This window comes from Lissotriton vulgaris, chromosome 5 (assembly GCF_964263255.1).
Source record: "Lissotriton vulgaris chromosome 5, aLisVul1.2, whole genome shotgun sequence".
In the NCBI taxonomy this organism is placed as follows: Eukaryota; Metazoa; Chordata; class Amphibia; order Caudata; family Salamandridae; genus Lissotriton; species Lissotriton vulgaris.
In genome coordinates, this window is record NC_141693.1 from 1,053,715,223 (window position 1) to 1,053,999,783 (window position 284,561).

The 284,561-nt window shown below is 46.4% G+C and overlaps 1 protein-coding gene across 2 annotated transcripts; it reads left to right on the forward strand.

Moving 5' to 3' along the window:
* The first annotated feature begins 56,103 nt into the window (after positions 1–56,103).
* WBP1L (WW domain binding protein 1 like) lies at positions 56,104–243,316 on the forward strand. 2 transcript variants are annotated; one of them, XM_086922702.1, is made up of 4 exons: positions 56,104–56,352; positions 110,363–110,465; positions 216,077–216,238; positions 240,747–243,316. In XM_086922702.1, the coding sequence occupies exons 1-4, from the start codon at positions 56,266–56,268 to the stop codon at positions 241,496–241,498; spliced, it is 1,104 nt and encodes a 367-aa protein (XP_086778828.1). In that variant the 5' UTR covers positions 56,104–56,265; the 3' UTR covers positions 241,499–243,316. The 2 variants fall into 2 exon arrangements, with proteins under 2 accessions (XP_086778828.1, XP_086778829.1); XM_086922703.1 differs by lacking the exon at positions 56,104–56,352 and adding an exon at positions 88,963–89,195.
* The last annotated feature ends 41,245 nt before the right edge of the window (positions 243,317–284,561 follow it).

The window sequence follows — 284,561 nt, forward strand, 5'->3', positions numbered from 1 at the left end:
TTTTTTCTATTGTTAATGAGCTCACACAACCAGATCGGGTACTGGCCAAACCGGTCCCCTCACAGACTCTGTGCGACTCATTGAATGGTTTCTTTATTGACAAAATTATTACTATTAAAAACAATATCTCTCTTCCTTATCCGTCTATGGCTCCCATCACCACCTGTAAAAATCCATCGCTGTTAGACCACATTCCTTTGATCTTTAAGGCAGAGTTCTTGACCCTCTTGAACAGAGTAAGCTCAGGCTCCCCGAATGATTGCTGCCCTCCCCATATCTTAAAAGAAGCTTTTCGGGCCTGTCCCGATCCTCCACTCTCATTTCTCAACAACTCTTTAATTACAGGCATTGTCCCTGATACCTTTAAATGCGCCGCAGTGGTACCCACACTGAAAAAAACCCAATGCCAATCCCCTGGTGTTGAGTAATTTCCGCCCCATTTCCTTGCTCCCGTTCCTCAGTAAAATTTTGGAGGCTCATGTGACTAACTGTCTCAGTTCATTCATTGAGTCGTCCCAATTCTTTGACCCCCAGCAGGCCGGTTTCAGGCCGGCGCATTCCACTGAGGCTGTTATTGTCGCTGTGATGGACGAGCTCAGGAGGGGAGCCGATAATAATATCGCCCAGGCACTTGTGCTTTTGGATTTATCGGCTGCTTTTGACACGGTCGATCATGATCTTCTGATCGACCGTGTCAACAGCGCCGGCATCCAAGGCGTGGCTCTTGAGAGGATCAGATCCTTCTTACATCATGGTTCCCAGGCTGTCCATTTATCCACCTTCTCAGCCACCCCCAGGAAACTGACCTGCGGGGTTCCCCAAGGATCTGCCTTATCGCCACTCTTATTTAATTTGTATATGCAACCCTTGATCCGTTCTTTATGCAATAGCCCAGCCACTATCCTCAATTATGCTGATGATATTCAAATGGTTTTTAATCTTGACTCTTCTCCTACATCCATCGCAAATTTCCAGTCCATCATGATTTTTATTGGCAAATGGATGTGTCAAAGCCAATTGAAACTTAACCCTGACAAAACGGAGCTTGTTTTAACTGGAGGGTCTCTCAATCCCTGAAACCCCAGCTTCTGACCATCTTCCTAGGGCTCCCCTCCCTCCCCTGCAGACTCCGTGAAGAGTTTAGGGGTTATCATCAACAAGGATCTTTCCTTAAAATCTAATGGAGCGTTGTATTTTCTCCCTATCAGTGTTCACTTCCTCTTGGAACTCATCTGTCTCCTTACTCAGGTGCGTCAACTTCTTGCGAACCTCCTTGTTGGTTTCCTCTTCTGCACTCTGCCCTAAATCCTTCATAAGATAAAAAGTGGAAGTTTGGGCTAGTGTTTCAAAAGCATGTGGCATGTTCCCTCCAACTGACAGGTGCCCATTCAGGACTGATGTTTTAAAAATGCCTTCTCTGGGGCTAGTTGGCATGTCAGATACCCTAGTTAAATCACCTTTCAGAGATGTATGGAAATAAGGGACACGTGATAAGCCTGGTTTTAGAGTCAGTGCCTGCTTATGTGTTATTTATTTCACAGTGTATGTAGGGGCTTGAAAATGATTGGTAAATTGAAGTTGCTAGAGGAGGGGATGAGAAATGAGGTGCATGTAGAACAGGCCCTGCAAAATGGATGCTTTGTCTTATTGTCGGGTGACTTTTATCATTGCTGTCTCTATCTGTGATCGGGATTACATTTGTTATTTGCATCCACTCTGTATTTTCCTTTCTTCCTCAGTAAACAGCAAAATATACTCCTCAGTCAACACACTACTAGTTATTTTCTCTGCTCCTTCCCCCAGTGACATAAAGGCCTTGAGGCGATAAACAGTTTCTTTAACCTAATGATGTCAATATTCACTTGGCGGTGTGTCCAAATGCACAGCAGAGCAGCAGCCCTTCTAGAAGTAGTGGCATTTGGTATTGCTTTAACACGGTTGATTGACGACCAATGTACTGTAACTGGAGTCAATTTTCCTCTGATCTTCTGTATGATTATAAAGCCTCGAGAAAGCCCTGGTCTACTTAACCATCTGGGTTGAAACACGTGTCGACTGTTGCACCTCCAGAATACCAAAAATATGACTTCTGGATTTATAAGGATGTCAATGATAATAAAGCAATTTTTTTTAAAACAATACAAGACAACTGCATCTCCTTTATACATCAGAATCGGACCAAGGAAATCACCTGTATGACTGAAACTATCCATATTATCTAAGGAGGCGCATTTGCTCAAACCCCCACTGCACAATTACAAATGCGAGGCTGGAAAGGCCCAGTGCCTCGAGCCAAGCTTCTCCCTTGATCATTAACAGATACAGGCAACCAGTGCTTGGTTATTCCCACTTCCCCAGCTCCTCCCACTTCATCCAGTGGCTCCACCCACTTCCTTTATTGGCCTCACACACATCCACAAGCGTCAACAAATCAGAGCCATCTCCTCATTTCTTGAGTTCAGCAAGAAGCTGAAGGCCTGGCTATTCACATAAGCACCTCAGGCCCCTCACACCTGCCAAGCCCCTGGATACCCTCCCGGGTGATTAGTGCGCTATTCAAATCAATATAACATAACATACCATGTAGGAAGCCTGTGACAACAACTTAAAAGTGAACTCAAATTAGAGAATGTGTGTAAATCTCAAAATGCAGCTTTAGAAAAGGTCATTTGAGGACTTGAGGCAGCTTTGCAAATGAAAGAAAATGTGCTTGTACTGTGCTGTTTAAAAGAAAGGAAAGGATGAAGGAAGGAATACATTAACCCCTTCGATGCTGATGACGGAGCGGTTCCGTCATCAGCATCGGTTGGGCTGTGCTGATGACGGAACTGCTCCGTAATTGGCACAGCCCTCGGGGGGAGCGCTGGCGCTCCCCCCCCGTGGCATGGATTTTTGTTTCAGATGCAGGGGTGGCAGTGGAAGACTTTCCGCTGCCACCCCCGGGCCCCCCCACGCTTCCTGGTGACGTCAGCGCGCTCAGCGCCCGCCGACGTCATCAGGAAGTGCTGGACACGCTGGAAGCCATTTCTTTCCTGAGCGTCCAGCGAGCAGGTGAGGTTTCTGCTCTCCGGTGGGGTGGGGGGGCCGTTTCTCAGTGCCTTGTGGCATCGGGGAGGTGGAAACACTGTTTCCTCTCCCCTGATGTCCCAATGCAGGGCATTCCTGGTTCAGGATCGCGCACAGCGTCGCGATCCTGCACCAGGAATGCCCCCACTAGACACCAGGGATGTTTGTTTGTGAAAAAGAAAGCGACCCCTTGGGCAAGGGTCGCTTCCAAGGGCATGAAATTAGTATTCAGACTTTTCTGCCCCCCCCCCCCCTGTGGGCAGATCGCGAGTTTTTTCGCCGAATCTGGCCCCAGGGGGGCAGAAAAGCCCACTAGACACCAGGGATTATTTTTTTTTGTGAGAAGAAAGCAAGGGTCGTTTCCAGGGGGCAAAAATATTTTTTTAGACTTTTCTGCCCCCCCCTGGGGGCAGATCGCCCGTTTTTGTGGCTGAATCTGGACCCGGGGGGGGTAGAAAAGCCCACTAGACACCAGGGATTGTCTTTTCTTTAGCAAAGGAAGCGACCCCTTGGACAAGGGTCACTTCCTGGGGGCAAAATAATTGTTTTAGACTTTTCTGACCCCCTGGGGGCAGATTGGGTGTTTTTTAACCGAATTTGGACCCAGGGAGAGCATAAAAGCCCACTAGACAACTGGAATTGATTTTTCTTGAAAAGGAAGCAACCCCTTGGGCAAGGGTTGTTTTCTGGGGGCAATACAATTAATTTAGATTTTTCTGCCACCCCTGGGGACAGATTGGCCCCTTTTTTGCCGAATCTGGACCGGGGGGGGGGGTTAGAAAAGCCCACTAGACACTAGGGATTGTTTATTGAGTTTGCAAAGGAAGCAACCCCTTGGGCCAGGGTCTCTTCCCTTGGCCCATAGTTTTTTTTAAATATATTCTGCCTCATAATTTTGCCTTTCTACCCTCATTGAGGGAGCCATAAACCCTACTAGACACCATGGAATGTTTTTTGTTTTAAAATGGAAGCGACCCCTTGGGCAAGGGTTGCTTCCAGGGGGTTCAAATTTTAAAAAGTGTTATATTCTGTCCCCCATTCGGACAGACACCCCATTTGTGACATAACCTGTCACATAGCCTGTTGTAATGTGTATTTTTTGTTTTCTAAAGTGTAATGTTTTCTTTTCTCTTTAGACTGTTGCAGTGTGTGGTTTCATTACTGGTGGTCCTGCTGTTTGTGTAGTTGCATGTGTTTGGAAAGAGACCTTTTTTTGTACTATTTTAATGCAAATGTTTTTTTTTAAAGTCTGTAGTAATACGAGTATGTTTGGTTTCTGTTTTTTGTGATTGTGAAACATGTTTTGCATTTGTGCTTGATGTGTATTTTGCTTTTTGTAGATTTAAGTTTTTTTTCTTCTTTCTAGTGGGATATCGTTGACTATTTGCTGTGTCTTTGCAGAGTAGGTGCTGGTGAGTGTGGCTGTATTTTGTAAGTGAATTGTATAGTTATTCAGTTTATAGATCTTTGTGATAAAGGCTTACATTTTTTTACCTACTTTGCACAGTGTTGGTTGTTGAGTTGTTTGTGCAGTCTCTTTTCTTAGTGAGCATAATGGCTAGCCGCCGGAGTAACGCTCAGCAAGTTGTTGGAATGCTTTTTGATTCTTCCTCTGACCATGGTGCTGAGAGTGACTGATTCTGAGGCAGAGGTGGGAGGTGAAGATTCTGGTAGTGATTGTTCTCTGCGCATGGCATCGTCTGATGATGAAGATACCCTGAGTGCTGATGAAGCTATTTTTGGTGTGGATGAAGTGCCGTGTTAGAGGAGGACATTGCTGTGCCGATAGTGCGGCAAGAGGCATCTGGGGTGCAGCCTGGTGCTGCTAGACTTCACGTTGGTATAGTGCGGCGAGAGGCAGCTGGGCAGTAGCCTGGGGCTGCTAGACTTTCAGTTGGTGTAGTGAGACAAGAGGCAGCTGGGCGGCAGCCTGAGGCTGCAAGACTTGTCGATGAAAGTTCTGACCTCTGGGTTGCCCCAGGCATGGTGCAGCCGGCATTGCCTGAATTTACTGGTGTTCCAGGGTGTAGGGTGAACACTGAAAATTTTTTGCCAATTGATTTTTTCAAGTTGTTTATGGATGATGTATTTTTGGCAGAGATTGTAGAGCAGACTAATTTGTATGCAGAACAGTTTTTGAGGGAGAACAGTGCCAGCCTTAAGCCCCATGCTAGAGCTACCCGGTGGACTCCCACAAATTTGGAGGAGATGAAAAGGTTTTTGGGTTTAACTTTTTTGATGGGCTTGCTTAGGAAACCATCAATGGCTTCATATTGGTCTACTAGTCCCTTGATGGCAACAGCTATATATCCAGCAGTCATGAGTCGTGATAAGTATTTGCTTCTGCTTCGGATGATGCATTTTGTTGACAATGGTTTAGCTTTGCCACAAGATCACCCTGATTGTGACCGTCTTTTCAAGATTCGGCCTGTCATTGATCATTTTGTTGATCGATTTCCTGAGATCTTTGCTCCTGGGAAAGAAATTGCAGGGGATGAGTCTTTGGTGTTGTTCAAGGGCCGCTTGGTATTTAGGCAATACATTCCTAGTAAGAGGGCACTCTATGGAATTAAGCTTTATATGCTGTGTGACAGTCGGACTGGATATGTCTCTAATTTCAGGGTGTACACCGGTAAGGAATCCCAGATTAACACCCTGGTTGTCCGTCGACTTTTGGAGTGACTGAGAAAATTGTGTGGGAACTTGGTAGAGGATTTTTTAACAAAGGCCATCATTTATATGTAGATAACTTCTACACTGGTGTGCTGTTGTTCAGGGAATTGGCCAAAGTGGATACTGTTACTTGTGGCACAATCCGCTCTAACCGTAAAGGTTTCCCAAAAGAACTTGTTTGTCAAAATCTTGCTCGGGTACAGTGCAGTACATTGTGTTATGAGGAGCTTTTAGCTGTGAAGTTTTCAGACAGGAGAGATGTCTACATGTTGACTTCCATACAAGATGAAAGCACTGAAGCGGTGACGGTTTGGGGTCAGGTTGCAGAAGCGCGCAAACCTGTGTGCATTATAGACTATAATAGGCACATGGGTGGTGTTGACAGAGTAGATCAGAGGTTGAAACAGTATGCTGCTCTTCGTAAGTCTTACATTTGGTACAAGAAGTTGGCTATCCATCTTTTCTACTTGGCAACCTTTAATGCTTTTGTTGTGTTCCAGCAATCTTGTCCTCAGTCAAAGATGACTTTTGTAAAGTTTCAGGAGTCTGTAATAGGCAGCCTTGTTTTAGTGGAACAGGCAAGTGTTCCTAGAGTTGGAGTGGTGGAAGATGTTGCCAGATTGAAAGATCGCCACTTTCCTGATCAAATTCCTCCTACAACCTCAAAAGACTTTCCCAGTCGGAGATGTAGAGTCTGTTGGTGAAGAGGTTTGCGGAAGGAGGGCCGTATGTACTGCCCCGACTGTCCTTCTAACCCTGGGCTGTGTGTGCCTGCTTGTTTTAGAATGTACCACACACAAAATAATTTTTGGGAGCATCCATGAGTGGTAAAGTGAACAGGCTGGTCTCTGTTCTTTAAAACTTATTGTTCAGTTTCAAAGTTGGCATTTGTGTAGTGTATTTAGATTTAGTTGTTGTGTTAGTAGATTTGTATCAATTTGCAATTTGTTTTTGTTTTTTATCTGTATTGAAAAAAAAATAAAGTATGATATTGGTTTGCGTGTACTGTCCATTGTCTGACGGTGTGCATGGTTTGGCGCTTGGCTGGCGGTGTCTGTGGACTGGTGCTTGGCTGGCGGCGTCTGTGAACTGGTGCTTGACTGGCGGTGTGCGTGGGCTGGAGCTTGGCTGGCGGTGTGTGTGGAGTGGTGCTTGCCTGGTGGTGTGTGTGGACTGGTGTTTGGCTGGTGGTGTGTGTGGTCTTGTGTTTGGTTGGCGGTGTGCGTGGTCTTGCGCTTGCCTGGTGGTGTGTTTGGATTGGTGCTTGGCTGGTGGTGTGCCTGGACTGGTGCTTGGCTGGCGGTGTGTGTGCAGTGGGGCTGTCCTGGCGGTGTGTGTGGACTGGTACTTGCCTGGCGGTGTGCGTGGTCTGGTGTTTGGTTGGGGGTGTGTGTGGTCCTGCGCTTGCCTGGTGTTGTGTTTGGATTGGTGCTTGGCTGGTGGTGTGCCTGGACTGGTGCTTGGCTGGCGGTGTCTGTGGACTGGTGCTTTCCTGGCGGTGTGTGTGTGGACTGGTGCTTGGCTGGCGGTGTGCGTGGTCTGGTGCTTGGCTGGCGGTGTGTGTGGTCTGGTGCTTGGCTGGTGGTGTGCGTGGACTGGTGCTTGGCTGGCGGTATGTGGGAAGTGACTTAATGCTGGTTACTACACACAGTGCTAGCTGAGCGCCACTCCATGTAATCCATGACTTTCCATAGTTGCTGTGTCAGGAATGTGTGTGTGTGAAAGTGATGGGCCCTTGATTGGCGTTGTCTGCTGGTGGAAGTGTAGTAATGTGATGGGTCCGCGGCTGGCAGTGTGAATGTTTTGTATGTGTCACATGAAAGGTGTATGAATGGCCTGTAAAGAGGTTGGTGCCTTGTCATGGCTTTACAGCTCACGAGCTGTGAGTCAATGGTTCTGTTTCTTGTCCTTTCCATTATTAACAGTGTATTTCATTTTTTGTGAAATCACTTGCTAATACAATGGTATATACTGAACCATCACTCACCCTCATGCCAAATCCAACCAGTATGTATGTGTGTGTGTGTTTGAAAACTTGATGTCTGTGTATTTTTTTTGGTAAATGTTGTGATGTGTAGATTTTGTGCCTCGTGGTGTGAATGGTCTTCTGTGTGTCTGGTATGAAAGGTGTGTGAATGGCCTATAAAGCGGTTGGTGCCTTGAAGTGGCTTTACAGCTCACGAGCTGCGAGTCATTGGTTCAGTTTTTTTGTCCATGTAATTGACAGTGCATTTCATTTTTGTGAAATCTCTTGTTAATTAAATTATATATACTGAACCATCACTCGCCCTCGTGCCAAATCCAACCAGTATGGGTGTGTGTTTAAGGAATAGATGGCTGTGCAGGGATCTTTTTTATTTTTAGTCTCTCTGCCAAGGTGTACATTCCGCCTACGAATAACCTGCCAAATGTAGATATTGTTAAACCCATGGGACTACATTGTGATGTCTCTCTGGTGAAATCTAACAATTAATTTTATCCACAATATCCTGCAAAACTCACAATGTCCGTCATATTTTCCTTGCAATATTGCGCCCAAATTGACATGCTGCTCAAGTAAAGAACTAATTTTGTCAAAACTAATTGGTTTAGCTAGGGGGGGTCACATCGGTTTTTCACTCCTTCCTCGGTTGCCATCTAGGGAAACCTAGCAAACCCACACATTTTTGGAAAGTAGACACCCGGGGGCTTTCAAGGGGGTATGGCTTGCGTGGATCCTCCAAATGTTCCTTTTCTCAGAATCCCTAGCAAACTTTAAATGTAGCTGAAATCTTTTTTTTTTAAACAATTTTGTGTGTTAAAGTGTGGCATCACTGGGCTCACACAAATTTCCACCCACCCAGCGTTCCTCTAGGTTTCCTGAAAAAAATGGTACCTCACTTGCCTGGGTCTGCCTAGTGCCTGCAACAGGAAACAGCGCAAAACGCAACGTGGTCGCACATCAATTTCGCATTGAAAACTGGCCTTTATTTGGCAAAGTGCCTACCTTTCGTTTTTGAACCCTAGCTCTGCCGGCACCTAGGGAAACTTGGCAAACCTATACATTTTTGAAAACTAGACACCCTGGGGAATTCAGGATGGGGTGACTCGACTGCCTCCCACCAGGTTCTGCTACCCAGAATCCCTTGCTAAGCTAAACAATTGACAAAACAATCACATTTTCCTCACATTTCTGTTGTGGAAAGTTCACAAATCTGCGTGGATCAACAAATTTCCACCCACCCACCGTTCCCCCAGGTCTCCTGAAAAAAATGGTACCTCACTTGTGTGGGTAGGCATAGGTGCTGCAACAGGAAAAGGCCCAAATCGTAAGGTGGAGACTTAAAAATAACCAATTGCAAAAGTACCTTACTTTAGGGGGCGGGAGCACCAGCGTTTTTGGCCCGGGGCTCGGCGTCAAACTTTGGAAACTACCAAACCCAAATAGTTCTGAAAACTAGACACCCGGGGGAGTCCAGGGAGGTATGGCATGTGTGGGTCCCCCAACATTTTCCAACCCAGAATTCCCTGCAAACCTTAAAATTAGGTTAAAAAAACACTTTTCCATACATTTTTGCATGGGATCTTTGTGCCGGCACAAATGTCCCACCACCCAGCGTTCCCCTTGTTCTCCCGAATAAAATGATACCTCACTTGTGTGGGTGGGCCAAAGGCCTATGACTAGGATGACCCCAAAACAGTAGAATTCTTTGTGCTTTATTTGTCAGCCCGAACGCTACAATTTCTTAAAAATACATTTGTGGCCTGATCTGCTTTGGCCCACCCACACAAGTGAGGTATCATTTTAGCTTTGCAAGGGAATCTAGGTAACTGAACCTGGTGGGAGGTAGTCGAGTCACCCCATCCTGAATTTGCCTGGGTGTCTAATTTTCTAAAATGTACAGGTTTGCTAGGTTTACCTAGGTGCCGGCAGAGCTAGAGTTAAAAACGAAACGTAGGCTCTTTGCCAAAAAAGGGCCCGTTTTCACTACGAAATTGAGGTGCGACCATGTTGCGTTTTGCGTGGTTTCCTGTCATAGGCACTAGGCAGACCCAGGCAAGTGAGGTACCATTTTTTTTGGGAGACCTGGGGAAACGTTGGGTGGGTGGAAATTCATTGATCCACGCAGATTCCAGAACTTTCCACCACAGAACTGTGAGGAAAATGTGTTTTGTTGGTGAATTTTTTAGCTTTGCAAGGGATTCTGAGTAACAGAACCTGGTGGGAGGCAGTCGTGTCACCCCATCCTGAATTTCCCTGGGTATCTAGTTTTCAAAAATGTATAGGTTTGCTAGGTTTCCCTAGGTGCCGGCAGAGCTAGGGATCAAAAACAAAAGGTAGCCTCTTTGCCAAAAAGCGCCCGTTTTCACTGCGAAAATGAGGTGCGACCACGTTGCATTATGCACTGTTTCCTGTCGCAGGCAATAGGCAGACCCAGGCAAGTGAGGTACCATTTTTTCGGGAGATCTGGGGGAACGCTGGGTGGGTGAAGATTTGTTGATCCACGCAGATTCCACCACAGAAATGTGAGGAAAATGCATTTTGTTTGTCAAATTTTTAGCTTTGCAAGGGATTCTGGGTAACAGAACCTGGTTGGAGGCAGTCGAGTCATCCCATCCTGAATTCCCCTGGGTGTCTAGTTTTTAAAAATGTAGAGGTTTGCTAGGTTTCCCTAGGTGCCGGCAGAGCTAGGGTTCAAAAACTAAAGGTATGCTCTTTGCCAAAAAAGGGCTCATTTTCACTGAGAAATTGAGGTGCGACCAAGTTGCGTTTTGCGCGGTTTCCTGTCGCAGGCACTAGGCAGACCCAGGGAAGTGAGGTACCATTTTTTTCAGGAGACCTGGGGAAACGTTGGGTGGGTGGAAAGTTGTTGATCCACGCAGATTCCAGAACTTTCCACCACAGAAATGTGAGGAAAATTTGTTTTTTTGGTGAATGTTTTAGCTTTGCAAGGGATTCTGGGTAACAGAACCTGGTGGGAGGCAGTCGAGTCACCCCATCCTGAATTTCCCTGGGTGTCTAGTTTTCAAAAATGTGTAGGTTTGCTAGGTTTGCTTAGATGCCTGCAGAGCTAGGGTTCAAAAACTAAGGGTAGGCTCTTTGCCAAAAAAGGGCCCGTTTTCACTGCGAAATTGAGGTGCGATCAAGTTGCGTTTTGCGCTGTTTCCTGTCGCAGGCACTAGGCAGACCCAGGCAAGTGAGGTACCATTTTTGAGAGACCTGGGGGAACGCTGGGTGGGTGGAAATTTGGTGATCCACGCAGATCCCAGGACTTTCCACCACAGAAATGTGAGGAAAATGCGTTTTTTTTGTCAAACATTTAGTTTTGCAAGGGATTCTGGGTAACAGAACCTGGAGGGAGGCAGTCGAGTCACCCCATTCTAAATTCCCCTGGGTATCTAGTTTTCAAAAATGTATAGGTTTGCTAGGTTTCCCTAGGTGCCGGCAGAGCTAGGGTTAAAAAACGAAAGGTAGGCTCTTTGCCAAAAAAGAGCCCATTTTCACTGCGAAATTGAGGTGCGACCACATTGCGTTTTGCGCTGTTTCCAGTCGCAGGCACTAGGCAGACCTAGGCAAGTGAAGTACCATTCTTTTTCAGAAAACCTGGGGGAGCATTGGGTGGGTGGAAATTTGTTGATCCACGCACATTCCAGAACTTTCCACCGCAGAAATGTGAGGAAAATCCATTTTGTTTGTCAATTTTTTAGCTTTGCGAGGGATTCTGGGTAACAGAACCTGGTGGTAGGCAGTCGAGTCACCGAATCCTGAATTCCCCTGGGTGTCTAGTTTTCAAAAATGTATAGGTTTGCTACGTTTCCCTAGGTGCCGGCAGAGCTAGGGTTCAAAAACGAAAGGTAGGCTCTTTGCCAAAAAAGGGCCCGTTTTCACTGCAAAATTGAGGTGCGACCACGTTGCGTTTAGCGCTGTTTCCTGCCGCAAGCACTAGGTACACCCAGACAAGTGAGGTACCATTTATTTTGGGAGACCTGGGGGAACGCTGGGTGGGTGGATATTTGTTGATCCACGCAGATTCCAGAACTTTCCTCCACAGAAATGTGAGGAAAATGCGTTTTGTTTGTGAATTTTTTAGCTTTGCAAGGAATTCTGGGTAACAGAACTTGGTGAGAGGCAGTCCAGTCACCTCATCCTGAATTCCCCTGGGTGTCTAGTTTTCAAAAATGTATAGGTTTGCTAGGTTTCACTAGAGGCCGCAGAGCTACGGTTCGAAAATGAAAGGTAGGCTCTTTGCAAAAAAGGGCCCGTTTTCACTGCAAAATTGATGTGCAACCACGTTGCGCTTTGCGCTGTTTCCTGCCGCAGGCACTAGGCAGACCCAGGCAAGTGAGGTACCATTTTTTGGTGGAGACCTTGGGGAACATTGGGTGGGTAGAAATTTGTTGATCCACGCAGATTCCATAACTTTCCACCACAGAAATGTTAGGAAAATGCGTTTTTTTGTGAATTGTTTAGCTTTGCAAGGGATTCTGGATAACAGAACCTGGTGGGAGGCAGTCGAGCCACCCCATCCTGAATTCCCCTGGGTGTCTAGTTTATAAAAATGTATAGGTTTGCTAGTTTTCCCTAGGTGCCGGCAGAGCTAGGGTTCACAAACGAAAGGTAGGCTCTTTGCCAAAAAGAGCCTGTTTTCACTGCGAAATTGAGGTGCGGCCATGTTGCACTTTGCTCTGTTTCCTGTCGCAGGCACTAGGCAGACCCAGGCAAGTGAGGTACCATTTTTTTTGGGAGAACTTGAGAAACGCTGGGTGCGTGGAAATTTGTTGATCCACGCAGATTCCAGAACTTTCCACCACAGAAATGTGAGGAAAGTGCGTTTTTTTGGTGAATTGTTTAGCTTTGCAAGGGATTCTGGGTAACAGAACCTGGTGGGAGAAAGTCGAGTCACCCCATCCTAAATTCCCCTGCGTGTCTAGTTTTCAAAAATGTATAGGTTTGCAAGGTTTCCCTAGGTGCCGGCAGAGCTTGGGGTTCAAAAACGAAAGGTAGGCTCTTTGCCAAAAAAGGGCTCGTTTTCACTGCGAAATTGAGGTGCGACCAAGTTGCGTTTTGCGCGGTTTCCTGTCGCAGGCACTAGGCAGACCCAGGGAAGTGAGGTACCATTTTTTTCAGGAGACCTGGGGAAACGTTGGGTGGGTGGAAAGTTGTTGATCCACGCAGATTCCAGAACTTTCCACCACAGAAATGTGAGGAAAATTTGTTTTTTTGGTGAATGTTTTAGCTTTGCAAGGGATTCTGGGTAACAGAACCTGGTGGGAGGCAGTCGAGTCACCCCATCCTGAATTTCCCTGGGTGTCTAGTTTTCAAAAATGTGTAGGTTTGCTAGGTTTGCTTAGATGCCTGCAGAGCTAGGGTTCAAAAACTAAAGGTAGGCTCTTTGCCAAAAAAGGGCCCGTTTTCACTGCGAAATTGAGGTGCGATCAAGTTGCGTTTTGCGCTGTTTCCTGTCGCAGGCACTAGGCAGACCCAGGCAAGTGAGGTACCATTTTTGAGAGACCTGGGGGAACGCTGGGTGGGTGGAAATTTGGTGATCCACGCAGATCCCAGGACTTTCCACCACAGAAATGTGAGGAAAATGCGTTTTTTTGTCAAACATTTAGTTTTGCAAGGGATTCTGGGTAACAGAACCTGGAGGGAGGCAGTCGAGTCACCCCATTCTAAATTCCCCTGGGTATCTAGTTTTCAAAAATGTATAGGTTTGCTAGGTTTCCCTAGGTGCCGGCAGAGCTAGGGTTAAAAAACGAAAGGTGGGCTCTTTGCCAAAAAAGAGCCCATTTTCACTGCGAAATTGAGGTGCGACCACATTGCGTTTTGCACTGTTTCCAGTCGCAGGCACTAGGCAGACCTAGGCAAGTGAAGTACCATTCTTTTTCAGAAAACCTGGGGGAACATTGGGTGGGTGGAAATTTGTTGATCCACGCACATTCCAGAACTTTCCACCGCAGAAATGTGAGGAAAATCCATTTTGTTTGTCAATTTTTTAGCTTTGCGAGGGATTCTGGGTAACAGAACCTGGTGGTAGGCAGTCGAGTCACCGAATCCTGAATTCCCCTGGGTGTCTAGTTTTCAAAAATGTATAGGTTTGCTACGTTTCCCTAGGTGCCGGCAGAGCTAGGGTTCAAAAACGAAAGGTAGGCTCTTTGCCAAAAAAGGGCCCGTTTTCACTGCAAAATTGAGGTGCGACCACGTTGCGTTTAGCGCTGTTTCCTGCCGCAAGCACTAGGCACACCCAGACAAGTGAGGTACCATTTATTTTGGGAGACCTGTGGGAACGCTGGGTGGGTGGATATTTGTTGATCCACGCAGATTCCAGAACTTTCCTCCACAGAAATGTGAGGAAAATGCGTTTTGTTTGTGAATTTTTTAGCTTAGCAAGGAATTCTGGGTAACAGAACTTGGTGAGAGGCAGTCCAGTCACCCCATCCTGAATTCCCCTGGGTGTCTAGTTTTCAAAAATGTATAGGTTTGCTAGGTTTCACTAGAGGCCGCAGAGCTACGGTTCGAAAATGAAAGGTAGGCTCTTTGCAAAAAAGGGCCCGTTTTCACTGCAAAATTGATGTGCAACCACGTTGCGCTTTGCGCTGTTTCCTGCCGCAGGCACTAGGCAGACCCAGGCAAGTGAGGTACCATTTTTTGGTGGAGACCTTGGGGAACATTGGGTGGGTAGAAATTTGTTGATCCACGCAGATTCCATAACTTTCCACCACAGAAATGTTAGGAAAATGCGTTTTTTTGTGAATTGTTTAGCTTTGCAAGGGATTCTGGATAACAGAACCTGGTGGGAGGCAGTCGAGCCACCCCATCCTGAATTCCCCTGGGTGTCTAGTTTATAAAAATGTATAGGTTTGCTAGTTTTCCCTAGGTGCCGGCAGAGCTAGGGTTCACAAACGAAAGGTAGGCTCTTTGCCAAAAAGAGCCTGTTTTCACTGCGAAATTGAGGTGCGGCCATGTTGCACTTTGCTCTGTTTCCTGTCGCAGGCACTAGGCAGACCCAGGCAAGTGAGGTACCATTTTTTTTGGGAGAACTTGAGAAACGCTGGGTGCGTGGAAATTTGTTGATCCACGCAGATTCCAGAACTTTCCACCACAGAAATGTGAGGAAAGTGCGTTTTTTTGGTGAATTGTTTAGCTTTGCAAGGGATTCTGGGTAACAGAACCTGGTGGGAGAAAGTCGAGTCACCCCATCCTAAATTCCCCTGCGTGTCTAGTTTTCAAAAATGTATAGGTTTGCAAGGTTTCCCTAGGTGCCGGCAGAGCTTGGGGTTCAAAAACGAAAGGTAGGCTCTTTGCCAAAAAAGGGCTCGTTTTCACTGCGAAATTGAGGTGCGACCACTTTGCGTTTTGCGCTGTTTCCAGTCGCAGGCACTAGGCAGACCTAGGCAAGTGAGGTACCATTTTTTTGGGAAACCTAGGGAAACACTGGGTGGGTGGAAATTCTTTGATCCACACATATTCCAGAACTTTCCACCACAGAAATGTGAGGAAAATGCATTTTTTTGTCATTTTTTAGCTTTGCAAAGGATTCTGGGTAACAGAACCTAGTGGGAGGCAGTCGAGTCACCCCATCCTGAATTTCCCTGGGTGTCTAGTTTTCAAAAATGTATAGGTTTGCTAGGTTTCCCTAGGTGCCGGCAGAGCTAGGGTTCAAAAACAAAAGGTAGGCTCTTTGCCAAAAAAGGGCCCGTTTTCACTGAGAAATTGAGGTGCGACCACGTTGCGTTTTGCGCTGTTTCCAGTCGCAGGCACTAGGCAGACCTAGGCAAGTGAGGTATCATTTTTTTTGGGAAAACCTGGGGGAACACTGGGTGCGTAGAAATTTGTTGATCCAAACAAATTCCAGAACTTTCCACCACAGAAATGTGAGGAAAATGCATTTTTTTGTCAGTTTTTGAGCTTTGCGAGGGATTCTGGGTAACAGAACCTGGTGGAAGGCAGTCGAGTCACCGCATCCTGAATTCCCCTGGGTGTCTAGTTTTCAAAAATGTATAGGTTTGTTACGTTTCCCTAGGTGCCGGCAGAGCTAGGGTACAAAAACAAAAGGTAGGCACTTTGCCAAAAAAGGGCCCGTTTTCACTGCAAAATTGAGGTGCAACCACGTTGCATTTTGCGCTGTTTCCTGTCGCAGGCACTAGGCAGAACCAGGCAAGTGAGGTACCATTTATTTTGGGAGACCTGCAGGAACGCTGGGTGGGTGGATATTTGTTGATCCATGCAGATTCCAAAACTTTCCTCCACAGAAATGTGAGGAAAATGCGTTTTTTTGGTCAATTGTATAGCTTTGCAAGGGATTCTGGGTAACAGAACCTAGTGGGAGGCAGTCGAGTCACCCCATCCTGAATTTCCCTGGGTGTCTAGTTTTCAAAAATGTATAGGTTTGCTAGGTTTCCCTAGGTGCCGGCAGAGCTAGGGTTCAAAAACAAAAGGTAGGCTCTTTGCCAAAAAAGGGCCCGTTTTCATTGAGAAATTGAGGTGCGACCACGTAGCGTTTTCACTGTTTCCAGTCACAGGCACTAGGCAGACCTAGGCAAGTGAGGTATCATTTTTTTGGGAAAACCTGGAGGAACACTGGGTGCGTAGAAATTTGTTGATCCAAACAAATTCCAGAACTTTCCACCACAGAAATGTGAGGAAAATGCATTTTTTTGTCAGTTTTTGAGCTTTGCGAGGGATTCTGGGTAACAGAACCTGGTGGAAGGCAATCGAGTCACCCCATCCTGAATTTGCCTGGGTGTCTACTTTTCAAAAATGTATAGGTTTACTAGGTTTCCGTAGGTGCCCGCAGAGCTAGGGTTCAAAAACGAAGGGTAGGCTCTTTGCCAAAAAAGGGCCCGTTTTCACTGCGAAATTGAGGTGCGGCCATGTTGAGTTTTGCGCTGTTTCCTGCCGCAGACACTAGGCAGACCCAGGCAAGTGAGGTACCATTTTTTTGGGGAGACCTGGGGGAACATTGGGTGGTTGGAAATGTGTTGATCCACGCAAATTCCATAACTTTCCACCACAGAAATGTTAGGAAAATGCATATTTTTTGTCATATTTTTAGCTTTGCAAGGGATTCTGGGTAACAGAACCTGGTGGGAGGCAGTCGAATCACCCCATCCTAAATTCCCCTGCGTGTCTAGTTTTCAAAAATGTATAGGTTTGCAAGGTTTCCCTAGGTGCCGGCAGAGCTAGGGTTCAAAAACGAAAGGTAGACTCTTTGCCAAAAAAGGGCTCGTTTTCACTGCGAAATTGAGGTGCGACCACTTTGCGTTTTGCGCTGTTTCCAGTCGCAGGCACTAGGCAGACCTAGGCAAGTGAGGTATCATTTTTTTGGGAAAACCTGGGGGAACACTGGGTGCATAGAAATTTGTTGATCCAAACAAATTCCAGAACTTTCCACCACAGAAATGTGAGTAAAATGCATTTTGTTTGTCAATTTTTTAGCTTTGCGAGGGATTCTGGGTAACAGAACCTGGTGGGAGGCAGTCGAGTCACCGCATCCTGAATTCCCCTGGGTGTCTAGTTTTCAAAAATGTATAGGTTTGTTACGTTTCCCTAGGTGCCGGCAGAGCTAGGGTACAAAAACAAAAGGTAGGCACTTTGCCAAAAAAGGGCCCGTTTTCACTGCAAAATTGAGGTGCAACCACGTTGCATTTTGCGCTGTTTCCTGTCGCAGGCACTAGGCAGAACCAGGCAAGTGAGGTACCATTTATTTTGGGAGACCTGCGGGAACGCTGGGTGGGTGGATATTTGTTGATCCATGCAGATTCCAAAACTTTCCTCCACAGAAATGTGAGGAAAATGCGTTTTTTTGGTCAATTGTTTAGCTTTGCAAGGGATTCTGGGTAACAGAACCTAGTGGGAGGCAGTCGAGTCACCCCATCCTGAATTTCCCTGGGTGTCTAGTTTTCAAAAATGTATAGGTTTGCTAGGTTTCCCTAGGTGCCGGCAGAGCTAGGGTTCAAAAACAAAAGGTAGGCTCTATGCCAAAAAAGGGCCCATTTTCACTGAGAAATTGAGGTGCGACCACGTTGCGTTTTGCGCTGTTTCCAGTCACAGGCACTAGGCAGACCTAGGCAAGTGAGGTATCATTTTTTTGGGAAAACCTGGGGGAACACTGGGTGCGTAGAAATTTGTTGATCCAAACAAATTCCAGAACTTTTCCACCACAGAAATGTGAGGAAAATGCATTTTTTTGTCAGTTTTTGAGCTTTGCGAGGGATTCTGGGTAACAGAACCTGGTGGAAGGCAATCGAGTCACCCCATCCTGAATTTGCCTGGGTGTCTACTTTTCAAAAATGTATAGGTTTACTAGGTTTCCGTAGGTGCCCGCAGAGCTAGGGTTCAAAAACGAAAGGTAGGCTCTTTGCCAAAAAAGGGCCCGTTTTCACTGCGAAATTGAGGTGCGGCCATGTTGCGTTTTGCGCTGTTTCCTGCCGCAGACACTAGGCAGACCCAGGCAAGTGAGGTACCATTTTTTTGGGGAGACCTGGGGGAACATTGGGTGGTTGGAAATGTGTTGATCCACGCAAGTTCCATAACTTTCCACCACAGAAATGTTAGGAAAATGCATATTTTTTGTCAAATTTTTAGCTTTGCAAGGGATTCTGGGTAACAGAACCTGGTGGGAGGCAGTCGAATCACCCCATCCTAAATTCCCCTGCGTGTCTAGTTTTCAAAAATGTATAGGTTTGCAAGGTTTCCCTAGGTGCCGGCAGAGCTAGGGTTCAAAAATGAAAGGTAGGCTCTTTGCCAAAAAATGGGCTCGTTTTCACTGCGAAATTGAGGTGCGACCACTTTGCGTTTTGTGCTGTTTCCAGTCGCAGGCACTAGGCAGACCTCGGCAAGTGAGGTACCATTTTTTTGGGGAAACCTAGGGAAACACTGGGTGGGTGGAAATTCGTTGATCCACACATATTCCAGAACTTTCCACCACAGAAATGTGAGGAAAATGCATTTTTTTGTCATTTTTTTAGCTTTGTAAAGGATTCTGGGTAACAGAACCTAGTGGGAGGCAGTCGAGTCACCCCATCCTGAATTTCCCTGGGTGTCTAGTTTTCAAAAATGTATAGGTTTGCTAGGTTTCCCTAGGTGCCGGCAGAGCTAGGGTTCAAAAACAAAAGGTAGGCTCTTTGCCAAAAAAGGGCCCGTTTTCACTGAGAAATTGAGGTGCGACAACGTTGCGTTTTGCGCTGTTTCCAGTCGCAGGCACTAGGCAGACCTAGGCAAGTGAGGTATCATTTTTTTGGGAAAACCTGGGGGAACACTGGGTGCGTAGAAATTTGTTGATCCAAACAAATTCCAGAACTTTCCACCACAGAAATGTGAGGAAAATGCATTTTTTTGTCAGTTTTTGAGCTTTGCGAGGGATTCTCGGTAACAGAACCTGGTGTAAGGCAATCGAGTCACCCCATCCTGAATTTGCCTGGGTGTCTACTTTTCAAAAATGTATAGGTTTACTAGGTTTCCGTAGGTGCCCGCAGAGCTAGGGTTCAAAAACGAAAGGTAGGCTATTTGCCAAAAAAGGGCCCGTTTTCACTGCGAAATTGAGGTGCGGCCATGTTGCGTTTTGCGCTGCTTCCTGCCGCAGACACTAGGCAGACCCAGGCAAGTGAGGTACCATTTTTTTGGGGAGACCTGGGGGAACATTGGGTGGTTGGAAATGTGTTGATCCACGCAAATTCCATAACTTTCCACCACAGAAATATTAGGAAAATGCATATTTTTTGTCAAATTTTTAGCTTTGCAAGGGATTCTGGGTAACAGAACCTGGTGGGAGGCAGTCGAATCACCCCATCCTAAATTCCCCTGCGTGTCTAGTTTTCAAAAATGTATAGGTTTGCAAGGTTTCCCTAGGTGCCGGCAGAGCTAGGGTTCAAAAACGAAAGGTAGGCTCTTTGCCAAAAAAGGGCTCGTATTCACTGCGAAATTGAGGTGCGACCACTTTGCGTTTTGCGCTGTTTCCAGTCGCAGGCACTAGGCAGACCTAGGCAAGTGAGGTACCATTTTTTTGGGAAACCTAGGGAAACACTGGGTGGGTGGAAATTCGTTGATCCACACATATTCCAGAAGTTTCCACCACAGAAATGTGAGGAAAATACATTTTTTTGTCATTGTTTTAGCTTTGTAAAGGATTCTGGGTAACAGAACCTAGTGGGAGGCAGTCGAGTCACCCCATCCTGAATTTCCCTGGGTGTCTAGTTTTCAAAAATGTATAGGTTTGCTAGGTTTCCCTAGGTGCCGGCAGAGCTATGGTTCAAAAACAAAAGGTAGGCTCTTTGCCAAAAAAGGGCCCGTTTTCACTGAGAAATTGAGGTGCGACAACGTGGCGTTTTGCGCTGTTTCCAGTCGCAGGCACTAGGCAGACCTAGGCAAGTGAGGTATCATTTTTTTGGGAAAACCTGGGGGAACACTGGGTGCGTAGAAATTTGTTGATCCAAACAAATTCCAGAACTTTCCACCACAGAAATGTGAGGAAAATGCATTTATTTGTCAGTTTTTGAGTTTTGCGAGGGATTCTGGGTAACAGAACCTGGTGGAAGGCACTCGAGTCACCCCATCCTGAATTTGCCTGGGTGTCTATTTTTCAAAAATGCATAGGTTTACTAGGTTTCCCTAGGTGCCCGCAGAGCTAGGGTTCAAAAACGAAAGGTAGGCTCTTTGCCAAAAAAGGGCCCGTTTTCACTGCGAAATTGAGGTGCGGCCATGTTGCGTTTTTGCGCTGTTTCCTGCCGCAGGCACTAGGCAGACCCAGGCAAGTGAGGTACCATTTTTTTGGGGAGACCTGGGGGAACCTTGGGTGGTTGGAAATGTATTGATCCACGCAAATTCCAGAACTTTCCACCACAGAAATGTTAGGAAAATGCATATTTTTTGTCAAGTTTTTAGCTTTGCAAGGGATTCTGGGTAACAGAACCTGGTGGGAGGTTGTCGAGTCACCCTATCCTAAATTCCCCTGCATGTCTAGTTTTCTAAAATGTATAGGTTTGCTAGGTTTCCCTAGGTGCCGGCAGAGCTAGGGTTCAAAAACGAAAGGTAGGCTCTTGGCCAAAAAAAGGCTAGTTTTCACTGCGAAATTGAGGTGCGACCACGTTGCGTTTTGCGCTGTTTCCAGTCGCAGGCACTAGACAGACCTAGGCAAGTGAGGTACCATTTTTTGGGGAAAACCTGGGGAAACACTGGGTGGGTGGAAATTTGTTGATCCACACACATTCCAGAACTTTCCACCACAGAAATGTGGGGAAAATGCATTTTTTTATCAGTTTTTTAGCTTTGCGAGGGATTCTGGGTAACAGAGCCTAGTGGGAGGCAGTCGAGTCACCCCATCCTGAATTTCCCTGGGTGTCTAGTTTTCAAAAATGTATAGGTTTGCTAGGTTTCCCTAGGTGCCGGCAGAGCTAGGGTTCAAAAACAAAAGGTAGGCTCTTTGCCAAAAAAGGGCCAGTTTTCACTGCGAAATTGAGGTGCGACCACGTTGCGTTTTGCGCTGTTTCCAGTCGCAGGCAGTAAGCAGACCTAGGCAATTGAGGTACCATTTGTTTGGGAAAACCTGGGGGAACACAGGGTGCGTGGAAATTTGTAGATCCACACACATTCCAGAACTTTCCACCACAGAAATGTGAGGAAAATGCATTTTGTTTGTCAATTTTTTAGCTTTGCGAGGGATTCTGGGTAACAGAACCTGGTGGGAGGCAGTTGAGTCACCGCATCCTGAATTCCCCTGGGTGTCTAGTTTTTAAAAATGTATAGGTGCCGGCAGAGCTAGGGTTCAAAAACGAAAGGTAGGCACTTTGCCAAAAAAGGGCCTGTTTTCACTGCAAAATTGAGGTGCCACCACGTTGCATTTTGCGCTGTTTCCTGTCGCAGGCACTAGGCAGAACCAGGCAAGTGAGGTACCATTTATTTTGGGAAACTTGGGGGAACACTGGGTGGGTGGATATTTGTTGATCCATGCAGATCCCAGAACTTTCCTCCACAGAAATGTGAGGAAAATGCGTTTTTTTGGTCAAATTTTTTAGCTTTGCAAGGGATTCTGGGTAATAGAACCTAGTGGGAGGCAGTCAAGTCACCCCATCCTGAATTTCCCTGGGTGTCTAGTTTACAAAAATGTATAGGTTTGTTAGGTTTCCCAAGGTGCCGGCAGAGCTAGGGTTCAAAAACAAAAGGTAGGCTCTTTGCCAAAAAAGGGGCCCGTTTTCACTGAGAAATTGAGGTGCGACCACGTTGCGTTTTGCTCTGTTTCCAGTCGCAGGCACTAGGCAGACCTAGGCAAGTGAGGTATCATTTTTTTGGGAAAACCTGGGGGAACACTGGGTGCGTAGAAATTTGTTGATCCAAACAAATTCCAGAACTTTTCCACCACAGAAATGTGAGGAAAATGCATTTTTTTGTCAGTTTTTGAGCTTTGCGAGGGATTCTGGGTAACAGAACCTGGTGGAAGGCAATCGAGTCACCCCATCCTGAATTTGCCTGGGTGTCTACTTTTCAAAAATGTATAGGTTTACTAGGTTTCCGTAGGTGCCCGCAGAGCTAGGGTTCAAAAACGAAAGGTAGGCTCTTTGCCAAAAAAGGGCCCGTTTTCACTGCGAAATTGAGGTGCGGCCATGTTGCGTTTTGCGCTGTTTCCTGCCGCAGACACTAGGCAGACCCAGGCAAGTGAGGTACCATTGTTTTGGGGAGACCTGGGGGAACATTGGGTGGTTGGAAATGTGTTGATCCACGCAAGTTCCATAACTTTCCACCACAGAAATGTTAGGAAAATGCATATTTTTTGTCAAATTTTTAGCTTTGCAAGGGATTCTGGGTAACAGAACCTGGTGGGAGGCAGTCGAATCACCCCATCCTAAATTCCCCTGCGTGTCTAGTTTTCAAAAATGTATAGGTTTGCAAGGTTTCCCTAGGTGCCGGCAGAGCTAGGGTTCAAAAATGAAAGGTAGGCTCTTTGCCAAAAAATGGGCTCGTTTTCACTGCGAAATTGAGGTGCGACCACTTTGCGTTTTGTGCTGTTTCCAGTCGCAGGCACTAGGCAGACCTCGGCAAGTGAGGTACCATTTTTTTGGGGAAACCTAGGGAAACACTGGGTGGGTGGAAATTCGTTGATCCACACATATTCCAGAACTTTCCACCACAGAAATGTGAGGAAAATGCATTTTTTTGTCATTTTTTTAGCTTTGTAAAGGATTCTGGGTAACAGAACCTAGTGGGAGGCAGTCGAGTCACCCCATCCTGAATTTCCCTGGGTGTCTAGTTTTCAAAAATGTATAGGTTTGCTAGGTTTCCCTAGGTGCCGGCAGAGCTAGGGTTCAAAAACAAAAGGTAGGCTCTTTGCCAAAAAAGGGCCCGTTTTCACTGAGAAATTGAGGTGCGACAACGTTGCGTTTTGCGCTGTTTCCAGTCGCAGGCACTAGGCAGACCTAGGCAAGTGAGGTATCATTTTTTTGGGAAAACCTGGGGGAACACTGGGTGCGTAGAAATTTGTTGATCCAAACAAATTCCAGAACTTTCCACCACAGAAATGTGAGGAAAATGCATTTTTTTGTCAGTTTTTGAGCTTTGCGAGGGATTCTCGGTAACAGAACCTGGTGTAAGGCAATCGAGTCACCCCATCCTGAATTTGCCTGGGTGTCTACTTTTCAAAAATGTATAGGTTTACTAGGTTTCCGTAGGTGCCCGCAGAGCTAGGGTTCAAAAACGAAAGGTAGGCTATTTGCCAAAAAAGGGCCCGTTTTCACTGCGAAATTGAGGTGCGGCCATGTTGCGTTTTGCGCTGCTTCCTGCCGCAGACACTAGGCAGACCCAGGCAAGTGAGGTACCATTTTTTTGGGGAGACCTGGGGGAACATTGGGTGGTTGGAAATGTGTTGATCCACGCAAATTCCATAACTTTCCACCACAGAAATATTAGGAAAATGCATATTTTTTGTCAAATTTTTAGCTTTGCAAGGGATTCTGGGTAACAGAACCTGGTGGGAGGCAGTCGAATCACCCCATCCTAAATTCCCCTGCGTGTCTAGTTTTCAAAAATGTATAGGTTTGCAAGGTTTCCCTAGGTGCCGGCAGAGCTAGGGTTCAAAAACGAAAGGTAGGCTCTTTGCCAAAAAAGGGCTCGTATTCACTGCGAAATTGAGGTGCGACCACTTTGCGTTTTGCGCTGTTTCCAGTCGCAGGCACTAGGCAGACCTAGGCAAGTGAGGTACCATTTTTTTGGGAAACCTAGGGAAACACTGGGTGGGTGGAAATTCGTTGATCCACACATATTCCAGAAGTTTCCACCACAGAAATGTGAGGAAAATACATTTTTTTGTCATTGTTTTAGCTTTGTAAAGGATTCTGGGTAACAGAACCTAGTGGGAGGCAGTCGAGTCACCCCATCCTGAATTTCCCTGGGTGTCTAGTTTTCAAAAATGTATAGGTTTGCTAGGTTTCCCTAGGTGCCGGCAGAGCTATGGTTCAAAAACAAAAGGTAGGCTCTTTGCCAAAAAAGGGCCCGTTTTCACTGAGAAATTGAGGTGCGACAACGTGGCGTTTTGCGCTGTTTCCAGTCGCAGGCACTAGGCAGACCTAGGCAAGTGAGGTATCATTTTTTTGGGAAAACCTGGGGGAACACTGGGTGCGTAGAAATTTGTTGATCCAAACAAATTCCAGAACTTTCCACCACAGAAATGTGAGGAAAATGCATTTATTTGTCAGTTTTTGAGTTTTGCGAGGGATTCTGGGTAACAGAACCTGGTGGAAGGCACTCGAGTCACCCCATCCTGAATTTGCCTGGGTGTCTATTTTTCAAAAATGCATAGGTTTACTAGGTTTCCCTAGGTGCCCGCAGAGCTAGGGTTCAAAAACGAAAGGTAGGCTCTTTGCCAAAAAAGGGCCCGTTTTCACTGCGAAATTGAGGTGCGGCCATGTTGCGTTTTTGCGCTGTTTCCTGCCGCAGGCACTAGGCAGACCCAGGCAAGTGAGGTACCATTTTTTTGGGGAGACCTGGGGGAACCTTGGGTGGTTGGAAATGTATTGATCCACGCAAATTCCAGAACTTTCCACCACAGAAATGTTAGGAAAATGCATATTTTTTGTCAAGTTTTTAGCTTTGCAAGGGATTCTGGGTAACAGAACCTGGTGGGAGGTTGTCGAGTCACCCTATCCTAAATTCCCCTGCATGTCTAGTTTTCTAAAATGTATAGGTTTGCTAGGTTTCCCTAGGTGCCGGCAGAGCTAGGGTTCAAAAACGAAAGGTAGGCTCTTGGCCAAAAAAAGGCTAGTTTTCACTGCGAAATTGAGGTGCGACCACGTTGCGTTTTGCGCTGTTTCCAGTCGCAGGCACTAGACAGACCTAGGCAAGTGAGGTACCATTTTTTGGGGAAAATCTGGGGAAACACTGGGTGGGTGGAAATTTGTTGATCCACACACATTCCAGAACTTTCCACCACAGAAATGTGGGGAAAATGCATTTTTTTATCAGTTTTTTAGCTTTGCGAGGGATTCTGGGTAACAGAGCCTAGTGGGAGGCAGTCGAGTCACCCCATCCTGAATTTCCCTGGGTGTCTAGTTTTCAAAAATGTATAGGTTTGCTAGGTTTCCCTAGGTGCCGGCAGAGCTAGGGTTCAAAAACGAAAGGTAGGCTCTTTGCCAAAAAAGGGCCAGTTTTCACTGCGAAATTGAGGTGCGACCACGTTGCGTTTTGCGCTGTTTCCAGTCGCAGGCAGTAAGCAGACCTAGGCAATTGAGGTACCATTTGTTTGGGAAAACCTGGGGGAACACAGGGTGCGTGGAAATTTGTAGATCCACACACATTCCAGAACTTTCCACCACAGAAATGTGAGGAAAATGCATTTTGTTTGTCAATTTTTTAGCTTTGCGAGGGATTCTGGGTAACAGAACCTGGTGGGAGGCAGTTGAGTCACCGCATCCTGAATTCCCCTGGGTGTCTAGTTTTTAAAAATGTATAGGTGCCGGCAGAGCTAGGGTTCAAAAACGAAAGGTAGGCACTTTGCCAAAAAAGGGCCTGTTTTCACTGCAAAATTGAGGTGCCACCACGTTGCATTTTGCGCTGTTTCCTGTCGCAGGCACTAGGCAGAACCAGGCAAGTGAGGTACCATTTATTTTGGGAAACTTGGGGGAACACTGGGTGGGTGGATATTTGTTGATCCATGCAGATCCCAGAACTTTCCTCCACAGAAATGTGAGGAAAATGCGTTTTTTTGGTCAAATTTTTTAGCTTTGCAAGGGATTCTGGGTAATAGAACCTAGTGGGAGGCAGTCAAGTCACCCCATCCTGAATTTCCCTGGGTGTCTAGTTTACAAAAATGTATAGGTTTGTTAGGTTTCCCAAGGTGCCGGCAGAGCTAGGGTTCAAAAACAAAAGGTAGGCTCTTTGCCAAAAAAGGGGCCCGTTTTCACTGAGAAATTGAGGTGCGACCACGTTGCGTTTTGCTCTGTTTCCAGTCGCAGGCACTAGGCAGACCTAGGCAAGTGAGGTATCATTTTTTGGGGAAAACGTAGGGGAACACTGGGTGCGTAGAAATTTGGTGATCCAAACAAATTCCAGAACTTTCCACCACAGAAATGTGAGGAAAATGCATTTTTTTGTCAGTTGTTGAGCGTTGCGAGGGATTCTGGGTAACAGAACCTGGTGGAAGGCAGTCGAGTCACCCCATACTGAATTTGCCTGGGTGTCTACTTTTCAAAAATGTATAGGTTTACTAGGTTTCCCCAGGTGCCCGCAGAGCTAGGGTTCAAAAACGAAAGGTAGGCTCTTTGCCAAAAAAGGGCCCGTTTTCACTGCGAAATTGAGGTGCGACCACTTTGCCTTTTGCGCTGTTTCCAGTCGCAGGCACTAGGCAGACCCAGGCAAGTGAGGTACCATTTTTTTGGGGAGACCTGGGGGAACATTGGGTGGTTGGAAATGTGTTGATCCACGCAAATTCCATAACTTTCCACCACAGAAATGTTAGGAAAATGCATATTTTTTGTCAAATTTTTAGCTTTGCAAGGGATTCTGGGTAACAGAACCTGGTGGGAGGCAGTCGGGTCACCCCATCCTAAATTTCCCTGCGTGTCTAGTTTTAAAAAATGTATAGGTTTGCAAGGTTTCCCTAGGTGCCGGCAGAGCTAGGGTTCAAAAACGAAAGGTAGGCTCTTTGCCAAAAAAGGGCTCGTTTTCACTGCGAAATTGAGGTGCGACCACTTTGCGTTTTGCGCTGTTTCCAGTCGCAGGCACTAGGCAGACCTAGGCAAGTGAGGTACCATTTTTTTTGGGAAACCTAGGGAAACACTGGGTGGGTGGAAATTTGTTGATCCACACATATTCTAGAATTTCCACCACAGAAATGTGAGGAAAATGCATTTATTTGTCATTTTTTAGCTTTGCAAAGGATTCTGGGAACAGAACCTAGTGGGAGGCAGTCGAGTCACCCCATCCTGAATTTCCCTGGGTGTCTAGTTTTCAAAAATGTATAGGTTTGCTAGGTTTCCCTAGGTGCCGGCAGAGCTAGGGTTCAAAAACAAAAGGTAGGCTCTTTGCCAAAAAAGCGCCCGTTTTCACTGAGAAATTGAGGTGCGACCACGTTGCGTTTTGCGCTGTTTCCAGTCGCAGGCACTAGGCAGACCTAGGCAAGTGAGGTATCATTTTTTTGGGAAAACCTGGGGGAACACTGGGTGCATAGAAATTTGTTGATCCAAACAAATTCCAGAACTTTCCACCACAGAAATGTGAGGAAAATGCATTTTTTTGTCAGTTTGTGAGCTTTGCGAGGGATTCTGGGTAACAGAACCTGGTGGAAGGCAGTCGAATCACCCCATCCTAAATTCCCCTGCGTGTCTAGTTTTCAAAAATGTATAGGTTTGCAAGGTTTCCCTAGGTGCCGGCAGAGCTAGGGTACAAAAATGAAAGGTAGGCTCTTTGCCAAAAAAGGGCTCATTTTCACTGCGAAATTGAGGTGCGGCCATGTTGCGTTTTGCACTGTTTCCTGCCGCAGGCACTAGGCAGACCCAGGCAAGTGAGGTACCATTTTTTTGGGGAGACCTGGGGGAACATTGGGTGGTTGGAAATGTGTTGATCCACGCAAATTCCATAACTTTCCACCACAGAAATGTTAGGAAAATGCATATTTTTTGTCAGATGTTTAGCTTTGCAAGGGATTCTGGGTAACAGAACCTGGTGGAAGGCAGTCGAATCACCCCATCCTGAATTTGCCTGGGTGTCTACTTTTCAAAAATGTATAGGTTTACTAGGTTTCCCTAGGTGCCGGCAGAGCTAGGGTTCAAAAACGAAAGGTAGGCTCTTTGCCAAAAAAGGGCCCGTTTTCACTGCGAAATTGAGGTGCGGCCATGTTGCGTTTTGCACTGTTTCCTGCTGCAGGCACTAGGCAGACCCAGGCAAGTGAGGTACCATTTTTTTGGGGAGACCTGGGGGAACATTGGGTGGTTGGAAATGTGTTGATCCACGCAAATTCCATAACTTTCCACCACAGAAATGTTAGGAAAATGCATATTTTTTGTCAGATGTTTAGCTTTGCAAGGGATTCTGGGTACCAGAACCTGGTGGGAGGCAGTCGAATCACCCCATCCTAAATTCCCCTGCGTGTCTAGTTTTCAAAAATGTATAGGTTTGCAAGGTTTCCCTAGGTGCCGGCAGAGCTAGGGTTCAAAAATGAAAGGTAGGCTCTTTGCCAAAAAAGGGCTCATTTTCACTGCGAAATTGAGGTGCGACCACTTTGCGTTTTGCGCTGTTTCCAGTCGCAGGCACTAGGCAGACCTAGGCAAGTGAGGTACCATTTTTTTTGGGAAACCTAGGGAAACACTGGGTGGGTGGAAATTCGTTGATCCACACATATTCCAGAACTTTCCACCACAGAAATGTGAGGAAAATGCATTTTTTGTCATTTTATTAGCTTTGTAAAGGATTCTGGGTAACAGAACCTAGTGGGAGGCAGTCGAGTCACCCCATCCTGAATTTTCATGGGTGTCTTGTTTTCAAAAATGTATAGGTTTGCTAGGTTTCCCTAGGTGCCGGCAGAGCTAGGGTTCAAAAACGAAAGGTAGGCTCTTTGCCAAAAAAGGGCCCGTTTTCCCTGCGAAATTGAGGTGCGACCACGTTGCGTTTTGCGCTGTTTCCAGTCGCAGGCACTAAGCAGACCTAGGCAAGTGAGGTACCATTTGTTTGGGAAAACCTGGGGGAACACTGGGTGCATGGAAATTTGTTGATCCACACACATTCCAGAACTTTCCACCACAGAAATGTGAGGAAAATGCATTTTGTTTGTCAATTTTTTAGCTTTGCGAGGGATTCTGGGTAACAGAACCTGGTGGGAGGCAGTCGAGTCACCGCATCCTGAATTCCCCTGGGTGTCTAGTTTTCAAAAATGTATAGGTTTGCTACGTTTCCCTAGGTGCCGGCAGAGCTAGGGTTCAAAAACGAAAGGTAGGCACTTTGCCAAAAAAGGGCCCGTTTTCACTGCAAAATTGAGGTGCAACCACGTTGCATTTTGCGCTGTTTCCTGTCGCAGGCACTAGGCAGAATCAGGCAAGTGAGGTACCATTTATTTTGGGAGACCTGGGGGAACGCTGGGTGGGTGGATATTTGTTGATCCATGCAGATTCCAGAACTTTCCTCCACAGAAATGTTAGGAAAATGCGTGTTTTTGGTCAATTTTTTAGCTTTGCAAGGGATTCTGGGTAACAGAACCTGGTGGGAGGCAGTCGAGTCACCCCATCCTGAATTCCCCTAGCTGTCTCGTTTTTAAAAATGTATAGGTTTGCTACGTTTCCCTGGGTGCCGGCAGAGCTAGGGTGCAAAAACTACAGCTAGGCACTTTGTCATAAAAGGGTCAATTTTTAACTGCAAACTTGAGGTATGACCACGTTGCATTTTACGCCGTTTCCTGTCGCAGGCACAAGTGAGGTATCGTTTTTATCGGGAGACTTAGGGTAATTCGGATTTGTAAATCAACTATGATTACCTATTGAGTTTTCATGCATTTCACCCTTCCCAATGAAAGACATTGTGTAAAAAAAAAATCATTTTTGAAAAATGACCAATAATTCTCAAGCGAGTATGAGTATTCCCAATTTTGAAAATGTGCAAATATATACTCTTTCTAAACTCTATAATTTGTATCCAATTCAGAAATACATAGGTGTCTTTAGTACCGATTTTTCCATGTATACATTTTCCAAGAATAAGTGCTCTATACCCGGTAAATAATAAAATACCATTGCAAATTGCTGCTCAGTTTGTGGCTCTGGGTTCGTCGGGTTCTCGGTGAAACTACAAGTCCTAGATATCCCCACAAGCAGGAAGATCGAACGGTATATTGCTTTCAAAGAGCTGTCACAATTACAAGAAGTTACAGGTGAAAACGGTGAGGAAATAGGCAGTTTTTTTCAACTAAATTTCTATTATTCCAATATTTAACTGATAGTTTCTATAAAGAAACCTTCATGGATTTAGACAAATGACCCAATTCTGATTTCAGAATTTTGTCTACTTTTCGAAAATGTATAGCTTTCCAGGATCCATTATTGCTTTCAAACACATTTCTACCATTAACTGGAAGGAGGTTGAAAGCTCTAAAAATAGCAAAAAAAGGCTATGTCCCAGAAAAATGCCAAAACTGTGTGAAAAATGTTGGTTCTCTGACAAAAGACTGTCATTCCCTAATAGCTGAGAAAATCGAGATTTCAGCCCCACAAACCCTTTTTTGATAACATTTGCAGGGAAAAACCCAGAGGCTTTCATTTGCAGCCCGTTTTTCCCATTTTTCTGAAAAAAACTCAAATTTCACTGTATTTTGCTTAATTTCTGGGACCCCTCCAAGGGACTCCAAAAACCTTGGGCACATTTAGAATCCACATGATGTTGGAAGAAAAGGACGCAAGTTTGGGTGGATACCTTATTTTTTTTATTTTTATTTTTTTTAAATAATTTTTATTGTAGACATACCTGTACAGGCCAATATACGTATAGCAGTAGCATCATAAGTGTCAGCAGATATATAATACATTTCTCCAATCAATACACAGCCTTCCGGCCCACAACCCGGGGGTTGGGCGGCGTTGAAGTCTCTGCACATCCATGCCTGACGTTCCGTAGAGAGGAGTGGTTAGTGTCCGGATTAAGTGTATGTCTACTTTTACAGTCCTACAAAACTACGCGCTAGACCCCAACTCCCCTTCCCCGCGCTAGCCCCTAAACACCCCCCCCCCCATCCCACCCCATCTCGCACACCATCACCCGCCTAAGGCTACGTTATGACCACCCCTGGGTTGCTAGCCTCATGCTCCCCGTATTCCTGCTGATCCTGGGGCCTCAACTCGCTTCCTCTGTGCCCTCCCCTCCGGGAGTCTCCTCCTGTGCGTCAGCCTCGCTATCCCTGAGCGCCTGCACCATTATTTCCCATGCGGTCGCAGTGTCAGCCGCTGTCTGGTTAGGGGTCCTGCGCGCTATTTGGTATCTATGTGTGCTGTCAGCCGAGGCCCATTTCAGAAACTCCTGCCGCCACCTCCGTGGAGTAGGCCCCAGCCTCGCTTTCCAATTCCTGGTAATCTCTCTCTTAGCTATCATCAGCCCCATGTCGATAAACTTACTCGTAAGCTTATTTTTGGGGGTGTGGGGAAACCAGTGCAAAAGGCATTCGGCCGGTCCGTACTCTATCGATCGTTCAGTCACCTCATTCAGTACCTCCCCTACTTCGTGCCAAAAGTCCTGCAGGACCGGGCACGCCCATAGCATGTGTACTAGCTCAGCTCCCTCTTCCGGGCACCGGGGGCAGGCTGCTGTGTCATCGCCAAAATACCGCCGTATTCTACCTGGGGTCATATACGCCCTATGTAACACATAGTAGTGGATCAGCTGGAACCTGGCGTTCCTTGTGCTGTTACGAGCTCTGCGGACAAGTTGTGCCCAGGTCATGTCCGGAATGTCCCTGTGCAGATCCGCCTCCCATTTGGCTTTCAGGGATGTGAGAGGAGGGATATTCTCCCTAACCATTCGATTATACAGGCATGTAACTGCCTTAACCGTGCCCGCTGCCATCATGGTGTATTGGCACGCCGCTGCCGTCTCGGGCTCCCCAAGCCCCGTGCCCCAGTGGGCGTGCATCGCCCTGGTCACTGCTGCGTGCAGCAGGAATCCCCCTATCGGGATACCGAAGCGGTCTGTTAACTCCCGGAACGGGAGCAGTGCCCCACCCTCAAAGAGGTCCCCAACCACCTGTATTCCCGCTTCCTCCCATTCCTGCAGGCTCGACCAATCGCCGCCATGTGGTAGTGCCGTCAGCATGGCCAGTGGTATCTCAGGCGCGTAAGGGCGCTGGGTACCCGCTCTCTTCTGGGTCCGGTTCCAGCATTGTCGGTACGTGCGCTGTTCCAGCGATAAGTCCCGACTGTCCAACCGCTGCTGGAGGGTTATGTACGCCAGGACGTGCCTGGGCGTTCCCCGCAAGCTTTCATCCTCCGGGCCCCGAAATACCCTCGCTACTTCCTGCGTGAATATCTGTAATTGGGCCGCCAGGTAATAGAGCTCAAAATCCGGCACCGCCAGCCCCCCCTCATCCTTCGGGCGAGAGAGCGTGGCCAGCGCTACTCTGCACCGTCCCGCTCCCCAAATGAACGATGTGATCTGAGATTTGAGGAGCTTAAAGAAGGAGCTAGGTATCCAGATTGGGAGCGTCCGGAAATAGTACAGTAATCTCGGCAGGGCTACCATCTTTAGTAGGGAAATCCGGCCCGCCACTGATAGCGGTAATGTGGACCAGAAGGACATACAGCCCTTCAGTCCACGCACACATCGTCCCAGGTTGCCCTCAAGTAAGTCTTCCGGCTTATGGTAGATGTGAACCCCCAGGTATTTCATGCAGGTAGGGTTCCAAGTCGCCTCCGACCGATGTTGCGGTTGGGCAGTGCCCTCCAGCAGCGGGTACAAGCCTGTCTTGGGCCAGTTGACCCGTAGGCCTGATATCTCTCCGAAGCTCTCGAGTAGAGCTTCCGCCCTCCTCAGGTCCTCACCACCGTCGCGGAGGAATAGTAATAAGTCGTCGGCATACAGTGAAATGAAATGATGACCGTCACGGGTCCGCACTCCGCGGGTGTGCCGCCCCGTTCGGGCCGCAGCCGCCAGCGGCTCAATAGCCAGTGCAAAAAGGAGCGGTGATAGGGAGCAGCCCTGTCGAGTGCCCCGCTCCACCGGGTATCGGAGGGACACCGCCGGTCCTACCCTTACTCTCGCAATCGCTTCCGCGTAAAGGACCTTAGTCCAGTGGATATAGCCAGCTCCCAGGCCGAAGCGCTCCATGACAGCATAGAGGTAGTCCCACTCGAGGCTGTCAAAGGCCTTTTCAATATCAACCGACAGGACCAGCTCCGTCCCTGTCCTCTCGGTAAGCCCGTCCATGATGCGGATGAGCCGTCTGATATTAGTCGTGGTGTTGCGGTTCGGTATAAAACCGTTTTGGTCGTCATGTACCAGCCCCGCCATGTGTGGCAGGAGCCTCGCCGCTAAAATGGAGCTCAGGATTTTATAGTCTGCGGTGAGCATAGATAGCGGCCTATATGACGCGGGGTCATCACTCTCCCTGCCGGGCTTCAGCAGTGGGACCACTAATGCCTCCCTCATCGATTGCGGTAGTCGACCCGTCGCCTTGGCCTCCTTATAAACAATCTGGAGACGCGGGGCCAGTATGTCCAGATATCTGTTATAAAACTCTTGGGTGGATACCTTATGTGGTCAAAAAGTTACAGGGGCCTAAGCGCTCACTCCCCCAAATCGCCCAAAAAAGGCTTAGCACAGGAGGGGAAAAGGCCTAGCAACGAAGGGGTTAAAGAAGGCAGCAACAAATGCAGGCAGGAAAATGAGCACTAGACTAAGGAAATAAGTAATGGATAAAAGAAGGGGGAAATAGTAAAAGCATGGGAAAGGAAGAAATGAAGGGATAGAGGGAGAAACACACCATATATGTTTGTAAAGCACTTATTCTCTAGAGGGGGACTTGACGAAAAATTTTGTTATCCAGCTCAATTGCACTAATTTTATCTAAAGATGAAAGATTGAGTGGCCACACTAAGGTTTCAATGTATGACCCTGGGATAGAACACAGATACCTGGAGTGGATATAAACATATGTGCGAGAAGGAAAAAATTAAAAGGGAGAGTGAGGGAGGAGAATAGGTCCGAAGGCAAAGATAGATACGGTAGACAAAGAATGTGAAGAGAAATGTGGAAAAAAGAGATTGGGATTGCAAGATTGAGGGGGAACGTGATGAGAAGGAAAAGTGAAAAGAGGAGAAAGGCAAGGGAAGAAGAGTGGACAGCGGGGAGTGTGTAAGAGTAGAGTGGAAGGGAAAGATGGAAAGGTGAACAAGCATTTAATGAGGGGAAGTGGCGATTAAGAAAAAATGCAGATGTAGGTCAATCAATCAATCAATCAAAGACATTTATAGAGCGCACTACTTACCCGTAGGGTCTCAAGGCGCTTGGGGGGGGGGGGTGCCGTTACTGCTCGAACAGCCAGGTCTTCAGCTTCTTCCTGAAGGAGAGGTGGTCTTGGGTCAGGCGCAGGTCGGTCGGGAGGGAGTTCCAGGTCTTGGCGGCCAGGTAGGAGAAGGACCTTCCTCCTGTTGTCGCTCTTCGGATGCGGGGGACGGCGGCGAGGGCGTGGCTGGCTGATCGGAGGAGCCGTCTTGGAGCGTAGAAGTTGATTCGGTTGTTGAGGTAGCTCGGGCCTTGATCGTGTAGGGCTTTGTGTGCGTGGGTGAGGAGACGGAAGGTGATTCTTTTGTTGACGGGGAGCCAGTGCAGGTCTCTCAGATGTCCGGAGATGTGGCTGTTGCGTGGGATGTCGAGGATGAGTCTGGCAGAGGCGTTCTGGATCCGCTGGAGTCTCTTCTGGAGCTTGGCGGTGGTACCGGCGTAGAGGGCGTTGCCGTAGTCCAGTCGGCTGGTGACGAGGGCCTGGGTGACGGTCTTCCTGGTCTCGGTGGGGATCCACCAGAAGATCTTCCGTAGCATGCGCAGGATGTTGAAGCACGACGAGGAGACGGCGTTGACTTGTCTGGTCATGGAGAGGGAGGAGTCCAGGATGAAGCCCAGGTTGCGTGCGTGGTCTGTCGGTTTGGGTGCGGTGCCCAGGGCGGGGGGCCACCAGGAGTCGTCCCAGGCGAAGGGCGAGGAGCCCAGGATGAGGACCTCCGTCTTGTCTGAGTTCAGTTTCAGGCGGCTGGTCGTCATCCACTCGGCTACATCTTTCATCCCTTCGTGCAGATTGGCTCTGGCGGCGGCGGCGGCAGAAAGTAAAGGAAGATTGGAGAGAAGGGAAGGAGTGAGGTGAGAAGGGGAGGAAGAAAAGCAGATACTGAGGGAGAGCAAGAAAAGAGTACACCTCTGCTTTATTAAATATACATTAATTAATTATGTAAAGTTGAGGGGTTACAGGAGTGTATCATTCTTGGTCTGTCTCATCAATGCAAAGCCACACAATAGCGATTCTTTAACTGTGTTAAGGTTATGCCATCAAAAGGTGTTTTGTGCCATCACAATAGGTATTCCTGATAAAACATAATAAAGTGTCAGTTATACCATTGGGATTACGCTTTGATGGAGAGCCACGCTCCCATTCTTCAAACCAATAGTTCTATTACATGATCAAGTTATAAGTCGCAAAATCCCACTGCCACCTATTTTCAAACGAAGTCAGACATTCAACTCCATTCAGAGAGACTTCCACACACACTTTCTAACTAATAAAACACACATTTGAACTGAATCTGCCGCCTGTGCTATATTAGGATTGTAATTTATGATCAGCGAGTAACAAAAGTACGTCTGTTACAAAAAACAGAAACCCACTTAGCTATCCACATAAATACAGTTGCGTCATCTGCATGGTACATGTTCTACATTACCCCTCTACACTACAGTCAAAACTACAATTAGACAAAACTCTGATCTCTCTGCAACAGAGACATAAGGCTGTGAGTATTCAGCAGGGGTTTACAGTACATGGGTCTTTGGAGGTGAAGAGACAATGTGGGTCAATAGATCTCAGCCGGCTTGTGGAGGTGGGGGAGAGGTACAGAGCACCCAACACAGTCTAGCCCCTCTGATAGCATGTTTAGAATCAATGATATTTTTCTCCAGGTCGAAACTGATAAATTCCCTGTGTATCCTCTCTCTGGTTGGGGGGAATTGGGAAAGCCTCCTGATTTGAGTGGCCAAGACTGAGAAGGGCTTCGTGGTCTCATGTGCAAACTCTTAAAGTATGGATGCTCAGGGCCCAGTGCAAGCTTTAATCAAAGCGATGGTGGGGAGGGATGGCTGTGACAGCGAGGGCTGGAGTCAAGATGCATTGTAACAGGAATGAACGAGTGCTGTGGCAGGGAGGGGCAGTGTGATAAGGAGGTGTAGAGGACTGTAAGCAGAGGGGCACTGAGATACAGGTGAGAAAGGCACTGTGGAGAGAGGAGCACTGTGATAGCGGGAGGGACACTGTACGAAGTAGCAGTGGGGGACAGTCACAGTGGTAGGGATGGGAGGTATTTATCAAGGCACTTGTGGCTGCAGTGGTGCCTATTACAGAAGGGATAGGATGGGTGTGATAGGGACGAGATGGTACTGGGACAGGTAGGAGCAAGTATGAGCATTTATTGATGGTGTCCCGGGGCCAAGGAGCACTATTCTGTCTCACTGTTACCTGTAGAATAACAGTTGACTGTAAAATAACGCACACACAACTCACCCAACCTTGCAGCCTCGGCTACACTGGAAAGCGCAGACCGCTGGCTGGCGCCCCTGAAATGTGCTTCTAGTTGATCATGCGTGCAGTTTATACTGCGCATGACATAACACACCTGCCTATCCCCCACCATTGAGACCAGCTAGCACACTGGCAGCATGAACCATATTTGAATGTGCACAAGCCTCTCTCCGGGGCTGGGGCATTTTAATGGCCTGTGCACAGTGCTGGCTGTGCTTCGGAGAAAAATTCAATTGACCCGGCCCTGAGAAATAGGTGCCGGTGCTTAGCATCTGAAAGCACCGGCACAAATTAAGCACTGCTTCCAGGAATAGGATCCCTGGACCTTCTCTGTACCTTTGATAGGTAGCTCAATGGGTCGGAGATTGGGCAATCATTTCCCATTCTCCCTCGCACTATCTGGGTGAGGCATACATATGGATAAGTATTTTTCCCCACACCAACTGCCGGAGAGTGTGAGGGTTAAGGGTGGGAAGGCCAGGCCTGCAAAGGGCCATATTTAGCAACCCTATGAGTAACTGCAGAGTGACCAAAAGTGATTCAAAGTGGCGTAAAGTCTTGATTTGGGATTAACTTTTCAGTACAAAGTTTATTTTGCACTGGAAAGTTGTCTAAATGTAACTCAAAATAACACCATGTGTTGTTTTGAGTTCCTTTGTTTCAAGGCGGCGCACCATTGCTGGTGCTTAGGCGTTCCCAAGGTATCACCGATTTTTTTTTAGATTTTTTTTTATGTATGCATAGTCCTATCTATTAACATTTTCCGACAGGACTTTCCACCAATAAAATTTGCCTCCTGGGGGCAGACAAAAAGTAATAGAAAGTGTTTTTATTTCTCCTAGTTTGCATGTGCAGTTGTCCTGCTCTCTTTCATGTAACACAACACAGCAACTTTGTCATGTGTTGCCTGAAATTATAGTAAATGTACTCCTTTGTTTTTGCGAAGCATGGTTGGCTGTCAAATTAGAGAAATAATTGTGTTTTTTAGCAGTTATTATGGCAGGAATATTTACTGTGCCACTCACTTTACGGGTATAGAGGGGTATGGGAGGCTGAAATATGGAGACCCTTGTCAGTTGCCCACTTTACCCATGCCTTAAAATCTCTCTGATACTACTGAAGTGTCACAGGATCCCCAGTCATTACTGGCAAATAAAGGGATGGGCTGCTAATATTCAGTGAGACAGTTTTATTTGCTAAGCTAATTCTAGCCTTGCCAAGACTAACACATTTGCCTGACCATATTCAAGGCTTGCCGGAACACAGGTAATGTGTGATGCGTTACTATAAAATGAGATGTGTGACTTTTGACAGGGCTGCACAATTACTAGGGTGGTACGCAAGCGGAGGATGTGGAGTAACGGCCAGAGGTGCCGACTCTGAAACTGGGGAACTATGTTTATTTATTTAATAATGCGTTTTTATATAGCACAGACTTTTCCCTGAAGGTGTCAGAGCGCTTCACAATAGGAACAGAACTAATACATGAGAACATTACAAGTGAACAAATTACAAAAGCAAACGTTACATTACATGAGGCAAAAGTGACAATCGTGAGCAAACAAAATACAAGAGGTAGCAAACGGTGCATTACAGGAGGAAAAAGTGACATGTGTGCAGGTTACAAAAGTGTACAAAGTACAAGTAGAGGTATAATACTGCAATAAATGGAGGACACTCAAACACAAGAACAAACGTTACATATGCAATGGTGGCACTTGTGCAAGTATCAAAAGCAAACAAAATGTAAGAGGTAGCAAACAGTGTGTTACAGAGAAAAGTGATGTGTGCAGGTTACAAAAGAGTACCAAACACAGGTAAAAGGGTAATACTGCAAAAAATGGCAGACTCTCAAACCACAAGAGCACACTGGGAAGGCACTTCCATGGTCATGGAGAATAGAACTTTCATATACTAAAAGGTCTTCCTTCAGATAAGAGAGAGGGCATGAATTAACTTTGGAGGTGTCTTTGAAGGAGGAGAACTTTGAGGTCAATTTTGAAGGCTTCGGAGGAGGTGGTGGTCCGGAGCTGAGGTGGAAGTGAGTTCCAGATTCTCACTGCGTTGCCTGAAAAGGATTGGGCCATCGATCTTTCCTTTTTGAAAGTGGGAGGTTCAAGAAGTAGATTTTCTGCATTTCGTGAAGGTCTAGAGCATCCATAGAGTTTCAGTTTATTCACCAGGTAGCGAGGAAAGGAGGAGTGCAAGGCTTTGTGGGTAATGCAGGCAGTCTTGTAGATAGATCTTGCCTCAATGGGAAGCCAGCGGAGGGTGGATAACATGGGTGTGATGTGGTCGCTTCTTTTGGCCCCATGAATGAAACTAGCTGCTGAATGGAGAACAGACTTAAGGGGGACAGTTGGGATTTGGGGAGCCAGTAAGAAGAGAATTGCAGTAGTCCAGTCTGGAGAGGACCAGCGATTGGACCAGGGTTTTAAGGTCATGCTCCGGGAAGAAGCAACAAATCCCCCAAAGAAGGCGCAGTTGGTATCGAGCAGACTTTGCAGTTGAATTAATGTGGGAGAGTAGATTGAGTTTTGTGTCGAGTATGACACCTTGGGATTTTGTGCTGTCGACAATGATGGGTTTATTGTTCAGTAGATTCATCTGGTCCATCCATGATTGAACCGGGGGAGGAGAAAGTGAGGAGGAGAGGAGGAGGAATTCAGTTTTGGATGGATTCAGAATCAGTTGATGTGTTGACATCCAGCTTTGAATGGAGTCCAGAGTAGAGCTTATGACGGAAGATCGCGAGTGGAGGCAACCTTGAGGTAGATTTGGGTGCCGTCTGCGTAGAGATGATAGTGGACCCCGGATTTACTCAGGAGATTTCCCAGTGGTTCCAAATAGAGATTGAACAATGTGGGTGCAAGAATAGAGCCTTGAGGAACACCTTGACCGACCGCCAAAGGAGAGGAAAGACTGTCATTTGGGATCTATCAGAGAGGAATGAAGCAAACCATTTGAGCACAGTGCCCTCCAAGCCCATTCTCTGTTGAAGAGTGTTGAGGAGGGTGTTGTGATTGACAGTGTCAAAGGCTGCAGAAAAGTCAAGGAGAATTAAAAGCAAGACCCCCCCCCCAAATCGAGTATCCGCAGCGCGTCATCAATCACTTGCAGCAGGGCTGTTTCAGTGCTTCAGTTTTGGATGAAGCCGGACTGAAAATTGTCAAGAAGATCATTGTCCTTGATATGATGAGAGAGTTGTTTCGCAACACATCTTTCTGTGATCTTCGCAAGAAAGGGTAGGTTAGTGATGGGGCGGAAGTTATTGAGGTCATTCGCACCAGCGGTGGGTTTTTTAAGCAGAGGGGTGACCTGCCCTGTTTTGAAGGGAACAGGAAGGGAGCCTTGACAGAGGGAGAGGTTGAGCAGAGTGGTCCAATAGGGAAGAGAATGGGTATAAAAGTCAATGGCACTAGGGATGGGGTCAAGAGAGTGGTTGGAGGGCTTTGTTTCGAGGATGCAGTTGAGGAGGACATCTTCAGAGATGGGGTTGAAGTTCTGCCGTATGGCTAGTGATCTGCTTTCCTCTGGAGGGGTAGGATGAGCGACCTGATCCACCAGTGATTTCACTTTTTCGTCAAAGAGTACAGCAAAATCCGCAGCTTTCTTTGTAGAATCCTCCAACTTGGAGGTTGGGGGAGAGCAGTTAGTATTCTTGATGAGATCAAATAGTTTTTTGGGTCTATTTTTGGCTGAGTCAAGGAGGGTTCTGAAGTTTGATGCTTTCCCAAGGAAGATATGCTTGTGGTACTTGGATCTTGCTGAATGAAGCGTGGTCAAATTATCGGGGGAGGGCGCTTGCCTCCATTGTTTCTCCAGGCATCTTAGGTGTTTCCTTTCTTCATAGAGGGATTTGTTGAACCAAGGTGCTGAGGGAATGGTCTTCAACAAAAAGAGAGGGGCTCGGTATAACCCAAGGGGAAATAGAGCACCAATATATTGTCAAGTAAAACAAGGTTTTTTTCCCGTTGGGAGGACAAATAATCACAAAGTTCATGCACTCGCCTCACTCTATCAAAGTCACTTTCTCACTTATGACCAGTCCACTTAATACTTAACAAGGAAAAAACTTACATTATGTTAAAAGGTATATAGTTTATTTTTAAATAAAAAAACATATGAATCCATATACAATATCATTAAAAACACAAGAACAATTCACAATAAAACCACCTAATGTGGAAAATGGAGAAATGTAAAAAAAACAAGCTTTCTCTTAATGTATGGTTAATTCAGACCCTTTGTTGACAACACTGGGGAGGCTTTCCCTTCCTATACCCAATTAATAGTTGACAACTTCGAATGTAACCCTTTTTTAATGCGTCAATGCGTTTCGGAAGCCTTAGATGATTATGACCTCCTTCTTCAGGACAGTATTGTCACTTTGCGAGTATTGGTCGCTGATGAAGTCAGTGAGTTCCTCCATAAACGAAGGGCCGCTGCCAGTTGGGCGGTAAATGACATGGAATCTGAGGGGTGAGCGGTGGTGTAGTTGAAGCTCAAGAGATTGACATTCAAAAGTGAGGAAGGCGCTGATGCGAGAAGCCTTAAGTTGAAGGGAGTTTCTAAAGATGACTGCAACTCCTCCCCCAACTTTGATATGTCTGTCATTCCTAAAAAAATAGAATAGCCTTTGGGTAATAGAATATCATACATAGAGTGAGAGGTATCGTTGAACCAGGTCTCTGTTAGGAAGAACATGTCAGTATTGTGAAGGGTGATGGTATCAGAGATTTCAAGTTTGTGTTTTATTGCAGATCTGCAGTTGTGGAGCAGACAGTGCAGCTCTGTCGAGACTGTTTTGGTGATGGGGGCACTTGGGCTAAGAAGGGTGATAGGGATATTGTACTTATACAGGGGTGCACGGGAGGGTTTAGGTGGATGCTTGGTTCTGACAGAAGAGATGGTCGGAATAGTGTAGATAGTTGGGTTACTCGGAGATGCAAGTTGAAGAGGGGTAGCATTCAAGGGCTTGTATGAGTGAACGATGTTTGCAGACGACAGGTTATGCTTGGCTATGATGGGGTGGGGGGGCGAGGTGCATCTCGTGGGAAGGTGAGAGTTTTCCAAAGGAGTTGAGGTGAATGGGCAAGTGGAAATCTTGGAGCTTAAAAGTGAAATGGAAGCTACACGCTGGGAGATGGAGATGATAAGAGAGCTTAGCTTATTTTCAAGAGAGAGTAGGGCAGAGCATAGAAGGTTGGGTGTCTTGATGGCAAAGGGAGGGGGTGAAATTGGTGGTGGAAGGCAGGGAGAGGTGGGGGGACAGGAGGAGAGTTTGGGTATAGGGTTCATAGGTGGGCAAAGGTGGAGGTTGAGAGCGGGGGTTGGTGTATCAGAGGTGAAGGGAGAGGTGTCTTTGTTGGCGTTGCACGAAGGAAAAGAATTAAGGACATATTTAGGGAGAGATGGGTGTGGATCAAGGCAGTGGGATAGAAGGAGAGGGAGAGGGGAGAACTGTGAGGTGTCATAGGAGTGTGGGAGGTTTGGGAGGAAAAGAGGGGAGGTGGTTGGACAGGTCCTGTTGGCTAGGAGAGGTGGCTGTGAGGGAACGGGCAACTGGCAGAATGAGGGGGTTGGGAGAAGGGGAAGTTGAAGAAAGGAAAAGGTTCTGCTGGGCCCGATCGAGGGTGATGGAGAGGGTTACCAAGGGGGGAAAGGGGGTAGCACAGCATTGCTGGCGCAGTGGGGGGAAGGAGAGAGATGCAATGGGATTGTGGAGAAATCAGGGTAAGGAGCGAGGGGAGGAGGGGGTAGAGAAGATTGGTAGAGGGAGGAATGAGCGGAGCATAAGGAAAGTTAGCTGGGGGAGGAGGATGGAGGAGGGGTGGACTAAAAAAAGGGAGTAGCAGATAGGAATAGGGGGGAGGAGATGAGACTGGAGTACTGGGACGGTCAGATTGGACGAGGAGCGTATTGGCTAGTGGTGAGGCTGACGTGATGAAGGGGGGCATACTGTGAAGTGGGAGGAAAGGGAGAGGAGGGCACAAGGGAGGGGGAAGGAAGAGGGCCGACCTGTGCCTCCTGAGGGTGCAGCCTATTGGAGTGTAGGGGGGTCAGAGGAGGAGAAAGAGATTAGTGGGTGGCGCTAGATGAAGAGTCAGGGGAAAACCCGGTCGCAGAGGTGGGGAGTATGGAGGGGAAGAGGTGGTCAAAGAGAGAGAGACAGGTGTCTTTGCCTTGGATCATGACAGTAACGTTGTTATAGATTGAGATGGTGAGGTAGCCGTTGAAATACGCAGAGGGGGAAATCTTAAGTTGTTTCCCATGAAGGGTTGGAGGAGGAGGTGACGTTAACGGAATTATATAAGCTGGAGGACCAAGAGAAGGTGTTGTGAGTGAAGAAAATGAAATCTTTTTTGCGCCTCCCAAAACGACCATTGTAAAATTGATCAACAAAAAGGGAATCAGGGAAACGTTCAATAGTGTTATGCTTCAATCGTTTTATTGAAGCTTTACTAAAGGATTTTGTAGCAGTTAATTCCAGACTTAACTCGAGTGGTGGCCATGTTGGAAAAAAGAGGAGAAGGAGTGCAGGGGGATATGAGAAGGGTGTTACTAGGAAAGCGGTGGTGAGGAGAGGTACAGGGACTAAAAGGGGGCACATATTCCAGACGTCGGGTGGGGAAATCTGAACTAATGTGCCATCCGGGAAGAGAGGTGGGTATTTGTTTGGCCCTTCATCTAGGTATACATGAAGGCAACTGGCACAAGATAATATTTACAAGGGAAATGTTTACATAAGATAGGACCAACTGGACCACTGTCAAAACCATCATAAAGCACAATTAGTCAAAGTAAAACAGATAACAAATGAACACCCAGTGACTACTGGTGATCACTGTACTTCGCATCAGCCTGTAACAGAAGCACATTCGGCACCAACTGCATTGTACGTCCATAATCTCAACAGACTACTATTGGACCCTAATCTCCTGAGAATCACTAACATTAGGGGCAAAGAGCATAGGGTGGAACAAAATCTGACTAGCAAAATCAAAATATGCACAACAGCCTCGTCATCATAAGGCCACCTTTAGAGGTGCTCAGAACAGGGTTTGTAAATCATACAACATGAAAAGCATTTCCTAGCACCACATATACTTCAAAAGGGCCTGGCTCTGTACAAACCTCACAATCTCCCTTATCCAAATGTGGTAAATAAATTATTTACACTATCATAATTTCTACAGATACCAAAAGGGTCAAGTATAAATGAGGAGCAGAGTCCGTGGTGTTAGAGTCAATGGGGCTTTATTGCATTAACTCGAGTTAAGGGAGAGCTCCTTCACCAAGCGGGTTCAGGAGTGTTCTGAACTTTATTCACAGAGTACAATATTTATACATTCTTTGCATACATAGGGAGGAGCCCTCCAAGTAGAGTAAAAAAAGATATGAGCATGTAGGCGTTCACTTTAATGAGTCATAGGTGGGTGGGTGCATGCAAGAGGTTGGACTGTGTGGTCAGCTAAAACTTGCGCTGCCTGTTTGCGCAACGTATCTGAACTTTCCAGGAGGGCTGCATTCTTCCTATCTGTTAGGGTGGGCCTTGGGTGTCAGGGTGACCAGTATGTCTGGTTTTATCTCTAGCCTGGGGCATGATCCAGATGGCTCCTATCTGTCGGAGAATGGTTGCTTCATACCAGTGGACTAGCGGGGCGGGGCGGTTAGGCCCTTCCTGTTCGTCCTTTGTGTAGCTGCCTTGGAGATTTCCCTTGCCGTGAGCTCTGCTTATCTCTAAGTGGTGGCAGGAAGGCTGGGCACTATCTCTGCAGATGCATTCTGTGGGCCTCCTGCTCGAGGCCCAAATGTAGTTTGTTAGGTTAGCAGATAGCTCTTTTGCACACTGCTATCTTGTCACCCAGGGCTGGGCCTCTTCTTAGAATCGGCTCAACCACAAATATGCGAGGTCAGAGGAATGCAACTGCAGCCCCCAGGGTATCTGAAGGAGTGAAACTTACAGCAGAGGCTGGGCACAAAAATGGAGGAACGGGTTTACACAAAATGGCGAGGGTACATGCAGGGGACACGAAGGCCTTAGCCACTGTTAGATATTTCGTTTTCCTCATTCTCTCCTTGTCCCCTAGTGTACCCTCTAAGTCAAATCCATTCTCATGAGGCCATCGATGTGATCTTACGCCATAATTTTCTCATTTTCTCTACTCTGAATATGTGGGCGTGGAACGCAAACAGTTGCACACAAGCCACAGATGGCCGGGCCACACTGAAGACATAAGCAGCAACTGAAGATGATAAGCAATATCAACCCTAGGGCGGTCAATATTTTCCATCCCCATGCTGATACCAATCCCCAGAACCAGCTGGACTAGGTCCAAGTGCCAGGATCTTGGTGCAAATTTTCGGCAATCTTATGGAGCTTAGTTATGGCTGCATATACGGAGGGAGAATTATCCGGAATGAAAACGCAGCAACTAGAGCCAATCACTCTACAGGCCCCGCCTCTATCAGCCAGGATGAAGTCAAGGACAAGGCGATTCTGAAGGGCAACCAGCCTTATGGCAGCCTGTTCCTGGGTTAAGTTCCCCAGGGCAGATGCCGTCTGATTCACCACTGCCTCCAGAGTCCTTGTCAACCTGCGTATGAGCTTACTGTTCTGGACGGGGCCTATGAAGAAGAAAAATCCTTTGTTGAAGTCTGTGTATTGTTCCTAGGTAGTCTCAGTCTGATAAACCCCGGAGGTGTCGATCCCCCTCTTATGCCTGACATGAGTTACTTGTAGATCTCGATGATAGGTGGATGGGGCCAAGAAGACAGGTGGTAACAGGAACGCTATATAACATCTTCCCCCCTGTGGAGTGGGGGTTAGGGCGGGCCGGAATAATAGGCGTGGAGGCCGTATGAAGTGCGCTATGATTAGCGAGAACTTTATTGATTATACAGAAAGGTAGGGTTGTCCGGGTGGAAGTCCAGGTAAGGGTGTAGGGATGAGGTTCCGAGGAAGCGTCGTCGGTAGGATGTCCGCTGCTGGGCTGAGGTCGTCTTTCCGTCGTGTAGGTAACGGTGTCCTCTTTCCGTGGTGTAGGTAACGGTGTGCCCCTCGGAGGTAAATAGAAAAAGACACAGGGCGGTTAGTCCGGAGGACAACGAACCTCGTAATACTGTCACCTGCACCGGGAAGTGAAAGGGTTGTGAAACGGTTGTGAGGGAGAGCGGTAGGGTAGGTAGAGGGAGAGAAAAGACGGTAGCGGGTAGAGAGAGTGGTTGGGAGGGAGAAACAGTGCCCAGTTCTATACAGTGTCGGTGTACGTTTTCACAGTGATTATGGTTCGGGAGACTATTTACGCTATGTACACTACTACAAAGGGGTAACACGGAGAAAGGTAACGGTACTCACGTGCCCCGCCGTAACTCTCCTCCGAGTTACGGCCACTCTCCAGCCACCTCCTGAGGACGCCACCAGTCCTCACACCAAACGTCTTCTTCTTCTTCTTCCTTTCGGCTCCTCCTTTCTCCTCCGCTTTCCGCTGCTGGCTCTTCGCGTGCTGCTAACTCCTGCCACAAGTTCGCTGCTGGGAACCCTGAGTCCTCCGAGTCGTTGGCTTTTCTACCATCCGGTCGGAATCCAGTAGAATGACTTCCGGGGTCAGGTGTGGTCGCTTCCGGTCCTTCAGTATCCGCTACACTTCCGGGGTCGCGGAAGGTCTCTTCTGGTTCGCCATGTACCGGTGTTACCGTCGGCGCCTGTGGGGAGATAGAGAGAGGAGTAGCCTGGGTTGTCTGAGTTGCGGTATGGGTTGTTCCGAAGGTATGGGAGTCCACGTTGGTCCGCCGCCCCCTGGAGGTAAGGGTCGGCCCTTCACACCCCCCAATTAAAAGGTAGACGCACATAGGCCATCTTTCCGCAAATAAAATAGGTATGGCGAGATGCTTGGAAAGAGGATTTTCCTTTATCCTTAAAATCCACTACATCGTGACATTCGCAGTGCCCCACTTGGACTGTGCCTTTTATTCCGACACACAAGTTACACTTCACCGGTAGGACCGAGATAGAAGTTGGACCCACATTTTTCTTGGGCTTGACATTCAGTATTGCATAATGGAGGGACGCATTTCCTTGTTGGTACTCTTCACTTTCAAGTGTTGTCCCTCTCCCTTGTGGGTCTCCTTCATCATCTGGGTAACAAGCCTCATTCAGGACCTTATTCATGTTTCCCCCACGGCCACTCCTCTTTACACAATGTATTATCTTCGGGACAGACTGTGGACGTGAAATTAAAGAGTGCTGCACTTCTTAGGGCAGTCCAAGCTTCACATGTCCCATTATAAGAGAATGGGAGGGGGAAAAGGGGCATACCTCCCTTCACCTTTTGATAAGGTGGGATTCGGCCACATATCCAGCAATTTGTCGCATTGCTAGTTTGGTGGGAATGATGCAGCATCTGCATGAAGGAATTGTTGCGCAGGGCCAGCCGATATATCAGTTCATGAGGTGGAAAATCACTATGAGTGTGCTCTCGGGTACCATTAAGTGAGGAATACACCAGCGGGGCAGCAGGGGGAAAAACAATATGCAGTATCCAGCCGACGCACATTATCATAACACATATTAGGGACAGGAAAATCAAGAATACAATGTATCTGCCATGTAATAATTTGCAATATTTTTGCTTCATCTTACTCCTTTTGCTCTTACTGTTCATGATCTTATGCAAGTCAGAAATCATGTTTGACCGCTTCACCACCGGGTGGACTTAATTGATCAAACGTCAGCTGACCTTCTAGATCTCAGTTTGGAAGTGTACTCTTGCTGAGGAGTTATTTCGAGTAAAGGGGGCTCACAGTCTATACTGTCTTTATTTCTGGCAACTGTTCTGGTATCTCCAAAGTATTTCTTGCAATGGCTGGCATGGAGCCAATCTTTTCTTCCCTCGACTTTAACGGCCGTCCTTGTGGTCAGCAGGATCAGGTTTGGCTCCTTCCACCGGGGTTCCAGGGGGCTTGTCCTGTCAAAGTTCCTTACTAGCACCCAGTCCACTGGGGCTATGGCATGGTCCTCGACCTGGGTGTTGTCAGGGAAAGCAGCGGCAACCTGGGAACGGCAAGAGAGTAGTGCAGACATCAAGGAAGCCAGATAATCTGTAAGCATAGTACTGTCAACATCAGTTATTTTTTTAGGCATCGGTGTACCCCACATATTTGGCAGTCTGCAAAAAACCACCTCATATGGGGATAGGCCAGTTCTAGAATGAGCTACCATACGCGTGTAGAAGAGGGCAACCATCCAATCCACACTCTTCTCTGCACAGACTTTGGCTAGTTTTGTCTTGAGTGTTTGATTATGTCTTTCTACTAAACCTGCTGCTTGGGGATGTCTTACACGGTGGAACTTCCAGGTATATCCCAGCAGGAGCGACGCCTGTTTCATGAGTTCAGAGGAGAAAAGCTGTCCGTTGTCTGAGTAAATGACACGGGGTAGCCCGTATCTAGGAAAGTATTCCCTTACCAACTGTTTGGCTGTTGTTACTGCAGTGTAGTCTGGGACAGGATAAGCTTCTGTCCACCTGGACAGGGCGCACACTACTACCAGGACATACTTGTAACCTCTGCACCTATCCATTTGGATATAGTCCATTTGGAGAACCTCGAAAGGGTGGTCAGGGGGGTAGAATCCACCTTGATCCACTGGGGTACCTTTTCCTGGATTGAACTGACAGCATATCATACATGTCTTTACTTTTTGTTTTGCTGCAGCTCGTAAGTTTTTGTTGAACCAAGTATTCTGCAGGCTGTCCAGCATTTCCTTCTCCCCTAAGTGTGCTGGGCTATGTGCTGTATCAATCATCACCTGTACCATTGAATCAGGGAGGAACCATGTCTTTTTGTTATTAGTCATCCAACCCTGGTCAGTCTGGACCCCTCCTTGTTCAGTCCATTTCTTTATCTCATCTGGAGTGGCATGGGTCTGTATATCATGTACATCTTTGGAAGGATCCCTGACTGCCGTAGTGGTGGTCGGTAATGATGTCTGTGAGTGTGTTGTGTCTGTTGGAGTCTGAGCTGTCTGTTTCGCAGTTCGGTCTGCCAGGTCATTGCCTTGGGAAATGACATCAGTGGCTTTGGTGTGTGCTTTGCATTTCAGGATAGCTATGGCTGCTGGTAGATGTATTGCTTCTAACAGGGCCTGTATGAGAGGGCCATGCTGTATCTTGGCCCCGTGTGAGGTCAAGAAACCTCTTTCCCTCCATAACACTCCAAAGTCGTGAACTACACCAAATGCATATTGTGAATCGGTGTAAATGTTAACCCTTAACTGTTTCGCTCGTTTACAGGCTTGTGTCAAAGCAATGAGCTCTGCTGCTTGCGCTGACAGGGTATCTATTCTTTGTGTCTCTATGATCTCATGGTCAGTAGTTACGGCATATGCTGCCACTAATTCTCCCGCCCCTGTTCTCATGCATGATCCATCTACATAAAACGTTTTGTCAGGGTCTGGGAGTGCAACATCTGTCAAGTCTTGTCTTGGCTTCGTCACTATATTTATTACTTCCACACAATCATGGGGTGTGGTGTCATCTGTGTGTGAGGGTAAAAGAGTGGCAGGATTGAGTATGTTGCATCTTCTAATTTCTATGTGGGGTTGAAATAGTGTTAGCTCGTATCCTGTCAATCTTGCCACAGTCAGGTATTGCGCCTGTGTCCTATTCAGGAGAACTTCCACTGCGTGTGGTACTTGTACTGTCAGAGGGTGTCCCAGCACTATCGAGTCACTTTGTCTTATGGCCAAGGCTGTGGCTGCAACAGATTTCAGACATGCGGGCAAAGCCTGTGCTACCGGATTCAGTATACTAGAAAAATAAGCACATGGCTTGTGCTTCTCTGCTTGGTCTTGTGTGAGAACAGATAGTGCTGTTCCATCCCGCTCAGTCACGAACAGGGTGAAGTGTTTATTGTAATCAGGAGTGGCTAAAACTGGCGCTTGACACAAGGCCCGTTTTAATTCTTCAAATGCTAGGGTATGCTCTGATGTCCAAGGGAGGACAGTAGGAGTAGCTGCCTCCAATGTAGTTAACTGTGTAAGTGGCTTGACTATGTGAGCGTACTGAGGGATCCATTGTCTGCAATAGGAGGTGAGGCCAATGAATGCGCGTACTTCCTTTTGTGTCTTGGGCTGTGAAAGGTTGGAAATCAATTGAATTCGTTCTTGTGTCAGCTGCCTACCCTCCTTGGACAGCAAGTGCCCTAAGTAAGCCATTTGCTGTTCACAGAACTGTAACTTTGAAGGGGACACTTTGTGCCCCTTGTCTGCCAGAAAGTGTAAGACTGTGAGGGATGCCTTTTCGCAGTCAGTTTCTGATCTTGCTGTGATGAGAATGTCATCCACGTACTGTATTAATGCTGTATAGGTAGGCATACTAATACTGTCAACTTGTCTCTTCAATGCCTGACTGTAAACACTTGGGCTTTCTGTATAGCCTTGGGGTGCTCTTGTGAATCTAAAACTTCGACCTTTTAAACTGAATCCAAAAAGATATTGACTGTCAGGATGTATAGGGATACTGAAGAATGCATTCTTCAGGTCAATGACCGTAAAGAATGTTGCCTCAGCATCAATAGTAGTCAACAGTGAAGAAATGTCCGGGACCACTGGGTATTGTGGGACCACGCATTTGTTCAGCTCTCGAAGGTCAACTACTAGTCTGTGAACTGGGGGTGCTTGAGGGTCTGTGCGTTTAAGGACAGGAAGGACCGGTGAGTTACATATATTCGAGTCTGTCTCCACCACCAGCCCCTGTTCAATGAGTTCTTGGATAATTTTTACTAAGGCTGTTTCGGCCTCAGGTGGGATCCTGTACTGTTGTATTCGGGGTAGGACTACTCCTGCTTTGAGTGTGACCTCGTGTGGTGTGATGTTCCTGTAACCTACGTCAGTCGAACCTTGTGCCCATAGATGCTGTGGGACGTTCTGAAGCCTGGGATCAAAACCTTTTACTGCAAAGTGTCCTTTAAAATCACGTTGAAACAATCTTACTCCTTCTGGTGAGCAACAGATAACTGCTCCCAGTTCCTTTAGTGTCTATATACCGAGTATATTTTCTGGACATGTTTTAGTCAGTAGTAGGTCTGTGGTGCGTTTCAGTGGACCCACCCCAATTGATACTGGCTCTGACACTTTGTTAATAATCGGCTTTCCAGAAAATCCCAGGGATATATTCTGTGAGCCCGAGAGAGGTGCCCCTGGGACCTCGTCATGACGGATGGTAGTCCTGCTCGCCCCTGTGTCAATCAGAAACTTTCTGTCCTGTCCCAATAAATGAGCATGTACATAGGGACCCTCTTGGTCCACAGGAACTGGGATAAGGGGCAAGCCATCTTCCCTCTCAAGGCTGTTTCATGAAAAGGGTGGGTATTCTGGGTAGTCTGACTGTGTGTACTGATACATTTGTTGTACAGTGGCAGCGGGCGCTTGGACCCTTTGTGGCGTGGAGTCTTGTGTCTGTTGCAAGTTACTTTGTCTGGGTGTGTAGGGCCTCTCCTTTGTTTTACCTGTAGCTATATTGTGCTTTAGGACGGGGCATTCCCTTACAAAGTGGCCCAGTTGTTTACAGTAATTGCATGTCCCTTTATTAGGTGCAGTGCTATTCTTTGTAGTATTCACAGGTGCTGATTGGGCAACCAATACTTTCAATTTGGTGTCTTTTAGTCTTCTTTTTTCTTGCTCTTGCTCTTCTCTTATTCTGTTATGGTGGTACTGTAGCATTTACAGCATTTGCAAGGGACTGTTAGCCTGCCAGGTACTTTCAACCTTCAGCACTCTGTTCCTGATCTGAGGGAGGGGGTTCTCTACCAACTTGGACACAAACAGATGGGGATATGCCTCGCTACTGGTAGTTAAACCACTGTTTATAGTGAAGCATTTTTCTAACCTAGTGTAATAATCGCCCGTAGCCTCCTCTGGTTTTTGTTTGCATGCTGATATTGCATCCCAGTCTTCCTTTTTAGTTGTCAATAGTCTTGGTAAAATTTGTATGAGGAGGTCGGGGAGTTCCTTCGCGCGGTCACCAAGACCAGCCCCATGGCCTCTACCTGCCTCTTCCGTTTCCAAATCTGTCCACTTCAACTTTTTATCTCCCACCTACCAATCTTTCTCTTTAAGTTTATCATAAATGCTTGCAGGTAACAAGACCTTCAGTAATTTTATAATGTCTGGGTACGTATAGTCTCCTATGCGGAGAAAATCCTTGAGTTCTCGGTGGAACCCTCCTGGATCTTTATCATGGGAGGGTAGTAACTTCTTCATTTCTAGTATTTCCTGTTTTGTCAAAGGTGTATAGACATATACCCGCTGGAAGGCACTGTTTGCGTCTTTTGTGGGGTGGACCTCTCGCAGGGGGTACTGCCCTCTGGGGCGAGGGTCTGGTAGCGTTGAAGTGGACAGGAATTGTTCGTAACGATGACGCAGGTCCAAAATGATGTTAATTAATTCCGGGCCCTGTGTCATCCATCTGTCTAGTATCACATCTTCCAAGAGTTTGTATAATTTACTAGGGTGGTGATAATGACTCTCATACATAGTGATAAGGTCTTGGACTATGTGAATACTGGCCAGGCGTTGTTCTGAAAGGGTGAGATTCAGAAACATTTGGGACAGTATGTCAGGATTATATACATATGGTTGAGACATCCACTGGGTAGCGGACCGGGCCAACTCCTTCTCAAGTGACGTGAGGGGTGGCTCGTCATCTATCCAATTGTCTAGTGCCTTTTCGGTTCTTTGGAACAGGTCCTCGGGGGATAGACCCTGTTCCATGACTAATGTCTTTTTCTGAGGACGGTGGCACTTTGCACCACTACCATGCAGTGCCAGGCCCTGGAAACCCGGTGTGCCTTCCTGTACTGTCTTTGTCCCCCCCCGGGCGAGTCCTTTTGACCTCCTCCTCGGATTTGCGTATTGCTAATATTCTTTTCCTTATTTTGGTCACCATATTGTCTGTCTGCCCTACCTTGTCATGTTTACCGGCATCTATGTTATCGCTCCACTCTATTAAACTAGCTTCTAAATCCCCGTTGCCCTCGAGTTCCCGGATCAAGCAGTTGATAATAAAACGGAGAATGTTGTTCTTAACCTTTATTTTTCTACCTTCCATAGCCTGAGCTATAGATTCAGGATTTCGACCAGTTCTGATGAAGTCGTATATATTGTCTAAGAAACCTCTTATGTTAGGTATGTCGTCTAATTCTGTGACAGTTTGTTGTAACCTCCTCGATATGATGAGCATTGTCCCTGTACCCTCTTCGGGGTCGTATCTACACTTAGGGAGTACAATATTGTCTTTGTATTCGCTAACCGCCCCCCCTCCCTCTGCCCCTCCTTCCGCACTCCGGGAAGCCTGTTGGTCTGGAATCTGTTGGTCCTGATCCACTGGTGGTGGTGGCGGAAATGGTGCATCTATGTAAGCTGGGGGGGCTCTACCAGGTAGGCTGAAAGGAACGCCTCTGGCGCCGTTCGCTTAATCTAAGGGGTACATTTTGGGGAACTTCCTCCGCAATCTCCTCTGAGAGTACAGGGTAGATACCGGCAACAAGAGCATTCCTTTCCCTATTCATTTGTTCCGCTCGAACCTGTTCACCCTCTTCTAGTAACTCTTTTTCTTTTGCCTGTTCTGACATTTGCCTGCTTTTCTCAGCTTTGTTAAGTTCTTTCAGGGCCCTCCTATTAGCCTCTTTGCGCCATAATTCAATGGCCTCTTTTTGCGAGGGCCTCGACTTCCTTTTCCATAATTGTTCCTCTACTCTCATAATACATTCCGAATCCCATGTGCCGGTAGCAGGCCATCTATGCATCGCCTCTAGATGCTTTGTGTAATCTACCCAGAGATCTAAATAAAGATTGGCGCTTAGGCCATGCTTGTTATACATAAAATGTCCGGGGGTGTCTCTTGGCGGGACATTAACTGCCTCTTCTAACATTCCCTTTTTAGTGCCTATCTTACGCAACTTTGAAAACAGCGGCATGCTGAAACCTAATTAAAACAATTTCAAACTCAAAACATAAATAACATATCCTTATGCACTGGAATACAGTACAACCATACCGGTCTTGTGAAGGAGACACGTCTTTACCGTGTTCATTAAACCCAGCAGTACTCACCGGGAAGCAGAGCTTGAGGACCTGGTCATCGGACACTTGACGCTTGTGCAGGAATGGCGGATCTCTGAAAACCTCGGACTCGGCGCTCTCACTGGTTGGGCTCTGGGTCGGGACGCTCCGCAATCTTCCTCACAGCCTCGTGTGGATGTCTGGTCGCAGTCCGCCTCCTCCGTGGGCCTGAGGGAGTAGGCGGGAAATCCCGCTGGCGTGTACACTTGAAGTCCATCGAGGCTGTAGAAGGGGGCAGGGGCCGGACCTACATCACCGGCGCGTGGGGAAGGGGATGCGTTCCTGTTCGGGCGCCATAAATGTGGTAAATAAATTATTTACACTATCATAATTTCTATAGATACCAAAAGAGTCAAGTATAAATGAGGAGCAGAGTCTGTGGTGTTAGAGTCAATGGGGCTTTATTGCATTAACTCGAGTTAAGGGAGAGCTCCTTCACCAAGCGGGTTCAGGAGTGTTCTGAACTTTATTCACAGAGTACAATATTTATACATTCTTTGCATACATAGGGAGGAGCCCTCCAAGTAGAGTAAAAAAAGATATGAGCATGTAGGCGTTCACTTTAATGAGTCATAGGTGGGTGGGTGCATGCAAGAGTTTGGACTGTGTGGTCAGCTAAAACTTGCGCTGCCTGTTTGCGCAACTTATCTGAACTTTCCAGGAGGAATGCATTCATCCTATCTGTTAGGGAAGGCCTTGGGTGTCAGGGTAACCAGTATGTCTGGTTTTATCTCTAGCCTGGGGCATGATCCAGATGGCTCCTATCTGTCGGAGAATGGTTGCTTCATACCAGTGGACTAGCGGGCGGGTCGGTTAGGCCCTTCCTGTTCATCCTTTGTGTAGCTGCCTTGGAGGTTTCCCTTGCCGTGTGCTCTGCTTATCTCTAAGTGGTGGCAGGAAGGCTGGTCACTATCTCTGCAGATGCATTCTGTGGGCCTCCTGCTCGAGGCCCAAATGTAGTTTGTTAGGTTAGCAGATAGCTCTTTTGCACACTGCTATCTTGTCACCCAGGGCTGGGCCTTTTCTTAGAATCGGCTCAACCACAAATATGCGAGGTCAGAGGAATGCAACTGCAGCCCGCAGGGTATCTGAAGGAGTGAAACTTACAGCAAAGGCTGGGCACTAAAATGGAGGAACGGGTTTACACAAAATGGCGAGGGTACATGCAGGGGACACGAAGGCCTTAGCGCCATTAGATATTTCGTTTTCCTCACAACTGGCCATCTCAGAGTGGGACTTAAATGCCCTGAAACCATAATGTCAAGGTTGCTGCCAATGCAGCGAGAGTCCTAACTCCATCAGAAATGTCCCCACGGATAAAGTGTCCTAAAAGGTGCAGCTGGCACTACTTGCAGCACAGCTGTAAAAGGCATAAATGAAGCAGCTGGCACTACTTGCTGCGCAGTTGTAAAAGGCCTAAACGGTGCAGCTGGCCCTACTTGCTGCGCAGCTGTAAAAAAGGCTTAAACGTTGCAGCTGGTACTACTTGCTGCGCAGCTGTAAAAGGCCTATACGGTGCAGCTGGCACTACTTGCTGCACGGCTGTAAAAGGCCTAAACAGTGTAGCTGGCACTACATGCTGCACAGTTGTAGAAGGCCTGAACGATGTAGCTCGCACTACTTGCTGCGCAGCTGTAAAAATGCCTAAAATATGCAGCTGGCACTACCTGTTGCACAGCTGTCAATGGCCTGAACAGTGCAGCTGGCTCAACATCTTGTGATTATGAGAAAATCATGTAATCCTGTGCCTACCGTGGCCTATAAAGCTGCAAAACAAAACCGACCAGAGAAAGTGAAGCCGACAAGCGCCAGAGAGAAGGAAATGAGGGTAGAGCATACGAACAAAATGCAAGGGAAAGTATTCACGGGGAGGGGGGGAGCTCCTACCATCGTTTTAATAAATATATACTCTTTTCATGTCACCCTTCTCGTATTGAATACTATTCAAAGAATGTCGCTTTTGCTAATCCAAGATGTTTGCTTCTGCAATCCACTTTGTCTTGCACCTGTTTTTATAAGGCTCCTTGCACTAAAGTTTTAAATGTACGGGCGTTTCCAATGCCTGCACTAACCCAGCTCTAAAGGACCACCCTATTTGCAATGCTACTGTTTATTTTACCCAGAAAAGTATATGGCCTTGGTAAATATCTAAGAAACGTTTTTACCTGTTTAAAATACGATTTACGGAAGGACTCAACAGTATCATAAAAATACAGATAAATAGATGTTTACGGTGAAGTGCTTACCCTGAGCTTTCAACAAGTTTTTTTTATTAATTAATTTACACACCGCTCCAACCTGGCATGTCACTTTATTACTCCAGCAGTGATACTGAAACTGTCATGTCAAAGAAAACATGTGTACGTTTAAACTGAAGTTGGTAAAACTGGTATTTAAAAATGGCCGTCTTTTCCCTGAATTAGGATGCGGGTTCGCCTCACACTTTGGGCGTTCCGCTTTCGATTTGACAACGATGCTGACGTCATACAATGTCTTCTCTTCCCCCCGCCCAGGTCTAGTTCCAGCCAATGAAGTATGGAGCCTAATGTTAGCTTTCGAAAGCAGTAGCCGCCAATCAGCGAGACGGGGGCTGGCTTTGAGGGTTGAGGGGCGTTGCTAGGCCGATGGTGTCCGCCTGTTCCTGGTTAGGGTCAGAAAGGCTCGCAGTGTATAGACGCCGGGGTCATGGTGAAGCCGCATTTTATGGGACTGGACATGTTGGTGTCCCAAGCGGGTACTGGCAGCCCTTCGGACACTGCGGATTTACCTCAGGTGAGTGAAACTCACAGGCTTCCTGTGTAAAAACAAGGTGTCTTAATAAAGTCACCCGACTGGCCGGCTTGTATCACATGGTAGTGCACCAACGAAACCCGGTGTAATGCATTTTTGTACTAGCCTTAACATTCAAGTGACTATCGCATGCTTGCTTTCTGTGTTACGGCATCTTCTTTTAACTGCTAAGTAGAATTGCGTTTTGCTTATTTGACACTGCAGCAACAATGAAACAAAACTTACAACGAACTTTTTCTTGTGCACATTAGGAGCCAATAAGTTTATACAGAATATTAGGCATGTTCTAAAATAGTGAAAATGTACATTTTGAAAATTCATGAAAATCTTTGCAATAGTTACACGTGTTATATTTTCTCTGCCCGTATTACTGACCGTTATGTCTTTCTGTCATTGACGCACATGGAGTGTAATGGCTGGTTGAGGACTGTTCTTTTTTTCCCTATGTACTTTCACGTACATTCACTTGCAATTGACAGCGAGCAAGTTGCTTTTAATTTTCCCTAGTATTTTAGCATTTGATAGCAGAGGCGAGTGGGGATTAGCTGTTTGGGACACCTCAGTTAAAACTCGAGGACTGACATCTTGACATCAGACCAGTTGTTATTGGTCATTAGGGCTATAGTGAATCAAGTGGTTGTGTTTCCCCTAGTCCACAACAATGTCATATTTCATTCATACATTCATTTCTGTCTTTATTTCGATCACTTGGATCATAAAAGATGTACATCAAAGATTAAACAAGCATTTACAATGCAACGGTTTCGCCTTTGTAAAAGTTAGAGCTATTAGCATTGTAAATGACATTTTTTATTTATGTGTTGGTTTTCAAAACCGATAAATAAATGGCATTGTAATTTACAATGCCAATAGCTTAATCTCTCGCAAATGCGAGACCTATTGCATTTACACCCAGCCGCACGCACACAGAGCCACCCACACACACACACACACAGAGCCACCCACACACACAGAGCAACCCACACATAGAGCCACCTACAAAAAAATCTAGCCACACACAACACACAGAGCCCCAACACACACAGAACAGAAAATAAGTTGAGGACTGTGCACCAACGCTCTGTAATGAGTACACATTTACAGGCAGCTGCACACTGTAAAGAATGCATGCTTATTTTGTACATATATATTCAACATAGCTCGTTCACATATTGTAAGCACTCTGCTATGTCACCTATACTGAGCAAACCTATGTCACCAAAATACACTGCAAGCACCCAGCTATGTAGCCTATGATTTGCAGTTCAACTACCATACCCTATACATGAAGCTTTATACCAAAACACACTGCATGCCCAGGCCCGTCACCCACGATATACTGTGCAAAATCAACACCACCAGCTGGAAAACAGAAACCTAGCTGCCAACCACAATACTTTTCTGAGCCCGTCATACTGAGCACTCCGCTTACAGCCACAGGGCATTACGCACATCAACCTAGAGTACAAAACAGAATGCAATCACATACAGTAAACTGCTCACTATCTGTCGCTAACTGACCAAATCCAATTGTCCTACATGATAATCTAGGTGTGACTTACAGCAAACTACAGCTGGCTCTTGCTAACTTTTCTACGCGGTGCACAACCAGTTGTTACTATTTTTGCACAGGAACCTGCTATGCACTGTACAATGCAAGCAGTTGTTACCTTACTTTATGTACATCCATGTGTCACCCATATCATAGTATGCACAGCTGGATGACAACCACTGTGCAGACAGATGTCACTAATGGTGCACAATCAGCTGTCACTCCTAGTACACCGCATAGCCAGCTGTCACCTGTAAAATGTACGACTAGGAGTTGCCTACAGTAACTGTTCCCAACCAGCTTCCAACAGTGCACAATCAATCGTCATAAGCAGCACACTTACCCGCCGTCCACAGTACTACTGTCACCTATAGTCCAATTACACAGCCAGCTGTCGCCCACCATGCACAGTCATCACTACAGTACACTGGGCCAGGCAAGTGCTGTGAACTGCACATCCAGGAGACACGGGGGCAGGAACGGGCACACGGACAGCGGGAGGGGGGCGGGAACGGGCACACTGACAGCGGGGGGGGCGGGAACGGGCACAATCAGAAGGCAAGAAAAAACAAGCAGGCAACAGAGGCACGAAAACCGGGTCACAAGCAGGCAGCAGAGGCGCACACACAAAACAGTAGCACAAGCAGGCAACAGAGGCACAAGCAGGCAACAGAGGCACAAGCAGGCAACAGAGGCACACACAAAACCGGAGCACAAGCAGGCAACAGAGGCACACAAAACCGGAGCACAAGCAGGCAACAGAAGCACGGAAACCGGGTCACAAGCAGGGAACAGAGGCACAAGCAGGGAACAAGCAAGGGTGGGGGGGGGGGGGGGGGGTCGGCGGCATTCATGACAGTGGCACGACACAAACGAAACGAGCATTGGCTTTAGGATCAAAAAAATGCCTGGCGGGTCGAGTTTGGTAACTTTATTTCATGGGTGCAATTATTGTGAAAGGTCTTTACCTAAAACATATGATCACTCCACAAACTATTTACGGTTTTCCCATTTGAGGATTGGCTCCTATTTCACACAAGACAGAATGTCTTTTGGGGTCTATTTCGAGTAAATTATTAAAGAATCAATGACTTTTAACGTGAATGCATGTTTTTTTCAAAGATATTTACGGTAATCCTGGTTGCCAGCAATGTTAAATAGCAATATTTACATGCATTTTTTTTTTTTTACTAAGTGTGCCTATTTTGAGGAAAACCCTTCCCACTCTAGGTCAAGTAGTCGAAGATTCACTCACGCTGTCAACATTCTTTACGATTTTGAAATAATTCTGTGCAGCCAAAATACACAATCTACCGTACACAAGTCTTTTTTATAAAACCTCTCTAACGATTCCAATAAACAAATAGTTCCTAACTGTGAACCAAGCAACGCGCCTAGTGCTTCACAGGGGGCTGTTTGACAATCACGTTCAAGCTTTAGGACAGCAGCAGCATAATAGAACATTTCTTTTAAGCACAGTCACGACCTATCCTCCTGACAGTTCTTTTCATGGTCGCACTTCAAGATTCTTTCTTTAGAAAAGCCGATTATGTTTAAAAGCAGCAGAGAACAAATATATTTTGCTTTTACGCTACACGTAAACTTGGCTTTGCGCAGCCCCCAACCCATACCTTACTAGGGAAGTGACTTCACATCCTTTGACATCAAGCATAGCTCCAAGACGGGGGAGGGGATAGGAAAACAGAAATCGACAGAACCTGCTTCAAATCTGAGCAATTCTCAACATCTGCCAAATGCCGAAGAAAAACACAAAGGTGCAACACAATCCTAGCGGCCAAAAACAGTATAAGGCTTACTCTGTCATAGAATCTTCCTGCATGTTATGTACAGCTCTCACAATGGCCATGTAGGCACCACACATTCCCTGAACACTGCCTCGTGTGACAGGGCCACGGGCTGGAAGGGCCCATTGGACCCGGCGGCATCGACCACCATTCTTCTGCCGGCCTTGTTACATGTCAACATTGAGATCCCAGCGGGAGAAGCGGTGCGATAATCCTCAGGGCGAGGAACCGGCCTCCATTTTAGTTTTAAAAAAAGGACTGAAACCGAAGCTCTCTGCAGCTGGAGGGAACTGGCTAGTTAGTGATGTCAGCAAGCAACGGAAGGCGGGATTGGCTGACGACTCAAAATGACACTAAAAACTACAAATAGAAAAATATTCCTGATTGGCTGGGTAGGGCGCCCCCGTGTATGCTTGCAAAGGGGTTATGTTTCAATCACCATTCACTTTAACTTTTAATCCGAGGCTTTTACGCTTTTTCAGGAAGTGGGGCGTTAATTTTAAAACGGCCGTGTAAACAAGGAATACCTTGGCATATTGACTTGGACTGTCTATAATGCTCATATATCCAATTTTGGAAAGTGGTTCTTTCTGTTTTGATAACATAGTGTACACACATGCCCGTTCTTTAAACGGGCGGTACGCTGCTGAGTGAGTTACCATGCCTGCTGGTAGTGAGAACCTCGGGTGGTCAGCAGGTTACTTATTCGAAAGCAACTCAACTTTTCGCCCTTTATGTATTCTTGATTTATGTTTTTTTCATTACACAGAGGCTGGCTTAATGTTTTAACTTGTCTGTGGGCCTGCAGGGAGGGAGAGAGAAGTATGGTAGCCAAGGACGGCAGTAAGCAGAAGAGACGCAAAGACAACAAGCCGCTCTGACCGAACGCTCTGCTTTCACACCAACAATGGTGGCCGCAAACATTCTGAAAAGAAAAAAAAGGAAACGCCCACCACCGCATGATGTTTTAAAAGGGGCGGAGAGGGAAAAAATCGCTGGAACGCCAACGAATCGCCTCGGACAATAACGGACGCCTCTCTTCCAATGGCTAGCCTCCCTTTATGGAGCTAGCCAATAGAAGACAGAGGCAGGACAAAGCCACATACTGTTCTCAAAAGATTTCGCCTGCGCGAACGCTGCTGCGCAGCGGACGCCAGGCGAAACCTAAAAACACTAGTGAGTAATACATATTCATAAAACAAGAATTAAAAAAGTCATTACGATTATCATCTTATTTTACAGATTCAAAGTGCTGGTGCAGGAAAGGAATCGGACTGTTGATTACTATTAAAAATCGCATTTGTTATAATTAGTAAAATCAATTGCAGTCCCTTCCAATTTAAAATTATCTATGCATTGAATTTTTATAGTGCCTGTACCAAATCCGTATCAGAGTTCAGGATATGACGAGTGCGCTTATGCCAAAACGCTGTTAGGAATTTAGCTATCGCAAACACAGTCGGAGGTGATAAGTCCATCTTAAGTATTCTGTAAGCTGGAATGCAATGCCTAAAACCTAAGTTTTTGAGAAGAGGAACAAGCCAATACTTTCTAGATTTTTGGTAGGCATTGCAGAAGAATAAAACATGTAATTCATTTTCCAACTGGTATGAACATGCGGGGCATTGCTGGGTGGAGGAGGGCTGAGACGAAGTACTTGTAAATGCTCTGAGAGGAAGGGTGCCATACCTCCACTGTAGAAGTAACTTCCTGGTCAAGACAGGGCAAATTCCATCGAGGACCTGTTCCAAGTGGTAGGAGTCTTTAGATTGGATAAATGAATTTGTTAAAGTCCCCAACCGCGTATTCCCTAGTAAAGTGTTTAATTTTAAATCATAGTAATCCTTTGATAAACGTTTGCGTGAGACCTTACTGCAAGCGTTTTCAGGGTCTAGCCATAGTTCTGGCCTTCCCAAACTTTCACATGTCTTTTTTTTAATGTATTTTAACCAGGGAGTATTCGTCATGTTTGGTAAGCTTAAAATCTCTTTCAGCTCCATCCTGTAAGTCTGGAGCTCTGGAGTAGTCCAGAGTCGTCGCCAGAATGTTAGTGGTTTTAAACCCAGTTCTTCTTCTATCGATCTAAGGCCCAAGTCAAGTCTAAGAGGAAGAAGCGGGGTGCTTGAAGGTAGAGCTGCCAATTGCTTGATGAACTTGTTTTCTGTAGTCGTCAAGTTTTGGCCGGATGTGTGCCCCCACAATTTCCCGCCATGTGTGACTGCCCCCCTCGCATGCATTTTGTAAATTTCGAGCAATGGACCGAGGGGTTTAAAAGTCGATCTATTTATTATCCTGGAGATGCCGCCTGTTAACTGCACCAATTTGAGATTGACCTTTGTTCGATGTGTATCCCAGGTCATATTTTGGTTGATAGTCACCCCTAGATACTTGAATGTATGGACCCTCTCTAGCCTTGTTGTGCTTATGGTTGGGTTGGGGCGAGTTGTGGGTGGGGGGCTGAAAATCATGTGTTTAGTTTTCAGTACATTAATCTCCAGCCCCCTCTCCCCACAGAATGTCACAAAACCATCCAGGACACGTTGTATCCCCATCGGGGATATTGACAGCAGCAGGGTGTAATCCGCGAACATGTTTGCGGGCACCCTGCTGCCGTTGAGCCTTGGGGCATCTATATCATTGATCCTAGTCAGATGGGCGATTACCCCGTTGACAAAGAAGCAGAACAGGTTCGGTGCAAGCATACAACCCTGTTTCACCCCCCTGTCAACTGGGAATCCTGCTGAAAGCATCCCGTTCCTGCCGCACCTGAACCGTGCAAAGTTTTCTTGATGGAGTCTCATCAATTTATTCAAAATATCAGGTGGCATGCCCAACTCCACTAGCACGGACCACAGTTTAGGTCTTGGCACCAAATCGAAGGCGGCACGCAAGTCTACAAAGACAGTGTATAGGCTGCCGCCCTCGATTGTTACAGTTTTCCAAAATAGCAGGTTAAGACGGAAAATCTGATCCGTTGTTGAGGTTTTCTTTCTGAATCCTGCCTGGTAGGGGCTCAGAATGGAAAACTCTTCAATCCAATCTTGGAGGCGATCTAGTATCAGTCTCCCGGATAGCTTTTGTGACACATGGATGAGGCTGATGGGCCTGTAGTTGGCTGGTAGCAGAGGTGAACCCTTCTTAAATATAGGGACAATCTCTGCGCCCAGCCAAGTGCAGGGCACCTCCATGCCCCTCAGGACGGCGTTGAACATCATCAGCAGGTAAGGAGCCCATACGTCTGGCTCTTGTTTAAAGAGGTCACCCGGGAGCCCATCCAGGCCAGGAGCTTTACCAGATGGCAACCTAGAGATTGCAGCTCGCACCTCTTCCTCAGTGAAAAGATCCCCCTCTAGCTGTGGGCCAATAGTTGGCAATGGGTCAGCTGAGGCCCCATCTGTGTCTAAATTAGTTCCAGTGTAAAGAGCTTGAAAGTGTTCTTCCCAGACCTTGGCTAGATATTAGTTTCAACGGCCGAAAGCGGCTCATCGGACCCCGTATTTACAATTCGCCAGAATTTACGGGAATCCCTATCTGCTAGTGTGATGGTGAGATTCTCCCATTTCTCCTGATCCCATTCTGCCTTAGCATGGGTGATCAACCGCTTGTAGTCCCTTCTCCTTGCCTGTATTACAGATCTATTATTACCTTGCTTTAGGGAAATTAGTAGATCTGATTTAGCCTTTCGGCAGGCAGCGTTGTACCACGAAGGACGGTGACTCGTGCTACCCCCAAGCTTTCCTGGAGAGAAAAGAACTTCAGCCATGATCTTAATAAGGTCCTCATGAGCGGACCAGAGTTTTTTATGCATGTCATGGGCGTTGGGTTGCTCCACTAGTGCGCTCACTTTTTTTCGAGTGTGGGAATAACACAGCCATACAACTCTGAAACCTTTTCTGGATTAGTGGTAAGTTTTTCCCACCTCACTCTGCGTCTATTGTTCGCCAGGGTCAACCCTGTGGCGGGCACGTCTACACCAGCCCGGTTTTCATTATCTATACCAGGGAGAAAATATTCTAATTCTAGCGCATTATGGTCGCTATCGTCCCTGACTATCACCCTGAAGTCCTTAATTTTAGACCATGAGGACAATTGGACTAAAATATAGTCTAGTCTTGACTCCCTCCCCACTTTATTAAATGTGCATTTAGGGGGAATGTCAGAATTTGTGCGCCCATTACAGGCCGTAATTGCGTGTTTGAGAGTTAAAGCAGTGATCTGTACTGCTAAAGGTGTCCAGGCTCTAGGGGGAGGGGCTACCGTAGGAGGTACTGACCACTTTGCGTCCTCCTCCATTCATGTTCCATCTAGTAGTCCTGTTAGTGGCTCAAAGTGGCAGTTCAGATCCCCTCCAACCACGAAGGGTGTACCCTTGGCAATATCATTTATGAAGATGGAAAGTTCCTCAATGGTACTCGATTCCTGGGTTATATTCACCGGCCTGGAGTAAACATTTACCACTGCCAATTTGATGGAATTGGGCCATTCCATGAGGACGCATTGAACGTCCTCGGATGCTGTGAAGTGGGATGTAGCCTTGCAACCCAAGTGAGTTGCCACCCAAATAGCAAGGCCACCAGAGGGATGCCTCTTGCGCCCCCCCCCCCCCCCATCTGCAGGAATAGAAAATACAGCAAATCCTGTGCGAGTGTGTTTCTCTCTTGCCCAAGTTTCTTGGAACATACAAACATCTTTAGAGTCTATGAATGTGCTTCAGTCTGGGCAATTATCCAGTGTTTCCAGCTCCATAGGGTCAAGTCCATTCTCAGGAGTTCTGGCATGCGCTATAGTGCCCATGGAAGACCTTTTTACCCATGCAATTTCCTGGGATATGCGCCTCTCCAATGTGGTAATTTCGTCAATTAGAAGGGAGCCAGCTTTAACAAAGTAATTGTCCAAAGTACCTGTTGGGTGTCCTCCAGCCAGCATAGTTTTGCTCCTCGTTTCTCTAGCGGCCATAGTCCTTTAAACGAGGTCGGATTGGTGGATAGGAGTGGGAGCGGAAAGCCAAGGGGGTGGCCCGGTCTGGTCGCGCCCGTCCCGGGATAATATGGCCGAATTTAACCTTCCTGGCGAGGGGCGTGTACACCGGGGGAAGAGGCAGCTGTGAGGGAGTGTAGCCTGCTGGTCCTCGCAGTCCCCCAGTGATTCCCTCCAACCAGCGGCAGTCAGCAGTCTCCCAGGCGTCACCCGTGGAGCGGGGGCCGAGAATGCGGGCAAAGTTTAGAGCAGAGTTCAGGGGAAGAAAAAACACCACAAGTCCCAAATCGCCTCCAATCAGACACGGGACCTCAGGCAGAAAAGAACGCTGTTAGCGGCACATATTTGAAAACCTCGTGTGAGTGTACGCTGTTGTCGGAGTTACAAAAAGTTAAGCGTGCAAGCCGGTGCTTCTGTTAGGTAGCAGCGCAGGATGGTACAAAACGCGTAAGGTGCTTTAATAGCATGTGAATAAGCAATATGCTGACAGGATTCGTGATGTATTAGCCTTAGGAATGGTTGTATAGCTAATGAAGTTGTGGGTACAAAAATTCATCAGTCTAGTTTTTTGTAATTTTGTTTTTTTTTATTACACGGCCTATAACTCTAAAACCATTTATGCGCTGGTGACTCTTTCTTTGGACAGTAATTTACTTACTATAGTTCGCATATATCAGTAGTGTTTTTATGAACTGTTTGTTAGCAATTGGGAGGCATTTATTTATTCCCGCTAGGAGTGCCCAGTCTAATATTACGTGTTTTAACAACAAAAATGCACTCTTCTGACATGAAATGGGTACCTTTGATTGTTCTGTTCTCTATGTGTTATTCACACTAAGGCAAACTATGCACACCACACCTCCTGACCATTACAGTCTCTATGTTTTGGAGAAGTTGAGTTTTGTATGTGTTAATGAAACTTAAATATCTTCCTATGAAGTTTCACTGACAACTGCTGGTAGATTTTGATTATACTTTTGCCATTAGCGAACCTTTAATAAAATGTATTAGTTTTAATGTTCTTCATGGCCTTGAGGGCAATTCAAAAGCACATTTTCATAAACTTAAGGTTTGCAACGACAATAAGGTTTTACAAAAACCATGACAAAACATGTGACTCATTGACATAACCAGAAGGCTGGCCGACAATTTTAGACCTACTGGCTTTATCAATGCTTATTTATTTGTGTTTCCCATAATCTTATTAAAACTGGTTACCCTGATTTTCCATTATGAATATTTTTGGGAAATACTCAACTAAATGATGCTGCAAAGAAATGGTACTTAAAACTGTACAGTAGTTTAGCGAAATGTTTCTGCATTTTTTTGTGAGCATTTTATTTTGAAAGCAAAGCATCATCAATCTTGCTTTCAAGCTTCTGCAAATACTTGCGTCTAATCGGAGAGCATTCTGGGAGCATTATACATAGCCTCATATTGCTAAACACTGAAAACGTATGCACACATTTTTATACTGGAACCACTGTCAGTAGTGCATTCTGAACTTATAATATTTACTTAGAGTGCTCACCCAAATAATAAAGGCTTTACATTAATGAATACAAGTAACACAATAGATCGAGAAACAGTAATGTTCCCAACACAGGTTATTGCTTATGGGCCCAGACAATAATGGAAGGATGATGCCTTTAATTCGGTCTGCTATAATACAAACTAGGGGTGGGTGCCAGGGTTAAAGACCATTTTTGTAATAACTATCCATCCAAGTTTGTGGAACCTTAAGGCTTATTTGTATAACCTTTTGTTAATATTCATGCAAGTTTGCTTTCTTTAGGCATGTTTTTTAGCCACATGATTTGAACACCTTAAAGATTCTAGGGTAGTTGTGAAGCTAGCTTTGTTTTTTCTTTGCATTTCGCTGTAGATGCTTAATCCTTGTTTGAACAAAATGGTGTGTTTTTATATTGACTTCAGAAACCTCTATAGAAATTTTAAATGCTGTTTTCTAAAATTGATTTAACTTTTTATGATGTGTAATCAGTTTTTTTGTAACATTGTAGAAGTTCTGTGCACAGTGTAAATCAATAATTAATATAAACGTTAATCTCAGAAGTTACCAGCGAATGCAGCTTTCTAGAGGTCACTATTTGTTATGACAGATATCTTTCTGTACTGTACTTTATTTCACCCGATGGCCATAAAAGTAGTAACATTAGAATAATTTATAAAAAGACAGTACATAAAAAAGCTGAAAAGTAAACCAGTACCTAGCATTAAATATTATTGGAAGTATCCACTCTTAGGCCAGAATGCACAAAACAAATATACAATCACTTGACCATAGACAAGCCTATTGTGGTCCTTCATGTGGTAAGGTACAGTTTACATATATCTTACTGTAGTAAAAATGTTAGTAAAAACTTCAAGCCAGAATATTTACCTTTAAAAACTAGAAGTGCATTGCTTAACATACACATAATACATTTGACATCTAATGAACAGCAATTTATCCATTGTGGGACCTTAATAGTCTGGATACAAGGATAGCTGGGGTTACATACACTACCCTATCCCTAGGGATACCCAAGCTGAATAAAGTACGAGCTATCTCTCTAGTTTAAGTGAGAATTAAAAAACACTGGTTCGAAAATCAGTGACACCGTGGTGTAAAGTGAGGGGAATTTGCATAAGTCGGAAGGCACAATGGGAGTAAGAGCCAGGTTTTTGCTGAATTGACCATATGCTCTCTCAAAATTTTACAAAGTAGAAGACTGTGACATGACTATTCTACATAATCTTATCACTACCTTGTATTGGGCAACGCCTACAAAGTGACACAGATCAATCCAGTGCCTACACCTCTTGTAACACTTTGGGCAAAAAAAGAGTAGATGGTTATCGGTTTTCCACATTGTTGACTATTTCATTTAGCAGTAAAGGTGCCAAGCAGTTTTGCACCTAACCTGAACCTAATATATAGAGCCTTTGTGAATGGAGGATCAATATAGTTAATATAGTTTTCAAAATAAGAGGTAGGCTTGAATTTTTTTATGAAAAAATCAGTCATTTGGTCCAAGCCTTCCTGTTTAGAGAATTTAACCTCCTTAAGCTCCCAATAGATGGCCTTCAGTCTCCTCCTTTTTTGCGGAAAGGTGGAATAGTTTCAGGGGAGAACCAATACTTGTGTAGATTCAAAGAATATAAAGATTGTTTTAGGTACTCTAACCAGGGTAGCAGTAAACCTCGCTGAGATTTATCTAGGACATCTCTTAATCTCGCTCTATATTCTGCCAGCCCAAGCGTAGACCAAATCCGTTACAAGAACAGAAAGGGTTTCAGGTGTATATGGGGAGCAATGGACTGTAAACCTAGGTCATGTTTAAAAATCAATGGCGTGCTTTGAGGCTGGTTAAGGGCTTCTCTTATGAAAGATGTTCTCTGCCACCTCAAAGACTTTTAAACTACCATATCCCAAAAGTTGTGCTCCGAATTTTTGCAGCACCTGCAGCTTTAGTCCAACAAACCTCTTGAAAGGTGAGATTGGTGTAAACAAGTTCTTTTTTGCGAATTGTAAAATGGCTGCTGCCCTGTGCTTTTGTATGTGAGTGCTCTTAGCAACCTGGTTACCCCAGGTATTTGCTCTAGAGTGACGAATGCCTAGGCAATCAAAATCTAACACTTTCTCCAGCTCCTCCCCATACATCTTTATTGATCCTTTAAAGCCTCTACAAGGGTAGAAGGCCATAAATGTGGTCTTATTTGTGTTTGCCGCAAATCCATGATCTAACCAAAATGTTTTAAACCTACTCAAAAGGATCTCTAGGCCCTTGGGGATTTTTTTTTTTTTGAAAACCTTTATTGTGCATCAAATCAGAACAAATACGGGCCTACAACCTTCCGGCCGGCCACGATAACAGTTGAGCATCAATGCAACTTTACGGCGACACAATAATATCTTCTTTAAAGGCAAGCATTAAATGGGTTACACTGTAATTACCATATTACCATGTCTCAGGACCGGTGAAGGTTAATTTTAAGGTTTTCATCGCGACAATTAAGATCAGGTCGTACTATTCCGCACTAATACAAGCAAGAAAAAGAGAACTAGGTCCATGTAGGTGGGACTCGACAACAAACACCCGTATCAATCAGTACGGCTCGCAACATGCAAGTTCCAGCCAGAGGATGGCCACACAGTATGCATACCCCTAGAGAGGACGCAACATCCCAACTAACACCGCGCCACCACCCATCCCCCAGTCTGCCTAACACGGGCCTAGGAAAGAAAAAAACATATAATAACAAAAGGCACCATAGAAATTAACACCAACTAAAATGTACCCCCCCACCCTACACACATGCAGAGGCTACGGCCTACCCCCCCCCCCCCTAGCAGAGTGTTTCATCACCCCAAAAAACCCGAAATGTAGTAAGAGAAGAGAAATTGAGAAGAAGAAAGAAAAGAGAAAGGGAAGAGAATTAGGAAAGAAAAAGAAAAAAAAATGTAAATCACATAAGACCGGGGGAGGGCCGTAAGAACATGTCAAAAAATATCAAAGTACGTTAATCCGGCCACCCTTACCCCGACCCCACCACCAATACAGTACCAACATATGAAATCCACCGGCAGTCCATCAGTGTCCCAGCAGTACAAGGAAGACAGTTCCGAAGGGAAGGGGGACACCCTCAACCTTGCCCCTTACGATAAGATGCAGCGACGCAGTCCAACTGGAGTGAAAACGACGCAGATGAAATAAGGGGATGAGGAGACCTCGTCAGGATAGGAAAATGGTCACAAACGTTCATCCAGCCCGTTGCCGAGAAAACATTAATGATGCAGAAAGCGTCGCAAGGTGACGGATCACCCCGTGCAGCCAGTCCCAACGTTCGCCACTGCTCCAAGAAGGGGAAGTGCATTCCGCTAGCCGCCATCGAGGGAGCCCCAAAAAATGGCGCCCGATGCCGTCTCTCCATCCGTAAAACAGTCCCAGACATTCCTGTGCTGCCCAGGGGCGTTCCCACTAGTTCACATGCAGGATTGGAGTCCCACGCCGTCTCCACCTCAGCGGCGACCGGGGCAGAGGGGCCAACAGGATGCATCACCGGATGTGGCGTAGCGGCCAGATGCAGCGGATTTTCACGGACAGATAGGGGGGCCGCGGGCAGCATCGCGTCCATCCGACCCCCCAATTCCCCAGCGACGGTACGCAGGTCGGCCCTCAAGACAGACAGGGCGCTCAGGATATCACGTAGTCGCAATGGCTCCGAGGGGAGAAAGGGCGCAGCATTGTCATGCAGTTGGAGCAGATGTGCATAATGTCGCTCCGCCGGTCGATAGCCTTCTTTTCCAGCGTCCCCCAATAACTCCAGCTGGCCCATAGCGAAGCAAGCCCGGGCGGGGGGCGCAGGGGCAACAGTCTCCTATCACCCACGCAGCAATGCTTACCCAGACCCAGTCTCGGGTGGTCACCTCCGAAGGACAAAGGCAGGCGATAAGATGGCGTCCGTCCCTGCCCTGCAATGAGACAAAGTAGCGGCGGAACCGATTCAGGTCCGAGGGCTTGCTACAGTGTTGCTTCTGGAGCGTCGGCGTGCAGGTCAGGGAGAGCGGCAGGCCGGGTTCCAGGATCGAGGATCTGCGTCGGTAACACGGCAACCAGCCCCGTCCAGCAGTCCCAGGCGATCGTCGGTGCACACGGGGCCGGGCTCAAACTGAGAACAAAGACCCCGAGCCAGCCTCGCCGAGTCCGGAGGAGGTGAGGACGTCGCGGCACTTCCACTGCCGGGAGCCGGCTTCAAAGCACAGCGGCAGGATCAGGCTCCCTTCCCGGTTCCGCCAGCGCCATGGAATCCGAGGAGTGCGTGCAGGATGTCGCGGAAACCGGGAAAGTAGTTTGGAGGCGAGCGGAGCCGAGGAGTCAGGCGGCCATCATGGTTGCTGGCCAGGCTCCTCCCCCCCCCTTGGGGATTTTTGATACTGAAAAAAGAATCATCTGAAAATAATAGGGCAGGTATTTTTGCTCCCTCTAGAACCAGAGAATCGTTAGCGCAACCCAAGAGGTAGGCGATACAGCCATTTATAAATAGCAGGAACAACGTGGGGGCAAGTACGCATCTATGCCTGACTCCTTTTCAAACTTATAGGAATCTGTGTTTTCCCCTATGGGACCCCATCTAAATTGTACAAAACTATCATGGAGAAGCCTGGCAAATAAATTGAGGAGGGGCAGGAAATACTTAGGTCTTCTAGCGTATGTCATAACTTATCCCTAGGGACCATATCAAATGCTGATATACAGGCTACCCTTTTTTATGTCTTTATGTCTACTCCTTTACGCCTTATTCATTGAAACCTAAAAACCTGGTTGATTGTACTAATATGAGGACGGAATCCAGCCTGAAATGGTTTGAATTATTTTATTTTCTTCAACCCAGGTGTGGAGCTGGTCTAATAAAGGTTTGCAAAAGATTTTTTGCGAAGAATTGGTAAAGGTGATTGGGCGGTAGTTGGCTGGATCAGACTTGGAGGAGGGGGGGGGGCTTTGTGTATAGGAGCAAGTTCCTGTTTCCATGAGGTTTGGATGTCGACACCCACTAGAATGGTATTAAAACATCCAAAAGGTAGGGTGCCCAAATTACCGATCTAGCACAGTCCTTTCCAGCCTTTGGGATATGATAGCCGCGGTCACTGAGAAAGCCCAACCATCTTTAGCATTTCTAATGTGGATGTAGTCTTGCAGAATGTGAGGGACACAATAAAATCGTGAGAATCCAGGATTACAAGGGTTGAAGGGGAATTGCATATAAAGATTTGAAATGGTTCACCCAGTCTTGTGAAGAATGTGTGCTTCTGGCTTTGTCCTATTTGTCTTAGCGCCATGTGCTATTATATGCCAGAAAGCTATCTGATCCCCTGAGCCTGTTGCAGACAAAATGTCATTCCAAATTACTGAGAGCCGTGTAGATTTTAGATGTTTCAGGACTAATTAGTAGTCTCTAGCTGACTTTGTCCTGCTAAACCCTCTATTAAGGGCACTATGGAGATGACTCTTAGCTGCCCTACGAGCTCTATCGCACCAAGAAGGATCAACTTTGTCGGGGGGATTCTTATACTGTGCAGGTTTTGGCGAGGCAGAGAGGGAAGCGGTTACTCTCCTATATAGACAGGAAAAAATATTCTATAATCCTGATCGGTATTTCTATTTTATAATTGGGGCTCCCAAGTTTCAGTTTTTACAGATTTTTACAGATAAATACAGACCGAAAACCTTTTTCCTGCATGTGTTATTTTGAAAAAAAATGCATAAAATTGACCTTCTTTGGATGATTTTTTCTTCCGTCAATCATGAGTGCCAGGTCAGTAGGCGTACTCATTGAAAGGTAGGGGAGATGAAATACGACAATATATTACCTAATTAGGCTTCATTAAGTGTAGATCTACAATTACTGATTCTATGCTACAACGGAAGTGTTTTCAGATAAAGCTATTGCACTTTATACCTCCTGAAACCTTTAGGATACTTTTATTGGTTAAATAAATGTGGAAAATATCCAATGCAGCTTCATTTATACAGAAAACACAAAATAAAAATAGATAAATACAGAAACAATGAGCACAAAATAAATATGGATAAATACAGACGGAGAGGTTGAAAAAATTAACCCCTTCGCCGCAGCGCGAATTCGGCCGCGGCACAGGGTGGAGGGGGGTGCGAGCGCGGCGCTCCCGTATTCATGACGCCGCCAGAGTCATGGGCGGCATGTGCTCATGATGGCTTGAAGCTGTCATGAACCCGCCCACTCACTAATTCGCCCGTACAGGCGTTGAATTAGTGCTGCGTCGGTGGATCGGCATTTGGATGACGGCTCCACGCCATCATGAGCACACGCCGCCCGTTTCTCATGACAGCGTGGAGCTGTCATGAGCATATAAGCAGTTAATACCATAAAACTGGGAGCCCTGTTTATAATTAGGGCGCAACTCCCAATATGATTTGGTTCTACTGTTGCATGCTCTCAAACAGCAACTCGTACAAAGATCCAATATTTGTATGGCAGCCATTCTAATTGGATCCCCTTATCCACTCTTTTGCTCTGTGTGTCTGGTACCCTATCGCTCCGGTCAGATCACTTCTCCTAACAAGAGTGCGGGCCCCTTGTCCTGACATTCCACATTTCAGCGATTTCCGTATCTCGGGTTGAGTTTTTACACCAAGTGACCTATTATCTCTGAGGCCCCACCGATTTAGCTCTTCTGTTTTGAGTAATACTGGAATGCAGAGACTACGGTGAAAACCTGGATGGGGAGCAGGCAATGAGATGTCAGTCGGAGAGGCAAAGATTGGAAAAAAGATTTACCCCAGAGTTTGTTTGATTTTGTACTTTATTGCTTCATCCTGATTTAATGCTGCAAAGGCAAAGCTGGCACAGCTGTTTTCCCCACTGGGCCCCTTGAAACTCTGGGGCAAGCCCTGTTAATGACAACAATTTGAGCCTCAAAAGTTAGAAAGAAAATGATCCGCAGGATTCCCAGATCCTCATCAGTGAAGCTCTCCCTTCTGGGAAGTGAGCGTGATCCCTTTTAATTTAAGGGGAATTTGCTTGTTTGAGGTAGCATTGTCGTAGGGCTCTTTTTGTTTTAGGGACCAATCCAAGGATTGATAAACGTGTGCTGTTGCCAAGGTCATATTCGAGAACGAGACTGCATTTGGATTTACACTTGTTGTAACTAGGGAGTTGCCTATAATAATGGTGGGCCCTGGGCTAACCGCAGGCATTGACTCTTGCATTTGCTCCTGCAGAATGTACAGGAGAGTCTGTTGTCTGATCAGGGATTGAGCCCCATGATCTTAAACTGGGACATGGCTGTGTTCTGTAATTGATAAGCCGGCCTGCACAGGCAGCTTTTTTACTTGTTTTTTTTTTTTTGCAGTTGCTTGGGGCAAACTAGGTAGACTGCTGATGGAACACCCTGAGTTATTCGGGCAAGTATTCGTGGATGCCGTATCGAATACCTTTTTGTTCCTTTGGAACTATTTTGATTGCCATATAGAAATCTTGTTTGAGTGCACCTAAGATAGAGACCCGGCAATGGCCTTCGTGCTAGTCTGCCATTGTCCCTATTCTGGGACCAGTGGAGGTGATTTGATCTGAGGACAAAAGTGGGGGTGACCGTTCACCTGTTAATTCATTCACCAGTGTCTTTTTACGCAATGTATGCTTCCATCTCACCATATCCAATAAGTTTGCGCTATGGTCAAAACATAAGGATTTCACAGCTGAAGAAGTCCACGTGTATGTGGACAAAATGCATTGGCTGATTTACTTGATACATGATGATACAACAATAAAAGGATAAATGTCAACTACCTCTGGAAAATTGTGGATATAATTGAGACAGTGGAAGTGGTGCACCGCTGTTTACTTTCCTTAGATTCAGGATCAGGTTTGGATAGGTTGTCTGAATAATCCCAGCCATACCGCCTCACTTGCTGGATTAGTGAGTGTGCAGGGGCATGAGGGCACAGCTAGGGGTCTTTGTAGTAAATGGGCAGGTGAATGCTAGAGTAGGATCTGGCCTGGCAGATTGAACAACAGATCCTATGCCCTGCACTTTGATCCAACCGGGCTCCCGCAAAGGTCTCCAGACCACCGGTGCTGCTGCTTCTTATTTCTCATGCACCTCTTGCCAAGATGGTTGAGCACAATCGATACGCCAGTGGGGCTATGTCAACATCTTCTCCACAAGGGTAAGTGCGCAGTGACAAACTTAATAAGTAGGGGGTTGAATGTACGGCTAACAGAAGGCCAATTGGCTAAGTCATAGACTGATGTCAAATTACACTGCTGAGGATGAAGGCAGAGGAATGCAGGTATAACTGTAGGGGCACGTAGGCAAGCATCGGGCGTGCAGGCCCCTCCACAAGATGCATGCAGAATCGACCTACTGCCCACTACCGAAGCTGAGAAAGCTGCTGCCCTAATGCCTGCCCACTTGCTGGCTTACTGCCCTCTGGTTGGCTTACTGCCCTCTTGCTGTCCCAGGGCAGGAATCTGATTGTCCCTTTATTGTTCCCAGAATGCTTATTTATTGCTTGCTTGTGACTTACTTGTAGCTTCTCCTTTCTCCACTCTCCTTGGGACGACCTTTGAACCCCCTTAAAATGGTGACAAAAAAGCAGCAGCACAGCAAACTAGGCAGGCAGACTAAACTTACAGGGAGGCACATGGTCGCAAGCTGCACTGTATTCTTGCACGTCCGCTTCAGCAGCTCCCACTGCCTCTTACTTATGCTGACATCTAATGGCACCTGGAGGGCCTAGAAACGTGAGAGCTGGCTGAGATGTCGGTAGACCGTTAGGCCAAAAGCAGGGCTCTCTGCTCGCCAAACACGTCTCCCCTGTCGCTTCGCTGCTTCGTTCTCGTTTAAATGGTGCTGCCAGAAGCAGCAAGGATCAGCGGAAAGGAGAGGGGTCCACGGATGCTCAACTGATTGTGGGCGGGCAGCAGGCAGGCCAGCTAAAGTTTGTAAGTGTGGTTCTCCTACCACCGGAGGTCCGCACTAGGTTAGTGCAGCACTTCACCTTCATTTGCAGCTACAATCTTGGTTGGTTCAGTACTACCAGAACACCCTGGGCTAGTCATTGCCACTTAGCTGCAAATCCCTTGCAACTTGCGCCTCTGGATCACAGCAGCTCGTGCCATGGGAAGCCCCACCCTCTAGTTATGATTCTGCCAGTTATCAGTCCAGTGTGAAGAGTATCCACCTAGTACCCTAGGATGAATGGGCAGGAGAAAAAACTTCCTACAATCTTCCCCTTCTATAATAGGGACTGTGTTCTCTGTGAACGAACGTGCAGCGTGATTAGTAGAAGGCTGTATTCACTAGTTGCTGTTAGATTAGTTTGGAGTCCATTTCCGACACAACTGTATGCATACCACTTTTCACTCCATTATTTATAAAATATAGTACCTTTTTTATTGCTCCTTTAAAAACAGCCACACCATAATTTGAAGGTCTTTATGATCGGGCTTTTGCACCGTTTATGACCTATCATTGGAACCGATACCATGTATGGTTTCACTTGCCAGGACGTCAGACAAAAAAATTCTTCGAAAGTTGTGGAGTGTCTTTTATTTTGTTGACTTTTGCCTTGGATTTCTCAAAATGCAGAACACCCTAGTCTGAAATCGGATAGGATTTTGCTTTCGCGAAAGCTCCAATATTACCTGGTGTTGCCTCACCAACATGGCTTCATCCAAGGGAGGGACACCACCGCACATGTAAATATGGCTGTTACTGCTTTCGATGTGGCAAATGTAGGGTCAACCCCACTCGGTATGATTCTGTTAGATGCTGAAAAAGCGTTTGACTAAGTGGGGTGGGACTTTTTGTGCACTACATTAACAGCCTTTGGTATTTATGGGCAATTTAAGATATCAATCAATCAATGGTTTGTAAAGCACGCTACTCGCCCCCGAGGGTTCTCAAGGCACTGGATAGCGCCTTGCGATACAAACCTTATATGACAAACCGTGTGCTAAAATAATGTATGCCGGATTGCAGCCCACCATCTTTCTGATTCTTCGAGGTACAGCCCACCATCTTTCCGATTCTTCGAGGTACACGTCAAGGGTACACCTTATCACCACTCTTATTTAATCTCTATATAGAGCCATTTGTCTCGGCTTTGCAAAACCACCAGCTAATTTGCCCCTTTACATTAGGGGAAAATTCTCTCAAAGTCATCACATACGCTGATGTCATTGCAGTGTTCTCAACGGATCCGGGGGGTGCACTGCAAGCAATAACAAAAGAGCATGTAACTTTGGGGCGATCTCAGGGTACAAAGTAAACATCAACAAAACCCAAGTCCTCCTTTATCCTAAATCTACGATCCCAATGCAGGGGGTCTGTTCGGCTGTTACGTATCTGGGAGTTAAGGTGGTAGCACAGATAGATTGGATAGTTCCTTTAAACTATGATACCATGTAGAAAGAGACAGCCAAGTCACTTAAGAATTGGCACAAGCTACCTAAAGGTATTATTGGGTGAATAAATATTATATAAACGAAGGTTTTTGCCTAAGTTTCTCTATCTGTTTAGGTCTATCCCATTGCGGGTGAATACTTCCTTCTTAAATCGGCTTGAGGGGATTTTAAGTAGCTTCATATGGGGCTACAAGAAAGCACGAAAAGCTATAGATTTGCTAAAACTTCCCTGTAATCAAGGCGTCTTGATTTTCCTGATTTTAAAATGTATTTCTGGTCAGCATTCTTTGGCCGTCTTCGCAGCTTTATCAATCCTGAGAGTGGTACTTTCTTTTATAAATTTATACTGGGGTTTCTGTTTAGAACTAATGATCCAAACTACTACAAAAGGGTCAAATTCAAGACTGCTCGAGATAGTATATTCATATGGCGCGTTATCTCACTTAAGTACGATGTGTCACTTTTATACAATATATTTCCCCTTTGGTATAATCCAGGCCTGCCGGAGATATTTCATGATCCTCTGGGTCAGTTATGGGGTAGTATGCTTAAGCGATCTCTAAGATTATAAAGGCTTCATTTCTTTTGGGAAAATGCAGATACTCTATTAATTACCTGATAATATGCATTTTAAATATCTGCAGATTCACAACTATTTTATAAAGCACTTAAATCTGCTAAACATATCAGATTCCGATATGGAACGGTTTACATGCCACTAAGAGAAATCTTTGATCAGCAGAGCGTATACAAGTATTTACACTCACAGATTGGATGATTGTCTGAGAATAGCTGATCGCTGGAGTAGAGTCATGGGAACACCAGTCTTGGCTAACAATATATCACACGCTCTTAGCACAATGGTTAAATCAGTACATTCTTCCAATCTGCGAATGCAACAGTATCGCACAATTCTGTTTAATCTATACTACTATTATAAAGAGAGAACACAAACCTTTTGGCAAGGTAAACTCTGGAACCACAGTGCCAATCCACACACCCAATACATTGTTGTAATCCTCAAGGTGTGCAGATGGACATAGGCTATAGAAAATAGAAAACAAACGTAAATTTAAAAATATAACTTAAAAAAAAGCAGTGCCCTGAAAGTAGCGCCGGCTGCGACGTAGCGCTGGCCGCAACGTACGTGATGACGAGAAGGAGCGGCGGTGAAGTGAGGAGCGCGGGGAGGAGCGGCAGCTCAGGTGCGTCATGGCGAGGAGGAGCGGCGGTGAAGTGAGGAGCGCGGGGAGGAGCGGCGGCTCAGGTAAGGCTCTGGGACACGGGAAATGTCGGGGCGGGAGGGAGCCAGTGCGGGAGGTTGGCCCTGAACAAATACGGCTGAGGTAAGACTCAGGCTCTGTGGGCAGCATTTCAGACTTGCGTGCACTCCCGCCCGGCCCCCGCCCGCCACGACATTGTCCGGGACACAGACAATGTCATGGCAGGCCGGGGCGGGATTGCACGCAAGCCTGAAATGCTGCCCCCAGCCCCCTTCTGCCCCAGGCAACGCTGGGGCGGGGGGCTAGTATATTATACGCCGGATCGGATTGCAAAACGGTCACCTAACAATCAGGCTAGCGACCGAACAAAATGTCCAAGATGTGATCTATATGTGGCAGACATAAAACACATGTTCGTCACATGCCCAGAACTCTCTATATTCTGGCAGACGACTGCCCAAATTTGATCTCAAAAGTTGGGGATTGAAGTACCTTTAACAACTATGGAAATAATGATTGGAAGAAGTAACTCTGGATCTAATATTGAAGATCTATTAACCTTCTTGCTGGTCTCTCCAAGATTGACAATAGCCCAGGTCTGGATCTCACCAAAATCTCCTACGGTAATGTATTGGTGGACATTAGTCAGACAAATATGATATGGAACATGCGCTAGCGAAATCAAAGGGAGCTCGCTCTATACATACATTTAATACAATATGGGGAACATTATTTTAAACTCTAAGTAATGATATATTAAATTTATTCGATTCACTCATGCTTTTATATCTTTAAAGTAATTATTTAGTATTGTAACTACAACTCAGATGTTTATGTTTTGATTATGATGATAGTTTATTCTGTTTCTCCTTTGTGTTGAAAAATAAAAATTAAAAAAAAAAGGATTTCGCTTTCATTTTGAGAAGTATACGACCTCGAAGTTTAGTAAGTAGTGTGTCTTCTGGCTGTTCTTGACATTGCACCTCCCTTGTGCTTGCAGTGTTCACACCTTTGTAGAAACTCTTCCTTCTCCATCATACACAAACGATTTTGAATACACGTTGAGTTTGTTTTTGCGATCTTGTGACCTCATCGAGTTGCAGTGCTGACTGTAGAGCCAAGATAGAGCAGCAAGAGGCCATCACCCTTGACATGACCTAAAATAACTGTACGTTTTCATGTTGAACATGTTTCAAAATGCCTGTTTATGATTCACAGCGATAGCAAACATGGGCTTTGCCTCTTGTACATAATGCTTCTCATAAGGCTGCTCTATATGCAAGTGCCAGGATTTTACAACATCGGGTAAACACAAGCATTAACCCTTAATGGGAAGTAAAAGTACATTTTCTGTCTTCTTGGCAAGCATTCAATTCAAATAAGTAGTCGGCAGATTATCCTGAATTGCACCCAAAATTAAGTCAGTAAGGTATTTACATCCACAAAAGGCTGCAGAACTCATTATTCCTTTTCGAATAAGATGTGATTTGTCTTCAGGTGAATTAGTGTTCACTTTTACTGCTTGATTTAGCAAGTTTCAATTTTAATATGCCACATGCGCTTAATGTTTCAGCCACCAATACTGAGGTGGAGCTTTACTCCCCCAAGGATCCATTTATAACTTTATTTGTTCCTCTACCTGGTGCTTATTCCCCTCCAAATACATTTCCGTTACCGCTACCGGAATACATATATTCTTTACTATAGATGAAACTCTGGATGCAATTGTAACCACACAGTTGGGGAAAGCCCCTGGTTTAGATCTGATCCGGGGGAATTTAAGTATTGGATTGTAAATATTTGGTTTGTTTCACCCGTTTAGATTCTTCATCATACTCTTCTATCCTTCCCTGACACAAGAATTATTTGTCATTATTTAATGTATTCTTCATATGATCAATAATTCGATTTGGTCGCCTTCTATGGTTGCCTTTTAATTTCCTGAAGCTGTACCAAAGCAAACCAGAGATCCACTAGATGAACTATCCTCTACCATCTGCAACTGTTGCTTTTGATCGGAAGGCATTTTTTTGAAAACATATTTTATTAGTTTTGTATCGTCATACAATCTGAATTGTTCTTCACATCATCCATAACCATCAAATGTCTCAGTATTTTACTCCCAACTCACCCCTTAGATTTCCCCCCCCCCCACCCCTTCTCTCATCGGTGTGGGCACATTTCAGAGTAACATAGTACATCACAATACCAGCTATATAGACAGTTAGTCACAACATTAGTTACCGATTGACTATCACATGCACGAATATTCTTCATGAATCCACTTCTTCCGTTTGCGAGTCCCGCAAAGCTTGGACCAATGCTTCCCACGCTCTTGCCATCTCGAGATCATTTTCATTAGTTCCTCGTTTAGCTTGCTGAAACCTAACGACACTCTCGCTGCTAGCCCACTTACTGAGCTCTGTTCTCCATCGCTTACTTGATGGTCCCTCCCTTGATTTCCAGTGCCAAGTTATCTCTTGTTTAGCTAACAATAATCCCAGATCGATAAACTTGCTAGTTATTTTGGTTTTAGCCGTATCCGGAAAACAGTGCAACAAGCAAGTGGCCATATCGTATTCTAATTGTCTGTCGGTGATAAGTCAGGAGTTCCCCCACTTCTGTCCAGTATTGCCCCATATTCGGGCAGTTCCACAGCATATGTTCCAGTTCCACATCTCGCTCCGAACATCTAGGACACGCTGCGTCTTGGACCTGGAAATATTTCCTAATCTTCCCTGTGGTCAGGTAGGCTTGGTGTAGTATAAAGAATTGTACCTGTTGGAACCATGCATTCCTGCTTCCTTTCCATGCTCTCTTGAGAATGTGGGCCCATGTTGCATCTGGTATGGTACGACCTATGCTCACCTCCCATTTTAATTTCAGGCCTTCCAACGATCGCAGCCCTTCTCGCAACATCCGTGAGTGAAGGCATGTGATTGCCTTAATAGTGCCCGCGGCCATTATGACGTATTGGCAGGCCATTCCGGTCTCTGGCTCCATCAGCCCACTTTTCCAATGCTTCTGAATGGCGACCGTTACTGCCGCGTGAATCAGAAAGCCACCATCGGGGAGACCGTACCGGTCTTGTATTGCCTGAAAGGGCATCAATCCCCCGTCCATGTACAAGTCCCCTACCATTTGAAGCCCTAGTTGTTCCCATTCCAGGAGGGGGGGGGGGGTCCAGTCCCCACCATGCGGTAGGGCTGTCGGCATACCTAGTGGAATCTCCGGTGCATATGGGTGGGTAAACCCTGCTCTACGCTGACTCCTATTCCAACAGAGCCTCAGTGTTCTTTCTTCCATCGTTAGGTCTCGCAAACCAAGTTTTTGCTGTAAGATTATAGAAGAGAGGACATGTCGTTGTATCCCCTTTCCTCGTATAGCGTCCGGGCCCCGAAATTCCGCTGCCATACCTTGCGTTAAAACCTGCAGCTGCGCTGCTAGGTAGTAAAGCTCAAAATCAGGTACGGCCATTCCACCGTCTGTTTTAGGTCTCATCAAAGTAGCCAACGCCACTCTCCTCCGGCCATTGCCCCACAGAAAGCATATAGTCAAAGACCTTAGTTCTTTAAACATACGCGGTGGTACCCAAATCGGCAAGGTACGAAAATAGTAAAGTAGTCTAGGTAAGGCTATCATTTTAAGTAATCAGTACATGATCAATATTTCCACATTTATTAAGGGGTATGTCTCTCAGATCAACCCTAACTACAGTATATACCAAGATACAGGCTGTATGCCATTCCTTGGAGACGGAAGAAATTGATCCCGCATCGTGTAACGAACTACACCAAGTAGTATCTTGGTATATACTATTGAGTAAACGAATGCCCCGTGATTCAAATCACGCTTATTAGCTTGAATGGCAGATCAAGTGACAAGCTGAAGGGTCACTTTATATATATTTGAGATTTGAAAACGCAGAGACTGAAGCCTGCTTTAATATGAGAAACAATGATTCAATCTACACACTGTGGATAAGGAGTTAATGTTAACTTTGGGACATCGAGTGAAGAGACGCCACTTGGTCCTTCTCCTTCCCCCATTGTAGGGGCCAACACTACTCCTTGGTTGCCCATTGCGCTAGTCCTGATGAAGACTCGCATGGCCCAGGTCCAACTCGCCTATAGGCCCTAAGACGAGTCGCAACGTCAACGCTCCTTCTTTTAAACCTGGATTCTGTGACACTTTTTCTTGTGCAAATAATTTTTGGAAGTTATGTTCTCCCTTTATTGAAAAATGTGTATAAAACGTATACTCGAGGCCAGGTTATTGTAGGACGGTGAACTGTGTAAACGATCCTGTGTATAAACAAATTTGTGAATAATTTTATGTCCCTGTCTGAACTTTCCCTTCTAATCACCTGATACTTTTCCTATTCCTTGCACGCTCTCTTTGGGCAACCTCAAAAGCTTCTAATTAAGAGATAGTTGTTTGAAAATACAATGAATTAAAATTGTCACTGATTTTGTAATTATTGCTGTTGCACTTTGTTCTTGTGTGAATTTGGTACATTTATTAATTAGGGTTGATCTGAGAGACATACCCCTAATAATGTGGAAATATTGATCATGTACTGATTCATTCAGTTTATTGAAAGAAAGGGTCAAAGACCACTGTTTTTCAATATCTTATTATACCCAGGTCTATGACTTTCTTGGGCTACCCCATTTTGTTAATGGTTATCATTTTAAGTAAGGCCACCCTTCCCATCACTGAGAGGGGGAGCGTTGACCAGAACGCCATACACCCCTTCAGCGCTCTTATACAGCGCCCCACGTTCCCTTCCAGCAAATCCGTGTTATTTCGGCTCCCACGTTATCTCCCTAGCTAACGTCGGTGGCTCCATGCCTGGGCGGACCGGAAAAAGGCACGTCTTACGCCAGTTCACCTTGAGGCCGGAAAGTTCTCCATACCGCGAGAGTAAAGAAATTGCTCCCTGCAATGCTTCTCCTGTGTTCTCCAGGAAAAAGAGCAAGTCATCCGCGTACAATGATATGTACTGTGGTGTGCTCTTGAACCTCAAAACCCGATAGATGCGCCCTGATCGTGCTCTAATCGCGAGGGGCTCTATTGCTAGAGCAAATAGCAAAGGAGATAACGAGCACCCCTGCAGAGTCCCCCTCAGGACTGGATATTGGGTGGATATCACGTCCCCCAATCACACTGTGGCCCTCGCCGAGGAATACAATACTCTCGTCCAAGTTCCAAATTGTGCGCCCAACCCAAACCGATCCAGTACCCTGTTGAGAAACGCCAAGTCCAGGCTGTCAAAAGCTTTTTCTATGTCCACAGAAAGGACCACGGGGAACTGCAGATCATGGTGGTCCTCACCTAGAACTCGCAACAACCTTTTGTATGTTCGAAGCAGTATTCCTAGTGGGGATGAATACCGCTTGGTTCGCATGGACCAACGTGGTCATATGCGGCAGCAGTCGGATCGCCAGTATCCTGCTCAGAATCTTAGTCTACCTTCAGCATGGACAATGGCCTGTAAGAGGTCACATCTGCGTCCTCTCGTCCCGGTTTTAATAGGGGGATAACCAGCGCCTCTCGCATTGACCTAGGTAATTGGCCTAATTCCCTGGCTTCTGTAAAGACCTCTAGCAAGCGGGCGCCAAAATGTCTATGTATTGGGCATAAAATTCTATGGGCAATCCGTCCACACTTCGCGTTTTGTTCCGGGCCATGTGTTTTTATGGCACTCCGGATCTCAGCCAATGTAATTCCTTGCCCCAGGAGTTTTGCTTGTTCCTCATCCAGTTGCGGGACAGGGACCTCTGCCAGATACTCTTGTATGTCCACTCCCTCAACTCCTAGGTTGCTCTTATACAGAGACTCATAATAGTTTAGAAATCGGGAAAGCACCTCCTCTTGAGAGTAGACCATGTGTCCTGCGTCTGTTTCTATCCTCATTATTGGACCTCCCCTCTGTATAGGGTTCACCAGCCTTGCTAGTAACGTTCCTACCTTATCCCCTTCTGCATGAACCCTTGCTGTGTAACCCTTGTGATCAAAGCATCGCAACCGCTCAACTTCGACCGCTACCATTTCCTTAGCCTCCAGAAGTTCTGCTTGCAATGTCTGTTCTGGCCGTTGCTTTTTTTTTTTGGATTTCAGTTTGTAATCTGCTTTTGCCACCTCATTGAGCACTACCTTCCTAGTTTCTGCGTACTTACTGATACATAACCCCCTAATTACCACTTTAAAAGTGTCCCATTCAACAGTTCTAGTAGAGGCCGCCCCCTGATTATCTGCAAAATAACATTCTATGCCCTCTCCTATTTCTGAACAAAAAACTTGGTCCTCCAGTGTTTCTGGGCGAAGCCGCCATGTAGGGATCGTGGACCTAGCTCGCATCCATGTCAGTGACTGCAACTGTGGGTTGTGATCAGATATTGTTCTTGCTAGATACTCAGAGTGTGCTGCCGTATGGGCCACCGAGTGAGAGCATCAAATTGTGTCTATCCTGACATGAAGTTCATGTATGGCCGAGAAAAAGGAATAATCCCTATCTTGAGGGTGGTGTCTGCTCCAAGTGTCAACCAATCCCCATCTGTCCTGCCAGTCTGTTCTGCTCTTGGCCAACCTACAATCTGGAGAGTCGACCAGTGGAGGATGGGACCTATCCAGATCTATGTCTGTTACTGAGTTAAAATCCCCTCCCAGTAATGCGCAAGTGTCCCCGAAATTCGATCCAGAAATCGTGCCTGATCTACATTTGGGGCATAAAGACTGCAGAGCACGATATCCCTACCGTATAGCCTTCCTTTCACCGCCACATATCGCCCCTCTGGGTCCAGAATGTGTGTCGTGGCCTGGAAAGGGACACCCGCTCTTATCCAGATTAGCACTCCCCTGGCGAAGGCCGAGTACGACGTATTGAAGACCTGTCCTCTCCACCTACGCTGCAGCGCCTGACCCTCTGTTCTAGTAAGATGGGTTTCTTGTAGCAGGGCTATTTGAACACCCCTCCTCACAAGATACGCGTGAACCTTGTAGCGCCTCGTCATTGTATTCAGACCCCTTACGTTCCATGTGATACATCGTAAGTCGGGTAATGTGCCCATTGTGTCTATCCTTCAGCCTTCTGTTTTGCCTTTTACGTGTGCCCACACCGCCTAAAATGGCTCCCAGTGGAATAGCTGGCCAGCTTCAGAACTACCTGCTTGACACACAAAGCCTAGCACACAGGGAAACCGGAATATCTAGCTTCTAATCTCTAGAAAGCCAGCCAATCTTGAAGTCTCAGGAGTTCCAACTCCCTCCTTCTCATCCCCCTGAAAACACGCAAAAAAACCCAGCAGATCGCTCTTTTGCAGGCAATGCTCCAAAAATCTGGAACGCTATCCCCGTGGACATCTGAACGACCCCCTCCTTTCTAAAGTTCAAAAGCCGCCTAAAAGTCCTCTACCGTGCCGTCCCAAACTCAATTACGTGACTCACAAACTCTAACCTGACAGTCACCAGACTTCACGCACCCTCAACCTACCTCATCACTTCTCCCCATCCTATCGCATGGGGTCACCACAACTAGGGGAAATTCTCAGGATAAAACTTTGGCGCGTCAACAAGAATACACCATGACGGTTCTACCTCAATGACTACCTTCGATCCCTTGATCCCTATACCTCAACGTCGCACATCAGCCGCTCAACTCATGTGTACTCTCAGAACACTTATGTTTGCTTGTATTTTGCTCTTTACTCTGTTTTTGACTTCTCCACATCCTGCTGTAAAGCCCTCCGATACCCTCTGGTCTGGCCAACGCTATAGAAAATCCTAAAAACAAAATACGTATGACCCAACTCTGAGTTGGATACAGGGCCTGGCCTGAGGCCAACCCCATGAGCCCATGCCCCCCACTGGGCGCGCACATCTATGTATAACAATAAAAATGTGTTATTTGTAAGGCAAATACACTGCTTTTGTCAAGTCACCAATAACTTCAATCAAATGTATATTTCATAAATTCATACATTCTAATAATTAAAGTGATTGTCCTAAAATATATATATATATACTAGCAGCCCGTCCCAACGTTGTCCGGGCATGAATTGCTGCCGGCCAGTAGGATATTGTTTTGTAGGACTTCGTTTAGATAGCATTTCTTATCTGTGACAGGCCTGTGAAACGCTGCGATTCACAGTGCACTGCTGATGCACTAAAGAGTGCGCGTTCAGTAGTGTGTGAACTAGAGTTTCCCTACTTTATTTTTCCTTGCAATATTATATTGTGCGAAATCGACAACATGGCATGAGCACAATTTACATTACAGAAGAGCACTTTCATTTGTGGTAGGCACGGGGAGACAAAGCGATTTGCCTGGAATCCCAGGATGTTGAGCTGATGCCGAGATTCGAACGTAGCTCCCCAGCTCTAAAGTGCGCAATTCTAGAACTTGTGGCGGGAGGTGTGTCTAAAAGTGTATGTCGGTGCTGGCCATCAATGAGAGAGACCTGTGCATTTTTCAAATGGGTGGTGAAAAAATAGGAGTATGTTGCTGGAGATATGGGCCGCCGTGCCACCAATGTACTTACCGGGGGCGGGTAAACACCCATTATTCCGCAACTTTCTTTCCGCATATCATCACTCTGCATACTTTCATTACGAAAGTACGATGTCTCCGCAATGCCATTAAAGCGCATGGCATTACATTTTATATGCTTTTATCACGCATACATTTTCAACTAAATTCGTTGTAAATGCATGAATGGTAAAAGCATGTTATTTGTACTGTTTGGATAAGGTAAGAATGGGTATAGGGGTATATGTTTTGGGGTGTTTGGGTATTTTAAGGGTTCAGATATAGTTTTGGGTTAGGGGGTACAGGGGTAGTTTTAGGGTTTAGGGATAGGTATGGGTTTTGGGATATAGGGGTATTTTTAGGGTTCCGGGGTAGGCTTGGGTTTTGGGTACAGGGGTATTTTTAGGGTTCAGGGCTAGGTTTGGGGGTACAGGGTTATTTTTAGGGTTCAGGTCTAGGTTTGGGTTTTGGGGTACAGGGGTATTTTAGGGTTCAGGGATAGGTTTGGGTTGTGGGGTACAGTGGTATTTTTAGGGTTCAGGGCTAGGTTTGGGTTTTGGGGTACAGTGGTATTTTTAGGGTTCAGGGGTACAGTGGTATTTTTAGGGTTCAGGAGTACAGTGGTATTTTTAGGGTTCAGGGCTACGTTTGGGTTTTGGGGTACAGGGTTATTGGGTTAAGGGCTAGGTTTGGGTTTTGAGGTACAGGGTTATTTATAGGGTTATGGGCTAGGTTTGGGTTTTGGGGTACAGGGTACATTTATAGGGTTAAGATGGGTTAGTGTTTAAGGGTGTTGGGATATTTTAAGGAGTAAGGGTGGGTTATGATTATGGGGTGCATGGGTATTTAAAGGGAGCAGGGTGGGATTAGCACACAATATGAGACATGGCATGAAGGGCGGAACGTACCACACGCCCCAGCGTTTGTCACGCCCCAGCACACGCCCACAGCACAACGCAGACACACCCACAAGGGACTACTTTGCTGGCACGGTTCTCTAACCTTTTAAATGTAGATGGTGGGCGTCTGCATAGCCTATGTCCTTCTGCTGCAACTGCCCTTTCCAACGCTGTATTGGGTGTTGTGATTGGTGCTGTGGTTCCTGAGATTACCCGCCTCAAAGGTTTGGGCTCTCTCTTTATTATATTAGTATGGATATATATTTTTTTTAACTCTACATATCTGAGTATTTCTTATAACCGTTTCAAGGCACGAAGTTCCTAGAACCAACCACTAGATATCTTAACACTGCAGCTAAACCGCATACAGCTCAATTTCGGAGTGCTTTTAAAAAATATGGTAAGATCACCTGGGGTCATGCATTTATTGAGCAGTAGACTTACTGATTTTTTTTTTTTTTGTTTGCGTTTTTTAAATAATGTTGCTCTGGCGCTGCTTTACATCCTGCAGCCCCACATCCTTAACAAACATGCTTGGTGGGTCACCTTGCCTCTTCTAGGGACACTATCAGTAAGAAAATATGCACTTGTAAAAAAAGCCCTAGAAGCAGTAAATAGATGATCAGCTCTTGCCGCTCATTAATTATTTATTTTCGTTCCTTTTAATTCATATTGTGGGTTTCCCGGGTCCACCTGGGACTCCCACCACATTTTATTTTCCTTGTTGGTGAGTTATAGGGCTCCCAAGGCACCATTGGCTACCCTGCCATATTTATACTTGAGTGAAGGAGGGTAAGCGGTTCCCCTATCCGAGCCAACCCTGACCCTGGTTCATCCATCACCTGGGCCATATTTCCTTTTAAGGGGGGTGGGAGCGTGCAGTCCCCCTCCCTGAGCCAATATTCGAACTGGGAACCCCATCCCCCCCAGAGCCTAAGATGGGAACCTCCCTGTTCACCCACAACACACAAAGTTGGGAACTGTGAGGGGAGCCCCTGTGGGCCCCACCTTCTTCAAAAAGATTCTGCAAACGGCACCAAAGTTATCAGCAAACCAAAACTCGAAACGTGGTCCTAGCTTTAAAAACACAGTGGTGTCGATTTTTTTTGTGGCTAAAAAGGTAGCATCCTTTTCCCGAACCTCACTGTTTTATTTTAGTTTGCCATCACCTATTCGCGTGACTTCTAGAAGTGGAAACCATTTAATGTAGCACGGTTGGGTTCCTTCTCCCGCTGATTTGGTCCTATTCTCCTATTTTCATTTATATTCTTCCTTATCCCAGCCCTCCTTGGCGCCCCAGGACATTGTCCTGAAAACCGAGAAATTAGGGGTGTTTTATTTGTCTGTTGTCTACGCATGGACCCGAGCACACACAAATGTTGTTTACATAGCGGAGAGGTAGCAATTTCTGGGCTGGAGTTTACCCCTCCAACGGCTGTAAGGGTGCCAACTTCCATACAAGCAGCGACCAGAATAATGTTTACAGGTCCGTGCTCGGCCTCGAGTTGTTAAGGGCCATGCTCAGCAGCTCCTTCTAGTTATTAATCAGCAGCTGCCTGCTTGGAACCTGCCGTGCTGGGTGATGTAATTTCCCCCTCGGCGAGCAGAGCATGTTACTGTGGGTGAGATTGGGCGTGGGTGGGTAGGGGGGAGGGAGGCGACAAGGGCGCTGGGCACAGAGCTAGCAGGGAGATGCACGCGGTGACTCTAACCTTGTTTACTGAACGTTCTCTGCCAAGGCTCAGGGGCTTGGATTAAATTGCACCGCGGACAGCTAGTCCAGACCAGATGGGTGGAGATATTGTTGGAAGGACTTTATTTAATTTTTAGAGCGTGTATCGCGTGGCGTGAGAATGCAGGATGCCGTTCTTACTGGGCTTGAGACAGGTAATTTCCTCTTACCTTGGGTGGAATTGCAGGGGGGTCCGTTTGAGTTATTGGCTTATTTTCTACCAGACTTGAAGCTTTTCTTAAAGACTGACAACAGAGTACATCGTGTCCGTTTAGTCCACATTTTATGTGTTCGTGTTTTTGTCCAAAACGTTGACAATTCCGTTTTACGGCTGGAAGTATACGCACGTTCTCCTCACTGTGAATGTCCGTCTCGGAGTTGGAACAGTGAGCTGCGATTTAAATCAAACTTCGCAATTGTTTACTGACTTGGGTTACGGTTCTTGCCCTCACCAAATATGGCCGTGTAACTATTTCGTCTGAAAATGTTACTTAAACGTGACCCCCTGTTCGCAAATTAAGAAAGATTAATTAGTGACTTATTGTCTTGTTTGCTGTCTCTTATTTAAACAAGCAAGCTAATAATTACAAGTCAGGTCGCCCGAGAATAGAGAGTAGCAGCAACTGCTCCCGACAGGGAATGGAAACTTTGCCAACTGTTTGTTATTGAGCTCCTGTTACGGACGTTTGCGGGAATGTGCAACCAAAAACTTCCACAGTCCCTTGCCGTAAAATGCGCCCATGCGCTGCTCGAATCCTGGCTTACTACAAAACTATGTCGAGAAGTATACCTTATAAACATACCAATTTTTTACGGGTTCTCTCGTTTCCGTGTACATCATGACTTTTGTGACATTTTGTCGCAAAATATAACATTGCAAAGGAAAAAATATCTGTATGAATTTGCAAAGTAAAAATGTAGGAAAAATGCCTGCTTACATTAACATGTTCCACATTGAACTGGTTGATTAGATTGAAAAGCATCTTGCAATATGATGAAAACGATCCCACACAGAGTACAGATAATATTGTCATGAGCGTAGAGAAAATTAAACAGCGCAAAAAAAAATAATTTAGCAAAACTTAAACCGTCTTTAAAAATTAAATGCAAACGCCCACCTCGCAGCTGCTGTTTCAGCCACCCAGCCTTTGTAAATAGGCCACCACAAAGGTGCAGTTTTGGAGTGGACTTTATATTTCTGCCCTTTTTTTGTTACATAATATTGTCCCACTCCCGTTAAATTGTTAACTGCAGGCAGGAGACCACACATTGACAATAGAAAGAAAGCCAGACAGTATTTGTAGTTCTGAAGGCTCATCAGGCATGCCATTCCTCCATCACACTTTCATGATCCTAAAGCCTTAATCCACTTTTTTATTTGGTTATTTTTGGTAAAGTTTTTTTTAAAAGTTGTGTAGCCTGAAAAGAACTAATAAAATGTTAGCTTGCATTCTTCCCCCTATAATGTTAAGAGTTACAGCTTGGATTTTGAGATGAACTTATTTTGTTTTCAAGGAATTCAGAATATCCAGTCAGTTTGGAAACACAGGCAAGGAGAAAATGCATAGAATCAAACATAAATAAAACCCATGATTTCGGTGCATTAAACCTTTAGCTCTCGCCCCCCCCCTATCACACATATCCGTTGTTTTTAGGAAGTATTGCAAGGAATCCTAATAAAAAAACAGTGCTGTTGTCTTATAAAAATACATCACTCTTCTAATCAATTTACATGGATAATTGCATTAGCTTTATAGGGATAATCTTCAAAATTCCAAAATAGCTTGGTCACCCAAGTTATCTGCATTCGGTGGATAGGTAGGACCGAATATGACCAGTGAGTTTCAAAGTCCTTCCATCTTCGTTCTAGTCGCATAATCAGTTTTTCCCATTCCTAGAGGTTCCGAAGGTGGTAAATCAAGTCCTTCTGGTCCAGGGTTGCAGCTTTATCCCACAGTTCAGTTACAGTTTGTCTAACAGTAGATCTCCCTAAGGGAGTTCAGGAGACGGATCTACTTATTTGGAAAGCCAAGCAGTCGTGTGGGCTGGAAACCTGGGGATCTTGGTTTGGAGCATTTTGTGTAGTATCGAAATAGGTGCTCTGGGCAGTTCAATGAAATTTGTTAATGTGCCCCTTCTCAACAGCTCATTCTACACCAGTGTGAAATGACACCCACCAGTATAATCTGACCGGTGTGTAATACCAATATAGTTAGTTTTGCCAAGGCTTCCCTTACTACTGAACATTTATTTACGGAGTGAAATCACTGTGATAGATCAAAGCTGTTGTCCCATTCTCGTCCTGTAAAGACACATCCTATAGAATTCCCTACTTTTTTCCCCCGGGGATTAAGACGGCAGGCTGCTTCATACTAGCTTTTTAAAAATCTATTTCAGAACTGAATTTCTTCTCATCTGTTTGTGAGTTGACTTCTCTCAAATATTGTGACCGGTCATGAGAGAAGTCTGATGTATGTTTAGTACAAAACTAATTTGAACCTGTTTACAGAGGTTCCTCTTGCTACTTCTTTGTAATGTTGAATGTGGACCAAGGTTCAGTGATCCATTGAATCGAAATGGGATGAGCAGTCCAACTGATAAACATTTCTAGAGCCCCTTTGCACACATCCTGGAAAAAAATGCATCAATGATATCCACTAAAATGTTCTCCAGCCTCAATTTTTGCAGTCTTCTGCAATGTTTACCTCCCTGATGCAGACCGAGGCAGTAGATTTTTTTCTGTAGCTACCAGACTTCAGTATTATCGATCAACTCAAAAGTAGATGATTTTGAAAGAAGTGCACTTACTGCCCTCTTCTGCTCTGTGAGCCTTTGCTGTACGCGAATAACATCCTATCCCACTTGTATGAGAACTAATTCTGTGATTTCATTTGGGTGCAATTAGGTCAAGCTTTGCAGCGTAGCTGTTGCTTCATCTACCACAGCATGCCACTTGATTGAGCAGAAGTCGTGCACCTCTCTGGAAAGTGTGTTTGTAATATAGTTAATGTCTTTTTGGAAAGCCTATGCTCCATACAGTAAGCCTGAATTGGTTCTGGGGACAAGCCAATCATGCAATTTATCAAATGTTATAAATCTAATGTTATTATGAAAAGTTTCAATAAAGGCAGTAGGCCTGACTGGTTACCCATCTCTGACAAACAGTGGGGTAGAGTATTTTAATTTTTTATTCAGCATGTTCATTATATACCATTGAAAAAGTAGCAGGTGGCAGTTGCAGGGATGGTCACATGACCTACATCAATCATTAACTTTTCATCGTCCACGATAATAGAGATGGGTCTTTCGGAATCTTAACAGTAAGATAAACATTAAAAGCACACCTCATTAACATTGCTCTATCTCAACTAGTGGATTTAGCATTCGTTGTCAAGTTGTCCTCCTTCCAGGGACAGTCCTCGATCTGTTAGCCATGGGTACCACCACCCCAAACCCCCCCCCCCATTTTTGGGTGCATTCTCTATTACAATATATCACTTTGTCTGTCCTCTAACACCAGTCCAGGTCTTTCACCCAATCAGTTAGAGGTAGATTATTTTCAGTGTGATAATCTTTGTTGGGGATGTTTTCAGGATGGTCGGTATCATTTTTGCCAGGTGTCATTTTTACTTATTTATAGTTTCCTGACTGTATGTTTGTTTTGTGCTAAAGCGGAGGCTCCATATAGTACGACCTGAGTTTTTCCTGATGACACTCCAATGATAAAGACAATATGCCGGATTGTTTCATTCACAAACGTTGCCACCTGTTTGATGAATTTATTTTGAAATGGTACAACAAAGGCAGTATGCCTGACTTATTTCTCGTGAGAATCATATGTTAAAGCTAGTTGGCCTTTATCCTATTAGATGTTGAAGCTATCCCCTCCCCCTCCCCACCCTCCTCCATCATTTTATATGTGTTGGAAAAATTGCCTTTCTGTGTGGTCACCCTGTTTTTTTCACCTTTTTTGCTGAACCCTACATTTGTTTGCTGGACCCTACATTTGTTTGCTGGTGTTGGAACTGTGCTCATTGGTTTCGCTCCCCAGTGGTGAGTGCATGTTCTTCCCCTTTGAACAGGGTCAAACTGGCATATTCCTAATTGGTATATTTAACTTGCCTATAAACCCTAGTATGTGTTATAAAGTGTACCCGGAGTCTGGAAGTTATATGTCATTAGTGGACTGTAGCACCTATTGTGCCATCCACTACAATGGCAGTGTAAAGCTTGGCTGCAGGCCTACCAGTGCAGCCTGGCTGTAGCAGTGTAAAAATACAATTTAATCTGTAGGACCCATATGACATGTCAACACCTTCCTTTTAAATATTAACAAGTTACTGCTATTTAGGACTTGTCGCTCACAATGTAGAGTGCACGGTATTTGAAAGTAGCTCATGTAGAAATTTAATGTTAACCTGTCCTTAAAATGAAAAATCACTTTTGGGAGCTAGTCACTGTGACTTGAGTTGCTATCCTATGTAGAAAACTACTGTATATAAACAAAATCCTAATATATCTCAAGAATGGCGTTGCATCTGAGGTCTTTAAAGTGGGTCAAGCCCCCGCTAAGTACTAGATAATGAAGATGGCTTGGAAGCGTGACTTTATTTCTCATGTTTCCAGGCTGTCTTCATTTACATGAAGTCGTTGCAGTGCTTTCAATAGTATGGCAACTGTGATCCTGAGCTCTGTGAAGGCAGGGACAAAGACCTGACTAAAAACAAAGTATTTTGTTGTTTTTAGACCTTCACAGCAGTTGCACATAAAGTAATGCACACATTAAATGAAAAACTAAATGGAAATTTAACTAACTGGTGGTAAATGTAGTCTTTTACATCATGAAATGCGGGTTCGCTAATGTGCATCACAGAATTTTTGTGAAAGACTGTAAATTACCTGGGGAATTAGCACCATAGCCAGAGGATTGTTTTCTCCTCTTTCCACAATCCCAAGGTGCTCGGCAGGGCTGGTGAAGCCCCGGGTCCCGGATTACGTGGCGGCCATCTTTGGTTGGGCTGTTGTTGCCTGCATAAAAACGGTCGGCTATGTCTCCGCGCAGCGGACGCGATCAGCGGACGCGCCGGACCTGCGCCGGAGTCGTGCCAGAGTCCTGCCCGTCTGCGCCCGTCCGCGCACGGAAGGGCGCAGGGGCAGGGCCCCTCACCAAACGGCTTACTTACTCTGGCGAGGAAATTCGCCATCTAAATGGGGCCATGACATCTTTAGACCTGCCTACACTTATTTGCATCGAGGAACTATCTATTCAGGCACCGCTGATAGGTATGTCCCAAGCCCCCTCGCATATTTTAAAGCTTGTCAGCCTTAATACTAGGTCGTTATGCTGTCACAGCCTCGAGATTTGCACTCTATTACAGGGCGAAAATATTGACATCCTGACCCTATCTGAGACCTGGTTGGGGGATAACTCCCTACCTGACATTATAGCCGCTGTCCCTGAAAATTATGACATCCACTGGCATAATCGCACAGGGAACACCCGAGGGGGAGGGGTGGCAATAATTTTTAAAAAACACCTAGCAGTGACTAAAATATTGGCGGAGTCAGCGGATCTAGCCGACCTGCTGGCGATAAAAATTATGTTCGATCATATGTGTGTTATAGTTCTCACAGTTTATCGCCCCCCCTAACGCAACCCCAGGTTTTAATGACTCCTTTATGACCTACGTATCTGATATGTGTTCTAGATATAGAAACGTCATAGTTACAGGAGACTTTAATTTTCACTGGGATAAAGATAGGAAACAGCCTGCAGCCAACACCCTAGAGACAACCATGTCTTCTCTAGGATTCAGGCAGCTTGTGAATGCCCCTACCCATACTAAAGGCCACACCCTGGATTTGATATGGACTACATACCCCAGGGTGGTACTAGTTGGAATCTCTCCCTGTATATGGTCAGACCACCATCTGATCTACTGTGACATCTCTTTGGACACTATACCCTCACGTTCAGTACCTAAAACTAGACTGACTCGTCAGTGGAAAAACGTAGACCAAGATACGCTGACTACATCACTTAGAGGAATTGCCCAGCCAATAATGCTCAATCAAGATGTAGACCAGGATTGTAAAAACATGATGGACTATCTGGTAAAGGCCATTGATCAGATAGCCCCTGAGAAACTCCAGACAAAGAATAGTGGGAAAAAGGCAGCCCCTTGGTTTACACCTGCTCTGAGGGACCAAAGGAAGGCCCTGCGTAATATAGAGAGAAACTGGAGGAGGAATAAGAATACAGCCACCTGCGAACAATACAAAACGGCGTTCCGTAGTTACAAAAAATCTATCCAGACAACTAAAGCTGTTTTCTACGAGGCTCGTATAAATAAGGCGAATAATGTTCAAAAGGAAACATTCAACATTCTGAAAGAACTAACAAAAAGAGCCCAAGATGCAGAAAGCAGCATAGACTGTGACACTTTCCAGAAATATTTTCTGGATAAAGTTGACATTATCAGGCGTGAAATAAAAAGCACGGGGTGCAGTTTAATTGAGCAGCACACCGATTTAATGCCAATGGTTAGCGGCTTATTATCATTTCCCCCCATGGATCCACTAACCCTTGAGTCATTGATGAGAAAGACGAAATATGGCTCCCCAGCAGACCCATGCCCCCCAAGCATTTTTTGCTTGGCAGGACCAATCCTAGAGAACCATATTCTAGCCATACTTAATAAATCCCTGAGTACTGGCAGGCTCCCAACTGGCTTCAAGGAAGCTCGTGTAAGACCGCTGCTAAAAAAAGTGGGGGGAGATCCCAATGTTTTAAAAAACTATCGACCTATATCTCAGCTGCCCTTCCTGTCTAAAGTACTCGAACAGCATGTACTCAAATCTTTGTCAAGCTATCTGGAGTCTAACCATCTACTCCATGAGAGGCAGGCAGGCTTTCGTGCACACCACAGCACCGAGCTGGTCATGCTCTCGGTGCTGGATGAGCTCAGAAGGATGGCTGACAGTAAAAGACCGAGCGCCCTGATTTTGTTAGACCTATCGGCGGCGTTCGATACTGTCAGCCATCCCATCCTGCTGAACAGGCTGGCTGGGTTTGGGATCCAGGGTCTAGCCCTTCGGTGGCTGGAATCATTTTTATCTGGGAGAACGCAGAGAATCCAGATGGGAGACAGTGTATCAGGAGTGGGAAGTCTGACCTGTGGTGTCCCCCAGGGCTCAGCACTATCCCCACTCCTGTTTAATATATATCTACAGCCCCTGATTAACACACTAGCGGGAATGGGCTGTCGAGTATTTAACTATGCTGACGACACGCAGCTGCTGCTGGGCATAGATGATACAACACATGCCCAGTTGCATGCGCAAGATATACTCCGATACACGGTCCACTGGATGTCCATCAACCAGCTCAAAATCAACCCGGAAAAGACAGAGGTGCTGATAATACCATCCAAGTGCACCTCCTGGAGTGACTTGTACTGGCCCCAGGAGCTGGGCCCAACCCCACAGCCGGCAGCCACGGTCAAAAGTCTGGGTATCAAACTGGACAGTGGCCTCTCAATGACCAACCAGGTTTCCACCGTGGTGGGCATCTGTACAGGTCTTTTAAGACAGCTGCGTAAACTGGCCCCTCTTCTTTCCCAATCGATGTTACGCACAGTGGTCTCGGCCACTATAGTGTCAAGACTCGATTACGGCAATGCGCTATACCTAGGCCTGCCAAAAACATTAACAAACAGACTTCAGGTAGTCTTAAATGACGCCGCCAGACTTATCTTCAATCTCCCGCGGAGAACCCATGCCTCTCCATTGTTAAAAGACCTACACTGGTTACCAATTGGACAGAGGTCTGTTTTCAAAAGCCTCTGCATAGCCCACAAAGCCATTTACGGGAAGGCCCCGACCTACATCAAGGAACGGATCGAGATATACAGACCGGAAAGAAATCTTAGGTCCTCTGATGCCAAACTCCTTGTATGTCCTCGCTTTAAGCTGGCCACAATGGGAGGCAGATCTTTTTCGGTTTTATTACCGAAGCTTTGGAATGCCCTGTCTGAAACACTCCGAAAGGAGGAGAATCTACTCCGCTTCAGGAAAGCCCTGAAGACCAGCTTGTTCCGAACATCGTTTAGCCCAGCCTAGGCATTCCACCTTCTCTCTCTCCTGGATGTTATGTTCTGTGGTCAAAGTGCCCTGAGACCTGTAGGTGACCCGGCGCTATATAAACCCATAATAACAATAACAATAACAATAGAATCCTGGTTGGCGCAGTGCAAAATAGTGACATGTGTATTTATAGTAATATGCGGTCCCATTTAACAGAAAGCACTCTGAATATGTAATTCATTATTTTAAAATTGTATTTCACACAGTATAAGCTAGGCTGCTTGTGGTATCTGACCGTCACCTATGTCACTTGCTCTGTAGAAGATGCCAGAACATTGTATAAGAGACCAGGGCAGCGAGACTTGCGGTCACAAAGTTCTAGAATGTAGAGTGAGGAGCCTGCGTGCTCCTGAACTGGGATTTGGTATGCTGTGGCTGAGGTGTATGGAATAACCCTGATGCTTCTCTTCACTCTCTGATTTGCTTATTGTGCAATCCTTTTATCTTGCATTGGACACTTGAGACAACGACTGGATCCATCCAGGTACACCTCAGCACACGTGATGCAGCAGGAAGACAGTGTGGCCACTCTCAGGGACTGAAGGGTATTCAGGAAGGTACCCTGGTTACTCAACTGAGTCCAGGATTGTTATGTCAAACTGACTCTGGTACTCATTTTGTACTTTAGTGGATGGTTGCTTACACTGAGCCTTAGCTCATTGTCTACTGGCGTCATTCACTGTGGTGACTTAGTGGTTATCCCGACATGACCCCAGTTGACTTCTGGAGTTTTTGACTTGGGAAAGAAATTGTGTGCTAGAGGGATGTAGTGATTTCAACCTCAGTCGCACACGTAACCACTAGATAGAGGGATGACCATCTGCTGCCGCTTTCCGCTTTCGTCGCTAGCGTGAACGATGTGTGGCTTTCCGACTAGGATGTCCACTGTACATTAGGAATCCCTTTCTTTAGTACCGCCAAACTTAAGCAGCTACAAACTGATGGGAGCATGTTTGACGCCACGTATACCAGCAGCACTGTTGTGAGTGCGAGGGGTGCGTGCTGAGCATGACAATTCACCGCCGTAGGGGTTCCTTGCTTGCTGAGGGTGCACAGTGAGCATTAGAATTCGTCACATAAGTAGCTATAAACTCATGTGTGTACAAGGGGTGCGTACTGAGCACAATAATTCACTGCTGTAGGCTTTCCTTGCTCGCTGATGGTGTACGCTGAGCTTGAGAATTGACACATAAGTGGCTACGAACTGATGTGAGTGTGATTGATGTGATGCAGCACACAAGCAGCCAAGAACTGTTGCGAGTGGTGCGTGCTGAGCACAAAAACTCACCACTGGCGACACACCTTGCTCGCAGCAAAATGAGGAGAATTGGCCGTCCAAGAATCAGAATTTAGATCTCACTCTAGTAGAACTGCTCACCTTCCTTAAGTCAGCCTTCCTGGTTGCCAGCTGCACCCTTGTCCCTGTGGGATTCTGGAGGAGCCCAGAGCTAGGAGGATTTATGAGGAGTCTTGGGAAAACTTTGTGTAGTATGCCACCTACTGTCCGGCGTTCACCACATTTTGTCCCAAGTCTGCAAGGTGTAGTCGTCTCATTGATTCTGCGCTTCAGAGTCCTTTCTTGTCTAAACGGAGCAAGCACCACATGAAGGCAGTTGAGGAAAACCACACGTGTTGGCAGTGATAAAAAAAAAGAACAAACTGTGTGTGTGACTACATTTTACTTTGCCATATATTGCGACCTAAGCCAAAGAACAAATGAGCGTGCTGAATGTTGCTCCTCTCCCATTCTTTTAAACATCCCTTGAGGGAACCATCATTGAAGTGGAACACATGGAAAAGTCTTTAACAATCATTCCTTAGTTCGTGTGCCCAATTCGGCCTAGAGAGTAAGATGACACTACTTCAGCATTGTTTTAAGAGCAGAGGACCAATAAGCAGAGAAGAAATTCCCTGGAGATAGTCACATACTCTGACACCCTTTACTCACATTCAAATCTCACTGTACTACCCCTTTCACCGTATCTGCTGTTACTCATCCATAATACCCCGCTAAGTGGCATAAAAATTAAACCCCAAACTGAACTTCAACCCCAAACTGAGACAAAGAATATGCAAACATAGATCTGCGATTGATACCAACAAAGAAATTGATTGATTGAGGTACCTTTTGCTCATTTTTATAAATTAAAATTGTGCAAACACTACATTTCAGTTTTGGGTTTAATTTATGCATGCATACATACATATTTGTTTAGTTAAGATTGGCCAATCGTGTGTTCAAGTCTAAGGCTCCTGGGGGGGCAGCAGAGGGCAGGTGGTCAATTACACAATCCGGGGAGATCTTGTTCCAGTTTCTACCAACCTCCTTGGCCAGTATCCTTGGTCCATCTAGTTGATGCATGATGACCGAAAAAGGAATAAAATAATGATCAGACCAGATCACCGAGCTAGGCTCACTGATTGTAATATCTGAAAGGTTGGAGCAAATAAGGTCCAACGTGTATCCAGCCTTATGTGTGGGGAGGTTGATCAGCTGATTTAATCCACAATCAGTCAGGGTCGATATGAAGTTATTGCTAGACAAATCAGATGTATCCTCCACGTGGAGATTAAAATCTCCGAGCAGGGTGAAATTTGCATAGCGGGAACTGGCTTGAAGCACGAAGTCTAGGAGGCGGGGTAGGTATGACGTACTGGATTTAGGTGGCCGATATACCAGCAGGCCAGAGCACGAGATATTGGGAGTTAGTTTTATACAAAAGGGCAGTGCTTCAATGGATTCAATTTGATCATAGGGGAAGGACGAAATTGTCCAATGAGATTTATAAATGATGGTGACTCCTCCACCGTGTTTGTCACTTTGCCGGTTGGCGCATAGGATATTATAGCCTGTTGGAATGGCTAAACAGTGCTGGGTTGGTTTCGTCTCCTAACCAAGTTTCCGTTAAAAAGAGTAGGTCCCATTTTGTTATCATTAAGGGTCTGAAAGATGTCCAAGGGGTGTTTCACAAGGGAACGACAGTTAATAAGTCCCGCCTGAAGGGTTAGGGTCTTTTGGTTAATCTGTGGCAAGGAAGGGAACTTTAAAAGTGGGCATTGATGCGCTGGGGTGCTTCGCTTCGGTCTAGGGCCACATGCTTTGCAAGGGTAAGACTTGGCAGGTAGATCAGGGGGAATGGAGAGAAGGTAGGGGCACTCCTTTGGTCTGAGGGAAAGCAGTTTCTGCTTGTTATACGAAATGGTGTCTAAGGGGCCAAAACCTGCAGCATCTCTGGCCCTGGCCGCGGAAAGGTCTCGGACGGGCGCAGACAGGCTTGCATTTGGAGCGCCTTCGGCGCGCCCGCTGCGCGGCCGGATGGACATGGCCATTTAACCCTTTCGATGCTGATGACGAGCTCAGCTCGTCATCACCCAAAGGTGTCGTGTGCTGATGACGAGCTGAGCTCGTCATGGTGCCACTAAAATGGCATTTTCCAGCACAGGGGGGAAAACGCCCAGCAGCCATGTGGTTACAGCGGATGAGGGTGGGAGGGAACAGGTTGCTGCACCGCTACCCGTCGAATTCCCCCAAGATGGCGGCTATTATGAAGTCAATACCCGTGGCAGCACCTAAATCGGCTGCGGGGGGGCCAGCAATGAGGTAGACACACCAGCTCTTCAGCGAGTGCAGTGAGTGAGGTAAAGTGCAGGTTTAAAATAAAGCAAAGTTCCGAATAAATCAAAGTTCCACAATTACAAAGTTTTAAAAACGTTCTCTTCACTTCCTGGCTTTCCGCCTCAGGAAGGAAGTATCAAGCAGAGAAGAGACTAAAACAGTGGAACCTTGCAATCATGTTGTTCCAGAATATAGAGTGAAGAGCCTGCATGCTCTAGAACTGATGGTTGGTATGCTCTGGCTGTTTGTAAAATACCTGATTCTTCTCTTCAGTCTCTGGTCTGCTTATTGCATAATCCTTTTATCTTGCATTGGACACTGCTACACAATGATTTAGTGTATATGATTAATAGCAAGTACTTTCAAAGAATACATATTCGTTTTAGCTGATCAGACTGTACTAAGTGCAGACATGTCCATAAGTCCATTAAAAGGAAACTTCCAAAACTCCATATCATTACATTACCTCTCAAAAATAATAAGTTACTTCAAGTGACTCCATAATTAAGACTTTAGGCCCACACCCTTTCAGTCTTACTCAGAGGTGTCTTCAAATTCGCATTAATAATTCAGGGGTGTTTTTTTTTTTTTTAAACAAAAAGCATATAAACTGTTCTTGTAAAAATAAAAAAAACACATAGGCACCTTGGTCCTCATACACCTGGCCACTGGGGTAATGGTGAGGAGGGCTTTACACCTCAATTATGGATTTGTTAGTAGCGCAAAGTGAGAGTGGAGAGACGTTTTCCTTGTTGGCTTTGGGGCTCAGACCACCCTTGCTGCACAGGGAACAGGTCCCATGCAACAAAAGGGCGAGATGTTGGTATTTGTTCTCTTTTGTGACACAAAGGGCAGACTGTCTGCTTTCGGCCTCAGGCATAGAAATAATGGCCCAGTGGAGTGGCAGGGAAGTAGCTAATGTGGTGCTGCAGCTGCATTGGCATTAGAGCCCAGGGGTGTGAGGGACCCACTAAACCCCCATTATGGATTTCGTACTATAATTCCTTGCTTGTATTAGGGCTCAGTGGTGCTTTCGGCATCGGGACTAGAGGCCCAAGAAAGGGGAAAATTGAAGCAGAGGAAACACTTTAGTTTGGGCCTCATAGAGGTGACCTAAAGGAAGATTGGGGGTGGTAGAGCTTACAAGAGGCTGAGGAGACTGCCGCTCTGTGACGTAGTATTTCTCATTAGTAAGGCAGGTGAGAGGCACTGGTACCCAGGAGTGTGAAGGGCCTACTGCATCACAATTATTACTGTGTTACTTTACAGTTGAAGCATGAGAAGAACATGGAGGCTGAGGTTGAAAACCTATAGGAGCTATTTTTTTCTGAAAGAAACAGTGTTTCAAGATTGGAGTATTGGCCAGGCTTGGTGTCGAAGGGGTGTAAGAGGGGATATTCTGCTACTCAGGGCTGCAGCTATCATTAGTGTTGAAAGTACAGTTGCCTTGCGGCCCAGGAGTGTGAGGGGCTCACAAAACACAGTGAGAGTATTTTTCTGTTGTCTATTTCAGTTTTTAATGTGTTTGCTCCTTTAAAAGTGTCACATTTAGTGGGGTTATGAGTTACTTAAAAAGTCCCTTTGAAATTATCTTCTAAACCTCACCCTATGCGCTTATCCCTGCCCCGCTTTCTATACCAAGTTTTTCCATAAAGCTTCCGAGGGGGCCTCACTTCAAAACATTTTGGTTAGAGGGGCTCTGAGCAAAAAAGTTTGAAGAGCTCCGGACTAAGTAGAATAATAGTGAGGCTCCAATCACTGTGGGCCTCATTTTGAATTTGCAGTGTCTAATCCAGCAAGACTGTCTAGTCCCGCTAAACAGGTCTGCTGGGGTTTACATAGAATACTGGGGCCATACTTGGAAGCTACCGTACGTGATTCCAAACTGCTCATGTGTATCCACTCTCTGGTTGTGGAAAATCCTGCTTCGTTCTACCAGACTTCTATGTCTATTGGTGGACTTCCCCAAACTTGATTTTCATGGATGATGTGAGAGTACAACAGGATTACCATAATGCACTCCTCCACAGACACCCCCAGCCTCCGTGCCCAAGTTTCATGTAGCCGAAGACTTTTGACATCTTGAAAATGCCTAAACTGGGTATCGTTGGCACTGGGAAGTTTCACCCCATTGGTTAGGGAGTGTTCAGGAGTCCTTGCCACCTTCTAGCTTGTGCCAGGCATAAAAGTGGCACTTCAGAGCACTCCTGGACCTGATGAAGTTTCAAGAGGACCAAACAAGTTGACTTGCATGTAAAGATGTCTGAAAGGTCTGGACCTGCTCTCCTATACATAGGACAAAGAAGTGAACTCCAAGGGTCCTAACGCTTCAACTCCTGTTAAAGCTACTGGGACTTGACGTTGTTGGCCTCTGTCTTGACACCCTCTGAGTCTCTTAAGTTCCTGCCGCTGAGGTCCTTGGAGAGGACCTTTAGTGTACTCTTGTGTTGAATTCGGACTTAAAGGACTTAGATCTGAAGGTAAATTCTTTGACCAGGACATGCCTGGATTGTGTGTCCGATCTGTGGTCCATCACAGCCAGTGCCAAATTGCGCCTAAGTCCTGGCCTACCTCGAACAGTGACTATCTTCGGCACTTTATGATTCCTGTTGTTCGTACTTAAAACTTGTAAAATTCGGGTCTCTAGTTCCCATTATTGGACTGTTGCCATTTCGGGTTCATTTGTTTATTGCACTTTATTATTTCTCTTTCGGTTAAGAATTTTTGTTTTGAATTACGGTTCTATTACTGTTTTGGTACTGCATAAATACTTTTCCACATTGCCCTAAGGTAAGCCTGTCTGCTCTGTGCCATAGCTACCAAGGGTTGAGCTCAGGTTAATTTAGTCATTTCAAGAGTTCACCCTGATGAGAGTTGATTTGTTCCTTGAGGTTGGCAGGTACTCATCCCAATTAATAATACAGTTTCTTACAGTATTGCTTTATTTGATGTTTAATTAAAGGGCAACCTTCTTGCCAGTCGTGTAATGTATGTGATGTGATTCATAGGCTAGGTGGGGTGGAGGTTGTATCCAAAAATGCCACAATTAAATTGAGGGACCATAAAAACACATTTTCATAGTTCTGCATTATACTAACTGTTGGAAATTGCCCTTTCTAGGGTGCTTTCTCTCGACTTTTTGCTTTTCTCCTTTCCAGTTTTCTGCGGATCTAAATGCTAGCTTTAGGACTTTGAGCATCTTTCACACTGATATTCAGTGCCAAAGCACTGTGCTTGTCTCATACATGATTAGCTGATTTTGTGTTCGCTGCAAGTCCTTTGGGTAAGACATATACCCAGGGCATGTATCTAAAATGTTCCTCCGTGGGCCTGCTGCACTGGTTGTGCCATCCACGGAGGTAGCTCATCAATTGTCACAGGTTTGCCCTGGTGGGGACTGTGTGCACAGGTTACTGTTACTCAGCTTGGCATTTAAAAAGCTACGTGCCAGGGTTCTGCATGGATGTTGCTATATCGGATTTCTCCCTGGTGACAGGATGCAGTGTTGAGAAGAGGTAGGGCATGTGTGTTACATGCAAGGGTTGTGAATGGCATTCAGTGGTGTTCGGTATGGCCGGGCCTGCTTCTTGCATTGCATTAGCATGGGGAAATGTAAGGAAAGTATTTTGAACAGCATTTCCTAAGGTCAGAATAGTAGCAATATAGTGTTTGGTATCGGCGAGTTTGTAATGGCGAATCCTCTGTATTAGTGAGAGTGGATCCAACATTATGTAAGTGGAAATGTCACTTTGGGAAAGTGGGCATTTCGATGCTCATGGCTCTGTGTCTGACAGCCTATCTACACTCCAGATCTGGGTGCTGGGGGGACAGCTACATCTGTGTATTCCTGATAGGCCATAACTAGGGGCTCAAGGGAAACTGCCGACCTCTGACTCTGAGGGGCCTTTCTGGGACGGTTACGTAGAGTTTGCACATACATTCCAAGGGGCAGGGTCTTGGCCTCACTAAAGATAGTGATCAAACCTCCCATTATAGGATGGCAGACAGGGCACAATTTAGAGAGGGTGTGGGCTTTTCAAAGGTAGCCTTTTGAACTGATTGGATCTTCAAAGACCAATGTGGGTATAACTAACTGGGCTATGGCCTCCGAAAGAAGAAACGCTTTTGGATTTGGAACCATACTGCACTGGTTCAACGCTGGGACATTGGCAAGATGGAATCATTAGAGCAGGAGGGACTGCGACTGGATTATCAGCGGACTTGGTGTGGCCTGGAACTTGTTGTGCTCTAGAAAGGGAATATCACTTGGTGGATCTTTCCTAGGCATTGCTGGTCTGCAGCTAAGTGCCAACTATCGTGGAGGGCGTTAGTGTGCCCACTGCAAAATGGCCGCCACGTAGTAAGTCTCGGCAGGCTGGGCTGCTAATCCGTTATTTATCTGGCAGTCAGGGCGCCTATTGTGGCCTGAGAACGGGAGCAGTTGCTCCCGGATAGCTGCTGCCGCCACAGGCTGGGATATTGCCGGGCTCGGACTGCATTCAGAGCTCAATTGGCACGGAGGCACGGGGGTGGCCTGTGGAGAAAAGATGGCAGCCCGGCCTGAGTTGTAGTGCAGAAGACGCTGCCGCGGTCGGCGTGACCATTGCCAGGGCCACACGGAGGCTCAACTGAAGGGCGGAGGTGCTATTGTGCTGCTTGGAATCGCTGCCGGGGCAGCTGGAGACCAGAGTGTGCTGGCAGCCAAGAGGAGCCCTTGACGACGAGCCCTGTGGGAGTTTGTTACTTGGTTAGTGCCGGACCCCGCCTGGACCTGCTGATGCTGAGCTGAGGCGTGCCTAGGCGGGGACTCATCGACCGGGACGCCGCGCGGTGACGACTAGCTGAGGCAGTGGGATGCTGGCCTGCCCAGCATTGGTGACCGGGACAGCAGCGGGACTGCGACTGGGCCAGAGCGGCCCCTCTATGCTAGAGGACTGAGATCGGCTCACAGGGCAATGCCACTGAGGCTTGCCGAGTCGCGAGGGTACAGCGGCCGCTGCAGGCTGGGGAATGTTGGTCCTGTGCTGCGTGACTCGTGGCGCCCAGCACTGGTGCCGGGGGTGGTCGAAACCCTGAGATTTGTGCCTGCATTGGTGTGGAGCTGCCCCCTTATCAACCAACTGACGTGCCCCACTGCTTGTTGTGCATCAGTGGGCCCTCCTGATCGGCCTGAAGCCTCAGTGGCCTTGACTGGGCAGGACTACTGCGAAGGAGAGCAACCCCGGCCGCACGTACTAGCATCACACCATGGGCAAGTCTGACACTAGGCAGCCCAAAATATTGGTCGATTTGTGCAGGAACCTGAAGGGAATCACTCCCCCAGTGGAGGAGCAAGCTGAAGCAAGCATGTAGTCTACATCGAACCCTGAGCCAAATATCCGGGAAGTGTTTGCAGATTTGAAGCGCTTCTTTCAGCAATTGACTTGAAGACCGACTGGACCGGTCCACGCAGAGGTTGCACCTGACTGATGCTTATGGCCTGTACCTGCCTGCGAACATGCTGGGTGGACAGTAGGCTGCGGACTGCTCTGAGTCAGTGACGAGGCCCTCACACTCAGTGGCTGCCCCACCACAGTGTGCGCGCATCACAGTGACTCAAGGTGGTTGGTTCCTCTGCCCCCCACCCGGCGTGCATGGATCCATGATTGTACAAGGATGACTGCGATTGTTGAGATTTGCGCGATTTTAAAGCCGTAACCTGCAATGTGTGGGGTCTGAACGATGGAATAAAGATGCAATTAGTAGCGGCGTTTCTCAATCGCTATGGGGCAGATATCTGCTTCTTACAGGAGCTACATCTTATGGGAACCTCCTGTTTGCGCTTACAGGAAGGATGGATGGGCGAAAAGTTTATAGCGGGTCATTCCAATTACGCCAGGGGCACAGCCATCATCCTTAGAAAGGGCCTCCATTGGCACACGCGCACTGCGATATGTGATCCCCAGGACAGATGTGTGAAAGTGGCAGGAATCCTCAGTGGAATCCAGTGCAACTTTTTTCAGTATATGGCCCCAACACTGATGACCCCCGTTTTTTTCAGTGATGTGTGGCAGTTGGCTGACACTCTTGGCCTCGGGGCGGATGCTATGGGGCGGTGATTTTAACGTGGTTCTCGACTCCGACCACGACAGATGAAGCACCTCTCGCAGACCCCAGCCCAGTGCTGCGGCGCAAATGCAAGCCCTTAAGGAGAATCAGGATCTGATCGATACTTGGCGTACGAGGAGACCTGTATTTCTTCCTCTGGCCCCTCGTGGTCCAGAATTGATTACTGCTAGAATTGATAACTGGCTTATACCCCGAGACGTGGACTTGTGGTCTCGCCAGTGTGCCCATCGAACCTTGTCGGACCATGCTCTGGTGCTCTTGGAGTGCGTTCTGCCGGATGCACCAACCAGAGCCTTCAGCTGGAGACACCCCGCTGGGGCCCTCCGCGACCAGGTGTTCTTGGAGTGCGTTCTGCCGGATGCACCAACCAGAGCCTTCAGCTGGAGACACCCCGCTGGGGCCCTCTGCGACCAGGTGTTCCGTGAGGAGATATGGGCTTCTATCAGCGACTACTTTGACACCAATGCTGGCTCCGTAGACTCCTTGTCCACACTCTGGGTCCACACTCTGGGTGGCTTTCAAGACTGTCATCCGGGGGCAGTGTATCACCAAGCACTGCGGGGCGATCTGCGACGGCTGGAGACTAAGTTTCATTCTCTCGAATCTGACTTCTTTGTATCCGGCCGGCTCTCGATTCTCAGACTGATTAAAGCTAAAATAGCAGAATTTGAAGAGGCCGCGCATAGAGAGGTGCACTTCCTAGGTGGGGAGGCGTGCGCTCGCCAATTTGGTGAAGGTGCCTGGGCTAGCAAAACTCTAGCGGGTCTCCTTAAAAAGATGTGGGTCTATGACTATGTTTGCGAACTGCGCACAGGCGAGGACCTGGTCGTGGCTGGACAGGAAGCCGTTCAGGCCGAAATGACTCCATACTATGCCTCACTGTATGCAGCACGACAGCAGGAGGCCCTTCCTGACATGCTCCCTTTTTTCAACTCCATTGAACTGGTGTGGCTCAATAATGCGCACCGAAGATACCTGGACAAGCCCTACTTGGTGTAGGAAGTGGTCAGAGTGATTCGAGCCATGCCTGGGGATAAAGCGCGGGGCTGGATGGCCTCACCCCGCCTTCTACAAGGAGTACGCTTCGCTTCTTGCTCCCCACCTCCTCAACATGTGTGAGAATTCCCTGAGCGAGGCGTTCTCCCTCCCTCCCTGCGTGGAACACCCCTCGTAAGGACCCTTAAGCCGGATAACGACCCACTACTGTGTGAGTCGTATCGACAGTTGTCGATGATCAATGTAGACTATAAAATTCTTGCTAAAATGCTGGCTGCGAGTTTGCTTCAACTGCTCCTTACCATACTCCGGCCTGATCAGTGTGGCTTTCTACCAGGCAGGGGCACTGCCCACAATCTCCGCACTCTCTTTGCAGTAATGCAGGAGATAGACCCCTCCATGCCTGCAGCTGCTGTTTTTCTGGATGCAACTAAAGCGTTGGATACGCCGGAGTGGCCATACTTGTTCTCGCTCCTTGCCCGCATCGATCTAAGCCCGCCCTTCCTCCCAAAAAATAACGCTCCTCTACACCTCGCCGACAGCCAGACTATGAATAAATTGGGTAATCCATCACCCCCCCCCCCCCCCCCCCGAGTTATCGTGGCATGAGGCAGGGGTGCCTGCTCTCACCCCTCCCCTCCTCTTCGCTATTGCCATGGAGCTACTGGCGGCTAGGTTGCGACAACACCCCACCCGCAGGGGACTGGACTTCACGCCAAGGATTATTTTTGAATCCTTGTGCGCAGATGATGTGACCCTGTTTGTTAACAACCCAGCCACCAACCTTGACCCCTCATTGGGGAAATCGCCAGATTCGGTAACCTTTCCGAGATAAATGTTAACTGGGGGAAATCCGTGATTTTTCCGGTCACTGCCACTACGGCTATGTTTCAATCAGAATTTCCCCGTGAAGTACCTTGGTATATGGATTAGGCAATCTCATATCAAAAGCAGGTATTGCAAGTTGGATAGTTAAGTGCATCCAAATATGCTACATTAAAGCTAAACGGACATTAACAATTCCCCCTAGGGCATACTCTACACGCAAACTAGGGGCATCTATGGCATTCTTACGGAACATACCCCTAGATTACATCTGCAAGGCTCAACATGGTCTACACCCCACACATTCACAAAGCAATATTGTGTATGTGTGTTAGCAAAACAAGAAGGTAGTGAGGGTCAGGCCGTTTTAAGAACACAATTTTAAAGCACTGCAACAGATACAGGTCAGCCACTGCTTGGGAGATAACTGCTGTGTAGTGTGTATTAAAGCATATGATCTACAGCTCATATGCCTCGAACGGAAAATGCTACTTACCCAGTACGCACCTTTTCTTGGCATATAGTGGTGTAGAGTCCAATGCGCCCACCGCCTCCCCGGGTACCTTTATCTGTTTCAGTATCCTCTTCCTTAGATACAATATATATGGACATCTCTTTCTACTCCGTCATCACCCTTACGGCAAAACAATCTGCTGATGGAGTTGATGCCCATGCGCACTATCACCAAAAGGAGGAGTCACCTCCAAACAAAAACAAAGTACAAACATCCAGACCCAACACCAGATGGCGATCTATGCTAAAGCACATGACTCTACAGCCCTAAATGCCAAGAGCAGATGCATACTGGGTCAGTAGCATTTTCCTTATTGCAAACAACATCTGGAACCATAAAGCTGCTATGTGTTTTTGTACGCTGTGGAATCTCCAGCTGTTTGTTTTGGTGTTGTATCATTTATTTATAAATCAATACGAAATAGAATAGAAAGTCTTAAGGTTGCGTGGAGTGTTCATTTTAATAAGCAGTCTCCTGATATATTGTATTTTAATTTTTATTTGTAAAGCAGTCTGTAGGAAAAGAATGTTTTAAGATTACCGGATCTGTATTGTTAATTTTTAATGTGCTTGAAGTGTTTATTTAAATAGCTAACGGTCTCTTGAAGTATTGCTTTCTATTGTTCACATGTGAAAACACATGCTGCTAAAATGTTAGGCACATTCTCTTTACATTGTTTCTAGACCAGCATTAGACTTGGCTTTTACAGTGTTCTAGGTACTCTAATACATGTAATATTATCTTAGCCCTCGGCTGAATCCCACCAATTAATGGAAAACGACCCTCCAAGCTTGCAGTCTTGTGTTGATGCCAGTTGAACTGCCTTATCCACCGATCTTCATTTAACTGCAAACCAATCAGCCTTCGACTGATTTCAGTCTTCTTCAGATGGTTCCTGCTTGCCCTTCCTCTTTCCCATATCCTTCAACACTTTGCCATGTATCTGTCACTATTATGTTTCCTGTGCCATGTTAATTCCGAGACTTATATTCCTCTCCCCTTCAATCCTCCTCCTATGTCATTTGTCTTGGCAAACATGTAGTATCACTAAAAATAATCATATTCAGAAGTTTGAGGCGATATGTTACTAACAGACTCTATATTCTGTTTCCTTTTAGGACAAGGAAATCTGCCTTGGTGTCAATAATCAGAGTTACATTTGTGAAACTGGGCATTGCTGTGGGCAGTCACAGTGTTGTAATTACTACTATGAACTTTGGTGTAAGTATTTGTCATCTTTGGTCCCCTTTCTCTTTTTTGTTGGACGGTTTTGTTTGTCTTGGAGTTTTGCGTAATCTAGAAGCATGTATTTTGAATAACTGGTTCTTTTAAGGTTGTGATTAAACTTGAAATGGGTGAAATGCTTGCAAACGTTTCAGCCACTGGAAATCACCTGGGGACCCATTTGAGTCCCAGTATTTTTGGTCCCTAAGCCACATATATAAACCAGGCTTGGTCCTGATCAAATAGGAACATTTCAACTGAATTGCCAGGTCACGTCCTTTGTGGACAGGAACACAAGCAACCCCTTATGGTTTTTGACTTTATAGGGTAATGGGTGGAACGCATGCAAGTTCCCAGCACTTATATTTAGTGCAACTTTTATCATCTTGACGTTGATTCTCATGGGAAATGGTGTTGCAGTTACTTGGCAAGTCTCTAGTCTCAATACCCTCTCCTGCTGAAGCAGATAGCTTTCCATTTCAATAGAGGCCCATCCACTCCACAAACAGCATACACTTTCGATTCACATCATAGAAAATAAAGTGCTGTTGTCTGGCATTCACCACTGTTTGCGAGATCCCAGGCCCAGAATCCCTGGCAAGTAATCATCTGACATATGACACCTGTATGTAGTTGGGACTGATCCATCCCATATTTGAATCCAAGGGAAAGGCTTCTTTGGTCCTCTGGAGACTTACATGACCTGTAGATGGGCTTTTCTGTAGTAGGGGATCACTGTGTATAGTCATAATCTAGTGAATAGTCCCGCCCATGTGCGTGGACCCCGGAGCAATCAAAAATAATCTCTTAAGGTGTCTCTTAAGGTGTCTCAAAATGCAGAACTGCACAGACACTTAAGAGAGAATTAAAGACCGATAATGCAGCCTATATAAACGGGCTACACTGGCCAGTACTTCAACTAGAAATTCCACCAAAAATCCACAAACAGCAAAGTCTGTCTAGATTTCCCTTGCTTCAGCAGCAAAAACCCTCTGGAATGATAGAGAGGAAGACATGGACAGACAAGCCCCATAGGCTGCCAGTATGTGGCTCAGAACAGGATACTGTGCCTTTAAGAGAACGTTCCAGAACTTCACAGTATCCCAGAATGCACTGCAGGTCCCTTTTACTTTCAGTTCTTTTTTCCAGCTCCTGCAAGCAGGACCCTGGAGCATTGAGCTCTCCCTTTTCAAGGGTTTATTGGTGATTTTTCACTTTTGTTCAAGTTTTGAGTGCTTTTCTAAAGTACTTTTGTACCTTTCTTCTTGTTAATCCTTTAGTGCACTTTTATTGTCAATATGCCTGCATTATTTGACAAATGTCCAGAGTGCTCCAGGAAGAAGGCTAAATCGGATCCTCATTAGGTATGTATCCTCTGCCTTCCCTCTTCCCATGAGCCAGAGGAGTGTGTCATTTGTCAAGGCTTCTCTGGCAGGACCCTGAAGGATAGAAAGAAGATCAGGCTTCAGAGCCTTGAGGAAAGAAGGCTGTAGGCGCAAGGTGGGTCTGGAGGGGGTTCCTCTGCCCGTGCTGAGGCCTCTGGGGGGGGCTCCCCAGGGGCAGGAAGACCAGCAAGTGTCCCCATTCTCCGTCTGGGTCGATTGCACCGACTACGGCGTCGAGAGGGATGACTACAGTATGTTCCCCGTCTCCCCAGGGCTCTGGGTCGAAGCGACGTTGACGCTTTACGTCGAAGGAACTGAACAGACCGCCGTCGAGGTCTCCTGTGACGATTTCATCTGAGTCGTCGTCGAGTGATCGAAGTCGAAAGGCCCGGCGTCTCCACTTCGCCATCGGCGGAAAGAAGAAGATCGCCGTTGAGGCGAAGGAGGTCGCCGTCGAGGCGAAGGAGGTCGCACTCGAGGGAGAGACGGTCGACGTCGAGGAAAAGACGCTCGCCGTCGAGGGGCCGACGCTCGCAGTTCTTCGACGCCGAAGAGACGTGGAAGGAGGTCTGGCGCCATGGGAGGTTCGCCAACATCCCAGGCTGGAAAGGAAGGCGGATCACCGGGTTCGGTGTACTCCATGGTGTATACCCCGACACAGAGGCCGGTTACACCCCCGCCTCCATTGCCGAGGGGCTCCCTCCGCGGGCCCCTACTCCTCAGCCGCTACCACCACTTCCTCAATCTCTGCCTCAACCTCAGCTGCCAGCAGACAAGCCGGCTCCGGTCTCTCTGAGGTCTGTCTCACTGCCCAGATTTCCGACTCCTCCCAAGGGGACCCCTCAGCCGAGGGCCCCGGCCAGACCAAAGTCGCCCACCCCGGTGGAACCGGCGGATCGGCCAAAGCCAAGGACGTCACGATCCCGCTCCGGACGGAGGGTAAGATCGAGGAGTCTGCATAGATCCTCCACCAGGTCAAGACTGCGCCATAGGATGCGCGGATCGCGGTCCTGCACGGATTCCTCAAGGTCCAGGAACAGGACCTATTCACTGACCTTGTCGGAATCCCCCGGGGACAAGGGTGTCTCTGGTGGACGACATCTGCACGTTCCAGGATGTTCTCATGAGGGGGGCAGCGAAATTGGGAATCACGGTGACCGCTCCAACACCCACGACGTCTGTGATCTTTGAGACGTCAAGAGACACAAGAAGCATTTCTCTCGCCCTTTGCTACCACTGGTGCCTGGGTTGGTAGAGCCCGCGGAGGAGCTGTTCCTCACGCCAGCAGTGGCGAAAGCCGCTCCCTCCCGACTTCTGAAGAAGTACAGGGCCCCGGATTTTCTACAAATGGACGCGGTTCCGGACTCTGTTATATTGACGGCTGCCAGGAAAGCCAATGGATCGACTCAGCTGGCAGGAAGGCTTGTGGGACGGCATCCACGGCCATGAAGGCCTCCAGCGATGCGGCTTTGCTAGGGCGGTATGACCGTGCCCTGTGGGAATCCCTTCAACAGTTCACGGAACTCCTGCCAAGAGATAAATGGGAGGACTTCCAGGAGATCCTCAAGGAGGGGGATGCTGGTTTCGAACCTTGTCATCAGCACGGCTGCGGATGTCTCTCTTTTGGCTGCCCATGGGTACTGTCATGGGATCAACCAGCGGCGCAATGCTTGGCTCAGGCTCACATCACTCAAGCCGGAGGCCCAGCAGCGGGTGGCCAATCTGCCATTCTCAGGGGAAACATTATTCGGCAAGCATGGCGACTATGAGATGGCCCGCATGAAGGCGGAGGCAGAGACCCTGACGGCTGTGGGCTTGGAGAAACCCAAAGTAAAGAAGGCCTACCGACCGTTCCAGAGACGGTTCGGTGCACAGGGCAGAGGTAGAGGACAGACTTCGGGACAGCAGCAGCAACAACAGCAGCAGTTCCCGAGACCCTTCTAAAAGCGACAGAAGGGTAGAGGGGCCCAGCAGTCCTCCACAGCAAACAAGGGCCTGGCTGGGTCTCGACCCTGAGAAGTTACTTCCCCTACTTCCCCCTACATCCGTTACCCGCTCCGGTGGGGGGAAAGCGTTCAATTTTTTCTGGCTGAGTGGAGAAAAATTACTCTGGACAAGTGGGTGCTGAATATTGTTTGCAATAGATACAGTCTTCGGTTAACTAGCCCGCCTCCATCAATTCCTCTGGTCAGCTTGCGGTTTCAACTGCGCGAGCTCCAGGCGGAGGCTGATATTCTGTTAAGGAAAAGGGCGATAGAAGACGTACCTCTGTCTCAAAGAGGAAGAGTTCTGTACTCCCGGTTCTTCCTGGTTCGCAAGAAGGACAAGAACGAGTTCAGGCCCATTTTGGATTTGCGACAGGCAAGCAAGTGGATTCGCAGAGAAAAGTTTTGCATTCTGTCGTTGCATCAGATTTATCCTCCGTTGCAACAGGGGGACTGGCTATGTGCTATAGACCTACAGGATGCCTACTTCCATGTGCCCATTGCGCACAAACACAGGAAGTTCCTGCGATTCCAAATCGGCGCCAATCATTATCAGTACACAGTACTGCCATTCGGACTGAAGTCTGCGCCCAGAACATTCTCGGAGTGCATGGCAGTGGTAGCAGCGCACCTAAGGAAGAACAAGGTGTTTGTCTAACCGTACCTGGACGATTGGTTGATCAAGGCCTCCTCCTTCTCTGAAGCTCAAGCACACTTCCAGAAGACGTGCGTTCTCTTGAACAAGCAGGGGTTGCACATCAACATGTCCAAGTCTGTCCCGACTCTGGTCCAGTGCATTCAGTACCTGGGAGCCACCATCAATACGCTGTCAGCAAGCGTGTCTCCTTCGGACGAGTGGCGATTATCACTCCTTCATAAAGCTCAGGCTCTTATGTCCACTCCATCTACAACAGTGAGGACGGTGTCTTCTCTACTGGGTTCGATGGCCTCTTGCATCTTCCTAACACCACACGCACGACTGCACATAAGACCGTTGCAGGAGTGCTTGGAGGATCAGTGGGATCTGAGGAAAGGGTCTTGGGACGACAAGATAGGACTGTCTCTGCATGCTCTTCAGTCTCTGAGGAGATTCTCCGCTGAACACCACCACGTCAGAGGGGTTCCTTTCCACAAGGACATTCCCACTCAGACTCTCATGACGGATGCTTCTCTCCACGGCTGGGGAGCGCATTCCGGAGACCTACAGATTCAAGCAACGTGGTCTCCGACGTGGTCCACGTATCACATAAATTTGCTGGAACTCAGAGCTGTTCACTTGGCACTGAAGGCCTTTCTTCCGTCCTTCCAGACCAACTCTCTGCTTGTACAGACGGACAATACGACCACGATGTATTACCTCAACGAGCAGGGGGACTCGAGATCACGCACTCTGTCGCAGGAGGTGCAGGCGATCTGGCGATGGCTTTTGGCCAGAGGACTGACGATAACGGCAACCCATCTACCAGGTGTGCAGAATGATCAGGCAGACGCACTGAGCAGACTGATTCAGGAAAACCACGAATGGGTCATAAACGACTAAGTACTAGGAGAACTCTTCGCAAGGTGGGGGACTCCAGACCTAGATCTGTTCGCCACCGCCGAAAACTGCAAATGCAGAGACTTCGCCTCCAGGTACTACCAGCAGGGGACGCTGGGGAATGCCCTATGGATCAACTGGTCGAACAGCTTTCTGTATGCTTTTCCACCCATTCACCTGATCCGGCGGTACTCATCAAGCTGTCCCAGTCCAGGGCACGGATGATCCTGATTGCCCCGGAATGGCCCAGGCAGTGGTGGTTCACGGATCTGCTTCACCGGTCTCTCCTTCCTCACATACGGCTGCCGTGCAGTCCGAACCTTCTCACGAAGTTCGGGGGGCAGATGTTGCACCCCAACCTCTCGTCTTTGAGTTTGGCGGCATGGCTCCTGAGATAGTGCAATATGGCCATTTGAATCTGCCCGAAGATTGCATGGAAATACTGAAGGAGGCTAAACGACCTTCCACTCGGACTTCCTACGCTTACAAGTGGAAGAGGTTCTGCATCTGGTGCAAGTCAAAGGATTATGACCCGACGACGTGTAAGGAAGATGTCATCCTTCCTTATCTTCTACATTTGGCACAGTCTGGCCTTAATGTTCATTCCATTAAGGTTCATCTCGCTGCATTGACTGCCTACAGGAAATGCCCTTCACATACTTCCTTTTTCCAGATTTCTGTGGTCAAAGATTTTTTGGAAGCCTTGAAGAAAGTATTCCCTCCTGTCCGGCTTCCATCGCCTTCATGGGAATTAAATGTGGTGCTGTCCAGATTGATGAAGGAGCCTTTTGAACCTATTCATAAGGCTTTGTTGCAGCACCTGTCCTGGAAGGCGGCGTTCCTCGTGGCCATTACATCGGCCTGCAGGGTGAGTGAAATTCAGGCGTTGTTGCCAAGAACCTTCTACTGTATTTCATGCTGCTAAGGTTGTTATGCGTACTCACCCTACATTTCTTCCCAAGGTTATTTCTGATTTTCATCTCAACCAGACTATAACTGCCTACGTTTTTCAGAATCCTTCATCTCCAGCGGAAAGGTCTTTACATTCCCTGGATGTTAGGAGTTTGTTGAAATTTTATCTGGATAAGACCAAAGATATTCGTAGGTCAGACCAATTGTTCATCAATTATGGATCAGTCAGGACGTGTCTTGCTACCTCTTAGCAGCCCATCTCTAGGTGGATTGTGTCCTGCATACAACTGTGTTACCAAAAGGCTAATAAGACCTTAGGGGGTAAACCTAAGGTGCATTCCACCAGGGGCAAAGCTGCCACAACGGCTTTGCTCCGTAATGTCCCAATTGCAGAAATCTGCAAGGCCGCCACTTGGAAGTCGGTCCATACCTTTGCTAAGCATTACTGTCTGGACACCGATGCCAGGGCAGACGCTCAGGTTGGGCAGGCTTCGCTGCGGAATCTGTTCGCACAATAGTGGTGTTACTTCTCGTTTCTCCACCGCCGCTTTGGTGAGGGGATGGGCTTGCAATTCTAGTCACTAGATTATGACTATACACAGAGTAGTTTCTGTCCTGTAACTCCAGTTCTGTAGTAGGGGTATCTCTGTTATAGTCATAAGCGCCCGCCTGCCTCCCCGGTGGGGAGAGAGATTCATGTAAAGAATGCTACAGGTCTTGCTTGTTACGCCTTCAAAAAGAACTGAAAGTAAAAGGGACCTGCAGTGCATTCTGGGATAATGTGAAGTTCTGGAAAGTTCTCTTAAAGGCACAGTATCCTGTTCTGAGCCACATACTGGCAGCCTATGGGGCTTGTCTGTCCATGTCTTCATCTCTTTCATTCCAGAGGGCTTTTGCTGCTGAAGCAAGGGAAATCTGGACAGACTTTGCTGTTTGTGGATTTTTGGTGGAATTTCTAGTTGAAGTACTGAACAGTGTAGCCTGTTTATATAGGCTGCATTATCTGTCTTTAATTCTCTCAAGTGTCTGTGCAGTTCTGCATTTTTCGACACCTTAAGAGATTATTTTTGATTGCACTGGGGTCCACGCACATGGGCGGGACTATTCACTAGATTATGACTATAACAGAGATACCCCTACTACAGAACTGGAGTTACAGGACAAACTACTCCATCTGCTTAACTTAGATTTTGGTCAAATTGCTGCTGTGTTTTTAACAAGAGCGCGGTGCTATTCCATATTGGCGCCATCATCATCTTCTGCACCACCATCCACTGTAAAGGATTTTGCTATATCGTCCATGTGTCATTTTTTGGTAGAAGAAATGGATTAGTCTTGTTTATAGAAGCAGTCATGCAAATCTTATTCTTTCACCAATATGTTGATAATTTGACCTCTTGATTAGAAGCTAAAATTCTCATCTATTTTTATTTGGAGTGGGTCAGAGCTTTCTACGGAATCACAAACGTTTCTATTAAGAAGAAGTCTTTTGTTCTTCTCTACCTAGAAAACTTAAGGTGAATAGCCACTCTCCCGATTCAGACAATGAACATGAAACTTTACATTCTATGAAACATTCCCATTCAGTCATGTCAGAAGCAACAGTTGGCCGGGGGTAAGGAAACGTATCCGGCGTTCTGCTTTGTATTTAACTTAGCATTGCTATGTCGGTTATGCTGTTAATAGCTAGATGCTGAAGAACAAATAGTCTTATGGTTGGCACCGAGAAAAGAATCAGGTCTATAGCAGTAACAGCCTTCAAGACACAACAGCAAAGCCTTTTCTCTATCCAGAGACATGCATGGGTTTTACTATCTTCCCTTCATTTTAGCTCATGAAACACATAATGCATTTTCTGTGAGAGAATTAGGCCCTGTTTTTAGTGACTTAAGTACTAGGGAAGCTCAAAAAGAATACAATGACAGCTAAGTCTTAGAGTTTAATTATTTTGGCACTGTCAAAACCAGGGTTTTTTGCAGACTTATCAAAATGTTACCTTCTTTTCAGACCTTGAAAACTTAGCAGTTCGCTGCTTTCTTTTTAACAACATGCACACGTTTTGATCTAGATAGAAGACATCAGCTGCTTCTTGCAGCAACCACAGAATTGTCCAGTTAGACCGACCGGCCCTCAGTATTGTTCTCTGATAATCATCTTATAGCTTAAGTCACTGATTGCAGAAAGGCTATTCATTTTACAGCCTGTGGGTTGCTGTCACTTGGTGTAAGTGAGTTCTGAACATCATCAAGGAGAGGTATGCAGTGAACCTTCTTCCAATTGCCCCTTAGTGTCCTCCAAGATCTCAGAATTTCTCGCCAGATGTACTATAAGGATTTAAAATTGTCATACCTGCGTAGTAATCAAGATAAGCAGGCTCAGAATTGTACCCCAGTTAATTAATTTTACCCAAGACCTGACTGAGGATTGCAGGCTGAAAGTAGAACTTTTCAACCTGAATAAGGTACTTGCGTTTGAGTTTCTCTACATGGTTACCGTAGCTCGGACCTTAGAGGTTTTGCTAATCCAGACTGGGGGACATATATTGATCGACAAGATACATGCTTGCATACTCCAAACAAGGACGACCCTTGCCCGTTCCTAAGATACTTTTGTGGGTATCACTACTACCGGCTCACTTCTTGTCACTGACCTTCACTTGAAAGACATTCACAAAAGTTCTTCGTGATGATGACACATCCCCTACAAGGGCGCTCTTTATGCTTACTTGGACGTTTTGCTGGTTTGCAACACTGTCTGCGTCTAGCATGTCCATTTATAGAGAATAAACTCTGTTTAAGACAGGCACTTGAACACTATTCCAACCATCTTGTATCTGTGTTGCGGTGTTTCAGAGGCCCTTGCGTTCAAATGGATTCCTAGCCACATCTTCAAGTTTGAATTCGCCATCACCAGCATGGTGTCAGTCTTTTGCAATACATTGCAAAAGGTTGCAATTTCCATCCCAGTGCTGAATTGTCTCCGTGTTTGACGCCAGAATCCAGTCTTCGAAATAAAGCCAACATCCAGGGGCCACAAATAATTATCGTCCAATCTCCCTCCTCCCTCTTCAAGCAAAACTAATTGAAAATGTGATGAATACACAACTTATTGCGCATATTGAGGAAAACAGATGTCTGGATTTTACACAATTTGGTTTCAGTGCTGAACACAGCACCAAAACCGCTCTTATTAAAGCCTCCGAAGAAATTCGGATGACTCTTAATCAAGGAGGAAAGCTGCCTTTTGTACTGCTCGATCTATCGGCAGCTTTTGACACTTTTAATCATGAGCTGCTGATGGATTGACTGAGCAGGATAGAGGTATCTGGAATAGCTTGGGAACTTTTGAGCTCCTTTCTTAATAATCTGGAGCAAACCGTAAACCTGGGTGGTTTTACCTCCCCTACCTTCTCTCTTCTCTGTGGAAGGGAAGGGATCTTCATAGTCCAACATTATTCAATGTTTGTTACTCCTTTGGCAGAACTTATCAGGTCTTCTGGTTTCTCTCTCAGATCATATGTGGACGATACACAAATCATTGTCTCTCAAACTGGGTGCAGAGGCTTGTGACCAAAGGTTCACCGAATGCATGCAAGCAGTTGGCATCTGGATGGCAAAACATTGCCTTTAACTCAACTCTGGAATAACCGAGATATTGATCTTTTGGGCAAAACCATCCTTCTGTTCTCCAGCTTGGTGGCCGTCCGAGCTAGACTCTTCTCCTGTCCCTGTGAGGACAGCAAGGAATCTCAGAGTGGTTTTGAATGATAAACTAATTTTCACAGTTCACGAAAATGAAGTCACGTCAGCAGCTTTCTATACGCTGAGGTTGCTAAAATAAAGTTCTTCCATTCATTCCTGTACAATTGCGTAAACTTGCCATCTCTACCTTAGTGATGGCAAAGATTTACTTCTGCAATGGCCTATATCTTAATGCGCATCAATCCATACTTCCATACTAAAGAGAGAGCCCAAACCTTTGAGGCGGGTAATCTCAGGAACCACAGCACCAATCACAACACCCAATACAGCGTTTGAAAGGGCAGTTGCAGCAGAAGGACATAGGCTATGCAGATACCCACCATATACATTTAAAAGGTAAAAGAACCGCGCAGCAAAGTAGTCCCTTGTGGGCGTGTCTGCGTTGTGCTGGGGGCGTGACAAACGCTAGGTGCGTGACAAACGCTGGGGGCGTGTGGTACGTTCCGCCCCCCGTGCCATGTCTCATATTGTGTGCTAATCCCACCCTGCTCTCTTTAAATACCCCTGCACCCCATAATCATAACTCACCCTTACTCCTTAAAATACCCCAACACCCTTAAACACTAGCCCATCTTAACCCTATAAATATACCCTGTACCCCAAAACCTAAACCTACCCCTGGATCCTAAAATACCCCTATACCCCAAAACCCAAACCTAGCCCGAACCCTAAAAATACCCCTGTACCCCAAAACCCATACCTATCCTAAACCCTAAAACTACCCATGTACCCCAAAACCCATACCTATCCCTAAACCCTAAAACTACCCCTGTACCCCATAACCCAAAACTATATCTGAACCCTTAAAATACCTAAACACCCCAAAACATATACCTCAGTACCCCAAAACATATACCCCTATACCCATACTTACCTTATCCAAACATTAAAAAAAACATGCATTTACCATTCATGCATTTACAACGAATTTTGTTGTAAATGTATGCGTAGTAAAAGCATATAAAATGAAATGCCATTCGTTATAATTGCATTGCAGAGTCATGGTACTTTCGTAATGAAAGTATGCAGATTGATGGTATGCGGAAAGAAAGTTGCAGAATAATGGGTGTTTACCCTCCCCCGGTAAGTACATTGGTGGCACGGCGGCCCACATCTCCAGCAACATACTCATATTTTTTCACCACCCATTTGAAAAATGCACAGGTCTCGCTCATTGATGGCCATCACCGACATACACTTTTAGACACACCTCCATCACAAGTTCTAGAATTGCGAACTTTAGAGCTGGGGAGCTACGTTCGAATCTGGGCATCAGTTCAACATCCTGTGATTCCAGGCAAATCGCTTTGTCTCCCCGTGCCTACCACAAATGAATGTGTTCTTCTGTAATGTAAATTGTGCTCATGCCATGTTGTCAAGTCCGCGCTATATAATAGTGCAAGGAAAAATAAAGTAGGGAAATTCGTTCACACACTACTGAACGCACACTCTTAAGTGCATCAGCAGTGCACTGTGAATCGGAGCGTTTCACAGGCCTGTCTGATCAGAAATGCTATCTAAACGAAATCCTACAAAACAATATACTACTGGCCGGCAGCAATTCATACCCGGACAACGTCGGGACGGGCTGCTAGTCAGTTATAAAAAAGTTGCAGATACTGCAGAATGCAATGGTCAGGCTTCTAAGTATCAGAGGGAGTTACATTGGCTTCCTGTCAGTCATGTTTTGAAAGCACTCTATCACGTACAAAGCACTGCATGGCCAAGGACACGTCTTTCTGAGAAAACGTTTTACCTGGTTTAGGCCAGGTAGGGCACTCCGCTCAGTAACAGCTAATTTCGTGACAGTTTGTAGATTCCAGCGTATGTCCTGGGAAAGCAGGAGCTTTGTGATTAGAGCATCTAAAGCTTGGAATGCACTTCCTCTTTAGGTAATAACGGTGCCAAATTTTCTAGCCTTCAGAAAGGCTTTGAAAACCCGGCTCTTTTCAACATAATTTCAGATCGCAAGGAAGGAATAAACATACGGTTAGTTTCATCTCAGATCACACTTAGGGAATACATTTACATCAGCTTCCAGTTAGCACTTTATAAAATAGAACATAACATTTGCCTCCCCTTATGCTGCATCCGGACTGCCAGAGATATTGTTGGTCATGGAAAGGGGTCTGTCCAATCTAGCTTAATCCTTGGTTTACTTTAAATACTCTGGCCCCTCAAGCCTGGAACAGTTGGACACCCAAAATGTTTTGGGTTTTCCCTCTTGGTTTTGGAGAATCCTGAAAAATGGGAAAAGGGTCAAATGATAACCTATTGCCCAACTCATGCTAGTGGATCATCATGGCAGTTCTAGGAACCACTGGCCAAGGTGGCAACTTAATGTGTTGACATATGATTGTTTATTTGATTTCATAGGGGCTGGAAAAGCTGCAATTAAGTGTGGATAATTTGTTCTCTTGGAAAGTTAATTTATTTGTCAAGAGTCAAAACTGTTCTTAATGGAGGTGACACTAAAATTAGGATGCTATCTTTGGTAGAAATTCCAACAGTGGGATGTTTTTAATTTTGCAAATCTAGAAAATGCGGATGTTTTTCCGAAAAGTAATTGGAAATTTTGAGGACATGGGTAGTCCATGGTGGAGGGTGAGTTGAGATTCATGCAGCATACCATAACTGGCCAATTTGGGTTGGTTGGATTAGGGTTTCCAGTGGATCTCTAGTATCTTTTTAATTGAGTGATTTTATTTTTTTATTTTTTTTTTTGCAATGCGTACAATATATATTTTTTTGCAGTGTGTATACTTTTTTTGTGGGGAAAGTATTTGCTCTGCATGAAACAAAAGTAATTTTTAACTGTTTTAAGCAATTTTTTTATTTAATTTCAAAGACTGTTTCTAAAGATCACTTTTAGAAGTTATTTCTAAAGATTTACCTGCTTATTGAAAGGTATAGCATTGACATGGCATTTATTATGGAAACCTGGGGAGACGCCGCAGCTGATCCTGACTTAGCGCTGGCTGTTTCTTCAGGGTTTACCTACATAGGCAAGACAGAGTGGGCAAAAGGGGAGGAGGGCTGGCCGTACAATTTCCCAGTATTTGGAAAGGGGTTTTCACCCCCCAACATAATGGTCCCTCCTTGGAATCTTTACTTTTTAAATTAATGATAGGCAATCACCACTTCTTCAATGGCTCGTTATGCTATCTGCCACCAGGCCCTCGGGCCAACTCTCTGGAGGATATTGGTACTTCCTGGACGTTATATCCCAGTCACCTGATTTCACGCAACTAGGTGACTTTAATGTTCACTTGGAGGATTTGTTGGATAGTGATGCTGCTCATCTTATCGATATTGCTTATAGTATGAGCCTCACTCCAGTAATAACAGTCTACAATGCCTTCTACCAATGCCAGTCATTTGGTCAGACCGTAAAGCCATTTTGTTTTCATTTCCGGTGCAAAACCCCCAGACAGGGAATTTGATAAACAGGCAGAGGAAAATGGTGCGGCCTTGGAATAAGTTGGAAGTGGGCGTATTTCAATCTGTACTAGCCCAAAATCCTCCACCATCCTCAGAAGACCCAAATGAAGCTGTGGCTACATTTGAAGACTAGCTGCGAAAGTCAATAGACCAAGACCTACCAGCCAAGTGCATCTCTTGTCATAGGCCTAGACCTACCAAACCCTGTTATACTGAGCAGTTTAGGACACAAAATCTAAAAATTCGCCGTCTGGAAAGGAGGTGGAGATTATCACTCGACCCGGAAAATAAAGCGAAGTATAAATCTGCCTTACTTGAGTATTAAAAAACTCTCTTTTAAAAAAAAAAAAAAAAAAATCACCTTTCACTATGGCCATACTGACTGCAAAAAATACATCAAAAACTTTTTTTCGACAGTAAAACGATTAGCCAAAGGCACCGAGGCTGCTGAATCACCAAAAACTCAGGTATTTTGTGACAAGGTGGCTTTGTTCTTTCAAGGTAAAGTTAAGACTGTCTACGACTGTTTCACCAAAACTATTGATCAAGAAATAGCTGTTGTTCCAGAGGTTTTAGTTAAACCTCGGTTTGCCGGAACAACCTTCAGGACTGACATTGAATTTAGGGATTCACCTGAATGATCTACTTTTCCGATTCTTACAATGGATGCAACAATTAACCTGTTAAGATCCGTTAAATCAGGGTCTCCTCTGGATTTATGGCCTCCAAAAATGTTTTATCTTTTTTCTGAGACTTTTGCATCTCACTTGCTGCCTATTCTTAATCACATATTTTCTACTGACACTTTCCCCACCAGCTGGAAGTTGGCCTCTGTGCACCCCGTTTTAAAGAAACCAAATCTGGACGATACTGATCCCAATAATTACCGTCCAATCTCCAGACTGCCGTTATCAGCGAAAATGGCTGAGAAAGCAAAGAATAGTGTCCTATCTGAATACATTGAAAAGAATGATTTGTTAGATGATACTCAGTTTGGGTTTCGAAAGTACCACAGCACCGAATTAGCATTGATCATAACATTGGAAATGATCAGGCAAATGGTTGACGCGGGGAGCAGTGCAGCACTTGTGCTGCTTGACCTCTCGGCCGCGTTTGACACGTGAACCAGCAGATGCTCTTGGAACCTCTAAGGAGTATTGGTATTAAAGGGAATGCATTTACCCTACTTAACTCCTTTCTGTCAGACGGGGAACAATTTGTGGCGTTAGATAATCTTAGATCGCCCAATTTTACATTGCCATGTGGGGTGCCACAGGGCTCTTCTCTGAGCCCGACTCTTTTTAACATTTATGTTGCTCCATTGGCAAAGTTGTTCAGGTCCTTGGGCTTTCCGGCTGTCTCTTATGCAGATCATACGCAGATTATCGTCTCTGTATCAAGATCCCCCACTGACACTTCAAAACAATTCCACGCTTGTCTTCGTCAGGTTGGGGAATGGATGACCTCTAATTGTTTAAAACTTAAATCTAGCAAGACAGAGGTCTTACTCTTCGGAGCACATATTAACTTCTGGTCACCTGACATTTGGCCCCTGGAATTTGGGCCATTACCGACGCCAGTGACCAAGGTTAAGAACCTGGGAGTCATTTTTGACTCCAAACTTTCATTCGAAAATGTCAACCAGGTTACCGCCCTCTTTTTATACGTTAAAACTCCTACGAAAAATACTCCCTTTGATCCCGGTTGAGCTTCGTAAATTAGTGGTCTCGACGCTTGTCCTTTCCAGGGCCAACTACTGCAATGGGCTTTTTACCAACCTCCAGAAAAAGTGCCAAACGAAACTGCAGGTTGTGCAGAATGCAGCTGCTAGGCTCTTGCTGAATATCCCAAGACTCAAATCTGTGTCAAAGACACTCAAGGACTTACATTGGCTGCCAATAAACAAACGTATTGAGTTTAAGGCTCTATGTATTGTCTTTAAGACAACACAGGGTATAGGACCATGTTTTTTTAAAAACTGAACTTGATACCCTATATCCTAGTACACAATCTTCGTTCATCCTCTGCACATGATCCTATTGTTCCCAGGGTGAAACAATGTTCCTGGGGGGGAAGAAGCTTTGTATTGGGCGTGACTAAATTGGGGAATTCTCTACCTATACAATTGAAACAGGAGACAGACCTGTTAGCCTTCAGAAAAGTGTTAACAACCTGTTTATTTATTCATTAAAGCGTCTGCAAATTCTTCAGTCAAAATTTGGTCTCAATGAGTAAGTGCCTTGACACCCTAGGGTGAATGTTTTGTGCTCTATAAATTTCCATTTCATTTCGTTATGTGAATATGAGCTTCAGTGCTTACAGGGTATGGTGGTGAATAATTCTTCTTTATGATTCAGTTTACCTGGCTGCAGCAAGGGTTGACTGCAGTCAATCCTGAGCAAACCCACCATGCTGGTGCATGTAGCTCTATAGCTCCACAGCAAGTAGCTTCCACAGGCAACCAACCGATCATGCTGTCTGTTCTAATATCTCAGCTTTCTTGCAATTCCTTCTAATATAGCCAAAGTTATTAGCAATTTATCACCAATTCTTTTCACCTTCCCTTTGTCATATCTACACGAAACCTGGAATTTCTGCACACGGTTTAACTTGACATCCTAACAGAAAACTGAACATGTAAATTCCTGCCTAACTTTGTGCAGATTTGTCAAAGGGCACCAAAGTTATTATGTCTTGCTTACCAGGCAGCCTTTTGCTTTTGCTGTTTTACCTCTAATGGACCATGCTAAAAACTTTTGGTGGACTTAGTGCTCACCCATGGCTTACCACGTTTTTGCTTGACTGTCACTCTAGCATGTTTGCTTCTTGTTCAGTGATTGTCCTTCCCCCGTGGGCTTTTCCCTTCCTTTGTACCTAGCCTCTTTACCATCCTTTTGATTGGCCGACCTGTACCCTTCCATTATGTGCATTTTGGCAACAACTTTTGTTTCTCTTTTAGCACTACGAGTGTGTTTCCTAGCTCTTTTGTTCTGCTTCACCCCCTACCAGCATCTACCAACTGTGCATGCTCCGCATTGCTCCCCCATCCTCTTTAAACCTCCCCTTCCGCAAAGCTCATCCATTGCTTCCCTCCTGCTTTTTGTTTTAATCTATTTTTTCTGTACATTTTCTTTATCACGTTGCCCTCAGTTGCCTTCATTACTCTGCTACTGTTTCCCCCTCTAAAGCTTGACCAATCGTTCAGATTACCCACTCCTCCTTTGCTCCTCAATCCTTCTCTCTCCCTTAACAAAAAAAAAAATGTTTTTCTTTGAGGGCCGAGCAGCTGTCATATGCATGTGTAAATGCGCTTTCGCACAAGTAATTTTTTTTCTTTTTTTATGTTGAATGCATTTTTATTGATTTTAACATTGTTTTCCCAGTCAGAATGAACAACCGTGTCCAATCTGCCCCCCTTGGAACCCTCCGGCCCTAACAGAACACCCTTCTCCCTCCCACAGTCTATCGATTTCAGCCGCGTTGTCTCGGACAGCCATTTCACCGCATCTCCTCTCTTCACACTGAGTCTTTCGGTTCAAGTGTTCACCCAGTCGATTTGGCAGATCTATAATAATCAGCAGTTTTTTAATAATCCAAGATTCGTATGGTTTGTAGCCTTTTCAGACATGTAAGTTCCTTATAGTCTGCTTAGAAGTACTGTAATAGGGTGCCCCCCCCCCCCCCAATTATTTAGCAAAGTCTTTAATTTCTCATCTTGTCCCTTTAGAGTGCTTTTCCATCCCCACTAGCCACCACAATCGCTCAATCCATTTTGCCTATGAGGATATTGCACTTTGTGCTCATAGGGCCAGTACTGTTGGTTCAGGTGTCTCCAACCAGTCGATCATGAGCTACTGGTTGTTCGCCAACCCCCTTGGAGTAGCTCATGGCCTTCTGATGTATTTTTGCATTTATATTTTATCGGGAATGCCATTCCTATGCAAGTCAGCTTTTGCCCGTCCTCACCTATACCAGTTGCTGCAAGCTCAGCTGAGTGAGGGCCGGGTACACATTTCAAAATCCTGTCGTCCCGCAGTACCTACCACTTACCTTGCGCCGCATGGAATCCAGCTCTGGGACACTGCCTGCAACCTTCAAGCTCCAGTTGGGCTCTGACTTGCCCATATGACTGAGTGGCACCAGCACCAGCAGCAGCACAGTACAGGAGCCTTGGAAGAGGCCCGGGACTGTGGCTTTTGGCGGCACTTGCACAGAACCCTCGCTTCAAGCTGAAGCAGCACCCAGCAGAGGTGGGCAACATGCCTCTGAGGAGGCCTGACACCGGGGCTCCACAAGCTGACGCAGGGCAGGGGCTCCGATATCTGGAGGATCAGCTTCACAGAGGTAATTTAAAAGAGTAATTGGGAAGAATGCAAGTGTGTTATGTTGTGAATATGTAATACACCTTTAACTTTGCACATTCCAAATTCTATGGAGCTTTGTGTACTGTGTTCCATTTATGTCTTATGCTCTGCCTTGATTCAGTTAACGCTGACTGACTACCGGTCAGGTTGTGTACCTGCTTGCTTATGGATTAAACTTATTTTAACCTACATGTTGGACAGGCCACGTGAGGGGCTTGCCTCCTCCCCACATGACAGGACCCGGGCCCCGGTCCTCCAGATGTTACCCACAAAGGCAACCCGCACCCCGTCCCATGCGGGACTCCTGCCGCGGACATCTCTGTATCATGGGGCCGAATTCCTTCCCGCTCCCTCGGCCGGCCCGGCCGCCATCTTGGACACTGCACCACGAGGCCGCGTGGCCTCAGATCGACCCTAACCCTGGGCCTGGCCAGGCCCCGACATCCCGGCACCACCATCCACCCAGGAGGTGAACGGCCCACTTGGCAGGTTGATGGGAGAAAGAAGTATCGATGGCTCTCCCCCGCCAGGTGCCGATCGCACCCAGCTCCCCCAGGCGCTGGCTCCACCCCCCTGCTGGGTGTCTGGACTCCCTCATCCCGGACCTCCCGACCTCCAAGTGCGAGGGTCCGGACATCAAAGGGCACCAGACCTATAACTGGGGCAGCTCCAGAGCAGGAAGGCAGTTGTATCCTGGAGTCGAGAGACGCAGTGAAGAACTCATCCTTGACGGACTACTGGCGCTGCCGTAGTCCTACCTTGCGAACTATTGTCCTGCCTGCTGGCGCTGCCGCAACCTTCTGAAACCTTCATCGTCGTCGGGACCTGCTGGCGTGGCCGCGGACCGTTTGTAACCACCACCTTCATCGGGACCTGCTGGCTCTGCCGCGGACCGTCGCTACCTTCAACCATCCCGGTACCTGCTGGCTCCGCCGCGGCCCGATCATCTAGAACGCCGAGCTCGAGGATTGTGAGCTATTTCATCTACCAGATTGGTAACAAGACTGTCCCGCTACCCTTTTCCCAATCGAGAGACTAGCACCGAGGGGACCCCTGAGTCCAGACCTCCTTGTACCATTTCACCGTACTTAAAGAATTGCTTATAAAGAACGTTAAACCTTATCCGTGTGTGGTGTACATCTGTGGGGGGGAAGTTACTCGTCTGTACGATCGCTGGAGACGGCTCTCCCCGGAGACCTCTCCCCTTATTCTCGGCCGACCCTCCCGGTCCGTCTAACATTGGTGGCCAGCGGCGCGATCCGAATCAACGCGTAATCGTACAGAGAGTAGCTCACCCCACGACAAAACCACGATGACAACCAAAGAGAACGGATCCACCGAGAAATTCCAGATGGAGAAATTGGAAGAGTACAGCCATCGTGAGTTGAAGCAATTCTGCATTGAACTAGGTATCGCTACCACCGGTCTGAGTACTAAGGACGATTTCAAGCACGCCATTGAGTCATGGGCAGAAACCGGGGCCGACAGAACCCCGGACCAAAATATCACAGCAGCCGAGAAAAACGCCACGGCTCCCGAGGAGCGAAGAACGGGTCTTTCGCAAAACGAAATCCAAGAACGAGAGAAAAGCAGACTACATGAACTAGAAATGGCCCGGCTCAAAATGGAGGGCAAACTCAAATTAGCCGAACAAAAACTGAACCTAGAACATCTACGGCTCCGAGAAGAAAGGGAAGAAAAACAGAGACAAAGAGAGCTCGAAGAGAAGAGACTGGCGTATGAACACGAACGCAACCTAGCAGAGATCGAATTACGTAAGCAGAACAAAGAATTAGGAGTGGCCGAGCAACCGCGCACCCCGGGAGCAACAGAAAAGAAAGTACACATCCCCAAGGATGTCGTGCGAGAATATTTCCGAGATGACGACATACAGCAGTGGTTCAAGGCCTACGAGATCGCTATGACCTCCCACCGGATCGACCGAAGCGACTGGGGAGCCGGCCTATGGGGGAGGTTCGTCAATGAGGGCCGCGATGCCCTGTTACAGCTCCCCGACCATCTAATGACCTCCTATGACCACATGAAAGCTACCCTCCTCACCCGCTATGGGCTCACACCCGAAATGTACCGCCAGAGGTTCCGAGACTGCACCCGGATCCCGGGTACAACTTGGGTGGAGTACGTGAACTATTTCAGTCGAGCCTTCGAGGGTTGGATCAAGGGAAGCAATGTAACGACCTACGAGCAACTCTTCAATCTCATGGTGTGGGAGCACCTATCTAACAACTGCTTCGTCGAGCTCAGGCAGCACCTCCTCGACAGTAAATTGACTGATCCACGGCAGCTCGCCGCCGAGGCTGACCGGTGGGAAATCACCCGAGTGGGCCGGAATGGGCCACATGAACAGAACCGGAACAACCACGGTCAGCACCGTCCCCGAGGAGGAGGAGGGGGCCAGGGACGAGGAAGAGACAACGCCCCGGCCGCTCCCGCTGCCAACACTCCACCCCCGGCCAACCGGGGCAACACCCCGGCGCGCCCGGGGTACAGAGCCAATGTCACGTGTCACCGATGCCAGCGAGTCGGCCACTACGCCAATGACCCGAACTGTCCACAGAACCAGAGCCCGAGACCCCGCCAGATGGCTGCCGCCGCCCTGGGGGAAGAACAAATCTCCGAAGAACACGAGGAACATGAGCAAGAACACCCAGAATGGGAACCGGCCGCCATGGTTCTAGCATGCCTAGGGGGAAAAGACATGGTCCCGCGGGCCCCCCTACCCGCCAACACCCGGAAGTACAGTCAGTGGGTGAGCATTAATGGGCGCCGGGCCGAAGCCCTACGTGACACCGGGGCCAGTGTGACAGCCGTCCGCTGTCACCTGGTGACCCCAGAACAGATCCTGCCGAACGTTCTCTGCCCTGTCCGCTCAGCCGACAACTCAGAGAGTCTCTGTCGGATGGCCTGCGTCCCCTTCGAGTGGGGAGGAGTATCCGGCATGTTGAAGGTGACGGTCCGAGATGATGCCCCCGTAGACTGCCTCCTGGGAAATGATCTGGAGAGTTCCCCGTGGGCCGCCGTAGAGAGAAGAGAGCACCTGGGGATGTTGGGTCTCCCGGACTGGGCGTGCGTAACCACCCGGTCCATGGCCGCCCGTGCCATCCCCAGACCCGAAGAACCCGAATGGCCGGCACCTCCTCCCCCGGTCGCTCCAGTCGAAGACACCGTCCGTGCCGACCTTCCCGAGCAAACCCCCGAAGGGCTCGCCCAGCTCCAGGACCTTCCCGACCTGGCTCAGTGGCGTCAGGAAGGGGGGCCCACCCAAGAACAGTTTCGTCAAGAGCAGAAGACCTGTCCCTCCCTCAAGGGACTCCGCCAACAAGCCCTCGCCCAAAGCGCCGGGGATACCGTCGGAACCCATTGGATCTATTGGGACAATGACCTGCTGTACAGTGAACAGAGAATCGCGGAGTTAGGGGCCAGTCGAGTGCTAGTGGTGCCCCTCCGCTTTAGAGACTTTTTGCTAAACCTGGCCCACGATGTCCCCCTGGCTGGTCACCTGGGTCAGGACAAAACCTACAGTCGCCTGGTGACCCATTTTTTTTGGTCAAAGATGAGGAATGACGTACTCCAGCACTGCCGGTCTTGCCCCACGTGCCAGGCCAGCGGGAAGAGCGGCCGCAAGCTGAAAGCCCCTCTGCAACCTTTTCCAGTGGTCACCACCCCGTTCGAGAGGGTGGGAATAGACATTGTGGGGCCCCTGGACCCCCGTACAGCACAAGGACATCGGTTCATCCTGGTACTGGTGGACCACGCCACCCGCTACCCCGAGGCTGTTCCCCTGCGAACTGTGACAGCCTCGGTGGTTGGCCGGGCCTTGATGGGAATCTTCTCCCGGGTGGGCTTCCCCCGAGAAGTCGTCAGCGACAGAGGCACGAACTTTATCTCAAAATACATGAAATCCCTCTGGCAACAGTGTGGGGTCACCTACCGATTCACGACCCCCTATCACCCTCAAGGAAACGGCCTAGTTGAGCGGTTCAACCGCACGCTCAAAGGGATGATTGGGGGGTTGGAAGAGCCCCTCCGTCGCCAGTGGGATGTGCTACTGCCGTGCCTCCTCTTTGCCTATCGAGAAGTTCCCCAGAAGTCCCTCGGCTTCAGCCCGTTCGAACTCTTATATGGACACCCGGTGCGGGGGCCGCTCAGCCTAGTCAAAGAAGGTTGGGAAATGCCCCCTCTGAAGAACCCTCCAGATGTTTTCAAGTACCTCCTGACCCTACGCAACCAGACCAGAAGGTTCAGAGAAATGGCTAAAGCGAACTTGGAGGCCAGCCAGGAAGACATGAAAAGGTGGTACGATCAAAATGCCTCCTCCATCGAATTTGAACCCGGCCAACAGGTATGGGTGATGTCTCCCACCGAACCATGCGCCCTGCAAGACAAATGGACAGGGCCCTTCAAAGTGGTCGAGCGCAAGAGCCCTGTCACCTATCTCATCGATATGGAATCTTCACGGAACTCCCTCCGGGTCCTCCACGCCAATAGACTAAAACCCCACTTTGTGCGCTCGGAGCTCAGCCTCCTGATGGCAACAGACAGCGGAACCGAAGAGGATTCCGAGCCACTCCCTGATCTCCTACGGACTCGAGAGAAGGACGGCTCCGTGGATGGGGTCCGACTCTCGGAGGCCCTCACCCAGGAGCAACGTCAAGGCTGCCGAGACCTCCTACTGCAGTTTGCCGCTCTGTTCTCCCTCACCCCAGGGGTCACCCCCTGGTGCTCCCACGATGTAGACACGGGAGACAGTCCCCCTGTCCGACATCGGGCCTACCGCGTACCAGATCGGGTACGGGCCTGCATCCAAGAGGAGGTGTCCAAGATGCTCACGCTCGGGGTCATCGAGCCCTCAGACAGCCCTTGGGCCAGCCCAGTGGTACTGGTCCCCAAAGCCGCCGCCCCCGGCACCACTCCGGAGCTCCGGTTCTGCGTTGACTACCGGGGCCTCAATGCGGTCACCAGAACCGACGCACATCCCATTCCCCGAGCAGATGAATTCATCGACCGTATGGGAGCTGCCCGCTACCTCAGCATCTTCGACCTGACAGCGGGCTACTGGCAGATCGGTCTCACACCCCGAGCCCAAGAACGATCTGCCTTCTCCACCCCTGATGGCCACTACCACTTCAAGGTCATGCCATTCGGCATGAAGAATGCTCCAGCAACATTCCAGCGGCTAGTAAATCGGGTCCTGGCGGGACTCGAAGAATTCAGCGCCGCCTATCTGGACGATATCGCTGTGTACAGCCGCCACTGGTCCGACCACCTCAACCACCTCCGAGAGGTCCTGCAGGCCCTCCAACGCGCCGGCCTCACGATCAAGGCCAGCAAGTGTCAGATTGGCCAAGGGTTCGTGACCTACCTCGGGCACCAGGTGGGAAGCGGTCTGGTGGCCCCGCTGCAACTTCAAATCGCTGCCATCCAGTCTTGGCAGCCCCCCATCACCCAGACCGAGGTCCGCGCCTTCTTGGGGCTCACAGGCTACTACAGGCGGTTCGTGAGGGACTATGGCAGCATTGTGGGGCCCCTCACGGAGCTCACCTCCAAAAACCACCCAAAGAAGGTCAACTGGACCCCAGACTGTCAAGCGGCCTTCGAGAAACTGAAGGCCGCCATGTGCACTGCCCCTGTGCTCCAGGCCCCCGACTACAGTCGGGAATTCATCGTCCAAACGGATGCCTCCGACCATGGCATTGGGGCAGTCCTCTCCCAGTTGAACCCCGAAGGACTTGACCAACCAGTGGCCTTCATCAGCAGACGTCTCCTGGCCCGAGAACAACGCTGGAGCACCATCGAGAGGGAGGCCTTCGCAGTGGTGTGGGCTCTCAAAAAGCTCCGACCCTATCTCTTCGGCACCCACTTCCGGGTGCAAACAGATCATCGGCCCCTGCAGTGGCTAATGCAGATGCGGGGGGAAAACCCAAAACTGTTGCGTTGGTCCATCTCCCTGCAGGGGATGGACTTTACCGTGGAACATCGACCCGGCCAAGACCACGCCAACGCAGATGGCCTGTCAAGATTTTTCCGCCTCGACGAGGAGAGTCCCCAAGAGGATGGGTGACTCTCCCCGCCTTCAGCTGGGGGGGACGCATGTTGGACAGGCCACGTGAGGGGCTTGCCTCCTCCCCACATGACAGGACCCGGGCCCCGGTCCTCCAGATGTTACCCACAAAGGCAACCCGCACCCCGTCCCATGCGGGACTCCTGCCGCGGACATCTCTGTATCATGGGGCCGAATTCCTTCCCGCTCCCTCGGCCGGCCCGGCCGCCATCTTGGACACTGCACCACGAGGCCGCGTGGCCTCAGATCGACCCTAACCCTGGGCCTGGCCAGGCCCCGACATCCCGGCACCACCATCCACCCAGGAGGTGAACGGCCCACTTGGCAGGTTGATGGGAGAAAGAAGTATCGATGGCTCTCCCCCGCCAGGTGCCGATCGCACCCAGCTCCCCCAGGCGCTGGCTCCACCCCCCTGCTGGGTGTCTGGACTCCCTCATCCCGGACCTCCCGACCTCCAAGTGCGAGGGTCCGGACATCAAAGGGCACCAGACCTATAACTGGGGCAGCTCCAGAGCAGGAAGGCAGTTGTATCCTGGAGTCGAGAGACGCAGTGAAGAACTCATCCTTGACGGACTACTGGCGCTGCCGTAGTCCTACCTTGCGAACTATTGTCCTGCCTGCTGGCGCTGCCGCAACCTTCTGAAACCTTCATCGTCGTCGGGACCTGCTGGCGTGGCCGCGGACCGTTTGTAACCACCACCTTCATCGGGACCTGCTGGCTCCGCCGCGGACCGTCGCTACCTTCAACCATCCCGGGACCTGCTGGCTCCGCCGCGGCCCGATCATCTAGAACGCCGAGCTCGAGGATTGTGAGCTATTTCATCTACCAGATTGGTAACAAGACTGTCCCGCTACCCTTTTCCCAATCGAGAGACTAGAACCGAGGGGACCCCTGAGTCCAGACCTCCTTGTACCATTTCACCGTACTTAAAGAATTGCTTATAAAGAACGTTAAACCTTATCCGTGTGTGGTGTACATCTGTGGGGGGGAAGTTACTCGTCTGTACGATCGCTGGAGACGGCTCTCCCCGGAGACCTCTCCCCTTATTCTCGGCCGACCCTTCCGGTCCGTCTAACACTACATCGAAGTGTTCATCTTCAATTCAACAAGTGGCGACGATCGGGATCCCTAAGTTTTCAGTTTTCCACATTTTTATTTTATTTTTTTTCAAATTTGTACTGTGTGGATCTGCGAGCAGAGACGACATCAAGGAGTGTCTGGAGGCGCTTTAAGAGATACTAACTCATTGGGCGGTGAGCACGTTCCGTTTCTTATTGGGCATCTATATCTTTTTTTGGAACTTATACCTTTTAGCAATCGCGCCTTGCAACTTGGAGCCCTTACCGTTACCTTTTGAACGATGCAAATTGGAGCCCTTGCGCGTGACTGCTTTTAACGCTGTTCTTTCAAAGCTCTGCGCGCTCACAAGTTCTGTGCTTATTGCGTAGCGTCTCTGGCTATCTCCTATGTCAAACGTTCAACGTGAACGTGTGCGTCATACGCGGCGGCCATTTTGGATTGGGCTAGCCTACTTGTTGTCAGAAAGCTGTTCAACCAACACGAGTTAATTCAGCTGATTCAGTCACACATGAAGGTGACTAATTAAAAGCGTTTTAAGGTATTTACCTATAACAGTGGTTCCCAAACTGTGCGCCGCAGCACCCCAGTGCGCCGTTGGGAGTAGCCAGGGGCGCCGCGCACGATGTGTGAAAGATAGCCTATGGATGTGCTAAGGAAGCTTCTATTGTAATTGTGAATGCATTTGTAACACCCCCTGCGCTGCAGGCGGCTGGGTGTGAAATAAGATTCACTTGCTGCCGAAGCTGCAAGTGAATCTTATTTCACACCCAGCCGCCTGCAGCGCAAGGGGTGTTACAAATGCAACCTGTGTAATCTGTAATCACTTTGGCACAAGAGCGCAACAACGCGTTTACGACGTGCTTTCAAGTAGCCTCCATTTATGCACAGCAGACTGTCCAGCATTATTGCTGCCCGCGTTTTGCTGTGCCTCTGAGGACCCTGCACAAACTACACAGGTTGGTTGCAAATGTGAATAATAGTAAAAAAAAAAAAGGGGACATGAAAAACTTGTGACCGGCCAAGCCCCTGTAATTATGCTGGCTGCTGTTACCACTCTTTGTTCGTGTCCGCACCAGAATTTAAAATACGGAGATTCCAGTGGGCAAACTCGCTTCAGCTGTGGAAATTAGCCGCTTTGCAACCTGGATTAGTTTTCCGGCCCCAGTCTGAACCTCAGCCAAGGCCAGGCATGAAGCATGTCATTATTATTATTGTAATCAATAATGTAACCCATTTTCCTTCTTAGCCTCAGTGAAAGCAGTTCCCCCTTCTTCCCTCCGTATATTTCTCCCTGTTAGTAACAAGAGTTAGGCCTCCCAAATAAAATTACCATTTTCAAACCTTATCTCCCATCTCACACTGAGGCGCTGTCAGGAAGAGTATAATTTTGTTACAACAAATACCTAGATGGGCCCTTATTTAGAGGAAAAAAGTATATATGGGATATGCCTTATTTAGAAGTCTTTCTTCGATTTATATTCACGCTTAAAGACTGATGATACTTTTAATAATGGCTGTCACTTCGGATTTTTAGCTATTAATTAGCCCTGCATAGCAGAAGGAAATGCTAAAGAATTTTGTAAAATTGAAATGATGAGGAACAGACTGCTCCTAAAAAGCGCAGTGAAAAACATTTCCTTAATGAGGATCAGAGATTGATTTTAGATGCTCAACTCAAACTTTTCCTTGAGCAAGGGGGATTTCAGTGTTGCTAGAGTCACCGATAGTGAGCGAGGGTGGGGTTAACAGTAGGAGCATGTCTCCCACAAAACAGAATATACTAATTTAAGAAAAGATGTAAGTGGCTGTTTGACTTGGAAGGAGTCCTGGCAAGCAGTGATTTTCATTTCACCTGAATACTCTTCTCCTCCTGTTACCCAGTATTTTGAAACACAAAAGAAATAAAAAAAAGTACTTTACACAGAACATGGGAATGCCCTCAAACTTCAGGATAGACTCGAGTCAGAAGCTATTTAGGTGGCAAATAGAGGGATATGCATCAAAGCCACCTATAGAGCCAGGAAAATATCAATGCTATAAGTTGCAGATTGAAGATGAAATGCAAAATGTTGGTAAAGTATACAGCTTGAGGTATTTACTAGAGAGGACCCGTTTTTTACACTACAGACAGAGCATATGACCAGAGTGCAAGATGAAGGGGGACATACCTGGTAGAAAATACATATCTTAAAAAAATCTTGGTGTTTCCTAAACCTCTTTCCTTATCAAAGCACTCCTACTGTGTGATTAGGTGGCACTACACTAAACAAGATTGAGAACATTTCTTGATCAACTTGTGATACACGTGACAGAGACCATAGTCTGCAGGTCCTGACTGCTCTAATTCAGTGACCGGAGTCTGAAGTTTCTGACTGCTCTAGTTCTGGATTCAGAGTCTGCATTCCCTAACTATTCTAGTTCAGTGACCAGAGGCTGCAGTCACCTGACTGATCCAGTTTCTGGATGCACAGAGTCTGCAGTCCCTGACTGCTCTAGTTCTGTGACCAGAGTCTACACTCACATGACTGATCCAGCTCTTATGTCTGGACTCTTCATTATGTGTGGTTAAAAAAGGTTGTCAACTCATGGAAACATATTTGGCAAATTAATATTGTATCATTTCTCATTTAACCAATTAAAGTTTTTATTGAACGACTTATCTTTTTATTTTGTTACAAATGATTGTAATACCTTCATCAGCTTCATCCCACTTAATTTCAGGGAGAGAACTGGAAGTACTACCAAGGTCGGGATTGTATCCTACCACCGGTAAAAAAAAAAGAGAAGTGACATGTGGGGAGCCACGACCAACTGCCAATTAGGTCAAGGGAGCCACAGGTCGAAGAGGTTTGGGAACCACTGACCTATAGTAATACTACACTTTGGCATTTTCTCTTGTTTTCATTGAACTTTGACATTTCCTGGATTTATTTTTCACTGGTGGTGAAGAAAGGACAGTGAAGGAAGGACTATAATCATTTCTCTTGTTTTTCAAGGAAATAATTTCTCACTGAACAATTCCACCAAAATCATTACATCTTTATTTAATCTGATTTCAAAATGAGTCTGCAAACCTTTTTAGGTCTGGCACCTGCGAACCGATCGCGAAGCGATCGTCCCTGCGAGACTCTATTGTAATCATTTCCCCTTACAAGGAGCCAAGGTAGACAGGAGACAAGTGATGTGCACGCGCAACTTGCGGAATCTGATCAGGTTGCGCGCGCATTCACAATCTCCTTTCTCTCTTGGCTCCTTGTAAGCAGACACGCACACACCCACACACATAGAGAACCTCCCCCGCGCTCACACGCATGCACACATACATACACACACACATGCACACATACACACACACACATGCGCACACGCACACACACGCATGCACACACACACGCATGCACACACACACACGCACACACACACGCACACACACACGCACACGCACACACACACACATGCACACACGCATGCACACACACATGCACACGCACACACACGCATGCACACCACACACGCACATACATGCACACACATGCACACACGCACACACATGCACACACACACACACACACACATACAGAACACCCCCTCCCCCTCATTCGGTAACGACACAATCAACTACCGGCTTCGTCTGCAACTCCTACCGGGTTCGTCTGCAACTCCAACTCCAATTCCGGAACACTTGCATGCATAAGAGACCGGCTAGATGCTGCCGATAGGTCTATTGTGGGGTGGGCTGCTCGTTGATTAGCTGAGATCAGCTGCCTGGTTGGGTCGTGCAGGCTCTCGTGACACAGTCCCCAGGCACAAACTTGCTTTTCCACATATCCCGTAACCTGCACCCACCAGTCAGACAAGGCAAAAGGGCACGCCCGGGCCACGCGCCTGGCGGCTAGTGTGTCGTCACCGAGCGCGCGCGGCCCTGAAAGAATTGGAACGGATGGCTTTGGGTGAGGTGCGCTCTCGCAACGACGTGTTACGTCAGGGGGGTGGGCTGGAGTCATGTCTGGACTCTGCGTTGGAGGTTGACGGGGGCAAGCGTGCGGGCTGATGCACGTGGCCGAGGCGGGAAAGCTATCAACAGTCAGCTGTGTTAAGAAGCACGAGGGGTCGATCCCCACTAAAACCACTGATCCTGGCCGACCAGTGTTCACGCAGTGTCGTCGCTCCTACCACAGTCCCTTTTCTTAGGGCCTGGCCCCCCACCCACACTGGAGGTCAATGAACAACCGGCATTGCACGGTGAGCACCGCCGGTAGAAGGAGTGAATTGTCCTGGAGTGAAGGGTTAGGCGGTGGCAGTTTGACATGTGTGAGGGTAGTGCTTGTGTGAATGTCTCTGGGATTTGAGTGTAAGCGTGGTGGTAGAAGTGTAAGAATCTGTGGACGTGGTAAGTGTGACGTTCTTTGGTGACTGGCAATGTTAGATGAAACATGTTAAGCCCGTGACTCTCGCACCACCACAGCACCACTCAGTGCCACCCAGCACCACTCAGTGCCACCCAGCACCACTCAGTGCCACCCAGCACCACTCAGTGCCACCCAGCACCACTCAGTGCCACCCAGCACCACTCAGTGCCACCCAGCATCACTCAGTGCCACCCAGCATCACTCCGTGCCACCCAGCATCACTCCGTGCCACCCCAGCATCACTCACACCACCACAGCACCACTCACACCACCACAGCACCACTGACGCCACCACAGCACCACTCACGCCACCACAGCACCACTCACGCCACCACAGCACCACTCACGCCACCCCAGCACCACTCACGCCACCCCAGCACCACTCACGCCACCCCAGCACCACTCACGCCACCCCAGCACCACTCACGCCACCCCAGCACCACTCACGCCACCCCAGCACCACTCACGCCACACCAGCACCACTCGCGCCACACCAGCACCACTCGCGCCACCCCAGCACCACTCGCGCCACCCCAGCACCACTCACCGCCACCCCAGCACCACTCAGCGCCACCCCAGCACCACTCAGCGCCACCCCAGCACCACTCAGCGCCACCCCAGCACCACTCAGCGCCACCCCAGCACCACTCAGCGCCACCCCAGCATCACTCAGCGCCACCCCAGCATCACTCAGTGCCACCCCAGCACCACTCAGTGCCACCCCAGCACCACTCAGTGCCACCCCAGCACCACTCAGTGCCACCCCAGCACCACTCAGTGCCACCCCAGCACCACTCAGTGCCACCCCAGCACCACTCAGTGCCACCCCAGCACCACTCAGTGCCACCCCAGCACCACTCAGTGCCACCCCAGCACCACTCAGTGCCACCCCAGCACCACTCAGTGCCACCCCAGCACCACTCAGTGCCACCCCAGCACCACTCAGTGCCACCCCAGCACCACTCAGTGCCACCCGAGCACCACTCGTCTCCACCACATCACCACTCGTCTCCACCACATCACCACTCGTCTCCACCACATCACCACTCGTCTCCACCACATCACCACTCGTCTCCACCACATCACCACTCGTCTCCACCACATCACCACTCGTCTCCACCACATCACCACTCGTCTCCACCATCACCACTCGTCTCCACCACATCACCACTCGTCTCCACCACATCACCACTCGTCTCCACCACATCACCACTCGTCTCCACCACATCACCACTCGTCTCCACCACATCACCACTCGTCTCCACCACATCCCCAATCTGCGCAACCATTCAACTGGTTCTAATATGTTCTCTCACTGTTTCAAGCTTTATTACAAATGTCACAAAAAGATGTTAATATTTCACTTCTGTTCTTGCATTGTCGTCACAATAAAATACACTGAACATAATCTTCACAAAAGTTATTTACAAAAGTTTAAGCTATTGCCATTATAAATTATAATCACTTTTATTTAAGTATTAATTAAAAAAAATTAAAAGCCATTGTTTTTTGTAATATCAATACATGTAAGTCACGTAAATGCAAAACTTGTTGCATTACAAATGCTATAGGTGTCACATTTGCGAAAGTAATAACTATTGGCATTGTAAATGACCAAGCTATTAATGTAGCTATTTTCAAAACCAACACATAAATAAAAAAATTGTCATTTACAAGGCCAATAGCTCAAACTTTCCTAATGCGAGACCTATTGCATTGCAAATGCTTGTCTTTAAGTAATCCGCAAGACTTTTGGTCGAAAGGTTCTTCGCCAGACTTAAAATGATTGGAGTGGAAGGACTATATTTTTAATTACATCGAGACTGTAGACTCTGATGGTAAAATGTCTGCTGAACAAAAGAAACACATTCTTTTGCACTCTTTGGGTCCACAAGGTCTTAAATGCTATAATCAAATGAACAAACCTATTGTTGGGGCTGGGGACAGTAATGTGTTTACTATAGCTTTGTCCAATTTAGACAAGTATTTTGCCCCCAAGGTTTGTATTAGTATTACGCGGTACAAATTCTTTCAGAGGAAGCAATCTAAAAATGAAAGTGTTGATGACTATGTTGGTGAATTGAAAAAGATGGGGAATGATTGTGCGTTTGGTGTGTTACTGGATGATTTGATTCGCGATCAGGTTGTCGTGCATGCAAACAATCCTGCTATTCAGGAACGTTTATGGATGAATGGCGACGCTTGTCTTGATGACATCTTAGCTCTAGTCCGTAAAGCTGAAACTTCTAGCAGGTGTGCAAGTGCCTTGAAATCTGATAGCACTGGCAAAGATGTTGTTGCTAAAGTTAGTTCCAATTTTAAAAAGAATAACCATTTCAAACAAAAGAATGAGACCTGGGCAAAACCTAAAATGAGTGGTGAGACTCCTAAATGTTACAGGTGTGGGAGTTCTGAGCATTTGGCTTTTGCTAAGTCATGTCCGGCCAAGAAGAGTAAATGTGGTGCTTGTGGTCTGTATGGCCATTATACCAAAGCATGTAGAAGGACGTCTAGGACTGTCAAATGTATTCAAGAGGATATTGATTCTGATAATAACTCCTCCAGTGGTGATGATCAAGCCTCTGAATGTGCAGTGGTCCTGAAAAAGAAACTCATTCTCAACATTCGGGATGGATGTTTATTGGTTGATAATGAGCCTGAATGTTGGATGCACATAGGTGGTGTGCGTGTCAAAGTTTACGCGGACTCCGGCTCGCCTTACACTATTGTCAATGAGGACGTTTGGCGCACCACTTTTGTTGACAGAATTGTCTCAAAATTGTCTTCTCCTGATATTGACCCTGAGGGTTATAATGGTGGAAAGATTGATATTATTGGTTTTCGTTGGCTGAAATTCGAGTTTAAGAATCGCAAATCTTTTGGCAAGTTGTACATTTCTAAAAAAGGACCATCAGTATTGGGATGGAAAGATCAATGTGATTTACATATAATCCTCGATCCCAATTCAGTTGAAAAGGTTTTGGTTCTGGATGAAGGGACCAAGACCGGTGGAGAACTGCTAAGGAAATTTCCTTCTGTATTTCAGGAGAAAATTGGCAAATTAAAGGATTTTGAGCATAAGTTAATCTTAAAGGACGGTGCAGTTCCCAAAATTCATAAGGTCAGAAGCATCCCTATTGCTTTAAGACAAGATGTTGCTTCTGAGCTCGATAGATTGGTCTCCTCTGACATAATTGAGCCAATTGAGGCATCTGCTTGGGTTTCTCCCTTGGTTGTGGTGAAACGTGCAAACGGAAAATTGAGACTGTGTGTGGATTTGTGCCATTTGAATGATATTGTGGTGGATCAATTTCCCTTGCCAAAAATAAATGAGATGCTAGCTTTGCTTGATGGTGCTAAGTCGTTCACCACAATTTACTTATCTGCAGCATACCACCAGATTCCTTTGTTTAAAGACAGTAAGCAATACACAGCTTTTATAACTCCTCAAGGTTGTTTTCAATTCAAAAGAATGCCTTTCGGTTTTTTCATCACCTGCTGCTGTTTTTCAGCGCTTAATGCACAGGTTGTTCTCCACTGTTAAAAACACCAAATTTTTCCTGGATGATATTCTCATTATTGGGAAACACAGGGAGATGAGAGTGATAAAACTCTCGAAAAAGTGTTGAGTATTTTGGAGGAAAAGGATCTGACAATTGAGTTTTCAAAGTGCACATTTACCAGTGATCATGTTACCTACTTAGGTCATGTTATTGACTGTGATGGGATCAGACCCAAGTCTAACCTCATTGATGCTATCCAGAGCGCTCCCTCTCCTAAAGGGAAGGATGATGTTACATCTTTTATTGGTTTAGCTGAATTTTGTTCTAAATACATTCCTAATTTTGCAACCAGAACATATAATATTAGACAACTTTTAAAAAACAAAACTAAGTTTGTATGGTCTGTGGAGTGTGAACAAGATTTTGAGGACATAAAAAGCTGCATATTGCTTTGTTAAAGTTTTAATCCTGAGGCACAAACCATTATCACTACTGATGCTAGCATTAAGGGATTAGGTTCAGTTTTGTCCCAAGTTGGTGTGAATGGAAAAGAACAAATTGTGGCTTATGCATCTAGGTCAATATCGCCTACTGAGGAGAAGTATTCGACCATCGAAAAAGAAACTCTAGCATGTGTGTGGGCGGTGAATCATTTCAGAGCTTTTGTTTGGGGTACAACATTTATTGTACGCTGTGATCACAAGCCGTTACTCAGAGTTCTAACCACTGAAGGAACCATAAATACTTCTGCAAGAGTGGCCAGACTTGCTATCAAGTTGCAAGATTTTTGTTATAAAATGGAATATGTACCAGGGAAAGAGAATTGCATAGCTGATTTTTTGTCTAGAATGCCCAAACAGCTTGAATTTGAAGATTATATGTGGAATTCTTTTCAAGTTGCGTATGTGCAAGATCTGGAAGGTACTGGTATTATGAAAGAGAAGTGGGACGAAGAATATCTTAATGATCATGAGTTAGCATCAGTGAAATCACATCTACCTGGGTCCTGGCCGAGGAAAGTGGATAGTAAACATCCTTTGAAGTCTTTTTGGGAGGTCAGATTTGATTTAAGTGTCAGGGAAGGTAATATCTGGTTTGGTGAAGGGGTCATTCCTCCTAAAACGTTGCGTTTGTCTATCATGGCTTTATGCCATGAAGGACATTTTGGCATTGTCCGATCCAAACGCACTGTTAAAACTTCATTTTGGTGGCCTGGAATGGATGCAGTTATAGATAAATTTGTGAGGAATTGTAAATCATGTCAAGCTGCTGATAAATCTTTGGTGACGTGTAAGCTCCCTATGGGCACTATGATGGAACCTAATTCACAGTGGGAGCACAAAGCGATTGACATTATGGGTCCCATTGGAAATGACCAGAAGTATATTTTGGTGTTGATGGATTTGTTTTCAAGGTGGCCTTTTGTAAAGATTGTAAATAGAGCAGATACTGATACTGTTTTACGATTTTTAGATAATTCTTTCACTTGGGAGGGCATTCCTTCTGTTTTATTAAGTGACAATGGCGTTCAGTTTATGTCCAGTAAGGCAAAAGAGTACTTTGATAGATTAGGTATCAAATACAACACCACTGCTTTGTACAATCCAAACAGCAACGGCATGGTTGAGCGCTTTAACAGAGTCACCAAAAACACCATTCAGATGTCTGCAAGTAACAAGGATTGGGAAACTCTGGTGTTAAAAATGGTTTGGTCTTATAGAACTTCTATTTGTGAAACCACGGGTTATCCTCCTTTTTGTTCTCATGCATGGTAGAAATCCACAAACAAAATGTACTCCTGGGTGGTTGTGCAAATCTAATGTAGTTAACTGGTCTTTCTTTTACAAAATTTTCAGAAGTCGGGCCTCACATCTCAAAAGTAAAGTTTGGTATGATTCAAAGCATAATGTTAAAGATGTCGATATTGTTGTTGGACAGTGGGTAAAAGTTAAGAAACCTAACAAATCTCCAAAGGAGGAAAGTCGTTTTTATGAGCCTATGCAAGTTGTGGAAATTATTAATTCTCTTCGCCTTACTGATGGACGGGTTTGGAATCTTAAAAGGATAGCTAAGTGTTCTGATCTTTGTATTCTCTTAACAAATCTTCTGATTTGTTTGATTCTACTTCTTTGCATTCTTTTAGCAAATCCTCTAATTTGTTTGACTTGGAAGACTTGATGTGCTCAACTTCTTCTGAGTCATCTAATGTGAATGTCACCAATGAAGATGTTGTTAGCTCTAATTTAGCTGTTCCAAGTGTGTCTGGTTTAGCTAATCAAGATGTTTTGACACGTTTGACTGTTCCCAGTGTTCTAGGTTCAGGCTGTGCCAGTCAGGAAGTATCCAATACCAACAGGAATTCTAGACGTGAAAAAAGGCCTCCAGTTTGGTTCGCTGATTATATTTCTGAAAGTTTTCCACTGTAAAGAAGGATTTATATATATTTTCATTCATTTTTTTTTTGTTTTAAGAAAGGGGATGATGCTGGTTATAAATTATTTCATTGTTTTTGTATTGTGTTCCGAAGGGGATGTGTTATGTTGTGAATATGTAATACACCTTTAACTTTGCACATTCCACATTCTATGGAACTTTGTGTACTGTGTTCCATTTATGTCTTATATGTTCTGCCTTGATTCAGTTGACGCTGACTGACTACCTGTCAGGTTGTGTACCTGCTTGCTTATGGATTAAACTTATTTTAACCTACATTGAAGTGTTCATCTTCAATTCAACATGTGTTCAATATATGTGGTGGCCGAGAACCCCAAAGGATTTCAGCCTGTGTGGCTTTTGTAAGCTCACTCGCTATTATCGTATTGTTATTCATAACAATAAGTGCCACACCAGAAGACCTCCGCATTCAGGAATGTTACCATGCTATGTTTTAAGCTTTTCCCGTTTTACCTTGGACAATTATGCTCATAGGAATAAAAATATATCTTTTAGAAAAAAATACACATGTACAATTTTATGGAAAAGTAACTGCCACGAAATTGAAAGTACACAACTGTAGTGGGTTCATCTGAGCGGTAGAAGGACGTGCCAACAGCTGGAGGTAATCCTTTATTTAAGACGGCACAACAAGAGCTCTCCGCTCCCCAGCTCACAACTCCTGAGGTCTCAGTCGCAACTGTCAAACCTCAGAATTCCTACACACGGAACCCCACAGGGATTCCAACCATAACATTCTACATACCATGGACAATTAAGAACACAACAACATGAAGTGCAGTCTAGCCAGACACTTGATAGAGCATAACCACCAAGTCCTAAAAATTAGATCCAGGATAAAATATTAAAGAAAGACTAATTAAAGTACAACTTTGAAACAATATAGAAAAGACAAGCGGCTTTACTTTTTAAGACCTAAAACCACAGCTCTTCTTGAAAGGGCACTTTTCTGATTTGTGCTCTTGCAGTGATTGATGCGGTAGGAATGCCTCATTACCTTTGACTTAACATCAGACATATTAACAGAGTGAGTGCACTGGAAAAAGGGGTATGGTTTGTGAGAACTTATGTGGTGAAGGAAGCCAGTGACTCAGCAATTCTCAAACATTTATTTACTCAGTCTGAAGAAACGTGATCCTCATCTCGCCAGCCACAGAGCAACTGACCAGAGAGGAATCACAAGACAATACAGTGTTCCAAAGAACACACATGAATATAGATTCTGACCGTTATTAAAGTAGAATGTTAACCACATTATTACACACCCCCTTCCCTTTTATTCTTAAACATAAAGGAGAAAGAAACATTAAAGAAAAAATAAATACATTTACCATGAATAAGAAAAACTTGAACACTATAAAATAATTTTTCCAGACAACCCTCCCCATACACACCCCCTCAACCATAACCCCCCCCCCCCCCACCCGAAAAAGAAGGCAAAGGCATCACTTTGAGGAGCTTAAGAACACTCCAAGCTGCATCCCAAATCCTCAAATCCTGGACATAAGCCTCCAAGTAACAAGGGGGTCTGCAAATCTTGGAATGATGGTCTTCCCTGGCCACCAAAGTGCTGACCCCTCGCCTCTAATTCATTTCACCCTTCACCACCCATATCAGATCTCTTCGTAACTCTCCCAGAAAACATTTTCCTCATCATTTCTCCATCCCCGGAACGACTCATACCACTGAATAACTCTTCATCATTGGCCGACAACTGATTCCTCCCCGTCCCTGTTCATCCCTGATTAAAGGACTGTCACCCTTCTGGTATAGCACATCTTTGTGAATATTCAATTTGTTGCTGTTCTCTAGCACCATGTAACTCATGTACCTCCCTAACTTTGAATGGCCCCCAAAACATAGATAGACCCTTACACTCCAGTGTTTTATCTTCACCCACTCACCAGCTCTCACCAAAGCCTTACTCTTCTTTTTCACAAGAGACTCGGTCTCTTTTCTTACCCACTCCTTTGCTGCCTCACCACTCTTATCAGCCAGCAAAGCAGGTGTCACATTTGTACCAGCCTTTCTCCCCCTCATTTTCTCAAAAGGGGATATACCGGTTACACTATTAACCGTTGTGCGATGTGCCCACTTCATAATATTTACCATTTCTTCTACAACTCTGCCACACTGGTTAGCCATCAAAATCGCCCCGCTAACCAAACGGTTTGCCCGTTCCACCATTAAGTTGGATTGAGGGTTATAAAGTGCAGTGAGATGGTGCTTTCTTCCACAACTTTCCAAAATTGTGTAATCTCTTGAGGTAGGTTGTCCGTAATCAAGAGACTGGGGTAGTAGCCTTCCTCTAACGAAACTTTTTGCAGTGTTCCGATAGTGTTTTTGGTTGCCACTATGATTCCAAACTTAACTATCAGCCACTTGGAGTGCTCATCCGCCAAAACCAGGGCATCTTTTATTCTCTCCTCTGAACACACATTGGCTCTATAAATTAGAGACAAACTGTGCTCCAGGATTTCCCCGGATCAACATTGTGAACCTGAACCCCTGTCTTAAGCCTTTTCGTTCTCTCTCGCTGCAAATCTCACACCGTTCAACCCAAGTCGTGACCTGATCTTCCATTCCTGGCCACCTCTGTAATGCGTTCAAGGGACAACAGTCGCTCTATTTTCACAAGCAGATCACCCTCTTGTGCACGGCAGGCTGCACACCTTCAATGCTATAGATCACCTGCTGGAACATCCAGCAATCTAACTCTGTTGCGAGAACTTGACCGGAGCAGTTCCCGCACATCTGCACTGCATAGGGTCAACAGGCAGCTGAGCCTGATCACTCTTCAGACCCTAGACTTCACTGTGACTGGCACTTGTCGCCAGAAAATGTGGTGAAGGAAGCTAGTGACTGCAATTCTCATGAACATTTATTTGCTCTGAGTCTGAAGTAACATGATCCTACTCCTCACCTGCCACAGAGTAACTGACCAGAGAGGAATCACAAGACAATACAATGTTCCAAAGAACATACCTGAATAAAGATTCCGACAGATATTAAAGGAGCATGTAAACCACATCACTACAACTTACACTAGGTTTTTTAAAGTGGGAAAGGAGTGAGTTTTCACCATCCTCCTCAGTGGCAAATACATTGGACAGTGGCATAGTACCGTAAGTGATTGCTCATAGTGAGTGCTTAATCACAACTTTAGAAAGCTGAAAGGGTGGAATTTTGGATAGTATTAAGAGGAGATGAAGTAAAGTAGCACAAAATCCTATTTGAGGAAAAAAGGGCACAATTATATAAGTTACGAGTTGTACATCCATGTATAGACAGCCCCTCCTAAAGTGGTACAGGTTGGAGGACTGCAAGTGATCACCCCATGCTTTTTTCAGTACCTGTTTTTTCCACCTTATTTCCTATTATCATTCCAGTGCTGAGGAAAACTGGCACCCCTGGTGTGTTCTGTAATGCTCAGTGGCCTGTAGTACCGAGATGTTGCCAAATCTATACTGTGGGGATACACAACTGCTGGCATCTGTAAGTGGCAGTGTGCTAAGCAGTAGCCCAGTCACTGTGTCTTGGGCTATGTGCAAGGAAGAAAATAACCACCTCCTCTACTCTCGTCTGTATTAAATAATAAAGCAATATTCAGGGTTCAGTGGGCCCGTCGGGCATCGAGCCCTAGTACCACAGATCTGCTGCACCAACAGAAGCTGTGCCCTTTATGCTGAGGGACAAGGTAGCAGGTGAACTATGGGGAAGTCTGTAGGGTGACAGTGTTTTCCACCAGAAACCCCCACCGGTCTAAATCCCATTACCAAACACAGCGTAGCAAATGGCTTTAAAACGGTTTTTCAAGTGCCCAGAAGCCCTCTCCATCCCCATGTATGGCACCTATGAATGAGTGAGATAATGCGTGAGTTGCTTGTCTTTAGCAGCGCACAGTGATTATCACAGATCAGAAATAGCTCTCACTACAGAAAGTTTGGAGACTGCTGGTTTTAGCCACTAGCTGTAGTAAGGATATATGCAGTTTCCTTCTACCCCAGGGTAACTTTCATCATCTGGGCGGCCAACCGTGTAACCTCCAGACATCGACCCTACTCTGAACACGAAATCTGGTGTATCGCCAACAGAAGCTCGTCACAGAATGGCTGGATCCTTAAGCAGGACCAGTGGATGAGTTAGCGAGCACCCTCCGCTTCACTCTTAATTCATCTTGGTTAATCACAGTGGTGTATAGTGTCATCTATATAGGAGTTTGAGTGTTTTTTCCCGGCTGTGTGTGAGGTCACTTTAGTCACACGCTGCAGTATCTCCTCCAATTGATCCGCGTCCAGGGTGATGTGTAGTTCTCTCTCCCATGTGCTCTGTATTTTTTTTAGTTATCCATCCAGGTGGTTTCTGCAGTCTTGGATCGGTAAATGGAGACAAAAAAAATGCTGCCTATGACTCTTAATGCATGCATATGTTTGCTAAAATGCACCTTTTTGTCATTTTCCCCCCAAATGCATTCTCAAAAGGCATTGGTAAAGCCAAAAGGTCACAAAGGCAAGACCTGTTGGCTTTGCCAATGTTGGTTAGTTACGAATACTCTCAATGGCTATTTCTAACTCCAGATTCCTTACCTTTAGGAATATTACCTATGGGCTGAACTGAATCGTGAAACTCTTCTTAGCAGCGCTCCTGGGCACCAGTGTCAGTTTTAACGCCTTTCCAAGGTCCTGCTCGAAGTACAGTGGGACCTGTTCCAATGTTGATCCAGCAACAGATCTTTTTCACATTCAATGTCATATGCTAAGTTTAAATCAAAGAAGAAACATAAGAAGCAGGCAACAACCCCACCCTGCCACTGTCCATCTAAAGAGAAGTCTTGAAAGCATCAGGGTGCCACTCTCTCTCTCCTCCCAATTCCTGAAAGAGTAGCAGATACCGCAATTAATCCAGTGTGCCCAGACTTTCTCGGGCCATCCGCGGATAGCAGGTCGAGACCTTTAAAGATTCTAACCTACATTTCTTTTGCCACTCTCCTGGCATACTCTGGTGCTCCTTTTGGCCCTAGGGATAGACAGGGGCCTCCAGTTGGGTAACCACTGGCGGATCTGTCCTCTGCGTCTTCTGAGCCACTGGAACCCCTTTGGTTCTGCACCTGTTCTGGTGCCAACTTCCATTACTTCTCAAAGACCAGTGCTAGTCCTTCTTTCATGAACGCTGCTGGCACCAGAGGGACATCCAATGCTGACTCCGATGTCCAAACCTTCGCCGATTCTGCCTTGGCCCGACCGAAGTCACGCCTTCTCTCCACTTCAGTGCACCGGGTTCCCAAACAGTCTGATTCTTGCAATATGCCACCACTTTCTCCGAGCTGTCCTTAAAGAATCCATCTTTTTGGTTACAATTCTGACCAGAGTTTACCTCTGCCTGGAGAGGACAATGGAGAGGCTAGGGATGATTTCCCCCACATAATGATGACAGTTCCCCGGACACACTGGTTAATTCCCCCCTTGGGCCCCCATTGGAAGATAGTGCCTTCTTTGCTGTGGTAATGCAATGGGCTGCTGATGTCCTCCGCCTTCTGTAAGGATATTTATCATAACGTCAATAGAAGCCCTGCAACCTGGTCCTTCCTTATCTGAGCTCTTACTTCCATTGCTCGCAGTGGTCAGGCTGACCACTTTGCCAGGGAAAGTGGTCAGCCTGACAGACCGACCCTGATTTTCCTACACAGCATGCTACCTCTAAGAGTGTGGTGGTCCAAGCTTCCACTCCCAATAGTTAAGTCTCAACATTCACCCTGCACCCTTGAGAGAGTAAAAAAGAATAGAGGCTTTTAGAAGACAAATGCTCGCTTCGGACAGCATAGACTTTGAGTCAGTGAATACTGCCTATTAAGCTGATATAGGCAAGTCATCTAGGACTTGGCCAACAAGATCTTGCCAGTAGTCTCAGAAGAATTTAGGGTCTCTCTGGCTCAAAGCATTCAGGATGGTCAGAATGCATTAATTCATGCTGTCCTGAATACTACTGATTGAGGCAAGCAGTTTGCAATAGTGTGGTGCTCTTGCCACACATGGCTGCGATCCACCAGTTTTTTCAGGAGATGTGCCAGCATCCATTCTGGTTATGCCTTGTGATGGATCCTGGCTATGGGGCGAAAAAGCACACTGCCATAGAAAGCTTTAAGGAAAGTCGGGCCACGGCGTGTATTTTGGACCTTTTGAAACCTGCCAGACAATTTCCCCACCTAGCTTCGACCCTTCTGAGGCTACTCCTGAGGGTTGGCATATAGTCAACACCAGAGTTAGCCACTCCCATTGCAATCATCGCAGAATGTTTTCGGCTGGGGCAGTGATCCAGCAGGCAGCGAGCGCGCAAATCACCAGGAGCACAGTTTGTAACAGTCCTCCGCTCCTGCGGCAACAGCATCCAAGCCACTTTAGCTCCCTTTTAGTGGTGCACAGCCACGCTGTTGGATACGGAATCGAACACTTTCTCCCTGGGTGGCAATAAATCCTATCCACCAAATGGGTCCTTCGTATCATTATGCACGTGTTTGCCCTTTTGTTCCTTTCCGAACAGCGGCAATTGACTCAAATCAGAGTGGCTCTCTGAGGGGCACCTACCCATCTCACTCAAAGATGTGCCAGCTCGCCATTGCAAAGGGTCCATCTAAAGGGTTCCATAATTTGAAAGAGTGACCGGTTGTTACTCCGTCTATTTGTTCATGCTGAAAAATATGGAGGCCTTTGTTCTATTTTAGATCTTTGCCCTCTGAATGCCTTCCTGTTGAAGGACATTCAAAATGCTTGCACTGGCCCATTTTCTGTATACCTTGGATTCCTGCAACTGATTGGTAGCCTTGGAACTGCAGGACACATACTTAATGTGCCACTCTTGCAGTCTCATAGACCATACCTGCGACTCAAGGTTGGCCAAGAGCATTTTCACTTTGCCATGCTCCACAAATTGATTTAGGTCTATGGAAACTGAACAATATTTTCCTTACTTTTGCTTGTAAGTAAGTTATTGCTTGATTAATTAAAATCTTAGCAGTACACACATCAGTAAAAAATGTATAAAAGGATACATATATGTGACATAATTTCATATTGTCTTAAAAAAAAAAAACAACGTGATGGATATGCATTAAAATCGACCAATTTTCTGGTTAAAATGACATACAGTTTGTTTGTGATGAAGGTATAAAATTTGTAATTTACAACTCATTCAGTATCTGATCAGACACGTTGCGTACATGTTTGCACCCTTTATCGACTGCAGTGCTGGATGTCCTGTTGTCATGTCCACCTAATCCTAATTCCCTAAACCCACAGTTTATATTCATCACCTTTCCAGCTTCTGCCGCATAGGGCCTCATTACTCGTCTGGTTGAAGAGTATCCACATGGTATACTGCTCACCCACACTATGAGTTTCTCTGCATTCTGGAATCATTGGGTGCAGAATCACTTTTTTCAGTTTTTCAGGCTCCACCCATGCCCTCCTGACACACTGTGGCCCCTGCTAACATTATCACCTGCCCAAGGAAGATGGATAAGGCCAACACATTTGTTGACAGAATTCGAAAAGCTTTGGTAAATGAACAGTATTTCTGGATTTGCACTTTTATTCCCTAATCTGAGGGCAAATACTAATAGTTGAATTTTAATGAGTAAATTCCTGTCTGGATCATTATTCCAGACCTGGTATCTTGCCATCATAAATCCACTATATTCATAATGAGGTTGTTGTTCCCTGGACTGTGCCTCCCTGCTAATTCTCTCACCTTGCAGTACTCCAGGTGATGGGGTAAGGTGGAATTTAGAAAAAGATGGAAGGGATATTTAGTATCCCTGCCTAATGATGCATTGCTTTCAGTAATCAGTGAGAGATTGCTCTCTGCCTCAGAAACCGAGGTAATAGCCAGAGATCACTGACATCTGTGTCAACATATTACACAAAAACTGTTTGTCCCCTTCTTCTCAGACTTGTTAGCTAGATATTGCTGGAAATGAGGTATGACAATGGATGTGGCAGCAGTGATATACTCTCATGTACTGCCTTTTTGTACTTTTCACATATAGTTGCTGAAGTTGTGGGGAGCCTGGAGGACAGGGGCGTCCATTTTCTCTCTACATTTGAGAGGATCTTGCACTGCTACTGAAAATACTGTACCTGTTTTGTGCATTTTGAAAATAAACTACTGCCTGTAACTTGTGTGTGCTGAGTGTTGGCGAAGCTTGAAAATTAAACAGACTGCTTGAGACTACAGGCGCTAGACCGACCGGTTGAGCCGCTTTCACGGGTGTTGCAAGATAAATAATAGTAAAAGGTTGGAGCAGTACACGTGACATGCTATGGATATCTGTTCATAGAGACAGTGCACTTACACCATAGAGCCTTCTCAAGGAGCTAGAGCTTATTGGTTAATCAGATTTGGGTAAGTCATTTCAACCTGTGAGGACAGTCTTGAGGCATTTAGGCCGAGATAATGTGTGGGGAATAATCTAGGCCAGATGAGCTGACCACAGAAAGTCTCTGTAATTCAACTAAAAGCAAAGGGGGAAAGATCCAAGACCACTCCTATTTAGGATAAACAGAAGTATAGGTGTTAAATAATTATTTACCACCACTATTTGATGTTGCATGAAACAATATAGGTGAGGAGACCTATTTGTAGCCCTGAAGAAGGTGGTTAAGTGTCCACCAAAACACGTTGATGGATCAGTAAAGGAGGATCTGCAGAGCACAGGGGGCATTATATATGGATATTCCATTTATTAATGGAAACCCTTTGACATGATGAGCAAGTATGCTATTTTATGAAGACTAATTATTGTGTCTCAGATGTTCTCCCTTTTGTCATTGTAGTGTCATGAAATTCTTTTGATGTGTACATAAACTATCCATTAAATGTTACTTGATATCAATTTTAACCCTTTCGATGCTGATGACGAGCTCAGCTCGTCATCACCCACGGGTGTCGTGTGCTGATGACGAGCTGAGCTCGTCATGAATAAATGGCATCAGTGATTTTCCAGCACACAGCGGGAAAACGCCTAGCAGCCAAGAGGTTAATAGGATATTTTAGAAAACTGGATTAAAGCCATATATATTTTTCTCAACGTCTGTGGTATTTTTCTGTATTATATTTTACTGTATATAGGGTGAATGTAGAGTGGAGTCTGAGTGCTTTATGTAAAGTTTTTACCTCGGGGAATCTTGTTGACTTTCCTGATTTTAACAGACAATTCACACCTTTTGGACTCATCATGCTCTTTAAGCTTACAGTTCAACCCCCAAAAATGCAACTTCGCTGCTTTTTGCTTTTGGATGCATGCTGATAATTTTAAAATCTTATTGAGCAGATAACAATTTATCACTTTATATTTAGTTCTGAGTTGGCTCAATGACATCGTTCACTTTGTGAAACTTTAACCAACTTTCAAAACCTGAGCCTCCTGCCACCCATTGAAAAACAATCCTGTTTACAGGAACCTCTCCCCTGGCCTTCAGACAGATTAGGTTGTAGAAGACTTATCTAAACCAGGATTCGAATTTGCTTTCCATTACAAACGTTTTTTTTAGAGGTTGAATTAGAAGAGTTGCTAAAAACATGAGGACCTGTTTCTGACTAGTTGTTGGCTTTTGAGCGCAATGTATGTAATATACTGTGATAGTGAAACTTAAACAATAATACAGAAACTGCTGTACAGAATTACACAGATTTGGAAAATGGGTAGATCTTTACCCAGAAAGTACGCTTTTTGTGATTTGGTGCAAATGCATTCAGTAGTTTCGGACAAATTAAGGTTAAAAAAATACAGATATCTTGACTGGTGGTCACTCGGGAGCCCAGCGTAACTCGTAATAAAAAAAATGAAGCATTATGATTGGCCATGCAGTCTCTTTGCCCCCACTGTTAATTTGTCCCCTAAATTCAGAGATCAGTCCTACAGGAGAGAGCTCTCCCATTGGCGGGCCACAGCATAAGAAACATTGCTGTAGCCATTGCATGGCACTGGGACCTCCAATGTCCATGTTCTGAAAATGTTCAAAGAATATCATGAAAGGGGGCAGGATAGGGGTACACTTACCCCCCCTGGTGGGGGGTGTCCCAATTAAAATATGTTGGGGTGCCCGACTGTGGGGGGTGTTGCTGTCCACAGGAGGTTGGGTCCAGGCCTAGCCGCACTGAAATAACCAAAGGTTAAAGTGATGTTATATTTAGGTCTGGTAATAAGATCTAACTTTACATTAAAAAAATAAAAGAAACCATACTGAAATTCACTGACACAGCCAAGGTTAGGGTGATGGTGTGGATAGGAGAAATTGACTGTTAAAAGGTACGATATATGAAAGAGCCACGTTAGTGATAGATTCCTTACTTTAGAATATTCCCCAGGCGTCAGACTTGATCCAGAAAGTTTTGCTTAGCAGTACCCCTGCACGTCGGTAGGTGGAGTCGTGCAGCTCCGCGTCTGTCACTGGCGTTGTGAGCGGCAAGATGACGTCACGGAGACTACTTGGGCACCACCCATGCGCCCTGACGTCAGTTCTTTCTTTTTCTGCGCCGAAAGCGCAGAGCCGGATTGAGCACGTACCTCAGTCATTTTTGACTACTTTTTGAGACTTTTTGTCTCCCCCTCTTGTCTCCTCGTGCACGTAGGGATGTCTGGATTTAAGTCTTGTGGGTCATGCCGCCGTAACATGTTGGTGCGGACCCCCACGATGTGTGGCTCTACTGCCTGGAGACCGATCATGACTCCAGAGACTGTCGAGCCATGGCCCTGAAGGCCTTGTGGGAGTGGTGCCGGAAGTTGCTGGAGGTCCGGCACTCCTCTCACCGCCGCTCCGGGTCTATGGGCCGTTCGCGGGCCCACTCACGGGACCGGAGCAGCCGCTCCTCAGGCTCTAAGTCTTCGCCTTCAGATTCCGGTAAGCTACGCCATAATAAGAAGTCTAAGAAGCGTGTTCGCTCTCTGACGTCCCCCCGTCGCTCCTTGGGGGTGGACAAGGGGGACAGGGGCTCCGCCCCTGCAGTTCCTCTGGAGCCGGGGAGTCCCACGGCCTACCCGCTATACCCGGATCCGTCGGTGACTCCGAACAGATGCAAGAGTTTCTTGCTGCCATGGACCGCCTCTTAAGGTCCGGGGCTCCTGCCGGCGTGCCTTTGGGCCCGCGGTCCCTTGTCCAGATCCTGTTGGCCCGGCGGCTCTGCCACCGGCGCCAGCTCCGGTGCCACAGGATCCTTCACCACCGGTTCTGGCGCCACGAGGTGCAGCGCCGCTGGCTCCGGCCCCGGACCTGCCCTTGCCTCCAGGGATTGGGTGGAGGACCTTTAAGATGCGGACGAGCTTGATGTGTCTTCTGACCCGGGGTTTGCCTCTCCTCCGCCTACTATGGAGGAGTCTCTTCGTATACCGTGGTGCTGCGTCGGGCTGCGGAGGTTCTCCATCTCGACCTCCCTACAGTGGCCCTTAAGACCAACCTCCTAACTGAGGTGCTTCAGCCGGCGTCTACGTAGTCTGATCCACTGCTCCCTTTCAATGAGGCTCTCACCAAAGTCCTCTTGGGCACTTGGTTGCGACCAGCCTCGGGGGTGCCGGTGGATAAAAACATCACCAGGCGTCATCGCCCGGCGCCTGGTGACCCTGCCTTCTGGACCACTCACCCCACTCCTGAGAGCCTTGTCATTCAGGCCTTGACGTCGCAGAGTGCCTTTCCCACGGCTCTGCCGGATAAGGACTCTAAAAGGCTTGACCAATTTGGCAAGAGGTTGTTCTCCTCAGCCAGCTTGCGGTCGGTTTACACCGCCTGCTTATTGGGCCGTTACTCCCACGGGGTGTGGGGTTTGGTAGCTGAGGTCTTGCCTCAGTGTTCTGAGGAGGTCCAGGCTGTCCTCTCTCAAGCGATTGCGGAAGGCAAGGATGCGGGGAAGTTTGCCATCAGGTGTGGTTTGGACACCGCTGATAAATTGGGCAGGGCAATTTCCATGACTGTGGCGTTGCGGTGCCACGCCTGGTTGCGTTCCACTGGGTTCTCACCCGATGTCCAGAGCTTGCTCATGGACTTGCCCTTTGACTCCCGCCTCTTTGGTGATAAGGTCGAAAATGCCCTCGAGCACTTTAAAGACTCTCGTGACACGGCAAAGTCTTTGGGTCTTTCCATGAAGAACCCTGCCATGCCTTGGTTTAGTTCCTTTTGTGGCCAGGACAGGGGCACCCAGGCATGCTCATCCAACAAGCCTGTGCAAGTCCAGCCTCACCGTGGCCCTGGATTCATCAGGGGCTGGTCTGGTAAACAACGCGCGGGTCAGGCCACTTCCACTCCCGCTGCTTCTGCCTCCAAGCCTTCCTAATCCAAGCTTCAGGGAGCACCCCACGCCGGTGGTTGGCAGGATCCGCCATCACCTCTACCACTGGCGCGGCATTACATCAGACAAGTGGGTGCTGCAGATAATAACCAAAGGTTACGTACTCCCCTTTCTGTCCTCCCCTCCTGTCCTCCCCTCCTGTCCTCCCCTCCGGCCATGCCACCTCTGTACCACCGCATGTCGGGGGATCATTTGACTCTTCTCCGTCAGGAAGTCTCAGCCCTCCTGGCCAAGGGGGCCATTGAGCACGTTTCTGTTAAGGAAGTAGGGAGTGGTTGTTGTTCCCACTACTTTCTGGTCCCCAAGAAGGATAAGGGGGGCCTGCGCCCCATCTTGGACCTCCGGGACGTCAATCGCTTCCTCCGGAAGGAGAAGTTCAAGATGCTGACTCTGGCTCAGGTCCTGGTTGCCCTGGAGACTGGATGGTGGCGTTGGACTTGCAGGACGCATATTTTCACACCCCTGTCCTGCCGGCCCACCGGCGCTACCTGCGGTTCACGGTAGGCCAGGAGCATTTTCAGTTTGCCGTGCTCCCCTTTGGCCTTACCAGTGCCCCTTGGGTGTTCACGAAGGTGATGGCGGTAGTCGCAGCTCATCTGTGCAGGCCAGGGGTATCAGTCTTCCCCTACCTCGACGACTGGCTGTTAAAGGCGGGCTCGCCCCAGGAGCGGCTCCACTGTCTGGACCCAAAACATGCGCTCTCATTTTATCTGCAGCGTCTGCAGCGTACACCGCAGTTCTGGATGGATGATCAGCTTTTTGTTGGCTACATGGGTGCCAAAAAAGGTCAGGACGCGCGCAAACAGACCATCTCCCGGTAGGTCGTTCTGTACATCAAAGCATGTTACTCCTTGGCCAAGAAGGAGCCTCCTGTGGGACTGCGTGCCCATTCAACCAGGGCAACTGCAGCCACTACTGCCTTGGGACGCGGCGTTCCCATGCAGGACATTTGTCAGGCAGCTACGTGGGCCTCGCTGCACTTGACAGTCTGGTCCGGAGAGACTGCTTATTTGGCCGTCCTGTGCTCTGTGACTTTCTGCTGTAAACTTGTTCGCAGACCCACCACCGAGGTTGGTGTTGCTGGGGTATCTATTCTAAGGTAAGGTATCTGTCACAAACGTCTATTTCAGATGCACAAGTTACTACATGTGTAACGATATATCTGTAAGAGACATTAGTTTGTGATAGAATCCTTACCGCCCCACCCATACCCCCTGTTCTGCGAACTGGTTAATGGGGTTAAGGTCATCCCCTTTCAGGGCCCTAGTTGTATACACCGATGTTCAGTATCTTGCATGGCTCTGCGTTTCGGCGCGGAAAGTCGGTGACGCCTAAGTAGTCGACGTGACGTCATCTCGGCGCTCACAAAGCCATGACTGACGCAGAGCCGCACAACGCCACCTACCGATGCGCAGGTGTACTGCTAAGCAAAACTTTCCGGATCCAGTCTGATGCATGGGGAATATTCTTAGGTAAGGAATCTATCACTAACTAATGTCTCTTACATATATATCGTTAAACAAGTAGTAACTTGTGCTTTCAATTCAGAAAACCACTGAAGTTCACTAGTTAGTTTGCGGAGACCTCGCCAGCATGGCTCCGCAGTCTGCATCAATCATGACATGTTAAACTAAATCATTGATGGGATCACTGAGCATCTCAAATGACCTAATTTGCTTATAAATGGAACCCATGTATAACTGTCCCAACCATTGAACAAACCGAGATGAAATTCTAAAGTCTTTTACATGTTTTGTGTTCTGTTGGTATGTTCAGTACATTGCACAGGGAGGAAAACTAAAGGGAGATAAAACAACTTCATTTTTAGCTTTTTAATGAATCTGCATGAAATATGGCACGCTGTTAGTAAGGTAAGCCGGCAGCAAGAACCTCAGGCATGATGCAGATCCGGGTGCCTTAGCAGTCTTGTCACTTCCAAATTGCGAGTTATAAACAGGGGAAACCCAATACACCCTTGTAGGCTTGGGCACTGGACGTTTGAGGTCAATGTATGCTACAAGGGACTTAATTTAATGAAAAATGGATCTCAGTTAGGAGTTGTACAAATGTATCACACTCCAGTGTATCAACAAGATATCACACTTTGAGAATTGCTAGAACACATCAAGCAAAAGGAAGGATAGAGAACACGGAGGAAGTAAATCGTATTCAAAAAGGTTATTTTGTATTGAATGACAAAGCATCATAATAAAACTGGGGAGGCAGATACACAGAAATCAAATTAAGCAAAACAGTTATGAACAGAGGTATAAATAACCAACTCATCAGTTCATAACTAAACATCAACTCCTAGTAAATATCACAGACAACCAAATTCATAAATAAACTATGGTTGTGTGTTGGTCGCAACGCTTCTGGAGATGATGTAAGTATCGACGTTTCGGTCTATTATGCAGTCGTCAAGAAGACCATCATCAGGACAAAATAATTTGTTGCTGGGACAACCCCCTGAAATTTCCACAAGGGCTTGCTTCTCTTATCAATACACGGCAAGAGATGTGGGACTAAAGATCCATTTTTCATTGAATTAAGTCCCTTGTAGCATTCATTGACCTCAAATTTCCAAATTGCAACACCCAACTGAAAGAAATATGTTACATCGTCCAAAATGAATTTACCCCATGCACTGTTCCTTTATGATGACTGCAGTTTCCATCTTGAGGCATGCACTGTACTGGCCTTACAGCCTCAGTTCTTTCATTCTGGCTCTTGTTGAGAGGGTCTCATTACATTTACTGGGGTTCATCAATTTCTTTAGGGTCGATTTTTCACTTTAATTAAAAAAAAAAAAACAGTTATTATTTTCGTTCAAAGCATCGGCAAGACAATCAGTATGTATACATTCATAGGTTTCAGTAAGCTGAGATGACTCATGACACCAATCCTCGTCGTGTCACTTTCTTTTTTAATATCAGAGAACATTTTCCCTTAATTTTACCATCCATTAAGGGATTCGCCTCAGAGGAAAACTGGAAGATCTCAGGGGGACAGGAGGAGATTTAAAAAAAGAGGGAGTAAGCCAGAGAGGGGGCTCCCTTTGCTGTGTCTGTGCACTTCATGGAAGAGGCTCACAGAGAGGGGCATCTAGAGAAAGGAGGTGAGAAACTGTGTTGCCATAATTCAATTTACTCTCACCAAGCCAAGGAGTTTCGATTTACATGGAGGCAGTTATCGGTATTAACCAGTTTGCCATTGAGAAGTTCAGCTGCACCACCAATGTAGACGCCAAGACCACTGGTACCAAGTTCTTTACCTCTGACATCAACCCAACCAGCGTCAGCCCAAGCAGCGCTAAGAACTGTGCTGTGCTATCCAGGTCACACACCTGGATAGGTACTAAAGGATGGATTTTTGATTGATGTTCAGCAATCACTCATGGACATGTCCTTTGATGACAACATAGGAGACCTAGAGAACGTCAAAGAGAGCAAGGCAACAGCAGGCTCTCTTGTCCCAGCACCGCACACAAAGCAGTTTCCCCTGCACCCCTTTCACAACTTCGTAAGAAGCCTGCAGCAGAGGCCATGTCAGACCTTGCCTCTGCATCAATAGACCTCTCAAACGATTTGGCGGTAGAGGTTGGGGATCTGTCCCACATAGTCTAAGCCTCCAAAGGCAGTTACCTACGAATCCCCCCTACCTCCCCTATCGCCTTCCACAACCATCTACCCTCTTCTTCCTGCAATCCCCTTCACCCCGCCCCCCCCCCCAACTTTCTAAACACCCACCCTCTACTGGCACTGCAAAACCCCTTTAGCTATCCCTTAGTAGCGGATGGGTGGCCATATCATTCAACTTGGCTACCTTTCCTTTCCTCCCTACCCTTCGTGTCAACTCCTTCCAACATGCCACCTACTCCACAGCGACTTCCAGAGGACCACATGTCAATTCTCCAAAAACAAGTTCAGGCTTCATTGGAGAAGAAAACTATAGAGGGTGGCAGCAACAGAAGGTGGGACGAGTTGCTACTTCTGTTAGTTTCAGGGGCCAAAAGAGGGAAGACTTTATCCTATTCTAGATCTCCGCCCGCTGAACTTCTTCCCCCAGAAGGGCAAGTCCAAGATGCTCACTCTGGCCCATGTTCTGTCTATTTTGAATCCAGGCGAATGGATGGTGGCATTGAACATTGAGGAAATCTATTTTCACATCCTTGTCCAGCGCTTACCAGCAGTTCCTAGTTGGGCACAAGCACTTTGTTGTTGGAGCTCCTTTTTGACGTTACCAGCCACACTCTGGTGCTCACAAAAGTGATGGGGGTGGTCGCTGCCCATCATCCGAGCTTGGAAATACAAGACTTCCCCTACCTCAGTGACTGATGAAGTCTGGATCGCCACAAGCAGTTGTGCACTACCTCCAGATGACGGCCAGTCTCTTGACATTTACCGAAGTCTCCATCAATGTGCCAAAATCTCACATAACTCTTTTCATAGAGGCTTAATTTCATTAGTACCATCTTGGACACTGCTATTTCGAGCCTTCTATCCTCCTCAATGAGTCCGGTACACTCTGGCTATAATCCCTATGTATTGGGGTTCATGGCCTAGTGTATCCTCCTATTACCAAATGCACTTCTGCACATGAAGCCTAGAGGATCAGGGTTCCGAATGGAATGATGACTAGGAAGGTGTATTTAATACTGCCATATAGGTCAAGAAATCTCTCAAATTGTGTTGCAACAGACACAACCTCTTAAAGGGAATTTACTTTCACCAAGATGTGCCAAGCCAAACCATTTGGACTGATACGTTTCCGACAGGATGGGAAGCCCATCTACAAACTCTCACCATGCAAGGACTATGGTTACAGAAACCGATTTACCACACATTTTACAATTTGTTTAGCATTGAAAGCTTATGCACCAGCCATCAAACAATATGAAAAAGAATCTTGATACAAACAGACAAAATGAGCTCAATGCTTTATCTCAACATGCAGGGAGGCACTAGGTCAAAGATCTTGTCACTGGATTCTCAAGCACTTTGGCATTGTTTACTGGCAAGAAACTTGTCACAATTTAGGTAGGTCACCTACCAGGTCTTTCAAATTATCAAGCAGATAATCTAAGCAGATACTATGTAGACAATCAAGAATGGAAGTTATACTATGGAGCTTTCCTAGAAAGTTTCAAGGCTGGCCCTTTGCCAAAATAGACTTCTTCCCAGACAGTCCAAACATAAAATGACCACTATATTCATCCAGAATATGGGAAATAAAGTCATTGAGCAATGTCCATTTGATGAATTGGTTGAAAAAAATGTCTTTGCACCAGTTCCCTCTGTTTTGATCAAACTCAAACTATCCAATGCAGAGATGATTTTAATAGCACCATCATGGTTGAGACCGTGGTAGTTTCCGTAATGATTTCACCTTGCTTTGAGGCCTCACAAGAAATTGTTGAGCAAACAGAACCTATTTTTGAGAATAAAAGGCCTCATTCTTTACACCCCCTCCCCCACATACAATCATTAAATTTGGTAGCAGCGCTCCTGAAATAATTCAATACAGATACCTAAATCTCCCACTAGACTGTAGGAGATTATTAGGGAGGCAAAACGCACCTCTACCAGAGCCTCTTAAGAATTTAACTGGAAATAATTTGTAATGTGCTTGAAGAACCATGACCCTATTGCCTGTCAAGAGAAGGAGATCATTATCTGCTCCACCTAGCTCAACCAAATCTTCGATACTCTTTCATTAATGCCCATCTTGCTGCCATTACAGCTTCAAAAAAGGACCCTCTCAGAAATCTTTCATTATAATTCTGTGATATGACGTTCTGGAAAGATTGAAGACTTTTCCAACATTTAGGCATCCTCATCTATGAGAATTGATCTAGCTTTGTCCAAATAAATGGGTCCCTTATTTGAAACCATTCAGACGGCCTCATTCCAGTTCCTTTAATGGATAGTAACTTTTCTGGTGGGACTTTGGCAATGAGTCTGAACTTTAAGCCCATTTTTACACTATTAATGTGTAGTTGCAAGAACACATACATTTTTCTTCCTAAAATCGTTACTTAAATCTGATGCAGATCACTCACTACTTGTTTTTTCATTATTCCCTCTTTGCCAGCAGAAGAATCACTTCATTCTGTAGATCAGGAGACTCCTTAGATTTTATTTGGACACAACTGAAGACATTCATAAGATAGATCAACTATTTGTTAATTATGGCATATTCAGGACTATGCATTGCATGATGTTATCAATTTTCTATCAAACCTCTCCTTGTTAAACATTGAGTTCACTCTAGACATTGTAGGGCATCATTTGCTGCCTGGGAAAATTGAGTTCCTCTTAACTGAATTGTTTGTAGAACAGCCACCTGGAGGATAGTATACATTTTTCGCTAGGCACTACTCCATAAATGATTCCAGAGCTGACACTTTAGTAGGTCAGGCCGGATTAAATAATTTGGTTAAGCATTTTCGAGGTGCTTCTTTTCATGCGCTTAGACTTTTTAGATCGTATTTTGTTGTGTTGACAACCGCGGAATTGGGATATTCTTTCTACTCTATTACACATTTATCACCATTAATGACCATCATACGATGCAGAAGGAAATGTTCCTTATTTGTAATCCTACTGTTCGATGGTATGTGTGGTTGTAGATGCACATGTTCTGCATACTCCTACAATTCCGAACCCAACACCAGATGGCAGAAGTTGCACATGTTCTGCATACGCCTGCCATCTGGTGTTGGGTTCGGAATTGTAGAAGTTGTTTTTCTTTGAAGAATTATTTTGAGTCATGAGTTTGACTCCTCTCTGTGATGCTGTGCATGGGCATCAATTCTTTTGTTAGCTTGTTTTCTCTCTTCCGTTGGATTCAGACGTGCGTGCCTCTCCTCCTTTTTTAACTATTGTTCAGTACAACTTGTCTATGTTATCCTGTTTTTGATGGTATAGTTCTTTACATTGTTCTTTTCCATTACAGCACCACTTCAGATTAGTCAGTTCAGGCACCGATCGATTGCCACTTGGGGGGGCTGCCGGTCTCTGACCTACTCTCCCCGTGCACCCGTTGGCACTGAATGTTTTCCTTATGGAACAGACACTTTTAAAATGTTGCCACCAGTGTCATGCCTGATCATCATTAGGTTGATTGTGATGCCTGCAAGCCTTAACGATCGAAGCAGACTCTCCAGTATCAGAGAGCATGTCATGTGGACATGTGTCGTTGCTCCAATGTCCATACTCCTGAATTTTTCAGAGAGTAGCAGGCCCAGGAAGAGCAGGCTGCCATGAAGGAAGAAGCCTTATCTATCGAGGAGATTTCCGGCTCAAGTAGATGACGAATTGGAGTACAACCTGCCACTCAGGAAGCTGTGAGAACTATCGACCCTGACCCCTCCACTGAAAAAGACCTCCAAATCTTCCCATTTTCCATTATTGGAGGTCGCCGGACCGCCATTGCCTTCTGGCCGTGGTCTGATCCGATAAGACACTTCGGATTCCTCACCCTCGGGTCCGGCACCGAAAGCTTCCACCAAGGTTAAATACCTGGTATCAGCTTCCTCAGATTGGGTACATCTGTCAGTATCCTCCCACTCTTTGGATCTGACCCAGCAAGCGACTGCTTCTTCCTCTGTGCCAGCCAAAAATCATCTCCACGCTTCGAAAGCTTCGGCCCGAAACCAGTTCAATCTAAATCCTCAAAGTATTTTTAGGTTCCGAAATCAGCAGAGACAAAAACTTTGCAACATTCCACAATTTCTATGTCTCCTGTTGAGCCTATCCTCGGAACCATGGATATTCGACAAAGAAAAATCCAGATTCTACACGGAACTGGCCTCTCCTCCAGATTGAGGCGGTTTCGGATCTCCTATGCCACAAACAAAGAGGACCAAGAACTCCTCCTGCTCCACCTCCAACACCATCACCACCATCTCCTCTTTCCTGTCATGCATCTCCACATCATGATCCTGTAGATGCTACACCTCCAGGTTCTTCTAGATCAAGAACTGGAGGTCTGGAAGACACATTAGTAGACCCAGATCCGTGGAACATATGATACTTATCCCATCGCATCTAATGTCCTGGCTCTATATCCAGCGATACCCACCCCCTCCTGAGGATGCTAGTGCCCAACCAGTCATTGCTAGGGCAGCTACCTACCATGGTGTTGAGTTACATGAGGACTCATTAGAACAAGATATCCTTTTTGACACTCTTCTACACACCGGGACAATCTGTATTTATCTATGGTATGTGTGGCATGCTGATTATATTTTCAAGAAGTCTATCCGTGCCAGGGTTATTTACCCCACAGGTAGATACAAAATATTAACGAGCCTTATCAGACCCTCTGTTTATATGAAGTGACGTACCACCAGACTCTAGATGCCACCACTGCTGGCAAAAGAGCTAATAGTCAAGCAACTGGAGATACGTCCTGCCCAAAGAAGAACGCAAGTGTATTGATGCAGCGGGGAAACTGGTAGCTGCCCAAGTAGTTAACCACTGGCGGATTGCCAATTTTCAGGACCTTCTAGCACGCTACGTTAGGGCTCACTGTGATGAGATGGAAAAGTTATTACAACATCTCCCTGAGGAGTATCGTAAAAAGGGGAATCAATTTGTCACAGAATTGTCGCACAGGGTCAGCCCATCACTAATAACTTTATCAGATGTGCCTTAGATGCAGCAGATACAGCTACAAGAGGAATAAACACCAGTGTCCTTCTCAGGAGACGTGATTGGCTCTGGTGCTCTGGCTTTAAGCCAGAATTGCAACAATATGTTCTTAACATGCCATTTGACTAGAAACACCTTTTTGGGCCTCAGGTGGACTCCACCCTGGACAAAATAAAAACAGGGTACAGACACTGCTAAATCCATGGGTGCCCTACAAACTAATCCATCTAGAGGCTCCTTTCATCGCTCAGGTTATAGGGGCAGATATAAATCCTCAAACGGTCACACCGCCACTTCTCAACTGAAGCAGGGCCAATCCACCTACTTCAAAGGGTTTTTCAAGGTCTCCTTTACAGGTGATAACAATAGAGGCAGGGGTAATTCCACCTGCGGAGCATCCTTAACTACAAAACAGTGACTGCCCAACTCCTCCCTCCAACCACACAACACCAGTCAGGGGAAGACTTCAGTTTTTCCCTCCAGTCTGAGAATCCATGACCACAGACCAATGGGTACTAGCCATTATCCAACATGGTTATTGTCTGGAGCTCGTTACCATGCCACTCGACATCCCACTTCGCACTCACAGGTTATAAGTAAGAAGTGCATTCACTTCTCCTCAAAGGGGCCATAGAACCAGTTCCTCTTCCACAACAGGGAACAGGAGTTCTTCACTATACTTTCTCATTCCAAAAAAGGACAAGTCTTTAAGACTAACTTGAATCTCAGACCCCTCAATTACTACATCCTTTCAGAACATTTTCACATGGTCACTCACAATATGTCATTCGCCTTCTACAATAGGGCAACTTTATAGCCACACTGCACCTAAACTTACTGTCACATATCCATACACCATTCTCATCACGAATACCTCTGGTTTGTCATAGCAGGAAACCACTACCAGTTCAAAGTTCCTTCATATGGAGTCACTACCACGTCTCGCTTTTTCACAAAATGCTTGGCATTAGTAGCAGCACACTTAATACTACAAAATGTTCATATATTACCATACCTAGACAACTGGCTCCTCAAAACCAGCGCCTATCAACAATGTCAACAGCCCATTCAGTTGATGGTAGATCTGCTCCACAGTTTAGGGCTCGCCATCACTGTACCCAAATCTCAATTTCAACCTCATCAGATTCAACTATACAGGGTTGCAACACTCAACTAACAGTTGGGGTTAGCTTATCTCAATTCAGGTCGGAAACAGAATTTTCAAAGAATTCGATCTCCGTTCCAGCTAAACAGCACTCACACAGTTTGGACTGTCTGGCAACTACTGTGAATAATGGCGTATTGCATTGCCATAATTCCACATGCAAGACTGCACATGTGACCGCTGAAACAGTCTCTCTCGCCAGTGGTCTCAAGCACAGGGTCAGCTTCAGGATCTGGTGTTAATAGACTTCCACACTCCCAGTTCTCTGCAATAGTGGAATCCCAATAATCTGTTAAAAAGGCCGATTTCTTGGATCATATCATTCTAACCACAGACATATCAGAAACAGGATGGGGTGCGCACCTACAGGCCTGACAATACAAGGTCTGTGGGACGCCAAACAACAATCCCTTCACATCAACTACTTGGAACTTCAGGTAGTCCTCCAAGCACTAAATGCTTTCCTTCCTCTAATACCACACAATGTTGTCCTAGTCCGGACGGACGATATCACAGCCATGTACTACTTACAAAAATGAACTGGAACTTAAATATTCTACTTACTAAGCTTTGCACTGATGCCCTCTTCAATTTCTGTCATGGAAAATGGCATTTTTGAGTTGGTATTACCTCACTCGGGAGTGTTGGAGAGCTCCATGCCTTAACCCTAGAAGAACCTTTATTTCAAATACATAAAGACAAACTTGATTCTTCGGATTAATCCTACATTCCTACCCAATGTAGTCTCCCAGTTTAATCAAAATCAGGCTTAGCTATGTAGATAGTCAAAGGCTTTCACATTTGTTACATAAAAGCTAAAAGCACATTCCACTCCTGAAAGGAGCAAGTATGGCCTTTTTAGGACGTATCCCAATAGCTGATATTTGTAAAGCAGCTACATTATCTACCCCACATACGTTTACTGAACACTACTGTCTTGATGTTTTTGCACGGCAACTAGCTAATGTAGGTAAGACAATGTTATATACCCTTTTTCAAACTACTGCAACTCCCACTCGCTAGCCACTGCTTCTAAGGAGGGTACTGCTTTATCTTTAGCTTGCGTTACAAGAGACTTGTGGGTCCTCAATCCATCAGGTGGACAGCTACTTCAAGCCTAGCAACCGGCCGAGATGTGCTCCTCTACACTCATGACTTACACCATCCTCTGTCTGGCTCCTCCAGTTTCAGAGCATTGAAACGTTCTAGAGCCACTTCCTGCCTTTGCCAAAGGATCTGGAGTGTTGGCTGTCATTTATATGGTGGGAGCTGTCGCATAGAAATCAAATGAGCTCTGTAGCTGATTGCGCACCTCATTCCTGAAAAATAACAGGGGCATTGGAAGATGAAAAATGATTAGCACCGCATGCGGTTACGCATCCTGTCAAGCAAGTTAAAGTGGGGGATTGGTCAATCTCATAGGGATTCTTTGGAATGTTTAGATGCAGAACATGTTCCCTGTTATTCCCGCAGTTATCCTCAGATGTGGAGTGCCCTATGTTTTTATTCAGTGATGCATTTCTGCTTCCGTTCCGTTCTTTTGCCCGAGACCTAAAACAGTAGTTAAGACTATGTATACATGCCTGATTTCACGTAACTCTGGAGTCAAAAGACCATACAGTGCATGCCCTATATGCCAGGATTCTGTTGGTCGAAGATGCTGGTTAGGCTAAATTCCTCCACCCAACAAATCAGACAATTAGTACTTGAGTGTGACTACGCATCCATGGGAGCCTCAAGGTGCGGGGGGGGGGGGGGCGGGGGGGGAGGGGGGGGGGGGGGAATACGTCTAATTGGGAGCTGAGGTCCAGAAAAAGAGCCAGTTAAATTAATAAAATCCAGTCCAGTTTTCGTAATTGCCAACAGATAAGCAAAACAATCGCTTTTGAAATGGATTTGTCTATTACTGTACCACTTGTGTTTTCTTGTGTACTGTGGGAGAAAAGAGTCATCAAAGACTGCTTTGCACTATTTCTTATTCGTAAACACTACTGTGTTTCAGGCACCGCTTCCCCCCCCGAATGCAGCTCTCCTTTCTTGACACAAAATGGCCACCTCTTCAGCTATATCCATTCTTTTAAAGCATGCACAGAAAACAGAAACAGCTTTGCCTTTTAAAGTCCATGCCAGGTGCCTAGAGCAGAGTTGGGGAGCAGCTGACTGCAGGCCCAGCCCTAGGAATTTTCATCTGGATGGGCCAAGCATGCAGTCCGTGGGCCACTGCCAAGTCAACTGGAAGTAGTCTACAAGCCCTAGATTACATCATGTCTACTCCCAAACAGGCACCACGATACAAACTCTTATATAGAGGAGAGTAGTGATAAATTGAGCTACGGTTCATTTTAGGGTTTGGGGATGGGTAGTGCTGCAGGTATGTAAGCAGTTTGTGTGTTGTAGTCTTAGTTTGCTTCGATCAAATTAGACAAACACTAAATATCAATGATTTGCGAGTTTGAAGTGTATGACTGGAAACAATGTGTCGTAACATGGAGGTAACGGTCATCCTACACCACAGCCGAATGCTTCTCGTACCTCCAGACAGCTTCCTAGATGCCTAGACAGAACTGCTGGATTTGGGACAGAATTCAGCAACTCTCCAGGCTGCAATCCTCATGTCCTTTACACTGGAGTTTGGGAACACCATATCACGTTGAACTGTTATAACCGCAGTTCTACCATCCAAGACAACTGAGTAAGTGGAGTAAGTAAGATAAGCACAAGTAGGTCAACATAACTGCAATCTACAAGAACTGGTGGCAAAGCAGAGGCTCAAAAGTGAAAATGCGCAGAACAAAATCCTCAAGATCAAACTTTGGGGGTCCAAAAGAAGTGAGTGAACCTAGAGTAACAGCAACTTACCTCCAAAGAGCCCCTATTCCATGAGGGTCAGGATTCCATTTAATCATAATTTCAAGATGAGGCCCTTCAACAAGATGCCACCTTTCATCCCAGACAGAATGGAAGCTGGTTGCCGGCAGCATAGCACACAGCCATCTGATGCATGGTAGCTCTCTCTGGGTTAATCTCTCCTTAAGTCTATTAGTGCAACTATGTGAAACACTTTGCAGTGATGCTGGCTGTGGAGTAGGCCAACAGCAACTCCTCAACACAGGTACCAGGCCTCCAACTGGCTTGCATGTCAGCCTACATCAACTTTAAGGTGTTTGCCACTTTAACTAGAGAAGGTTGCCTCTTAATACAGGAGCTCAAACCCTATGCCCCTAAGCAGGAGCTAGGCTTCTTCTTCCAGAATCACCTTTCGTCTTCCAAAATGATCTGTGCATTTCTACTAATCAAAGTTAAAAAAAAATAGCTGATTAAAACTTGCCCTACTTATGACGGTATGTTACACTTTACGTTGATAAACCACAATTTGTAATTTACATTTGAGAGCTGTGACCCAGAGCACCTTACTTTCATATTTCCACTCTGATTATAGCTTAGAATAGAATGCTCCGGGGTGTAACCAGGCCTCTGCAGCCTTTCGGTGCAGCCCCCCCCCCCCCCCCCCCAACCAAACCCTCTCAAACTTTCAGAGGACCCCAGTCATTCCAAGGCCAATGAGTATTTGTGACAGATGGGCAGCTCAGGGGCCCCATCTCACATTCTGCAAGGGGCCCCATCATTATAGGTTACGCCATTGGTAATGATCTGTCTCCATCAAGGTGCAGGGAATCACACTTCACCAATCTGCCGACCCACTGTGATCTTAAGGTGTACTGTGATATCACACCACAAGACCTCCAATAGTTAAGGAAGAAGTTACAGTATTCAGCTATAATATTAGAATCAAAACATAAACGTAAAAAGCCTCACTCCCCCAAGAGCCTTCATCTCTGGCTGCTGTCCGTGGCGTAGCCAGTGTGTCATGGGCCCTAGTGCAAGAAACAAAATGGGTCTCCTGTTTGCACTATGAAATACAGCAATAATCCTGTTTCAGTAGCCCTCTCTGGCCTCTGGGCCCTGGTGCCACTGCACCTGCTGTACCTGGTATCTTTTTTTGTTCTGCTGGGTCATGGTGAATGTGTGAGGGACTGCAGCGTGAGTGGTGCGAGTGTAAGGTGGAAACGGTGCAGTTGTGAGTGTCGAGTGAGCTGCATGAATGCAATATGGGTGGGAGAACCAAAAGAAGTCTTTATCTGAGGAGGGATTTTAACTGCTCTATATGTCAAAGCGGAGAAAAAGGTACTTGTGGTATAATGCTGGACAATGAGATCTGTTTAAGCCATTTTGAGCACACCACATGTGGGGACTATCTAAACGAAATTATTTTAACTTGCAACATGGGTTTTGCGAATAGAACTGGTTGAATAGATGTCCCTTTTTGCCCCACCTTCAATGGCAGAGGTGCCTACTCAATGATTGATTTTTTATTGATGTCGGCTAGATATGGGGGAGAGGTTCGAGTGTTTAAAACCTTGGATAATCCATTAAGTGACCACTTTCCCTTAAGTCTGGAAATTTTAAATCCATTCAATGATCATGTTAGAAATTGTATGCCAAGACATCACGTAGAAAATATTGTCCGAATAGGCAGAACAGTTACTCCTTAAAGTGGACCAAAGTGGTCCCTGAGGATTTTCTTTATAATTTAATAAAGAAATGCGATTTTAGTATTGACGCTTGTTTGGACGAAAATGCAGGTGATCTTGTAGTTATCAAAAAAAATGTTAGTGATTGCCTCACATATTAAAACAAGCATTTGCAATGCAATGGTCTCGGCATCATTAAAGGTAGAGCTATTGGCATTGCTCATGACATTTTTTTTCTTTAAATCAAAAATAAATGGGCATTGTCATTAACATTGCCAATACACAGCACTCTGCACTCAACAGCACACAATGCTCTGCACACTCACTACTCTGCACACTCACTACTCTGCACACTCACTACTCTGCACACTCACTACTCTGCACACTCACTACTCTGCACACTCACTACTCTGCACACTCACTACTCTGCACACTCACTACTCTGCCCTCACCACTCTGCCCTCACCACTCTGCCCTCACCACTCTGCCCTCACCACTCTGCCCTCACCACTCTGCCCTCACCACTCTGCCCTCACCACTCTGCCCTCACCACTCTGCACTCACCACTCTGCACTCACCACTCTGCACTCACCACTCTGCTGTGGGACCAGGGGACTGGATCAGCGATGAGCTGCAGAGCCACATAGGCGGTTCACGTTGGGGGCGTAATGCTCCGGGCAGCAACAGTTTATTGGCCGAGGTTGTGCGAGCCTAGAATCCTGCTGTCTTCATACGGTCCGGACGGGGGTATCAGAGTTGGATTTTCCTTTCATTGCTACTCTGAAAATGTGACTGGTCTGGCCTGGTATGACCTACCTTAAACTCCTCATCCCTGTCCACATGGAAATACGCATCAAAAGTAGAACCTCTAAGTGGGAAATATGCAGTCTCTTAGTATCGCGGCCGCCCCGGAAGTCAGGCACGGTCGCCTGTGACGGGGGCGGGGCCGCGTTCAGAGCGGAAGAGGAGGCAGGCGGAGTCGTTGCGTCTCGCGGCCCGGGGCTCCTGTGAGCGGTGTAGAGCCCCGGGGCCGCGCCAGCAGGAGGTTGGGCGCCGCGTGCTGAGGTAAGGTAAGTTCCAAAAGGCTGGGGCGTGATTGGTGCACGCGTGTGTGTGTATGCTCGTGTGTGTGTGTGTGTGTGTGTGTGTGTGTGTGTATGTATGTGTGCGACGGTGACGGCGGGGGAGGGGGGGCCTCGGTGCACTTGTGTGTGCGCGCGCGTGTGTGTGTGTCAGGGGGGGTGTCTCTGTATGTATGTATGTGCGTGCGTGCATGCATGGGTGCTTGTGTGTGTGTATGCGCATGCGTGTGTGGTGTTGCTGCTTCCCAGGAGACAGCAGCAGAGCGTGTTCGCGAGCGCGTGGCCAGCGGAAATCACCTCCTTGAAGAGGGAATGCGCGTGGCCGAGGCTGTCTCCTGGGAAGCACAGTCCCTGACAAAAGATCTCGGCGGAGACGCGCTTCCGCGCGTCTTTAGCCGAGACATAAAAATAGCCTTTGGGTGGAAACAAAAACTTTTAACGAGAACGCATCAAGCTGGTTCGATACAGCTTGTACCATGGCTTATTCCAATCTCAAACATGCCTTAAAAACCCCTGTTAAAGATTGTATCTTAATTAAGGAGTTAAGAAAGTACTATAAGAAGACTCTGAAAAAGAGAAAGGATACTCTCAAAAAGGAAGATTGGGATACATTGTGCGTGGCATCTTTGAGCAGAGACTCCGCATCTTTTTGGCAAGCAGTAAATGCCCCTTTTTTAAACGATAAAACAAACGCCAGGGTAGAAATAGCCATTTCGAGAATGAGTGGGCACGATGCATAATTATATAGTGTCGTGAGTCCAAGGGATCACCCCTCAATTTAGAATATTATAACGGAGGATACTGTACATTTTAGTACCAAATTTGGATTTTGGTATTTCCCTGAGAGAAGTAAATGCAAGCATAAAAGCAAGTTCAGGAGGAAAAGCCCCAGGCCCGATGGGGTCCCGGTTGACTTATATAAGAATAATATGGACCTATGGGGTCCGCTTCTTACCCAACTTTTTAATGCATCTTGTTGTAATGGCCTGCTACCCTCTTTGTGTGAGTCGATAATTGTACCTATATTCAAAAAGGGGGATTGATCAAGTTGCCTTTGCTATCGCCCTATATCGTTATTGGACTCCACCAGTAAGATCTTCGGCCGTGTGATTTTAAACAGATTACAAATATGGGCTGACGAACACTCAATAATTATTGACTTAGAATATGGTTTTAGAAAAGGCCTGAGCATCATTGACCAGTGCCTGAATTTGCACGTTCTTTTAGAAAAATACACCAAAGCTAAGGGTGGTTGCATGTTTTTAATTTTCCTTGACTTAACGTCCGCTTTTGATTGCGTCACCCATAGTAAACTTTGGCTGATCCTTGAGAAACTAGGGGTAGAGAAATCTATTTGTTTTCTCAGGGAACTCTATTCGGGGGCTTCCGCCAGAGTTGGGTATGGGAAGAATGGAGAGTGCATCGAATCATTCATCATTGCAAGAGGAGTGCGGCAAGGCTGCGTCCTAGCTCCTTTTCGTTTTAAAATTTACATCAACAACGTAGAGAGAATATTGTTACAGGATTGTAGGGACATGCCGATGGTTGGCAAAAGATCTGTCCCAGCGTTATTATACGCTGATGACGCGATCCTGATGGCCAGGACGCCGCTGGCCATGCAAAAGATGGTTTCTTCTTTCTCAGAATGTATGACCAACCTGGATTTGAGGATCAATTGTACGAAGACTTTTTGTATGACCTGTGGCTCCTTTGGCAGATAGAAAGAAAAAAGTAATGTGCATTGATTCTGAAACGGTGGATATTACCTCAACCTTCCCATATTTAGGTGTATTATTTGATCAATCTGGTCTATGGAACAGTGCAATTAAGACTAGAAGGCTATTGTTTTGTGAATCGATAATGGCCTTGAAATCTTTTAGTAAAAAGATGGGCAAAAAAACAATTGGGGAGCTTTTAATTGTGTACAGAGCGACCTGTGTAGCAATCGCCACATATGGTGTGGGAATATGGGGATATGCAAACGTGAAATCACTGCAGGTGGTGGAAAACATCTTTATGAAATATGTCTTAGTAGTCCCGGATAGCGTCTCCCCATAAGTTTGTCATGCCAAACTTGGTGAACCATATTTAGAAGACATTATTAAGGTTGCACCGGTTCTCCTGTGGCATAGGGTCTGGACCACGAGGAGTGTGTATTTAACCGCTCCATTTTGAACAATGTGATGAGGCTAGAGAACGGTGGTAAGGTAGGATGGCTAAGTTGCGTAAAGATGTTTTTTTATAAACATAGGTTATGCAGATTACTATGATGACCATGCATTGTTGCGTGACGTCCCCAGAAAAGTCTTGAGGGATATATGCATGAGGTATTTGGGAGAGCGCAGAACCGCCGTAGAAATGACAAAAAAAACTGTGGTCGCGCATCAATTAATAATGACCCCAAGCAAAATGCAACCATATGTGAAGTTAAAAATGCGCGATTACGAAAGGTTTTTATTAACGCGCTTTAGGTTAAATTTGTAATTCAGAACTCTTAGTTTCCCCAATATGAATAACTGGTCAAAACAACTCAATAAGTGCCCATGCGATGATTTGTCTGAACAGTCAGACATTCATATCCTCTTCTGTTGCAAATTTATTCAATTCCTAGGAGAAGATGGATGGTGCCCCTATTGAAGATCATGGAAGTTAATCAGTGTCGTCCTGCTTTTTTAGCTATTCAAAGATTAGACAATATATTAGCTGTGCATCTGTCTCTGTGTTTCTTAAAAATGTTTTTAGATCTCGGAAATCAATTATATATTGAAGTGTGATGAGTAAATTTTATTGTGTTTTTAGAGAAATTGTTTTTATATATATTCTAAATGGTGATTTATTAATTGTACTTTTATGGTTGTTTTTCTCCAATAACCGAATAAAGTTAAAAATGAATAAATGCAATACGAGAGGAGGGCCCATATGAGTGTCGGGTAAGAAGAGTGCATGCAGTAAGAGGAGTGAGTGCAAGGTGGTTTGATCAATGTAAATGCAGGGTGAGCGATGTGCCTGTGAGTGCAGGGGAGCGGCAAGAGTGAAGGGTGAGCTGTGAAAGTGACTAGTGAGTGCATGGTGAGAGAGGTTAGTGCAGGGTGAGTGGTGTGTCTCTAGGAGTTCTGGCAGACTATTGTGCCTGTGTGCAGGCAGGGTGAACAGAGTGCCTGTATGAGTGCAGGCTGAGAGGTGTGTCAGTGTGAGTGCAGGGTGAGAAGACTGAATGCAGAGTGAGTGGTGTGACACCAAGGTGAGTTATGTGCTTGTTTGCATGCAGGTTGAATGGTGTGCCCAATACGGTGACTGGTTAGCTGTGGGAGTGCTTATGTGAGTGCATGGTGAGCAATGCGTAAGTGTGAGAGTAGAGGGTGAGAGAAGTGTGCAGGTAGAGTGATGTAAACTTATGAGTTTGAGGCTGAAAGTGCAGAGTGGGAGTAATGAAACAATGGTGGGTGATGTGCCCAATCTTCATTCTGGACCCCGTCCTGCTGGCCACAGGATATGAGCTCCCTACCTGCACCTGTAAGAAAGGCATGCAATCTCAGATTCCCTATTGATGACAAACTGCTTCACTGACCAATTCAATGTGGTGACATCTTCCATCTTTCTCGTGCTAAGAACGCTAAGAAAGACACTTCCATATATTCCTGTTCATCTACAGAAAGTTCTGATCTTGTCATTAGTGATGGCAAAACTAGATTACTTTAATAGCCTTTTCCTCGATGCTCACCAACACATCCTAAATAAATTGCAAATTCTGCAGAATGCCACAGCTAGACTCCTCTTAAAGATCCGAAAATGTCACTCAGTTTCCAAGTCTAACAGGACATTACATTAGCTTCCAGTTAGGCAGAGGATCTTCAAGTCACTTTGTATTCTTTACAAAGTTCTTCAGAGCTCCGGCCCTGAATTTTTACAACACAGATGGTACACCCCAGGCAGGACTTTACGCTCCACACATGCAAAACTCCTAGTTGTTCCTAGACTCAAGTGGGCAGCTTGGGGCGGCAGGAGCTTCTTGCGAGCTTGGAAATGCTGGAATGCAGTTCCGCTGCACATTAAAAATCCCCCCACATACTTACCTTTCGTAAACTGCTGAAGACCCGGCTTTTTATCTCTCCTTAGCCTTCCAGGTTTCATCCCTCTGTGTCATCCAATGCCTTGTTAGCGAGCGCCAAGACACCTCCAGGTATTCATTTTGCTCTAGAAGTTCTAATAACGTAACATAACATGCGCTGGTTTGAATGAGATTGCACGGTGAGCCGTGAAAATGGCAAGTGAGTGAAGTGCCACATGATTTTGGGTGATTGGTGTGCTTTTTGGACTGTAGTGTGAGTGCAAGGTAAACAGTGTGAGTTCATGGCGAGTGACGTGAGTGCAGTGTGGTCGCTCTGAGTGCAGGGTGACCAGTATGCTTGTGTGAGTGCAGGGTAGGAGGAGGATGGACAAAGAGGAGTGCAGGGTAACATCATGAGTGCATAGTAAGCAGTGGGATCACTGAATGCACGGTGAGCAGTGAGAATGCGGAGTGAGTTGTCTGAATGCTGGATGTAGACACTTGGGGTAACTCAGCATGTGATTGACAATTGGCGAGTAGAGTTTCAGATATAAGTTAAACTATTGATATTATGGCATCAATCAGGGAGGGAGGGTAGAGAAAATGAATAATTTGGTGATCCTGCAACAAACAAAATCTTGTGATTAGGGTTGCCAACTGAACGGATTTCTGCCCGCATCACCGGTATTTTGATTCCCGGCCAGTATAAAAAGCCCCTAAAGCCAGTATTTTTAGCCTGTATTTGTGTATAGTTCAATCGGCACATATAAATCGAAAGTACTTGTAAATGTGTTATAGAGCTGCATTAATGATCCATGACTAAATAGTTAAAGGAAACGGAGAGAAAAGTCAAGTTACAACTGAATATATGCGATTTTATTTAGTAACCTATTTAGTATCACAGCCAGGACTTTACAGACTCTTTAAACAACAATTGTCCAGTATTTGTTTCTTGGAAAGGTGGCAACCCTACTCGCAAAATGCATTCTCCCTCTCTGGCAGAAAAAGTAAAATACAAATGTAAGGAACGGGCAGAGTAGGGACCCAGGGACTAATGGACCTGAGAAAAACTGGGGTGTGGCTGAGATAGGACACCAGACACTGCCCAGCCAGGGCAGCTTAAGAACACCACAGCGTTTGGGCCGATGATACAGAGAAAGGGAAATTTACCATGTACAGCTTGCAATTCGATTTGTGCCGTGACTGGGAGGACCAGTGGTGGTGATTGGGTGGGGCCTGGCCCACCCTCTAGAACCGGGCCGGGCTGACTGACATCATTACGTTCCATTAAGGTGGACACGTTGGCACGTGAAAATAGTCACAGACGATACCAAGAGTTGCAAAGAGAAGGATTAAACTACGAAACTAAACCTAACAGAGTAGGGCGCACCTCCATCATTTATGAACCATAAATAGAAATGTAAAATGAAGAATATAATTCACAAAAAAGAGGAGCAGTTAAGAAGTGGTTACCAGAAACGTAGGTTAGAGGTGTTGCTCTTTAGTTATGCTTCTTTCTGTATTGATGCAGTGTTTCCAGCAAACCTGTTTCCATGTTCTTTTCTTAATTGTAATCTGTGCTCTTGCAAGTGGAGGACTGAATGTTTGAACACGTGACACGTCATTTGAGCGGGATTTAAGAGTGTGTGCCCCGGGAAACCACCCTGTTTAATCGCCGAAGGGGATGGCCATAGAGTACTTTCCCGTTTACCTTTCCGAGATCGAAAGTGTGCGTTTTACTCTGTTTCCAAGCTCGAATGTAGATCAGTCTGACATAATCTTGGCATTCTGCAGTGGCGCAAAAGCAGTCCTTCGTAAGACTTTAAGGACATTTCCATGTTTAAAAGGGATGACAAGTTAGGACCTACAGTACACGCTCAATGACTGCACAACTGTTCTATTGTTTCCAACATCTAGACACAATTTAAAACCTGTGGTTCCATTTTAACTAAACCACACTCGCCTCATCCACATTTCTTGGCTTAACAAGTCTTCAGTGCGACTGCTAAGCAATATATTAACTGTGCTTTCACTTTCATTTACCCCTCCAGAGGCTGACACCTGGGTGTTTTATGATGTGTGTGTAGGCTTTTAGGCAAAACATGTAGTAAGTATTGCAAGTCAAGAACTACATCCTTTACCAGAGCTAACTTGTATTGAGGCGTGTGATTTGCAGATGTGGAGTAGTTTAGTTAGGATTTACGCTGAGGCCTTGCTGGTAGCTCTGTGCCATAAAATCTTACTCCACATGCACTTGCCCTACCCACATCAGGAATTCAGTCCGGCATCAAATGATGACTCGTGGATAAAACTGAGCTATTTGTGTACTAGCCACAATCTAATAATTCGACTTGGATATCATTACCAGAATGCATAGAGCTGTTTTCTAAACAACAATGCTGATATTGCAATGGGCTCCAGTATGAAAGATCAGCAGAGAATCAAAGAGGACAATATTTGTCATGAGAGCCTTGCACAGTACAAGGGGTTACCGAATGGTCATGAGTAGGTAAGAGGTGCTGTGTTTCTGTAGCTGGTAGAAACCCCATCACCTCTGAGTTTAGTAGAGTGAATTACGTTGGAGAGACAGAAGATAAAAAGAGACCGATCTAAGATTATGATCAGAAATTTGAGGCCAGTATTCATAAGTGTTTCATGACAAACGCATAGAGATTTAAGTAGCATACATTAGTGCGTCAGCAACCAGTGTGGCATTTATAAGTGCTCTCTTCAAGCTAGTGCCAGAAAGGCGTGCTGCCATATTCTGCATTACTTGGTTTTGATGAATCCCCCATCACAGGTGGCTTAGATACGCAGCATTGCCGTAATGAAGGTAGACCGCATTAAAGTCTGTTTGTTGATCTTTTGACATATTTGTGGCATTTCTTTGACCAGCTGGGATTTTAAGTAAAGATATTTTTAAAAATCCCTAGATTCCGGGCTTCTGCAGTGGGCTCTGAAGTAGTCCCCATAAAAGAAGGTCACCAGGTGCTCTATCAAAGCGAACCTACAAAGTAATAAATGAGCTTATCATTTTCGTCAGTGTTTACTTCGACATGGTTATTTTTCATCCAGTTACTATATTTCACATGTGACCCCTGTGTGCAATCTTTATTTGCACCTGTTTGCAAGCGTAATGCACTTTGGTATTACAGAAGGGGCTACAGACTGTTACACTGCTGCATCTCTAATATTGATGGCGCTAGCACAGAATGTTAGCTAGCATAATTCTAAAGGAGTGTTTCCAAATTTGCATGGGAGCACGGCCCCAAGCAGAAGGCTGCCTAAAAAAAAAAATTCTGAGCTACTGCTGCTTCTCCACATTTAAGAAAGTACACTTCATCTTACTGCATTGTCTGTTGTCCTCTGTCTTTGATAAACGTAATGGAAGGAAGGAATAAGAGAAGTCAAGGAGGATCTACGCTGCAGGCATTCCCTGATCAAGAACAGTTCAGGTATCATCCAAGGAAGATTCTTTCCCAACATAAGAACAAAAGTAGGCATGGGCGGTTTCAGATTGAGAATATTGGTCTGAATAGGCTGAACGTTGTGAATTCTCAGCCAATATAACTACTTTTGAAGAGAAGAGAAATGAAGGAAGAGAAATGGGTCTATAATTTGAATGGACAAAAGGTGTCTGATTCCTTTTGAGAAAAGGAGAAACAATAGTGTATTTCTAAAATGACTGGAATGTAGTAGAGGAGTTAAATTTGACTAGAGTTGAGACAGTGGAGCTAGCACCTAGTCCTCATTTTCACAGTAGTAAGTTCCATGGTGAGCGTGAAGAAACAAAAAAAGTTTGGATTGCTTGAATTTAGCAGAGAAAAATCTGGAAGAGAATGCTCACTAGTACTGAGAGTCTAGGAATGAGTGGGAAAAAAGTGGATGAATAAGACTAACATGAGCTGGAAAGATTAGAAAAGTTGATCAGTTAGTTCTCTGAAGAAATTAATTGCACTGGATCCTCACAAAGACGTTGGGACAGAAATGCGAATTGCATCAGTAAGTCTTGCCGGATAGACTAGGCAAAATGCCCACCCTGATGGACCCAGATGTCCAAGCAGGAGTGCTTTGTGAACGTGTGGAGGGACGCCCATGTGGCAGATGTCCAGGACAGGTACTCCGTGTGCTAATGCAGTAGTAGAGGCCTCTATATGGATGGAATGGGCCCGCCAGCTCTCAAGAGGCTGCTGCCTAGCTACGGCGTAGTAGATTTTAATGCAGTGTACAATCCATTGAGAGAATAAATGGCTGATCATCCACCCAGTGTTCTTTGGTGTGATCAGTGTAAAAAGAGTGGGCTGTTTTTGGGTCCAATCAATGGAGTCTTTCCTCTTCCTTAGAAGGATGAGAGGGAGCAAAAAATGTATTAAGCGTTATGCTTTGGGCGACATGGAAAGTGTCACCACTTTCCGCAGAAAGGAAGCATGAGGAGATTACTATAAGCCACACTCCTTATAAATGTTCTGGCCATGGCAGTCTAGCAGTTGGGCAGTAGTTGCTCAAATTCTCTGTTTTATAAGTGGTGTTACTGTGGCTTTCTTAAATATTTCTGGGACAGTGCTCGAGGTTAGTGAGATATTGTCGGACTATAGGAACAGTGATCTTAGCATGGCTCTTAGCCACAAGGAAGAGGACCTTCATGATTGCAGACTTAAGAGAGGAAAGCAAGTCCAAACAGATGACGAGAGTTTAGCAATGTAGAACATGAACCCAACAATTTGTCTCAAGATTGTGGTTTAAACAAATTTTGCTTTTAACCGGTATTTCACAATCTGTTATTATTGTGTTTGATTTGAGTCCCTCGATCCAAAGGGTTAATTCCTGCTTATTTTCCTTACAAATAGTACACCATGTTGAGGAAAAGGAAAACTACATGCCAAACCTTTACAAGAAAAATGTCACACACCCAGAACCATTAATGCAGACATATGTTAAGTTACATTACACATAAGGAGGCGAAAGGTTGCCAATCATCAATCACCCTGACAGTTGTAACTCAGTTGTAACTGTTTCACATTTAAAGATTGTTGACGAAAACACAATGTTTGAGGCATGTGTGGCTGTAGATACACAGGCTTTGCATACTCCTGCCACCTAGCGTTTGGTTCAGATATGTACAAGTTGTTTTTCTTCGAAGAAATTTTTAGAGTCACAAGGTTGAGTGACTCCTCCTCTTTGGCATCCCATGGGCATCGACTCTATTATTTGATTGGTTTCTTTCCACCATCTTGTTCGGACATGTGTGTCTGCACTCCTGGTCGATACCACTACAGTGCTTTGTTTGGTTTGTGCTCACCCTAGTCTGTATTGTCTTTGATCACGTATTCCATCTTGCGTATTTTGAAAAATAGAAAACGTTTTCGCTCGTCGAATCGACGGTGCTTCCACCATGGCCCTCAAGGTCCTCACCAATTTGGGGTCTCCATTTTCAATATACATCCGGTTTACCAGAGGATGCCCTGCTGGTGATGGAATGGATGTAATTTCTTAACTGCCACGCAAAATACCCATGGACCTCCATCAGGTATTTGACCTGTGTTTGTCAAAGGAACACATGGAGGAGGGTTGTGAAACCTGTCTATCTTTCCACTTGAAAAAGACTCTTACATACATTCAGTCACATTGATTTGAGATGCTGCGCAGCAGTATGGAAGACACTTCCGACATCTTTGGAGATCAAGATCTTGAGGAAGAACTTTTCAGACCATCCGTGGCGGAGGAAGAGGCGTTCTCCATTGAGGACAGTTCTGGTTCCGACCTCGAAATGGATATGCAGGTCATTTCACCAGCTCAACAATCTGTGAGTACGGTAGCTCCTGTTTCTCAGCCCCATCTCGAAAAACTTAAGAGATATTCAGTCACTACCGAACAAAAGGCCCTTGAACCACCACTGCCTTTGGGTCATGGTCTGCACCGAAAGACTGATTCTGAAGGCCCACCCTCTGGCACAGTACTGAAACAGCATTCAAAGCCATTGACATTGTCCACCTCTGTGCCGAGTCTACATTCAGTACCGAGTCAACCAGCCCCTTTATGGGCGCTAAAACAGAAACACTTCTCGGCTCTGAAACAGACTCTGAAACCTGATCCTGGCAAGCCCGTGGAACCTATTCTCCACAAGTTACAAGAAAAACTGGATACTCGTCAAAAGCAAATACACATCCATTCCCACACAGGGCATGTTCTTGCCAAACGTTTGATTCCAGCTCCACAGCCATCGAAGAGACAACTCTCCTTGAAAGAGGCTATCAATATACTGGTCCTGGCCAAACAGAAGAAGGCAGACAAGGCCACTAGTCCTTTGCCGCCACTTTCACCCTCCCTTCTCCACCTCCACACCTCCTTCCTCGCCACCTCCAGACCTCCCACCTCGTCCATCTTTTTCTGATTACTCCACTTTTAAAAGGAGATCATTGGTGGAGCCGCTACTTTTCATGAGGTTGAGCTACACAAGGAACCTCTGAAGAGGACTTCCTTTTCGAAACACTCTCTTCCACACATAGGGCCACTCAATAGTTCCCTTTGCTTAATGGTATGTTGCTTCATTCAGATGTCATCTTTAAAGACCCTGATACAGTGAAAATCATCGCACACAGGGTGGATAAAAAATAAAAAGCTTTGCCATCTCACCCTATTTGCATCCGGGGTTAGACTCCTCCTGACTCTCTTGTTACCAACCAAGCTGCCAGTGATGCACTACGCCCTGACAAGGAAACTAAACTCATTAAAATCTCTGGTAAAATGGTTGCAACTCAATCCGCTAACCATTGACGTATTGTCAATTCAGTTTGTTGCTTGCAAGGTATGACCATGTCAACTGTGATGAAACTCATCCAGTAGCTTCCAGAGGAGCACACGAAAAGAGTCAGGCACTTGTATCAAGAGGAAAGCTCAACTCCAACTCATCTATCTGCTGTGCATTAGCTTCAGCAGATACCACTGCTAGGGGGATTAATACCAGTATCTTGCTGTGGCGCCATGCCTGGCTCCGCAAATCTGGCTTTAATCCAGAAGTCCAGCAAAGTCTATTAAATGTCCCTTTCGATAAATAACATCTTTTCGGTACCCATGTTGACGTGGCCCTAGAAAAAATATAAAAGGATACAGAGACTTCCAAATCTATGGGTGCACAACACCTAGGGGTCCATTACGATGGCGGGCGGTCAGTCCACCCGCCACCGGTAAATTAGAATGCGCCCACCACAGGCAAACATCTCCCATACTCATATTGGTGGCTCCTACAAGGGCCCTGAAACCCCTGGTTCACAACACTACTCAAACTATCAGTAATCCCCCCCCCCCCCCCCCCCCCCACCCGCAAAACTTCACCTCAACCCGAACCTTCCCACTCTGAACCATGGAGAAATCAGTCACCCAAATCCGACGGAACTCAACCTAGGAATTTGGCTTCTGATGTCATAGAATTTAGTTATCTGAATCTCCCACCTGAATGTATAACCATTCTCAAAGAAGCTCATAAGCCTGCCACTAGAGCATACGATCCAGCTAAATTGAAAATTTGTGTCTGTTACCGTCTTAATAAAAATATCAATCCATTTAATGCTGCATGCTCCCAGGATGCACCGAAACTGCTTGCGAGCATATTCCAAGAAAACCCACAAGCTAAAAACACTCTGCATTTGGTATTTGCACTCCAACAACAGCATGTACACCTTCTCAGCCTCTCCACCGATGAAGAGCAAAAGAGCATTGTAATAACATGAACTGCAACATGACGTACTACTTATAAAATGGATGAACAGTCGTTCACAAAATATATCTACTTCCACAAGTGTTTTCCCAAATTGGAAGACCTTGTTAGTCAAGGGTAATTGTGTGGTAAGTCCATGATAAAAGACAGTGGGGTTCTATTAAATTCCATTCTGTGCGATTGGAGATATTCTCTGCCACCCTTAATATTTCTTTTTGGGGAATGTTAGTATATAGCAATTCTGTATTCAAACCAACCAACATTCCCTCATTCGGGTTAAACAGAAAGTCTTTTATGAGGTTCAGAATCCTTCAAATACAGTGCAGTTTCTTGTACCAAAGGTTTCAAGAAAAGTCCCAAAATTGTCTCTGGTATTGGAACCGCTGTCGGTCTGTCACCCAGGAGGAGGCCTTGTTGTTTTATGGATTTGGGGTAAGCATGAGCGGAAAATCCGTTTCGCTCGCGGATTTTGCGGATTTTCGGTAAATTCGCAATCCGCGAGATTCTCGAATCTCCCGCAAAATCCGCGAGCAGCGGATTTTATGGCTTGCTCGCACTGTTCGCGTGAGTTCGCGGCTTCCCAGTACAACTTCGCGCCCCGCGAATAAGCGCTAAATTGCAGAAATACGATCTTAGCAAAACTGAAACTACTTACCAGGTTCAAAAGTTCAGGCTCATCATTAGTAGCCATTTCCTGTAGTGCTTCCTGAGGGGCCCCTCCAGAGTTCAGTTGCCAGTTGCAACTATTATGTGACCCTGCTCTGAACCTCAGAATAGTTACACATATGCCACAAAGGTCCTGAATTACAGCTAAGGGAGACAAGCAGGAGCCAGGCTGGAAGTTCAAATCCATTAATCAGCCCCTAATTCATTATTGTCAGTTGGGGCAGGGCAGGTGTTGTAACTAATTTTGCAACAATGAAAGCACTTAGCAAGTGCAAAAGATCACTAATCAGGAAGCACTAAGGAAGCAGGTGCCAGCTAAAAAAATGTTCTGTGACACATTAATCAGCCCCAAATTAATTCAGGTCACTTGAGGCAGGGAAGGTGTGCTTTGCTTTGCCACAATAATGTACACTGACTGGACAACCAGAGGGTGCTGTGATGAAACAGAGGGTGGCATGGGTGGGCCAGAGGGTGGCATGAGTAGTCAGAGAGTGGCAGTGGTGACAGAGAGTGGCAAACACAAAAAAAAAATCCGCAAATTCGCGAGAATTCGCGGATTTTGCGGATTGCGAGTTCGCAAATCCGCAAAATTCGCGAACGCGAGATTCGCAAAATTCGCCCATGCTTAATTTTGGGGAGCATGTAAAATTATGGCATCACAGGTTAGTACTTACATAAAAAAGGCTCAATTTTTGGAGCTTCACCCAAGACTCATAGTTCCTTCTATCCGACTAAAGTCAAAGACAATCTGCATCATCATAACCCTCTTAAGTCTGCAGAACAATGATGCCACCCTTATCAAAAGATTTTATAACTAATGAATAGTTATTCCAAAAGTCCTCCAAGGCTTCCCTTACCATTCTTGTTAAGTTTTAATAGGTATTAGAACTCTGTTCCTCCATCTTCTGAATCTCATGGGTCCCGGCTTCTTCAAAAGCTGCAACCCAGGTGGTAATTGTATGATTGATGGTAAATAGGTAGGTTTTAGGTTGCATACCTGTGTCTCACACACCCCTGTTCCCCAATGTCACTCACATCGGGGAATGTCTTGAAAACAAAACTCTGAACCTGATTCTTGAGAAGAATTCCACTACTTCACTTCTCCGCTTGTCTGACATAGCTTCCAAACAAATGAGATTGTCATAGAAGGTAAAAATTGTGTTTTCATCATTGATCTTCACGTGTGGAACAATATGTTAATTAAGCACAACTCTTTTCAATATATGTATGTGCAGCATCAGTTTGTTTATTACACCCATTGTTCGCCACTCCTTCTCAGTAATTCCTTAGTCCATGACCTGGTCCAATTTGCATAGTCAATCATTTTCTTCTTTCAGCTTGGGAGGGTATTTCTCAGTTTAGACCCTGTTTGGTGACATCACACACCCTCACTACACAAACACACAAACACCCCACTGCATTCCGCCTGAGCCTGCACCTCTACCTGTCCCCAACCCCCCACACCACCCATCCCATTCTGTGAACTGGTGCTAGTGCAGAACAAAAGTGATCATTTCCATAGGAGGCATTCAAGTTCATAACTAGAAAGGTATCTGATGGAGATATCTGGCAGCAGACTCCTTAATTTAGAATATCTCCACAGGCGTCAGACTGGATCCGGAAAATCTTTTTTCCCCAGCACTACCTCCGCATGCCGGGGGAGGGGGGTGTCGCCCGGCTCCGTCCTGACGTAGCCCACGAAAATGACGTCAATGGAGCCATATAAGCCCCTCCTGGCGTGCTGACGTCAGTTTTCTTCTTTCCCGCTTCCTAACGTAGATCCGGGAAAGTAATACCGCGGGCCTGTTTTTGTTACTTACAGGCCTTTTCAACGCTTACAGGCCTTTTCAACGTCTTTCGCATCCAGGAGCAGTGTGTTCGATGCCCCTTGCGGGCTTCTAACAGTGTCGGTCCTGCTCACGACTGAGGTCAGCGATGGACCCTCAGGACATCTGTATGTGGTGCTTGGGAGAGCACCATGACTCCGTGGAGTGTGCCGCTTGCTGCCAGCTGCGTCCGAAATCCCTGCCGCAACGCCGCTTGAAGCTCCTGTCTGCCCGGATGTCCCAAACGGACCCCTTGCGACGCAGGTCTGCTTCTTCAGCGGAGTCATCCACGCGGTGCCAGTCCTCCCGGGAGGACGTTCTTGTTCAGGGCAGGTCCCGGGACGGTCAGTCATTCGCCTACCTCAGGTAAGCATTTGCCCCACCCTCCCTGACCCGCCTCCCGGCCCCTCAGGGGGTAGGAACTCTGGTTGGGACACCACCAGAGTCTCTCCAATGTTGGGACACGGGCCGGAGGGGTATTCCACGACGTCTAGCCCTTCCATAGTGCTGTTGCAAGGCTCCCTGCGGCATCGGTGGAGGCGGTTGCGGCGCGGTGCACGGCGCCGCTTCGGTGTACTCTCTCCCGCAGGTTTCCACCTCTGGGAATGTTGAGTCGACGCTGGTCCGACTCCGAGCGGTTGGGGCCTTTTTGGAGGTCGCCAGCTCCGCTCATAGACTGGTGGTTGTTTTAGAGGTCACCGGCTTGACTCGGAGTTGAGGCCTTTTCGAAAGTCCGCGCTGGCTCGATTTGAAGGGTCGAGGCCTTTTCAGAGGTCGCCGGCTCAAGGAGTTGAGGCCTCTTTTGAGGTCGCCGATGCTGGCTCCACTCAAGACCTTTTCGGAAGTCGCCGGCTCAACTCCGGCGGTCGTGGCCTTCTCAAAGGTCTCCGACACTGGCTCGACGTCGCCTCGACTCAGATCGACCCCGGCAGTCTCCAGCTTTATTGGTGGAGGATGTGATTCAGGGGGTGGTTCACCACCCCATGAATCATTTCACTGCTCTCCAGCGCAGGCCCCAGTGGAGCATTGGCCTACTCATCCTGCTGCTGAGCCTCTATTAAGGGGCCGGTTTAGCCGCGGGGCCACGGGAGCTAGTGGGATGTTAGTCAGGCCTGTTTGCAGGGCTGCAGACATTTTAAGGATGGAGCTGCCCTCAGTCTCTAGTCCTTCTGAGCCTTTGCTGGATATTCTTCACCAGGGCGTGGGAAACACGGAACTATTGTTACCTCTTGCGGAGTCATTGTTTGATATCCTTCTCGGAACGTGGGCCCGGCCCTACTTGAAGGACCTTGTGGATCGTGCTGTGACACATCGGCCGGCTACAGCCTGTTTGTCACTCCATCCTGGAACTGGAGGACTTGCGCTTCAGGCAGCTCTCTCTGTGACTCCTGTTCCGTTGCATACTCCCAATCTGGAGTCTCGGTGGTTGGAGTCATATGGCCGCGGTGTGTTTGTATCCGCCAGCTTGGGACTCCAGCCCTCTCAACACGTTGTGTGTATTTGCTCAGGCTCAATTTGCCCTTTGGGAGGCTGTTGAATGGTTCCTCCCCTCCTTACCGGAGAACTCCCGTGCTGATGTGGCTCGCTAATCCATGATGGCCATGATATGGCGCACTTTTCAATTCGGTCTGCCATGGACACCACGGACTCTTTGGGTCGTACTATGGCCAGGCCGGTTGCCTTACGTGGCCACGCATGGTTGTGTGCAAGTGTTTCCCAGAGCATGTTCAGGAGCGGGTTAGAGATATACCATTTGAGGGGGTCACTCTTTTGGACGCCCATGCTGATTCAGCGGTCAGGCGCCTCCTGTCTATGTATCTTCCTCGGTTCTAATCTTTGTGGAGGATTTTGGTTTCTTTTGAGCCTCTGCCTGCGAGCTTGTCTCAAGAGGGGACCCTTCTTTTGTAGGGTTGTTCCATACCCTATGTGAGGAATTTTTGGCAATCCTATTGCTAGTCTAACTTGCCAGGAACTTTTGACGCAAGCTGACTCTTCCTACTGTTGTAGGATGATCTCCTCTGGTGAGATCCATAGGATTGATTTCTCTCCCAGGGTTACCATTAGTTGTCTATGGTTGGTCCATAATACATCCCCTCCTCCGTAGGTGGTTTTGTCACCCTGGCGTGTTCCTACAACCTCGCTGTGCACGTCTTGCCTGTCTATCAGTGGACATGCGCCCCTCGGGGGAGCAGGTCTTCCCTGGCACAGTCTACGGTTCCTTGCTTCTTGTGTGACATGGGGTGCGGTTTGTCCCTTCCTGTCCTGTGCATATTCCTAGTTCTCAAGGAGTGGCTCTGGTCTATGCCTTTCTGCTACTGAATCTGTGCTCCACCCCTGATGTTTTTCTGGGTGTGCATTCTTACTCCTATTCTGGCACAGGTACTTCTTTAGGTAGCATTTACTGTGTGTGTATTTTTCTCGACGTTCTCTATTTTGGGTGATGTGTCGGTCTTTGGTGGTATAGGATTTTTGGCGCCAGGCTTCTGTCTGTTCCTTATTTCTATCCTTTATGGGCAGTCTTGTGGTCCATGTTTCTGCTGTCTCTTGGGAGACCAGAATTCTCCCCCTCGGGGGACTATGTTATTTTTTTCTGCATTCTTAACTGTTATGCAGCACACCGGTGCCGGGGTACCGCTTGCATGACTTCTCCTATTTAGGGTGAGTCACTCCACGTATGTCTGTTGACATTCCTATCTCTTTGTGGGTGTATCTTGGATTCTACATGCCACTAAGGTGTTTGCATGCAAAGTCTTTTTGTCTTAGTGTCAGGCATTCTTGCTTACTCTTTCCTTCAGGATAGTGTCCTCTGTGTTCATAGCCTTGCAGGTTATCCACTCAGTGAAGCCTTTTAATTTGTTTGGCTGCATGCCTATCTCCTGAGCTTTTGCTCAATGGTGGCTCCTCTGTCTGTTGGCACTAGGCTCTGGGCTCGGCCCTGCCACTGTTGTCACATGTCCTAAGCAGTACACATTAATGTGGTTTTTCTTACACCCACAGGCCTCATGCTGCGGTTCCTGTTCTAGGGTGGACAGTCTTCCCACTGTCCCCTGTTTCTTGTGGCTTCCACTGTGGTGTGTTCAGGCAGTATGCTCTACCGATGTCATGTTGTTTTGACCCTTGGAACTTCGTTCCTCTTGGATTATATGGACCTTTGCTTGGATCCTTCTTGAAGGTCTCCCTGCATTGTTTCTTACGTTGGTGCGGAACTTCTAGTTCTGTTTTCCTTTCGTCTGTGTTTGGGCGAGAGAGTCTCACACCGTCCCTCGTTGGATTTGGTGTCTTTCCATTCCCTTGTTTATACTCCTTAAGGTGGGTCATAGGTCTGATGCCCGTTGTCTTGGCATAGCGGTTTCCCCCATTTTTCATCAGCAGTTGACGAATATGTTCTTCTGGAACTTGGTGGTTGCTTCGTAGACCCTCCTCCTATGGGGTAGGGCTTTGGTATCTATTCTAAGATAAGGAATCTACGGCTAGATGGCTCTATCAGATGGAAGAGTTACTTACCTTCGGTAATGATATATCTGGTAGAGACACAGTCTAGCCGCAGATTCCTTAACGCCAGCCCATCCTCCCCGCTCTGCGTAGGACTTTTCATTTGGTGTTTTTTCCACCTAGTCCCACTTTCTGGTGGCCTTGGTCTTCGAAGGTGTGCTCTCGCACCTCACTCTGGGGTAGGGTGTGTTCTGCGTGGGGGCCCTTTGGCTCCCCACTCAGTCCATGTTTTAAGGTGGTTCAGGTCTATACTTTTTCTTACCTTCTCATGTTGTTCCACCTGCGCTCCTCAAACGTGGCTTTATTCTGTTTTTAATTCCCTCCCACTGCCCACATGTATGCCTGGTTTGGGTTCTCTTTGGTGCTACAGCCCTTAAACCTCTGGAGGGTGTGTGTAGTGAACTTTCTAGTGATTGTTCACTTCTAGTCACTTGTTTTGCATCATGTTTCAATATTGTGGTCCTTTTATTTCCCTCCTGTGTTGACAAGCTGTCCCTGGCTTGTCATATCTTTTGTGCTGCAGTTGTTGCCCCCTCGAGATGGGGCACGGCTTGGCATTTTGTTGGGCCCTTGCTTGCAGCACGTACTCTGTGAGCTCCTTTCAAACGATTTTGTTTTGTCAACACACTGTTCCTATGCTATCAAAGATTCTTTTTGCACAGCTCCATGTTGTGGCACGGAAAAGTTTCCTACATAAAACTGACGTCCGCACGCCGGGAGGGGCATTATTCGCTCCATTGACGTCACTTCCATGGACATAGTCAGGACGGATCCGGGCGATGCCCCCTCCCGGCGTGCAGAGGTATTGCTGAGGAAAAAAGATTTTCCGGATCCAGTCTGACGCCTGGAGAGATACTATAAGTTCAGGAATCTGCGGCTTAGACTGTGTCCTTACCAGATATATCGTTACCGAAGGCAAGTAACTCTTCCGTTAAGAAGTGAGTATAGGGCCTTGAAAACATATTAATTTTCATTCTGTGATCGGAGCAGTCTTTCCTGGACACCACAATTACACACCTAGTGGTCACTGGCAATACCCCTGTTATAGGGTCCCAGAGCAAGCAGGAGCTATTGGGTCCAACCTTGGGGGTTGAGTCCTTTTACTTCGATATCCTGGGCCCAACTTACCATGGGCTCTGAGCAAATGGCCCAAGTACAACACCTTCAGCTCTTGACTCTCAGGGGTAGCGCAGGTCAAGCAGCTCCAAGACTTCTCATGGGGGGTTGAGGAGGGGTAGGGAGAGCTGAGTTGTTTGGAGGTATGTGCACGTTTTACACTGGCATATAACTCATCCAGCAACCCCAATAAATTAACGTCCAGCCAGATACTTGCTTTTGTGACCAAAGTAGTATTTATATACATACACAAAGTGTTAGGCCTCACACACAAACAATACCCAGTCTTCCTAAGATCGGCACTCGAGTTTTCTGAGTAAGACCGCGAGTCCCACTTCCCTGTCTGTAGGCAGCGGTTATTCCTCATTTACGCGAGGCAAAACTCTGGTTAGGCCATGCTAGAGATTACTAGTCTTAGAAGTTCAAAAATCCGAGTGTCCCAGCGATGTAGCGCCTCGAGTCTGTAAAAGTTCCCCAGTGTCTGTGGCCTGTTGATCAGTCTTACCCGTTTCTTCTGGTGTTGCGATACAGAAGACCTGGTAGTGTTCAACCATCAGTAATCAGGGTAGACTGGAGCAGATGCATGCAATGAGTGGTAGTCTTGTCGCTGAATGCTGGGCATCTACAGAGCTCTGCTGGTGGTACAGTATGTTTCTCGGATTCTGCCAGCAGGTCTTGAGCAGCTACCTGGTTTCCGATGCTCAGGTAGGTGCTCTGATTGCACAGACCAAAACCCAATATGATTCAAAGTGGTACGCTGTAGCAAGATGACAGCCCTCCTTCTGTGTGGCCCCCACCTGACATACTGGGGTCACGAGCAGTTGCACACCGGGCAACAGCCGCGTTCCTGTTACTACTGCACAAAACTATTTCAATGTCCTTTACTCTGAGTCGTCCACTGAGGTTATATTCCTTATTCTTCATGGTGGGCCTCCTCTGACATACAGGGCTGCCAAATTGGCTGGCATACAAGTGTACTGCCTGATTGCTGTGCAAGTTCTTATCTTTGTGGCTGCCTCCTTGGGCATATGTGATTTCTGACTTTGACAGAAATGCAATGGCCCGATCGGTGCCAGAGTACTTAGTTTTCACGCCAGCCCCCTAAGGCATACAGGCTCGCTGACTTTGGGTTGCGAATGGGAAATTGACTGATTAGTGCAGCAGTCCTTCTCTGCATGCAGCCCTCTCTGGAATACAGGGTTGCCAACTTTGACCGCAACACGGGTAACGACCCGATCAGTGCAGCAGTTCTAACTGGACTGTAAATCTCACACTTCCCTTCAAAGGTCAACCTAACCGCATCCCCCACTGAACCTCACTCCTTATAGGACCTCTGGTCTTAGTCAACAGTTCGAATCATATGCTCCAGACTTCAGGGCAAGTGATTGGGATTTTCCTAGGTGATATTCCCTCACCGAGCAAGGAGACTAGCAGATTTTGGACCCCAGTGCGAGTCACCATATGCAGAAGTATTGTTGAGCTTCTCTACATTGATGTATACCAAGGCTTTGACTGCTTGAAGCTTTAGAATTGTAGTGTAGTTCCTATATTCCCAATAGGCTCTGCGCATTGGAATAACATAAACGGCAGTTTAGACGTAGGACTGAGGTCGACTAGGTCTCTACTGAATATGTTAGACTTAATTAGGTATGCTAGCTAGCTCAGAGGTCACTAGAAACTTTCTCGAATGAACAGGGAAGAGTTAACTTCCCTGATTAGACAAGAAGGGATTAGTTTCTGACAACCGCATAAACATGACAACTTTGCTCCCTCCAGAATAAGGAGTATATCTCCTGAGTCGTGTGAAAACAATAGATAGCTATTTCACTCAGTCAATCGTGCATGCTTAGTTTCACCAGAGTGCAGAGAAATAGAGAGACGGGCAAAAGGGTTATTTATTGAGCAGTCTTCTTTCTCATGAAAGAGAAATGAATTGCCACAATTGCAATACTTATCATAAAGTAAAGTGCGTACAGAAAAAGGAGTATTATGAAATAATACTGTAAAAGCATTGATATGGTTTCTGAGCCATATGATACTTAAAACGGATAAAATATATACAATACATACAAAGATAAAAGTTTGACTAAACGCACTCAACTGGTGCTTCTAAATTACACCTAACCCAGTGTACCTAACCTAAGCCTAGTACGTGGAAAGGAGTAAGGGAGTTGCAGTTTAAGTTTAAGTTAGTTTTGCCAAGAATCTGAATCAAGAATTCTCTAAGGGTCTAATCAGCTCCGTACCTTGGTTTAAGAATGAAGGAGGTCTTGTATCTCGTTCGCAGGACTCGATCTCCCAGTAACCCGCAAGGTTGACTGGAAACACCGGAGCTGGATTTTCTCGGCAGGAGAAAAGACAGCGTCTTTCTCAGTGCGTCAAATGGGAGGGACGGCTTCCTTCGGCACTCTCATCAGCTGGGCTTTGGGTAAGTAGATAGCCGCTCTGCTCCAAACCACTGTGTGTTGCTTAAGGCAAATGCTGGTATATTTATACCTGGAAGGTGCCGACGTAAGGTTGGACATAAGACGTCACTAAGAACTGTCACTAAGAACTGGCAGTTCTTTCAGAACTCACAGGAGTTCTAGGACAAATCAAAACAAAAGCAGGGGGAATTCCCGGGTTGCTGGAGGTTTGGTTTGTTTAAAGAACGCGTTGTACTTTCTAGGAGTCTAAGGAGGTAGCCTTGCCGTTTTTGGACTGCATTGGCTATGACTAAATATGGATATGATTTCTATGCCTTTTATAAGGACATGATTTGTTATAACCACATAAGAGCATAAATCAGGAATATTTAATTGGGGTCCTAGATACGTTTACAACAGAATTTGGGAGCTCCCATTTTTTACAATCTATTTCCAGACACAGATGTGATTTAGTGTCTCCGTCTTTGAAATTTGTGTGGTAGATGGTGCCTCTCCTGAAGTGCTTACTCCTCTGTTCTCCATTATGCAGGAAGCAGTCTGTCACAGTAGGAATGACTCCAAGTATGATAGCTCCACAACATCATACCAGCAAACTGAGCTGCAACATCAACCTCCCTGCAGTAGCAGTTTCCCACAAACCTTTCTTGGTAGAGCCAGAGCAAGGGGCCAAGCCCAAACAGGGACAGCTTCTTCCAGCAAATAACTTCCTATAAGGACAGCCTCCCCACACAACACCAATGAGGGGCAGAATAGGGTATTTCCTCCAGGAGTCAAGAGCCTGCACCTCTGACAAATGGATACTGACCATTATCCAACAAGGCTACTGCATTGAGCTCTTGAAAGTGCCGCACAATGGAAAGCAAAGACAAAGGGTGCATACGAAAGAGTACTACTTCTTGAACTGGAGTTGGAGAGCACAAAAAAGCAATGGAAAAGGTATTGAAGTCAGACCAGTTGTTAATCTACTTGATATATTTCATGGTCCCAAAATTGGAACTGAGACTTATCCTGAACCTTGCAGGTTTCCATTCCCAGTGCTGCTGCCCCTTCCCCCTACTGGTTCCTGCTACTGCATCCCAGCTACGCTTCCCTATCCCCTTCCCTATTTAATGGAGGGCGCGCAAGCAAGCCCTCTGACCTCCTGGTCTGAGACCTGCTCTCTCCCCAGCGGCTCCTCTGTCTGTGCCACTGCTGCTGACCCCATTTACCTCTGCCTAGTAGGTGTTTGAGACCGCAGTTGTCAGTTTGCCTCCCTCCCCAACTACGTTGGTGGTCTAACCATTTACCATTCCGAAAACTCCTAAAAACCAGTAAGTTGCCTTCCTCTGTTCGTTGCCGTAGATGGCGCTGGGATGCCTCAGGGTAGTTATGCGCTCTATAAGTGCTTTTTCATTCATTAATTCTGTGTTTGTGCCATTTTTATCTGTCTTTGTCAGTGCCCCTGTAATTGTGCCTCATAGCTTGTCATTGTGCTCTGTTATGCTTTTTCTATCTCCCTGTTGTTTTTGGCCTGTTTGTGTCCCCGTGCCCGTTTCCTTTCCTGCCGCTGCTGCCTCCGTGGCCCCCTCCCCCGTGGCCTCTCCCCCCCCCCCCCTCCTTTGCCGGTTCCCGCACCTGCCTCCCAGCTGGGCTTCACTCCCACTTACCTATTTAATGGCAGCCGCGCCGCTGGCTCACCAAAGGCAGTCCAGCCCGTCTGCACCTATCCGCAACCAGCACCACAGACCCTGGATCTCCGAACACACTCCACTACAACTCAGCTGCCCTCCTCACACTCAATCCTGGGATGCCCTCCTTGCACTCAACCCTGGGAGTAACAACTGCTAGCTGTTCATGCCGAACACCACCCACGGCCAGTTCTCCTGCCGCCAGACCTTCACCACACCCCCACGGTCTCCGTGCCCGCGTCACACGCCAACACCACCGAAGCCCTGACATGCATCCTCCTCTATGTGCTCTCCCTGCACAGACACACCATAGAGATGTGGGACCTCTTCGACACCGTCTTGCCGGACATCGCCTTCTTCACAGTAACCTGGTCCACCACCACCACCACCTTCTCTGACGGATATAAGAGCTAGAAGAAGGTCTGCCCCAACTGCCCAGGAGGAGGACTCTCCATCGCACACAAGAGCTCCCTCTGACTTTCTACCTCCACCACGAGCGACTCCTACACCATCGAACACCTTCACTTCCAGATCCAGACCAGCCCTACAACCACACTTTAAGGCACCCTTGCCTACAGACTCCCCCGGACCTTGCGCTTCATTTGCCACTGCCATCGCTGACCTCCATAGCACCCCGCGCCTTTGCTTCCAAGGACTACATACTCATCGGAGACCTGAACTTCCACCTCGACAACCCTAGCGACCCCAACTCTGCCACCCTCCTGGACAACCTCGCCAACATCGCACTGAAACAGCTAATCACCCCTACCCACAAGGCAGGACACACCCTCGACCCCCATCTTTGCAGGTGGGAACAACATCCGCTGCAGCCACACCACGCAACCCCCATGGATTTACCACCACTGCGTACACTTCCTCGTCAACAAACCTACGCCTACCAAACCTGCACCCCGCCTTCCACGAAGAAACTAGAGCCAGGACACAGAGGAGCAGCTCAACTCCACCCTCAACCGCGATGCCCCCATCACCTCGACCGACTTAAACCTCGCAGCCAAACAACTCCACAGATGGATCACCAACTGTGCAGACGAGCTCGCACCCATACGAAACCCCAACAGACAGTGCCACAGAAAGGCCACCTAGTTCACCACCGACCTCCAAGAAGCCAGATGCACCTGCAAACGTCTTGAGAAGAACTGGAGAAGCTGCAAATCCTCGGAAGACCGCACCACCTACAAGAAAGCCATAAATGATTACCACCAACACATCAGATCCACCAAAAGGACTTTCATCCAGAACAAGATCCTCTCCAACTCCAGCAACTCTGAGGAACTCTTCAGCATCATCCAGGAATTACTCGCAAATGTATCTATTAATGACATATGCATGGCAGCCACTTGGTCAAGTATAAACACATTCACAAAACATTGTGTGGACATTCAGGTGAACAAATAAGCACAAGTACATCAAAGTACTGAAGCATCTTTTTACAAACGCAACTTCTTTCAAACCACCCTCCTAAACTAAAGAAGAATATAGATATAAAATCAGTGCACAACATGTGAATATATAAAAGATTAATGCTGCAAAAGAAAATGGTTACTAACCGATAGGTATAGTTTTGGAGCTTGAAGCATTTTTCTGGATTCACATGCAAATCATCCTGAGAAATTAAGTGTATTTCAAATGAACTATGGGGGGAAAAAGTACCTCTGCACTTTAAAAGTGCAGGAAACTCAAAGAAACAAAAGGAAAGGTTGCAAAAAGGGTGGAAAAAGAATCTGAAGATGGTGACCATGCAAAAGGGCTACTTGGAAGCACAAGCGGACAGATATGCCACCAAATGGTGACCAATAATGCCCAAAAATACCTTTTTTGAAAGAGAGGACTAAAACAAAGACATTCCAGACCCAACCACTAGATAATGGAATAGTGCACAACCTGTAAATCCAGAGAACATTTTAAGATACAAAACTACCCCTACAGTTAAATAACTATTTTGTTGTTCACTGACTTTAGGCTTATTCAGTACAAGTGGTCTGTTCCTGGACTTATTCATTTCTCCAGTGGCTGTTTCCAGTTTTGGAAGAATGAAACCTATTGCACATGCAACTGACCTTTCCTGCCACTTGAATCCGTGATAGCGAACCATTAACTTGAACTTAAGTATTATGTTTCCAGCTAAGCTGGGTCATGGGTTTGTTAGTACACAATCATGCCCCCTAGGGGAGGGGGTGACTTCTAGCCAGCCAGTGATTGACTTCCAGACTTCTGTTATCTGTGACACTTTTCACCACAAGACTTTTGTAGCCATCTCCTCTTCCTTGGTCACCCATTCTGATAAATAGTTTGTATTCTAGCCATCAGAGGCAAATAATTCCCCTTTGCTTCCGCAGTTCCATGTTTGCCCAGATTTACACCCCCCCAACTCCACCACACCAGTTTATGTACCATTGCAGTGTGGGGAGGACTTTTCCCTGAGTTAGTCATCACTCTGCCCAAATCACCAGTAACACTTGGGTCTTTATTCATGCTACATTTATTTTTGCCACCTCTTTTAAAGGAGCCACTGCCTCAGTCATCATCTTAGTAATTTCCTTGATGATGCCTGGCTTCTCTTGTTAAAAATAATATTATCAGCCCTACCTTCAAAAGAATTAAAATTCTATTTTCCTGTAAATGGTCCTTGATTATCATGGATTTGTACAATCTTAACCAGTTCCTCTGCAGAAGTTAAAATGCTGATTCTTGCCTAGGGCACCACAGCACTCATGAATGACCACTCAGTGCTATGTAGACCTGCAGAACATTTAGTCTAAGGTGCCTGTCCTGCACGACCACTGGAGTACCTTTTCTCCAGTGTTCGACGCCAAGCCTTTCCAGAGAAGACGTCTATGATGCCTGGAGCTTTGGCGATAATTGCTAAACCTGAGCTTCAGCTGTCATCTGTGTTTGGAAACCAAGAACCCACAGGAACTTTTCCTTGATGCCTTTATCTGGGAGGGCCGTGTTTAAGATGAAGGTAACAGACACTAATGCACATCCTCATCCACCAAAAAATCTCCAGGTTGAGGAGTGAGGGAACTCCAGCCTACAGTTAATTGATGGCAGGAAATGGAGAAAGGTAGGAGAAGAGAAACACACTAGAGTTTTTTTACTTGTCTCACAGCGGTTTAGGTTGGTGTACACCTCTCTCCCCTCTCTTGAATATGTTAAAAGGAGTGCACATGCCACTGGTACAACTGGTCTAATGCGAACCACTGCACCATGTACTAAATATGAATGTACCACAACCAAACAGAATTACCATTCCTATGTAGCTCACATGATGCTCCATAGGAGACGTGGTCAACAAACCCCCGAAGTACCGAAGAACTCCACTGTGCTCAGTAGCACCAAGAATTCTGAAGTGGCTATAGCCTCAAGTGGAATTCAAGAGATGAAGGTCCAGTGTGGAACCAAAAGTCTTCTAGAAGGTGAAGAAGAAAGCACAAGGAATATGAGGAAACAAAGCAAATGTGCAAGGAACTCAATATGGTGATCATGCGTGAACATAAAGGAACGAAACCACCAGCGGTTGTGAGGCAGCTTGCTCCCACTGCCTGGCTGTTTAAGTTGTCTTAGATGTTTTGATTAGTTGCCAATTTCTGTCAAACTTGGAAGATCCTCCTCTCTGTATCTCTGTGGCTGTCCAAGCTACCACAGTCTCCATACTTTTGTTCTCAGTCTTTCCTTGTCAGTAAAGGTTTCCTCCCCAGGTTTATTTCAATCCGCACAAGACGTTCTTGCATTCCCCTTGAAGGCAGCCTGTTCTGTGGCCTACCACCACCACCCCAGAAACATTCAGCGCAGCACTAAACTCTTCCTTGACTACAGCTGTTATGTCCATGCAGTGCAACTGTTGAAGCGCAAATATGTGTTCTGTATGACCCATGATCTGTATTCAGATTCAGCTCATTTGGGCAGCGTTGTGGCTTATTTGGGCAGTATTACAGGCCACAGTGGCAATAAAGCACATTCGAGTGGAGCAGTAGCACGTCTCATGTGGGCACATTCGACCCACTCAGCAATATATTCTGTCCTAGTCAGCATTGCGGTAGCTTATGTGTATAATTATCTGGCAGTAAAATATATAGTTTTAATTGCAAAACATGTCCAGCAGCAGGGCTTGGTACCTCCAGCCACTTGTGATTCTTTTCTCAGTAGACTAACCATTGATATTTATTTCATAGATACATTTGTAGCAACACAGATTTAAACAGCACTTTGCTACGCCACTGAACCCAGCCTAATCTTCTTCTTGATATCCCTCGCCGCAAATCTACCACCTCTGCTATTCGCCAGCTGCACTGGCTGAGAGTTGAGAGCCGTGTCAAATTTAAGGCTCTCTGTATTGCCTATAAGGCCATACATGGCACAGGACCCAGATTCCTGATCGAAGCCTTTCAGCTCTATACCCCCAGAAGGCACCTTAGATCGGCCAATTCCAGTCTTCTGCCGGTGCCACGTACAAGGTCAGTTACCTGGGGTGATAGGCGCTTTCTTGTGGCCACTCCAAAACTTTGGAACCTTCTGCCAACTGCCATAAAAGCCGCTCCAAATCTGATTAGCTTCCGTAAGCTTCTGAAAACATGGTTGTTTAACCAGTGAAGAGGACGGTAGGATGATGAACTCTTGTTGCTCCACAGCGCCGAGACACCTTCGGGTATTTGTTGCGCTATAAAAGTTGCGTAAATAAATAAAATACATTTTCATAGCTGCAACGTCATACCTTTTTTAAGATGCTTGAAGTGTCTACATTTGGTGTGTTCTTTACCCGAGACACTAATCTAATTTTTTTCACAAAAGTTTTACAAATTGCGATTTTCACTGTGTGAAGGATGTTGCCCCTGAAGATGGGAGGATTTAAACTGTTTTTTTTTTGTGTGCAAAAAACTGAAATCTGGCAAACTGAAATCTGGCATGGACCTACATGACATCTGTTTCATTTGCCTTCGTACCAAACGTGACTCCAAGTCATGCTACAAATGCTCGAGGATGCATCCAAAGATCTCTGGGAGCAAGAGCCCAAGCTTTATGTTGCAGAACACAAGTGAGGCCTGGCTTGGTCAAGGCCACCCTTGTCAAGTAGTTGAACTACCCCCACCCTGGCCCCTGCATCAGCAAGCGGTCACAGTTTGCATACTACTGACTGGATAAATCTGGAGCTGATGGGTCCAAAGTTCTCTATACCATAGTCTTCTCTGCAGCAAACTGATGCCTTCCAATAGATCACTCTACCCATATTCAGAATGTGTACTGAAACCTTTGGCATGCCTTCCAGTCTACAGTTGGAGTTCTGCTGGCAGTGCCTCCCCAGCTTTGACTTACTCCAGACAAAGCCAGCCCTGTCTGCTGCCAGTGCTGAGCTATGCGTCGACTCTCCATCTGAGAACGCAGGTTATTCTTCCCTCAGTGCCACTCCTGCTCAGTGGTGCAGTTTCCAGAAACTTGATAGCAAAGCTTGTCTGATGTTAAGGTACTCTGTACTAAAGTGAATCCTCATGATGAAGGTGCATACTTACTATTTATCCAGTATTGGGGTATCTTTCATAGATTCACATGCCTGAATCATTCCCCGTCGTCGAGGCGGGAGTCCCACGGTAAATAAAAAAGCAGTGCCAAAAGCACTTTGTAGTAGTAGGCCCTAGAAAAGGCCTGAGGCCTATATTATAGTAGCCTATCTACATCATTATGCTAAAAAAAACAAAGTCTTTGCCCCAACCAATCAGCTTACAGCACCCTCTAGAACCTTCCCTGCAGAGCCAGCTCTCCTCAGATTTTCACCGCACGTCGTGGGTGAAGGGAGTCTCCCTGAGCTCTGCTCAGTTTTACTTCTTTTTGGAGTTCAAGATCATACTTCCTTTCTCTGACCCTGTTAAGGCAGTAATATGGCAGAATGGCAGTAAACAAGGTGATAGACTATATTTTATGTCTAACCTTTTCCTCAATAACTCTCACGTTCTGAGAGATGAGGCTATTATGGGTCAGAGACTTCAACCTGCCACTTCTGATGAGGATGATGAGAGGTCAAAGGTAGAAGTCGCGCCAGGAGCCTACTGAGGGCGCGCATAAAAGCCATAAGATTCGCCTTGAGTCTTTATAGGCACCTCTGGCAGAGGATTCAACTCCCTATTCTTCCCTGACACTGCATCAGGGAAGTCCACTTGACCTGACAGTAGGAGTATATAACGTAACTCCATGTCTACTATTACTGCCTTACCTTTATAATCCTCATCTATTATGATCGGCCTTATCTTCGATGGTCGTCTATGATGACCTCTTCTACGAGATGTCCTCATCTACGATGGTCGACGACGACCGCCTCATCTACGGTGGTTGTCGACGACGGCCTCGCCTACGACGGTTGTCGACGATGGCTTCGTCTACGACGGTCGTCGACGACGGGCCTCGTCTATGACTGTCGTCGACGACGGGCCTCGTCTATGACGGTCGTCGACGACGGGCCTCGTCTATGACGGTCGTCGACGACGGGCCTCGTCTATGACGGTCGTCGACGACGGGCCTCGTCTACGACGGTCGTCGACGACGGGCCTTGTCTACGACGGTCATCGACGACGGGCCTCGTCTACGATGACAATTTGTCTACGACGGACGGTCGTTGACGACGGCCTCATCTAAGGTGATCGTCTATGGCTGATCTTTGATAGTGTCATCTACAATGGCAATGCCTAGCTACGACGGTCGTCTATGACTACCTTATCAAGGTAGCCTCATATACATATGACCTCATTTGTGAATGGCCTATACTACACATGGCACCATCTATGAATAGTATCATCTATGGCTGGCCATCATTCTGTTGCCTCATCTATGAGTGCCTCATCTACGGATGATATCACTTATGTTAACCTCATCTATGATGGGATTGCTATGACAGTCTTCTATGACAGCATCATTCTCTAGCAATGGCCTGGTCTACCAATGGCCTGGTCTACCAATGGCCTGGTCTACCAATGGCCTGGTCTACCAATGGCCTGGTCTACCAATGGCCTGGTCTACCAATGGCCTCGTCTGCCAATGGCCTCATCCGCCAATGGCCTCATCCACCGATGGCCTGTTCTACCAATGGCCTCATCCGCCAATGGCCTCATCCACCGATGGCCTGTTCTACCAATGGTCTCACTTATGATTGCCTCATCCTGGATGGCATTGTATATGGCTGTCGTTTATGCCAGCCTCGTCTAGGATTGTTGCTCATGACGGTTATCTATGACGTCGTTCTAGTCTGCATTAACCTGGCCTACATAACCATGTCTACGACAGTCTATGATGTGATTGGCTGCGATGGCTTCAGCGGTAACAGCATTATATATATATTTTTAATGTAGTGGGCAGCAGCTAGATTTTGACTGCCAGCTACAAGCGAGCAAACAGAATATCTCCTTCATTGTTTTCAGAAGGTATGCAGGAAGTTTACGAGAATAGTACCTATAATAGACTAAGTCTATTCCAGTGTTTCTGCGCATAGAACAGAAATGATGTGTACCTACTAGCAGCCCATCCGGGCGGATAGGCAACTGTTCGACCAAATTCAGTAATTTCACAGCCCGCTCAACAGCAATCTAAAATCCTGCAATGCCTATTACCACACCGCCTGACAAAGAAGGATGTCGTCTGGACCTTATGGAGAAAAAATTCTCTACTTTGGCAGCGGCCTCTAGTAGAGCTGGCAATCCTTTATCCATCATCGGTTGTTATGACCGTCGAATATGGTTGGACATAACGAGTTTCAATGACCTCATTACTGAGGACCGAAGGCGGGATGCAGGAAAGATTCTGTTGGAAGGTGAACATGCCGCATCAAAACTTTAGATTGCGCCTTGAACATCGACAACACCAACCTCCGTCACTTAGCAGGGGAGGCAGGGCTTAGACGCCAGGGATGGCTTAAAGCCGCTACCTTAAGCCCTGAGCAAAGATTCTTGGCATGGCCTATGATGAAGAGTTTTTGGTGGGGTAAACATTTTAAAGAAGCCCTTTTAGTTATAAAACCTGGCTCTGATACTGCACGATCATTAAGCACCCTTCAATATGGGCGCGGATCTTTCTGAGGAGCGAGATGAAGAGGTTTTCATCCAGAGGAGGAGCAGTATCAATCTCGGTACAGCCTTGCAGCCAGGCATCTTGCTGTAGATAGTCTGTCTAGTTTCTCCCGTCAGGGTGGTCGAAAGAGATTTAAGTATCAAGGCTGAGACGCTAACAGGAAGCCATGATCCCCACAGGGCTCCAATCATTTTACCCTTTTCTCGCGTGGGCCTGAAGATTTCAGGTTTTTGTTTACAAGTGACAGGGAACTATGTCAGACCAATGGGTTCTATACCTAGTAACCAATGGCTACTCCCTGGAATTTATCAAACAACCATATACTACTCCGCCCAGGGGTCCCCATCGTTTTCACAACAAATATGTTATTTAAACGAATATTTTATGGCCTCTCTGGATGGAGAGGATGCAAATTTCTACATACCTGTCCACCCCAAACAGCACGAATATTTTCGCTTTCACGTGGCTGGCGCCCATTATAGGTGCGGAGTGCTCCCGTTTGGGCTGAGATCGTCACCAAGAGCCTTTCACGAAGTACTTGGTACCAGTGGCAGCAGCATTGAGATCTTGAGGAATGCAAGTATTCCCCTATCTAGACTAATGACTGCTCAGAGGTCCTTCAGAACATGAAACCAAGATTGCCACAGTAGATGTACCCATCTCGTCTTTTCTCTGGGGCGGATTCTCAACGACAGCAAATTGCAGTCTCAGTTCAAATGTTTGCTTCGTTCCTGAAGATGTGCTCTTCAACGATACATCTCATACCCTTAGCATGGCTCAAAATGAGACCTTTTCAGGAAGACAAACAATGGGTTCGTTCGACGATACCATCAAGGTTACGCTGTGCAAGATAAATTATGTATATTGCTGGTCGCAGACAGAGAATATAACCCAGGGTCGCACGTTCCTGCAAACCATTCCAGGGTTAGTTTTAACGACTGATGCCTCCATGAAAGGATGGGGAGGTCATCGGCAGGATTTGCAGAATTCAAGGAAAATGGTCTCAAAGACAAAGACAACAGCAGATCAACAGGCTTGATCTCCACAACGCTGTTCTGTTCCCCCAAGCATTACTCCTGAGGATTCCTCTGTGCTAGTCCAAACCGACAATATCATCAGCATGTATTATATTAATAAACAAGGAGGAACTGAATCGGCTACACTCTCGCAAAAGGTTCAGGAATTGTGAGAAGGTGTCGCATTTCACAAGATTTCGAGAGCTGAACACGTCAGGGCTCTCCACAATGCTCTGAGCATGTCTCAGTCAGACTGTCACGAGTGGAAGCTGGGAAAGGGACAGGTGAACCCAGTGTTCCAAGTTTGGGTTAAGCCGGCACGGGATCTATTTGCGTTCAGAGAGAACAAGGAAGGCCGATATTATGCCAGCAGGTTCCCTTAACAGGGATCAAGAGGGAATGCCCTGTCCATGCAAGGGTCAGAAGTTTGTGCATACGCTTTTTCCCCAATGCCATTGGTTCCGAAGGTGTTCTGCAAGATGAAGCTGGAAGGTTACCAACTGATTCCGATTGCGCCCCGTTGGCCGATATTGGTTCTCGGAACTTCTGCTATTGTTTACAGGCAAGCCCATTCGGCTACGGCTTGAGCCTACGATGTTGACAGGGGACGGAGGCCAAGTGGTTCGTCCGGACCCACAGTCACTACACTTGCACGCACAGCTTATCATTTGTTAGAGTTCAAGGGCATCAACGTTTCAAAGAACTGTTGTGAAACTTTGGCCAAATCTCGTACCCAAGGCACAATCAGGGCTTATCGCCTCAAATGGAAGCGATTTTGCGGTTGGTGTGAGGTGAATGCCATTCACTCAATTAGTTACTGCAGAACAAGTTCTCCATTATCTGCTCTTCTAGCCAAGTGTGGGCTTAGTTTTTTCATCGAACAAAATGCGTCTTCCAGATTTAGGAAATATTTAAAGTTTTCTTTTTTCTGCTCTTCGGCACTTGCCAAACAGTTTATGAAAGGGCTTTTCCGAGCCTTCTCTCCAGTGCGAGCACCCTCCCAGAGTGGGAACTCTGCATTGCTAGCGCAGTTAATGCACTGTACATTTGAGCTGATCCATTAACCAGATCTCAAATTCCTCACCTGGAAAATTACCCTTTTACTAGCTCTTACCTCTGGAAAAAAGGGTTCGTGAGATCCAAGCTTTCACTATAAAGGAACCCCTCAATTTTACATTTTCCTCGGAACTATGTAACCCTTTGGACAAATCCCAGGTCCATTCCTAGGGTACCAACACAATTTCACTCTAACGAACTGGTAAGATTAAAGACATTCTTTCCGGATCCGTCTTCTCCAGCTGAAAGAGTAATATACTCGCTGGAGGTTTAACGCTGTTTAAGATTCTAACTACAGAAAACTAAGGATATCAGATGATCCAGCCAGCTGTTCGTGGCTTATGGTCAAGCTACTCTTAGAACGGCTGTAACAAAGGCAAGAATAGCCAGATGATTAGCATCTTTTCTGCCAGGACAAGACTAACAAACCTTTGCAGAGGAAGGTCAAAGCTCTTTCCGACTAGAACAGTATCAACATTCACAGCTTTGTAGGCTGGAGTAATTCCAGAAGATATGTGGATCTGTGACATGGAAAAATGTCCACACGTTCACGAGACATTACTGCCTTTAGTCTACATGTCAAGAGGGTTCGGCACTTGGACAGGTGGTCCTACGCTACCTTTTTTCGTTAATACCAGTTTCTGTTACCCTTTGGCTTTTTAAATATTATCTATGCTTGCCTTTATTCATGATATGCATGAGGTTATGCGATTTTAACATGTTATATTTATATGTACTTTAGCAGATATATTGGATGTGTATGAGATTTACATATCCATGTTTGGACTTTATTATGCATGTCTCTTTAGTTCTTATGACTCATGTTTTAACTTTGAAGGTTTGCATTATCAAGCCTCTGGTAACAAATAATGGATGCAACTGGGAGTTTATCAGCACACTTCTTCCACCATCCGCAACCGACTGTATACTTGGTATACTGCTTGCTATTCTGATTCAGGCATGTGAATCTATGAAAGATACCCCAATACTGGATAAGAAAACAAGTTACTTACCTGTAACTTCAGTTATCCAGTATTGGTATCTTTCATAGATTCACATGCACCCACCCTCCTCCCCGGAGAGTCAGTTCTCTAAGTTCGGGATACTTGTTCCCACTTGTGCTACGAAAATCTGAGGAGAGCTGGCTCTGCAGGGAAGGTTCTAGAGGGTGCTGTAAGCTGATTGGTTGGAGCAAAGACTTTGTTTTTTTAGCATAATGATGTAGATAGGCTACTATAATATAGGCCTCAGGCCTTTTCTAGGGCCTACTACTACAAAGTGCTTTTGGCACTGCTTTTTTATTTACCGTGGGACTCCCGCCTCGACGACGGGGAATGATTCAGGCATGTGAATCTATGAAAGATACCAATACTGGATAACTGAAGTTACAGGTAAGTAACTTGTTTTCTTCCTCAGCTTTGGCATCAGAATTTCCAGAGCACGGAGACATCCTTGGATTTGTGTCAGACTCTATACCAGGCCTTCAACATGTTTCATGAGATGAGGAGGAGGCAGATGGGTTGCTTCCACTTCGTTATATAGATGCCAGACTTCCTTTTGAATTTCAAAATGCCAGTGGCTTAAATCCTTCATAGAGTCTGCCCTGAATTTACGCTTAGGGGGCACTTTGTAGAAGAGAACCTCTTTTATGTTTTGGGTTTAGAGAGCTGCTGAAGTTCTACAGCATCATACCTCACTGAGGCCCAGATGTAGGTAAAATAGATTTACCGATTTTTAATTACCGAATTCTACCGATTCGGTAATTAAAAATAGGTAAATCTAAGGGGTGGATATGTAGGAACATCCAGATGTTCCTTTTACCGAATCGGTAAATATCTGTATTTACCGATTCGGTAAATACCGACCGGTAATGCCCCATTCATTCCTATGGGCTTTGAAGCCCATAGGAATGAATGGGGCATTACTGGTCGGTATTTACCGAATCGGTAAATACCGATTTTGACAAGGGTGCAGGGGGTGTCACTTTGACACCCTCTAGCACCCCCAAAAAAGATTCGGGGGCCATGTGGCAGGCATACCTGCCCTAAGGGCAAGTCTGCCTATCATATGGCACAGGTGTGCATGCACACATGTGCATGCACACCGGAATCGGTATTTTACCATGAAGTTGGATTTCATAGTAAAATACCGATTCTGTAAGGCTTGTGGGACTCAGAGTCCCACCTACATCTCATTGTTACCGAATCGGTAAAAATACCGATTCGGTATTTTACAGATACGGTAAATTTACCGATCGGTAAATTTACCGAATCTGTAAAATATGTGGCCCTACATACCATTTTGTGAATCTCGGTCGGTAACGGCCGAAAATACCGATTTTCGGCCGTTACCGACCGACCTACATCCGGCCCTGAGTGTCTGAGACTAACCTGACATACATTTTGCAACCTGTGCCTGCTAGCTTTGAGTCCTTGTTATCATTCAAAGAACCCCTGACTGACCCAATTTTTTTAAGCCTTTCTCATCCAGAGAGTCTTGTAGTACAGGTCTCCACAAGAAAGATCAATGCAGACCTTTTCCCTGCTACACCACTAGACGGGGAACTTAAAAAACAAATTTATGTTATGGGCACAAACATGTTTTTTTTCTCATAGGTTGGCATTGTTCCCTGACTGCAATTTTCATCCTGGGTGGCTAGCTAAATGCATTCCATGTGGGATGTGGCAGACAAGGATTTGTCTGTGTTGCCTCTTTAGGCAACCCAAGGCAAAACATTTGCTCAGACTCCACAAGACCGACAGGATGCTGCTGAAAAGCAGTCTACGTTCTGGGTTGAACACCACTAATTGTGTTTGTGCAGCAGGCACAAGCCTCATTATAAGAAAATATGCCTGGATTTTTCCCACTGGCTTCTCTTTAGAAGTCCAATCTAAGCTGATGGTCATGTCCTTAGATTGGGTTAGACATTTTGGAAAATAGCTAATGCAGCTGTATAGCATTACAAGGACCGAGTTGCAGTTCACTCCTTGGGATTAACCTTCCCTTTCTTGCTATTATCAGTAATAAAGAAAATTGAATTAGGTCTTGGACACTTGCAGAGTGCAGCACATGGCCATTAGATTTTACCAGACTGGGAGGGGCAACGTGTCTCCATGGCCAGCAAGCCTGTGAAAAGGCATCAGATTGGCTTAAATGCTTTTTCTTCATGTAACGCATCCAACAGTCCATGGGAGCTGAACCTGCCCCTTACCCAGCTGGTGCATTAACCTTTTGAATCAACGACCTCCAGTGAGACAAAACGTATTTATGGGCGATTGCCAATATGATTACCACAATCAATGTTAGCTATAATTGTTGGAAGGCTCCAGGCCCTTTTGCTTCCCTGAACATTTCTGAACGCTGATTTCTTTGGATTCTTCCTTAATACTCTTTTATAATGAAAGTACTGCTGGATTTCTAAAGTAATAAAGAGCTTGTTCTCCAAGCATTTTTAGGCATCTCCATGTCTACTCAGATGTGGACAAATTTCATAATTTTGAAGATCAAGTGCGCCTGGTACTTCTACCTGGTGCACACTCTGGGTATCTATTTGCAAAACCTCTTTTTGTGCGGGGGTAATGATAGTTGCCAACTGGCTCCTAACCTCACCATTGCAATATTGATGGTCATGCATCGCCCATTGCTACTCTGCATGGAGCCTAACCTCCATCCATTGTTAGGGAACTCCACCATCAGGACTAGTGGCAGTAGGTGCATTTTCGAGGCCTTTATTTGTTGGAGACATTTGCCTGACAGTTAATTGGGCTGCCCATGCACATTCTGCCTTCTGTGTGCTCTCGACTTCTTTCCTGAGTGATACTGAGTTTGACCTGGAAGTTCTCTGCAACGTGTTTGCCTAACCTAAGCTGTGAGAGATACTGTCATTTTACTCCCCCCTCTCTTGTTCTAAATTACTGTGGAAACTACCCGATGTCCAGAATGAGAATGCAGTCCTGCCAAGTGCCACATATTACTCGTCAGACTAACACGAATCGTTAATCCTCCACGCACTGGAACATTTTGTCAAACACATTTTGAGAGCTCCTTAGAGCTCAGCAATACTGGTTCTTTTTGAGAAGCCCAATGTAAAAAGTTGTCATTGCACTCAAAGTCTCTGACACTCAGAATGTTGCTGCTGCCAAGGTCTACAGCCTAGCCCGAAGATATGGGGTCAAAAAAGGTTGACATCTGCTATGGTTCAACCTCAGGTCAGTGTGAGATGGTGGGTGATTCCTGCTCTCTGTAGACGTGGGTAGAGTTAAATTCAGTGACAATCTGCCACCAGTGAGCAGCACTGTCTTGGGTGAAAATAAGTACATTTTAGTAAAAGGTAGGAGCCACTTCTTCTAGGCAGTGCCAAAGGGGGAACTTTCTTGTTTATTTATTTTATTTAAAGGATTTTTCTGCTTAATTTGAATTGCAATTTATGTTCCCCCTTGCTGTGTCACACAAGGCTTGGAATGACACACATAATCACACTTTAAACCATGGTGATGTCACACATCAGCAAACTGAAAACTTGCCAACCAGGACGTAAGAGCAGGATACGTTTATCATAATGGCAGGTTCAGTGTTCTTAGTCTGTAGGCTCATTGTTTATGCCCACACTCTCTCGCCCCTGAGCCATCACTCAGGCAAACAATCACTGATTGGTACCGTTTTAGGTCAAGCCTGCACATCGCATGAGCTCTCCATAGCAATACTTTATTGTTTATAATAAAAAGCTTTCGCCCATGCTTTACCATTTGTTGGCTTCAGCGTCACTCTTATTTTCAGCCTTCAAACCCATCCTTTCTTCGTGTTTGTGCCCCGTCTGGTTTTCCCTCCCACACACCTCCCTTGTGTTTGTTCTTCTGTGACGAGCAATGAGATGATAAAACATCAAAAATTAGGAGGCCATCTGGTGTGACTGGCATATTATATTAGTGAATGTTATTGTTCTGGTTTTACTGTATCCCAGTACATGATGGAATTATACTAGCTTATGCAGTATTTCTGTGTAAATTTACTTTATAAGCAGCAAGGCTGATGCTGGATTTCAAGGCTGCTTCTAGGCAAGGCATTGCCTCATTGCCAACATGCGACTTACTAAGGCTATTTACTAGCAAGAAGCTGTGACATACCTTTACGCTCCTACACTACATGCAGAATCAACCTTTCTTTAGTTATTTAGCTATTGTTTGGGTGTTTCCTGGGGCACTGGATTGGAGGTTGTATCACATTTTATCAAATCAATCAGTGACACTTATTAAGCGCGCTACATACCCGTAGGGTCTCAAGGCGCTGGGGGGAGGGGGGGGTGCCGCTACTGCTCGAACAGCCAGGTCTTCAGCTTCTTCCTGAAGGAGAGGTGGTCTTGGGTCAGGCGCAGGTCGGACGGGAGGGAGTTCCAGGTCTTGGCGGCCAGGTAGGAGAAGGACCTTCCTCCTGTGGTCGCTCTTCGGATGCGGGGGACGGCGGCGAGGGCGTGGTTGGCTGATCGGAGGTGGCGTTTGGGAGCGTAGAAGTTGACTCGGCTGTTGAGGTAGCTCGGGCCTTGGTCGTGTAGGGCTTTGTGTGCGTGGGTGAGGAGGCGGAAGGTGATTCTCTTGTTGACGGGGAGCCAGTGAAGGTCTCTTAGGTGTCCGGAGATGTGGCTGGATCGTGGGATGTCGAGGATTAGTCTGGCTGAGGCGTTTTGGATCTGCTGGAGTCTCTTCTGGAGCTTGACGGTGGTCCCGGCGTAGAGGGCGTTGCCGTAGTCCAGTCGGCTGGTGACGAGGGCCTGGGTGACGGTCTTCCTGGTCTCTGTGGGGATCCACCAGAAGATCTTCCGTAGCATGCGTAGGATGTTGAAGCACGCCGAGGAGACGCTGTTGACTTGCCTGGTCATGGCGAGGGAGGAGTCCAGGATGAAGCCCAGGTTTCGTGCATGGTCTGTCGGTTTGGGTGCGGTGCCCAGGGCGGGAGGCCACCAGGAGTCGTCCCAGGCGGAGGGTGAGGAGCCCAGGATGAGGACCTCCGTCTTGTCAGAGTTCAGTTTCAGGCGGCTGGTCGTCATCCACTCGGCTACCTCTCTCATCCCTTCGTGCAGGTTGGCTCTGGCGGCGGCGGGGTCGTTGGTCAGGGAGAGAATCAGCTGGGTGTCGTCGGCGTAGGAGATTATGCTGAGGTGGTGTTTGCGTACGATGGCCGCGAGGGGGCTCATGTAGACGTTGAAGAGGGTGGGGCTCAGTGATGATCCTTGGGGGACGCCGCAGATGACTTCGGAGGCCTCTGACTTGTACGGTGGTAGGCGGACTCTCTGTGTTCTTCCGTCGAGGAAGGAGATGATCCATTCCAGCGCCTTGTCCTGGATTCCGATGTTGCTGAGGCGCCGTACTAGAGTGCGGTGGCAGACCGTGTCGAATGCCGCGGAGAGGTCTAGGAGGATGAGGGCCGCTGTTTCTCCATTGTCCATCAGGGCTCGGATGTCATCGGTGGCGGCGATGAGGGCGGTCTCGGTGCTGTGTTTGGCTCGGAATCCGGACTGTGAAGGGTCGAGGGATCCGTTCGTCTCGAGGAAGGCGGCCATCTGCTTGTTGACGGTCTTCTCGATGACTTTGGCTGGAAACGGGAGAAGCGAGATGGGGCGGTAGTTCTTGAGGTCGGTGGGGTCCGCTGTTGGTTTCTTGAGGAGAGCGCTGAGCTCGGCGTGTTTCCAGCCTTCAGGGAAGATGGCGGTGTCGAAGGAGGTGTTGATGATGTCTCGCAGGTGGGGTGCGATGATAGCGTCGGCTTTGTTGAAGACGTGGTGAGGGCAGGGGTCGGTCGGTGATCCGGAGTGGATGGAGTTCATCGTGCGGATGGTGTCTTCGGTGCTGATCGGGGTCCAGGCGTGGAGGGTGGTGGTGGGGGGGGGTGGCTGGTCGGTCGTGGTGTGCGTTGGTTGGTTGTTGAAACTGCTGTGTATGTCCGCGATCTTGTTGTGGAAGTATGAGGCGAGGGAGTTGCAGAGGTCTTGCGATGGGGTGATGTCGTTGTTTCCTGCGCTGGGGTTGGAAAGCTCTTTCACGATGTTGAAGAGTTCCTTGCAGTTGTGTGCGTTGTTGTCCAGCCGGTCCTTGAATGCTGTTTTCTTGGCGGCGCGGATCAGCTGGTGGTGTTTCCGGGTGGCAAGTTTGTAGGAGGAATTGTTTGTTGTCGGTTCCCTTTTCCAGACTTTCTCGAGGGCTCGGCAGTTCTTCTTGGAGCTCTTGAGTTCGTCGGTGAACCAAGGGGCCTTCTTGCTGCCGGGTCTGCTAGGCGGGGTCCTCAGTGGGGCGAGTTCGTCCGCGCAGTTGCTGATCCACTTCGTGAGGTAGTCGGCGGCCTGGCTGGGGTTCGCTGAGCTGGCAGGAGGGTGTTGGCTCAGGGAGGTGGCGAGTTGGTCTGCTGTGATCTTGTTCCAGCTTCTGCGGGCGGCCTGTTGCTGGTGTTGGTGGGTCGTCGTTCTCTTGAAGGTGAAGTGGATGCAGCTGTGGTCCGTCCATTGAAGCTCTGTGGCGTGGCTGAAGTCGATGTCTGTGCTGGATGAGAAGACGGCGTCGAGTGTGTGTCCGGCGAGGTGGGTGGGGGTGGACACCAGTTGCTTGAGTCCCAGGTTGGCGAGGTTGTCGAGCAGGGTGCTGGTGTGGTGGTCGTTGTTGTTCTCCAGATGGAAATTGAGGTCTCCCAGGAGGATGTAGTCAGCGGAGGGGAGGGCATGCGGGCTGACGAAGTCGGCGATGTCCTCGCTGAATTGTGTGCGTGGTCCAGGGGGTCGGTAGATCAGGGTGCCTCTGAGGGTGGTGTTCGGGTTGGTGTCGATCTGGAAATGCAGATGTTCGGCGCTGGTCAGGGTGTTGTCGATGCTGGTCGTGAGACGGATGGTGTTCCTGTGGATGATGGCGATGCCTCCTCCCATCTGGTTGGCGTTTCGGTCCCTCCGGACGATCTTGTAGCCCTCTGGGATAGCGATGGCGATGTCGGGAGCTGATGAGGCGTTCATCCAGGTCTCCGTGAGGAAGGCAACGTCAGGGGCTGTGGTGTCTAGGAGGTTCCAGAGTTCGATGGCGTGTCTGTGGACGGAGCGGGTGTTGAGCAGGATGCATTTGAGGTGGGTGCTGGTGGTGTTCGACTTGGCGGGTGCTGGTGCGGGGCTGGTCCGGTTGCAGGAGAACTTGCAGGCGTGGCAGCTGAAAGGTCCGTGGGTGCGTCTAGGAGCGGCTTGATGGCATTCTGGGAGTCGGCCGGTGTTGAGAGCGGTGAGGGCGGCGGCGGAGTACGTCAGGCGGGTCGGTCGGGGTCTTCGTGGGCCAGGGGTCCTGGCACTGGGCGCGGTCCAGGCGCGGACGGGCGTAGACGGGCTTACCTTTGGCGCGCCTTCGGCGCACAATCGGCGCGCCCGCTGCGCGTGACTGCTGCGCGTTCGCACGGTCGCCATTTAAGGCGAAGTGCGCGGGTGGGCGGAGCAGCTGGGAGGCGGGAGCGGGGAGGGTTACAGAAGGCAAAAAGGGGCGGGGACAAGCGGCGGTGGCGGGAAGGGAGGGCGGGGGGCGTCGAGGTAGGCGGGCAACAAGGAAGGAGGGCAACACGGAAGAAAAAATACACTAAATTACAAACAGGTATGAATGAACGCTAACAACAGGGAAAAAAAAGGCAAGTTAATCCCAGACAAGCACAAATAAACGACAAAACAAGGAAAAACCAGAAAAACCACTCGCAGCGGCGGGAGCCGGCAAAACGAGGCGGCAGCGAGGCAGAGGGCGGCAGGGGGCACACGCAGCAGCTGGTGGCCGTGCGGCGCGGGGGTGTCCCACAAGTAATATTTCAGATAAATCAAGAACTTCAGATTCTTACACAGTCAAAGAATGAAAGAATAACACATACACAATGTATATGCAGTTAGTTATGTTTACTTCTTTGGTGCAACTCTCGTCTTTAAGCAAGGAGTCGTGAAGAAACCTTTAGTGAACAGAATTTAAGGAGAACGTTTGATCTGACGGCCAGATGCTACTGCTCTCTCACAATGAGCAGTTAATATAGTTAAACTAAATTGGCTGTCAATCTCCTCCATCTCCCTTTGGCAGGTGATCCCACCAACTGTAAACTAAAAGCATTGTCAAAGCCATTAAGTCTTTACAGCGCAAGATCTATTGGCTTTGTCGAACAATGGGTTTACACCAATAAAGAAAAAGGACTTCTTTAGTTTTGATGCGAATAACAAAGTAAAAAAAAAAGTTTTGAAAAAGCACTACGAAAAGTGGTCACGTCATAGTGCTTTTTTAAAAAACATCTAGTTCCCTCCCACCCTCTGTCCGGTTTGTCTTTCCCTTTGCCTCCCACCCCCTCTCGTTCTTCCTATTGCCCACCCCCACTCACCATAGTTAAAAAAAAAAAAAAATACAGTAACACGGCCAGAGCTGCCAGTCGGAGCTTTTTACATTTTTTTTAACTTTGTTTTTTACTTTGTTATTCGCATTTAAACTAAGGCTGTCCTTTAACTTTCTGTATAAGAAATATATGCTTGTTTAAATGATAGGTAATTGGCTAGAGTTTTCATACACACGAGGCACGGGCGAACCCAGTGCAGTGTACATATCCTTATACAGACACTGTACTGGTGAACAAATATCTAAATATCTGTGTTAATGGCAAAATAAGTAGTTTTAATCCCAGCCACCAGATTTATGATGAGAGAGATCCTACAGGCTAAGGGGATGGACTCATCACAAAGTTAACTTTATCCTTCTGAATCGTTACAGCATGGGTTAAGCTTTTATTTTGAAACTAGGCCGTCTGAAATGCTATCTTTTAAAATGGCTCATTCATAGCATGTGCTTTTGTTCACAGGGTTCTGGCTGGTGTGGACAATTATAATTATACTCAGTTGTTGCTGCGTTTGCCACCATCGACGAGCAAAGCATCGACTCCAAGCACAGCAGCGGCAGCATGAAATAAACCTGATTGCTTACAGAGAAGCCCATAACTACACAGCCCTGCCTTTTTATTTGAGTATGTATACACTGGCATTTTCTTTCAAAATTAAAAGATACAATTGTAAGCTTGAGTAGATTTTAAAACCTTGTAAGAATAGCATGATATTCCCTCCTTAATTATTTTTATTTTGCGTTTGTGTACTCTTACTGGTTTTTTCTGCTCCTTATTCCTTTCCATATGTCTCGGTCTAATCTCCTTTTCTCCTTTCCCTTGTTACTCTCGGATTCTTTGTTCTTTTTCCTTTCCTTTTCTTTTCTCTTTACCTTTCATTCTTTCGCTTTCTTCTTTTCTGCTATTTTTTGCTTTATAACTTATAGAATATTTGCTATTTTTCTTTCTCCACATCCATTATATCCTATGTATAATTATATCATTTTCATACCTGTATTATGATTCATTTATCAATATTTTATTTTATTATCTATTTACATATGTACGTATTTCTGTATTTTCATCCAAAAACTTTTAATAAAAAATTTCAACACAAAAAAGAATAGCAGGATTATCACTGGCAACTGTCTAACCGGGATGGACATTAGTCAGTTGTCAAAAGCTAATTGTTGACTACTGTACTGCTTGCATGTATATCCTAGATTCACTGTCTGCTCTTACAGTTACTCTTTAACTCACTCATCTGCATAATCCAAATGTACTGAGCAAGTCTGGGGGCCGGTCCTAAAGGGTAAGGATTACTACAGTGGAACAATATTGCAAAAAAAACTGTGTGAATAATATTATGAACATGGAATGGGACAATAAATAAATGAAATAATTGAATGCATGTGTAATAAGTTGGCAAAATAAGTGAGATCATAAACTAGTTATAAATCCTACTGGAATGCACTGTAGGGCAAAAAAAACTGAATTGAGTATTTGTTTTGCAATTGCACAGATAATATGAGGGCAAAAGCTGTATGCAAAAAATCATGCATAGTGAGTGAACCTATACAGTGAGTCCCGTAGTAGGCAGCACATTTTTTTTATCAAATTAGAAATGTCAAAAACTTGATAATTAGTGGGGGAAAATGCTCCTTTAGGAAGCATGTCAATTAATTTAAATGACTGCATTGTAAAAATAAATTGTAAATTGATACTTGTATAGCGCACTACTCACCCGCAAGGGTTTCAAGGCGCTTGTACGAATACCGCGGTGGAACCCATCCTGGCTTTCCCTGTGAGACGTCCACTCCTGGGCACCCCCAAGGTGGAGGCCAGGCATCCTTAGCGTTGTGGGGGCCGTTGTGGAGATTAAGCAAGCTATTGCCCAGAGTTGCAGAGTGGGACTCCATGATTGGAATAGGCACCGAGGCGAGGATTATCAGGCCCGTGGAATTTTGAGCCCAAGACCCGCCGAGGCGGGGAATTGAACCCTGGTCCCGGGCTAGACCTCTGCATCAGGGTCTGCCGCTCTAATCATTGAGCCACACTTCTGTAAAGGTGTGTGTGTGTGTTTTTTCTTTTCTTCTTTGTTGTGCATGTTAATAATGGAAAGGCATATGGTTTAATCCTGTACAGAGATTAATTCATACGGTGCGTCACCGTTACATTGTGCCTCATGATCCCATGCATTAGAATAATATGGAGCAGGACAACTAGGGAAGATAGCAACAGCAGCGGTTAGGCTGGTTTTATGTCTATCCTAACCATGCAGCTCACCTTGAGTCTGTGCCCCATGAATCTTTCTTAGACAGCACACAGTCTCTCCCCATCTCTGTCCACCTACCTTCCACCCCTCTTTTTCCAATAGCTTCTCCTCTACACATTATTCTCCTTTTCCCCCCTCTGCTATTGCCCCTGCCCTTTTAGGTTGAAGCCTACCAGACCGTGCAGCTCTCTGGTTGTGAAAAGACTTCTTATGGGCATTCTGAAAACCTCCCTGGGAATGTATTCATTCCACCTATTGCTTTTGGCTCTGTGGTTTGTAACTCACACTTTTGCAGTGTGAATCTTTTCGGGATTCACATTCTGTGCATTAATCTGCCCTCTAGTGGTTGGGTCTGTAGTTCTCCACTTTCTTCTAGTATTGATTTTTTTTCTTTGTTGGTGTGCGCCAATGGACCCCTATTTGGTGTCCCTTCTGATGCACTGCTTCATCCAGAAGCTACCACCTTTGGTCGCAATCTTCATATTCTTTTTTTTTTTCACCATTGGTTCTGGATGCTTGCTGAAAGATCTCCAATATGAGTAAAACGTTTTGAAAAATTTCGGAAGACATTCGTCGAAAGGATCACCGAAATTGAAGCGCAACACTGAAGAGGTACCGGAGGAGAATTCTGGAGCGTAAGACTAATTTTCCTCAACTGATTTAGAGAATGCACGTTCAGGGGTCTTCCTGTTCCGTCTGCCTAATGGCGAAGACACCTTTCCAGTTCTGCAAGAATTGTCATACAAAGTTTTCTCAGAAAGACTAACACCCGTTCTGCAACCTCGGTCTGCCTATCGAGCCTTGAATCAAAGACTGGAACACCTGCTCTATGTTGACATGAAAGAGGATGATGGAGATACCTAGACAAGCCCATCACAACATGCAGGTCAAACAGATGGCCACATCCCTGAGAGACCAAGGTCTATAGGGTGAAAGAGGAAATCTACACAGAGGAAGCTGAGGGGGAAACATCAGGCACAGATCGGTTGATTGTCAACATCAAAAGCCAGGTGACCAATAAGACTTAAGAGATCCATTGTCCTCGAAAAAAATATCTGAGTCCCAAAAAATAGACTTAAGGACATCGAAGGGAGCCTTTGCTTCGAATCGTTCGACGACTGAAGACTCACCCGAAACAAGGAGCCCCACGGATCCCTCGAGGGGGACTCTTGTGAAGGAAAAACTTCTGAAAGACCCAAGTAGTCAAAGAATGAATGGAAAAAGGACGTTACTGCATTGAAATCCGACCGGTCATGAGCTGAACGTTGGAGCTGGACAACTGGCACGTCGTTGAAAGTCTCTTTGATGCAGAAGAGGAAAAGTATGAGCCACAACCCCAAAGAATAGGGCACCCAGATGAAAAAGGAGAGGCGCCTCGAAGCCGAAATGGCTGCTCTCCCCAGAAAAAGGACTTCAACAAAAGGCTAAAGGGCTTCAGTATACTGCCAAATGAGCAGACCGACAAGGAGGTTGAGAAATCGAACCTCCATTGACACCTGAGCCAGTAAGAAGAGGAGAAAGAATTCTTCTATGAAGAGGAAATCACGCATTAGGCTGGGGTATATCAAGGTTCGGAGGAATCTGAATATAAGGTACCCCAGTGGCAAGACCTGGAAACTGACTTCCCTGAAGGAGTGCACAGGTATCCGTCGAGGCCTTCGCCTCCCGATGGCATTGGCATGTACAATAAGGTCATTGAGCAGGCAACAAGGGGTATGGTGTACAGCTTGAAGAAGAAAGATCCCAATCTTGTTTCCAGCTGGACACACTGGACCCAACACAGGCAAAGAGTCATTTCCTTCCCCTGCTCGCTAGAGTCCTAGACCAGGAAAGAGAATACCTAAAAATAACAGTGACTTGTCGACCTGCGACTCCAAAGGCAGAGAAGAAATATAAATACCTTGTTTGTAAGGATCTAGTATATATAAAGGGCATGGTACCTGTTGACTCTATATAACATCAACAGCACGGAGAAGGGCCAACAATCCAGAACAGAAGACCCACCTCCAGATAAGGAGAGCAAAAGATTGGACCTAGTGGGCTGCACATTTTTAATGAAGTGCTGCCAACCAGTGGTGCTTTGCTAATTCCGATGCCCTTCTCAACAGCCATGCCCATCAACATTGGGAGGAGATGGGTGCACTCATGAGGCCCCTCTGAGAGCAATACAGAGGGCATCACATTTGGTGAAAAGTGGCAGAAACATTTCGAACATCTGCCTAAAATATGCATTATACGCAGCGGATACACCAAGCCAGCAGATGATGATGATGATGTGCATCACCCTCAGGCACCATTCTTGGTTGAGAATTTTTGGTTTCAAGCCGGAAGTATGGGCTAACATCCTCAACACACCATACAACGGTGAGTAATTGTTTGGAAACAGTGGACGATACACTCAACCAATTGACGAAGGATAACAAGACTGCTAAAGGGGAGGAATGTGAAGGTGATGTTACTTTTGTGCAGGCCTTCAGGCAGAGTCAGCTTCCAGGTGGAAACATACCACCAAAGTTTTCAAGGCGGCAACCAATCTGCAACAACTCATCAGATCTGGCAGTACCACACAGGTGGGTCTCTGTGACCAATTCTAGACCTCCGGTTCATAAACAAGTTTATAATAACACAAACGTTCAAGATAACATTGCAAGAAGTGGTACCACAATTGCAATAAGTGGATTACATGGCAACAGTAGACTTAAAGAATGCATACTTTCACATTCCAATGAATACAAAGCACAGAAAATATCTAAGATTTGCAGTGCATAAGACTCACTATTACTTCGCAGTACTGGTGTTTGGAATAAAATCGGCACCCAGAGTGTTTACAAAGTGTCTAGCTGCTGTAGCAACACACTTAAGAAGGGATATCCATGTTGATCCTTACCTAAACGACTGTATAACAGGTAATGAAGACTCTTTGCACACTTGAGTTCTCACTGAACATGGAGAAGTGCTCTCTAGAACCAGAACAAGAAGCAATCTTCTTGGGAGCAAGGACCAACTCCATACAGGGAAAAGCATTTCCCAGGTAAAGGAGAACACATCTCTATTGGCAGAAACTCATTTTTAACAGAAGGGGAAAGTTATGACAGCGAGGACTGTGGGGAAATTATTAGGGAAGATGGCATCATGCATCCCTTTAATCCCATATGCAAGACTTTGCATAAGACCAATACAGGAATGTTAAGAAACCAATGGCAACAATCAACAGGGAGTTGGGGAGATCTAGTGGTTGTCATACAAATAGTATGGGAGGAAATAGCATGGTGGAACTGATCACATATAACCCAGAGAAGGGCATTTACACAACCAACTCCAACTGTGACAATAACCACAGACGCCTCATAAATGGGCTGGGGGGGCTCACATGGGCTCACTCAAAGTATGCAGTCTGGATGGAAGAGGCTGCAGTAGTACAGAACATCGTGTAATTAAAGACCGATTTTCTAACCTTGAGCGCTTTCCAAAGGGAGCTATTAAAGACCATATTGATTCAAACAGACAATAAGACTACGTTTTACATCAATGAACAGGGAGGGACTCAATCCCTACCCTTATAAAAGCTAGCCCAAGAACTCTGAGCAATACAGTGGAAGATGGGCATCCAAGCATTCCATCTACTGGGAAGGACAATATCGAGGCAGACGGGCCTTGTGCTTCCAAAAATGGGAACTGGACCAGAAACTAGGCAAAAAGATCTTTCAGAAATGGGGGATACCAACAGTAGATCTGTGTGCTACACCTTTGAACGCAACATGCCAAAGCCTTACCTCTGAACAACCATATCACCTATTCGTGTGGAATGCAATGTCAATAGACTGGTCCGGGACTTTGCAAACGCGTTTGGATTAGCAAGAAAGCCAACCTAACAAGTGTTACATGGCAAAGTGGAAGAGATGCTCACTGTGGTGTATTAGAAAGGGACTATTAGGAGAGAATGCGAAGGACAGGACAGTGTTAAAACCTCTAACGCGTCTTCTAGATGAGAAATTAACACATGCATCTTTAAAGGTACATTTAGCAGCAACATTGGCTTTCACAAGAGGCCATATCGGCAGAAGTTTTTTCACATTACTAGTAATAAAGAGGTTCTTGGAAGGGGTACAAAGAACCAAGGAAGGTACTGGCATCCACATGGAATCAAAATGTGATACTCGCTCAATTAATGAAGACACCTATTGAACCTTTGCACAATGCTACATTACAGCGCAGAGTTAGTTGCAAGCAGTCACGCTACTAGAACCATACTTTGAGATTCACAAGGACAAGATAGTCCTGCGGACAGATAAAGGTTCTCACCAAATTTTATTTCAGTTTCCCATCAATTAAAATATACAAATTCCAAGTTTTTTAAAAAAAACTAAACGCATGCAGAAAGAACATTACACATATTAGACACAAGAAGCGTCAAAATGTACTACATTGGAAAGACCAAACCAAAGACTAAACGACTATTAGTTTAATTTGCAAATAGTTTCCTGTGAAGACCAGTAACTACTAACACAATCGCAAGACAGATAGCGCAAACAATTCAGTTGTGCCACACATATGATGGGGAAAAATTTAGTTCTGCACGTAGAGAACTTTCCACAAGAAAGAAAGAAGCATACATTGCCTTTCTGGCAAATACACCATTGCTGGAAATCTGTATGGCATAGCAACAATGTTACATAATCATCGGTGCACACGTTCACAAGACATTACTGTATTGAAATACAAATGACCAATTCAGTAGGACAAATGGTCTTACATCATCTGTTTACAAATCACTGCCCATCTTAAACCCAGCCACCAATAAGTTAAGAAACCCCTACAAAATCGATGCACAGCAACATTCATGCTGCAAAACGTATTGTTTCTTACCTGGCGGTGTAGTTCTGCAACTTAAAGAATTTTCTGGATTCACAAGCGACCCACCCACCTCCACCAAGAAGATGAAAATAAGAAGCTTACAAAAAAATCTGAAGACTGCGACCCAAGGTGGGAGCTTCTGGAGTAAGCAGTACGATGTTACTATGCCACTCCATGCCAATCCATTCCTCTTCACTCTACGCCCCTCCACAGCTCGATGCCCCTCCACTCTTTGCCACAACACTGTCAACACCACTAACGTTTGGCCATGCTGAACAGCAGCACACTGGTGCACAACATGGTTAAAACACATGGGCAAAGCTAATAGAGCTTGCGTAGGAAAGACCTGTTGGTTTTGTCAATCCTGGTTTTGTTTAGGTCTGGCACTTTTATGAAAACAAGCTATCTGTCTTTCTTTCTCAATTTCTATTTATATCTATCTAATTTTTTATCTCTATCTGTAGTGATGTTGTTTGACCTAAATTCAGCCCTCTTCTTCCACTGATCTGTTGTCATTCATTCATATAGTTCTTCTGCTCTTTACAGGATGAGGCAGTGATCAGCCCACTTAAGCTATTGCATACCTTCACTGTGAGTGAGGCTCTTTCACAAGGAGCACTTATGCATAAAATATATTTTCCTTCAGTGTCAAATATTTTTGCTACTATCCAATGGCTTTTTTTGTTGGGACTACTAAGGTCCCGGAAGATTCTTCGACAATAAAGTTTTGCAAAAACCATGAGTAAGCATTAACAACGGCAGACCTATTAGCTTTGCCATTGCTGTTTTAATTAATGTGATTGTGACGATCATTAGTTCTGTGCTTGCAGTATTGATTGCGAACATTGGAATATGTTCATGCCAAAAGCTCCTTGAACTTCCCTTTGTTGTACCATTTGTTAGGTTTTCCATTGGATGATTCCTAATATCTTTTTGTCTGAATAGAGAATGTTAGATAGAGAATGCTGCCAATAGAGAATCAATAGGGACAACTTGTTCTCTTCTTTGTCCAATCTGTGTCTCATTGTCTTCAGGTTCTGTCTGGAGGAAATACACACCGCTTCCTGCCTGCAGCAGAACCATGGGGAATGTACCTGCCTGCTGTCCCATAGGCAGCAGTCCCAGCAGTTATCTCAAGGAGCAGGGCAAACCCTGCTCTACCCAAAGTATCTGCAGAGAGTATCTGCATTGGTTGGATACTGAAGCTCTAAAATTATACTGATATCCTTTGGGTCTGGGCTGCTGGACAAGTACTGGCATATACACCTGAGTCCATTCTAAATCAACTCAGATCTACAGACATTACTGTGGTGCTTCCTGAACATATTGCCAGGTGCTGCCTACTTCTTCAATGCCAGGCTAAACCTGATACCCTGCTGAAGCTATTCTGTTCTTCCCATATACAGGCCATGTCTCTATGGAAAACCCAAGGTAGCTGCAGAGTTCGAAATTGTAAATACAGTTTGTCATGAAGCCATCTTTGTCACAAGATAGAGTAAGGCTGCCCTTTCACAATCAGGTGAACTTAGTGCTGACCGATGAGCGCACTCTCTGCCTACGAATAGCTTTCCTTTGTTCATCTTTGAAGACTCCCTCCCGCCACCCTTTCCTGGTATCCACAGGCATATCCCCACCATTTGTTACTTGGATCACTGAAGAAATGTACCAAGCCACACTTGTAAATGTATTTGTCTTGTAAAGCGCACTGCTGCCCTGAGGCGTCGTGGCGCTGTAGACCGCTGGGGGACCCGTCCTGGCTATCCCTGTGAGATGGACCCTACTGGGTATCTCCAAGGTGAAACCAGGCATCCCCGGCGAATGTGGGGGGGTCGTTGTAGAAATGAGACCAGCTAATGCTCAGAGTTGTCGAGTGTGATCCCTAGTTAGAGTTGGCACCGAGGCGAGAATTATCAAGTCTGCTGACCCTGGTCCACGACCCTGCCGCGTCGGGAATTGAACCCTGTTCCCGGACCGTTCTCTGCTTCCAGGTCTGCCGCCTCTAACCAGTGATCCACACCACTCCACTTGACTGTACCTTGAACCTGCTGTTGAGAGGTGCAACACCCAGGTGACTTGCATGAGTCTCTAAGTGGTCCTACATTGTTCTTTTATGTGCCCATCAGCCCTCACCATTTGCAGGTCAGGCCCCTGGTCATACTCCCATCTACCCTATACCAACAGTTAAAGGTATTAAAATGTTTTTCTGCAATGTACCTTTAGCTTTTAGTGGAGCTGTGTTAACTGTCTATTACTGCTTCTCATCTCAAGGGTCACTCCTTCTCTTTTATGCTAGGCCTCGACTACTCTGCCAACCAGCACAAGAGTCATGGAGGCCGGGTTTCTGTCATGTACCCAGTAGGGGTCTCATGCAATCTTATCTGTGTTATTGCTATGTCGTCCTAGTTACTGCAAAGTATTGGGGGAAAGCCTGACACAGCTTCTTTCCGGTGTTTGCTTCCAGCACTTCTAGCCAAAGAGAAAGTCCAAGCGTTCAATCCCAACCCAGTAGCCCTGAATTTGATCTGGTTCCTGATTAGCTTACATGTGGGTCATTAGACCTCTTGGAAAACTCCATGTGTATTCTTCAAGCAGGGGGAGCCATATTGGGTACCAAAACCTATTCTCCGAAGTGGGTAAAAGATGGCAGTGGTGCAGAATCAAAGACTTGCACACTATTTCACACACTTTCTTATGTTTTGTTCCAAATTTGGTCACCAATTCTTAGGAAAGGATTTAACCTACTGGTTATGTCCAGGTTATGAAGACCGCTTTGGAAATCTGGGCCATTCCCACATCAGATTATCAAATCTAAGCCTTGGTGCGATGGAAGACTCAACCAGGACAGACTATCCTTAAAAATAACTGAACATAGATGGAGATCAGCTCCATCCGCCAATCACCTCAAGATACTAAGAAAGAAGAGAAATTCATCCTACAGAAAGATAAAGCGCACCAAAGCAGACTTTTTCAGTCATTATTAGATCAGGCAAAAAACTTTTCGAGCTAATCAAAACTCAATCTAAGAATGCACCTCTCCGTCCCCAAGATAACTTAGGCCCACGACTCAATTGTAAAGAATTTTCTTCCTTCACTCTGAAGACCGATAACATAAAGATGGACCTTCTCAACGATCTAATCACACATACGAACCCCTCACCATCCCTTCTAGATGCCCCACATCGAAATCCATAAAAGTTCGGCCTAAAAAATAATGCATCTTGGTCATTCTTCAATACCTACAATTAATCTATTCTCAAAATGCTTATTTCCCTGAACCCTGCCAATCACTTCACTGACCCTCTTCCAGCAAACATAGAAAAGACTTCACCCGCTGCTGCTGCCTCTCTGGACCAAGATCATAAATAACTCTTTACACCAAGGATGCATCCCTGACATCCTCAAAGCCGGGCAGGTATCCCCCATTCTAAAGAAACCTACGACTGACCCTGTGGACTTAAACAATTACCACCCTATATCCAACATCCCTACCCTGGCCAAACTCTTAAAAAAAAAAATGTGTACACCTCCAGCTTGTAAGACATATAGGTAATTTCAGCCTACTCAACAAATACCAATCATGTTTCCGTGTAAGTCACAGCACTGAATCAGCCCTAACCTATATAGTTGACGATGCTCTACAAATCCTAGACCAGAACGGAGCCTGCTTACTCATCTTGCTCGACCTTTTCTCTGCCTTCGATACCGTCAAACACGATAATCTGCTAGACCTTCTGGAACACAGAATGGGATTATCTGGAGCAGTTCTAAACTGGTTCACTTCGTTCCTCCAAAACAGAACGCAAAGATTCAAGGTCAACCACTCCCTGTCCCAGTCACTTTAGGAGTCCCACAAGGATCTTCACTATCTCCTACACTGTTCAATCTATTCATGGAACCACACACTGAAATTCTCTACTCGTATAATGTACAATATCACATGTACGCAGATGACACACAACTATACCTAAAGATTCATGCTTTAGAAGACATCAAATCGCTCAATACAACTCTCGGAAAAACTTAGATCTGGCTGGCGGAAAACCATCTAAAACTGAATGCCCTCAAAACCGAATTCCTCCTAATCGCTCCTCCTGCCCAAGTACCCATGATGCAAGACTGGATCAAACACCTAACAACACTCAACTGCCAACCTCTTATCGTTGACTCAGCGAAATCGCTGGACAGAAATCTCAATATGCAGAAATGCCTCAGCAACACAACAAAAGGAGCAAACTTTCAGATAAATACTTTGAGAAAACTGAAACCTTTCCTGCCTGAACATGACTGTTCGAGGCATATGAGCTGCAGATTACACATTGTGCATAGATGTCCACCTAGTGTTGGGCCCGGATGTTTGCAGTTTGTTTTTGTTGTAGAAAAGTCTTTGGAAGTCACAGGACAGGTGACTCCTCCTTTGGATCATACTGCGCATGGGCATCGGCTCCATCCCCAGATTGTTTTTTTTCCGTCACTGGGCTCAGATGTGTTTCCAGCGCTCTGTGTTGGAACTGATTTCCTTCGTCGCACAATCCTCACCAGCTTCCAGAATTTAGTTTTGAACACTTTTCCAGTCGAGGCTAGTCTTCAACATCGAAGATTTTGATTCCTGTCGTCGACTACTGCCTTCGGGCCTAACTAGGCCTCGACTCCAGCTCATGGAAAGGACGCCATTTAAAAAGTGTCCTCAATGTGGATCGAAGTTTCCCCACACCGACCTTCATGAGGTGTGTAACCTTTGACTTTCCCCGGAGCACGAGGCCAGAGACTGTTCCACTTGTGCCTTCTTCCGCTCCAAGAAGACGATCCGGGACTGAAGAGCTAGGAGAATAATGGCTCGCTCTTCAGCTCCAATTCCAGACAACATCTTCGCAGAGGGCGTCGACGTCCCAGAACAACATGGCGTCGACAGCAACTCCGAGGCAGAAGATTCTGAAGTCGAGGACATCACTCCAGCACAGCGGGTCATAAGTAAGACCGTCAACCCCAACCCTTCCTCGACAGTCAAAAAAGGCTCCGGTCACACCCTCGCCCTCGGGTGCACACGGAGGCACTGCTTCTACTACCCCACCTTCGGGCCCGGCTAAGAAGCTAGCTAAGCCTTCCTGCGCCTCTGGCTCGAGTCTGCCTCCCCACGGTGCCGGCTGACACCTACCGGCACAGAAAAAGACAACATCACCTATCACGCCGGCATCGAAACAATCGGCGCCGGAACATACCGCTACTCCCTCGGCACTGAAACTCAGGTCGGAACCAAGCAAACATGCTTCGGATTCAAAAAGACCACAGAAACCGAAAAAAACATTGGATCCGAAAAATGCATCGAAGCCGAGAACCATCAGAGCCGAAAAAACCATTGTAGCCGAAAAAAACAATTGGAGCCGAAAAAAAAAAACTCCTGCTTCTCCTGTTAAAGACATTGCCCCCAAAAAAAAAGAAGCTACTTTGGTGCCAAAACCTGCTTCCGCACCAAAAGATCGGCCTCCTGCAGAGGACTTATTTCACCCAGACCCTGGACAAAAGACTCTGGTTAAAGATCCAATAAGTGGTCGATTAACTCGGTTAAAAAACCGACCACTGGATGCACCGGCTCCTCATCCAAAAAAGGACATGGCTACCTCTCCTCTAAGAGCTCCTTCCCCTTCTCCACCTATGCCATCACCACATGTGCCCCTACCACAACATTCCCCTACATCCTCTTATCATACCATCATATATGATGACAACAGGGATGATAGCTCTTATGATATAGGGGTAACGCAGATGATCCATCTATTCCTCCAGGCTCACCTGACCCGTGGGATGATTATAACACCCCAGACATCCCAAACGTCCCTGAAGACGACATATACCCCTCTAGGCCTTCCCCACCAGAAACACTATGGGCTTCAATCAATTAGTACACAGAGCTGCGCAGTATCATTGGGTGGACATGCATACAGACCCTGTAGATGAATACTTCCTAATGGATACCTTTGATAATGCACAAAGATCCTCATCCATTTTACCCATGCTTAAAGGAGTGATTAAGCATGCTCCTGAAGTCTTCAAAGACCCAGTTAGAACTCTGTCATAAACCCACGAATAGAGAAGAAATATAAAGCCGCCCCTTCAGACCAAGCATATATTACCCAGTACCACTAGACTTGCTTGTGGTTACCAATGCACGCAAAAGAGCAAATTCACAAACATCAGGTGAATCTCCCCCACCAGATAAAGAGTCTAAGCTGCTTGACGCATAGGGGAAAAGAACTGCGTCTCAAGCAGCAAACATGTGGCGTATTGCCACTACACAAGCATTATTGGCAAGATATGATGGGGCACATTATGACGAATTAGAATCATTAATGCAGCACCTCCCTGATAGGTACAAAGATAGAGCAAATTAACTTATCCAAGAAGGGAAAAATATTATAAACACCTCCATTTGTTGTGCTCTTGACGCAGCAAACACTGCCTCCAGAGCAGTTAACACCAGCGTTTTGTTACGTAGACATGCCTGGCTACGCATATCAGGGTTCAAACCTGAAGTCCAAAGTGCTATACTTAACCAACCCTTTGATGAGCAACACTTATTCGGACCCAATGTAGATGTATCCCTTGAAAAGATAAAAAAAGATACAGCTATGACCAAATCTATGGGAGCCCTGCAGTTGCAGGCTCCCAGACGTTCATTTCGCCGCTCATCTTACAGAGGCGCCACCAGGCGATACTCTTCTGACACACCTTCTACCTCGTACAAAGCCCTCACACAATCCACCTATAGTAGGGTCTACCAAAGGGGTGGGTACAGAGGTAACAACAATAAGGGCAGAGGTAAAAACAACAACTCCCGCTCTGCCTCTACCCCTGCCCAATGACTCCCCTCTCCTTCCCCCGCCCCATTCCACTCCTGTCGGGGGAAGACTACAACAACACTTACCAGCCTGGGAAAACATCACATCAGACAGGTGGATGCTTCAAATAATTCAGTCAGGTTACTGTCTAGAACTAACATCCACCCCCCCAAACATACCACCAAGGCAGCGTCCAATGTCACAGGAACATTTGTCACTGCTCAGGCAGGAAGTGATATCCCTCCTGCACAAAAATGCAATAGAAATAGTCCCAATGCATCAGCAAAACAAAGGAGTATACTCCCTATATTTTTTAATCCCAAAGAAGGACGGATCTCTAAGACCTATCCAAGACCTCAGACCTCTAAACATTTTACATACAGTCCGATCATTTTCATATGGTCACACTCCAACAAGTCCTTCCACAAACCGACTTCCTTGTCACTCTAGATCTCCAGGACGCCTACTTTCACATTCCTAACTTCACAGCGCACAGAAAATATCTCAGATTTGTGCTGGGCGGGCAGCACTACCAGTTCAAAGTGCTCCCATTCGGAGTCACAACCGCACCAAGGGTGTTTACCAAATGCCTAGCATTGGTAGCAGCACACTTAAGAAGACAGCATATTCATGTCTTCCCATACCTAGACGACTGCCTCATTGCCTCATAAAAGCCAGCTCATACAGCCAGTGTGTACAATACACTCGCGCTACGATTCAACTGCTCCACGACTTGGAATTCACAGTAAATCACACCAAGTCACATCTGCAACCTTCACACATACAACAATATCTCAGCACTACAATAAACACCCAACTAACACTAGCCTATCCCTCTCCAGCCAGGATAACAAGTGTACAAACTCTCCTAACAAGATTCAAACTACAACACTCGCTTCCAGCTCGAGGGTTCATGCAGCTAATTGGAATGATGGCATCTTGCATATTTATACTACCTCACGCAAGACTGCAAATGTGTCCACTTCAAGAGTGCCTAGCACGCCAATGGAACCAGGCTCGTGGTCAATTAACAGACCTAGTGTTGGTAGACAGTCGGACTCATCGCTCTCTGCAATGGTGGAGCACCAAAAACCTTTCAAAGGGCCACCGTTTCTAAAGCCAGTTCCTCAAATAATCATGACCGCAGACGCAGCGCTCTCCGGTTAGGGAGCTCACCTTCTGCATCACACCATGCAAGGCAGTTTACTCCACATCAACCATTTGGAGTTACTAGCTGATTTTCTAGCCCTAAAAGCATTCCAAAAACAAGTATCAGGCAAAGCTGGCTTAGTCCGCACAGACAATATGACAGCCATGTACTATATAAAAAAACAAGGGGGAGCACACTCTCTGCAGCTCTCTGTTAGCACAGCAGATATGGAGATGGGCTATACCACTAAACATCTTCCTCTTAGCCCAACACGTTCCAGGAGTACAAAACACCATGGCAGATCTGCTAAGTCGACAGACACAGCAGATCGACAAGTGGGAACTTCATCCACAAGTTCTTCAACCGTTCTTTCAAATGTGGGGACAACCTCAGATAGACCTCTTCGCCACCCACGAAATGCAAAATGCCCAAACTTCGCTGCCAGATATCCACACCTGCTATCCAAAGGCAATGCGATATGGATGAACTAGTCAGGACAATTTGCGCACGCTTTTCCTCCTCTCCCACTACTTCCGTTAGTGGTACGCAAGCTACAGCAACATTCCCTAACACTCATTCTAGTTGCTCCAACTTGGGCCAGAGAACCGTGGTACACCACGCTGCTGCAACTATCTGTGGCACCACGCCAAAAACTAAGCCTATCTCTACACCTATTGACACAGAACCATGGAGAAATCAGACACCCGGACCCAGCTCAGCTCAACCCAGCGATCTAGCTCCTGAAGTCATAGAGTTTGGTTACCTTAACCTTCCTCCAGAATGCATGAATGTTATTAAAGAAGTTAGACGTCCCACTTCTAGAGCATGTTATGCTGCTAAGTGGAAACAGTTTGTGATATACTGTCAAAACAACCACATAAATCCTTTAAATGTCTATTCAACACATCATAGGATATCTATTACAACTTCAAAAGTGTAATTTAGCCTACACGTCTATCAGACTACACCTTGCTGCCATTGCAACATATTTACAAAATAGACCACATCTATCTCTTTTTAGAGTACCTGCTATAAAAGCTTTCATGGAAGGACTCAAAAGAATAATCCCTCCCAGAAAGCCACCTTCACCAGTGTGGAACTTAAACATTGTTCTCACACGGTTAATGGGACCTCCCTTTCAACAGTTACATAAATGTGAATTGCAATTCCTAACTTGGAAAGTAGCTTTCCTAGTAGCCATTACTTCTCTCAGAAGAGTTAGTGAACTACAAGCATTTACCTTTCAAGAACCCTTTCTGCAAATGCATCATAACAAAGTGGTTCTACGTACTAATCCTAAATTCCTTCCAAAAGTCATTTCACCATTCCATCTAAATCAATCTGTTGAGCTGCCCGTATTTTTCTCGCAGCCACAAACAGTTGCAGAAAGAGCTCTACACACCTTAAATGTCAAAAGAGCATTACGGTACTACATCGAAAGGACACAAACTTTTCGTAAAATGAAACAACTTTTTGTGTCTTTTTCACCACCACATAAAGACAACCCCATATCAAAATCGGGGATAGCTAGGTGGATTGTTTCATGCATACAAATATGTTACCATAAAGCCAAACGTACAATAACAATTCCTCCAAAAGCCCATTCTAGAAGGAAAATAGGTGCTTCAATGCCATTCTTAGGGTACATCCCCCTAGATGATATATGCAAAGCAGCTACATGGTCTACACCGCACAGATTCACGGAACACTATTGTGTAGATGTGCAAACTAAACAACAAGCCACTGTGGGCCAGGCTGTACTAAAAACTGTTTCAAACAACTGCAACAGATACGGGTAGTTGCCACTAAAGGTGGGTACTGCTATACAATCTATGCACAGTGTGTAATCTGCAGCTCATATGCCTCGAACGGAAAATGCTACTTACCAGTATGCATCTGTTCTTGGCATGTAGAGCTGCAGAGTTACACACGCCCACCCGCCTTTGTCTGTTCCAGTATTATCTTAATAAGATACAAATCACATGGACATCACTACTTCTTGTACAGCACCATCACTTCCCTAATGGCGAAAAACAATCTGGGGATGGAGCCGATGCCCATGCGCAGTATGATCCAAAGGAGGAATCACCTGTCCTGTGACTTCCAAAGACTTTTCCACAACAAAAACAAACTGCAAACATCCAGGCCCAACACTAGGTGGCCATCTATGCACAGTGTGTAACTCTGCAGCTCTACATGCCAAGAACAGATGCATACTGGTAAGTAGCATTTTCCTTAAGCTGGCAGAACACGCTCCAGTCATCCCAAGAGTGGAATACAGGAGTGTCTCTCTCTGCGGCCTGCCCAGATCTTCAACGGCCCCTCTAAGAGCCTCAATCAATGCTGCAGCAAGGCTTATCACTGGCTCCAAAAGAAGCTCCCACATATCCCCGGACCTAAAATCCCTTAATTGGCTACCTTTTTGAAGCCAGAATTTATCTAAAAATAGCAGGTATGACACATAAAGCCATTCATCACAATGCACCCAGGTATCTGGCACATAAACTGGCACCCTCATGTGGGATCAGATCTTCCAGAAGTGCCAAAAACCTCTTACTGAAACTGCAAAGATTGAACAAGAAGAAAACATTCAACCAAACCTTTTCAGGGATGGCGCCAAGAATTTGGAATGCTTTGCCCTCAGAAACTAGACTTAATCCCTCTACTGCAAAGGTCTTTAAACTTTTTGATGCCGTGACCCCCTTGTCAAGCTTTTTTAGACGTAAGGACCCCCTTCTGAAAAAAAATTCTAGAACCTGGTACTCCTCATCGACAACCATAAAAGCCCCCAATTCCCACAGCAAATAATGTTTTCAGTGGGGAAATAATATTAAACAGTGTTAAGGAAACCAAAGGTCAGTGAGTGTGGGGGGAGGTAGTCAAAGGTGTATCTAAAAACAAAGGGCCTCGTTTATGAGGAATTGGTATTGGGCAGTGCTTCAAGTTTTCTTGCGGCGCCCTATGACAATTTGAAAGAGCATGAATGCACCAGATTTATGAAATGCAGGGCATTATCCTTTTCCTTTGCGTTGGGGCACAAATCACTGCCATAGGCAGGGTTGTTTATGTTCAGGAAGGGGCACCTTTCTTCACAAAAACAATCCAGAGAGACGTTTTCCTCTTTCTATGTGAGCTGCAGAATGCAATGCACATGGAAAGAGGAAAAACGAGTAAAAAAGAGAACGTTTCTCCTCGTTACGCCTCCACTGTGGAGGCATCCGTTTTTGGAGCTTCCCCAGGCTTATGTGATTTTGTAAATATGGGGCAGCATCAAAATCCATGAGTGTTGTGTGGGAACTCCACGCAAAGCCCATGAACACCTCTTTGAGGTGGAATAAGGCTAAGCAGTGGCGTGCGCTGCTATGTCTTACTCCATATATATGAGGCCATGCAAAGCCATGCAGGGTGACTATGCACCGCATCATAGATATGGTTAAGACGCTTGCGCCACCGGAGCTTAAAAAAAAAGTTGTGTTCTGGAGATGCAAGCCTCTCATAAATATGCACCTAAAAATTCTGTGGGTATTTTAGGTCTTTCACCATCAGCTATCTACATTTAAAAATAATGGGCTGCGTAAATGAAAAATAAATAAAAAAAGCTGTTACTCAGTGGGAAATGCACAGCAATACATTATGAAACTTCTATTAGTTAATGAACTGCAGACGTCAGTGTGTAACCAGAGAGACACAGAATTAAATCAGGATTGGTGCAGTGGATACTAGTTATGTGTATTTTTAGCTCAAAGAGGTCCTAGCCTGTGACAGAAAGCACTGTAAATATGCAAGTCATTATTTTATACTTTCATTACACACAGTGTAAAATAAAATGCTGCAAAACATCCAAGTAGTTTTACTATAAAACAGTGCTTCCAAAATGTAGATTTTAGTAATACAAGAGCGTATGTAATGCAATTTTGTTTTACATAACAGGTCCCTTCAACATCTCTGCAGGGGTACTAAAGGCTGTGTAGATGCAGTAAAATTAAAGGCAGGCACTTACAAGCCCAATTGTTAACTCTTTGCACTTCCACTCAAAGATTTGTTTTTTTTGTCATCACAAACCCTGGAGTTATTGGATTAATTTAAGCCAGAACTGCTCATTCTTTACATCGATAAGGATCTAAATTAGCCCTCCCAGGACAGCTGTCTTTTTTGAAAGGAAAGCAATCTTTTTGTATTGCACAGACAAGTGAAGCTGGGGAATGCGCAACCCCCTTTCCAGGACTCCAGGGCCCTCCTGGGGGTGGCGCCCCACAGATTGAAGACCTCTGGTCTACTGCATCTTTCAAAAAAGAAGTGAAATCTTTTCTCATGGCTAAGTTCACTTGGGCATGGGCTACTGTTATTATGCGACTCAACATTTGATCTACATGGAACTATATATTATTTACTGTCCATCTATGTATCCTAGCTATTGTATCTAAATTATGCTTGAAATACATGGAACATGGAACGTTTTGTTATGCACCATAAACTATCTATCTACGGTATTGTGATTAAACTATCATTGACTGTCATGGAACTTTGTTCTTTACCATGTACCTATGTATCTAAGACATTTACCTTGTAAAGCGCTCTGATACCAGCAAGAGTCTTATTCACGCTATATAAAACTTTCAAATAAAGAAAACGTTCAGGTTGGTGATATACATACTTTACCACTATTGGGGAAGCTTCCGCCCACCTGAGAACTTAGTAAAGCCCCATCTAAGCTGGCCAACGTATTTTTGTGGCAAATCCACTGTCAGTTTAGTATGGCTGTATCTAGGCCCATGGCTTGCCCTTAAAATCATTCCTCATTTCAGACATCACACACCTATCTAGTAAGATAGCCCTCATAACTCCTCCAGATGTGAGGGAAATCCATTTTTAGGTCTCGCCTGAGCCAGCGCATGTGCTGTTCTGGCGACACTTTTAGTAAGAGGGCTTAAAAAAGCTCACCACACGCTTTTGCTTGTGACCTAAAGCTTGCGGTTACGTGCATATCCGCCATCTGGCCTTCCTCTTTTGGCATGGCTCATTAAGCCGATCGCTCGCGGGCACCCTTACAGCGCGCAATCGCGGGCACCCTTACAGCGCGCGTTCACTTTCACGACCGCGTCACTTTCACGGCCAATGCTTGTTCCTCAATACTTATTCTGATGTGTACTCTTGGAGAGGTGCCTTCATCCTTCACAGCGGAAAGAATGACTATTCTTTTTCATTCACTTATAGGAATTTGGGGATCACCGGCGATGCCTGATGAAGAAAAGGGGGCTTCTCCCTGGTCTGGGCTTATAATTCTTCTGTACCGTGGTCCTTTCACTATAATCGGTTCTACGCTCTCGGTGCACATGGGTGAAGCGCTGCCTTGCAGTGTTGCATTGTTGACTTTGGATTTACTTGTTTGTTCTCTTTTATTGACCTGGTGTAGTCATTTTACAGAATAAACACCAGCTGCCCCAATGGCGTCTTACAAATAAAACTGTTTGATTCTTAGCACGATTCACCCGTTGGTTGGTCCTCCGTTATCATGTCATTGTTATTGTGAAACGTATCTGTTTGTGTTTATTATGTGCAGTAGGCTTGTCTGTTTCCATCCAAGCCTTTGCTGTCAGTTCGCCCCTGGCAGGGCTTTGCCGGGTGGTGCCTATGTTCTATGTCACTCGCATCTTTGGTTTGTGATGGCGCACAGCGCTGCAGTAGTGTATTTTATGCATATCAGAGACTGTACTGTAACAATGGGTTTTACTTCCTCCGGGATCACTCTAATTCCGGGGAACTATGATAAAAATATGCAGCTGTTTCTGCTTTTCTCTGGTTATGTGTGTAGGTTTGTTTAAAAGCTGTGGCTGCTGTGTTTTTTCCTTTCCCCCGGTGTTACTGTTTGCCAGTGCTAATTGACTCAATTGTTTCCCCTCTACCTCTGATCCCTTTGCTTCTCATAAACCTGCCACTGAGTCGCTGTAGCCCATCCCACTCAATGGCCTCGGTTATGCTTGTCACCATACATTTTATGTTCTTCCAGCTGTTGTGCGCTGATGGGACTTGGGGGAGCCGTTTGTCAACCAAACAGTTGTGTTTTGGTGGATGTTAATTCCCGGGGGTTGGTGAACATTATCTCTAATTTCTTATATAAGTCACCGGCTAAAGAGATCCCAGCCCCGCTCCGATGTGGGTCACTGTGCCTCCTGCAATAATGCCTCCATTGGTGCCTGGGCACACGCGTGGAAATCTGTGCAGCCCGCAGCGCGCTGGCAAACGACCCAGGGCGCATGTGTTACTTCAGATGTAGCGCCACGCCGTAAACCACTGTCACCAGTGTGCAGCAAGCAGTGCAGATGCATGACACAGCCATTAAAGGGTCCCTTACTGCTCGAGCTCGGTTCCGCTCCGCAGCGCAAGCCTGGGCGCAGCCTCTCTGCTACAGCTGGGTAAGTTGACCATGTGTACAAGCGTGTTATAAAATAATCACGCCGTCACTGACTTTATCTTCATTAACTCGCCTTCTGCTCTCCCTTTGCTTTTCTCTCTCTGCCTCAGACACAAGCACCTTCCCTCACTAGGTCAAATTTACTCTCCTTGTGTTTCGCTCTTCCTTTCCCTCACGTATTCCCCCTCTATATTTCTCGTTCTCTCCCGGACACCTCGCACTCTCTCCCTCCAGCTCTTCCATTCTATCTCTCCCTTTTTTCCCCAGCTCTGGCCGGCCGTGTCAACCCCCTTTTTTTTCAAACTTTTAGCCATGGTGCATAGCAGCCCGCTGCTGGACAGTATAACTTAACTGCTTTTTAGGATAGGATAGTCCGTGTGTCAATATGTGCAGTTTAGCCATGTTGTACAGCAGAGCGGCTAATATACAAAATGGCTGAAAGTTTTTTTTTTTTTTAAACAAGCATTGGCATAGCCAATAGGTCCTGCAATAGGTCTCGCCTTTGGAACCTTATAAGTATTTAGTTATGCAGTACAATATGCAGTTCAATAACCTTGGTGCAACAACATAAACTGTTGCATGTTTAAACACTTATAAGGTCCCAAAGGCGAGACCTATTGGCTATGCCAATGCTTGTTTTCTGTTGAAGGCAGCTACGTCAGATTTATCAACATTCGTGATATAACAGAACTGTCTGACCGTATTAGTATACAGAACACAGACCGCTTGTGGCTCCTCCTGTCCGGACCACATTGAGGCAAAACAATTAATCTTACATACAGATTACAGCAACATGCCAAAATGCATTCGATGATTTAAAGACGTAAAGTCCTAGGCCATCAGACTGCATGGGATAAAACGCTCTTTCTCATTCTCTCATTCGTGTATATATATATATATATATATATATATATATATATATATATATATATATATATATATATATATATATATATATATATATATCATACCCATACCCTTAGCCAAGGGTGGCAGGCAAACCAGTAATTGCTGTAGAGAGAAAATATAGGATGTTTAAAGATCAAGTAGATTGAATGCCATTATACCTTACTGTTGAAGAAACGTTTTTCAGAATTCTCATTACTACAACAGAATGAAATGAAAGAAGAAAATTTATAACGCGCAGACTATGCCCAAAGGGCAGCAAGGCGCCTAGCTCAATATTGGTTATAAGTCCCAGGAGCTGATTACTGGTAGGCTTTCTTAAAACACCATGTTTTCAGGGCCTTTTTAAAGAGGGGCAGTGAAGATAGAGACTTAAGTTCCAAAGGGAGTGCATTCCAGAGACGGGGGGCGACTGTAGAGAAGGCTCTACCTCCCCATCTGGTCTTCTTGGTCCGAGGGATAACCAGAAGATTTTGTTGCCGTGAGCGCAGACATCTGCTGGGGACATAGTTGGAGAGAAGTGAACCCAGCCCAACAGATGTTTCAGTTTTCAGAGCGCTATGCACCAAGCAGATGATTTTAAAGGAGATACGGTGCTCTATAGGGAGCCAGTGTAGGTTCTTTCTGGCTAGTGTCGCCGAGGAGGATCGGGGGGTGTCCAGGACGAATCTTGCAGCCGCATTTTGTACTATTTGCAGTCGCTGTATTAGTCCCTTATTAATCCCTGCATACAGTGAGTTGCAGTAGTCCAATCTTGAACCAACCAATGCAACCACTGTCTGTTTCCTAGCTTGCGGGGAGAGATAGTGCACTATTCGGCGGAGAATTTTGAGAATTCCCCAGCAAGTAGCCACTGTTCTATTAACCTGAAGGGTCATTGCCAACGAGGTATCAAACATGACCCCTAGGTTCCTAGCTGAGTGGGAGGGGACCGGGCAGGTTCCCAGGGATTGCGGCCACCAATCATTTGACCACACATCCTGGTCCTTTCCAAAGATCAGCACCTCGGTCTTATCGCCGTTCAGCTTCAGAGAGTTGACTATCATCCAGTCAGAGACTGTTTGCATGCAACTCCTGAAGCTGGAGGCGGAGGTACTGACCGGTTGGGCTAGTGACACCATATTCTGAGTGTCATCTGCGTATGACACTACTTCCATTCCCTGGGCTTTTACCAATCTCGCTAGGGGGGCCACATAAATGTTAAATAGGGTCGGGCTTAAAGCCGACCCTTGTGGTACCCCACATTGCAGAGATGTAGCAGGGGAGAGGTATTCTCCTAGTTTAATCCTCTGTTCTCTAAGATCTAAAAAAGAGGACAGAAGGTCCAGGTCTGACCCCTCCACTCCTATCTCCCTCAGACGAGATGTTAGAATCGAGGGAGATAGGGTGTCAAATGCTGCGGTCATGTCGAGTAAGACCAGCAATGTTGTCTGACCCTGATCTACCTTCATTCTGATGTTATCAGTAACCATAGTAAGTGCGGACTCCGTACTATGTAGTTTCCTGAACCCATGCTGGGTATGATCTAAAAACCCAGAGGAGTCCAGGAAAGCAGACAGATGCAGATTCAGGTGAGACTCAAGCATTTTGGCGGGGGCAGGAAGTAACGATATGGGCCTAAGGTTTTCAGGATTGTGGGGTCAAGTGAGGATTTTTTGAGTAATGGCCTAACAATGGCTTTCTTCCAGACTGACGGAAAGATCCCGTGTGACAGGGCACTATTCATTACTTCCAGTAGAGGAGGAAGCAGTGTATTCCTACACTCCATCACATTAAGAGGACATGGATCCAAAGGGGAAGAGGATTTAGTCCTATTCAGCAATGAATTTAGATTATCGAGTGTAAGCAGTGGGAAATTGGAGAGAGTCTTGGTGGGGTCTTTATGCCAGGCCTCTAGATTTGTAAGTGCCTGGATAGTGTTAGTCCCAAGGAATTTTTTCTGCGCTTCTAAGTTGATAGCTATCTCATCGATCGATTTTGGTATAGAAAAAAGTTGAGATCTTATCGCAGAACTCCTGAGAACCCTTCACTGGGTCTGGAACTTGTAGTGTACAAAGGGAGTCCACTATCTTGAACAGCTCCTTCGGTGAGGTAGTGAGTTCTGAGAAATATTCTTGTTTTGTTTTAATGACTGCGGCTTTATATTCACCCAGCAATTGCTTGTGAGCCTCTGTCAGTAGAGTCCCATGATTTCCTCCATTTTCTCTCCTGTGTCCTGCAACCTTGTCTCAGTAGCCTAAGAGGCTCAGTAAACCAGGGGGCAGAGGGCCTGCATCTCGCTGAGTATCGTCGTATAGCGGGAGCTAGAGTATCTAATGCACCAGAGATGGAGTTGGCAAGATTTTGTGCTGCCTTCTCAGGGTCAGGAAATCAAAAGCGCATATTTCTGCACATATATTACATATTGTTTAAGAAAAGAAAATGCAAGAAAGAGCATTGCAGGAATAGTTGTTGCAACAATATGAATTAAAGGCTCAAAATAGGCATAATATAATGGTAGCCTGGGCCAAGCAAGGGGAAAGTGTGCTTGGTTGTGAATGTGTAATTTCATTTTTGTTTTTGTGGGAACTCGAATTATATTTTTAAAACCTTTTCTGATGCCATCAAGTTGTATAACGGAAGATGTGTTGTTTTCCCAGTTGCTGCTTGGGACTTTTTGAAAATGGTTCTGTTTTATTGTACGTTTTCTGGCAGTAACATTTCCTTCCTGTTTTCCATTTTAGGATTTCTGCCAAATTATTTATTGCCTGCTTATGAGGAGGTAGTGAATCGGCCTCCAACTCCCCCACCACCATACAGTGCCTTACATCAACAGTGTGTTCCAGCATGCAGCATTACACCAGTTCCAGATGTCTCGAGAGACCATCAGTCTGTCCAAAACAACTCTCCAGTAGCCGGTGCAACTGAAAGTAATTCTAGGTCGCCGACCATCAGGGTGGATGTGTCTCCGGCACACCTAGAGCAGGTGTCAAACAAAGTTTCTTTTGTTGAGTCGAGTTCTTATACCACTGGTGCTGACCCAAAGGAGATAACTGATCAAGTGACCTTAATGGATAACGATTCGGAATACAAGACCGAACTACTTGAGGATTACTGCTCAAAAAGCTATGACCCAAGTGCCTTTATGGATAGCAAGGAAAGCACTCCCGGGCGGCACCGTCGCTTCACAGGAGACTCTGGGATTGAAGTTTGTGTGTGCAACCGGCATCACCATGATGACTTCAAAGAGATTGATGGTCCTGTCGATGTTGAACTTGATGACCCCATGGATTTCTGTGACAGCTGCACCTCATGCGATGCCCGACCGCATGGGGATGAGGAAGAAGGCCTGTTCAACCATTCCGAAGTGCATTCTCCACATAGCCACCAGCATGTGCCTCGGCAGCCTCTTTTATTTTTAAACACAATCAATGAACAAGACTCCCCCAACTCGCAGAACAGCACAAGTTCTCCTAGCCAAAGTGGATGTGATTGATGCAGGGAGGAGGATTCTATGTAACAGACTTAACAAAAATGTTTTTTTGTCATTTTTTTCTTTCTCTTGGTAAAGCTCAGAGGAACTAAAACATTTGTTTCTCTCTTCCTAAGTAGGGCGTTTGGCAAATTGGAGCTGGCGAATAGCTTATCTTTTGTAATGATAAATCCGGGTGGAGGATTTTTTTTCTTTTAAAGAAAAAACAAATGTTTGTTTGTTTTAAACTTGCTTTATGGCCCTGAAATGAAAGTGAAGAGAGAGTGGGTGGATATTGTGGAGGAGTCTGTGATTGTATGTATATCAGTTTTTTGCAACAAATTGATCTTTAATAGCACTGAATTTGTAGACTTAATGTTAAGGACAATTATGCTAGCTCTAGAATGAGCTTATCCTTTGACCACCTTGATATTCAAAATATTGCTTGTTGAGCCAATCAAGCATCTTGTAAAAGGAATTTTAAATGAAGTCTCAAAAAAATAAGCTTTGCCAAAAACATTTTTGTTTTTTGTTTGACTTTTACTAAACAAGGACATTGCAATGGGGCTACTCTTTGGACTTAATAGGCAGCTGGTCTATTATCAAATTACTGTGGTTATTGCAAAAGGGTATTGTTAATACTGTCGTAAAGAAGATTTGAAAGGTTTGAGAAATACCTTGTGGTAGGGGAAGGGTCCGCCCAGCAACAGGGAATAGAGCTATAAATGGGGGCAAAGGTTACTGGATGGCTGCATGTCATCGTGGCACCATATTCCAGTGATCATGCTTCCTGCTACTAACCATTGTAATCTAGAACTTTGATTCAGTTGCATTAAAACAGGGCTACCATTAGGCAGGATTTCACTAGACCAGTGATTACAATGCAAGAACAGATGCACCCAAGATCTGGATCATCTACCCCATTGACCTCCGAGCTGCTCTGAAGCTTGTGGAGGTCCGGAAGGGGCATTTAGAAAGCAATACCCTCCGTATTCAAGACATATACCAGTGCCCTGTTGCTTCCTAGCTAGGGGAGCACTCTACTCGTACATAGATGCATGAAAACCCAGGGCTGGAAAATAGTTGCAATGATATCATGATATTATCAGATTACCTAAATAGTGTATCTTTCCATTTTGAAATGTAATCATTCTGGATTTAAATAATTGACTCCCCAACTTTAATGTAGAAAATGTCATGGTCTTAAGAATCCCTGAAGTGTCTTTAATTTAGTTTTAAAATGTTAAACTGATTGACAGAAACGAGTTCTCCACTGGTTACATTCCTCCTTTTTCTCATTGTAACTGCATGAAACAGTTATGGTTCCTCTGGGCCTCAGTTGTCGTGCTTGATGTCCCACTTTTATTTTTTGAGCCATGGAGTCTCTCCAGGAATGAGAGCCAGGCTAGGAGGAAATCCGGTAAAACAGGGTAGATTCAGGTTCACACATTAACCTTCGCATTTGATCATGGGAATTGTTCTCTCCTCCAAGACAGGGTGTTGTTCTTCCATTTGTACAGTTGTGTACATCCTTTTAGAACTAAAACATGTTCTGTATGGAAACTGTTTTTTCATATTGTGCCTCTGTGCATTCAATCAATGCACCTGTACCTTCAGCAGTTGAACCAAAATCTGTTAAATTACAGCAACCATCATTCTACAGTGTCACTTTTGATACAGTGTCTTGCATTGTCAGCTTTAAAAATCAGAACTACTGTATTGCAGTAAACGATGTATGTTCTTGCATGAATATTACTTACAATGTACCTTAAGTCAAAATAGGAACAAATGTTTAACCTGTGAACGGAAAACAAATATATTTAATAACACACATTTATCCAAGTGTCTGCCTTTCGTTGAGTAATTTTGATTGTGCATTGTGTGGTAAATTGACATTATTACCTTGTACACTTAATCTTGTTGACTTCCTTCTGAAATCTTACGTGTACTACCGTAGAAGGTGTACCTATAGAAATTGAAAAGTTCCATGCTTGGTCAATGTGTCTTCCTCACCACTATGAAACAATATGAGAATTAAAAACATCCTACAAGTTGCTGCAATCAATTTGCATCAAAGAGTAAAAGCAGTGGCAGGGAGCACAAGGGCATATGTGTATTGGTGCTTGGATGTACTCTGATTTCTAACTTGAGATGAAGTTACTGTAGGAAAAGATCGCTTAACCCTTTTAGCATGGCCATGCCCCCTGCATTGTGACATTCTAAGGTTCCGGCTGTTGTCTTTTATGGGTTGTTTTTTTATTCCTGCTCTTCTTTTCTTTAAAAAAAAAAAAAAAAACTTCACTTAATACTTTTGTTTGCTCACTGCATGTTGCCAAATAGATGGTAAATGTGATATCAAGACAGGGGGGCTAGCATTATGCATGAACTTTTTATTATCTCTTTCTGAGCTGCAACACTTAAAAGTTTTAAGAACCAGAACACAAAAACACATCACAATCAAATAGTCTTCAAACCCATAAGTAAGTCATACATATGCTTCCTCTTTTGTTTGATGCTTCTTAGCACCTAAGTATATGAAGAGGATGTGTGTAAGATGTGTTGTGATTGAAATGTATATTGTGAGTAATTAAATATGTTTACCGTACTCAATTTATGGGTATAATATAAGCTTAGATGAGTGTGATTGGCGTGTATGCTTAGAAATTACGTTTAATGTATTTGTTTTCGGACAGCACCATGTCATAAACTTATGAGTATAGGAAATTGCATATTGAAAGGTTGTTTAGAATATTTACGTTTGTATTAAAATTAATGTAGTATGAAACATTTTTTTTTTTAAACTGCCAGTTTAACTCACAATGAAGTCCTCTCAAGTGCAAGGAGCGGTTGTGGTTTTCAGAGTGGTCGATTTGCTGAATGCCACAGTGTTTTATCCCTTGGCGGGAGGATAGAAAGACGGTGGATGATCCTCATGCTGCAGAAACTTGCGCTGAGTGCCAACACATGTACACAGACAAGCGTGCAAGCATGTATTTTGAAGGTCAATAGAGTTTATTTTGCAGCGAGGATCTTGTTATTTAAAGGCATTAGGCCTTCTTTAAAAACATTTAGTGTCATTTTCGAAAGGTTTTAGGCATGTGAGGCACATTGCTAAGTAACAAAATGCTTCATAGAGCGCTTGTTATGGGATAAGATTAAATGACAGCTGCAACAGTGAGGAGGTATTAGAAAAACACAGTAAAAGCAAATTTGAAGGGTATTTTAGTTAAATAAGTTCCAAATCTGGTATATTTGGCAGAATAAGGCCATATTTAAAATTGAGAAAATAATTTCTCAAGAGCTACATGGTGCAGTTCAGGAGACAATTAAACAAGTGTTAATGATGAAGAGGGAAGTGAAACCTATGGATGATGAGGAATATTTTTCGATTTCAGATGAGGAGAGAGTACATAGAGGTCCTGGGGGCAAATACATATATATTTAATAAAATGAACTCTCCTCCAATAAGAAGGTAGTCCTAAGCAACTCTGAGAGAGTGGGTGTCAGAAGCGGCACACAAGTGGCAATCTAGCTCTGCGAGTGATGAAATACCATGAGAGAAAATAAAGCCAATCTGGATAAGTCTATTCTGGACTTAGACTATACTGCAGGTATAGATGGTGAGTTTGGTGGAAGGCTTGATAATAAATCAAAAAAGGTAACGAAGGTTTTGGACCCAAAGGGTGAAAAACATTTTGTGCCACCGGATGTAAGACACTCCAAGGGGTAAAGACTGGTGGCCCCTAGAGCACGTGCCAGAATGTAGAAGGCATTTGGATTAAAAAGCCTCTGGAAAAAGAGGACATGATTATTATGAGAGCGGAGTGCTGTCATCCAGTGATTGATGAGAAGGTAACATTGACATCTAATTTAGATCCAGAGTTGAACACATTTCTCTGTAAATTAGAGAGACAGCCAAGAAAGGGCTTGAAAAGATTGCTCAAACAATGCCAGGACCACGGTCTAGACATTTTAGGACCACTGGCAAGATTATTTGATTTAGTTGAGGAAGCATACCTGAAAGGAAATTATTTAAATATACATTTATTAAAAGGTTGGTGCCAATGCGCAATTGTTTTTTGGGGAATGCAAATCCGGGACATCAGTTGAGAGGCGCAAAACAGAAATTGCATCAATCCAAAATTAGGAGATATGACAAGAAGAGAAACGAGAAAAGATTTCAAAGACTTACCATATTGAGTAAGAATGATGTAGTCTTTCGAAAAATATGTGCAAACTTAAGTTTAGATAAAGCACAATTTTCTATGCCTAAGGTCTTAGCAAGAAACAGTTTTTATGGAAGAACTGGAAAGAGAGGGCAACCTTTCAGCAGGGCAAACTATAATTCGCATTACTCAGATTACCAAAACAATAGAAGCAATAGAGGTAACCAAAGACATTCAGGTTTTTACACCCAACAGGGTTGAGGCGGAAGAGGTAGACCAGTTCGAGTATGTGGACAAGCTACCAATTCCATACAAGGTTAGTATGGAGATTGTAACTGGCTTTATGGAGATTTTAAGAGAACGTATGCTTTATCTCTTCAAATAGAACTGGATCTTTATGATCCGCAGAGTATTATGTACAGACGAGCCGGTGCTCGAAGAGTCTTGGCAGGGGTAGGGTAGCGGGACAGTCACAGAGTTCAAGGTATCTGGCGCACAGCTCTCAATCCTCGAGCTGGGGGATACTGGATGATCTTGGGTCCAGCCGGACCAGAGTAGTCTCTCGAGCCGCAATTGAATCAGCAGGGCTCACCGTGATCTTCTTGGTTGCAAAGGAGCCGCGAACAAATCAGCAGGGCTTAAGAGTTCTTTAAAGCAGCGAGGGAGCCGCAACCGTGTCAGCAGGGCTCGGTGATCTTCTCGGTTGCAAGGAGCCGCGAACGAATCAGCAGGGCTCAAGAGTTCTCCGGATAGTAGGGAAGCCGCGACCAGGTCAGCAGGGCTCTCGTAGTCCAGGATTCAACTGGTTTGGTTGGTCCAGAGCCACGCCTGATATAGGACTCCCTTTCTTTAATGTGAGGAGTCCTTGCAGGCGGAGGTCTTAGCACCTGGGGGCTGGTTGTTGGGGGCTCCGCCTCGGCGTCTCCTTTCATCCTTTGAAGTTGGGTCTGGGGGGATCCCAGACACTCAGCAGGCCTGGAGCCAGCCCTCGGGGAGGCCGGATGGGTGATTGAAACTCATCTTCGAGGGGAGGTGGAAGGTGTGACCAAGCTACTCCTCCCTCTCTCGCTCACAGGGAGCGCTCTACCCCCTGGCTGGGGATGGCACCGTTGGCCGAGGTCGGGCTGGGGCCGGGGCGGCTATTTTAGGTGCAGGGACATGGGCCTCGGCCTCGGATGTCAGGAAAATGGGGGACGAGGACAGGAAGCCCAGGGTTGGGGATGTGTAACATGGCGGGAAGGGTCGGGTGGTTCAGGGTCTGGTGAAGCTATCTGGTTCAGGGGTGACCACGCCACGTGGCCGGGTCCAACACGCGCCCCCCCCCAGCTGAAAGTCAGGGAGAACTACCCATCCTCTTGGGGATTCTCCTTGCTGAGGCAGAAGAACCTGGAGAGGCCGTCAGCGTTGGCGTGGTCGGTACCAGGGCGGTGTTCTACTGTGAAGTCCATCCCCTGGAGGGAGATTGACCATCGCAGCAGTTTGGGGTTCTCCCCTCTCATCTGCATGAGCCACCGTATGGGTCGATGATCTGTCTGCACTCGGAAGTGGGTTCCGAATAGGTAGGGCCGGAGTTTCTTGAGGGCCCAGACTACTGCGAACGCTTCTCGTTCGATGTTGCTCCATCTCTGTTCTCGGGGCAGTAGCCTTCTGCTATGAAGGCCACGGGCTGATCTATACCTTCCTCGTTGAGCTGGGATAATACGGCCCCGATGCCATGCTCTGAGGCGTCGGTCTGAACCACAAACTCTTTAGAGTGGTCCGGTACTTGAAGTATGGGGGCGGTACACATTGCGGTCTTTAAGGCGTCGAACGCCTTTTGGCAGGCTGGTGTCCAGTGCACGCGCTTGGGCTGCCTCTTGGATGTCAATTCTGTGAGGGGACCCACTATGCTGCCTTAGTCTTTTATGAATCTCCGGTAATAGCTCGTGAGGCCCAGGAAGGCTCGGACCTCGGTTTGGGTTGTGGGGGGTTCCCAGGCCAAGATGGTGTCGATCTTCGGTTGGAGCGGGGCGACCTGCCCGCTTCCGACCTGGTGGCCTAGGTAGGTCACTGACCCTTGCCCAATCTGGCACTTGCTGGCTTTCACCGTCAAGCCCGCCTGGCGCAGGGTTAGCAACACCCTCTCGAGGTGCCGGAGGTGGTCACTCCATTGGGAACTGAACACCGCAATATCGTCCGGATATGCGGCGCTGAACTCTTCCAGCCCGGCCAGGACTCGGTTCACCAGTCTCTGAAAGGTGGCCGGGGCGTTTTTCATCCCGAACGGCATCACTCGAAAGCGATAGTGCCTGTCCGGGGTGGAGAAGGCAGACCGCTCCTTGGCTCCTTCTGTGAGCGCAATTTGCCAGTAGCCGCAGGTCAGGTCAAAGGTACTCAGGTAGCGAGCAGACCCCAGGCGGTCAATGAGCTCATCCGCACAGGGAATGGGGTCGGCGTCTGCTCGGGTGACTGCATTGAGCCCCCGGTAGTCCACACAGAACTGAAGTTCAGGGACAGTTCCAGGGGCTGCGGCTTTCGGGACCAGCACCACGGGGCTGGCCCAGGGGCTGTCGGAGGGCTCGACCACTCCTAGGGCAAGCATTTTTGAGACTTCGGCCTGGATGCAGGTCCGGACTCGATCAGGCACTCGGTAGGCCAGGTGCCGCACCGGCGGGCTGTCTCCTGTGTCCACGTCGTGGACACACCAGTCGGTAATTCGGGGGACTAGGGAGAACAAATCTGAGAACTGCCCCAAGAGCTGGCGGCTGTCCTCATGCTGCTGAGGGGTGAGGGAGGAAGAGAGGTTCACCCCATCTACGGAGCCATCCTTTTCTTTGGCACACAGGAGGTCTGGGAGAGGCTCCGTTTCCTCTTCCGCTCCGTCGTCGGTGGCCAAGAGCAAGCTCAATTCCGTCCGCACTAAGTGAGGCTTGAGGCGATTCACGTGGAGGACCCGAAGGGGGTTCTGAGGGGACTGGGCGTCCACCAAGTAGGTCACTTGGCTCTTCCTCTCCACCACCATGAAGGGGCCTGTCCATTTGTCTTGGAGGGCGCAGGGTTTCACCGGAGACATCACCAGACCTGCTGGCCTGGTTGAAACTCGACCAAAGTGGCATTCTGGTCATACCAGCGCTTAATTTCCTCCTGACTTACTTCGAGGTTGGCTTCAGCCAGCGCTCGGAATTTCCATGTCTGGTTTCGGAGGGTGAGAATGTATCGGTACACATCGGGGGGAGGTTCCTGGGGGGCTGCTTCCCATCCCTCCTTGACCAGGCTCAGGGGTCCCCGAACGGGGTGCCCGTACAGCAGCTCAAAGGGGCTAAACCCCAGGGACTTCTGGGGGACCTCTCGGTACGCGAACAGGAGACAGGGAAGGAGGACATCCAATTTGCGCCGGAGGGGTTCTTCTAGACCCATGATCATCCCTTTCAAGGTCCGGTTAAACCGTTCCACCAGGCCATTGCCCTGGGGATGATACTGGGTGGTGAATTTGTAGGACACTCCACATTGTTGCCACAGGAACATCATGTACTTCGAGATGAAGTTCGTTCCGCGATCACTCACGACCTCGCGGGGGAAGCCTACTCGGGAGAAAATCCCCATCAGCGCCAGAACCACCACAGGGGCCGTCACGGTGCGGAGGGGAATGGCTTCGGGGTATCTGGTGGCGTGGTCTACCAGGACCAGGATAAATCGGTGACCTTGGGAGGTTCTGGGGTCCAGGGGTCCTACTATGTCGATCCCGACCTGCTCAAAGGGGGTGCTGACGACCGGAAAGGGCTGGGGGGGAGCCTTGCGCGCGCCTCCACTCTTTCCACTAGCCTGGCACGTGGGGCAGGACTTACAGTGGGTCTCTACATTTGTTCGCATTTTGAGCTAGTAAAAGTGAGTGACTAGGCGATCGTAGGTCTTATCTTGGCCCAAGTGTCCCGCCAGGGATACATCATGGGCCAGACCCAGGAGGAAGTCTCGGAAGCGTAGGGTACCACGAGCACCCGGCCCGACCCTAGCTCCGCAGACCTCTGTTCACTATACAGGAGGCCATTCTCGCAGTACAAGGAATGAGTCCCAGTTTGGTCGCCCGCAGCTTGGGCTGCGGCTTGTCGTCGGAGTCCGTCCAGGGACGGGCAAGTGGCCTGCTCCTGACAGAATTCCTCTCGGGAGGGGCCCCCCTCGTGACACCACTGCGCCAACTCTGGCAGATCATCTATCTCAGGGAGCTGTGCGGCCTCAGGATGCAAGGTCTCTGGGTCGTGAACAGGTTCTCCTTCCGGGGAGAGGCCGTGGGGCTCAGCCCGATCTTCCCTCTCTTCTTCTACCGGGAGGTGGTTGGGAGGCTCAGCAACGACCGCCCCGATGGGGGGGGTAGTCGAGCGGACATGGATCGAGTGGTGGCACACACCCACTCGGGTAGGCCCATCATGACCAGGTGTGTCTTACCTTCTACCTGTCTCCATGGGGAACTTTCTAGGTCGTTGCCCAGGAGACAGTCTACGGGTTGGGAGGCCCTGACAGCGACTCGTAACTCTCCTGTCTCATTCCCCCCCCCCCCCCCATTCGAACGGTACTAGGGCCATCTTGCAAAGACTCTGTGTTGTCAGCGGACAATACGGGGCATAGGACATTCGGAATGATCTGGTCCTCCCTGACTAGGTGACTGAGGATACCTGTGATACTTGCCCCGGTGTCACGAAGAGCTTCCACCCGGTGGCCATTCACCTTCACTAATTGTCTGTACCTCTTGGTATTATCGGGCAAGGGGGCCCCAGGGATCATCTCTCGGTCTCCTTGGGAGACTAGGGCCATGGCGGCGGGTTCCCACTCTTCGGTGTCCTCCATCTCCTCCCCTAGAGCTACATTTGCTACCTGTCTGACTGGGGGAGCTATTGCAGAGGGTCGCGGGGCCATGGGACACAGGGGGTCACTGGCGTAATGCCCGGTTTGTTGGCATCGGTAACAGGAAATCGTGGTCCGGTGTCCACGGTTGCCCGGGGGAGCGGAAGTGGCTGGTGCAGTGGCTGGTATGGTCTGGGTTTGGCCTCTGGGGGGACTACGCTGGAGTCCTGACTGGGAATCCCTCTGTCTACCTTGGTTCCCTCCACCCCTCTGGCGGGGAGAGCCCTGTTTTTGGGAGAGTCTACTACGGGACCCTGGGGGATCCGGGTATTCACCCAGCGATCAGCCTCCACGGCCAACTTCCTCGGGTCGGCAAGCTTGCTGTCGAGCAGATGCTGGCGAAGTTCCACAAAACAGTTCACGGACAGATGTTCCCAGAGCATGAGGTCAGTGAGTTCCTCCATGGTGGTCACTTTGCTGCCCTTGACCCACCCGTCGAATGCGCTGCTGAAAAAGTTGACTTACTCCACCCAGGTAGTCCCAGGAATCTTCTTGCAGTCCCGGAACCGCTGGCGGTACATTTCTGGAGTGAGGCCGTATCTTGACAAGAGGGCCTCCTTCATGTGGCTGTAGGAGTTCTGCATAGAGGAGGGTAGGTCGAGCAGGGTGTCTCTCCCCTCACTCAGGAATCTGCCCTACAGCCCAGCTCCCGAATCTTTCTACTGAACTCGGTGGGAGGTCATGGCGACCTCATAGGCTTTAAACCATTGTTGTATGTCATCAGTCTTATAATATTCTTTTACCACATCCTTTGGGATGTGGACCTTTGGTTCTGGTGGGGGAGCCGCTTCTCTGCTTCCCAAGGTTTGGTTTTCTTCGCTCCGGGCCTTGAGCTCGATCTCCTTCAGGCCGCGCTCGTGCTCCAGCTGGAGTCTCTTGTCTTCGTGTTCTCGTTGGAGCTTCTTTTCCTCCAACTCCCCTTGGACTCGTAGTTGTTCCACCACTAGTCTCTTTTCGGCTAGCTTCAGCTCACACTCAATCTTGAGTTTGGCCAATTCGAGTTCATGGTTGCGGGTCCTTTCTCGGTCCGCTAGTTCTCCGGGGGAGAGGCCCTCATCCGGGAAGCTGCTCCGTACCGGAGTGTTGCTGCCTCCTCTTGGGTTGCGTTCGGGTTCGGTCGGTAGTTCTGTTCCTCCTCCTGACGGGGGAAGGTTGTCTTCGGACTCAACCCAAGTTTGTAGAGCTTTTTGCATATCTTCCTTGGTGTTTAGGCCTGTGGTAGCTGTGGTAAATAAATTTTACCAATGCCAACTTTTCCATATAGACAGCTCATTAAAATGAGAGGCAGAGTCCGTGGTATCTGAGTCATACGGGCTTTAATATTATGCTTCGAAGCAAAGGATATCGGGTTCCATCACCACGCAGGTTCAGGAAGGGACATTCAACGTTTTATTAACATTACACATTATATATAGTAAATCGTTACACTTGAATCCAATACAGTAGGCGTAACAGGTGAGAAGAGAGAGAGATAAGAACACATGTGCGTAAGAGGAGGCGTGAAAAGAGGCGTACACATGGGCGTGTACTGTACATGTCAGAGAAACGTCACAAGATACGTCACGTGTGGGTGGATGTAAAGTGAGAAGTTGCAGAATCAGCAGAAACCCCTCGCCTATATGCGCGCGCAACTAGTATGACGTGTAACTGGGGGCTTTGACTTTAGCACTAGTGGAGAAGACTGATGTCTGGAGTGTCAGGGCAACCTGTACCTATAGCATATCTAGTATCTGTTGTTTGGAGGATGTAGTGTCTGAAGTAAAGGTCTCTCGGGCAGGGGCCGTTCAATACCGAATGCTAGTGCATGCATACGTGTCTTGGTGCAATGCGCGGAGCCATGGGCCTACCATGGTAACGGGTTCAGTAAATCACTTGCAAGGAGGACAGGAAAGCCGGGCCCTTGCTCTGCAGCCGGGAGTATGTTTACCCATTTCACTAGACTGGAATGTGTTTTCGAGGAGGCTGAGCAGATACCTGTAGGCAAAACATGAATTTGGCAGGCAGTCCAGGCCGAGCCGGGCACCGTTGCGCTGGCAGGAAGTAAGGCAGGGGTCAGGGATGCGTACAGCTTCGGAGACAGGAGAGATGAGGCAGAGAGGCCTCGTTTAGGGCCTAGCTCGACTGGGCCAGGAAACATGGAGAAAACGTGTGCGAATTTCAGAAGTGCATCACATAAAGACGGTGGCACCGTATGCTTAGGAACACAATTAACGGGATTTCTTGGTATGGTTGGATAGCTAACATGTTAAGGATGGACGCAAATGTATTTGCGTCTCTCTAGCATGAACAGAACGGAGGTTACACAACATACAAGGAACATGGGTGCATGGATAGGGTGCGAGTTGGGGGACACTTTGGCTACCTGAAAATTTCTATTACCTCATAGCGATTCCTCGTTCCTTGCAAAATTCCTTCAATTCTCTGTGCGTGTAATCTTCTAACCGTTCTGGAAGGAACGCTGGGCTTGCATCACTCTCAGTGGTACCCTTGTTACTCTTCTCTGCCATCTCTGTTTGGTAGTGCGTCGGCCGCTTACTGTACGATATCTAGATTTACGGACTCTGATCCCGTCGCTTGCCACCAATGTTAGAGGGCCGATCTCAGGAGGGGACAGATTTCACACCTGACCACCCTGGGACCCACCTCTCGTAGGAATACAGCCGAGCACTGGCGGGAGACCCTCAGGCTGAGGATCTCGAATCTAGAATTGTACGCGCTGCGCTAGCACCACTTCAACAGAGAGACACCACACTGGAGATTTTAAGAGAACGTATGCTTTATCTCTTCAAATAGAACTGGATCTTTATGATCCGCAGAGTCTTACGTACAGACGAGCCGGGGCTCGAAGAGTCTTGGCAGGGGTAGGGTAGCGGGACAGTCTCAGAGTTCAAGGTATCCGGCGCACAGCTCTCAATCCTCGAGCTGGGGGATACTGGATGATCTTGGGTCCAGCTGGATCAGAGTAGTCTCTCGAGACGCGATCGAATCAGCAGGGCTCACGGTGATCTTCTTGGTTGCAAAGGAGCCGCGACCGAATCAGCAGGGCTCAAGAGTTCTTTAAAGCAGCGAGGGAGCCGCGACAGCGTCAGCAGGGCTCGGTGATCTTCTCGGTTGCAAGGAGCCGCGAACGAATCAGCAGGGCTCAAGAGTTCTCCGGATAGTAGGGAAGCCGCGACCAGGTCAGCAGGGCTCTCGTAGTCCAGGATACAACTGGTTTGGTCGGTCCAGAGCCACGCCTGATATAGGACTCCCTTTCTTTGATATCCGGAGTCCTCGCAGGCGGAGGTCTTAGCACCTGGGGGCTGGTTGTTGGGGGGTTCCGCCTCGGCGGCTCCTTTCATCCATTGAAGTTGGGTCTGGGGGGATCCCAGACACTCAGCAGGCCTGGAGCCAGCCCTCGGGGAGGCCGGATGGGTGATCGAAACTCATCTTCGAGAGGAGGTGGAAGGTGTGACCAAGCTACTCCTCCCTCTCTCGCTCACAGGGAGTGCTCTACCCCCTGGCTGGGGATGGAGCCGTCGGCCGAGGTCGGGCTCGGGCCGGGGCGGCCATTTTAGGTGCAGGGACATGGGCCTCGGATGTCAGGAAAATGGGGGACGAGGACGGTAAGCCCAGGGTCGGGGATGTGTAACATGGCGGGAAGGGTCGGGTGGTTCAGGGTCTGGTGAAGCTATCTGGTTCAAGGGTGACCACGCCACGAGGCCGGGTCCAACAGTACCCTTCTGAACATCTGAGTTATTACATACTCCAGCACTTCTGGTTCATTGACGGCAGCCCATTGTCAATGTTCCAAGAACTTCAATATTATGGGTTAGCCTTGTGGTTTTTCAGCTTCCTTCTGTATTACCGCTGTGCATAGCACTCTACTTCCTTGGTAATGCCACCCTACTCCCTTTGCAGTCCTAAACACCTTTATGGAAATGAGGGGCAGTCTAGGCCCGTTTACGAAGTGGCTGCTGTCAGCATTCAAAGCTGAAAAATACATTTGCAGGCCAACCCATGGCATGAGCAAGAAGCATTGGCATAGCCCATAGGTCTCGTCTTCGGGACCTTATAAGTATTTAGTTATGCAGCACAATATCATTGGTGCAACAACATTAACTGTTGCAAGGGTAAATACTTAGAAGGTTCAAAAGGCTAGACTTATTGGCTATGCCAATGCTTGTTTAAATACACCGCAGGTCAGTCCGTTTTGGCAAGACGATGGGTGAAACACAGTGGCCTGCTGCCATTAAGGGTTTGTCAGAGCACTAGGTGTAACACGACCTACACCGGGCCTTCTGGCTTACAAGCAGAATGGCTTCCGGATACCTGCATTGGCAAATGCAGCACAAGCCTGATGTGGGTTCACCCAGGTGTGCGCTGGCATTCTGCGAATACAGCACATTTAAAAGGCAAAAACAAGCACGGAATCACCAAATCTGTTGTGAAAGCAGTCACACCAGAACATGCCTTCTTGACGCAAAAAACACAAACCTGGCAATTACGGCAGGGCTAGGGGGGGCACAAGCTAATGTAAAATACTTTAAGGCAGCTGAGGGGGAAGGGGGTTTACACGTACAGTTTGTTGGCAATAGAAGCGCGCTAGTGTCTCACTGTGTTTTATTAGTTGTAAGTATAGGGGTAACAAACGGGGGCTCAGTATTAGAGGGGGTGCCTCGATGTTAACTGAGGGCTCAGTAGGACATCGGGGTTTACTGACACATTAAACCTTAGAAATGCTGAAAACGCGTGTTTGTCGGCGGCAAATTAGTGTTAAGGGGTCCAAGTCAGCCGGGGCTAGACAGTGCAGCGCCCTATGGTAATTGCTGGTGCGCTATTGCATCGTTACTGTGCCTCGGCTGGTGGTTGATCAGTGTAGCGGGGTACCATGTTGTGTGGTGCTTGTAGTGGTCGGGCTGCTCACTACAGTGCTCACTATTAAAGTGTCATCTGTCTCACTCACTTATGTACTAGTGCAGCACGGCTCTACTTTGAGCGGTGGATGATTCATGTTATTTGGGGCTCACCGATGCAGCTGGGCTCGGTAGTTCAGAGATTCTCCAGCGAATGCTGAAGACTCAATGCTGCAGGGGATTATAGGATAGTTTAGGGCTCTGGATGAGTCAGTGGGTCTAGAACGTGGCTTTGTTAACTGTTTGGTTGAGCAGCACAGCGGGGCTGTTCACTAGTGCAGTCTGGCTCTGTGATAACTTAGCGATGGCTCGTTAGTGAGCAGAACTCAGCGATGGGTTTAGGATCGGCAGGCCCTCTGGTGGGCTTTTGCCAGTAGTATCAGTCTGCGTGTGAGCTGGGACGATCTGATTGGCAGACAATTCACCAGTAGATGCGGGATCCTGCGAGTACAGGTCTGTCGGGGGTCGCAATCCACCGATAGATGTGAAGAAGTGGCACATTAGTTTGTACAGGGGGTTGTACGTGCCATGAGGGTGTCTAAGCTGCCAGGAACCCTGTGTGTGGGGGTTAGAGGGTGGGGTGTACCCAGCAGTACCGGCTCACCGCTTCCTCTCCGTTAACCTCTGACCCCCGCGGCACCAGACTTCCAGGAAATGATGGCATGACTCTGGCCAACGGCAAATCAGACCAGAGCTGCGGGAGTACAAACTTTATTGGGCTTCATGGGGCAAACAATGCGGCTCTGTCTGATTTGGACCGTGGGGGTAGAGGGCAGGGAAGGACGGATGTGAGGCAAACCAAAGGGAAGTGAGAGCGGATCCCAAGATTCTGACTGGAGTCAGAGGGGAGGGAGAAGGGGCCTGTGAGCAGCTAAGGCGGGGGTGGGAGCGACTCGGATGGGCTGGTGTCCACACCCCTTCATGCGGTACACACCCACTCCCTCTGCGGGTCGTACAGTACCTTCGGCTGGTGTAGGACAAGAAGAGAAACCAACTGTAGCCCAGGGATGAATGGAAATAGTGTGTTTGAGGCATATGAGGTGCAGATCTCACACTGAGCATTAGATCGCCACCTGGTGTTGGGCTCGGATGATTGCATGTTGTCATCTTGGAAGAAGTCTTTGTAGTCACGAGATAGGTGACTCTTCCCTTGTACGATAGTGCGCATGGGCATTAACTCCATCCTTAGATTGTTTTTTTTCTGCCACGGGGTTCGGATGCAACTTTTCCGCTCCAGTTCGAAATCTACCTTTCAAGTAGTTCGACGTGTATTGTATTGTATTGTATTGTAATTGCATTTATATAGCGCTTACTACCCCTGACGAGGCGTCAAAGCGCTTTTTCGACGAGTAGCATGCTACTCAGGAACCCAAGAAGGATTAGTGTTGAATTAGTATGGTGAAATATGAATGTAATTTGAGTGGTGAATAGGTTAGTCAGTTATTTGGATTCAGAAGGATAGCGGAGGTATAGAAGAGGGAAAAAGGTTTGCATTTATATAGCGCTGTTTACCCCTGATAGGGTGTTGAAGCGCTGTTTTTGGTGAGTAGCACGCTACTCCGGAACCGATAAAGGATTAGTGGTGAATTAGTATAGTGAAATATGGAAGTAATTTGAGTGGTGGATATTTGTAGGTTATTTGGATTGAGAAGGACAGAGGAGGGATAGAAGAGGGAAAAAGGGTTGCATTTATATAGTGCTTGCTTCCCGTAATGAGGTGTTAAAGCGTATTTTTCAGCAAGTAGCATGCTACTCGGAACCCATAAAGGATTAGTGGTGAATTAGTATAGTGACTTTCGATAACAATAACTATCGACTCGACTTCAGATCGATTCTGGTCATCGACGCGGGCCGTTGGGCCTATCCCCGCTGTGAGGCCTACAACTCAAGGAAAGGACGCCGTTCAAGGGATGCCCCGAGTGTGGAGCCAAATATCCACACAGCGACCATCATGAGGTGTTTAACCTGTGCTTATCGCCAGAACAGGACGAGTCGAGCTGTACAGCTTGTCCGTCCTTTCGATCCAAAAAGACCATTCGAGATCGGAGGGCCCGTCGACGCGATATGCAGAGATCGGCTCTGGAACCAGTGGATATCTTCGACGAAGGTCCATGCGTCCCAGAGGAAGATTCGATGATCTCCAAATAGTATCTGAGGCAGACGACTCTGATGACTCCATACCTTCGGGTCAAAGCGTGAGTACTACTGTCCCTACCCCAGCCACAATACCTAAATTGAAGGCAAATGTCAAAACTCCACCTTCGGGGCCCAGTCGAGACCGAAACATTGCTTCGAAAGCCCCGCCATCTAGACCGGCTATGAAGAAAATTTTAAAGCCTTCCGGTAGCTCCATACCTAGCAATCCGCACATGCCGATAACACCAGCTTCATCAGCACCGACACCGAAAGAAGTACCTGTTCCGAAACACACTCAGAAACTGTCGACTCCTAAAGACAAGACGGCTCCGAAAACAATGAAGCCTGTTTCCGATGCTTCCAAGCCGACCGAATTCCACAAAGCCTGCTTCCAAGCCCACGAAACAGGCCACGACTCCAAAGACAATATCTTTGGTGCCGAAAACAATGCCAAAGGACTCTATAACCGCTCCTAAGGTTAAAGACAAGCTACAACCATGCCCGGAACCGGAATAAAATGTCGCTGAAAGCGATTACTCAAGGGGTGCTTTTTTAACCTGATCCGTAGCAAAAAAGGATCTACATTGATCCACAAACAGGACCTGTTTTTACTATGCCACACAGAAAGAGGAAGTTAGATACAGCACCTACACCTCCAGTGCCTGTCAAGAAGACTGATTCTGCCACATCACCTATGCACCCTTCTTCTCCTGTACCTTCTCCTTCACCTCCTCTTCCTTTAAACCTTTGACCTCAAACTTCTCCTCCTCATTCTTCACCTCCACATACACCACCTCAGAATGATGAGTATAACCTAGGGGGAGACCCAGATGAGCCTTTTCTTTACCCAAGTGATACACCAGACTGGGAATACCCAAACCCACAGGATGTACCAGAGATCCTGACCCACATACATATCCATCCAAACCATCTCCTCCAGAAGATAATATTGGGTTTGGACACTTACTCAATAGGGCTGCTATCTATCATAATGTCACAATGTACTCAGATGAGGCAGAAGAAGATTTTTTGCTAGATACTTTTGAACACTCCCAAAAGTCAGTTCAAATACTACCTATGATTAAAGGGGTCATTAAGCCTGCCTCAGAAGTGTTTAAAGATCCTGTACGAGCTAGGATCATAAATCCAAGAATAGAGGAAAAGTACAGACCTGCTCCTGGGGATCCTGCCTACATTAAGGGACAGCTACCCTTAGATTCCTTAGTCGTTTCAAACGCCAGAAAACAAACAAATTCCCAAACTTCAGATGAAGCACCACCTCCTGATAAGGAATCAAAAATAATAGACGCTTCAGGCAAGAGAGAAGCTGCCCAAGCTAGCAGTACATGGCACATAGCTAACACACAAGCTCTCCTCGCAAGTTGCGATAGGGCTCACTATGATCAGTTAGAAACACTTTTACAACATCTACCTGACCAATACAAAGCACAAGCAAATGACCTTATACAAGAGCGTAAGCTAATCTCAAATGCCTCAATCAAGTGCGCACTAGATGTAGCAGACACTGCATCTAGAGCAATAAACACTAGTGTCCTACTTAGACGACATGCATGGCTACGCAATTCAGGATTTAAGCAGGAAGTGCAAACCACCATCTAAAATCAGCCATTGAACCAACAACAATTGTTTGGTCCAGAGGTAGACACAGCACTTGAAAAGATGAAGAAAGACACTGATACAGCCAAATCTATGGGAGCTCTGCAGTCCACCCAAGCACGAGGCTCCTTTTGTTGCTCCTTTTACAGAGGAGGCTCCAAACAAGCTGGAGCAGACAATTCAGCTTCCTTTGAAACCAATACACAAACATCCTCCAATAGAGGATATTTTAGAGGAGGCTATAGAGGCAACAACAACAAGGGAAGAGGTCGAGAACATAACAATCTAACCTCTCCCAACACAAAACAGTGACTTCCTTCTGCTTCCCCAACAGCATTCCTCTCCTGTAGGGGGCAGACTAACACAGTTCCTACCTGTCTAGATTTCCATCACAATAGACAAGTGGGTAAGACAGATTATCCAGTATGGCTACTGCCTAGAACTTACAGCTACCCCTCCACATATACTACCCAGACGGAGTCCAAAGTCTACAGAACATCTAACGCTGCTCAGACCAGAGGTTCTATCATGGCTTCTAAAAAACTCAATAGAAATAGTTCCATTACAACATCAAGGGACAGGGGTCTGTATTTCCTAATACCCAGGAAGGCCTGGACACTAAGACCAATTTTAGACCTCAGGCCCCTCAATCTATATATACACTCAGATCATTTTCACATTATCACTTTACAACAAGTGCTCCCATTGTTGCAACAAGGCGATTTCCTTACTACACTAGATCTCAAGGACGCCTACTTCCACATACATCCTTCTCATAGGAAGTATCTAAGGTTTGTGCTAGAAGGACAACACTATCCGTTCAAAGTCCTTCCATTCGGAGTCACAACTGCACCAAGAGTGTTTACAAATTGCCCTGCAGTAGTAGCAGCACATCTGTTATGGCTGTCTTTCTGCCAGCCCTCTGGAGAAGGAGAATGATGGAGAGTGACTCCAGCCTATCACCCTCATAGCATAGGGATTAGGCCGATAGACAGGGACCCTGTCTTATAGATATAAGGGCATTTTCGTGCCATTTTCCTTAGAGTAAGGCTTATGAATTTAAGTTAGGGGTTAGATATATGGGTATTAGTCATGATTTACTCATTTGCTAACATGCCGATCTGTTTCTCATGGAGCTATGTATATTATGGGCTCCGTAGGCCTTAAGCGAGACAGACTCCATTTTGCTTTCTGCCTGGTAGCTCGAGAAGGCTTTCTAGGTGAAGTGTAATGTTTTAGTTTCAAGCTGTTGTTCGCTTGGAGAGAACCGGTTCAGGCTGACCCTTATCGAAGGAATGTATTTTTCTCCACTCCGAAGACACAACTTCAGGCCGGCCGGCTGGGAAAGTGTCCTTGGTACGGGGAGGTACAAGAATTTGGTGGGCGGCAGGTTACTGGCCGTGAATTTCCATGAAGGAACGGGCTTTGATATTAGCGAAGGTGTTAGTCTTTCAGTCAGTCAGTCCGTAGGCGGCATCTAGCCGTTAGCATCTCTGCCATTATTCATTTTCATGGTGGACGAGCCGCCATCTTTGAAGTCGGAGAAAGATTTAAGACCGAAACTCTCTGAAAATAGACTGAACGAGAAGTGGCGCGGAGCGCACTAATGCAGAGAGAGAGAGAGACGGTAGCTAATTAACAGCAAGGTTCCGAGGTCCTGAGGGAGAGCAGACGAGTTTGAGCCTATCAGTGCAGACGTGTACCTGTGACGGCTGAGGGTGACTGCAAGGCGAGCCAGGACCCAGAGACGAGACAGGAGCCTAGATGACTGCCGAGTCCCGATTTCCTATTAACCAGGTGAAGTCCAACCGATCCTTATAGTGCGTGCACCCTAATCTTTCTCTTTTATTTCTTGTGCAAATGTAATATTGCATAGTAATGTGATTTATGTTTATGGTTAATAAATGCCCTAATTCATATAGAATTACCGTGTGCCTGGTGCTTATGTTCAATCTTGGTAAACGCAACTCCTAGGTGAAAGCTAGGCGCATGAATGGACGAGTAATCCCAATCAGGTAAGTGGTGATCACACAAATAGGGAGTGAGTGAACCTCTGATGTCAAAAGCAACGAGTACACTATACAATCTGGACCCATATCCAAAGTTATTATTGTAGTTTTATCCTAAGTAGACTGTCGAGATATCATCCCAATAATGTTTCATAGGAATGTGGTCGTCGTTGATATGCGGCGTTAATGAGAACGGCGGGAGGGATACTGCCGTGTAAAGCCACCGGATTGTGGTATAAGACTAAGTGAGAGCGTCAGGGGGGATACTGGCGTTTATGTTTCGCAGGATCGCGAACGCTGGAAAAGGGAGCATTGGGTTCTGCAGGCCCGTGTGTAGACACGCCGGATTGTGTGTCAGATCTGCCCTGGGGTAGAACGGTCTGGGTCGAGGCGACCGCGAGGCCAACTGATGTGAATAAGATATTGTAGAAAATCCATATATGTATATTGTCATTCCCCATTCTTAGGTGCGACCTGTATATTCATCGTTATCTCTACTCAGTGTAAATACGATCTAAGAAGGGAAGGTGAGTACGTTTTGGCTGGGTCACAGGGGCCCCTGGGGGCTGATCCCATCTAAACAGAAAATCCAGCCATTACATCTGGCGTCACGAACTGTTTACGAAGCCTGTGTGCATTGTGTTGTTTTTATCTCGTTGGTTTGCGCTCGGCTTGTACGTATAAAATTTTGTTTATAATTGTATATATATTTTTTGTGTATCATTATGTTTGTGAAAAAATCATCGTCGGTTTTCAAATTACCGATTCAGATTCCCGGCTGGGAGTCTACGCCTTACGAGGCTTTGGCCCGTGAGTGGGCTGATTCTACTGGTTTGAGCGAAAATTGGTCTTCATTCTTGGAGCAGGCGGAGCCTGCTGATGTGATTTCGTGCCTACAGAAAGCGCCAGTAGTGAAGGGTGATGAGCTTCCTATTTTAGGACGCAGAGGGTGGATTGTTCTTAATGCATACAGAATAATGCATGAGAGGGTTGTGCAACTACAGAAACAGTTTAAAGATTCGGAAGGACAGTGTGTCGAGTTGCAAAATGCGCACACTTTGTTGCGTTGTCAAAATAAATTGCTTGCCGATAAACTTGAAACATATCAGACCATTGCCGAAAGGGCTGCGGTCCGTATTGCACGATATAAGTATAAACATCGTCGTGGACGTGTGTCTTCACGCAAAGTGCGTATGGTTGTAGCAAAAGCTGGAATGGATTGGAACCCCGACGAGTGGGACGGTAATATCTGGGATTCTCATACTTCTGACTCCTCGGCAGAGGAGGGTGACAAGCGCGAGTCTTCTCGCTCCGGACGTGATTGTAAATCTGCTTCGTGCATTGATTCAACTCCCGATTGTGACCGTGCTCGTTCTTCCCGTGCGGACGACGTAGCTTGCCCTGATTGTGATGTTAAATCTAAGATGCGGGCTTCCTCGGAAGCTCTTCCCGCAGTTTCTGCTCACCCGATTTTTCGACGGAAATTACAACAAGCCCCTGGTAATCCGGGTGGTATCGCTCTTGACTGTATTGAAGATTTTACTCAGCAGGAGATCAGTGACATCCTGCAACGATTTAAACAACGACCTGGTGAGACTTTGCTTACCTGGATGGTGCGCCTTTATGAGCTTGGCGCTTCCGGTATTATGCTCGATGCCGTTGATTGCTTACGATTTTGCTCTTTGAGTTCTGATTCTACTATTCAGGACCATTTTCGGAATTTTAATGGTAATGTTCAAACTTCTTTGCTCCAGCTTGCGTCTGATGGCTGTAATCATAAATATCCAACTGAGTCTGATTGGCCCTCTGATGAAAAGCCGTGGTATACTCTGCGCGATGCGTCGCAACGTTTAAAGGAAGAAGTCATGAAAACCTGTATCTTCCTTAGTACTGCTGACAGATTATTGGATGGTCTTTTAACATCTTCTGTGCGTAATCGCATTATCCGTTCTTCTCCTGTTGCTTACAAGCAGGTCATGATGACTTTATTGATTAATCAAACTGGCAATCCTTTGTCTGCTGTGCTTGAGTCTGTTCGTCAGCTTGGTGAGCTGGGTGAATGGTTTAAACCTGAGAGACAATCCCGACCTGAGGGTCGTACTGGTGGGGACTATAAGTTCTCTAGACGTGACATGTTTCTTGCTCTCATTGCTGATGGTGTGAAAAGGGAAGAGATCGATGGTGAACCCAATAATATCCTATGGGATTTGTTCCGTAAGCGTGGTTTGGATCGGAAGGAAGGTGCCCGTCGTGTGCGAAAGAATGATTATGATCGTGGTTCGGATGACAGTGGTGATGAGAGACGACGTGTGAATTCTGATCGCCGTGATGACCGGCGCCAAGAACGTGGTGGTTCCCCCCGTCGTAGTGATGGGAGGGGGAGAGAGGATGATCGTGAAAGGGGAAGAGATGATCGTGGTTCTAGCAGACATAGAGATGCAAGGAGTTATTCTCCTGATATACGAAGGAGGGAGGATCGTAATAGACTCTCTGACCGTAATTCACAACTTTTTGAACATGATACTAATCCGTTTCGTACTGGAGACGGATATGAACAAGAAATTCTGATATCGAAGAAAAGTGAAAACATCTACCCTGATCTGTCTTGGTTGACTGAACGCAGGAAAAATGACTAGGAAATAGGTCAAGCTCCGGTACGCAGGTGGGCCCACAGAGATTACAGACCATATGTAGATATTGAGATTTTTTGGAAACATCGTAATATCCAAAGGGCCCGAGCGTTGGTTGATACTGGGGCGGAGGCCACTTTAATTCATGGCAAGTCGAGAAAATTTCATGGACAATCTTTCACAATTACCGGCCTGGGTGGTAAAGAAACGCCCGCAGTTCAAACTGCACTTGAGATTAAAATTGGTAGGATTCCTCGTAGAGAATACTCTGTGTTGGTTGTGCCACTTTTGGAATACATTATTGGAATTGACGTCTTGAAAGGTATGACTTTGCATTTGGATGATGGTTACTATCAGTTTGGTACTAGACAGTACATTTCGACCAGACCCGTACGGGTTGTCCGTTTACGCATGCCACCTATTAAGATCCCTTTAGCAACGAAAGTGATTTCTCAGAAACAATATCGCATCCCAGGTGGTCATGAAGAAATTACAGCTACGATTCAGGATTTGGTTGACGCGGGAGTCATTACTCCGGTCACTTCCGCTTGGAATAATCCTGTTTGGCCCGTGCGCAAAAGTGACAACTCTTGGCGCATGACTGTTGATTATCGAGAATTGAACAAACATACACCTAAATTGACTGTGGCAGTGCCCGACATTGTTACATTGATTGAGAGAATTCAAAAGCATCCTGGTACATGGTATGCTTCTATCGATATTGCTAATGCATTCTTTTCGATTCCAATTGCCCCCGAATGCCAAGAACAATTCAGTTTTACATGGAATGGACGTCAAATGACGTTCCGGAGTCTTCCTCAAGGCTATGTACATAGCCCTACAATCTGTCACCGGCTGGTGGCGGAGCATTTGTCTGAAGTGCCTACGATTCCACAAGTTCAGATTTGTCATTATATTGACGACATTTTGATTCAAGGTGAAACGCAAGACCAAGTACAGTCTCATTTAGATCAGATCATTGACTGTTTGCGAGCAAAAGGCTGGGAAATTAATCTTGATAAATTACAAACTCCATCCCAAGCTGTGAAATTTCTAGGAATTAATTGGCATGAAGGTCACAGAGAAGTGATCCCACAAGTTAAACGTAAAATACTTGATTTTGCTGTTCCCAGAAATAGGAAAGAGGCGCAATCCTTTATTGGGTTGTTTGGATTTTGGCGCCAACATATTCCACATTTGAGTCAAATCTTGGCTCCACTGTATCGAGTCACTCGTAAAAAGAATGCGTTTGAGTGGGGTGAACCTCAACAGACTGCTTTTGATTTGGCTAAAGAAGCTATTCAGTATGCTTTGGATTTGTGGCCCGTGAGTGAGGGTAATGTGGATTTGAATGTGTCCGTGGAAGGTCTGTATGCCAATTGGAGTTTGTGGCAAAAGCAGGGCAGACAAAAAGTGCCATTAGGTTTTTGGACCAAAAAGCTACCAGAGGCTGGTGAGCGTTATTCTCCTTTTGAAAAACAGTTGCTTGCTTGTTATTGGGCTCTGGTGGACACCGAGCAATTGACTTTAGGCCATGCTGTGATTTTGAGACCTGAGATTCCCATCATGCAGTGGGTTTTGAGTTCACCGAAGTCCCATCGAATTGGACATGCTCAGGAGGCTAGTGTGATTAAATGGAAATGGTACATTCAGGACAGGGCACGTGTGGGTCCGAAAGGTGTTGCGGTTCTACATGAGCGAGTGGCGCAGGCGCCCTCCAATGAAGCTGAGAGTGAGCGTTCGGTTCCCGTAGTGCAGGAGTCTCCCGTGAAGTGGGGTAAATCATTTGATGATCTATCCGTGGAGGATAGAAAACATGTGTGGTTTACGGATGGTTCTGCAAAGTTCATTGGTGACAAGAGACATTGGAAAGCTGTCTCCTATAACCCGACTACTAAGAAATTGTTGAGCACAACTGGAGACGGTAAGAGTAGTCAATATGCTGAACTCTATGCGATTTACCAAGTTTTGAAACAAGAGTTACCAGGTACATGTCATATTTTCACTGATTCTTGGTCCACTGCAAATGGACTAGCGGTGTGGTTGCCTACATGGCACTCGCACAATTGGGAATTGCATTCTAAGGAGTTGTGGGGTAAAGAATTGTGGCAAGAAATTTGGGAACTGCTTCCGCAGAGTACTGTAACAATCTTTCACGTGGATGCTCATACTCCAATCGACTCCCTTGACAAATTTTTCCATAACATTGCAGATGAACAGTCTAAATTTTCTGAGGCAGTGGTTGACATGCAAGATTCTGATTTGGCGGGACTGGCGAAATGGGCCCATCAGAAAGCAGGACATTTTGGAGAGAAAGCCACTAACAGGTGGGCTGCTGATAGAGGAATTCATATTCCCTTTTCTTTAATTAAAGATGCCATTTTACATTGCCCCATTTGCCAGCATTCTAGAAAGAAAGAGGTGCCTCAAATTGTTCGAGGTCACTTACATCGAGGTAAATTGCCCGCCCAAATTTGGCAGATTGATTATATTGGTCCGCTCCCCATGAGCAGAAATTGTCAATACATTTGTACAGCAGTTGATACTTATAGTGGCCTTTTGGTCGCTTTCCCTTGCAAGAATGCTACCCAAGTGAATACAATTAAAACCCTGGAACTGATTATTTTATATTATGGTGTCCCATTCCAAATTCAATCAGATAACGCATCCCACTTTCGTGGAAGATTGGTGCAGGAATTCTGTATGGAAAACAATATCGACTGGGTATTTCACATTCCATATTATCCACAAGCTTCAGGACTGATTGAGAGAATGAATGGCTTGTTGAAAGAACAGTTGCGCAAGTTGACTGATGACCGTTACAGCCAGTGGAGAGATGTCCTACTTCAAGCTTTATTAATTTTGAACAACCGTCCTTTGTTGCATGCTGGATCTCCTTTGATGCGTTTGTTTCCTCCACATGTTGATGCGAAACCTAATTCTGTTGCTACCACTGTTACTTATTGGGAAATTACCCCCGGTGCTTTGGCCCCATGTAGAGCAACCCCAGGTTCCGCAGGCCTCGACCTGCATGCTTTAAATGATGCACACTTCCCAGGAAAGGATCGAATCATTGTTGAAACTGGCATTGGTGTCTCTATACCTGCCGGTAGTTTTGGATTAATTGCCCCTAGATCTGGCCTGGCCCTGAAAGGTGTTCAAGTCCTTGGTGGTGTGATCGACAGTGATTATCAGGGAGAGATTAAGGTTCTCTTGCTTAATAGCAGTGAGATGGATTTGTTTATCAAAAAGTCTGACCGTGTTGCTCAGCTATTGATTATGCCTGTCTTCAGTGGTGAGATCAAAAAAGGCTCTGCCCCAACGTTGCTAACTGTACGTGGACAAAAAGGCTTCGGATCATCTGATCTTCCTGGAGCTAAAATATGGGTGCAATCGCCTAAAAATCCTCCTGAACAGGCTGATATTATTGCGACCGGTCATGACAACACCGTTTTGGTGATGAAGCCAGGGAAAGATGGCTGGGAAGCTGTCCCAGCTGACAAATGTTATTTACGAGAATGAGTAAGGCCTGTGTTTGTATTCTTTCAGATCATTCTCTGGACTGCTGCTGCAGGATGTGTCGGCGCTGGACTCCTTTTGGCCTGCTACGCCGGGAGAGGAGAGGATCTACCGACGCCGAGTGATGGGATAACAAGAGCTACGCGATCCGCGTGGCAGAAGTCCTCCAATTTCTGGATCACACTCGCGAAGCGAGTGACGAACTCTCCGCATTTTTGCCTTACCCCCATGAAGAGCGTTACTGACATATTATCGACCTGTTTGGTCGCTGTCCCCGCATCTACTGATACACTTCGTCATGTATTTAATATATCCAGTGCCCGACCTAATGTCATTTTGGGCGACTTCTTGGCCCATGAATATTGTCCCTCATGTACTCTTCTTCCAGACCAAGATGTCCTACTTAATTCCAGAATCACTACTTTTAACATTACCCCTGGTGACCTTTGTTTTATGATGACCTGTAATCCTAAAGCCATCTCTGACTGTTTGCGGTTGAAACTCCAAGCAGCTACTACTTTTTCATTTCACCAGCGTTTGTTATGTATGAAAAGACTTCCTAATTCATGTTTTTCAGTGAAGAACAATATGACTTGCAAAAGTTTAGTTGTTGCCACTAGCCATTATCGTTCAATGTTGTTGCCGGCTGGATGGCTCTTTTCATGCGGGAATTCATCTTGGCCCTATATTCCTGCGAATATTTCTGGTGGCCCATGTGCCATCACTAGATTAAGTTTGCTAATGTTTTCTTCACATCCTCCTTCACATTCCCGTATTGTTCGAGACTCTATGTCATTGCATGAAGACTGTGATTCCTCTGTTCATCTTTTTTCTAGATCAGAATATCTTGGTTTAGCTTTTTCTATAATTGGTGTTCCGGCATTGGCCGTTTATAATGCCAAAACAATCGGCAAAATGGCCTGCTGGATGGTCAAATCGATCAACCAAACGTCTACTGTTTTATCAGATTTATTATTGGACTCCCAAGGTGAACGTAGAGCTATTTTGCAGAATCGTGCCGCTATCGATTATTTGTTGCTGAAACACGGGCATGAGTGCTCTGAATTTGAAGGTCTATGCTGTTTTAACTTGTCTGACCATTCTAAAGATATCCAGTCCCATATTAATAAACTCCACGACTTGACGGCAGAAATTAGGGAACACATAGATCAGGGTTTCTTTGACTGGCTTTTTAATTGGCTCCCTGACATGCATTTTTTACGACAAATTTTGGGAGGGGTTATTATTATTGTCTGTGTCCTTATAGCGATTTGCTGCTTCATTCAGTGTATCCCTTCCCTGCTACAATTTTTTAGAGTTACAAAGAGTCGTAGATCAGTTAGTTTTGTTTCATATTATTCGTCTACTGACGTTAGTTCCATTTAGTTATTGGTAAATAGACTGGAGTCAAGGGGTGTAATGTTATGGCTGTCTTTCTGCCAGCCCTCTGGAGAAGGAGAATGATGGAGAGTGACTCCAGCCTATCACCCTCATAGCATAGGGATTAGGCCGATAGACAGGGACCCTGTCTTATAGATATAAGGGCATTTTTGTGCCATTTTCCTTAGAGTAAGGCTTATGAATTTAAGTTAGGGGTTAGATATATGGGTATTAGTCATGATTTACTCATTTGCTAACATGCCGATCTGTTTCTCATGGAGCTATGTATATTATGGGCTCCGTAGGCCTTAAGCGAGACAGACTCCATTTTGCTTTCTGCCTGGTAGCTCGAGAAGGCTTTCTAGGTGAAGTGTAATGTTTTAGTTTCAAGCTGTTGTTCGCTTGGAGAGAACCGGTTCAGGCTGACCCTTATCGAAGGAATGTATTTTTCTCCACTCCGAAGACACAACTTCAGGCCGGCCGGCTGGGAAAGTGTCCTTGGTACGGGGAGGTACAAGAATTTGGTGGGCGGCAGGTTACTGGCCGTGAATTTCCATGAAGGAACGGGCTTTGATATTAGCGAAGGTGTTAGTCTTTCAGTCAGTCAGTCCGTAGGCGGCATCTAGCCGTTAGCATCTCTGCCATTATTCATTTTCATGGTGGACGAGCCGCCATCTTTGAAGTCGGAGAAAGATTTAAGACCGAAACTCTCTGAAAATAGACTGAACGAGAAGTGGCGCGGAGCGCACTAATGCAGAGAGAGAGAGAGACGGTAGCTAATTAACAGCAAGGTTCCGAGGTCCTGAGGGAGAGCAGACGAGTTTGAGCCTATCAGTGCAGACGTGTACCTGTGACGGCTGAGGGTGACTGCAAGGCGAGCCAGGACCCAGAGACGAGACAGGAGCCTAGATGACTGCCGAGTCCCGATTTCCTATTAACCAGGTGAAGTCCAACCGATCCTTATAGTGCGTGCACCCTAATCTTTCTCTTTTATTTCTTGTGCAAATGTAATATTGCATAGTAATGTGATTTATGTTTATGGTTAATAAATGCCCTAATTCATATAGAATTACCGTGTGCCTGGTGCTTATGTTCAATCTTGGTAAACGCAACTCCTAGGTGAAAGCTAGGCGCATGAATGGACGAGTAATCCCAATCAGGTAAGTGGTGATCACACAAATAGGGAGTGAGTGAACCTCTGATGTCAAAAGCAACGAGTACACTATACAATCTGGACCCATATCCAAAGTTATTATTGTAGTTTTATCCTAAGTAGACTGTCGAGATATCATCCCAATAATGTTTCATAGGAATGTGGTCGTCGTTGATATGCGGCGTTAATGAGAACGGCGGGAGGGATACTGCCGTGTAAAGCCACCGGATTGTGGTATAAGACTAAGTGAGAGCGTCAGGGGGGATACTGGCGTTTATGTTTCGCAGGATCGCGAACGCTGGAAAAGGGAGCATTGGGTTCTGCAGGCCCGTGTGTAGACACGCCGGATTGTGTGTCAGATCTGCCCTGGGGTAGAACGGTCTGGGTCGAGGCGACCGCGAGGCCAACTGATGTGAATAAGATATTGTAGAAAATCCGTATATGTATATTGTCATTCCCCATTCTTAGGTGCGACCTGTATATTCATCGTTATCTCTACTCAGTGTAAATACGATCTAAGAAGGGAAGGTGAGTACGTTTTGGCTGGGTCACAGGGGCCCCTGGGGGCTGATCCCATCTAAACAGAAAATCCAGCCATTACAACATCTCAGAAGACAACACATCCATGTCTTCCTATACCTAGACGATTCGCTTATAAAAGCCAAGTCATTCAATCAGTGTGCCCAACACATATTACAAACGATTCAAACATTGCACAACTTACGGTTCACAATTAACTATACCAAGTCACATCTTCAGCCCTCTCATGTACATCAATACCTAGGGGCTACAATAAACACAGCTACAGCTCTAGCTTATCCCAGTCCAGCAAGGATACAGAGCATTCAAGCCTTAGTCACAAAGTTTCAAACACAACACTCTCTCCCAGCCAGAGTATTCCTGCAACTAATAGGCATGATGGCATCATGCATTTTTATTGTTCCATATGCAAGACTGCAAATGCGCCCATTGCAAGAATGTCTAGCACATCAGTGGAACCAGGCTCATGGACAACTTACAGACCTGGTGTTGGTAGACAGCCGCACACATCGCTCGCTGCAGTGGTTGAACACCAAACACTTGTCCAGAGTGCGGCAGTTCCTCAAGCCTGTTCCGCAAATAGTACTTACTACAGATGCATCCCTAACAGGATGGGAAGCCCATCTCATACACCATACAACTCAAGGGAAATGGACCACTCAACAAAAAGTGCTCCACATCAATCACCTAGAGCTGCTAGCAATATTCCTATCGCTCAAGTCATTCCAAGTACATGTACAGAACAAAACTGTCCTGATCCGGGCGTACAACATGACAGCCATGTACTACATTCAAAAACAGGGGGGGGGGGCACACTCTCTGCAACTGTCCCAGCTCGCACAGAACATTTGGAGATGGGCCATTCCACAAAAAATATATCTGCTAGCAGAACACCTTCCAGGTGTTCACAATCAGATAGCAGATCTGTTAAGTCGGCAGAGACAACCGATTCACGAATGGGAACTACATCAGCAAGTTCTTCTATCATTCTTTCACAAGTGGGGTCATCCAGACATAGATCTGTTTGCCACGCACAAAAACGCAAAATGCCCAACCTTCGCCGCCAGGTTTCCACACCTGTTGTCCAAAGGCAATGCGATATGGATGAACTGGTCAGGCAGATTTGCCTACACTTTTCCGCCACTCCCACTAATACCACTAGCAGTACGCAAGTTAAGACAATAGTCTCTCAAGATGATCTTAATTGCTACCACATGGGCACGACAACTGTGGTTTACAACGCTGCTAGAACTCAATAGTTCCACACCAAAAACTGTGTCTGACACCATCCATGTGAACGCAGAACCATGGAGACATCAGACATCCAGATCCAAATCAACTGACTAGCGATCTGGCTTAGAGTTTGGTTACCTTAACCTACCACCAGACTGTATGAATATCATTAAGGAAGCCAGAAGCCTACTACTAGATCCTGCTATGCAGCAAAATGGAAAAGATTTGTTATTTACTGCAATAATAATCCAATTGATCCACTGGATGCTTCTATCCAGAATATTATCTGCTACCTTCTACACTCACAAAGATGTAATCTAGCATATTCATCTATAAGGCTTCATCTTGCAGCCATTGCTGCATACCTACAAAATAGACAACATCTGTCATTATTTAGAGTACCTGCAATTAAAGCATTTATGGAAGGATTAAAAAGAATCATTCCTCCTAGGGTACCGCCCTCTCCAGTGTGGAACCTAAACATTGTTCTTACAAGGCTTATAGGACCCCCTTTTGAACCTTTACACAAACGTGAACTGCAATTCCTCACATGGAAAACAGCTTTCCTTATTGCTATTACCTCTCAGGAGAGTAAGTGAAATTCAGGCTTTTACTATACAAGAACCATTTTTACAACTACACTGTAACAAAGTGGTCCTAAGAACAAATCCAAAATTCCTTCCTAAAGTCATTACTCCATTTCATCTAAACCAATCAGTAGATTTGCCAGTGTTTTTTCAAAACCCAGTCTCTTTAGCAGAAAGAGCTCTACACACTCTAGAGATAAAACAAGCTGTTCTCTATTACATTGATAGGACTAAAACCTTTCGAAAAACAAAACCATTGTTTGTAGCTTTCTCACCACCACATAAAGGCAACCCCATCTCTAAAGCTGGAATTGCTAGGTGGATTGTAAAATGCATACAAATATAATCTCAAAAAGCAAAACGTATATTAACAATTCCTCCTGGAGCGCACTCCACACGCAAACAAGGATCCTCTATGGCCTTCTTGGGGAACATTCCTCTAGAAGACATATGCAAAGCAGCAACATGGTCTACAATACATACCTTCACTAAACACTATTGTGTTGATGTGCAAGCAAAGCAGCAAGCTGCAGTAGGCCAAGCTGTCCTCAAAACTCTCTTTCAAAGTACTGCAACAGATGCAGGTGAACACCGCTAGGGGAAACACTGCTGTAGTATCAATCCTCAGTGTGAGATCTGCAGCTCATATACCTTGAACGGTAAATGCTACTTACCAGTATGCCTCTGTTCTTGGCATGTAGAGCTGCAGAGTCTCACACACCCACCCGCCTCCCCGGGACTTGTATCTGTTCCAGTTCTATCTTAATTCGATATACACACATGGACACCCCTTTTTTTCTATTTCTACTAACTCCATTCCCCATCATGGCGAAAAACAATCTAAGGATGGAGTTGATGCCCATGCGCACTATTGTCCAAGGAAGGAGTCGCCTATCTCGTGACTACAAAGACTTCTCCCAAGACGACAACATGCAATCATCCGAGCCCAACACCAGGTGGTGATCTAATGCTCAGTGCGAGACTGCAGCTCTACATGCCAAGAACAGATGCGTACTGGTAAGTAGCCTTTGCCTTATTTAATGACGTGCCGGAGTAAGCTGATCCTAAGTGGGGGGAGGTGTGCAGTGTCTGCCTGCTGGAAATCTAAGCACTCGTGCTTGTGCTGGCCTCCGCATTGCGGGAGCGAGGAGCGGCAGCATGAGACCCATATGTTTTCAATTAAATACGCGACGCTGCTCGCTCCCGCAAGGTGGATACCAGCACAAGCACTAGTGTGGGGGAAAAGGATCAGACCAATTTCTAAAGGTCATCTCCTAGGGCAACACATGCACGCTGCCTAGGCGAGACCTAAAAAGACGATGGATTTAGGACCAAATCTCTGTACTGAAGGTGAATGTTTGACAAAGTTCAGCATTCCGTCCATCTTTTTGTGTTGCTATAACCCATGGCGCCAGTCCGGTTTTACTGTGTCAGGGGGTCAAGTGCTACTGTACAAACTAAAATGAACTTTACATGCTTCTCATTACAATGCAAAGGTAATTGGCTCTGGCTTCCCCTTGGCAGAGCTTCTCATAAAGTGGCCATCTTGGTCCATGGCCTGCCACACCCCATTAAAAACTGTTTTTTCACCAAAAATGGGCACTGTGAATACCTTGTAATGCCTTTTGGCTTAGCTAATGCACCAGCAGCATGTCCGCATGTATTCGGTGATATTTTATTAAACATTCTTGACTTGTTCATAGTAGCATTCTTAGATGATATTCTGATCTGACTTTCTACACTTGCAGAATGTAGCTAGCAGATTAAGTAGTATTACAAAGACTCCAGATCCGCTCTTTATATGGTATGTAGGAGCATTGCATATTTGAAGCATAATCCCATAATGATATTTAAATGGCTCTTGACAAAGCACAATCTGTACAGCAATGGCCTTTTCCTACCACCATCAAACAAGTGCAGCGATTCTTGAACTTTGATAATTTTTATCATCAATCTATTTATGATTTTTCTTCTGTTGTGGCCCTATAGCGTCACTTACTTGTAAGGCGCCCTTTTGTGTGGAGCCCAATACAATTCAATTCAAAACAGCTTTATTCGGAGTAAAATATACATCCATAAAAGCATTCTAAAACAAAACATTTTTAAATTCCTCCGAAATACAATACATACATTTTTTTAAATTTAGACATTTTCCTTTACTAAATTTCTTAAAACCTTATTAAAAGCAATTGTTATAGTTATATGTTAACAAACAATACTATATACAGTACGTTAGTCAAGGGAATTTATATAAGCCTTCATTTAACCCTTTTGCTGCGGTGGCTATTCCGCCGCAGTGCTAAGGGGCGGACAGGGGGCTGCGCGGCGCACCCACGTTGGTGACTGAACCTCCGTCACGCCCCTCGGGTGAGCTGTGCTTGTTACGGAACGGTTCCGTCACGGCCCGCCCACTCAATAGAACAACGCAGCGCGAAATCCGCGCCGTGCGGGTGCGGCGAGCGGGCCGTGACAGAACCGTTCCGTCACCAGCACAGCCCACCCGAGGGGCGTGGCGGAACGGTTCCGTCACCAGCGTGGGAGGGGTTAATAATTACATTCAAGCTAATGACTTAATTTAAATTTTCACAAGAATGTAAAAATATTAAAATGTGGAACACCTTGTGCAACATAGATGCATATTGTACAAAAAAAATCGCATGATTAAAATCACTATAAAATACAAGTTCTACACTTTTGTTGTAACAACTCTAATTATCCTCATCAGTATTTTCATATCATAATACATCTAAGTATGCCAATTCCTTTCTTTTCCTTATTGCGCGTACAATAAAATGTGCAACAGTGCACATAATCTTCATATTGTCAAGGGCAAATAAATAACTAAAAGCATTTTTATAATTAAACTATTGACAAGGAAAAGGGGGTGTTAAGATTAATTTCCTTATATCACTATACAGAGTTCAAAATAATATAAAATGTAGTGCAGACTGAGAGGTTTTCCCGTTACATGGGCAATTCGGTAACTTATGGAAACCTTTTTCCTGTCACGAAATGCTACAAGGTAATGTGCAGTACCAAATCTCAACCTAGTCCGATAGAATCTGTGATGGGCATTTACAATCATTTTTAAGTAACTTTGTAAACCTGGAACAGAAGGGATTTGGCAATAAGCAGTAACGCTATGTTTGTGTTTGGCTTCTTCACTTATAGCACAGTCCATGAGAGAGATATATCTCAACCTCAAATCAATTTTACCAATGTCTCGTATGGATATTAGGTCCCCTTTTATTAAAATCTATCTTGCAATCCTTCAATAAATTGTGAATGTACTCAAGCCATGGGATTTTTTTCCAGTTATCGAGGGTCAGCCAATCTTTTATTATATCGGTTGTAAGTTTTGCCTCATTCTTTGCCCACAGCCTTCGCCAAAAAGTGAGACCAGCTATTCTAATAGTATAGTTTATGTATGGTACAGCCAGTTTTCTATGTACGATATAATTGGCTGTGGAGCTAGTTACTGCCAAAAGTCTTTCCAGAAACGTATTTTTATGAGTTTGCAGGGAGTCTGTACTTGCTCTTCCTCATATTTCTGCTCCGTAGCAGGCCCCAGTCACACACTTTCTCCTATACAAAGTGAGTATTTCCCTAACAGGCTTGTTTCCCATTTTGGATGCAAATCTAAAAATTCCCTCGACTACTCTTAAAAATGTCAAATTACTGGTATCAATATGTGGTCTCCAGCTGCCCTCATTAAAACGAAGGCCCAAGTAGACAAAGTTTGGCACTGTACATATAACCACTCCCCCCACATTGTGCGGTCTACTCTTGGATCTGGACTTACCAAATGTCATAAAAAAGGTTGTGGTAAGGTTTAATTGCAAGTCCTTTTCTATCACGTGCTGAGAGAACTTCTCAATTAGACATTGTGGACCATTTGCTGTCCTTGACAGGAGGACAGCGTTGTCCGCATAGAGTAGTACTGGGGTAGTACGACTTCCTACTTTAGGGCAATCAGCTTTCTGTGTTTGCAAAAAGGAGTTTTTGATGTATAAGGAGCCCGACACAATAAGAAGCTTTGAAATGCTAAAAGCCATCTTTACATCTGCCCCAATGCTGGGACACAAAGATCTCTCATTAAAATTTATTGTAGAGAAATATGCCTGTGCTTGAGCCATGGAAGCCACACTTCCACAACGAGTTGTTTATAGCCAGCAGTTGCTTCCACTGTTTATTAATCACAAATTTAATTCTCATTTCAGCAAAATGTAATAATCTGCAACTCAGTATTACGCTTAATGTAAAACCCATTCACACATTGGTGTCATTACCAGGAAGCTACTCCTATTAAAGCGATTGTGGGGGCACTCCGCAAAAATGTAGCATTCCTGCCCTTATCAACTCGGTCGAAAATTCTGTATGGCAGTCTACGAGTCTTCTATGCATTCCTGGGGCTCATGGAAAGTTTTACCCACACTTTGTGGGACCATTCCTTCTGTCTGCTGTCATCAATCCTTTGCCTCTACGGTTCACAATGTCATCACAGTGGCATTTCATGTTTCCTGGATCAGTACTTTCTCCTGTTGTGCATTTATGTTCTACTTCACTCTCTCACCCTGTACTGATAGATGATATGAGTGAATATGGTGGTCATGCTATTCTTGACCCAAACAATTCAGAGCCTGCTCCAGTACCTCATTGCTTTAAAGGGTTATAGTCTCCTATTAAAAAAAAAATCTTTTTATTAAACAGGCATCAGTAATACAAGCAACACAGAGCATGGATATCTTAAGAAACATGGTACTTGCGGAGAGCAAGGTGGTCCAGGTCAAAATAAAATACATGTTTATGGGGAACAGGGTACATCACAAATTGCATTTCTAGGCGGTACACAGATTTCACCTCTGTACATGTTGGTTACAGTCTCCTTGATCGTTCTACAGTGCATTTTACTTGACTGATTCATGCCTTCCATCCGAAATTCTATTCCATACTGATGGTGGGGGCCTAGGGATTTTTCCTGGAACTCTAGGGTTGATCGAAAGTTGCAGCCTGCTTCTCCATCTTCACCACAGGGTGTTAGGGATACCTCACCAGATTTTGTGGGATGGTGTCTATGGTCACCAGGCTAGCGGATGGAGATTCATTGCTCTGTCTACCTTGTGCATTTTCTTTCTTTTTTTTTTGAGTTTTTGCCTGATTCAAAATTGTGTCTGCCTTTTTATGATCCTTGTTTCCTTAGTGATTGATTCTCAATTTGTGGTGGCCACCCAGGGGCGGCTCGTTCATTGGAGTGGAGGTGCATCGCCCCACTTAAATGCCCCCTAAAGCCCCGAGATGAAAAGTAAAATGGTAATTCATTACCATTTTATGTTTCTGTCCTGAACAAAGCATCAGGACGGGGTGGGGCTTGCTGAGTGACCGCAGGGAGGAGTGGTGGGCAGAGGGCTGCTTTTTCACTGTTTAATGTGGTCATTTCTCTTTGGCGGCCATCTTGAGATGGCCGGCCAGACATGCGCATTTTAAACCTCTCAAGAGTAAATGCAGGCTTTGAGTGCGCTGTGGAGCAGCAAGTGAGGCTGCTCACATGCTGCATGTGAGCAGTGCCAAGATTGGCAAGGGAGTTTGCTCGTGCCTGCAGCCCCTCAATTGAAAAAGAAGAGCTCCATAGCGCAGGACATGTAAGGTAGGTTTTTAATTTTTAAAATGTTATTTGCCCACACCCCCCTCCTTGCTCTCACCCGTAGATGGCAGCCGCCACATAGATGACAGTCGCCACTGGTTTCGACAGTATTTAATCTAGTCGGCCTTCTAGCCTGTATGTGGCAATGTCCATTATTGGTGGGTCCTTCCACTGCTGACTAGTTTGATCACCCAGTACCCTTCGTTCATTGTGCACCTCTTTGTGTTGTTGGATTTTTGTGTATTTCTAGCTACTTAGTCTCCATGTTTTTTTGCAGCCTTATCCTCAAGAGCTAGTCTCAAACCTTGCCCAAGTTGCCCTCAGGACCAACTGTTGTAAGGTTGTAGCCTGGAATATCTAAATGCCACATTTGTATCTATTTACCATGACAATATAAATATTATCACGGTATAATTGTATTGTTAAGCATAGTAAAGCAAGGGTGGCGGGATCATCTATAGTTTGAGACGCCTAAGCCAACAGTTACACAGCCCAACCACAGAACCTTTGTTAAAAGTCCTGAGAACTAAACTAGTCCCCTCCCTTCACTATGGTCATTTAGACTTCCCTCGAGTGCTGAATACTTATTTCATGAACTTCCAAATCACTGCTTATAAAAAAACTCTTACTTTCCCCGGCAAGCCAGGAGAGGTAGGGTGAGGTTGTAGCTTGAACTCGCTTGCCCGGATCTTATATGCTCAGGGGACCTAATAAAATATCCGTAGCTTGCAAGCCCCAGCCCCCTCTCGTCAAGCACAAATAAAAAACATCTTTCAAGAGGTAGGCTTGCCATTGCAGGCACAGCTGTCTGTGGCCACAAGCCTCCTCAATATTGAAGGCTGCTGTTGGACTTGGCCCTTCTGGCAGGTTCACCCCTAAAATTTTTGTTTTTTAAATGTGAATTGGAGGTAGTGATTTTTGGTTTCGGCGCACTTTCACTGTGTCCCAGTGGAAAGTGCGTGCGCACTCTGAGTGCGTGGAGTGAGGTTGGCCTGCACTCCCATAGGAATGCATGGGGAATGTCTGTGTCCATGGTAGTTCCTGATGCGTGAGGTGTGCATGCTCGAGTTTGGTATGTGCGAACTCGTGTGATTGAATGCTTCGCAATGATGTATGTGGCATGATTCTGTCTTGTGCGGAAGTTCCACTTCTAGAAATTGGCATATTAGTGTAAAATATGCCTGGCGTGTGATTGGCTGGAGCTGGCTGGTGAGCCTGGCTCCAGGAAGTCTGTGTGGGTCTGCCCCGGTGGTGAATGGAGAGATTAGCATGCTGATGTGAGGGAGGGGCTGCACCTGGTTCCTGAATGGGGCTGGGCTTCCCCCACACAATGCTGGCTCCGCCCCCTGTGGTGCGTCTAACGACCCTAGCCTCCCTAGTGAATGAAAGGGGTGGTTGAGCCATCAAGGGTGCTCCAAAACCAGCTGCGACTGGTTTCTTCCCCACCCTGCACCTACAGACAAAGGATTGTACAGTATAAGAAGGGGCTGTGTCCCCTTACAATTTGTTCTGTTCCAGGATCCTGGCCCCAGCTGCTGCTGCTGGGGCCAGGAGGACCGCCACTTGGAGTATCTCCCTGCCTGGAGACCCAGTGAGCTGGCTCTGGGCCCAGCCTTGCCCCCCTGACTGCCTTCAGACCTGGCTGGAGCTTTGTCCTTGCCCCCAGCTCTTGGGAGCGCTGTACTTTGACCCCTAGTGCCTGGGAGCGCTTTATTGCCTTTATAGCGCTTGAGAACGCTTTACTTTTGCCCCTAGCGCTTAAAAGCGCTTTATTCTTGCGGCTAGCGCCTGGAAGCGTGCTATTTCACTTGTAGCGCTGGGGGAGCGCTTGGGTTACTGAGCCGGTGCCCACCCGGTGTTTGACACAACCCGATATTGCCAAGCGGCTGCCCACGCCGCATATGTGCCTCGATTGTGTTTTATTCAATCACGAGGGAGCCTACCCCTCGGATAGTGATACCCCGCCTGCCTGCCTAAAACGGGCCGCCACGCTGCCCGCGACGACCCGGAAGCATTGGGCCGGCTGGCCAACCGCGGCACGGCCCCGGGAGAGGCGGCCGGAAGTCCCGCCCCCGCAGTCCGGGGAGGGAAGAGGAGCTCGGCGGCTGAAGGTGCAGGCGCGACTCCGTTGGGGAAGAGGAGCCCGCGCCGCATACAGGAGAAGCCTTCCCAAGTTGCCTGGTTCCACCGCGAGGCTCTCCCGAGTGAGAGAGCCCCGCCGCCACCAGAGAGGACTCCCGGCCCGCAGGAGAGCCCCCGCCAAAAGTCCAGGTGAGTGGGGGCCCGTGGCGTTGATCCGCAAGAGAGGGAGGGTGTCGGGACACACTGCCGGTGTCCGCCCCCCCGCCCTGTAGCCCGCTCTTCGCCCCTGGGGCACTTGCGTGTCAGTAGAGCCCCCGAGGCTCTTGGGGCCATACAAGTGATTTTCGAGTCCCCCGTGCGGGACTCCGACGCCGGAGCCCCCGTTGTTGAGGGACCCTGAGAGGCTCAAGGCCCCTTGCTGATTCCGAGCCCCGAGAGGCTCGCAGTTGATTACTTTCGAGTCCATGAGGGACTCCAACGGCACCCATTGGTTTTCAGAGCCCGAGAGGCTCGTGGCGCCATTCCTTTGAATTAAGAGCCTAGGAGAGGCTCCGGGGGCCATCTCAGCGATCTCGAGCTCCAGAGGGGGGCTCCAACGACCCCACATTTGGTTATAGAGCCACGGAGGCTCTAGGGGACATATTTGTTTATTTAGAGCCCAGAGAGGCTCTTGGGGGCACAGTGGGTTGGTCAGAGCCCCGAGGCTCCCGTGCTGTTTCTCCCCACCATTGTTCTTTCTTGAGCCCACAAGGCTCCCACATCGTTTATGCGCTATTGTTCCTTCTAGGAACCCAAAGGAGACTTTCAGTTGCCCAGCACTTCGTGGGCAGCTGCCACGTTTACGCCCCTGACACTGGGACACAGGGCGTCCTAGCCCCCACAAGGCCAGTAGGCCTATGGACAGTCACAGGTGGTGACTTGTGAGTTTGGCGCAATTGTTCTTTTTCTGCACCTCTGAATGTGTTTTAAATGCGTCATGTGCCTTGTTTTTACACTGCTGAATGTAGGTTCTGCATCATGTGTAATGTGCTTATACCCCTACAGGTATTGTGATTCTTAGGTGGTTGTTCTTGCTAATACAGGTAGTGCTAGTGAGGTCCTGGTTCCCTGCGTGACCTGTTCCTAAGGTGGTTAGGTAGGCGTAGGTGGTACTTAACCTTTACCAGTAGTTACTTGTTGTATGCTTTATGTTCTATTTTGTACTACAGTGATTTTACATTTTATATCCTAAGTTCTAAAAGTTCTGATTCCTGACAGTGGTCCATGTGGCCCTGTCTTGTACATATCCCCTGTAAATTCTGCCCGTGCCAGTTGGCACATTGTAAAGTGTGTGTTTTATCTAATGTGTTTTGATATAATACAAAGGCTATTTTTATATATAACCTTGTGTGGAGTTTCCTTTGTGGTGGGCCTTGGGTGTTGTTGCTGCAGTGCGTGCGCAAATACGTAACTCGCATCGCCTCCAAGTTTAGCCTTGATGCTCGCGCCATGTTACCTAGAGGGTGAGCAGGGGTTATCTTGGCGTGTAACTCCCTTGCCCTGACTTAGGAGTGGTGGTCTCTGACTGACTTTGGCGCAAGTCCTGGCCAGCCAGGGATCCCATTTCTAACATTGGCGGCAGTGGTAAGAATAAGGATTTGTGTTTGCGTTGTACCACAGTGGCAACTGACCGCACTACAAAACTCTACATTTTAGATGACCACACTTTGGGGATTATTGTTTTCAAAGTTCTGTTATTTCTTTTCATAAGAGTATCATTTGCAAAGGGTGTCCCATTTCTAACACCTGCAATCTGAACAACTGGGACAAACTCGTTACAACTTAGAAAAAACTGTGAACTTACAGGTCAAGAAACTCTCATTCAAAAGAGATATTGAAAGGCTATGCCACAGAACCAACTTCACCGTATTGGACGCCACCTATATCTTGGGGAAAGCACAGCCATACTTTGAGCAAGCATTGACAGCTCAGGCACGAAGGCAAATCACTAATGAGACTCCTTGCACTGCCCAGTGTGGATTTCAATCCATCCTGGGCACGGCAGGTCGATTCAGCCGCTTGCCATCAATGCAGTTCGAAACGCGTATTATGGGTTCATCTGATGTGCTGCTGCCCAAAGATTTCATGTGAACAATGCTGCTTGCTAACCCTGCTACGCAGGACCTATAGCCTCAGACTCTGCTGAGAAACCTCTGATCGGTGCTTCTCCTCCTAAAGAACACATGACTTTGACCAGGCTGGGGAAAAGTATCAACGCAATTCGGGCTGCCCTTCCAAAAACAACCAAAGCACCAATATCAACTTGCAGGCCTCAACGGCCACATTGGAAGGAACAGTAAAGCACTAGATCAAACTTGCATCCGCATTGAAAGTCAACATTTTTAGAGGTTTTAAAAAAATGTTTTAATGTGATAAACATATATATCAATAATTTGGTTCTAGATATTTTGCTTAGATATTCTGATATCGCAATATTAATTCCTTGAAATTCTGTAATTCCACCGGTGATTAAGTGTACCTGCTTTTGAGTAAACTTGAATACTCCTAAGTATTTATTAAACTATTAATGAATTCCTTATTTTCAGAATGTGGTGTGGTCCTGATGTATTTATCCGAGCTGTTGGTCCAGCGTTGATTTTTCTGCCTGCCCTCGCCCTACATTCCCAAGGGTTACAAATGGGTTTGAGACCATTGAGAGGATGAGTAATAAGCAAGCTTCTCTACTCTTCATGACGCTATGGGTATTTTTTAGTGAATTCCTAAGAGCATTTTAAAAAATACATTGTTATTATATTAAACTGTAACCGTACTTTCACTTTAACCTTTGTGGTTTCAGGGAACTTCCTTTTTTTTTCTTTATCATATACTACATTCAGCTTCTAGGAAATTGTACCCTGCCCTGCTGCTCACAGCATTCAGCCTTGTGCCGCAGAGATTGGCCTCAGGGCCTGGCCCCTATGCCCAATCTTCCACAATGGCCAACCACTACTGTTCACTCCCTTCATGTTGGCTGTAGCATGAGACTTTTTTTCCAAGGGTTCACCATCTCCTGTACCCCTTACTCGACATCCTGCAGTGCTTTCAGACACATCATTAGTTTCTCAAACACACTTGGGATGCCCAGCCAAATTTCCTTTGGTGGCCTTGTTCTCACCATACCTGCAGGCAGAATAAACCCATTAGAGTCATTTAGAAACGAAATGGAGGAAGAGCTACAATCCCGAGGAAAAGATGATTTATAAAGCAGCCCTTAGAGATTTCTGCTCAAGCTGAAGCCTTTTCTAAGCAAATTGACCAAGCAGATAACTCGGCTGAGACGATCTTTCAGAAGTAAGGTTGTTTCTTCCTCCTGATGGTGGAAAAGCAAAATATCATTGCTTTCTAAGCTCCAGGTGATCATCTTCCTAATTATTTTTGAGATAAAGTGAACATTTACTCCACTATGGTCTAAGACAGTGGAGGCCCAATCATCTGTCTTAGTCCCGGGAAACCACCACAAATGTGGGAAAAGAACTAGCCGTGTTTGTGGAAATCTCCTTAACAAATTCAATAGCAGCCATACTTACTGCTGGGTCAGGATCCGTACCAGATCCCTGTCCACCTTCTATTCTTAAATGTGCAAGTTCAATCCTAAACAAACTGATCAATGCTGTGCCCAACATTGGAATTTGGTTTGGTCTCTCCTTTCTTGAAAAAACAATTTGGTGCTCCCACTATTGAATAAAACCCAATGCAGACCCTCTGTTCCTGTGTAATTGCAGTCCAGTTTTCTTCCTTCAGCTCTGGGGCAAATTTTGGAGGAGTTTTTAAACAAGCAGCATGCCAGTTCATAGAAAGGCAAGGGATTATTTATAATCAATCTTGCATTCAACAAGGTTTTAGCTTGGATGCCACCTTCCTTGGGTTCGCCGTATTTGTCAAAACAAATGAAGACACAAGAAAAAAGCAGTGGGTATTCTCCTAGATATCTTGGACGCTTTTGACACTCTCTCCCCCTAAGATCTTATTGGAGCAACTTGAGGAAGTGGGGAAGGTTGTTATAGCTAAGCTTTGGTTTAAATCTTTTCTATCCGAGGCGAGCAGGCAGTCCATCTCTCTCCATTCACGCCAAGCTACAAGAAACTGAGATATGGTGTTCACAAGGCTTGGTGCTTTGCCCCACTTTTTTAAACATTTATATGGCACCTTTGGCAAACAAAGTGGAGCAGTGGGGTTTTAATAAAGTTTAGTATGCAGATAATACTCAACTGATGCTGATGTTTCAGGAGATAGAAAACTCTGTAATGGAAAATTACATGGCTGTCTGTCATTGGTTGTAATTAGACCAATGCAACCTCCATAAACTGAATTCAGGTAAATCAGAAGTTTTGGTCATTGGTGACTCTACCTCTCTGGACTTTAAACATTTGTGGCCGAAAGATCTTAAAAAAGCCTCAGACTCTCAAATTGGAAGCAAGAAATTTAGAAATGAAATTTGACATGGAGTATTCCTTCAGACCACTAGTAAGAGCAATAAGTGCCACATGCTTTGCGATTCCAAAGTCACCAAAATTGACGCTGAAATACCTACCTGGTCACACTCAAAGTTACAGCACATTCCCTTGTCAACTCCAGATTGGAATAT

Excerpts from the sequence above, each read along its gene's own strand:
- WBP1L (XM_086922702.1), top strand. The coding sequence starts at position 56,266 with ATGGTGAAGCCGCATTTTATGGGACTGGACATGTTGGTGTCCCAAGCG. Across the intron at positions 56,353-110,362 it reads ACACTGCGGATTTACCTCAG|GACAAGGAAATCTGCCTTGG; the intron begins GTGAGTGAAACT and ends GTTTCCTTTTAG. Across the intron at positions 216,239-240,746 it reads AGCCCTGCCTTTTTATTTGA|GATTTCTGCCAAATTATTTA; the intron begins GTATGTATACAC and ends TTTCCATTTTAG.